This window comes from Falco cherrug, chromosome 1, assembly GCF_023634085.1.
Source record: "Falco cherrug isolate bFalChe1 chromosome 1, bFalChe1.pri, whole genome shotgun sequence".
Classification (NCBI taxonomy): Eukaryota; Metazoa; Chordata; class Aves; order Falconiformes; family Falconidae; genus Falco; species Falco cherrug.
This window is the reverse complement of record NC_073697.1, coordinates 93,229,878-93,448,264: the sequence shown is the minus strand read 5'-3', so window position 1 is coordinate 93,448,264 and position 218,387 is coordinate 93,229,878. Positions and strand designations below refer to the sequence as shown.

Sequence of the window (218,387 nt, the reverse complement as noted above, 5' to 3'; positions counted from 1 at the left end):
TCGCTCCTGACACACCAGGGAAGCCACTCCACCGCTGCCTGCCACAGGGTTGGACCCGCTCTGCCCCATCAGTGGAGCAGGCTGTGGCCCCGCAGTCCCACGCAGCCTAGTGATTTCCATATTCCCCTTCTTCTTCCCCAGGTGAGTCTCTGAGAAGGAACTTCCCACCAAGAACAGACTTGCCTCGCTCCCAGCAAGGAGAAATCTGCACCCTCACTTTGCTTAAGAATTTGCTCTTACTCAGAAGGCATCAAGGCTTCTTTGTAACCTCCTGTCTCCCAGAGGGGCAGCTGTTGTGGCTGGCCTCCCTCTTCCTCCCGGCCCACGCAGATGGGTTTAGTTCCTTGCAAAGAGCTGCCTGTTCATGTGTTCCCTCAGCAAAGGTATGTTCCTTGGCTGCGAGAACAGCAGCAAAAGGGCAGGTGGGCCCCCAAGAATGAAGAACATTTTTCCCTCCTTCCTCGGCTTAAGTAGGACAGTGCAGCCCTCGCTGTGTCCTGGAAGCAGAAGGCTGGACCCAGGGGATCTTTATCACCCTCCTTTGCCTGCTGCCTTCTTCAGAAAATGCCAGTACATAAAGCTCAGAAACCTGTCCCCCAAGTGCAGGACGCGCCCCATGGGACTGTCCTCCCACAAATTCTCCCTGAGTCATTTTTTTCAGCAGAAACCCGAGTTTCTGAGGAGTGGGGAACATCACCAAAACCACCTGAAGACGACCCAAAGCTCAGATCCCTGAATGATTCCCATACAGTTTTCATTCCATCTTTGCTCTGCTGTCCTACACCAAGCCATCTTCTTGCCCACCTCTTCCCAGCCTGGCATCTACCCAGTGAGCCTGCCCAAGGCAGGCTGTGCTCGCAGGGGGACGGACAGGCGTGGGGTGGGCATACACACCTCCCGGGAACGCTGTACACACTGCAGGATTTATGGGGATCACCAAACCCAAAGAAAGTGCCTCTTGGTTTCTCAAAAGACTGCAGAAATACTGAAGTCGGCAAAATACTCATCCTTCCTGCACCAGTAAATGATGGTTAAACCTTATTTTAGATCAAAGGAAGACAGGAATGGCTGGATCAGACCTAAAGCCCAGCCAGCCAGTCTCTGCCTCTAGCAGTAACTCACACCAGATGTTCCAGAGGAAGGTGCAAAGCCTCCTCGGTGCATAGATGCAAAATAATCTGCCTGTGCACAACTTCTCATCATCCCATACAAGGGCACAGGAGCAAGTCCGCTGGCTTTGCTAGTCAAGACCAGCGGGATGTGGATGGGTACTCACACCAGCTCATTCAAAGACCAACATTAGAGGGGAAATGTCCCTCTATAGATAACAGAGAAAGAGAGATGAAAGACTTCCTTCAGAGTGATTCAGAAGAGGACTCCATCTCTGCTCTGAATCATCCTGGGGAAGAGCTGATCTCTCTTCATTGACCAAATACGGACTTTAGGGCTGTTTGCCTCCAGCTAGACCCCTCAGATACCCCAAATTAGGGTGAATACACAACCAGAATAGGGTTTCAGCTTCAGTGAAACATTCCTCTGCAGGGAGCTCTCTTAGATGCCTCCCTCAAACATGAAATTTCACCAGAACTAAGGTGCAGACCCCAGGTAAAAGTGAGATGGCATCCAGCGAAGAGCTGAATTTAGCAAAAACTGTTTCTCAAAGCCCTGTCTCACAAGGTTCTCTAGTAATATTCCAGATTAACAAAGGAAATTCTTAACAGAAGTCTATGCAATATCAGAAACTCCAAATAAGCATCTGATGACAGCATCTTGAAAAACAGATCTCTGCAACATCACTCCTGGCAGTTGCGTGACCTCAGGAGAGTCACTTCCAGCTTGAATTTAAACTTCTCCCTCTTTATAGCAGGAATAAAGATGCCCAACCTCCTTTGCAAAGAATCTTGTGATCCGCAGATGAAGTAAGTGCTGATGGATTAATGAAATTAAGTGTTGGAAAGCGGAGGAAATACCAATGGCAAGACATTGAAAAAACCCAAGCCTGCCCACAGGCAGCATTTCCTGCCTCGGTGATGTGTGTGGGCCTGACTATGACACAAGCAAAGCCCTCGTGACGTAACAACAAGGAGCTCTCGGCACGCTACTGTGAGATCACAGCAAGTCTGAACAAGAGCCACAACGCTTCAGTCCAACACAGTTTCCTCAGCTCGAGAAGCCCAAGCGGCAAGGCGCTCGTGGAGTGACTTCAAAGGCATCCTGACATCAGCAAACCCACCCTTCGCCTTCCCACCGGCATGGCCGCAGGTTTGTGGAGTTTCACACACTGTGCTCCAGGAGCAATTATCAAAGCACTTGAGTCATGAGAAGCCTCACTGACCGTTACTGAGTACTTCTTTGTTCAACGTGGAAGGATGCCCAGGCAGAAATATCTGACTTCCACATCTCTTTCCTAACAGAGCTTCTTACACAGTAAGCTCTGTTGCTGGGCTATAGGGAATTTTTGTCCCAGGCTTCTTGACGTGATCTTTTTCAGACAGAAAATCCTGACTCATGAAGCAGTGACGTTGAATATACTGCTGTGTAAGGCCTGATACAATTAGATACTTGGCACTGGCTTGCTCCTAATCCAGCCAAGGAGAATATATGCATTTTTGAGAACTGAATATTTTTATTTTCTACTTTAAAGTGAAGGGCAGAGGAGGGAAGCCTTAGCAATGCCTTAGTAATGAGGGTCACCCAAATACAGTCAATGTCTCCCACTGGATAGTTAAATAAGCGAAATGAAAAAATAATGGTTTTCCCTTTTCCTTTGCAATCAGTGGCCAAATATGCTGATTCTCTTCCGGAATGAGCAGCTGCCAATTTCAGAGAAGAAAATCTCTTGTAGCCAAGTAGCTCAGCTCTTACATTCTCTCAAACAGCCTGGGAAAAAGGAAGCTGGCCAGCCAATCGGCTAAATAATTTCTGAAAATAAGTAGGTAATGGCCCTCCAAAACAGCACCGACATGGCAAGTTTACTTGCAAACTGATGACTCTTTTAAAGCAGAAAATCGACACATCCATGTCAAATCCTTGCTCGCACTTGGACCTCTTTCGCAGAAACATTGAGGACTGACTGTGGGTCCACTTTCCAAGTCACTAAAAGCTTTTAAGCACACAAAGCTTCCCCAGATGTTACGCAAGCAGCAAACATCTTTGGAAGAGCCCATGTGGCCTTATCCAAAACGTACAGAAATGCTGAGAGTGTTTGAGGCTTTTTCTGGATATTCCTGCCTCAAAGCTTCAGGTTAATCTCTCTGTGCCGCATTTTAAAAATAAAAAATAAATGCTGTCAGGCAACCGGCTCAATTCTTTTTTTTACTTCAGTGTAATTCCACTGCATCGGCGGGGAAACCAGGTAACGGCCAAACAACCGCAAGCCAGAGGAAATATTTGGTTGTGTACAGGCAACTACGCTTTGTCTAGATGTCATGCTTACCAATATCTTCCACGCATCTGAGGTCTGCCCTGATTCAGAATCTCTTTACAATGGAATAACACCAAGATTGTTTCGGGGGAGTTTTGCCATCTGCTGTGCTACAGTTTCCTGCTACTCTTGAAGTTGGCCCACATGGAGGTTGGTGCCAACACAAGAGGTCCCTGTCCCTGTCCACAGCCCCTGAGCTTGTTTTCACCATTCCCCTCGCACCATCAGCAGCCCGCTGGCCACGAGGTGAGCCGGACCAGGGAAAGGTTCTGGCTGAAAACTAGCCCAACAAATAAGTAGCCGATCTACGCTTTTAGAGGAACAAACAGATAATGCAGAGGTCATAAGTTACCTGTGCTGTCCCTTCCCAGCTCTCTGCTTAAGGGACACAGCTAGGAATCACTGAAGCCCTGCTGATGCCTGTTTTTATGGCCTAGAAGGAACAATCAGTGGCAAGTAATTGCCTCCACTGAACAAGATCCAGTCATTAGTAATAGGGGGATGAGGTGCTGAAAAGCTGTAGCAGAGGACAGCTGGAGACATGTGAGCAGAGTTCATCAAAGGTCTCAGATGCCAGGGTGGAACAGCAGAGAGAAAAAACCCTTTATTTCTATGCAAGTAGAGCTCCTTCATTCTGGAAATACTGGTTATTAATTGAACTGCATCCCATGATGCTGTTTTATTAATGCTGTGGAAGCATCTAGAAACATTCGACAAGATCAAAGTCCTGTAATAGCAGCTCCTGCAAGGGCTCCTGAAATGTGGCTCTTGTCCCCAAAGGCCAGCGCTCTGTACAGTGGGTGAAGAGTGGAAAGGGGGGAGACCTTCAGCATACCACTGAATGCCCCCACTGGGGTATGCAGAGAGGTCTCCCGCATCCCAGTGCTCTGCCTCACTCACAGGGACATGCAGTTTCAATTTACTGGTTAGACTGAACTTCTAAGAAAAAGTCTTCAGGGACAAAAAGCAACTGTCCCTCGGGCTCTCCTGACAAGTCCCTGAGCCACGGCTGCATCTGTACCACCTGCTCGGGCTGACATTCACTGTTCTGAGGCTGGCAAAGGCTTGGGTAGATTCTAGCCAACTCAAAATGCCACTTTGTTTTCTAGAGACACCATTTTCCTGTGTTTTAGACAGTCTTACCCTCTGTTACTGAAAAAAGGTCTGTGTGTAATTCAAGGTCAATTTACTGCACAAAGCGCTTGGTTTCCTGTTATCAAGCCTAGACTTTCATCAGAATAAACATCCCCTCACTGCACGTCCTGTAAAGAAATACAAGTAATACGAACAGAATATATCATGCCATGCTTGTAAAAGAAACCGGTACCTTATATTTGCCTACCACATCCCCCTTCTCCCACTTTCTCAAAGTCCTCCACAGCAGGTCTTGGGTGCTTTCCTGTAAACAGCAGCAACAGGCCTTGAACCTGTTCCATAACAAAGATCCCCTCCTTAAAAAGGTGCTCAATGCAGAGCTAAATCATGAGCTAATCAGACAAGAAAACATCAAGAGGCATGCACAGGGAACCCTTAGCCCTTCCAAAACAAAGGCAACGTAAATGGGGACAGCTGTATTATTTCTTTACAACTGGACCACACCATCACTGTGTTGAGCCCACTGATCACGGCTAAAGTGTCTTAACTCCTTCTTAATTCCTATTTTTCTAGCATATAAACGACAAACTCCACAGCAAGGTATTTAGAAGATGTCACAAGGCAGCCAAACGATTCTGCATTAGAACAGTAGGTCATTGATGCTCTGGGAAACGCTGTACAGGCACGTCTGGCACACAGATACCCAGGGTGGCATTTCCTATGGAAAACTCCTGTGAGGCTTCGGAATCTCAGCCTCTGCTTAAAGGAAAGATATACGTGCTAGCCTGACTTAAATTAGCCTTGGAAACTGGTCATGGAAAATGTGCCAGCTCAGATGCAAATCCCTCTTACTTACCTCGTGATGACAACAAAAGCCTGATGAAATTTTACTCATCCATTAACAAAAAAGATTCTTCCCAGCGACACACGTGGGTGGGATTCCAGTAGGGTGACATTATGCTTTTGGCACAAGGACCTTGGCCCCCAAGAATGGCAACCCTGTGGCATGACAAATGCAGGCACTTCACTGCAGCAGGCCACAACCACATACTTTACCTGCTGACTCAAGAGGAAGAATGCAGAATTAAAGTTCCAGCCAAAATCCCGAGATGGTAATCTCGTGGAACAGCTCTTCAGGTAAAGATTTATGATTGGAATTATGCTTGTGAAAATACAGCTGATTTCTAATCACATTTATAGCAAGGTATATGCAAGGTATTTCACTGATATCGTTTCAGAAATCCACTGGAGGAAAAAATGATCGCTTAGCTCATTTGGACAGTGTTACAGTACGATTTTTGTATCACCACCACAGATAAAGATCCCTCCACGCTCCACTGAAATCAATGGCAAAACTCTAACTCTCCTGTTTTAAGTGTGAAATGATCTCGATTTCTCCTGCTCCTGTGTTGTTTCATTTCTTCTCCCTGCTGTCCTTCCAAAACTGAAAGCAGCAGCAGTCAGATCAGATGATTTCCTAGATCACACGTGGCAATGGAAATCCCGAAAGAATCCTGTTTTCAGGTGAAAAACGAATGTCGACACCTGTCCGTAAGGTTACCGAGCAGTACCAGGGGCTGGGGTTATTTTCTTGTTGAGGACAGTGTATTTAAGGATGTGGTTGAGACAATGCATTTTCCGTTTGACTTCAGTTTGACTTTCAGTTTGAAACAGAGATACTACTCTTCTTGTTAAACACTATCCCAGAAACAAGGAAGAATTTTTAGAAGCACCGCCAACCTGTTTGTGGCTCGGCAGGTTAAGAATATCCACGTTACGTCTATTAAAAAGCCTGTGGTCACAATAAACGGGAAAGGGTTCCCCTTCTTCGCTGATTTTCTGAAAAACCCTGTGAAGCATTCACTTTCTCCTTACAGAATGTTCCCGATATTCTCCTTTTTAAAGCAGCTTGTAATCTTTAATTGCTGTTCGTATCTTAGGGGTAGATCAAAGGGAGGATGTCTGATTCTTTGTATTAGTCACTACTACATTAGCACAAAGATCACATATTCATTTATTTTGGTGTAAGAGGTAACAGTCTCCTTTCACTGCACGCACATAATTACTGTAAGCAAGCATTCAGGGGACTTGCCAAATGATGCATGGGGGGAGGAGGAGAATCTTTGAAGAAAATTGTTCAAACGTAATTTAGTTCACCAATTGGCAAGAGACCGTTACTAACGAATCGCTTCTGTTTTATGTCAGTAGTGAATCAGGTTGATGATGTGTAACATACATTAAGTCAGTTAATGAGTATTAACTAGAAATGCGACTGAAACACAAGAAAAAGGTTTTTTTACCTTTAGCTAGCCAAGCAGAATTGCTAATAAATAAAAGGATATGTGTAAGTGGCTTATATGATTCCAATCTGCAGTTGAAAGACTTTTCTTAGAATCTGATGGTAACCACAAGTTTGTGGGAAAGAAAAATCAGACGCTTACTGTGGCAGTTCATCACAAATTACTTTATTTCTAACCAAGCCTGAAATGAAAATGACTAAAAGTCATTACCGTAAAATAGCTGATTAGAAGCCAATGTGAACTGAGACAGTGAGTCTCTGGCCATGGCTACAAGATCAAGACATCATGCAACCAACTAAGCTGTGGCTTTACTTCGTAGTGTCCGTGTGCACACTACTCTTACTATATGGTAACACAAGAAAGTTTACTGCACTTTCATTGTGGGACTTTGCATCTTCCAGCATGCACCAAGCGAGCTGGCATGCCCCTAAGCCTTGTGGCATCATGTGTATAGGAGAAAGACTAATTTGCTGGAGTATCCATAATCACAGACAGGTTTGACTTTCTCCTACGCGCACGACGCAACAACACGACAAGGGTTTTGGTGCAGGCAGGAGTCAGTGGGCTGAAGGAGTATGGAAGCCACGCAGTCTAGCAGTGCCAGGGCACAGCTTTCAGGTCAAGGCAGGTCCTGAGCTGTAGCTGTTCTGTGAAGAACGCAGGCCTCCTGTGGATGTGCAGGCGTGAGAGCAAATACCATTACAAAATCTGGGCAGAAGGAAGATTTCTGGTTTGCTCTGGCATGTGAACAAACTGGCTTATTAGGCCACAGGTGCAAAAATGAGAACACAGGACTGAAAGCGAGGATAAAATGGAGAACTCTCATGTTCTGCAAGTTTTGTGAAATAGGCATCAAGCCATGAAAACTGCCAGACACTGCTGCAGGCTCAGGGACAGTCAGTGGTCTGTCTGCCTTGGGCCGAGTAAGGACAGCTGTGGTATTAGCATTAGGATTGCAATGCATTACTCAGCTACCTGGAGAAGGAGGCCGACTGAACATCTAGGGGTGTTCAGTTCCAGCATTATCTCCACTCCGTCAGCCGTTTCCAGCCTGGCTTTCAACTCTGGCTAACCAGAGTAAAAGCAGAAAGAAGACGCATCAATCCCCACCTCCTGGTAGCTTTTGTCTAGCCAAGGAAAGATCACTGTTTCAGCAGTGAGAAAGATCCCTGATGTCTGGAGCCAACTTTAAGTACTGCCACAGCAGAAGGCACATTAATGGTGATAGGGAACCCCGTGTGTCAAGTGACGGCACTGGTCACTGAGGTCCTTCAATCACTATGGGTCAGATACTTGACAAGTGACATGAGGATCACATGGCTTTCTGTGGAGCAGTCTGACATACACCACGAAAAAAACACCTCACATCCACAACCACCGCCGCTCTTCAAGTCCTGTCTTGAAAAACCTTTGTTGCATCGCTGACATGTCAGGGATGCTGCTACACTACTGGGTGCATTACTCTGTTGTGCTCCCATGCTTTTATTTCCCCATCACTGTAACATTTGAACGCTTCAGGCAATCAACATTACGTTGGGAAAAAGGTGCACTACATTTCCTTCTTAACTGTTTCATATCTTGGTATCTCTTTTGCGATGCATATAAAGTAATGCAAAGGCTATCCCCTGAACACCTTTTATAAAACACCTAAGACCAATTAAGACCATTTTGCTCCTCCCACTCCAGCAATAGCCAGTAGGTCTTGACAGAGTGCCTGCCAGGCAACCTACACGGCACAAAGCACAGCACTTTTGCTCGGAGGGGCACAGAATTTTTTCTTTTGTTGCTGTTGTTCTCCTTACCAGTATTTGCAACCACAAGGTACCTTTATCAAAGTTAGGTTTTAAATGCAGTGTATTGCAACATAATTTATATCACACAACTGTCTAAGCCCCTTGGTACATGGTGGGTTGCTGTTTTAGAAATAAGCTGATAATATAGTCATAGCAACACTACTTGCAGAGTCAGAAAAAAAAATTCAGCACCAGCAGAAAATGTGTATAGATTACTTTATCTCTGTATTCAATATAGATAAAAACCCTTCTTTGAAAAAAAAAAAATCTATGCTCTGGAAACAGTAGATAGGACAACATTAAACACAGTCTAGCAAATCACGAGACTTGTTGCTTGCTGGCATTGATACCTTAAGAGAGTTCATCCTGGACCAGTGCCACAAATTATTGACAACATATCGGCAAAGGACAGCCCAGCCACAGAGGAGGAAATTTAGCTAGTGGGAAGGGGCATGTGTGAGGGACAGACACAGAGAGAAGGAAACACACAGACACCATGGAATCATAAATCCTCAACTTTAGAACATCAAACAAGTGCTGTTGGTTGACATTGTCATGTCATGACATGTCACTGTCGTGACAATTATGGTGCTTGTTGACCCTTCTCAATCCAGAGTTTTCACTAGACAAATAAACATATAGAAATACATGCGGTATGTGGAAGAACTAAATACTGGAAGAGAGTAAAGGTCTTTACTAGTCAGATGACAATGCAAACTCACACCTTCCAAAATGTGTGTCAGAATGAACATGATTTCCTGCCTTCCAGAAGCAGCTCCTCTGGTTCACTGACCTTCCTTTTCTTCTTGGGTCCTGTTACCTCTTCCTGGCTAGGTGCAAGGCTCATGCAGCTTATCTGTAAGAACCATCAGAAACAGTGATCATTCTCACAGTACAGGCTCCTGCTAGATGAGTCAAGAAACACAACTTCCCAAATTACAGTGTGTTTTCCTGGATCCTCTTGGGTTTCTTCAGTGTGATCCTCTTCTCCAGAAGAACAATTAGGCAAGGAATCAAAACTGGAATACTGGATGGAATTGGGTCTGTAAGATTTGTGAAAGCAACAGGTTCAGCTTCAGGGACAGAGAATGGTTTTGGTGGCACAAGGAATAGTATCCACCTCTCCACTGCTGACAGAAAATACCAGGAGCAAGGAGACCTTTGAGAAATATAATCACTTATAGGGCATAGCCTGTTTCAGCAACCTCAGATAATCATAAAAGTTAGGTAAAAGAAGGGGGGTACTTATATCAAATTTGCAGTCACTGGAAACAGCCTTTCAGAAGGAGACATACAGTACCTCTGTTTGCACATCAGGGAATTTCAACACAAGTTGGCTGATCTCAGACTTCAAAGACTACCAGTGAGTCTGTGAACAAACCTAGGCAAAAAGCAAGCTTTTTTCCAAGAGGCTTAATCTCCCTCTAGAAAGACACAAACCTCCCTCAAAAATATTCAGAGGCCTACAAACCAAAAGGTTAAAAAACACGGGTAAATATATGCTATCATACAAATGGGTCATCAGTACAGGCAATTCAGACAGACCACAGAGAGGTGGACAGCCAGAGCAACAGTTGAAGTGTTGGCTGTGCCAAGTGACAGACTCACTTATTCTCGTTATCACATAACATATTTATATTTTTACAATAATAATCTGGAGCTGCAGAGCGTAACACATGTTGTTGCCCACCCAGAAGGGACAAAGCACACAGTCTGGCAATGTAACCTCTCTTGCTCTCACTGGATCTGAGCTGAAGGGACACACCACAGCATACTGCTTCACTTTTGCCTCCAAAAGAAAGTTCATTTGGATGAAAGTAAGGTGAACGAAGAGGAAAAAGAGTGCTAACTGAGCTCCTGCTCCAAAACAGGAGTACCTTACTCCAGTTTCACCATAAAACATGGGGAACCCTGTAACTGAGGCAGGATAAACACAAGGAGTTAATACAGAGCTATTCCAGAATGCATCCTGGAGACAAGAACAAGGTCTCCAGATTACAAGATGTAGTCATCACAGAATTCCTCACTCACGTCATCAAGGCTTTCTTTCTATCTGACCTTGGTATGAGGCTTTGGTAATCTCTACATAGCAATGGCCTTTCTAATGTGTGAAAGAATTCTGATTGTGGATTAACAGCAAAACAGTTTGAAACAATCTCACTTTGCCTCTCTATCATGTTTCAAATTGTTTTTCCACCCCTCTTCCCTCCTCTTCATTATGAGCAACACAATGTTGCTTAATGTAGAAAGTACAATATCCTTTCCAAAAAAACAGAGAAAACAAGAATCTGCCAAAGTGAGACGGGCAGGTTCTCCTTCATCCTGCACACTCAGGCTAACAAAACTGCCAATGCTGCCCAAGGCGTATTTGCTTGAGGAAAGAGCGATGAGTGGTTCTCTGTGTTACAGCTCCTGACCTGGTATCCAGCTGCTCAAATTGGCATTTTAGGCTGTTATTTACTTTGCTCTCCCTGGCATCGTTTTAACCTGCCTACTTCCTTTTATGAAGTAAAGGGCCCAGAAGGGGGAAACACTGCATCCCAAAACTCTCCAGTGCTAACACAGCTGTAGGGTTTGTACCCTGTCCTGCTGGCCACACAATAAAGTAAAGCAATGATCCCCCGTCTCCTGGGCCCCAGTCACCTGAATAAGGCAGCTCTCCTGTTTTCACCTAAACCACATGAAGAGAGCATTTCTTCTGTTGAGGAATGGATTTTCTGTAGCACAGACAACTACTCAGTAAAGTTTTTTCCCTTTTCTGCTCCTCCTAAATTTTCTGCATGGATAGGATCTTTTTGAGGTGGGAGAAATAGCCTCAATGAGCAGCTGCTCACGCAGAGTCCACTGCAGCTCTCCCAGTTTTCCTCTCTTTTACCACCGGGAGCATTACCATCCTCTCCTTTACCACAGGGAGCATGACCACCTAACAGGAACCTGAGATTAGAAGAGTAAAAACATCTATGTACGCCATCAAGTGCTCTAGACAAGCACTATTCATCTATTGAATAAATCAAATGTCAACTACGTGATGTACTTCACCGAAGCCAGCATGTCCCATCCTGCCCAGCTACAAGTGCATGCAGGAACTCAGAGCAAGAAACAGACCCCATGTCCAACTTCCAGGTCCCATCCTTAATCAAACACTCAAGCATCTTCCCCAGAAACGCTGGTCTAAATGGGATTAAGTCAGATCCCACGTATGTTTATTTGACTTTAACCAGAAAGTAAACCTCTTAAAACGGTGTGGTGAAAAGCAGGAAATCCCTCCCATTGACTAAACATACAATCAAAGCCTCCAGAAGTTGATTAATTCTAATTTTTCCCATGTACTGGGATGCTTGACTTAGAATAACTAGTGGGAGAGCTTGCACTGTATGAATGTTGGGGTTTTGTCTTACACAACCACTGCAGGCCCTCGGCTCCACTGATAAGCCAGCTGCTATAAAAGCATGTAAGACAGGGCCCAGGCCCTCGCATGCTTACCCTGCAAAGGGACCACGCTGACAACAGGACAGGTGGGACAAGTCCAGATCAAGTAGGAAAGACAGGAACAGATCTATGACCTCTTGAGCCCAAGGTGCAGTTCCAGGTCTAGATCACACCATGAACACACAGTGAGTTTGAATCTCCTGTTTTACAGTACTGTACTACATGTAAAAAAGTAATATTTTGCCACAGAATTTTTCTGTAAAAATACAGCTAACTTGTGAATCATACAAGTGTTACTAATATCTGGCAAAAAACTAACAGGACAGCTGCACATTGTCTGGAGAAGATATCAGGCTAAAAATAGATTAGACTTAGATTAAAGCCTTCCCAAGGCAGACTGGTGGATGAAACAGAATGAGCAGACCACAGCTACACTGCTATTCTTAGATAGACAAAATCAGGACCTAGTTTTGTGCTCTGCAATTTTCAGTCCCCAGTGTCCCCACGTATTCCGGCAAAAAATCCCCAGCATAAATTGAAGCAAATTTACAGCTCTTCTGACATGTGCTTTGCTTCCCAAGGCATCCTATGTAGGAAAGCTAAAATTGCACAAGAGCATTCGACTGTGTCCCTCTTTGTCCCTGGCTTGCCACATGCTGAGGTTTGTTACTTGGCAAATTTTACATCCTCAGAAGAGTTCCCTTTGTCAGGGACATGGAGTGTTTAGTTTGGTACCTTGTAACTATCCTGACAATTTCAGAAGCACATTAATGTCAAAAGAAGTCCAGTTCCATCAAGCATGCTAGAAGAATAAGGACAGAGATCCAAGACTTAAATGTTGAAATAAGGCAAAACGATCCTCAGGTGTCAGGGCAATAAACAATATCTGCAGGGGATGTCTATCATCATCAGGAAACTTTAATCAGAGAAAGTCAGTGCCTGACGTATGCTGTGATTTCAGCTGCAGCTTACATTGACTCAATAGCACAGCAAATGTTTGCCACTTTCACAAATCAAGCCAGTGACTCTTTTAAATTGATCCCCTAGGAGTTGAGGCATCCCTGGTGAACAGCTACTTCTCTCTGGTTGAACGCAGTAATTCCCACCTACTCACTGACAGCTGGCTGCTCCACGCTCTCCAAGCACAGTAAAGATCAAGATATGTCATGGTGTCCAGTGAAAGGACAAGAGGAAATGGACACAAACCGAAATACAGGAAATTCCATTTAAACGTAAGGACAATCTGGTGGGGTTTTTTTACTGTGAGGGCAATCTAACACTGGCACAAGTCATCCAGGGAGGTTGTGGAGTCTCCACCATTGAAGATATTCAACACCTGACTGGACAAGTCATGAGAAACCTCCTCTACTTCAACCTGCTTTGAGCAGGAAGTTGGACATGATGATCTCCAGTTGTCCCTGCTGTTCTGTGAAGGCGGCACAGTGGTTAATCACCCAATGCAGGGCTCAGCACTGGTCTCTTATCAGTTCCCGGTAAAGCAATCCCACTGACATCAGTGGAATTAATCGTGATTTTCATCTGTGCGAATGGAGGAGAATCATGCTGGTTAGCATGAAAGCCAATTTATGCAGGTGGAAGAATGAAAGACACTCACTGTGGTGCTTCTGTGGAACCTTGCCACATTTTTGTCCCCAGGAAGCCATGCCAACACATCACTGACTACCACTAGTCCTCTTCCTTTTTCCATAGCTCACTGTTAAAATCTTTGACATTTAACGTAACTTCTTTTTCACGAACTGGAAGTCTCACAGGCCTACTCTGTACTTCACGTATCTTGTAGCATTTAAAGGAGTAATGAACATTTTTTTCCAGAGTGAAAAAAAATAAATAAAATTCTTCCAAAATACCTGCTGAAAAAAAAAAAATCATCAGTCTCTCTCCTTATAATCTCTTCCAGGGCTTTCAATCATACTATACACTGCCATGCAGGCCATTCCGATTGCCAGATCACAATCCAAAACGCCTCCCAAAACCAGCAGCCTTCCCCCGTAAGATTACAGCATTGTAACCAAGGAGGCAAAGAGCAGCTGACACTCCTGCCTACTAGGCTGCTACCCAGCTTAGTCCCTCACGGGATACTAGATCTGTCCAATTTTAATTTATGCAGATTTCTCTAGAGGGTCTGGTTGCTAGCACGTATGTTATGAACATACATAAAGGCAGCCAGCACGGAAGCATCATGTCTTCCCACGGATGTCCCTGGAGTAGCTGTCAGGGAATCTGAGGGCACAAGGGTTAAATCTCCCCAGATCTGCGGGGTGATGGGCCTCACCTCTGGACGAAGAGATCACTAGGAGACTGCTTCCTGCACACTAGACAGGGATAACTCATGCAAGGGATGAATGGCCCCAAGATACAGCTAAGGATCTGACGCGAATTAAGAGAAGCCAGGAATTTCCTGACCTCCCTGTCTCACTCCTCCCAGAATGGCCTGAGCTCACAGGAAGGAGAGAGGCAAGCTCATCTCTGCATCTTTCTCTCTTCATTGTTTGGGTCTGTGTAGCCTCAGCTGGTTTGGAGGAGAAAATGTTCTGGGAACTTCTCATCAGATACAGCTCTCTTGATAGACAGTTAGAGATAAACCTTTCTTTTTTTTTTTTCCTTTTCTGCAAAAGTTCAAGATAATGACATTGCCACAGAAAAATGCTTTCCTATTGCTCTGCAAATGGCAGGCTTCACCCTTCAACTGCTTTCTGTCATGGCAATTTTAAAAGTGGTTTGCCTGGGAAAAATCAGACAACAAAGGTCTTGATCTCCAAGCTGTTATTCTGCAATTACTCGTGCTGACCTTCACTTTCAGACAGAAGCTGTGTACAGCACAGAAGCTCAGCAAAGGCACAAGAGTCTCTGTCAGGGTAACCACAGCCCTGGGCACCAACAAGACACTGCTCACTGGCAAACATGACAGGTATTACTTGCAATGTGTCATCCATGAGACTGTGTTCACACTGGCTTCCATCACTGCCACAGTTCCTCGGAGAAAGAGGACATGGCCAGGTAGCCAAGTCTTCTGCATGAGGAGCAGCAGCTGGAGGCCAGACAGGCTACCCTCTGAGCTCTAAAACAGCGCTGATTTACAACATTTAGGTATGAATCTCTCCCTAGACATCTAACTTGCAGACAGCTCCAGTTAAGAGAGCTAATCCGCATGGCAGAAGTATGCCTACAGCAGGCAGTGAATCTAAGTGCAGAGATCCCTGAGCTATCATTGATTGAAACTGGTATGTCCACACAATGCCAAGTGTCAACATACTTCCTCATGTCCCACAGCACCCTAGTAGCATAAGCACGGCCAGTCTAGCAGCATAAGCAGTGTCTGGCGCTAGCTAATGAAGCCAGAAACTTGGGAGGCAGAGCTGGCTTGTACTGTGCTGATACGGCCACACCACTTCCAGCTCTGGCGCAGGCTCGGTCAGGGGCGATTCAGGGCTCTCTGCACGGCTGCTTCACTGTGCAGTGAGACTCTGCTCTAAGGACCACCCCAGAACTTCAGCCCACAGCTTCCTGATGGGAGATAAAAGCCTGCAGAGGCGTCCACATGGTCAGATTTTACTCATCTTCTAGTTCTGTTTCATTCCAAACTCATTCCACAGCAACATGTTTACTTACATGAAGACAAAGCTGACCAAAATCAATTTGCAGGATGAGAACATTAAAGGATTCACAAAAGGATAAAGGAATATGCTGAAGAATTCAAGAAGTTATCTTAAGTTCAGTGCAGGACCCCATTCTCATCAGCAGATTTCTACAAGCTAAACCAATGGGCTCACACACTGAGCTAATTAAACTCTGAAAACTGGGAAAAAACAAGTCACTTTGGAGACCTTATAGCTCTTCAAAGCAAAGACCTTCTCTGAACACACCTGACACTTGGAAAAGGCTACTTCTTGACTGTACTGTAGTCTGGATAGCAACAAGATGTTCACGTTCATAACCCAATAGTACTACTTCTACCCATCTTTTACCTATACTTGACCCTGTCCGATAATACCCAACTCAGACTTCCCATCCACCCAAGCTTTTCCTCATTTTTCAAGACAAACTTCACTCACCAGTTCGGCTTCCTGATTCAAGTGGAATACACAATGGTCATTTGTTTTAACCACTTCCCTCAGAAAAGAAGGGAAAGTCCCTCTCATATGGAAAATAGTGTCAAAGTTTTATTAGCACTGGCTTTGCAATGACAATTTAAACTAGTGACTTGACTTTGTTTTTCCCTAAACCAACTGAAATATTAGCCAGCTTCTAAGCTATGATGGTTTGAAAAATAGTATCAAAGAATACATGAAAAAAAACCCTCTGCCATGCAGAATCTACCAGGCAGAGGGCTTGGGAGGTTTTTTTTATTTTTTTGTTTTAAGTCTTTGGAAGCATACAATGGATAAAGTGACTCTTCCATTTTTCAGCAACTAATACTGTTTCCACCACCTTCAGACACTCTCACTATTGCTACTGTATTCTAATGAAATTCACATGCTGCAAGGGAGAGGTGTCTGGTGCTCTGATCACAAGTGACAGACCCAAAAGAATGGCAGAGCATGAATCAGTGGGGCAACCATGAGTTACAAACAAAAAAGGGTCCTGTTTTCACACAGACAACAGAATAAACAACAATCAGAAGTGAACTGGAGGATGTGACAAAAAAAAAAAATGTGGTTAGTTTGAAAAATACCAGCCTGTGCGCAGTTAATTCTAAGATTCAGTCAAGGCAAATACTTCACAGATGCCTTTTGAATGACATATTAAGTTGCTGTCTGGGTTAGACACCCCGGGATTCTTTTCAACAGAGGCGGGGAAAATTTTAGTAGCAATTTCCTATTCTCATTAACTTACTCTGTAAAGATTCAGTTTCTGAACATTCAAGCTCACATGATTTTCAACTAATTTGAATGTGAGGAGGATCAAGTGGCAAGTCTGGTGGTATTCAGAGATTTGCCCTGTCACTGAAAAAACCTCTGCGCAAGCCCATGAATTCAAGCTCTGATTCTGACTCAGGGTTTAGCCTGGGCAGCCTTCAGGATGGAATTAATTTCACATAACTCTACTTATCTACATGGCTGGTCTACCCTAGTTCTTTGGGTTGCCCAAACAACCACTGAAAAAGAGATCAGCACCTCCAGGGGAAAATTCTTCCTATCCTAGAGAGGGAAGTACCTGTGACTCACATGTGGGGATAGTCTGGAAGTCAGAAAGGAGAGGTGAAGACCATGTTAGGCAACAGACAAACACATCCTTCAAACCTAAAACGGGGTAGTGATTTCAGAACCTTAATCCAAAAACACACAGAGGCAAACCAGCCTGGTTGAGACATTTAGTCTGCATGTGTAATTCATGAGTGCCAACTCCAGAGAGCAGTACAAAATTCTTGTACTGGATGTATGAAATAAGCTGACCATGGAAAGTTTCTTTCCTAAATACTTCCAGTTCATGCTTATATCCCTATGCTCTACTACTTCGTAGCCCCTATGTATTTCGATACTGCACAATAAATTCACTAATGTTATGCCATCCCAGATGACTTAATGTTCCATGGCAATGAATTCTACTTTTCCTGGCATATCTTAAGAGACACTGAAATGTTCTCACCTGCTGAGATTCCCTTGAGCAAGGCATCCTGCCTCTCTCCTTTATTCCCTTCTTCTTTCCACCTACAATCCAAACATCAAATCAAAATTAGCTCCGAAGTTAAGACACTATGTTTCATTGAAAAAAAATAATAATCCAGAAGCCTGACTAAACCACTGTAGCAAAATCCCTTGCCTGATCTGAAATTGTGTAACCTTTGCTCTCAGGCACTGCCAACACTGGCAGTTTATTCCTGGAAACAAAAGATTTCAGAATAAAGGGTGCATCTGAACATGCAACACATCAACTTGCAGCAGCTCCTATCAATTATACTTAAATTCAATTTTAACCTGGTTTTTAAGAAAACAAAGCTTATGCCTGCATATGTTCTGTCCAAGTGTGTGTTTGTTTGGGGAAGGAGCTGATCCTGGACTCAGAAGTATTGACCTTATTAGATAGTTTCAACAAAATTTGACGGAGGTTCCCAAAGCGCCTCAGTTTCATGAAGACAGGCAATGGTTAGAGGATGAAGATCCTCTTAATATCCCCAGAGTGGAAAAGGTGGCAGTACGAGTTCACCCTTTATTAGTCATTGGACAATCTGCAGGAGAAAGACCTGAAAAGGTGATTTCATAGGCAGGCAAGCTTCTTTATTCCACTGCCTGGGGATCTCAGGAATGCTATTTACCATTTTGTCACTAGATGGTATTGTTCCACAGGCTATATCTGAGAGCCTCAAAGGTCAAATACAGCATGGTATATCAGAAGCTATGTTGATTGAAGGAGAGAAAAGGCTTTTTTTTCATGTATGTTTTCATATATGGAAGTCATTAGCAAAATCAAATTGTAACAGCTAGAGGAAATGAGTTTTGGTGAAAACGTAGATAACGTAACTCAGTATCGATGAACTGTGCATTTCCTCCGTATCTGAAAAAAAAAATGTTGAGATAAAGTGGTGGAAAGATATTGATAAAAAAATGAACATTTCTGTCAACCAACCAAGCATATGCAAGTCCTTTATTGTAGTTCAGTCAATCTGATGTGACACAAAATTCAAATAGCTTGACAAACTCTGTTCATTCATTTCAAAGTAAGTGAGAAAACCTAAATATTATGCTAGGATACAGCCATGAGCACAAGCTCCTTCAGTTTTGAAACTGGGTGTTTACCTGTATTTTGAAGGCAAAAAGAAGATGCTTCCATCTCCCAGCCTGGATGGGTGTCCCTTTTGTCTTCTTCAAGCTTACTTGAATCTGCTCTGACAGACAGAGGGTGATTCTGTAAAGCAAATAATGTTTTTTCTTAACGGCATAACCTAAAAAATATGCCCAGGTAGCAAAGCCATGAACCCAGCACTAATAGGGATGAGAATTTTAGAGCTCCTCAGTGTTAAGGCCTTCCTTCCCCAAAGCCTACAGATGTTTCAAGACAGAAATTTTCTAATACAGAATTCCAACTTTCTTGTCTTCAGAAGTTAGTTATTTTGGGGTTTATTCCCTGGCATTGACTACCTAAAATTAAATTGTGAAGTCTGAGCTACCAGTCCAAGCTGCCCCTTCTGTCATTTTGGAGAGAGGCGCCACCAGAGGACCATTCATTTCAGCCTCCCTTTGTGTCAAAGGAAATCATCTGGCTTACCTGCTAAAGATGCCTCCTCCTCCACTTAGTGCAGAGGGGGGCCTGGAGAAATCAGACGCCACACACAACTTTCAGATGTCTAGAGTTAAGTGGAAGGAATCCCACATAACCACGCAGTGGAACATGGCTTAGTCCTGAGAAATGCCAAGCAGAAATTCAAAACCATTTGCAATTTTCTCCATTTTGTGCACATCTGTGTCTAAGTGTGCGTGTGTGCACACACACGTGTTAGATGTCTCTGTACAATCACTGCCCTCTTCTGGGAGAGCACACTAGACTCAGTAAATCAGTGGATATGCTGGAATGAATTCACTTTATGACTGTGGACTTCCAGCCTCAGCATTCAATCCACTGTAGCACTGCTGCCCAACACAAGCTGAACCCCTTATTAAACTAGGATTCTGAGAAAATGTTTCTTTTAAGGAGAGTGTTGCTAGATAGATGTCTCTCCTTCAGCAAGAACTGAATAGAGCGATTTCTATACCTTTGTGCTCTCCTCCTCTTCCTCTTCATCACAGTCTAACCCTTGATGGGAGATCTCAGTAGGGCCATTCTTCTGGATCAGGTTGCTTTCAACTGTCCCCATTCTTTTCTTTTCAGTTGTCACTCTCACTTTCATGAGGTGGAAGCCGGTGGAGACTGATCCTATGCTCAGGTTGACAGGATCGCCATCAAAAAACAGGTCACCAGAGCTGTCATCTTCCTTAAAGCCAGGGGGCTGGTAATCTTTGGGAGTTACTATACAGGGAGAAAGAACCCACTGACGTCAGAGAAATCAAGTTCCATCTCTCCTTAATCTGAGTTATGAAGAACAAGCATATACCAGCCTCAAGTAACAACATCAACTACTAAAAGGAAGAAGGGAGAGAATGCAAAGGGGAAAATGAGCTGAAATAAGTTGAGCAAATATTATTAGGAGCTCAAAAAACCAATGACTTTAGGATGTGGAGATACCATTAACATGCTTAACTTTCTGCAGCAGAACCTGACATTGCTTGTTCCTTAAAAAAAAAAAACAAAACAAAAACACAGTGAAGGAGAAGGATGTCTCTTTTTCACACTGCATGGCTATACTTCTTACATGGACGTTCAAACCTTTCTTAAAAAGCATCTGCCATCCCTGTGTGTCACAAGGCTTTACTACGTTTTACACCATTTTGCACTGTTATCAGCTAAGAGATTCTACCATTTCACCCTTCTATGCTTTATTTACTTTACAGGGACTCACGATTACTATAGAAACTGATGGAAAGGGAATTCCTCAGAGCACACACTGTTCTCTACCTACCATCATTGTAGTAGAGGAGTTTCATGGTCAGGATAATGTCATTGGGAAGCGGCCCAAGGTTTTGCATTAACAGGTAAAGTTTACAGATCAGGAGCCTGCTGGCCTGTTTAACGTCCTCACTGCACACCCCATTCATAAAGTTCATTTGGTTGCTACAGTCGGAAGAAGAATAACAGATTTGTTTTCCTCAGTCATGAATATTCACGATCTAATTACAAATACAGAGCACCCACTGACTTGTCTGAAACCACCAGTGACAAAGCTACAATGCCTTTATGTCATTTCCAGATAAACAGGGAAGTGAAACAGACTCCAGGGATGGGGTGGCATCAGCAAAACAACAGCTCACAACTAAGAGGCATGGCATTTACATTTGAACAGACTTTGTAGCTGGGGCAATGGACCCCATTATACAAATGTCATGACTCACTTGTTTGAACATGATTAAATTGGATCAAAGGACCATAAAACAAGTGCCTTTCACCTTAGCAATTTCAGGAATGAGAAGAATGAGGTGAGAATCCCATATAAAGCCGATTCATCACAGGGGTTATTTTCAAGTCCATTTTGCAGTTTGAAGAGAAGTGAATTGCATGTTCTCACTTCAATTCCATGTAAGAAAAACTAGCTCAGAAGCACATTTTTCAAAAGTGACTAAGGGGCATTCCTCTTACCTCCTTCACCGGTCCAAATGTCAGCTGGCTAGTCTAAGCAAGCAGTCTAGACTGACATAAACGTGTAACACAAGTGGGATAAATTCCCCTCTGGAGGAGTTTGTTGCTCTTGACTACAGAGGTAGATGACATGAGCAATTTAGATCAGCCAGCTAACTTTAGACTGTTGAAGACGGACTAGATGAATCACTACGTGATTAAGGAACTTAAACTTCCTTAACTTTGAATGAGAACGGGTCATTAAAAAAACACAGCTTCTTCCTTATGTCTTTGGAAGACCCCCTGGCAGGTGGATGACACTATATACAGGCTGGATGGTCCCTAACACAATCATCCCAAATGCTTCAAAGCAGCAGGCAACCTAAGAGAGCAGAGAGGATCCCAGGGCTGAATTGGACTGACTAAAGCGCTGGAAGGAACAGCTTAGTTAAGACTGATTTCCCCTTCCAATTGAAGCTTCCTGGCTCATGAAAATGGAGTGGCAGTTGAACAGCTTGACTTTCTAGGGTATGCAGGGTATGGTTTGATAGGCTCCAAACTGCCAACAGCAGAACTCTGTCCTGAGCACACTGTGCTATTAGATGAAATCCTGTATGTTCAGAAATGTACATCAAGCGAGAGGATAACTGCTGGCAATGCCTAAGCTGGAATAAAGAGAAGGCAGGCCTTCTCTTACACATCACCTTTACAGCTCTTGGAATTAGCGCAATAGGAATTATAAGGGGAAAAAAATATAAGTAAAAAGGAAAAAAAAAAAAAAAAAAAAGAGAGATGTGACTTCCATAGGAATTAACAGGCCAATAAAATGGCTCAATATGGGAATAACATTGTGAGTTCGATGCAGTAGAATCAAAAGGTAGAATCTGAGGAACTGAACCTCTCTGAAGGACTGGGATCCATGGCAAGGAATTCCTCCAAAATCCATCTAAAATAAGGCAGAGACCATTTAGGAGAAAGTTTTCCTTTTCCCCTCAGATACGATGATGCAGATTCACACATCTCTCATGGAATGATTAACTCAGAGTTTGCATATAACAATAAATGTTGCAGGTGCATAAAAGCAGTGTTATCAGCTGAAGGAGCTGATAGCAAAGATGACATAAGATTCTGATCAGTGCCAGAATGTCAGTTTACCAGTGACTGCAGGTACACACATGATCCTGCAATAGCAGGGTCAGTCACTGAGGAAACAGAACAGAGCCCAGGAATCTGATGCCAAGGGCTTTGAAGCCTCAGAGCAGTAATGAGACTTCGATGGAGCAGATATAAACACAACAAGATTACTTAGCCTCCCCCTGGCCTGCACAATAGAGACACCAAGGGATGCCGAGTTCCGTTTGGGGACTCTTTTAATTTCTAGGAATAATGACCAGTCTGAGTAAGGCTTATTAAAAATCCAAAGAACCCAAGAGCCATCCATCATCTTTCAAATGCCAAAGGTCTCCTCTTCCCCTCGGTGTAGTGGGGACAACCGACAGCAGCTTCAGAGCAGAAACAGAGGGTACTGTCAACAGGACACTGCAGACTCAGACGTAGTTCAAATTTACCCAATAGAAAATTATTTTGTCACGTACTGCAAGCCATTTGGAAGTATTTAGAGAAAGAGCAGCAAATGGCACGCTACAGGAGCATTGTGGAGGAGTTTCCTGAGGAGCATACAAGACAGCAGAGCTCTCCTGCTGTACAGGCAGGTTCCAAGGCCCAAAGATCCATCTTTCACCAATGGCAACTGCAGAAGCAAACTAAGAACGGGTTCATTTTAATTTGCTTTGGTTATAGCCAACGGCCTTTGATAGTTACTTATTTTAAACTAGACAGGATTATGGCCTGCTAAACACAGCTCAAAAAATATCTAACAGACAGAGCAAGCCAAAAAGATGCAAAAAGCTGCAGCTTCCTGCCACACATTTTTCAGCACCAAGTCAGGCCTCATCAGCGAAAGTTCTCTCAGGTCACCCACGCAAGGCTGCTCAAGCAGAATACACGTATGCAAATGCCCTAGGAAAAAAAATCCTGGGCACAGGATCATGGTGAAAGGGATCAAACCTGAAAAAGCTTCATCTGAAAGCACAAGGCTGTTCTTGTGAAAGTGGAAGAACACTCGTTATTAGTTGAGCCAGCAGCAATCTCAACAACTGCGCTGGCTTCTGCATTGCTTCCCTGATTAGGACCATTTCTATACATTGTCCTTAACTCAGTTCTGGTGTACTTTAAGTGCCTCACTGTGCTACATAACAGCATTTGTACTCATTAGCTCAGCAGTTCGTATCCTGTAGGGTGAATATCCTCAACTCTGATGATATTTACAGCTGCTTAGCGACTCAGACATGCTCTATTCACCAAGTGCAGTTTCTTCTTATTGCTTGAGGAACACAGTTTTCACAATGTAATTCTGAGAAATAAACCCAAACCATTACCTGATGATGTCCATCTGGGGCACCTCCTTTTTGTACTTGAACTTGAATTGATACACTTCAGTCACTGTCTAGAGATTTAACAAGAGTGGGGAAAGAAAATGGGTCTCTTTCAGTAACAAGTGTAAAGATGTGCACTGAACTTCACAGTGTCCTTTCACAGCTCTATGCCAAAGCACAGCATTAATTTAATGACATAATAACAGCTTTAACTCTATTATTACTTGCATGGGATTTGGCAAATTTTCTTAACAACTACATCTTACCTAGCACTGAAAGAATCTCAAAAAAAAAAAAAAAAAGGACTTCCTGCTTCCTCCTCCTACTTCCTCTGTGGGCCTGACTCCCCAGCCCAAATCTCTAACAGGCACTGGGGCCAGCCAACCATTACAATGTATATGCGGCCTCCTTTAGAAAAAGGAAAAATGTGAGGCTTCATGGATGATGCAGTGTCACAAGGAAGCCTGGCCCAGTGTTCTGCATGGAGGCAAGGGCCTGAAGGACTCTTCCTACTAGGAAATACAAACAGTACTTCATGGGAAAAAGTTGTTGAATCTTCCTGGTCTCAGAGTTTTCCGAGGGAGATAAAAAAACTAGATGATTTTCCATTGAAAAGAAAAGGATCTGCTGTGATTTTAGAGAATAAAATAATTAGGAAGAACAGACAACTTCACCACAAGAGAAATGATCTATTGTAGTCCAATTCCATGCCTACAATTCACTTTTTCCAGAGACAATGAAGTCGATTAGTAGGAGCTTAGCTGAACCCTTAAATCTGAGTCTTCCTTACCCAGGCTTTTTACAGACTAAACTCTTGCTCCCTCCCCAGATACTGAGGTGCGACGCAGCAGAACTGTAATCAGGTGAGCAAAGATTCTGCTGCCATTCCCTGCACCTGCTCTGTGAGGATGCAGAACCTCACTTACATATCACACTACCCAGTCTCATTCCGTGTCCACCAGCTAGATGTAGACAAAAGAGAAACACAACAGAGAACACTGAAAGGATAAGGACAGGCACTATGCAACACATACATCCCAGGTATCAAGTGAGTCATAATTTCTGTCCTAAATATCTCTGCATGAAAAAACAACTCTCTTTTCAACACTGCTGTTAAAAAGATGGTTTGTAAAATAATTATTTTGAGCTTCCCATTTCTACTCTTAGGGAAAGAAAAACAAAATTGCGAACATGCCCATTAGTTGCCTGTTAACAGTCCTGCCTGAGGCCCTAGGTGGGCCTGCAGCCTAGTGCCTGGTAGGAGCGTTTGATCACAATCCAGCTCACTGAGCTGTCATTCTTGAGTGAAGGCAGAAGAAGAGAAACAGGGTCACCAAGCAGCTATGTCAGGGTAGAATTTAAGCCTGCAAGTCCTGTCTGAATACAAATCTACTCACCCATGCCTTCAGTTGCCTCAAAGATTAATTAAGACTCTTTCTTACCTCCGGTTCCTTGGGATCAGTGTAAATCTGTATAAGAAAGCACAGTGAGGGCATTCTCCCCTTGGATAACTTGAACCAGTGAAAAGTGACTAAATGATATTTTCATTTTACAGCAGAGATTATACTATCTTTAGCATGGGATCTGAGAAAGGAATGGCTGAGAAACACTCTTCCTCTATCAGCAGTCAATGCTTACCACTTCAAAGACAGGTAGAAGACACTCATCTGTGTAATTGTGGAGGAATGAGGTTAATTCCCATTCCAACCTTCACAGGCAACTGTTGATGCCTGAGATTTAACTAGTGAGATTATGCACAGAATAGATGCATAGCATAGCTCTTGGTGCTCTACAAAGGACCACAGCAAAGGACTTGCTATTTAACCACCAGTGTGTGGTTTCTTCAGGATCAGATTAATAAGGAGGACTCTTCTGCAGGGGGAAATGGGAGAACACACAGCAGCTTCCAAGAGTGGAGGCAAAAGTTTAAAGGAAGCAATGATATGAAGCACGTGAAAGCACTTCTAGGAGTTCAAGGATGCATGTAAGGCCTCAGTGAGAAGCCTGACATACCGAGAAAAACATTCCCACGCAGCCTAGGAAGTTCATATTTACCATATTTAAGAAAGGTCACTGCTCTATTAAAAACCACATACATTTTTACTTCCCCTAAAAAAAGGCACAAATGGGTTGACACAACCTTGATTCCATATTTCTTTCAAGTAGGGTGGGGAAGAAAAACGCCTTGTATTCGTTTACTTACTGCGAGAACAGCACTGTGTAACTAAGAAGGGAAAACCAAAACAAAACACAAAATCAAAATCTAACCTTAGCGGGCAAGGAAAAGACAGACCTATCACAATCTACTGCCTACATACAGTGAAGGAATAGATACATTCAACGAGCTGAGTTCAAAACCTTCATGCAGATCGTTCATAGCACAGCATCAGCAACACCTAGTGGCCAGTTTGCTTGGCTTTACTTGCAATTTCCCAATAAAACAACTGCACGCTCAGACTTCTCTCTTGGGACTCTTTCTAAACAAATCTCCAAAGGCTATGCTGATTTAACACTCTTTTACAAGAGCACCCATCGCTACTGAAGACTAATATTTGCTATCTGCTATGAAACTCCCAAAAGGTACTTAATTTATCCTTTAGCAAAAGAATGTACATGGGGCTACTCTCGAAAACAATCCTAGAACATGGATTAAATATCTATGGTTTTTCCTTAAACCTTGCCAAATAAAAATTAATTTATGTCTCCCATAAATAGCAGAGGACTAAATACCTCCTAGAGCTGTCAGCCAGCAATAAACAGAATTCACAACATTTTGAATTATCTTATGCACAGTGACAGTTGTACTGATGTATAAGAGCCCATCTGATCATCAGCACTGAAACTAACACCACTTCACTTGATCTAGATGAGAGTTGGTTTGATGAACAGTGCTGACAGAGATGACAACACTCGGTGCTTTTTGCTGTGCAGAGCAGTTTTTACGTGAGAATCAGCAAGGAATTTGATTACTTATATAGCCGATTTTGTACCGGAACCAGTTACATACCCTACTTGATGAGTTACTTTCCAAAAAAGGTAATAAATTCTGAACCCAAGAGAAAAGGCAGGAGGGTTAGAGAAGATGAGAAGAAGGGTAAATACATGGGGAAAGGAGATGGAGGAAAACAGAAGCACAGAAGAACCTCTCTCAAGGAAACAGGCACAGAGATCAAGATCCCAGCTTTGACTGGCAGTGTCTCTATCCAGACCTTAGAGAATGCAAACATAGAACACAGAACTACGGGAAATCCATTTCAGGCTGTAAATTAGTTCACACACCACGCACAAGCAAGCCTAGAGAGCAACAGCAGTTATTATTTGGGCTCAAGGAATAAAATCCCAAATCTCACATGTATATATACTCAGGGAAGGCTCTTCCCCCTATCCCACAGCTGTAAATGTGTGGTGTGTGCAAGCAAGATCACTACAAAAATACAAAGCAGGAATCGAAGGATAGTTTTGTCCATATTTTATGAAGAAATAGGAAGCTTCATTAAAAAACATGAAAAAACTTACATACTTCTTCTCCAAAGCATCAAAACAACCTTGAATCCTGTCAGGCAAAAAAACATGTCAATACTAACCAGCAATATTTTATCTCCTGATCTGTAAACACACACTCATTAGATGCAGTTTAAAGTGCATTTTTTTTTTTTTAATTAAGACAACACAGCTAGCAACATTCTGGGCTTGTAAAGTCCTTTTCAGGTCAATCATCATAAAAGCACTGCCCTCCCTTCTGCATTTGTGCATTGTTTATACTTCTAGGGCCATATCCTGTCAGCCTGAAGCCCACTTAAATCCTGACAAAGACAAGGATTCGAGGCCTGAGGCTGGCTGCAGTGGCTCTCTACTCAGTGCTCTATTCTAGCTCCCCAGCTTGATCTCTGATGGCTCTTTTCCCATTGGCCTTGTACAGAACTTGCCTAAAACTTCAATCTGAATGTAGCCTGACGTGTCCAGTCTTGTAAACTTCTGTTATCTCATGCATAGTTTATAGCTATGGATTTTCTCAAAGTAAGGCGTATTATTTGAGGTAGTAACGGTCAGATATTTACTCTTTGAGTCAAAGGATGTGCAGCAAAGTATCTCCCTAGCACATCAAAGTCAGACTCTTTGCTTGTTGGGAACATGCCAACTCTGAAATACATCCTGAAAGAAGCTGTAGGGTACTCAGACACACAATATCCAGGGAGATAAAATATTGTACATACTAAAAAACAAGCTACAAGTATCCCTATAAAAGTGAAGCTAGACAAGACTAAACAACAACAGAATCAATCTTATGATTTTCTTTACCCTCTCTCCGTACCTATGCTGCCTGTGTATGCTCTGGGGCCTGACCATGACCTCACTACAGTCAACACTTCAACAGACCTTTAACTCACATGATCTTGGTCAGCTAATTCTGTCTTGCTTACGCAGAGGGCCAAGCACACATGCTGCAGCAGGGGGAGTTGCACTGGCACAGTTGGTAGTGCTACTGAGCACAATATTTCAGGAAGAAGAATGTGAGGGGTAGATGTCGTGCTATTCAGCACAATCTTGTCTTAGTTTCACTGTTACTCACTTACCACTTGACTATCTGCAACGATCCCAGACAGCTTTTATCTTCTCGGAGAATTTTTAGACAGAGGTCTGCAAAACCAGATTTAGCACACAGTTACAATCCTTATCACAGCTGTTGGGCAAACACTGAAACTAACCCTTCCTTTTTTGGATAAAATGCTTTATCTGGAGGTCCTTCCTGAGCAGAAGTCTTGGTTTTCCACTGAGTCTCAGGTGGGCTGATAAAAGTTTAATGTTGTGTTTTCAAATGTCAAAACTTTCTTCAGATGCTCTGGGCTCTCCCAGAAAAGTGCTAGTTATGGCTTAATTTCAAAACACCAGCAGCTGCCATGCTCTACTCCTTCCTTTTCTCCGCTCCCATCTATTCCACCATTCTCAAACAACACCTTCACTTCTGCATTCAGACCTCACCAACATGCGTATGAGGCAAATGACTGTGCTGAGAATAAACTACTTCTGTTAAGCTTTTCCACACAGCCCCTTCTACCTTTGTTTTCAGGTGTTCAGAATGGCAAGAGGAAACCTGTCCTGCAAATGACAGGATTCAGCCAAGGAGCCCTCAAAGGTGTGAGCAGGACAGATGTTAACATCCTTGATCAAAAAGGCACTTGAAAGACCTGATATTTGATTACAAAGACTAGTGGCTTTTCAGGGTTAGGTGATCAAGAGCCAATTTGGGATTTCCTGTGCCCTCAACCAAGTCCACAAAGTGCATGTGACCAATGTTTCAGGACAACGAACTACATAAGTAAAATGTGGAAATTGATTGGAATGCATGGAGATATTTCACACCCTACTAACAAATCTCAAATGAACATAAAGATGTTGATGCATCATTAATTCTTGTGATTCTATGACAAGACTTTGGTTCTTAAAGTTCCTTTTTTTCTTAAAGTTCTGATTCCCAAAGCACATGTGGTCATGTGAGAACATTTTCACAGGAAAAAAAGCCCAAAACAATAAAACAAACAAACAAATCTGCTTTCAGTCTCGCAAGGAAAGCTGACAATGTGAACCTCAAGGGCTCAAAAATTCAAAGAAAAATAATCCACATCAACCAGAGTTAATTTTTTAAAACTTGCTGATTTTTAAGTCACTCTCCTAACTCTGAGACCTGATTCACATGGCTGGCAATGCCAAGGCATGGATATAAACCAAAAGAAACACTAACAGAAAAGGCATGAGTTGCCAGTAGCTCTAGGTTGTTCATGTTCTCTATCTACCTGATGCAGCAGCACTGCCTGCATCCAGACTTGAGAAGGCCTGTTAGCTAACTTTCTAATAAAGTGAACCTATATGTATATGAGCAGCTGGAAGCTAACATGTAGAACAGATTATACCTCAAATATGCCAAGTAGAAATAAGAACTCCATAAAGTGTTACCTTCTAAATAGCGAGTTGCATAAGCCCTCTCTGGGAACAGCCCTCTCATGTATGTTATACAGGATACAGAGGTGGCCAGAAGTTTTTTCACCAGCACCATAGACTGCTGCTCAGTAGCAATTGTGTTGGGGAACACCACTGATTCCTGAAATAAAAGGGCAAAGCCAAAAATAAGGGCAAAGCCAAAAATAGCATCACTTTAGTGTAACACAGGGATTGTATTTAGAAACAACTTTCAGCAGGTAGAAAAAGAAGGTAACTTAGAAATGTAGTTGTAATGTTTCTCTAGTCTTCAGACTACACAGGGAAGACTCATGTGTACCGTGGGTGGGATTAAATGTTTTAAGGAGAGTTATCAATAGATCTGACATGATTTATTCAGATGCGGACTGCACTGATCAGCAATTCCCTCCCCTTCTATCACAGCTGAACGTTCCCATCCTCTCCCCTGCACCAATGCTGACACTTAACAGACAACCACCCCTAAAAAAAAAAAAAAGTTTATAGTTTGATGCCAGCTTAGCTCAACAGAGCTAACTGTGGAGTGAAACATGTGCCAGTGCTGCTGTGGCATTCACTGCTGTACCGAAGCTTACTGCCTGCCACAGCTTTTGAGATCTGACAGCTGACGCCTTGAGCCTGTCAACGCTGTATGTAGACCTAGTTTTCAGAGTGATTTTAATGCAGAGTTGTAAACAGAGCAAGTCTACAGTTGGAGCTAATGTAAATACTAAACACTGTGTGATTTTAACATGAACAATCTCAGTGGAAAGTATACTAAATTTAATTCCTCTGTAAGTCCGTTGCTTTTCTTCCTGCTAATAAGGCTCTGCGCACACCTAATAAGCCTACATTTATTTAGTCAAACATGTCAAAGCCCCATGCTGTATCTTCCTAGACTTACTAAATGGGAAATAATCCATCTAAGAACAGCAGACAACAAAAAGTGTTCTCACCTCACCAGGCACCGACAGGCCAAGTCCAAAACTGAGAGCCAAGACTGTCAGTACCATCACATTTCAAGGTTTTTACCTTAGAGGACTTAGTCTTTTGCCCAGTCTGTAAAAGCTGATGAGTAGCCATCCTATATTTCAAAGACCTGCCTTCCACTTGTAACTAAAACCGGAAAAAAAGAAGATATGAGACGCTTGGAAAATACACAGTCACTGATATTTTTCATTTTCCTTAAACTAAGAACAAGATTCTTCAGCTTCTTCTGATTTGAAAGCTAACTGCCAGCCAGGACAGTTAAAGCGAAGCAAACCAAGGATACTCCACAGCACTATCTGGGAGCCTGCAGAGCAAGAAAACTCCCTATTCGCTGTGAACGATCAATAGCATTTGAAATTCAGGGCCACAACTGTACCTGGTGTCAGCTGGTGCCACTTCAAAATGCATTTCTCATATTCCAAACCACAAATGTTAATTCCTACAACCATTTAAAAGTGTGAAGGGGGAATGTAAAAGAACTGGAAGTCTGCCAATAGCAGCCAATATTTTAGCAAGGGTAAGCAGGAAACGCACTAACATCAATCTTAGTCAGAAGAAAGGAACGATTCTTCTGGGACACCTTGAAAGGGGAAGAAAAAAGAAAAAAAGAAAAGAAAAAAAGAGAAGTCCACACTGTTTCAATGAAAGCAGGCCCTGTTAGACAAGCCTGGATTAAAGAGGAAAATATTCTTTTTACAAGAATGGAAAGCTGATTGATAAAGGCAATAATGTGGACATTACATGTTTCCCACTTTGGTGAGGTGCTTGATTTAGCACTGTCTGACATCTTGATTAAAAACTTCCATTAGATGGAATTAACAAGGCATGTATTAACCAGTTTGAAAAATGGCTTGCTGGGAGATCTCAACATGTAGTTGCTAATGGGGAGATGTTAATAAAAGAAACCACCACAAACAGATCCCCAGAGAGGCATTGCCTCGTCCACAGCTAGTCAATATTTCTATTAACAATTAAAATAATAGCATAAACATAAACACAGTGGGCTGATTTAAATTGTGACCTAATGCAGTAAGCAGCAGGCTTTTATCAACACAGTTGATCTCATCTTGTTCTGCATTTGTACCTTTTCAGCTTTTTTCCATGAAAGCCTCATTTCCATTTGTTGGCAGTCATTAAGACATGTTGATTGGAACATGCTGACAGCTTTTATGCTAAATTTAGCACTTCATTTAGTAATGAGGACAGATTACAGCTATAAAACTACATTTAAACAAATATACACCTGCAAAATTTTTAATACATTAAATATTTTAGGAAAGTATTTTTTTTTACTCACGATTGGCTAAGCACTGCGAACAGGACTGGCATGTGATGAAAGCAGACAAAGGTGTTATTCCAGTGTGAGGCTATTAGAATTAAATAAAGCTGATTTAAGCAAGCCAAAGAGGTAGGAAAACATGTTTTCTACAACATAGTACACCTGTAACTGATTCAGACTGAGCTTATCTAGCCTGACCCGGCTGCTTTGGGTTGGGGTATCCACCATGGCTTCAGCATTGCCATCTTGCCTTTGCCCAACCTGTGCTTGCTCCTGGCCTTTCAGAGAAAGAAAATGGCCCTCTGCTGCCCACCCCCGCTTTGTCACCGGTTATCTGGGAATCAGCAGCAACCGGGAACCCCCGAATCCCCACTCCAGGACGCCCGGGAGCTTTGCCCCCTCAGCCCTGTGCCCGCACACTGCCTGCCCCTCACGTCCCACTCGGGGAGCTGTGAGGCTGCAGCAGGGCCTGCAGCGGCAGCCATGGCTCCCAGGGGAGCTTTTCAAGTTGGTTTTTTTTTTTTTCCCTTCTGGTTTTTTTTTCTGTTTGGGTTGGGTTGGGTTGGGTTGGTTGGTTGGTTTTTTCTTTTGGTTCTTTTTTTTTTCTTTGAGGTGAAGCTCAGGCCCCCACCCGGGGGCATGTCCCTTCCCTCACCCGGTGAATGCCACCATGCTGAGGGCAGGGGTCCCCTGACAGGTGGGGTGGATCCCCTGAAGGAAGGGTAGTCCCCTGAGGCTGGGAGGGCCCTTAGGGGTGGGGAGGGTCCCCAGAGGCCGAGGGGTCCCCTGAGGTGCAGGGGGTGTCCCCTGACGCTGGGAGGGGGGTGCCTGAGGGGTGGGGAGGGTTCCCTGAGGGAGGGGAGTCCCCTGAGGCTGGAGGGGGGTCCCTGAGGCCAGGGGGGGCCCTGAGGGGAGGTCACCTGAGGCCAGGGGGGTCCCCAGAGGCTGGGGAGAGGGTTCCCTGAGGGCAAGAGGGCTCCGGAGGCCGGGGTGCCCCCTAAGGCCGAGGGGTCCCCTGAGGCCCGGGGGGGGGTCCCCTGAGGAGAGATCCCCCGAGGTGCTGGGGGTGTCCCCTGAGGCCCGGGGGGTCCCCCCTGAGGGGAGGGTAAGGTCCCCAGAGGCCGGGGGGAGGATTGCCTGAGGCGCGAGGTCCCCCCTGAGGCGCGACCCCGGCTCCCCCCGCGGCCGGCCCGGGCGGTTCCAGTACCTGCGCGCCAGCCCCGGCCCCGCGGGCTCCCCCGGCCGCCTGGGCTGGCCTGGGCGCGGCGCTGGGGGCGGGCGGCGGGCGCGGGGCGGCGGCCCGGCCCAGCCCGGCGGCGCTCTGAGGCGGAGGCCCCGCCGCCGCCGCCCCCGCCATGTTTCCGGGGCCTGCCCAGGCCGGGCTGGGCGGTTTCGTGCTGCACCTCACGGATAGGTGACCCCGGGGAAGAAAGAACGGCAAGGCCGTGGCGGCGTGGGTGGTGTCATACTTGTTTAAAATCGTTTTAAAGTGAAATACTGTTTTTATTAGTAACATACCAGCCCAAATTAGGTGCAGGTGTTACATTGCTCAAAGCCTTGAAGACACATTCTCCTCCGAGTGTTCTAGTACTTCCCTAGGGAAAGTGGGAGCCTTAATACCGTCCCAACACATTAAAAGCATCAGGGACTTCACAAGAAACATGATTTTGGAGCCAGTGTCACAACCTAGGCAAGGAGGATGGATTCTCTGACTCCTCAGTAAACTTAGTGTACAGAATAACCTGCCTAGACCATTTCTTCCCGTTTCCAGGCATTTTGTTATCCTTCAGATGAGGGAACTTGTTTTTTCCTTCTCATCTCTGCCCTGTTATCATCCCACGGGATAGGGTGCGGGTGGGAGCACCCCCCTGGTTTCCCCAGCTCTGGAAATGGTTGTAATGAAGCACCCCCCTGGTTTTCCCAGTCCGGTTGGTTGTAATAGTTTGCCCAGCTGGCCGGGGAGGACACAGCGCTCTCTGAGTACTTGTGTTTTTCCAGGCCATTTTCCAATCTCTTTCCAAAGACCTTTTCCCTACTTCAGTTGACAACAGCTGCTGGAAAGCTCCTCCCCGAGGGAGGAGAGAAGACATAACTGATTTTTGAGAATAACTTCACAACATTAAAACAGAGCAGGACTGGTGCAGCCATCAGTTGAGCAAGGGCCTGGAGGTGAGCACCGTTGGCGTGACACGCTCAAGGGCTTTGCAGGATCATGTTTACCTGTCGCCTGCCTTGGTGGACATCCAGTGCTGCCTGCAAGCTGTGGCAGCCGCCTCACTTTCTGCCTGGTGTCTGGGAGAAGTGCCAACTGCCGAGTTGTAAAGGAATCAACACAACCGTGGGGCAGGGGCAACAGGTGGATGCTCAAGAGAAACAAGTCTTAGAAGATCTGGAAATGCCCCTTGCAAAAAGGGACATGGAGACCCTCTTCCAAGAGCAGCCTGAGACTGGGAACCAGTATTTGGAAGACGCTTTGCTTCGGAGTTACTTGAAAACACACCTTCCTCCCAAGGTCTGACATGCATGTTTATGTTTCTGTGTGTGCACAGTACAATTCTGGCTGGGGTGCTGTTTAAGACTGTGAACTGAGCTTTTCTGAGCCCTTTTGTGGGGTTGGAGTGTTTAACTGGGAGGGTTTTATCAGCACTTTTTGACGCTGTTTATCTTTGAATCAATGCAGGGGTGAAAAATACTGCCAGGGCATAAACAGAAAGTGGCTTAGTGGAGTCCTGTGACCAGTTTGGGTCTTGCAACAGGAGTGTTGTTTTGGGATTGTCAGTGCAGGCATTTGCTGTCTGGTCATCCAGAGAAAGAAATTTCAGAGAAAGGAAAAAAAGTAAGGTGCTTCCAAACTCTGCGGTGCGCTTCCACTTCTCTCTTCAAGAGAGGGGCTTTTAAGGAAATTCCTTTCCGAAGGAAGGTATGGGGCTGTTCTCAGCTGAGCGCTGAAGAGGATGCAAAGGCCCGTGAGGGTTTGCTTGTTCTCAGCACAGGTCGTTGACTTTTCTGGGTTGATTTTCAGGCAGGGAAGGCTCTCTACAAGTTTGCATGGGTGCAGAGAGGTGGGGTAAGACCCTGAGCTGTGGGTCTCTTGTTCTGTGAGGTCCAGTGCTACAGGAACCGCTGGAAAGAGACAGCTCATCTCACTGGCTGTTCTCTGCTGTCACCCCAAGGACCACAGCTCTTTTCCACTTCTCACAGACCAGGTCTCATGCAGCAGAGTGTGACCTCTCTGTGATTTATTCCAGCAGAAGCAATATAATGACCTGTAAAGCTACCAGGTGAGTAGAGAGGCAAAACCTGGCTTTCAGTGACACCCTTCCTCCCTCTGCTTGCTCTTCAGGTCTGTGAGGCCTTACAGACACAGGATAGTAAGAGTTTGGTGACAGTGTTGGGAGTTTGCTTTTGTCACAGGCATCACAAAAGACAGGAATGAGGCCTCCCTAAGGACCGCTGTGGCCTTCTTGCCAAAAAAGAAAACAGGGAAAGGGGGATGTCTTTGGGCAACCATGAAGATCTTGCTCCTAATCTTCACCTTTGAAAGAAGCATGATTCAGGTCTCCCAAAGAATAAAAAGGAACAGTGCTGTATTTCACCAAGGCTGAGAGTTGCTTTCCACTCCTTTCCCCAAAAGACAAAAGTGGCTGCAAAATTTAGCAGAGAATCAGCAGCATCTCCCGTACATTTCTGTGCTTGGTCCCAGCGGGGCAGTGTTGCCTCACTGCTGAAAGGCAGAGCCCGGTCTGTGCTGTCTGCTTGATGCAGCACCCACTTGTTCGCAGCCTAAGAGCTAGCTGAACACCTTCCTCTCCAGGAGAGCAGCAACAGATGAAGCTTTGTGTGTCCCACTGAAGCAGGCATCACGCTGGAGGGTGATTCCTGTTGTACTATTCATCTGTGTTCAGTGGTGAACACAGAAATTTTCCTGGAATGAAGCAAAAGATTTCTTTCTTTGTTGGAAGTGATTTCTGGAGAACACAGAAGAAAGCACCAGCTTTTTCCGGGCATCATTGTGAAAAGGCATCTGTTGATTGTTTTTTTATCTCCCTAAAAATATGTCCTTTAATATAAAGGATCATGTTTGCACAGTTAATGTGCCCTGGGACATCAAAGGATGAATTAGGGTGAATGAGACCACCCAGCAGATGCTGCTGGGTAGCAGCTTCAGCCCTGACCCTAATGGTTTACAGATGCCCTCTCTGTATCCTGGTGTACATTTTTTGGAGCGCCCAGGCTGTTGTGTGTTATGTTCAGCGGTCACAAACATAGGAGCTCAGATTTTGTTCTTCATAGGAGCTCAGATTTTGTTCTTTTACCTTGAAAATAAACACATTCACTTGGGCAACATGGTGATTTTTTTAAGGTTACGTGTGGTCAGGGCATGAGCTCACAGCTAGGAAGTTGGGTTGTTTGGGTTTTTTTAGAGAATGTGGATGAGGTGAAGTGATTGTTGCAGTCTGAGTTCACTGCAGAGTGAGACCCATTTGGTAGACTCATATTCTTCTGCCCACAAAAAACACCTGGTAAACAGTTCAAAGTTTCTTGTGCTTCAGGGATCAGCAAAGTCCATGAACCCTGGATCTTAGGTTATGCCTCTAAAACAACCTCCAAATTGTTATCAAGATATGATAAGCATTGGAGGCATACACCCATCCCAGCTGAGCTCCACCAAGAGCAAACAGGAGTACGGCACGAGCTGTACCGGTTGACAGGGTTCTCGTGCATGGTTTTGGCTTGTTTTGTGATTTTTAACACTGTTTCACCATCCACCTGAAGGAAAACTAGCTGGTCTGAGGATGGAGACTTCCAGAGTAGGAAATGGGCAGTGTGTGCTGGATCCTCATTACACACACTGAATGGCAGAGTGATGAAAGAATCAATCATACGGGATGTAGTTGAATGAAAAGTCAATACAGCGGGAGGCAGGGAGAGGAAGAAGCAGTGTTTGTATTTCATCAACAGCAAATTAATGTTCTGTAATTGCACCGTTTTGGGTAGAGCAACTACAGGGTTCACCTCCACGATTGTTATATTGAGGAGGAAATGAGCATCTCTTGAGGGGTAGAGAACAGCAAAAAAATACTTCCCTGATGAAAGCAAATCTAGACCAGGTGCTTCTTTGACCCCCAGTATAGTCTTGTATGTATTGAAGCTGATGAGCATCCAGCAGTGCTAGAGGTTGGGGTCTGCCTAATTTAATCATTCATAAGTCAGGTTATTTAAGCCTAGGCAAGTTCACCAGGCTTTGGCCACAGACAGCGAACAGCACTTGCAGAAGGCAATTCCTGTCACCTTGAAATAGGTATCTGAGAGGGTTGGAGTGAATCACTCCTCTGCGGGTGCCAGTTTCGCTCCACTAACTACGGACAGAATACTCCGTCCAAGTCAGCTAAGCCTGGCTGAAACACGGGCACATGAATCCTTATTCAGGGCCATTCAGGAGGCTGGATGCATGGTAGAAATTTTAATCTAGACACCCTGCGTGCCAGGCTGAAGCTCAAGTGACGGCTCTGTCCCTCCTTTTCTAATCTGGTAGTTAAGTAACTGCTGAGCCTAGTGGAAGCTTTCCATTTTTGGCAGCTGTTCCCCTGGCATTCTTCTCCAACAGTAAATCACAGAGTGGCTGAGGTTGGAAGGACCTCTGGAGATCGTCTCGTCCAACCCCCCTGCTCATGTACATCTGTGGCATTCTCAGTGCTGATACAAAAGCTCTTCTGTCTTTTTTAAAATCCAGAGATGCTGCCAAAAGTAACTTGAAAAAATTATTTTGGGGCAAAAAAAAAAAAAGTGACAGCTGAGCACAGCTGTGCCAGCAGAGGCTAAGAGACAAGCTGTCGTGCTGCATTACTGAACGCATGGAAGGGCCAAGTGGCAAGAGACCACTAGCGCCGCAGGACAATATGGTTAGTCCTCTGCCTTTCCAGTTAGGACTGGCTGAGGCTTCTTGCCTTCCAGGGACATGCTGAAGGGCTCTTGTTGTTGCCTCACAGGTACTGGAGGAGGTGAATCAGGACCTGGAGAGGTTTGGAAACCGTCTGCTAACCAAGATCAAACCTCTAGGATGGGAATGCGAGTTGAACCCCCCAGTGTTTCGGCAGTATGATGCCTGGGGGCAGCGTGTGGATCAAATTGTCACCTGCTCAGCCTGGAGGAGGATGAAAGAGATTGCGGCAGAAGAGGGGCTGATTGCTGAGGCCTATGAGAGAAGATACTCCAGCTGGAGGTAACTGGGGGAGCCTGGGAATGACTTGGTGCTTTCCTGGTTGTTCTTAGCAAGCTATATTCAGCATCTTGTAGGACTGAACTTCTTGTTGTATAATGGGTAACAGATGATGCACGGACAAAAGCACACCTACCGCTGTACTGAACAGCAGTGTCTGTCCACTGCAATGTTCCACAGCGGCAATGATAAGCTGTAACTAATGGCCTACAGTTGATCATAATATTCTTTGATGTCACCTTCCTAATTCCGGGACCTGGGAGTTCCCTGCGCTGCTCCAGCTTTACAAGCATTAGTGGTAACACAGCTAAAGATCTGGGATTTACTTGTGGTTTCATTGTATTCCAGCCTCTGGAGATAGACTCACATTTCTTTTTTTAAAAAAACTGCTCTTAATGTGCACCAGATGGCAAGCAATGCCTTTCATCCAGCCTTGCCCTGGCAGTCCCTCTGGGATGGAGAAACTGCTGCTCCTCTTCTCTCTTCCTGGCTGAAACAGTTTTTGCCCTCTCAGAAATAAGTGGTCTGATTCTCACCTGTTTTGGCTGTATTTTGTTCCTCTCCCTACTCAAGATGTTTTATCCTCCTGTTGTTAACTGCTGCATAACCTGCTGTTTTCACTCTCTTTCCTTCCCAGTCGTTTGCATCAGGCTGTCAAACTGTACTTGTTTTCAAGCTTCTCTGGAGGTTTCAGCTGTCCACTGGCCATGACTGATGGGGCAGCCAAAGTCATTGAGGTATGAGCTTAGCTGGTCTCTGAGCGCACAGCCCATGGCCTGGCAGGGCTGGCTAGAGACTGGAGCACTGGCCCAGGATGGAGGAGAGCTGATCTGCCATCTGGCTCTGGGCATGGCCCGCCCTTGCTCTGTGACTCAGCTCTGTCACCCACTGCCTTTCTCCTTTACAGTTACAAAGCCTTTGTGTCCAGGCTAGCTTTTATGTTTATTTACAACACTGTGGACAACAAGGCCTCTGCTGCACATTAAACCTGTGGCACTGCAGGTAGTTGGAAAGGCATCCCATATGTTTTTACTACAGGATGGTTTGTTTTCATGTTTCATGTGTGGAATGGAGTTACATGTATTGGGTCAGATCGATTCCTGATGTAAATTAACCAAGCAAGCAAGACTTTTCCAGTCTGAAGGTTTGGCTCTGCATCCTAGTGACACCCTTTGTACCTCTGTCAGTGGCTATGCAGGATGCAGAGAAAAGCTAGCTCTTAAGTAGCTAGCTCTGGGCATTTAAATTCAATAAAAAGAAAAAAAGTACAAGGTTGTTACCTTTTTCCTGCAGCACTTTGGGTGCTGGTGACATCCAGCGTATATGAACATATGCAGATACCCTGGCACACGTGCTGTTTTGAAAGCTCTCTGTCCAGATGTCTGGCAGTGCAGAAATCCGAGGCGGGTAGGGGATGCTCAGCACTCATCTTTGCAACACAAGTCCGCACCTTCTGTCTGCACAGTGCTCCAGCAGCCATACAGGAGCCAGACAGTTTCACAGACTCTCAGCAGTACATGCAGATGCTTGGCAGTGTAGGACACTCGGTGCCCCGCTCCCCTGCTTGCAGACTGTCTGTTCAGAGCCTAGGACACACCAGTGTGAGTTAAGGCAACTGTCTTGATTTCATCTACTGTGTTATGATCATCTTCGTTTTTTTCCCCCTCCCCCAAAACAGTCGCTAGGTTTTCCTGTATCTCTGAAAAGTGCTTTTGACCACCTGACATCCCGTGACCCCAAGAAGTTCTGGACCTCTGGCCAGTGGATGACTGAGCGCAGGGGAGGCTCTGATGTTGGTACGTGTTCTGAGGTGGGAAGCAACTGCAGCAGCAGTTAGATGTGTTAGCGAGAGCTGAGAAAATGAGTGGTATGGGGAACTTACAAAACCAGGTAGCTGGTTTAGGAAACTTCAGCAGGAGTCATCCAAATCCTCTGCATAGCTCTGCTTAACCAACAAAAGGCCCAACTTCTGTCCACTGATGCATGCAGTACACACAGGCAGCTGCAGCGTGTGTTCCTCGCACAGATAACACACTGCCACATTGATGTCTAGCTCTATAATCTAAACCTTGAGCAAGACAGTTAGACCCATGCCAGCTGGGACTGCGTAAGCATTCTTGGCCTTCGACTTTTATTCCTTGGCCAATGTTACTAATAGCATGATGGGCCAGGAAACCTCAGAACTCTGCTGAGGAGACAGAAATGTGGAAGGGGAGTCACCTGCATCTAATGAAGCTGCAGCTGGTTTCCTGGTGGAAGAAGTGAAAGGGTCAGCCGTGGAGTGAAAGATGTGCATCACTGCAGGACTCCCAGTTCCGTAGCACCCTTTGTTTTTCTTGGCTGTGGTAGCTCCTAAAGAAATGGAGGCATTTGGTTATACACCGTGGTGCATTCTGCTTACAAAGCACTGCCAGTACCAGGTGTAATTCTGGAGCAACTGCTGGAAAGGCTCACAGTTAAAAAAGCATATTTCCTTTCTAGTGCTTAACTCTGGCTGCATTTCTTATCCAGGGTCAATGAAAGAGATTAGCAGCTAACCCATACTCCATCTTGATAGCAAGAGGTGACTTCAAAGAGCTGCTGCTTAACCCGAAATTCAGCATTGATTAATACAGAAGTTCCTGTAAAGGCAAGATGATCTTCTTTCTTTCTTTCAGCTAATGGCACAGAGACAGTGGCCAGAAAGCAGCCTGACGGTACATACCGTCTCTATGGCTTTAAATGGTTTACATCGGCTGCCGATTCGGATGTGACATTAACCCTGGCCAGGGTAGCGGATGCTGAAGGAAAGGTAAACCAGTGCTGTTTGATAGCGGAACCAGGTGAAGGAGCAGGGGCATTCTTTTTCTTCCTTGTTTCATTGTAATGAAATCCTCTTTGCATGCCTTTCAGTGGCCTCGGGGTTCCAGTGGCCTGTCCCTGTTCTTCCTGAAGGTTCGAGATGAGGAGGGGAAGCTAAACAGCATCCAAGTGCAAAGGCTGAAAGACAAGTTGGGCACACGGCAGATGGCAACAGCAGAGCTATGGCTAGATGGAGCTAAAGCAGAGCTAGTACGTAAGGTTTCACCTTCCTGTTGGGACTGGGCTGGCTTGGCATGGCAGACCACTCCTGGGGGTTTTGGCAGTGATACCAACTGAAAAAGTTCCCCTCTTCTACCTCTGTGGCTGGCTGTTCACTTTGCAGAACGCTTCAGCAACAGGGCTGTGTGTGGGACAGAGCTGAGAAGAGCTCAGGAAAAGTTGAGAGGGAAGAAAAAATTAAAAAGTCATTTTAGGCTGGTCATTTCCCTAATCCAGTTGCATTGACCCAGCTGAGGGACAGTTCGATGTAGCATGCAGGTAGGAACAAGCAGCAAGGGCCAGAGCTGATAGTACTGACACGGTCTCCAAAGCCACCTCCCTGGTCACGCCACAGGCTTGGCTGAAACGAGACAGCCATATGTTAAAGCAAGCAGATCTCTGTGGTGCCTGAGGACAGAGGCAGGGTGGACAGCCTATATCTATGTATCTGTTGACACAGTTTTCACTTTGATATGTGTTCACTTCCAAGGCTGTGTGAAAGGCTCACATCAGCCTTTGTTCCTTGATGCTTTCAGATCTCTGCAGAGGGTCGTGGAGTGGCCTCCATCTCCAACATGCTGAACATAACTCGGATCCACAATGTCATTTGTGCAGTAGCTTCCATGAGAAGGTAAAGGCAGCATGGACCCCCCTGCCCAGAGCTGAACAAGCAGCTTGTCAGGACAAGGGGACTTTGCAATGCTCAGCATTGCAGCCGATTGACATCTGATGCCTTTGCAGGCACAGGTCTGGAAGCCAGCAGTGCTGGAGGAGGTTGGCCTGTGGGTGGGTGACCGAGGCTGGCGTGGTACAGCTAGGCAGGGTTCTTCCAATGCGGGTGGCTGGAAGGAAAAGCTCAGAAGTGGAAGGTTGCTGGTCTAACTGCTTTCCCTGACTGTATTCTCTCTAGGATGATCAGTCTGAGCAGGGAGTATGCATGCAGACGGGTTGCCTTTGGGAAGTGCCTCAAGGACCATCCCCTACACATGCAGACGATAGCTCGGATGGAGGTGAGGCTTTCAGGAGCTGAGCTGAGCCTGTGGGCAAGGAAAGAGGGCAGAGATCCTCAGCTGCTAATGAGCACAGCCAGCTTGTTTCTGTGTGCAGCTGTCAGATGTAAAGGCTGTTTCTGCTACAGTGAGATGTACGCAGCAGGGAAATTGCCATATTCTAGTGTGATTTGATCTGATGATAGACCTAGCTTCTCTGCTGGACTTCAGGTTGTCCTAAACAACAATTACTGGGGAGCTATCCTGAGAGGAGTGCCAAAGTTCATGCATGCACCTACTATGATTTGCCATGACCTCGGCAAGTTGGTCATTAGCAGAGTCTGAGTATGACACCATGGTCTCCTAAACTGCAGTTAACAGACTCTTGTCCAGGACTGATACAGACTCATCCAGCTTTCCTGGTAGCTCGTACACCAGATGAGCTGTTCCCAGCAGGCTTGAAGAATTCCTGAGTAGTCACCATGTACTTCAGTTTCTGAGAAGTTTGTCTTCACTGTGTACCTGCACAGTGCTCATCACCATAAGACACCGAGTTGAGTACAGCCTCTAGGTGTGAATGTCATTTAAGGCAATAGGAAGAGAGAGCAGCATGAATTGGCACTCTGGCTCTGGGAGGAATTTTGTGTGTGGGCATTCGCTCGCTGCAGAATGTCTCACAGCTTTGCCACCACTGCAAGCTGTAGCAGCTCATTAAATCCACAGGACACAGGTGGCTTCCCATCCCTACTAAAACTGCACAAAGAAGGCACACAGTTCTCCTTTCATCTGTCCAGGCACTGCTTCTTTTCTTAGGTGGTGTAACACCAATGCTTGCCCTCAGTCTGCAGTAGGTTCGTGCAAATTTTAAAAACAGTATTTAAAAATCCTCCTGCAAAGTGGGAGAGAGGGAAAGTGGTCAACATCTGTAAAACATAAAGCTCCAGCATCTCTTAGCCTGTGGCCAGAACTCCACCTCTGAAAGAAAGGCCAGATGCTATGTAGTCCCACAGCGCATCATTATGCACAGGGGCTACAGAGCTCCACATCCTGATGCTTCCCAAATCACAACTTGCCAGGGAAGTTGCTCAGCAAGAAAAGCAAAGACCTTGCAGATCCTGGTGCTTGGAGGCTGACCAGATGTGCGGTCTCACATCCCTTACCCTTGGGAAGGATGTGGATTTGTGACCTGAGTGCCTGATGGGAGCTTTGACAAGGCTCCGAGTAGGGCTGATGAAATAGTATTGCCCCTTTCCTTATGCTAGATTGCAGCGCCCATAGTTCATGCTGTGTGCTGTGGCTGGTCTGTGGTCTTTTTCTATGAAGCTGTGGGTCTGTACGGGCAGAGGTGGCATTTTACTGACATCCCATTATTGCATATCCCTTCGAGATATTCTCGTGGCACCTCAGCAGATCAGGCGTGCATCAGCCTGAGTCATGGATCCTTGCCAGTGAAACTCCCCACTTCTCTGCTTGCAGGTGCAGACACGAGGGGCATTTTTGCTGTTTATGGAGATTGTTCGTCTGCTTGGTCTTGTAGAAACCAACATGGCGAGTGAGCAAGACCAGCTTCTCTTGAGACTGCTGATACCAGTTGCCAAACTGTACACAGGGAAGCAGGTATGGAACAACCAGTTTGATTAGCCAGGAGTGGGGCTGTGTGGCACATTAGCAACCACAGAGCTGGAAAGAGAAGTGGCTAACACGGCCAGCGTGAAGGGCAGCAAGCAGGGGATACCAGCAGTGACCTCTGGCTGCAGGACCTGTGGCAATTATTGCTCTGCACTGCAGCTGGAGCTGTGGGTAGGAGACTTGTCCCTTTGCTCTCAAGGCCACAGATCAGCTGTCTGATCCGAACAGACGGAGCCAGCGCTGTCTGTGAAGTACTCCACATGCCCCAGAGGAACGCTGCTGAGGCTGCCCCAAGACTAAGGTGGGGTGCTGAGCCATGGGGAGTATCTTTCCCCTAGTTATGAATAAATAGAAGAGGAGGTGTTAATAGCTTAGCGTTAGCTTTAACTTCAGGGGTCTGTCCCTCTTCTGTTTGCCCTTAGCTTAAGTACCCAGAAGCTTACACACCATAGGCAAGTAGAAGGTAAAGACTCCTGAACTAGAGCCATGTACTCCTGTGTACCAAGCAAACCACAGGTTTATCCTTGCCTAGAGAGGACTGTGCAGAGACAGACTGTCCCTGGACCTTCTCCCACAGTCTGACTGCTCCTGCAGGCCCCCTCTCAGTGCTACTCAGTCTTCATTCCCTGGGCTGCTCCTCCTGCATATGAGCAACCTACCTCAGCAAATCAGTGGGTCCCAGTCAGTCCCACCCCAGCAGGAACTGCTGTGTGATGTTAGAGGTTTCTCCCCACTTTTTCCCCTTGTGCAACGTGGATCATGTCAGCTCTCTGCATTTTGCAGGCTTCTGCTGTTGTTGTTGAGGCAATGGAGAGTTTTGGAGGACAAGGTTACATGGAGGATACAGGCTTGCCAGTCATAGTCCGTGATACTCTGGTAAGGAAGCAGCAGCTCCTGTGTGTCACCTAGTCCCCTGCACAGTGTTGCATGGTTGCCTGCTAAAGACATGCGCAGTCCTCCCCAGACTCACTCCAGGTGTGGCAGCTCTTTCCTAGTTGCCTTCCAGCTGAGCTCAGCCATCACCAGGGAGGAGATGTGATTTGTTCCTGGTGCTGGGGTTGTTTCCTAGCTCAGCAATGGAGCTGGAGCTCCTAGCTCTCATCACCACTGCTCCTTTCCGCTTGTGGTGAGGTAAGACATCTCTGGAGATTTCCTTGATATCCCTTAGCGCTGCCCCATGCCTTTGTTTCCTCACATTTCCCTTTCTTCATTGCAGTCTCCCCAAAAGGCTCTTTCATGTTCTTCCACAGTCTCTTCTACCCCCCAGGTACTGTCCATATGGGAGGGAACAACAAATATCCTGTCACTTGATGTCCTGCGATCCCTCACCAAGAGTCAAGGACAGGTGATGGCTGTGTTCCTCTCCGCAGTACAGGTAAGCCCACATCAAAAGCACTGGTCAGCCTGATGTGCCCACTTTGGCGAAGTCTCATTTGGTGTTTATGCTCCTAGTTGAGATCAGCAGGGAATATGAGCAAACTGAAAGCTTTAGACAGGTATTCAGAAGGTGTCTTACAATTCTCTCTTTAAATAGCACTTACAAAAGCAGAACGCAGGCAGTGCTCATTTTGGGATCCTTGTGTGCTGCAAAAAACGCAGATGCTTTCATCTCAGCAGTGAAGAGTTTTGCATTGTCAGAGTTCCTCATGACGAGTACCGATACAAGTATATTTTTAACGTGAAAGAGTCACCTTCCTGAATCCAAAATAATTTTGTGGGTTTGTTTCTTAACTGGAAAAACACCACAAGACTGCTGAATATTAAACCTTCACTAGGGTTACCGACTGCGTTATGACTTTCTATTTTTATTCCCACTGAAAAGATGGAAAGAGCCAAAGAAGTTCCTTTGCTGCCTCTTTAGATTTGCTGTCCCCTGGCTTTACTTACAGGCTGCTCTTTTGAAGGTGCGCAGGTGACAGGCAGTCAAGGAGAGATCAAAGCAGCTCAGAATTTCATGAAGGTAAACGAGCATCAGCTGGTTTGATAGGTCCCATAAAGGGAGACAGGAACTAGTCTGAAAGGCATAATCAGTGTGTCGGTCAGGGATGGCATTATCAATCCAGACAGAGCAATCCACATTACCTTAGCCCCGACACAGCGAGGGAATCCTGGGCATCTGGCGTGCTGGATTTGACCATGCATAGCCTTCACTTTCTCATCCAGACCCCTGGGGAAGGGAAAGGTCTGGGTCACTGTGCTCCCTGCAGCATTGACAGCTGGATAGAACCTGAGTAATTCTCACCAGTGGCTGCCGTGGGCATCTTCTGTTAAATTTCAAACCCACAACTCAGCTGCATTCTCTACAGAGCACCTCTCTGACCTCCAGAGGTGAGTGTCTCCTTGCCATCCTCTCAGACAACTTCTGATAAAGGAAAAATACCTCAAACAATTTGACTACCAAACAAGAAGGCCAAACCTGCTCATAAACAGCACTAAGCACACCTGCTAGTTAAAAAGTCAACTGGTCCAGCTGTTGATCAAAAGCAGCTTAGTCTGACACCGAAGGCAGTGGAGTGGAGAAGGAAAGGAGCTGGCGGCAGGCTCTAAAAATAATTTGGTAAGAAGGCGGCCTCCCCAGCCTTACACTTTGCTAATCTAAACAAATACCCCACCGAGGTGCTATACCACAGTCCTTGGAGCACCTCACCAGTGTAGCTGAGAGGGCCCCTCCAGCTTTTTAACAACTGGATCATCAGAGAAGCATTAAAGAACACAGCAACATGATTCAGAGCAGGTACCTGCCCAGCAGTAACGCCAAGTGTTGAGATTTATTAATTAACAAGCTCATCATTGCTCTTGCACTCCAGCAAATCATGCTGTATATGAGACTGGAGGGTGAACAAGCGAGCACTGACTTTAAAGGTCTCCAGATTCCAGTAAGTGCCGTTGCATTTGCTGCTCACGTCACACTGAAGCTGCCTCCATTTGCACGCGGAGCAGCTGGAGCTGGGAGAGCAGGATTGATGCACAGATTCTGGGTATAACAGCTCATACTTGGCAAATGTAACCTGGATGTGCCAGAAGGCTTTTCCCTTATGCCTCCAGCAGCCAGACATTGGAAAGGCAGGCTGGGAGGTATGTCTGCAGAGTGCCTCTTCAGCATCAGGCAGGTATGTGCAGTGTTTCTACACCAGAATCAGGGTTTCACTCACAGGTGATAAACAACCTCTTTTTGAGCTCCAGGTGTCCAAATTCTTTCGGTGTCTGGGAGTCTTGCTCATTTTGAAACATCATTCCCATTCACATCTATTGAGGAAATCATTTAGCCCTTCATAAAGGGGTTTTCTTTTTATTGATGCACACAAAATGAGTACAATTTATTTTATGTTTGTCCATCCAGGTTCTCAGTTTGCAGGATTTGTGCCCAATGACAGCCTGCTTCAGAGAAAGCAGCATTAGGACTTAGTACAGCGTAGCACCTTGTTCTCTGAAGGTCGTATCTCAGATACTTCCCCCCCGGCCCCACTGCCACCTATTTTTGCTTTTATCCTGTGTCACTTGCCTCTGCTGATGGTGGGATACTTACTGCTGACGGTGTGATCTAGGACCAGGAACCCAATGTAATTATCCCCAGAAAGAGGGAAACACAGAGAACTTCCTCATCCTTGCATAATGTGATTACGAGAAGCTGATGGTTTAGGGTTCTTGATACACAGGCAAGTGTATTACAAACCACCTGGTCCAGAGGTAATGAGTCTGCAAAGTCACAGGAGAACACATGGTGAAAAGGGCAAGTGTGAGAGACTGTCCAGCTGCGGTGGGAGTTTCAGGTGGATGCTGCACGGGGGCAGTCACTTCATGTTATACTAAAAATTTATTAGCTGGAATTTTGAGCCAGAGCGTTGGGTGTACTTTAGAATTCAATTACACTCTGAAAAGTGACTCTAAAATAGCACCGGGGAATTATTTGATCATTGCATTTTATTCACTTTAGATTAAATTTGGTCACGTTACAGTACAGTTGTGTTTCTGAATGCCAGGCCTGCGAGCATCTTGCAGAGCCCAGAATCAACCATCTTATGCATCAAGAATGACTGCGTAGGGCTGAAACTCTAGCTGCAAATCAGACATAATCTAGGACATGTGATAGTCTTTTCAGGTCCTTTTCAAACCATAACCACAATTATAACACAGCAGAAAATAAATGTAGGTTATTAAAGTGAGGCTATGTATTTTCTTGAAGCATTAACATGAGACTTGTGCTTCTAGGCCTGTTTTGAATGTTCTTCCTGTTGCTGTATTTTTAAATACTCATGATTAATCTTTTAAGTAAAATACCATTCTGACAATCTTGCTCTGCTAGTGACAGCACGGCATCTTAGAATTCCTCAGTCAAAAATGAAGAAATCAGAAATATTGGAGCTCTGAAGCTCTTTTGCTCTCTGATTTCAGTCAGAAAAGAACTGTACAACAGGCACAGCGATGCCGTGTGTGCGTGCCTCCCCTCAGTTACACCCTACGGGAACTGTAGCAGATCAACATGCAGGAGAGGAAAAAAGGAGCTGCTTCTGCCTCCAGCCTCCCTCAAGCAGCTCTCCAGCCTCTCGTTTTCAAATGCAGGGGAGGATGTGGAAAAACCCAGCTTGATCTTTCAGAAGATTCAGTGCTTTTGGTTAGGAAAAGAATGAGTGTAATCTGGGGGACAAAAATAAAGGTGTAAATTATTGGAGAGCAGAGAGAATACAACGTCTTTTTTGCCCCCTAAGGTTAAAATGACGATTTTATATTCCTGGTCTGTACTGCCCAGGTCTTTAAACCTTAAAAAGCAAGGCAGCGTAGGATGTCGCTGTTCGTACCTCAATCATTAGTGTGAGGGTGCTGATAGAAAAGCATACGTCGTCTCTGTGCTTGCCCTGTGTGCTGCTGGCTTCCACCCAAGCTGCTGGGAATAAGTTTATGCCTTTGGGGTCTTTGATTCATGTTAGCAACAAGCTCTGAGCTACTTCTAAAACATCTTATTAGCATTCTGTGGGCTCGGAGGGTTCTTTGGACTTTATCTTGGCACTAGACCTAACCGCTTTAATGATGGTGTTTTTGTATTTGTACAGCACATGCTGTGAGTATTTATGTACCACTTTGCCTAGAGCACAGAATAGCATCCATTGAGGATTGTGTTTTTCTTGTATTAATAGTCAGAAAATACAGGGCAATGGTGAGGCAGAAGGTGTCATGCACAGACGTGCTGCAGAAGACAAAACTGGGTTCAGCTTGTGCGGTCCAGAGTCCTGCTGTGCAAAAAGCTGGATTTTCACGTACCGGCAAGAGGAACTGCATGATCGCTTAAGCCAGAAAGCCTCAAAAACATTAAAAAAAATCAGTTCTGCGCAGCAGATACTTGTAGGCTTTAGCTTGATAAATAGCTTGCAAATGAGACTAATTAACAAAAAGCACCTCCTACCACCTGCTCTGCTACTTAAATACATAACGGTTCTTTTTCGCAATTCTGTCCGAGGTAATCCTTGAGTTCTACTGCAGAGAGACAGGTCTGAACGTTGTGGAGCAGTTACCGGGGCACACGAGGCTCCTGGGCTGAGCCCACCGACACAGGCAGGGCCAGCCCCCAGCGCAGGCAGCGCAGGCAGCACAGGCAGCACAGGCAGCACAGGCAGCACAGGCAGCACAGGCAGCGCCTGGGGCAGCCGGCCGGTGGTCGTGGCTTACTTGGCTGCAGCAGAGCCCAGCTGCAAGTGCTGTGGCAGGGTGCAGGGTCTGGAGGCTGGCGACGGCTGCGTGGGTGAGAGCTGGCTGCTTCTCCACGTGCGGGACTTCAGGGGGGACCAAGCTGTCAGCCCAGCCTGGCAGCTCCATGCAGGAGGCACGCGCTCGTGCGATCCCTGGTAAGGGGGAAGCAGAGATTAGAGGCTAGCCTCTGCCAGGTGCATCCAGGCAGCCATGGGAGTGCCGTGTCAAAAGAGCAACTGTTTTGGACTCTCTCAGCAGGGTATCGCTTGTGCTGTCACAAGGCAGTTGGGACACTGGGGAAGCAGCAGCTTAGCTCAACTCGGGGGAGCTTTTAGGTGGTGCTTTTAGGCACAGTTAAATGCCTGATGTCCATTAGAAACGGGCCGCTCTGGTCCTGGGGCCCTTCCCACTGACATGACTTGCAGAGAAAAGCTCCTTTAAATCTGAATTTTCCTGCCTGGACACAGCTGTAACAGCTTTGTGGAAGTAAAAATATAAAAATGGGAGAATTAGAACCCGATACAGGTATGTAATTAGAGAGAACTGGGAATGGGATCTGGTCCCCACATACATCTGGAAAGCCAGCACGGGAACAGCAACGCGGTGGCTCTGGCTCACAGGTGGTTTTCACCTTCAGGGCAAGGCTGGGAGTTTGCTTTTGGCACCGTCCCCTTTCCTGAGGCCACAGGGTGCCCTGACTGCCCCACCTATGGCAGTGCAAGTTACAGCCACCTTGATTTCAGCTGCTGGGTGTGCTCAGGCTTTCACCAGTCCTGTTTCCTTGCGGAAGGTAAATATGCTGTAATTTTTCCTGCGATTGTTTTCTTTGCAGAAAAAACTGGAGCTGGCTTCGAGCACTATGAAACTGGAACCTGCCGTCAAGCAAATGCGGGACGCCATCAGCAGTCTTGTGCAGTTCACACGAGCAGCTGGCTCAAAGGGCGCAGCGACCATGGAGCTAGCAGCCAGAGACTTCTCATACACCCTAGCAAGGACCTACGCAGGTAGGGGGAAAGACAGAAATGATGGATTTCAGCCCAGGAAAGGGCTAGGAACCAGTCCTGCAATGGCCTGGTTTCACACCTTCTGGGTAAAGGGTGGAGTTTTGAAGAAAGCTTGGTCCCCACCATCTGTCAAACCGAGGCAGCCCAGCCTGGCACATGCTGCTGGAAAGTAGCCACCACCCTCTTTTTTACAAGCCCTTGCTGTTTTGGCTGGAGCCCGGGGATACTGATGTCTCCCACTCTTCCACAGGAGCTCTTTTAATTGAACATGCAGCTCGGCCTGACGCTTCCTCCACAGACATCTCTGCTGCTCGAAGGTAAGCAAAAACCTCCTCTAGCCCTAACCGCTCTGGGGGATTTCTTGTGCAATGCAGCAGCCTTTGCTCTGCCCCTCCATGTGACCTGACCTCTGCCATGGTGAGACCCAAACTTTCCACCATCACGGACAGAGACAAACAGCTTTCTGGGCTGGTTGTGTCAGCATCCTGGCTTTTCCCTGCCACGGGGAATCTCCATGCTAGCAGTGATGAGGGAGCCAAACTGGGCAGGCTTAAGTGGAAACCGGCACTGTCTGTGTCACGGGGCTCAGACAAACTGTTGGTGTTCTCTGTTCAGGTGGTGCAACCAGGAGCTGTGCCCTGTGGCCACCGAGTTAGAGAACAGCAGCTACGAGGCTGAAGAAGCGCTCATGGACCACGCGCTGGTGTACGAGGGCAGCCCCACCGGCCGCAGCAGGCTGTGACTCACCAGAGGCAGCTCAGAGGTCCAGCAGAAGGTGGGTTGCAATCCAGAACAAAAATAAATAAAAAAAAATCCTCAGCCAGCCACGAATTACAGGTGGGGATGTTCCACCAGGGCCAGACGGAATCCTTCTGGAGTAACCCCCAGCTGCACCACCCGCTCCATTCCGCAGCCCACTGCTTTTGTGCTGAGTTATTTGCCGACGCAGACACAGAGATTCAGCCTAAGATGCTGAAATTTCTTACTGTGGTTTGGGCAAAGGCTAAGTGGTCAAATCCAGATAATGACTTGAAGCAGCAGCTCTTCAAGTGCCAACCGGGTGTTCTTTTTAAACCAAAATCAAACTGAAAATGATTCGAAACTGATTAAATACAAAAACCCACCATTTTTCCCTGTTCACCTTGCTTTCTAGCGCTACACACAGCCTTCCACCCTGGCACCTGCTAGGGATGGGGTTTTCTTCCAGGGCAGCCTCTTACACCCGCTGCGGCTGTGAGGAGGGCACAGGATTCCTCCATGGGAAGAGTTCCCTCCATGGGCACCGCTGTGCTCGGCTCAGGGCCCCCAGCTCCGTGGCTGATCTTGGCAACTCGTTGGCTTTGTAACCCAAATTTTCCGTTTTCCTAGCCAAGGTAGGCACAGGGCACTGCTTAGTTTAGCTTGTGCTTTTGATTTTTTCCTTTTATGTTGTACCTTGTCTCAAACGTGCTTTGCTTTTACTTTAAATTAACCTGGAGTAGGGGCTTTACCTTCTCACGTATTGTTGGGGACTTGGTCCCGATCCACTGTATTTCAAACACAGGACACAGTAAATTGCTATTTGCAGCTCCAGAAATGGTTGGTGTCAACATCAACACTGCTGTGCAAAGATGTTCTGTAACAGTTCAGGGGAGGAGGCAATTTCAATTACATCACTCAAACTACATCAAAATTGTACAAGTTGATACCAAAATTAAAGAACCCCCCCCCACACTTCCATAATTTTTCTTAAGAAAGCTTAAGAAAGCTTTTCTTAAGAAAGCTTTTTTTTATTCTCTGTGACCTCCAGAAAGCTTATTAATTCCCTGTGCATCATCCTAATGATGCTGCAGTTCATACTGACATGAATTCATAGAATCATAGGTTTGGGTTGGAAGGGACCTTAAAGATCACCTAGTCCCAGCCCCCTGCCCTGGGCAGGGACACCTTCCACCAGACCAGGTTGCTCCAACCCCGTCCAGCCTGGCCCTGAGCACCCCCAGGGATGGGGCACCCACAGCCGCCCTGGGCAACCTGGGCCAGCGCCTCACCGCCCTCAGTTTCTTCCTTATATCTAATCTAAATCTGCCCTCTTTCAGTTCAAGCCATTCCCCTTGTCCTATCCCTACACATCCTTGTAAAAAGCCCCTCTCCAGCTCTCTTGTCGGCCCCTTTAGGTACTGGAAGATGCTCTAAGGTCTCCCTGGAGCCTTCCCTTCTCCAGGCTGAACAACCCCAGCTCTCAGCCTGCCCTCACAGGAGAGGTGCTCCAGCCCTCGATCATCTTTGTGTCCCTCCTCTGGACTCGCTCCAGCAGGTCCATGTCCTTCTTACGCTGGATGCAGTGCTGTAGGTGGGGTCTCGCCAGAGTGGAGCAGCGGGGGAGAAACACCTGATGTTAAGTTTTAGATTGAAATCCAGTAACCCTCCACCAAAGCAAGCACCTAAGTAGTGACTGCGTGCTTCTCTTCACTCTCAGCCCATCAGTCTACCTGCTTGGTGTTACTCCGATACCTAAAAGTTTTCAGTTAAGAAGTTGCTAATGACCGAAGCAAACCAGACACAGAACAGCCAGTTGGCACATGTAGCTGCCAAGCGCCGCAGCACCTAGGGTGATGCACGGGAGGAGGGGAAGGGGCTGTTTGCCCAGCACAAAGGTGTCCAACGCTCCTCCAGTGCCAAGGCCCGTGGATCCAGGAAGAGCCACGTGCCCCAGCGCTGCCTCTGGGGAGCGGCACCGCGGGGACGGCTCCAGGGCTTGCTCTGTCCTGGCGCATGGACCATGGGGCTGAGCCGAGGGGAGCTCCCCCCAAACCACACAACGACCGTTTAGCCAGACCCAGCACCGAAGGGTGCTCCACCGCACCGTTTCTCTGTGCCTGTTACAAGTGCGTTGAAGTCAATAAAGACTATTTGGGTTTGGAAAATCTCCTACGTCCCTGTAGTTGTTTGGTGCCAAAGTGCAGAAGCCTGCAGTGCTGCTGAAGTCAGGAGAACGGGAAAGGGAGAGACACCACTTGACTCTGACCTACACGATGACGGCAGCAAAGCCCGTCGCCGGATCTCCACATGGGAAGGGCAGAAGGGTCTGACCGAACGCACTGAATGCAACACGAAGCGCAAGTCATAGTGTTAGAGCTGTCTGCAGAGCTGCTGATAAACCGCTGGGACCCTCTGCTCTCACCGAGCGCCCGTCTCCAAGGGACAGGTCTTTGGCAAGCAGCAGCGCCTTCCGTGCTCACTGCCCATCTCTGATGTCATGTCACCCCTGTCCTATGTATTTCACATGGGTTTTTTGAACACCAGGTAACTTCTTCCTAATACATGAGCTATAAATTTGCCTAAAAATAAGCCCCACAAACTGGGAGCCCTGCAGATACACCGATACAGAAAACACAAGGGACTGTAAAATTGTCACTGTGTAGGAAAATGACAAATTTATTAAGATCTAAATATTCACTCTGAGGCTACAGCAGAATAAATGCTGTTACAAACAAATAAGCACTAGGGTCTAACACTTTATACTGCTGCTAACAGCTCTCTGCTCTCATAGGTTTGCATGTTTTAAAACATTTAATGTTCTTGAAGTAATTAATCAAGACTTCAGATGTCATTTTAATACAAATTCCACCAAAAAAAAAAAAAGTACAATCAAATGCATCACCTGTTGCCACTGCAAGGTAAAAATCATTTAATAACATAACTATGGGAAATTGGTTTAAAAAACATATTTGTTAAATAGTAAGATAAAACTTTAGCAGCATTTAAAAAATTTGAAAGTCTGAAGAATATGGTAATCTTAAATCCCAAAAAGCTACAATCTGAGCTCCAATGCCTGTATTATGTGTGTAAAAGGAAAGGATGGGAATTCATGATTCCTCCGCCCCGGAGATGGCACGTCTGTGTGGTGTTGGGACAGTATGACAGACAACACTCGTACAGACGTGGCTGCATTAAAAGGTCACGTCTCTCTTTCTGCATCCTTGCTCTAGTGCTGGTGGGTTCCCTCTGTAACAAAAAATCGAGCTGAATTGTTAAAAAAGAAACTTCACGCTGCCTGGGCTTGGTCTGGGCTGCCGCCTCGGTGCTGCCCTGCTCGTCCTGCAGCACGTCTCTGCCAGTGAGGTACCGAGCTGCCCCCCGAGCGGCACCTGCCTGTCCCTTGGAGAAAATCCCACCAGGAGCAAAAGCTGTGCCCGGCAGCACCGCGTGAGCAGGGGCTGCATCGCTCACCTTACCTCGTGAAACAAAACCGAGCCTGAACTGCTGCTTTTTAACCAAGCAAGGTAATGCCATGGAGCTCAGGAGCCAGTTCCCAGCGATGGAATCCAGCTGAGGGCAGGTCTAGGGACTATGGGAAAACCTGATCCAGATCCTGCACCCGAGCTGCCCTTCGCTCAGCACCGTCTGAGCGTCTCCTTCCACACAGCCCAGCAAAACGACGTATTTAACTGACTCTGGACTCTTGTTTTCAAAACCTTGGCCGAGTAATTCAGGATCTATTGGAGGGTCCGTTACAGACTAACCAGAAAACACTGCACACCCCCATCCATTACACGAGCGCCGACTCTGCTCAGCTTTCCCACACGTGGCCACTGCCCTTCGCAGCCTCACACCAGCTCAAAGCCTCTCCCAGCGTGGGCTGTCCCACACCGACAGCCCTTCCCAGGTACTGGAATGGTTCCCGACGCCTTCATCCCCCTCACCACCAAAGAGCCTTTGGGTTTCCCTCCTACACGCGACCACTACCATACCTCACCCGTACAATGACGCTGGGATCAACCAACTGCTCCCAGCTGGCACGATCCCTGCCGCTGCCCGGCTCCTGCCCCACCTGGGGACCTGGGGACAAGGGGCCTGAGGTTCTCGGAGATTGTCTCGTTTCTCAGCCGCTAATGCTATTTGTAAGGCTCCCAATAAGCCCTGCAAATCGCCTTCGCACGCGACAGCACTGAAGCTGCGTGTTGCGATAGAGCCCTGCTGCCCTTTCGGGCTCCCGTGCTGTCTGACAGCAGTAACAGGAGGAGAGAGGACAGGTTTCCACTAGGGAGGATGGATCACCGGGAAATGAGCTTCTACACGAGCTGGGCACTCCTCCCGCAGACCTGCCAGGACAGCGATGCCCCCGGTGTGAAGCCCCTCTGCACAGGAGATTTAAAAATTTAAACACTCTGTGGGAGTTTAAAAGTTCCCTAACTCCCTCGGGCAGCGGCAGAGGAGACCCGCGGGGTTCGGCTCGGCGTTTCTGGAGCACACAACACCCAAGGAGCGCGGTGCCCCCTGTAACATCTACGGCTGCCGCCCCGCTGCAGAGTAATGAGTTACTCGAAAAGCACTTACAAGTAACTCAAGTATGGAAAGGAGCTACATAAAATCAAATTCTGGCGTATAATGGAAAACCTGCTGTTCCTTTGCACGTTCTTAATAGTGCAAAACATGATATATGCTTTTTTTATTCCTGAAGATATAAATACCACTGCCTGCTGTGACCACAACTCTGCCCAGAATCTGCAGTTTTGTTTGATTAAATAAATACTGTAAGATTATAAAGCAATTGTGCACAACGCCTTGCGAGTAGAACAGGCCTGTCCCAAAGTAACTCACGAGTTGCTTAAGGAGCTCTTCATTCAGCCCCTCTGAGCGCCGAGGGCAAATCCTCCCTCTTCAACTTCAAATATGTAAGAAAAGAAATAACTGACAGAGTACGAGCTTATGTGACAGGAGCGCATGCAGCCAGGCGCCTGAAACGAGCAAGCCGTCCTAGGAGAACGAGAATAATGGGACCCTTGTGCAAGAGACTTTTGCGGGACAAACAGCAGTTGAGTTTTTCCACCTTCCGGGGAAAGATTGAAAGATACGAAACCTGAGTGAGTTTGGTTTGTTCCCAAAGAGCCACAGCTCCACCATCCAGCATCGAGAATAAGGCAGAAAGTGTGCAAATGAGAACAGAGCCCTGACCTCCCCACCGCGCTGCTGCTGGGCGAGTTGCTGGTGCTTCCTCGCTGCAGGGGAAGGGAGACGCTGGGCTTCCTTTTCCAAACGTCACTGGAAGCAGGGTGGATTCCCTGCCGACCTGGGCTGCTCCTACGTTTGAGCTAATGCCATTGGATCAACGCTTTGAAATGACGGTCAGTTAAGGGGAAAAAGAGAAACGAGGTACCGAGGAAGAGGAGACTCTTCCAGAGCCCTCCAGCCTCAGAAAACCGTGCTGATTGTACTGGCAGGACCTGGTGGTGTGTGTGGTTTGTGTCTTTTCCCCCTCCCTGGGACTCTTGCACCAGGAAAACCAAGCTTAATATTTTTTTCTTCTAAACTTAGGAGCAACAGTTTGCTGTTCCTTGCAAAGACACACAGTGGAAAAGAAAGCAAGAGGAGGCCTGCTGCAGCCTCCTTTTTTCAAAGGCCTTGGTGCTTCTGCTGAACCTCAAAATATATCCCCTACAAAGGACAGGGAAGAAAAATAAAAAATTAGAAAGTGTGTTAGCAAATGCTCCCATGCAAAAGTCTAAACTTTATTCACTTTTATTTATATATTTAACAATTCTAAAGTATTTACTTCTCGCTTTGACAAAAATGAAAAATATAGGAGCACTTTACTCTCTGTAGGAGAGAAGGGTTATATATACAGCTGTGGAGAGATACTGGTTCCTCCTTTACATACAAAGAAAAATAATATTAATAAAAAAAGTGCTTCATCGATCAAAAAAAGACTAAGAGCTGCAAGCATTTATTCACACTGTACATCACAGACCCCAAAAACCCGTATCATAACCTCTTGGCACCTGTCATTAGGAACTGCAGAATCTTAGACTTATTTTTGACTGTCTATTTGCACCACAAACCCACACAACGTTAGTGTGCAGAACTACACCATGTCCCCTAAAGTCAAACCTCTACTCGCCCCCTCTGCGAAGAGCCCGAGACGGGAGCTGCACATCACCCTCCTCCCGCTCCAGCTGTCTCTGCTCCCCACGGAACAGCAATGCCTACGGTTCTATTCCAGATATTCACTGCACTGGTTTAGGAACAAATACTTCTAGATACAACTCAACTGGAGGACCCATCACTTTTATCTTTGCTCTTCCCTCCTGACGGTTTGGAAACGTTTCAAACCCTGTACCGGGGGAGGTCCCGAGACGCTTCCTTACCGGACCCCCTTCCCATAAGGATGCAGGCTGCTATGCTAAACCAGCCTCCTGGACATTCATTTTTGTCTTGTCAATCTTCAGCTTACGCCGCAGCAGTGTAACGATCCTTGCAAAGGGTGTGGGAAGTTCAAAGTAAAAAATAAAAATACTTTGACATTTTCCCATCGGACCTAACAAATATTCTGAGATTTTTTTTTTTTTTTCTCTGTGTGATACTTGCTTTGGATTATGTGATTCTGACATTCCAGGGAAGAGAAGCACCCCTTTCCCAACGTTTCTTAGATTTTGAGCTTCTGTATCTAGGACTCTCAAACACTCCAGCAGGATTCTTGAGAATATCACAAGAGAAGCTGGAACTTTGTCTAGGCAACACACTGGGAAGCAGGATCTATGTTTCTTCCTTGCCAAATTGCACAAAGCAGGCTCTATCGAAAGGAAAAGGGGATGAGTACCTAACACTCATTTAAAAACATCTATTCAAGAGATTCACACTTCAGAGAGGTGACTTTAAAAGCGACTCAGATTGGGACAGAAGGAAGAAGGGGAAGCCACGATGTATTTCAGGTCTTTTATAAAATCCTCTGGCAGGTTTTTCCTGTGGAGTATACTGAATACAGACTGGAAAAGGAAGAGACATCCCAGGAGAGTTACAAGCACCAGTGCACTCCTCACGGCCCGAGCCCAGCGAAAACACCAGCATATCACAGTTGCTCTTTCATTGGTTTGGATAGTCTCATTAAAGTGCGAGTCTGGACAACAGCACGCCAGCCTGTTTGTATGAACCGTGACAAGTGCACTGCTCCAAAAGTAGCTTCGCATTGAGTAAACCATCCTACAGATGGGGCAAGGACAGAAGGTGAAGGTCTTCTACTTTCCCACTCAGTTTAAAATAATGAATTGCATTTACAGAACTTCAGAGAGAGGTGCCAGTGTAAAACCCATCTCAGCTCGGCAGCCTGTTCGATTCCCGCCTCACCTCTCGCTAACAAGCACGCACCTGCCTTAGCCAGCGCTGTCCAGGTGTTCCCGCTCCAAGCCACAGCGGCAGGGGTGGTGGCAACAAAACACGGAGATGGTGTGTGCGAGTACGGAGCCGCTGAGCGTGGAAATCGGGCATTGATTCCCCCTTCACGCAGCGAGGATAACTAAGCCCACTCTAAGAACAGAGAGGGAGAGTGCTCTCTTGGGAAAGAGATTCCCATTTCTTCTAGCAGCAACAGGTTCCCAAACAGCAGTTTCTTGTTTGGAAGTAACAGGAGTGATTGAAAGCACTAGCACTGACGCTACAGGTATTCGCGCTTTGCACACTGGCTGGACTGATTCCCCTCTTCTCTCCTCCACAAAATCATCTGTCTGCAACAGAATTGTCTGTCTGCAACGGTTCAGCAGTGGGACAGTTAAAAACAAAAGGGAAGTCTGGTTCTGGCACCAGCTCCCTTCCCACTTCCACAATCTTCCAGCAAACAAACAAACATATATATTATTATATATATATACACACACACACACACGCACGCGCATAGACACATACACACAGATAGGACAGAAAGGAAAGGGGGAATAGCTGGAAAAGGTGAATCCCACAATCCAGCGGTACGTCCTTGAGGTCTGTCCCACCAAGCAGTGTTCCACGCCTCAGCCTCCAAAGTGCACCGCTCCCACATCCTCCCAGCCTCAGCCCACCCAGAATCTGCATGTCTGTCGGGGAAGAGGCGGCATGGCTGCTCCCCCGCTGCTTCGAGGCTGGAACTTTAATTTGACGTGGCAGTGATGGGTTTATCCAGTTCGAGATCGAGGCTGGAACTGCTGGGGTGCAAGCTGCTGTAGCACGATTTGCAGACTCTGCTGGGTTCAAAGAGCTGCTGACTAGGAACGGGCACCTTCTGGTTACAGCAACTGGAGCAGAACACGTTTCCACAATTCCTTGCATCGGAAACAGAGGAGAAATGGAAAAGAAAAGATTAGAAGCAGTTCGACAAAGTTATCAGAGTTCTAAAATTATACCATTCACAGTGTTGTGATGGGGTCAGCCCTGGAGACTGCAGCTGCTCCTTCCTAAGCACCAGGATGCGTGCAGAGGCAGCCCTCCAACACCTGCACCCCGTGCTACTCGCTCCTAAAGCTGAAGTGGAGCTCTAGGGAAGGGACACCGGGAAGGAGCATAAAGCAAACTACAGTACAGAACTACAGCTCGTTAAACGTCCCTGCAGCAACAGCTCTTCTGTACAACACTGTCTCGTGTCAAACTGCAGGGAACTTACCCCTCCAGGGAACAGGGGTAAGCTCTCCCCCATGCCCTGCAGAGTTCAGGCACAGGGCTGCTCATCACTGTCACCGCTACCCCGGGGGACACGGCTAAGAGAGGGGCTAAAACAGAGCAAGCAAGGGGCCTTCCTCCGTGAGGCTGTGGGGAGCGTGGTGTTCTGCCCCCTGCTCACATTACTGATCCAGCTCTGTGTTCGAGACAGACCAGATACTGCAGTCCTGGGAGGAGGTAGGAGTCTCTGCTCCTTTACTCTTCCAAAAGCATGTGCTGCTAAGTACCAGCACAGAGACAGTTTCTTCTGTTTCTTTCAAGTGCGCAGCTGGAGGGTTTAAGCATAGGACAGATGAAAAAAAAAAATCATCAAACCCAGTTTTGGTTGATTGAATCCTCCCACAGCCCCAGCAGCACCGTCCCTTTTGCAGCGGTCCCACGCTTCCGCATAAAGTAAACTGAGTCAACAAGGATCATGCAAAGCCACGAGACGGGCAGCCAGGTATTTCATGCTCAGAAATGACAGCGACGCTGCGGCAGGGTGAGCAGTCTCATACACATTCCTGTCAGATGTCAGCTGGTGGAGGCACGCTGGCGCATGCACCTCACAGGAGGCAGGGACAAAATTTAAATCTTGAAAATAATTACCTTATCTTCTTGCAGCCCCCCTCAAAACCTGCTGCTGCTCAAGCTAGCCTGGTGTGCCCTGTCCTCCAAACTCATCAATTCTTACAAGGAGTTCAGAACAGCACTCCAGGGACCCGAATTTTGCAAGTTTACCTCCATGCCTGACACCCTTTTCATTAACTCTTTGGCATCAGGATTTTCCGCCGTTATTGTGCTGCGCTAGAACAGATTCGCTGCTGCCAAGAGACTGACAGAGAATCCTGCCTACACCCAGCAGCTTTGATTAATCCTTCATTGCCAAGAGATAAGATTTCCAGATGCTGGTCACTGACAGGGAAGGAGTCAGCAGAGAAATCCCATTTCTCACTTCAATGGGCTAATTTTCTCAGCTCCGCCCAGCGGCTCCTGGTCTCACAGCCGTAACCCTAGCACGAGCAGGCTGACAAAGGCTAGCCTTTCTGCAGTGGTTTGGGAGTCTTCTTAAGGGCGCTGTTAGAAATTACTACCAGAAAACCCAGCAGGAGTGAAAACAGTCCTGTGAGGTGTTATACAGAAACATCCTGCAGAAAAGCCGTTCCGACAACCCACAACCCTGCTGCTCAAAGAACAATTATCCAGCAGAAGCTCGCTGTTGATGGATGAGGTCAAAAAAGAACCAGAGGGATTAAAACAAATATCTGCCTGTTGTAGCTCACCAGCTTCCTAGCATATGCTTGGGTTTTTTTGTTTTTTCCTTCTGTGATAGATAATAGTGTTCTGTAACTCTTTTCCCTCAAGCTTTGGAAAGCTCTGAACAACTCATTCTTTCTATCCTGGTGGTCCTCTGCTTTGCTTGAAAGATTAAAAAGAGATGTTAACAAAAGATGATTTTGCTCATTTGAGGAAGGAGGACTTAAAATCATGCTACCAACAACTCCTCTTCTAAGTCACAGTCATTTATTCATTTTTATGTGATACTAACCCTCTATCAGCTTTGCATTACCTGCTACTGCCAGCGGTATTTTCAGTCCTTCTAAAGTAAGTGGCAGTTTTTTTGTCAACACACTGCATAGCAATATTAGAATTGTTTGATAGCATGTGGAGCTCTCCCAAAAATAAGGCAAAGAATCAAAAATAAACGCATAATAGCTAAACTTGGAAGGACAGTCTTTTCGTAGTTAGAAGTGATGCATTCTCTGTTACTCAAACACACGATCTACTGATGGTGAGTGTTAGTGTGATCCACACCCCAGTTTAAGCTACCAAAAGCCAAGTCCTAAATGCTTTTCTGTGAGAAGACAGGCCTGTTTATACGGATCGAAACACCCAGCAGATTGTGCTAGCCACCCACAACTCTCTAGTGATTTCTAGGCAAGTGAAAAACAAAGAGGGGGAACAGACCGAGTTAGTTTGGAGAAGTTACCAAGAAAACGCAGACAGACAACAGACAGAGGCTGTTGTAAATGCTCACCAGATTTGATCAACACGTTCAATGTCCCTGCAAGGAGGGGAAAAAGAGCTCAGAGGGGAACAAGCAAAAGAAGAAAATAGTGGCAATGAAGGAAGCTGGATATTTTGATCCTGCTCAAGGCTTTACACCGTATGGGTTTCGACTCATTTTCATTCTCAGGTAAGATCTTGAGCAGACTGCCAGTGACCAGTGGCGTTTTTTGAAAATATATACTACAAAAATACTTGATGTTCTTGCTGGTTGCCATTCCCTATCGGTCTCTACCATAAACCGAAGCTCACGTGGATGGCCTGGTCAACCCAGGTTAGACATCTGAAAGCTAAAGAAACAAAGACACTAAAGAGAAATTTGCAACCAGACTTGAAACCCTGAGTCAATTTTAACTCCTCACAGTGTTGGGGGTGTCCTGCAGGTACTCATGTGCTAGGACTTTTCCAGAGCCCAAGTCTAGGATAAACATTTGCAGATGCCAAATGTCAGTCAGCCTAGAGAGGCAGGGCTGGACAGGCACACTTCACAACAGGCACCACTGGGAGGACAAAGGAAAACACCACTTTAATTCTTAGAAAACCCTTCAGATGTGTACAACTGTATGCTTTATATTTTTCATCTGGAGCCTTAACACATGCACAAACACAGCGCACATGAAAAAAAAATAATCAAAGCCATTCAACTTCATTCTTCCCCGGGCCTGTTTATCTTTACAAGACGCTAAATGGCGCAAAACATAAAATGGACACAAACCAAGAATAGACGTTTATAATTGTCTACAACTTCAAAAAGCAATGAAGCATCAAAATGTGATAACTGCCATTTAAATGACAGTTCTTGTAATAGTTTTCTCATGTCCAGAAATTAGGAATAGGAGTTTACTTGAAATAGAACTTAGAAATATGAGATTTTCTGCCTTTAACTCGGGTATGATCTAACCAAAAGGCCTCTGCCACCTGTTCTTCATTAAGCCCCTGCTGCCTGCATTATCTGCTGTAGCCTCTGCTGGCAATAGTTCAGCAAAGAATAATCCAGAAAACTTTTATTTTATATAGGTGTCCTTTTAGGTTCTTTTCCAAGAGCAATTCAATGAAAACATGAGAATGGTTAGAGAAGGAAAGCAGCAGATTTACAACCAGTAATGGGAAGAAGATGCTATTCATGTATTTGCAGTTTTGGATTACCGAATGCTAAGATGAGAAACCAGTATTTTTTATTATTTACACCCTCTTAAAAAGCTAAACAGCCAGCTGCCTCCAAATCCACTCTGAGGAAACAGGGCAGGATCTGTTTAGACTGGGGTTGAGCAGATACCAAATTGGGCTTTTTAAATATATACTCTGCATGAACTGGAACCGAACAGGAGAAACTGTTCTGTTCTTCCAAAGCGCTCTGTTCCTTCGGAAGCGTGTGCAGTCCTACTCTAAAACACTTAGTCTGACATCCATCCTTGAGAAAGGAACTGCGTCAGAAGAAAACTCTTTCCTGGTTTAACAGGAGAGGGAACAATTCAAGCCATGAGCGTGCCCTCCTCCCTCCCCTCCTCTGTCGATGCCCAGGTTACCTGCAGTGGTGCTTCCTACTGGCCAGCCAGAACGTACTGTCGCAGCCATAGCAGTGTGCAGCGAGGTGGTCTGGAAGCCATCGTGTCACCTGGGAGAAATAAAAGCTAAATTTGTCAAGGAGAGGGCAATTAGAAACAAACCCACCTCATTTGCACTCACAAATCCAAAGCAAAGCACCACGAGGGAAGTGCTTGTTCTATTTTAAGAGCACAAATGCAGTGTTCACAACTATTGAAGACAAGACGACAGAAACCTCCCCTCTGAGAACACAAACTAAATTCCCCTCAACCTGCGTCATCAAGTCCAATTCCCTGGGTTTTTTTTCTGTGCTTTAGAACTATCCACGCCGAGAATATTCACCAAGCATGTGTCCACCTAAGGCTCCTTTAGCTAACCACCCCTTCCACAGCTCCTCAAGGAGTTCATACACAGACAAGCAGAGGGCTCATAGGCACAGGTACTGATATTTAAAGTATGAGACGCAAGTGAAATGCAAGGAAAAGAGTTCACAAGAAGTGGCACATGACCAAAGGCTGTCAGATAATTTCAATTATGAATATCCCATCCTACCAGAAGAATGAGCGATTTACAGGGATTTAGTCTGTACCTCTGTGTCCTGTTTATCCACCTGTTCCCAGCTGGCTTCAGAGAAAATCTCTGTGCTGCAGCGAGACAAGCAGTTCTGATCCAGATTGCTTTCCGAGTCGGGTATAGAAGTCTGTTGGCAAACAAACACAGCTGAACAGAACCTTCCCATATTCCTACCTCCATACAAATAAAAACTGGATAGTCGTGGGGAGGAGTGGAAAGGGTACCTCCTGCTAAGAAAGAGCAGGCTATGTTTGCACTGGAAGGGCGAACGTCTTAGCTGGTCACCTACCTACACTGCACACATGGCAGCAAAGGCAAGAACACCTCTTTGAATGGGACTATAAATGCCACATGTTGAAGCAGTTTGTGCAGTGGTGAACTGCAAAAAAAAAAAACCAACAACAAAAAAAAACCCATGCAAAAAAACCCCAACAGGTCAGTTTTTGACCCTCTGATGATAGGATGATCTGAGGTAGAATGGATTTAAAAATCTGTTTTCTGCTGTGTTAGCACAAAGTTCTGGCAACACTTTGGGTGATCAAACAAAAAAAGCTACTACCTGCGGCTCCAATTTCACAGTCACATTTCCTTTCCAAGATTGTTTCATTTTCAAAACTACTACTAGTAACACATACATCCTTTTGTTGGCAAAAATTCTGGAAAATACAAGCCAAATCACACATGGGGAAACTCAGAATCTGAGCCATATATATTCCATATATAGTTTTTTGGGGAATAATACTTCCTTAATATAGTCTATCCAGGTAGGGTTGTATTTTAACAGATTTAAAACTCAGCCAGCCTTTTAAATACATTAAAAATAACAAGAAATCTTGGGTTAATGTCTTTTTGTGCCCGAGGAATGGGCATCTCTGGAGCTCTGCAAGAAAACCTGTTACTCCCAAGCTGAGGCACAAACAGAAGGTAGAGAACAGATTCTTGAAAATGGTGAATTTTCTAGAGGCCAGCACGCTCTCGCATCCAGCCCTGCACTGCAGTTTGTGAAGGCCCTTAAAAGAATGGGAGTATAATCAATCAAGCCAACGCACCAAATTGCTCCAAGGAATCCCAAGGTTTTGCCCGTGACCCAATTGAAATGACACTGAGCTGAAATGGATGCCCAAAAGGGGCACTTCGTGCTGTCATCTCCAATGTGAATAGCCAAGAAGGCTCTGAGTATTTTTCACAACAAATGTACCTGGGACTATCCAGCACCTCTGCCACTTCTAACCAACATTAAACAAGCCAAAGTTGAAAACCTCCTGTACATTTTTTTTTTCAATTTCGCAGGCATATAAAACACGTTATGTGCACGTAGGAAAAGGAAAATTTTGATGAGTGTTATGTCAACCTCAGGAATGCTCTGCCCAGCATTCAAACCCACAGGATGATGCAAACTCTGTTTCAGAGATTCTAAGTCTCCTCACCTTCCTTTTCATGTTGCTTTTCTCCTCCTGTGCCTGCCTGCTTCCCCACATAGCTCTCCCCTCATCATTTATTGTACTTCGCTAATAATACTGGGCCATTGAAAACCCCAGTTTTGCAGCAATCCTGCTCAAAGGTCTCTACAGAACTGGGCTCCTGCTCGTTCTCCAAATTAGTGCTACATTCAAGCAACAGTATAAGGCCAGACTGCGTATCTTTTGACTTTTTATTATTAATTATTAGACAAAAGAGGAGGAGAAATTAGGTAAAAAAACAGGTAGGGGAGAAGCAACTTACAAATCCACCCAAGACATACAGAGTCACATAGAAAATCTGCTAGCTATTGAGATCTTGAACTTGGAATGACATGTATTTCATTCCCGATTTTAAAATTTCTTTTGCAACCGCAACTACATAGATAATTTCACTGCAGCAGAAATTAGCGTACTGTATTTGAATCACGCCTTAGACTCAAGTCTCTAATGACCTTAAACACTTCCAAGTAAAAGTGCAAAGAGTTTAAAAGCTCCCCTAAATTTCTTCATTTGTTGAGAAAAAACCCTCATTGACATAAGGCTATCACAAAACCTCTTAATTTATTCCAGTTAATGAGCCTTGAGTAGGCCAGCCATCTGAAAAGGGCATGGCTTGAGCTTCATGGTTTTGCACTAACAGAGCAGCCACTGCTGCATCTTACCCTAGGCATACAAAGCACCAAGTGATCAGTCCTATGCTACTGTCCCAATAAATGACCCATTCATATTCTCAGAAAAGTATCTTTGCCTGTTTTACTCTTGTTTTCGTATACAAAATTGCCCTTTTTTTTTTTTTAAAACAAGATGTTTAAATATGTGCAGGTATGTGTGAGTATGCTGCGAAACACCCATCTTGAAATAAAACTTTGGTACATGTATAGTCAAACCGGGATACAGTGAAAATTAGTCAACGTTAACTGCCATTTGCCATGTACTCAATCAGTTGTTTTCCCTCTTCAGAATGACCTTAAGAGTTCCATAAAAGCCTGCAAGGCCAAAAAAATAATCACTGCCTCACCAATGAACCAAGAGTTGACAATATGGTGAGATCCAGAACACGACTAACCAGCCCACTGTTGCCAGCAGTGGCCCAATTACCATTTCACTTACCACTTCGTCGCCGTAATCACCATTGAGGCGTAAGGAGCTATTCAGGAACTGGCTCTCCAACCGGCTCTTCAACTCTTGCACTTGCTTCTTCAAGGTCTCCACTTCTTGCTGATGGCCAGTTTCTATCTGGCGCAGGCGCTGCTGGATAACATCAGTGTAGACAGGCATCCCATCGTCATCCAGGTGGCTTCTGGCAGGCTGGTCTGGGCTGCTGGCTGCCTGCTGCTTACCAAGATGACTAAACATCCATTTCTGGTGCAAGCTCCTCAAGTGAAACTGTGCAGAACTACAGCTTGCGGTGGAGACCTGCCGGCTCAGAGAGGCTTTGATGTGACCGTCCTCTCCATTCACACAGTGTCCGTTTGTCGCATGGTATTTCTGGGTGATACCAAACCCTGCAGGCTTCTCTGTCATCTTGTTCTCAGGCTCCAGCTCTCCGTTACACACAATCTCGTCTTTAAGTTCGGCTAAAGGCAAGGCACAAGGGGAAGGCATCGGGATGTGTGTGTTGCTGCTACCAGAAGTCCTATGTACTTTTGTTCCCAGTTTTTGAAGTTCTAGCATGCTCTCCCCCTCTGGCCTATTTTCAATAGTTCGAGAAAGTTCATCAGCACTGTTGTTGATCAGGTAAGGTCTGTGGCAAGGGCCCTTAGGAACGAGCTCTTGCTTTGCTTCATTCTCTGTTAAGGTTTCCGTCGAACTTTCAATGTTGGATGTTCTTGCCTCGTGAGTGATTGTAAGAGGTAACGCAAGGCTGGCCTGTGCTGTGTTGTACAGGCTCTCTGCTTCTCCTTCGAGTTTGCTAACACCTTCTTCCTCCGTATTCTTGTGAGCATCTCTATTTACAAAGCCCTCCAAAGGAACAGTCTGTAGTCCTTTCACCTGAGGTAACTTCTGGATGGTGTTACCGAGATCAGTACGCTCGTCCTGTTGTCCTTTAAGCTCAGAAGCACCTTGTGAAACTGGATGTGGATTGGATGCTGGATTGTTCATTACAATACCTTTATCCGCCTCAGCCTTTTCAGAGAGGTCACTGACATACCCATGTAGACTTTCAGTTCTCTTCTCCTTACCCAGGGCAACCTCATCCCCTTTACCTACTGTCTCTAGGCTACCCTTTAAGTGCTCCTCCAGACCAACATCGTCTTTAGTGGCCTCTTGCAAAATGTTCTCCATCTGTCCCTCTGCCACACCAGCTGCAACAGAGAGTTCTGCTCCAACCGGAGCCCTGCCTTGCTTACTCAGGCTGTCTCCGTCAAACGGATCGTCCCCAGGGTTACCGAGGCTGCTCAGCTCCAGAGACCGACGGTGCTCTTGCCACTTTTCATTGAGGCTGGGGTCACTACTCCGTCGATTGGTTGTAGGCACACTGCTATCACAGGCTGTTGTCAGATTGTCAAACGATCTTGTCTTTGGTAACCTACAAAGGCACAAATAATCAGAATCCAAAGTTGGGGATTTTCAAAAAGCATTTAGCCGCTACAGTTTAAAAACTCCCCCCACAATTAGGACAGTAACAATCTGCTAACTAATGGACTTCTGTGAAGTATTATCTAGGAGCACATTTTGACCATCTGTAGTGCAGAGCTGCTTCAGTACTTTCTTTGTTTGCCATCAGGAAAATATGTTCCATCAGACTTCAGACATTCCCAGAATAATCCCTTTACCACAAAGCACAAATGCTTACAGTCTGGTCACACCTCCTAATTAACATCTGCTCAGAATCATCGTACAAAAAAAGCAAAGAAATAGTTATGCAACACAGAAAAAGCACTCAAATTCAAGACAATCAAATGAAACCTTATATTCCACAAGGGTATAAGGAATCCTGCAAGGCTATGCAATACCCAGAGCTTAATTCTATTTGATAATCTTCTGTTATGCTATCACCTCTGAAACATAACACCTTTCAAAACTGAAAGAATGACAGACTGCTTTCGGGTAGGTCAGTCAAACGGTCCCACAAACAAGCCTGTGAAAAATACTTCCCTCCCACCACAAGTATTCTCCTCTTTATATCCCACAATATTCTCTGTTGATCTTACTTTACAGGACGGGATTTCTGGGCTCTAGGCTCACCTGCCCAGAGGCTGATCTTCAGGGCTAGAGCCTGGAACAGGGTATGGGGCACAGGTGTCGTCAGCGGGTGTTGAGGGGGAAGAGCACGGCAGGTAAACAGCACTCCAGAGCATTAAATTACGCACATGGCACACTGGATACAGCACCTGAGAGGGGAGAGCACACAACGTTCAGAAGTGGTAAACTGCTTGCTCCCAGAATGCAGAGAAGTGTGCAGATCTGACTCTGGTAGTTTACTATTCCGGTCTGCAGCCGGGAGGCTTTGCTAGATCTCTAGATAACCCTGAAGGCCAGTGAGCAGCTATGGCATTTTTAATCAGCTACACTAGGATATATAATTAACTTCTCTTTCAGAGACAGGGGCATAACAATGCCGGCTTTCAGCTTCTTACGAATGAATTACTGCAACGCGCTCCGAGTGAATCTACACCTTAATAATGCTTCTGCGCAATTTAAACTGCTGAAGAATTCAGTGGCCCATTGTTAGCACAGAGATTTCCTCGTACTTTGTGATACACCATGCCATATGACAGCAGAACTAAGAACCTCCTTCTGCAGGCTCCAGTTCATCAAAGCTAACCCTATCTTTAATGGAAGCACTTTTATGTTAAAAATTAAGTACATGCAGAAATACTTTTCTGAAGAAGCAGCCTGCTCTTAAAAAGGGATTCCTTGACTCTGGAATATCTTTTCTGTTTCAGTTTAAAAAAAACTTGGGTCATTATCAATTCTACTCTTTTCCCAGGCAAATTCCCTGTGGAAAAGCAGGCAGTGGCAGACAAACAGTCAGGTTTCCCTGCCACTGAGCCGGGGGAGGGCTGTGGGGTGGCTTGGTTTGGCAGATGCTGCTCTTAAAACAGCTACGGTCTTATAACAGATGTGGCTACATCAGAGAGGCACCTTTTAAAGACTGAAGTAAAACCACAAAAATAAGAATACAAGACAGGAAATTGCCAAACTACAGACAAATTATCCTCATTAGCTTAGTACAGTATAGCGTAGTATTTACTGAGAACAGAGGCCAAGGCACTGAGACTGCATCTATACTGCAGGATATAGCATGTGAGGGCAGCCCAAGGACAGAGCCACTACCTGTCCACACAGCCCGCTTTAAGAGTGCTCTCTATGCTGTTCCTGGGCAAACCTGCTGGTATTTTCAGTGAAAACCTAGATGCATCCATAGCTTTAGAAGTCCTCCCAAGCTGTATTTATCTGCAGTGCCTCATGCCTTCAGCTATCACATCCACTCATGATGACAATGTCAGGTTGCAAAGTCTTGAAGGGCTCTCTCTGACGTTGCCTGTCGCAGTGACAAATGGGACCTGCACACAGACTGCACGTCCGGTGTCCAGGGGAGACAGACAGCCACAGAAGGCTGATGTGAATATACAATTAATCTTTTTTATATCAACTATAGACATAAACTCTTCCCTACTAAGCCAGGTTTTGGTTTTACTCTAAGGAACAATTAAGAGCCACATCTATCAATTGCAAAAACACTGCAGAACCTTTACAGTTCGATTTATGATATCTAGTACTTTTATAAACAAAAAGGGGTTTAAATATTTATAAAAGCCATTGCTGCCCTAATCATGGTGACATCTGATAACTGACTGCTCACATGCCCACCATCTGCATCCCTCAATGCCTCACATGACCTGTTATCAAATACACAAAAAAGTAACTGTAAGTCCCTTCCCAGAAGCTTCAGTGAGCTATTATTATGGAAGAGTCAAACTGAAAACGTGAAAAGTATTAAGAGAAATAAAGATATGCTACATAACTTGAGTTCTGTTTAGATTTAAGATTAATATAGACACAGTGTCTAGGTTTGTATGCAGTTTTATGACACTCCACTGACATAGCTTAGTTCTCTAGAAAAGTCTATTTGTCAAACACTGAAATGTTTTCTGTTACAAAAAATAAAGCAAAATATTTAGTTACAGAAAATGCATTTCCAGCATAGAGGAATTTCTGAGGTTGCATTTGACATTCCTCAAATACCAGCAAACTTAATGCAAGGCATAAAACATCAGAGTGTTCAAAGGTAAACATTGATGAGGTGAGCTGAGAACACTTTTCTGGAAATGCCTGGACTGTATTCATGATGACAGCTAAGCCGTTACGATGTCCCACCATTACAAGCCTGGGTATTTTCTAAAGACACACTTTGGAGAACATTGTACCTGGGAGCCCCTAAAGGGACTCGCCCCATGTGGTGGGGAACGCAGGATACATACAGATTCTGACTGGGAGGAGTAGAGCAGGTTTTTGAAGGCTTTGTTTGCTGCCCGCAGCAAAGACCAGACAGAACAGGTCCGTTCCTGAGTGTGTTTTTCTCCTCTCTCTTTCGCATTGTTGCACAGGAATGTACCAAAGAGGCAAGAGTAGGTGTGCTGCACCAATTTCACCTGCAGAGACCGATACAAATATCGTCATATGACAGAAGACATCAGCTTAATGTGAGACCCAACATTCAGGCTTAAGAAGCAATAAATCTTTCCTTCACAGGGCAATACACCCTCTTCCTAAAGGCTGATATACAAATCCACCTGGCATTTTTTGCATACCTCCTTACAAACTAACTGCACAAGAATTCAAGCATAACGGAATCTTTTAAAATCATAACTAAAAAAATTCAGGAAAAACCTGTAATATAAAGACAAAATATTTGTTCATAATCAAGCACAAAAGTCTTGCTGACTCAAACTCACAGCCCTGTAGGACAGGCAAAGAGGAAAATCACGATTCCTCTGTTCCAAAACATTAATGCAGCACAGAAACTCTGATCATTATTCACTCCATGCTTTGGTCCCAGTCTAACAAAATAGTTTAGTATGAACTTAAAGCATGTAACTCACTTCCACGGGATTATTCAGATGTTCAAGTGAATAAATAAAAAGTACTTCAATACTCTAATAAACTAGGGGATTTACTCTAAAAAGGCCAGAATACTAAAGGTACGTTCAGACACGGCTCTGGTAGGTTAGCAGCGTGCTGTGAAGCCAGTTATAACTTTATGTATCTCATTTCACAACTGAGCTAAGCTAGGACCATACATTTAATCAGTTACATGGCTGAGCTGGCAAGTGTTAATTCAAGTCAACCACAATCAGAAGAACGTGCTTTAAATCTCTTAGTGGATCAGAAACTTCATAAAAGCTTTTATTCTGCAGATTACTAGTCCTGCAGCCAGTGACTGCCACTTTCCCAGAGACCTGCCTTCTGGCCTTGAGAACTGATTTTGAGCATCCTACACAAATTTCTAATAGGACAGCTGTCCTCTTCAAATGAAAATAAACACGGCTCATATATCCTACATATTTTCAGCAAAGAAACAGAAAAAATGCATGGAAAGCTATAAGGGGCAGGTTGTTTTTAGGAGGAGTCTTCCATGTCAAAACAAGATCAAAGTAGGGGAAGTTTATACTGCCCGTAACTACGTTTTTTCTCATGCTGTGTGGATGCATTATACTGGAGTTACTTCAGCACCTCTTAGGTGAGACTATTAAGTCTGAATCATTTATTTATTTCTTTAAAGTCTAAAAGAAGTCCTTAAGGTCCTGCTTCTGTTTTACAAGTGCACAGACCTCAGGTCCCATAAAGTATACAAGTACTTTTGTCTACTGTATCTGGGCAGTTTTCCTGTTACCTTTATCAGGCTGCAGCATATCAGAGACAGATGGGAAAATCAGAACCCCCTTGAGGCTCTATAGTATGTTAGTACTCGGTACTGGTTTAGAAGTAGTCTATAAAACAGCAATCTCTCAAGCCACAACTCACAAGGAATGCTTCGTTAAACTCGAAAGAGCAAGGGAACTGCCTCTGGAGCTGATGGACGCAGTCCAGCCACTGTAAAAACACTGGGCAGCGCTCATTTAGGTCATCCGAATTCTCACCATGGCCACAGCGATCTGCAAACTTGTGGCCAAAATCCAGCCACTCCGTCTCCACTAGCACCTGGAAACCCTGCAGAAATGAAAGTACAAATGAAAAGTTCCTATTTTAGTTTTGGTCCAGTTTTCTAAGGTGGTTTGAGACTCATGGGAACCACTTTATTACCGTCTCCTCACTCATTCCTATTTCCCTTCAGTGCTGGCGTCATTACTCATCTTTACTGCTTTACCAAATGCCTCTGTGTTCTAAAATGCTGCACAATGAAATTCGGACACATAAATTTCCAACCTACATGGAACAGGAAAGGGAATTAGGCAGGTTAGGTCCTCAGCAACTTGCAAGCAAGATGCCGATATGAGACCTATCTTGGCCAGGCAGGGGCAAGTAGGAATTTCATCTCAATCAAAACCGCCCGGATCATGGTAACCCAGCATTTGGACTGGAGAGGGAATCGTAAAGCCCTCCTTTGAAAATTATGGACGGATATGTCTGCCATAAAAGAAAGCAATTAATCCACAACAGGACATCCATGCTCTGAGAGAGTGCTTGCCTGTGTGTACACCAAGCATAGCCCAGTAACAAGGCTGATTAAAGGTTGACTTGCGTGATTTCTCATGCAAACAAAAGGGCAAAGAACATTTCAAAACAGTGACTAGCACAGAGCACCTGAATGCAACACCTCATCTTACAGGACCAAAAAGTCATCACAGGTTAGGAAAGTTTTGATTCTTAGTGGAAGGAGAAATTGTAGAACATACTTAAGTCAATGGCTGTAACTAGAGCAAAAATAACAGCTGAGAGCTGAAAAGCTTGAAACGTCAAATGCTGAAGACTCATTTTCCTAAACATTTCAGCAGTGACAAGAAGGAAGGCAAAGGGTGTGTGCCGGAGAACTCTGCACTTTGAACAGGAATGACTGCACTTTCAGGAGGGACCAGGAAGCAGTCCAGTGCCAAGGACAGCGCAGTATGTTTTGACCTGATGGATGCCAACTTCTAGAACTCATGAAAAAGGATCTGAAAAGTTTCCACAATTTCATCCAAAAGGCATTGCTACAGCTTAAACTTCTGGTCCTCTCCTCATGTGTCTGAGGCTTTAAGCAGCAGTTTACAGCACTGTGTTCAGACATATGCTTCTGTTCTAGACAACAAAGGCATCTTGCATGTGGGGCTGGCAGAAAGAATCCAGCCATCACATATCACAATGCTGAAAAGTCATGGGGGGGGCGGAAATTCAGGCTGAAAACCCAAGAGAAATATAACTAAGTGACAGAGGACAACGAAAATCTGAAACTGGAAAAATATGCAGTTGGGAAATCTAGAAAATAGAAAGGCTTTGTATCAAAAGTTGGCTGCGAAACTGCAATGGTGTAATGGAAACTGCAACATGTAGCACTCTACTACATATTCCTAAGTTAAATATGGGAAGCATACACCATGACTGCAGTTACAGCAAAGGAGGAAAATATAATCTGCTCTTGAGTTACAGCCCATATTTACACCTATATGTAACTGTATCTGCAGACTACTGTTGGTAAACTCCTGGTAGCTTTGGTGCCTTTTCTAGTGGAAAAAAAACTGAAATAACTTATAGGCAGACTTCCTCAGAAAAGGACCCAAACTTGCTAACTACCTCACGCACTAACCTCTGTGGTCCTGTAATACGGATCCAGCAGCAGTTTGGCCAGCGCCACTATCTGGGGGGTTCGGTCCCAGCCATCTGAGCAATGCACCAAGACTGGTCGCTGGTCTCTGTCCACGGCATGAACTACGAGTAGTGCAGATTTCAGAAGCACAGATAAGTGCTGCAGCCATTTGGTACTTTCCAGAGCTGATAACCAACTAGAAGAAAACAAGGGAAGACAGTTTTTGCTCTTTTAAAATGCTTTCAGGTTTGGCTCTTTGAATTTACCAAGTCAAAGCTCCTATTTTAGTAAGCTGTGAATGCCATTCCTCAGTATGTGTCTCTTATGCCTTGCTAATACTTCCTCAGATTTGTAAGAAACAAAGCCATGCTGTCCATCTAAGGAACAGCCAGTCTCTGGCATGCGTTTTGACGCATAAGACTTGCAAAAAGCTTAAATAACATTTTCCCAGACAAGAGCATAACACATCACCAGCAACGGACAATGCAAGCACTACTGGGTAATCATTGCTTGCAGCAGCCTCTACTGTCTCCTGCCCTCTGAGCTGAGGATCCAGAATACTCAGCAGTCCCACCACCGCTGGCGTATCTTGGGACTCTGCCATATGCTTCTGACAGCTCTGTGCTTCAATGAAACACAGAACTTGAGGTGCCTTTGAAATCTCCTGAATCTCAACTATTCCCAGGCTTTACAAGGTGTGCTGTAGGTATCTTAAGAATCTCTGCCCTCTGAAGACCTACATATCCAGTTTAGTAAGGGTGGCCATTCTGGATCTACTTCAAAACCATGAAAGACACTTAGCAGCAAATTCAAAACAGGGAAGTGGTAGGGGAAACAGGACTGGCACAACTACAGCGTCTCACTGAAGACTCAGCCTCAGAAGCCCCTGAGATGACGGGCCACTAGAGGCTAGTTATCCCATAGCATTGGAGGGCAATGAAACATGTCTCCTGAAACGATGCTATGAGCGTGTGAAGTACATGGAACACCACTAGAATTTTCTGAAGGAGGGCCAAGCTGTAAAGGTTACAGAAGTGGCAATAACAAGAAAGCTTAAGTGCTGGCTTTGAAGCCCACCAGAAAGTAGTAGCATCTAGTACCGAAACTCAAGGCTACATTATAATCTCAGATTTCATTTTCTAGGTTCACTTCAATGATAATAAACAATGACCAACTTTAGCTCAAATTCCATGGAAATGAAAAAATATAGCTTAGCATTATTACACAGGAAAGTTACCAAGGGAAAACACACTGAATTTCAGTTTACAAATCAGCAGCAAAAGAATGCAGTTGCAGAAACATGTAAACAAAGGCAAAAACCACCAAACATCCACTTACTTTCCTGGATCTGGCATTTGCGTGCAGAGCAAACGTAGCGACTGAAAGCTCTTCCGGATAGAATGGATGTTTGCCATCCCCATGAACACTACTTCACAGTTTGGATAATATTCTGCAAGGAAACATCAAGAAAAAAAAGGGAAGAAACTCAAAACTACACCAAGTTTAAATTCTAAAAGAAGCTTTTTCAAAAAAACAAAGCACTGTTGCTGTGGACAGATTAAATAATTTGTTTACGAATATTCTGTAAGAAGAAACTAGTACTTGGGAGTTTGGTAGGTATTCCAGACATTACAACACAGCATAGCAAAACAGGAAAGAGTTAGCAAAGTGTTTGTGTATTTATTTTCAATGTTTCACTTCACATTACAAAAAGCAGAGTACAAACCTATGGGAACAGTGATATTGCTGTGCTCCAAGGTAAAGAATGTTTTTAATGAGCAAGAAACATCCTACACGACTGTGAATCTTAAAAATATTTAAATGATAATTTATGGATGTTCTTAAATTTGATGTATCTTTTTATATAAGTTATATATTCTATTCTCTAACCATTCAAAAAGGCTGAAAGGTTACTTCATTCACTGCTTTATTTTGAGTTTTTCTGTTACGAGGAATAAGCACCACACGTGTGAGAAACATTCAAAGCTCAGGAAAACAGAATTACTGAGCCTGCCTTCAGATATTGCTATGGGATGTACTCAAGCAACTCTGCTCTACTGAGGGGGCCTGTATCTGTACGGACAGGGTCTGCTAGTCAGAGGGAGGCATCTAAGAAGATGCAGAAAAATATTAATTCAACTGTCTTTCCCAGATTCAGTTTTCCTCTTTCCTGATGCTTCTGTCTGTACAAAAATGCTGACATGATAGCTAAAATGACCTTTTCTACACAAGAAAAAAAAAAATAAATCAGAATTCAGAATATAGGATACTGAGTGCTCACACAAGAAAATGCAGTAGTCTCTTAAAAGAGCATGTTTTATATAATTTGATTTCTTAACTGTTATAAGCCCAGCAAATTCTGGCCCAAACCAGAACATTCTGCTAGTGACGGACTATGTAACGCCAGTCAGAAGTGACTGACAGCATCAGACAATTTAGGCATTTTTTGAGGTCTTTTTACTAAATATATGTAATATACAAAATAAATCACAACATAAATGAGATATTTTTATACAGAGAGAATGAAACAAACTTGGCAATACCTGGAGAAAACCTATCAGTAAAAAGGAAGCATTTAATGCAGGTCAAACTTATTGAAGGCGACAAGCTGTTTGGAAATTTTCTACAAAGAATTCAAGAACCAATATATAGGAAGAAAATTGAACTTCCTATATACTCTGCTTTTCTGTTTTGATGTTCTACTCCCTGATGAGTAGTAGTTTTGAGGTTTCAAATGTAAAATTAATCTCTTCTTACTGGTGGCTACATATCAAAGTGCAGCCTATTGCAGCAAAGACTGAAACAAGACTATATGGTCAAAATAGCTTTCATTATCTTACCTATAGTTCTTCTATCTGGTATATTTTTCTAGACTCTCCACCCATGGAATTTTAACAGGCTGCATTCATATCCAATAGTGACCATAAAATAATATCTTGTTTATAATACCAACAATTTACAAGTGCCAAAGAACACAGAAAGTGGTAATTACAAATGCAAGATTAATCAGGATTTCAGTTGCTTTGGGTCATCATATAAATGCTGAAAAATGTTTCAGCTTTAGAAAAACTGCTGAAAAGTTGTACTCTGCACAACTATTCTAGACTATTATTATCCTCTACAGTTAGTGGATTTTTACAAGTTTGTTCAGTATTTTTTTAGACATTAGCACACTGGACACCTTTGTCTCGTTCTAGTTTACATATTTGACTCAGCAGGGGAAAGCTAATCAGCATATTCCACACAGTTCAGCATTTACTGAACACTGTTACCAGCTGGTTTTATGCTCTGAGAAACAGACTTAATTAGCTAAACCTGTCCTTTTGAAGGGCTGAGCGATAGCTGCAATGATCCAGAACTTTCATACAGATGAATAGTACTTGCCTCCACGCAGTCTGTTAAATATGCAGTACACAGGAGTGTATCAGTGTAATTATATATTAAGTTAATCAAAAGGATTTGTTCAAATAAGACTGAGAAGATACAGTGCTTACCTGGGCACTCACAGCCTCCACCTTTGGCTCTGTTTGCCACAGCTGCTGCATAAGAACGTGCGTCTAAGATCAAAAGCTTCTGAGGCTGTATGGCCAAACTCTCTGCTCCTGAAGCATTAGAGATTGAGGAATCTGGGGAAGAGGATATGAAACCGATGAGCAAATAAAAGGAAACTTCTGAAACTGTTTACAACAACGATGCACTCAAGTCCCACAGTGCATATGCAGAAACTGGAGAATGTCTGATTAAATACGAAGGATTGAATCTGTTACAGTACCTAGAAGAGATTAGGTTTTTATATAAAGCTATGCCCTTTACAGAAAAATAACAGTGACAAACTTACCAAATTCCACATCAGAGAGGTCCCCTCCATTGGGGAAATCTCTGGAACAATTTCCGTTCATTAATTTGTTACTGTTGGACCTTGAATCTGAGGCACAGGCTTTGGCTACAGACTGGACAAGGTGTTCATCATCTGCATTCCTCCAGCCCCACCAACTGACCTCGGGCTGTCCACAGCGGGAAATAACTGCTCCGTTGCTCTGGTGCCTGAAAAAGAAATGAATAAAAAGCACAGCAGTGCATAACTTGAAAAATCAGGATGAAAAATACAAAGGGCATGAAAAAATTAAATGATGCACTCCAGTAGTTTAATTCCTGCCAGGTACCTCTCTATCGTTCAGCAATTATCCTCAACCTGTGATTCACTGGCAATGCATTCCACGTGCTTCCCTTCAAAACGCTGACTGTGACCACACAGACACAGAGGTAAAAGTCAAAGCAAAGGTCAGTAAGAGAAAACAAAGCATTTTCTTGCTCAATATTGTTGCCTGTTGGCCAGTGAAAGCTGGGGAACATTTTGGAACAGCACACACGCTGCAGAACCATACCTAGAAGCCATCGCATTTTAGTTAGTTTCACTAGCTAAAAGGAAAAAAGCCTTTCGCATCTCAGGATGTTAAACATCTGCAGTTTGGTATTTGTGTCTGTTGGAAAGGAGTAGCTCTGCCATCCCCTTTTCAGTGGCTTCTCCTCTACGTGTGGGCCTTCTCTATCTCCCTTCCTGACATCTTTGGGTCGTGTTTAGTCTGCTGCCTCTCAAATGCACATCGCACCTAGCAGAAAAGGACCAAGGAGCTGATGAAGAGCGACAGCAGCTCTTACATGTAAGCACCAGTGTGATGCCAGGCTGGTAAATAACAAAGTCCACAAGCAAGTACCTACTGACACCTAAGCGGCATCGAAATATTGTTTATTAACAGAATATTTGTATTCTAAAATATTATATAAATTTGCAAGCATACTGATAAAACTTCAGAGCACTGGCCACTGGAGTACAGAGATGAGTCTACCAATAAAAAAATGTCAGGGAGGTAACTTGAACATAGCTATCTCCTTCTGGGGAGTAACATTAAAAAAAACAAAACTCCAAAAAAAAGCCAAGCCCAAATAAACATTTTTTTAAATGGCTGAAGAGTTACTAGTTATTTCCTTAAATTGGACCTAGCTTCTTCTACTACATATAAAGAACAGATCTGAAATAATTAAAACTTATCCAAACCACTGAAGACACTCTGAAAAAGATTTAAAAACTCTTCCCCTACATTCTGGTTGTTTTTTTTTTTAATTAAAAAAAAATTACTGAAACATGTTATCCCTGTAATTTCACTTACTGCAGCTATGCTGGCATATCCCACTGCTGCCAACAGAAACATCATTCCCCACTCACTGAAGTGTTTACACCTAGCATTAACAACGTTCTCCTTGACCTTCACCAGCAGTATCCCGAACCCAGAGGACCTCAGCCATGGCACAAAAAGCCACCCAACTGTTGGTATGAAGAGCTGCTGGTGGAGTGGCCAAAGCAAAAGACACAACTTGTCTCAGGTCACACGGCAAGTCAATGATGCTGAGGAATGTGGCGCCTAGAATTGTTTACTCCCTGCCTCATGTCCTGTCTGAAATATCCTACCACTTGTCCACAAAGTTCTCCCCTATGTAAATGGCCTGCAGATACACATACATCCCTTTAAGCAAAGCCAGTGCTGTTCTTGCCCAGGAGTCCCACTGGAACCTTGTATTTATAAAGCAGGCACATGCCAACTATCGTTCCTATATGTTACGATGCAGCAAAGGATTTTAGAGTCTTCCTGCAGACAAACCGGCTATCTCATCTTTATGTCAACCAAGGGTTGTTTAACTCCCTCTACTCTAGCAATGGCACAGAATGGTGAGGCTGAGCCAAATCTTTAAGCAAATTTAGACATCTGAATTGGGACAATCCCCAACAGGAAGAAAGCCCATCCAAACCTACAAATCTTAACTTTTTTCTCCTCTCACCACTCTAATAAATGTTTACGGAGGTGTGACAAGCTGGTTTGTAACTTGTCAGAGCTGTCAAGCCCCACCAGGTGCTGAGCAGCACCCCTCGGCAGTGTCACTGCAGGGCACAGCAGCAGGCGGCAGCAGCTGCCTCGTGCTACTCATTCAAAAGCAGCACTTCTATCAGGTTAAGGCTCCTTCTTACAAAAATTTTAAAATTATAAAATAGGCCATGATATGGTATTTTAAGTATCTTTCGTAGCCCTTTTGTAATTGTTTCATATAAAATTCCTCCACTGAGAGGAAGCAACTGACACGCTGCATTAACTAAACCAAAGGAAAAGTAATCTGAATGCCATGGCACTTTAACCAGGTGCCAGCCAACTGCATGCAAAGGAAAATTTATTTCTGCTGAAATGAATAGCCTTCCAGAAACAGCTCTACGAATATAAAATTAGTTCAGAAAAAAATGCCAATCATTGAAAGGCCACCTAGTTCCCTGCTACGCTTGCACAAACAACAAAAGAAAATAAAACATCATTATACATGTAAGAAACCTATTTTGAACACTCAGATAAGCTCATTTATTTTTCCATATGTTCTCCCAGACTTCATTACCACCCGCCTGCAGAATCATTTTCACAGGTTCATAAACAGTCATATTTTCATCTCCATGTTCTTACCTCCCATTTATACCACAAATAATAAAGAATCATTAGGCCAAAAGTTGAGTTCATTGATAGCTGTGAAGCCCTAACACTCCTAAGCCTGCACAAATATGCAATTTTCAGATGTACCAGCAGAAATCGGCAAACAATTCTATTTACGGTAATGTTGGAGGCCTGAGGAATCACACTCATTCCAACTGGACTGGCCATGGGAACAAAAAATAGCAAATAGTTTAAGTGTGATTTCGAGGTCCCTAGAGACAGAGCTGGGGATAAGATGCTGTCACTCAGATCTCAGTAACCAAAAAGATTAAAAAAAAATTAAAGCGAACCCTCCACTGCAAACTTCCTAACCCTCCAGAGACAAAGCAACATGCAGCCTCCCTACAGAAACTAAATCACCATTACATAACTATAAAACATTGTATAACTGTAGGATGTATGGTACACCTCTGCACATGCTTAATCTTCCTTGTGTTAAAGCAGCCTTTTGAGTAACAATAAATCCACGAGGTCCTTGCAATTACAAAGACAGGGAGGACTAACGGAGGTTTGAATAGCTCCTCCCAAAGCATTACTTAACTACTAGTGCTTGCAACTAAAAAAACCAGTTGCTGCAGTTCATAAATATCATTCAGCATGTATGGTACATAGCAATTTTCTGTTTCCCTTTGCTCCCCGTGCTGGCAAAAATGCTCCTGGCATGGGTAATCACCTTCAGTAGTCAGCAAGACAAAAAGACACCTTCAACACAGCTAATATCCAAGTAGGTTCTCACACGTTTAGGACACTGCACAATGTATGAAGTCCTCTCTATCACCTTTCCACAAAATCCAAAAATTATTCTCCCTAACACTGACTTTCTGGGACCAGGGTATGTAAGCTACAAAAGCCATGTTACAGGGCAGATTTATCTACATAAATATGTGCCTAGATTGTAAAAAAACTGGAAGCACAGAAAGCTTGCAGCAGCTGGGTTTGAGATTTTTCTAGAAATCTGATCACAGAATAGAAGCAATGCTCCTGACAGTCCAATCTCAACTGAGTATTTCTGAAGCTTGCTTCTGAATTCAGCCCGCTCCACTTTTCAGCCTGTGCATACTGTCATAGCTCTTGAATGCTTCACAAGAGCAGACAATGAGGTTTTTGTTGCCAAGTGTCTGTGTCTCTGGTCTTGCCCTGTCCCAGTGTTCAGTATCTGAGACAAGTTATTGGACAAGTTTTAAAAAAATCATTATTTCTTCCTCCCCTTGAGGTAAAACAAAAAAAGCAGATTTTAAAAATGTGATCAATAATAAAACTAATAGTCCCAAAATCATCTTCAACCGAAAAAATGCGGAATGAACTTTTGTCCCTTTACTCCTCCAAAAGTAAGAAAAAAGATATTTTTATGGCAACATATATACAGAGAAAACTATACATGGTTTTCCAATCATACGGATCATCAACCACTAGCTGATGTGAGTTCTATTACAGCACAGAATGATGAACTGGTTGTCTTGAAAAATCTATTGATATATGTCAAGATAAGGAAAAAAACCCGAACAAAAAAAAGAGAAAAAATTTTCTCCCACTGATTTTAAGATTACAAATGAAAAACTATGTGGTGATTTAACATACATAGTGTCATCAGAACTGCAGAAAATGGAATGCCAGGGATTAAAGAATTTCAGTCTATGAGGTCTTTTGAACATTTAAATCACTTTCCCATAAATCCTGCAGAACACAGGCTATACCCAAGAATGCAAAGGAAGGGATTTCCTTCTCCTGTATAGTGCTGACAGAAGGAGGGATGCTTCCCCGTGTTAAGTGTGCTTGCAGTGAGGCGTCCCCCAGTTCTGTGGTGACTGCATAAAAGGCACAAAGTGGCCTGAAATGCAGTGTTCAAAGTTGAACACAAAACCATATATAAATACACCATGCTCTTTCATACACATATATATAAAACATACATACTTCTATGTACTACCATAATAAAACACCTTAAGTCTTAAAAAGATTAGTATATGCTGGAAAGCATTCCTCCCCGCCCCCCAAGCTGAACAGGATGGAGCAATTCCTTAACTACGAAGAAAGAGACTACACTAACCCCTTCATTATTCAGAAGAAAAAGAAGAAAAGATAGAAGGATTTAAAGATAATGGTCTGCTGCCACAAGCTCATTTGTTTGTTCTGCTTTCATAGAACAAGAACTCTTAAGCTAGGTAAATAATGTTTTGTGGCCTACTCTTAACTCTTGCACACTTGCTCCTCCAACCCAGGCTGTGTGAATTTGTAACTTTACTGTGCTCTAAATTTAGCTTGCTGCTCTGAGAACAGCTTTTCCTTCCTGTTTAGAAGGAATGGGTGGCTAGGCAGACTTAATGGAATTATCAGTATTCACCATCTTTTAAATCTCTTTGTCATCTGATTTTTTAAAGAGATTTAAAACATTTATGGGAGGATAACTACACCAGGAAAGTGGCCAAGGTATTAAGTGACAGATTCCAGAATATCTGGAAAAGACAGAAGCTTAAATATATTTCTTACTAAAGAAGGTGCCAAAACCCAGTATCTCAGAAAAGCAATTTTGTTGTGAAGAACTTCTGGACTCAATCTGAGGAAGAGACTGTCTGATTAAAACTACCTGAAATATGTAGATACAGCCAACACATACATTCCTTTTTGATTTGAGGTTTTATCTCCTGTAAATAACTTTGGTATTTGTCCTTGTTTATACTGCAGTCTGATTATTAGCCAGATGAGAATGAGAAAAAAACCCAAAGGAGTACCTAGCCAGAGATACCACTTACCATTTCTTCACCTGTGTTATGTCTTCATCTTACATTTATTAGTTTTCATATTAAAAAAAAAAAGAAAATCAATCTTAACTGAGGTGACTGCCCTAGGAATCCTTTGTAGGAGATGCAAATCCTGGGTGGTCCTACAATATGTGTTTGGAATTAAAACCATTACTCCCGCTGAAGAGTGAATGTGTAGTAGGTCTGCCTTACCTCATTTATGGCTTGACAAGGGCCAGTATGTGATGCTGCCTCACGCATTCTGGGAGTTTTCAATAGGTATAAACCAATACACATATAGGTAGCAAATGTAGAGACAAAGAAACCAGGCCATCAGGCCGAACAGGTCATGCTTTGCTGTCAGTTAAATGTAGGTCTGAACATTTTCTCCTACAAGGGCCCCCTTGCCATCCTTGTTTGATATCTAAACGCTTAGGGTGGTTTGTGTTTTGTTCTGAGGTCCTGTTCTCTACACTCCTTCTGGGATCCTTCTGGAGTGGAAGAGCAGGACCTCACCCCAGACAGAGTCCCAGGGTTGATCAGCTTGATTACTCCTCCACCAGGCAGCACAGAGGGGACTGTGCTTGATGTCGTTGCATCCTCCCAGCCTGGTTCTCCAACTCTGCCCTAGCAGGTCCTGGGCCTTCAGGCAGCATCCATCCACATCATGTTAAACAAGCAAAAAATACAGCAAGATACAAGCCAGACCTCTCTTTACCTTGAATAAATTATTAAAATATTATTTTACAATGTCTTTAACACCTGTGCTAAAGTCTGTCAGGCTCAGCGAGGGGGCATCTGGTGCCCAGAAGAGCCTGAGCATCTTTCATTACAAGCCAAGATTCCCAGTTACAACTTACTTAAGCTTTTATTTGCTAGAACACCGCATTCACAGCCTGGTGAAAATGTTCCACCTGTAAGAGCCTCACCTGTACACAACAGCAGGGATACGCTTCCAGGACCGAAAGCTTGCCACACTCTCTAGCTCTTTATCCGTGATCCAAGCAGGAACTATGATTTCCTGGGGGTAACTACCACACAGCCTGTGAGAAAAGTGGTGCAAAGGGTTGAAAGTAAGTGATACAGAGCAGTTACTTCCCAGAGGATACATACCAATAAGCAGTATAAGCAACCTGAGTTCATCTCAGCGAACTGCCATTTTGTTAATTCCCATTTCAGTGTACTCCTCCTTCGCACATACAAAAAGCACCGTGAACACTGTGGTGCATAAATGCATTTCAGAATTACAAGATTCAAGCTGGTTTCTCAGGAAATTTGCACATAGGCAATTTTTAACTCCAGATGCTCAAATAAACTGGACCACATTAAAGAAATTCCATGTCTCTCCATGCTAAAGAATGAGCCACTTCATTTCTGGGTCACAACACAGAGAAGCAGAGCAATCCTGGCCCATTGGATTCAACACAGAAAACTTGTGTAAGTGTGGAAAAAGTACACTGGCTAATCCACCCTCACTGAAGGCAAGAATCGGAGTGCACTGGCTTATGCTTGACTGGAACTTTCTTCTACTAAATGCACCTCCTACTCCACAAGTTAACTAATAAAGCCATGACTGCCAGTAAGAACAGCGCAAGCAGTCAGTAGTGACTGCAATATACTGCTGAATCATAAACTAGTTCATCCCCAGTCCATCCCCTTAAAGAGATGCATTTACTGCGCAAGGACAGAAATGAACACATGTCTAAGACCACTCTATTCAGAAAAAAATACAGCACTCATCCTGAAAAAATGCTCTTTTCTCAAGTGCTGGCCACAAGAAGGAAAGGAGTAGTTTGTGTCATTCTGCTTCCATATTCCATATAATACTAAAGTAAAAAAAGCTTTAAATATGTAAGGGATAGCTATTTTTATTTCCACAGATTTTGAGAGCAAGACAGATAGCTGGTGTCACTGCAAGAGAACTACCAGCTGCAAGTTATTATCCTACAAAGACAGCAATGAAACATGTTTCATCACAAAGTGTTACTGCTGGTTTTGCTCTTATTCGGATTAGGGATGAGCCAGTACACCCTGTCCTACCAAGCATGAACAGAACATCACCATCCTCTGCTCCAGCAGCCTGAGAAAAGGAAATTTACCTAAGCTTTCAGGACCACAGAAAGCATCTTATTTTCAGGATCTACAAGCTTAACTTTTCCAAACCAACTTTAAGACAAGTCTTTGTCATAAGATAGAAAATAAGACACAATAAAAAAATGTTTTTTAAAAGTTCAAACTCTGCTCTTTGCTCAAGTTTCCCTTTCTTCCTTCAGAATGCTTATTCTCTAAGAAGTCTTCCAGCAAGCACACCAAAATCTGGTTATTTCTAAGCCTACAAAAATTGTAGCAGCTAATAAAATATTAACTACTACTTTAAAAGCCCATTTTTTCCTATAAAACAACAAAACTCATAACTCTAATTGTCCCTTATTAGGAACTGTAGAACTTGGAAAAAGTTCCAGTAATCTGCTGTAACAAAACTGGTGTTATGAGATGCCATTTGGCCGCGAATCAGCAGCCCACATAACTTACTTGTACTTCTCATTGATGTTGGAAATCCTCCAGGCATTGTTCATATCAAAACCCATCCGCTCCACTTCATTTTTAAACCTTGAAGTTACATGTTCTCCTGGTTGTCAAAAGCAGAGACACAAAATAAATATGAAACAAGAAGTAAGCTTCCTACCCTTCAAAACAGTTGGAGAAAACCACCACTGTGACTCATACTTATTAAAAACTGAAAGAGAAAGGAATAGTCCAACAACACCATCTACATCTCACCTTATTTTGAAAATCTCTATCAGGAGAACCACAGCTTGCACTGATGGTTCTCTCTGGTCAACTTTTCACAAATGTCAAAGTCCATCAAGGACTTTTTCTCTGAAATTACCACCTTCCGTAAATCCATATGAGAAACAGTAATGCTGCAAACCAGAACCAAGCACGGTCAGCAAAATCAATTTAGATCCACCACCAGTCCTAGCTGGAAAACTCTAGTAGTTTTTCTTTTCTGAAGTTCAGAATTTTGTATCAATGAGAAAAACGTGAAGCTCTGGTCTGACTGATACATGAAGGGGTAATATATGGAATGTGGTCTGGGATCTTGGGCAATCTCCATTTAGTATGCAATTTCAGCCACAGGTTTCCCGTATGACTGTAGGAAAGCCCTGCAATTTAAGCCGTGTCTCTGTTTTTCCACTTGCTAACTGGAATTTATTCCTCTGTGAATTACATGGAGATACGAAGATAAATGATTGTTTGACACAAATATCAGTCACAGGATCCTCACAGATTCCTAGATTAATATATTAAAGGAACTGGAAAGAGCTGCATTTATTTCCTAGACACTTTTTTTAAAAGTATCAAAACACAATTGATAAATATGCAATGGCAATAAAGAAGAATTTTTCTGATAGACAGAAAATGTAGAGATTTAGAAGGTACTCAATCAACAGGCAGAAGAGAATAATGTACAAAATTTCCAGGTTCACTGAGCTAAGAAATGTGATAAATTTAATGAGCATGTGAGCAACATTAGATAAAACGATTCTGAAAGTCTGTCCATTGCTTGTCTCTTTAAATTACTGTATCATTAAATCATGAGGCAGAGCATCACCCAACAGAAGGAAAAAAAAATCTGTTAAAAATTAAAAGTATTACATCTTTCCATTAAGTATTTCAGAAAACCCTTAAAGTCTTTCAATACCTGAGATACATATTTATCTCAAAGATGTAAATGTACATGTCTGAAACAATTTTTTATGTGACATTACAGAACAATTAGAGAGAAATATAGGTAAATTAAGAATAAAGATAGCCTAACTACAGCACTTAATTAACTGTGAGAGAAAAGCTATAATGTTATTCATTCCTACAGGTCAGATCATACACTGAAAATGCTACTTTGCAAATCTAGACCTGCTTTACAATATGGGCAACGTGCAAGAGATCTGCATACTGAAATTATTTTTCTTATGCTTTTTGAAAAGTAAAATGTGAGAATGACACTGTGTGCAAATGAAAAATATTCACACTCTGACCTCACTGACCTTCATCACTTACTCGCTTTACATCATGCCACTGGTACAACAGTATCATAAAAAGAAATAGTTCTGCCTCTTGTGCCATGCATTTTCTGCAGAAGGCTAGTATCGTATCACGCAGGCACTGTAGTTCTGCTCTACCTTCCCTATTGCCAGATCAATTAGACTGGAGCTTGCCAAGAATTTCCCGCTTCTCACGTGAAATCTGCATGAGCTTGAGTTTATAATCTTCCAGCCACCTACTCAAATAGACCCGCTGTTTCTAGCCCCAGTTTTACAAAAGCTGGATGGCTCCATAGAGATTGCAGCTCTGTGAGGAGCTCTTTGGTTGGTTGTCAAGTGCACAGGTGAAACTGCAACAATACATTCCAGCCAGACAACGACCTCAGTCATGTTCTTCCTTAGTGGTGACTTTTTTATTCTAAAAGAAAAAAAAACCCTTTTATTGGAACAGCAGCATGCTCTTCAAGCACTGAGGATGGGCTTCATTACCAGCTGCTTTGAAGAATGGTCATTAAAACTTGTGCTATGTCCGTATGGATTTTTCTGCATAGCAAATGAGAATACTAGAAATATCCCCAATCACTGATGCTGCATACTGCTAGTGGGTTTTAAAAGAAACACATAAAATTACATGAAAATGAAATATTCTGTTTGATTCCTCCCTCTTAATTTTTCAGCTACTGTGCATGTCACGAAAGGATAGGCTTTCCTCTGCAAAATAAGATTCTACCTTAACATTTTGTCCATTGCTCCTGAAATGCTGGTATTTTAAGAGGCATTTTGAGCCAAGATGGAAAATATTTTCAAAGCATCCCATCAATTCTCAAAATCAGAGAAAAAGCAAGCTATACATTTTGTGGACTTGTGCCTTCTGACATTAAAAGCTCATCAGTTATTATGTCCCAATACATACATTGATGACAACTTATATTTTCCCCCAGAAACAGATAGATTTTGAAGCAATTAAGTATTTTTGCCCATACCTACCAAATACTGGGCTCCTTCGTGTAAAAAAATAAATTTAAATGTCTTGGGATTAACTTCTTCAATTACATTCCATAGATCTATTTCAACTATAATTCAACTCTTAGAAGGAGAGTACCTACCGCCAAGCTACAGGAAAGAAAATTATTTGATAGACATACGTACCAAAAAAAATGCAATTGCTAGAAGTTAATAAAAAGGTAAACGCTGCTTCTTATCCTAACCCAGTGTTAGGCTGAAGCCCGTCTGTTTCAGTGAGGAAGAGAAAAGAACTACAAGGAGACTTCACAAGCCATCTACGTGTCTGCTATCTTCCAGCTCCTGATTTTAGTCAGGAGGGAAAAGACTCGACTATAAAATTCGGCTCTGAGGATTTTTTTGCCTTTTTAGTTCTTGCCTTTTTTGCCTTTAGTAACTGCTAACAAAGTGCGTGAAGTGCAGAAACAAGAACTAGAACCAAGAAGCACCTCCTGCCACTTGTGTGCTAGCTGTTGACTGTCCTCCCTCAGGTACCAAAACAGTGACAGCTTTTGCTCAGCCCCAGACTGGCTTTAGTAGTAAGGATACGATCACACTAACATTCCCTCAACCTGGTAACTGGGATGCTTTTCTCAGACAGGTGAATTGTGAGCGAAGAGAGCCTCAGATTGTAAAGGACCTGGAACACAGATTTCCTTATCTTCAAACAAGTACTATAACCACAAGCATCCCAATTTTTAGCTTATATTTACGTGAGGGCTTCTAAAAATTTTCCAGCAAGGATGATATCTCACTAAAATAGGTTGCTGTCTTGCAGCTGTGAATGAACCTCAGGAACAGCTAAGGGACTTCCTTCTCCTTCACCTGCTCCTCAACTTCTATGTTGAAGACCACTGTTCTAGACAAAAAATGTGGGCACAATCAATAAGAAAATATTTTAGACTGAAAGTTGCTGGTATGATGAGCAAACCATTATTAGTATTATACATGACTGACTAAATCAAATCCACCACAACAATTTCCTTGGGATATTGAGATGCTGCTTTGCATACTGATCCCAAAGTAGCTATGATGGGAGCTAATCCTAAGACAGAACAGAACTCAGACTGTGCGGTAGAGACAAGCAAGACAATAAAGGACACCTTGCTCTAAGCAAAGTTATACCATTACCTATTTAATTACCACATACAGGATATTCACCAGCTAGTGAAGAAGTGAAAGAACTTACATACAAAAACAAGTCCATGCTGAAATTTTCCAGGTTCAGTTTACAGCAACACAGACTGAATTTGTTTATAACTTTTTTGGAAAGTTCTGGATTTCAGCAAACAGGCAGTTAACAGTCAGTGCATTTGTGACGATCCCCACAGTGTTCCCACATACCTGGCCGACACAAATCCCCATGCTGTTCCTTTTCACTAGCATATACCTCCATACACCAAGCGTGATAGGCAAATGAGAAAAGGTCTTCTATCTTCGAAGGAGGGCGGATGGCATTGTTCAGTCGCTTAAGCCAGTCTTGACACTGCTCGAAAGTAGAAAACTGACACCTGGCCCAGAAACAAACATTTATCTATTAATTTTCAGTAAAAGATGCCAGAATATAAGATCTGACAGGCTGACTATGAAAACATTTATGAAAGCAAAAAGTGAGAACAAACATAACTTAGTTCTGTTTCTATGCACATTCTAATAGGTAGTAAAAATGAAAACTTTGGCATATCAGTAAAGAAATACGCACTTAGGAAGTCAAAATAAGTTGTAAGCATAAAAGCAATGTTCTGTGATTGTGGATAAACCAGTGGTATGCCCTACTAGCCCTGAATGAGGGAAATGTTTATGCATATACTATATGCTATTTGCTATATATATATACTATATACTATTTAATATAAAACCAAGGACAGTATCACTGAGTTCAGTCTGCAACTTTCACACACAGACAGGAGAGTGTTACAGTGACTTGCTGACTGGTGGTGTCAGATGGAAATTCACAAAACTATCACATACATTATAATGTATGCATTGTATTCCTGTAAACAAGAATACATTTTTCATCAGACATAGGAGACATATCCATTTGATTAATATACTTAACTTGTGAATAATGAGGACAAACTCCAGTATCTGAAATCCTACATTACCCCCCTCTCTCATACGCTAAGATTCTCTCTCTGGCCTTGGTCTGAAGCACATACAATGTTTTTGAGACTGAGCTTTGCCAAACATTAGACTAGCAACTACAACTAGCAAGAACATTCCCTGCACAGAAAAAAAGTATGTCTCAAAGCGGTATGTTAAAATTATATTAGCTTGTCTTTTCAAAGAGGATTTCTGCACACTTTAAAATAAAAGGGTGGAAATAAGATCAGTGATTTATTTTGCTCTGACAGATTAATTCAAGATTTTATAGTTATAAAATATTCACCAAGTATTTAGGTTCTGCTCCGTCTGTGTTCTACTGCATTCATGGTTAATGATAGCATCTGTATTCTCTAAGGGCAGGATTTATTACCCCTACCTGCGAATACCTAAAAGTCAGTCAGTGGAAGGAAAAAAAACTTGTCCAACTCACGAAACATGTCTAAATAGCTGCGAGGAACTGCAGCCTGCAGGTGTTTATTTCCCATCACCAACTATAAAGCAAACTGGGACTAATGGCTTAGACTGGATAATTCTCTATTAAATATCCATATCCAGAGAAGATACACCTCACCCTAAAGATCCCATTTTCTTCCTAAATTCCTTTAGTGTTGCAAATCAGTACTATCTTCACTTGAGCCCTATTATTCAAAACACACACTGCTTTGTTAATGAAAAAGAATGTGAACACGTTCTAAATCTGGTATCTGAGCCCCATACTTCATGATCTTCCAACAGCCAGTGTCACCAAGTACTGATTCTCAGAGATGCAATTTTGAAGGGATATTCATAAGGAAGGGCATAAATACAAATAATTTGTATTCACTTTGCAACAGAAGAGAAATAACAAATTAATGTAGAGAAGAAGGGTGGCTTTTTTAAATGTCAAGAGCTACATGTTAAGAGGAAGTAAAATATTTAATTTTAATTAAACTAAATATTACTTCTAAAGTAGAATCATAGAATCCTTTAGGTTGGAAAAGTACTTTGAGATCATTCAGCTGGATGTAACTCCATTCACTGCCACTCTTTGGGCTCAGCTGCCCAGCCAGTTTTTTACCCAGTGATCAGTACACCTGCCCAAGTCACGAGCAGCCAGTTTCTCCTGGAGAATGCTGCGAGAAACAGTGTCAAAGGCTTTAGTAAAGTCTAGGTAAACAACATCCACAGCCCTTCCTTCATCCACTAAGCAGGTCACCTTGTCATAGAAGGAGATCAGGTTTGTCAAGCGGGACATGCCTTCATAAATGCATGCTGGCCGGGCCTGATCACCTGTACATGCTGCGTGATGGCACTCGGGAATGGCTGCTCCCTAACTTTCCCTGGCACTGAGGTCTGGCTGACAGGCCCGTAAGTTGCCCAGATCCTCCTTCCTGCCCTTCTTGTAGATGGGGTAACCTCCAGTCTTCTGGGAGCTCTCCAGTTAGCCAAGACTGCTGACAAAAGATGGACAGCAGCTGGGCAAGCTTCTCTGCCAGCTCCCTCAGTACCCTTGGGTGGATCCCATCTGGCCTCATAGACTTGTGCATGTCTAAGTGGTGTAAGAGGTCACTGACCATTTCCCCTGGATTATGGGGGCTTCACTCTACTCCCTGTCCCAGTCTTCCAGCTCAGAGAGCTGGGTACCTGGAGAACAAATGGTCTTGCTATTCAAGACAGAGGCAAAGGCAGCATTAAGTACCTCAGCCTTTTCCTCATCCTTTGTCACCATGTTTCTCCCTGCATCCAATAAAAAATGGAGATTCTCCTTAGCCCTCCTTTTGTTGCTAATGTATTTATAGAAACATGTTTTTATGGTCTTTTATGGCAGTAGCCAGATTAAGCTCTAGCTGGGTTTGACCCTTCTAATTTTCTCCCTGAATAACCTCATAACATCCCGGTAGTCCTCCTGAGTTGCATGCCCCTTCTTCCAAAGGTCATAAACTCTCCTTTTTTTTTTTTTTCCCTGCGTTCCTGGCTCTGTTCAGCCAGGCTGGCTGTCTTCCCTGCTGGCTTGTCTTTTGGCACATGGGGACAGCCTGCTCCTGTGCCTTTAAGATTTCCTTCTTGAAGAATGTCCAGCTGTTCTGGACTCCTCTGCCCTGAAGGGCTGCCTCCCAAGGGACTCCGTCAACCAGGCTCCTAAACAGACCAGTCTGCCCTCTGGAAGTCCAAGGCAGCAGTTTTGCTGACCCCCTCCTTACTTCTCTGAGAATCAGTAACTCATCATTTTGTGATCGTTGTGCCCAAGAGGGCCTCCAAACGTCAACATGACCCACAAGTCCTCTGTTCACAAACAGGTCCTGCAAGGTGCTTTTCCCAGCTGGCTCACTGACCAGCTGTGTCAGGAAGTTATCTTCCACATACTGCAGGAACCTCCTGGACTGTTTCTCCTCCACTGTGCTGTATTTCCAGTGGACATCTGGTAAGTTTAAGTCGTGTGTGTCCCTGTCCTCCCCCGAGAACGAGGGCTAGTGATTGTGCAACTTCTCCCAGCCGCTTATAGAATATTTTGTCTGCCTCTTCATCCTGGTTGGGTGGGCTGTAACAGACTCCCACCACAATACCTGCCTTGTTGGCCACCCATCTGATTCTTACCCCAAAACACTCAGCCCTACCTATCATCACCAAAATTAGGCTCTAGACAATCAAAACACTCCCTAACATACAGGGCTAGCCCACCAGCTCTATCCACCTTGCCTATCCCTTCTGAAGAGTTTACAGCCATCCATTGCAGCAGTCCAGTTGTGCGAGTCATCCCACTGTGTTTCCATGAGGGCAACTACATCATAGTTCTCCTGCTGCACACCAGCTTCCACCTCCTCCTGTTTGCTGCCCACGCTGCATGCACTGGTGTAGATACACCTCAGTTGGGCTACTGATCCCACCACCTTCTAGGGGGAAGAAGGCCCAGTTCCTACGTGACCATTCCCAGGTGCTTCTGTGGTTTCTAACACATCAGTAATCCTCATCAGTCCTCGTCAAAATACAGCATTTCAGGAAGCAGCTGGCCTGTTAAACATTCTGAGTGCTCAGATATGACTGGGGCTCATTTCATTATACAAAAGGTACTGCCAGCAAACATTTAATCAAAAAAGAAATGCTCCTTTCTTGTTAATTGCAGTTTATAGATCAAAATTAATTTCTGCAGTGGAAAAGTAGGAAATAGCTGTAGCTCAGGCTCAGTAGCTCTGAGACTCCTGGGGCAGACTCTGAAGTCTGCTGAAGGGCAGACACAAACAAAAATTCCCTTCCACATGATGCTGTCTACTGGGTTACAGAGCAGGTTGCTGACCTGGCTTTACTTTATTCCCTTAGCTTCTTTTCCAGTAGGCTACTATGTCTTAATGCTAGCAACTGTACCCTCACAGCTGTTAAAAAAGCAGGGCAGCTGATGCTATCCAGACTGAGGGTTTCATGTAGAACTGCACAAGCCCACACCTTAACCCCCCAAATCCCAAAGCTTGATTAAATACTCTTCCAAGAAGCATGTGTTTCAGTGGTTTTATCTAGTTCTGTATCTCGTACCTAATTGAAGCAATACATTATAACTGATTGTAAGGCAGGGAAAATGCAGTGAGACTGAAATTCATTTCAGAATAAAATCAAGATCAGCCACTTGGGCTCAGACCAAGGTTTGCTGTTATATTGTATCACAGCAAGCAAAAATGCAGCTCATCTTGCTCCCATCCCCTTTACAAAAATCCCCAGCTATCATACGCAAAATCAGACAAAAGGAAGTATTTTAAGGGAAAGTAAATCCACTAAGTAAGAAAAAACATTTACTTAAAATGTCACAGCTGTCCATAGCACATGGAATGCAAGGCTACCCCCCATTTAACATTCAGCTTATTCATACCTTATAACCTTGCAGTCTTTGCAAGTCAAATGAAGTTGAAATATATCACGGCACTCAACACTTTCTATAAGCTGCAATGGAACCTGCAATTAAAAAGATTACATAATTTTATTTCAAACAGTACTAACACTGTAATTTGTTTGCCTATCTCAAAGATTTATTGTAGGACTACATGGAGTCTGAGAAGAGAGAGAAAACCAAAGAAAACTATGTGTAACTGCTTCAGCAGCTCTGAGGTATGGTACCATATTAGTTCCAGCTCTATTGCTGTATAGTCCAAAAATCTTAAGGGATCACATGGAAACAGCTGAGAAGACTACAGCACGCTGGTGACAAATGTGAAGGCAGAAAAAGCAGCAGAAACCCCACAAGCTCCTATCTCATGGAAGCATCTTTCTCTCTTATAGGTCCCAACCCAGGGAATCTAATTTTAGCTGTTGGTGTAAAACAATAAACTGCTAAGCAAGATCCACCTTAACAGACTGCTGCAGTCTAGATCCTTTTATATGGAAATATCCCAGGTAAAACCATTTGGCCCGTTCAGACCAACAGTCCTGACCAAAGCAGCCATATTGGCGAGTAATAATGCTGATTCATTCATTTTTAAAGGTATAGTTATATGCACTTATGTTTTATGGCACATGTAACTAGCAGAAGCTTGATCAGGCAAAACATGTAAGCACATGCAAGTACTTTTAAAGTTAAGAAGAAACCACAAGATGAATATATTAGTCTGTGTTAATATTGTTGGACCTTTACCTGAGACAGGCAAATGTCCATTACAGTCTTAAATGAATAAAAGTTAGTATCTAACTATCTCTTATGTAACTGTCTGAATTCCAAACACAGAGAATTTAGCTACTACCTACAATAAACACAATGAATAAAACTGTTTGAATTGTTTATGAAATCATATTGAACATTACACAAGGCAAGAAGACCTTTGCAATCCTTCAGCACAAAGGCTATCAGAGAAATATTCAAATATTCTTTTACCATCTTCGCCATCAGAGGAGTATGATCCAATAGTTTAAGTTCTGGCTTGGGGCTTACAAGATGTGGCTGTAAGACCCTGCTCTGCTACTGCCTTTCCATAGGACTCCAGGCAAGTCCTTGAAGGTCACCTCCAATCAAGGATCTGGGCTGAGGAATCAAGAGAGCTGCTACTGAGGCACCACAAAGCTTAAAAAGTACCCAATTTCAGTGCAATGAAAAAAGGAAATTGAACTAAAAACAGTAGGCAAAAGAAAGAGATGTCTCAGAAATTCAATCCACAAGAAAACTTACTCTGAGCATGAAGACGCCTAGAGAAAGCTAATCATGAATGCCGTGCCCAGGAGAGCGATCAAAACTCTCCATATCTCTTGGGAAGGCAGGCACGCAGCCCACAGCTGCACCTCATGTTTCCCCACCAACTCAAAAGTTGGCATCCAGAATCCTCTTCTGACTGCAAAAGCTCAAATAATTGCCTAGAGCTCACAATCCCCAAAATACAACAGGCAGGTATGGTCTTAATATGCATCCTTTATCCTTGTCAGACCACAACTGAGCAGCAGAGCTGGACTCTCCTAGGCTGGAGAAAGTACTAATTCTCATCCCCTCATGAGCAGTGAGGCTGGTACAGATAGGTCGTTCTTTCTTCCTTTTGTTGTAACTGGGCCATTAAAGAACAGAAAAGGAAACTAGAAGAGTGGTGTCTGAATCGAACAGCCCAGTAGTTTGGGTATACAAATAAAGCTGGAACTTAAATTGTGGTCCTTGTTTTCAGTATTATTACTGTTTTAAAAATCTGTGGTAGTCTAGTATAACTTCCCTAACTAGCAATGTGAAGCGGCACATGAAATAAGGATTCCCTCCTGTGAGGTAAGCCCTCTATTTGCCTTTCTTAAGCTCAAACTGACTGCAGTCACCAGCAGAGAGTAAGTACAGTGAAGATGCTGACAGACGGAGACACCAATGTAACAGAGTATTTGAATGCATTACAGGCAAGATTAGATGTAGTGCTGCTATAGTTAGTATTTTTAACTGCTAATTTCTTCCATGCCTCCTCCTCCTCCTTGACTCCAGTCTGCAAGGTAGATAAATCGTTGTGATAGTTTTGTCTAATAAATTAAGGGACTGGAAAGGACCTCAGACTGGAGAATCTTCCATTCTTCCTGACTGGACAGCCTCACATACACCCAATAAATTATTTAAATCTACCATTGACTTACATGGCACCAACACAGAAAGTAAGGTACCTTTCCCTAACTAGAAGACTTGCTTTGTTATCCAAATGCTTTGTCTGTTAATATATTTTTTCCCCCCAAACCCCTTTTTAATTGCATTTTTTCCCATGTCCATCTTCATTTAAGCAGCTTTTCACCTTGCTGCCTCCTGCCAGCAGTCTGGTTCTGGCTCCTTTTCCTCCTGTCTGCACTCTAATGACATACTAAGTATTCTTCTACTCCTGCATTATTCTTAATTCCTTTCTTTCAAAGTCACTCTTTGTTCTATGCCCTTTCAATTTACCCTCTGCTCAACAGCCATTCTTTTTTTCTCTTGACAGTCTACATGCAGCTCACCATCTATTTCCTTAGAATCTGCCAGTTTTTCTTCAGGGCAACCTTCATATCAATCTTTTTAATTTTCTTTTCCGGTCATAAAAATCTGTCCTCTGATCCTCTTGCACTTTCAGTCTCCTTCCTGTCCATTATTCTTCCCCCAGTAAAACTCTAAAATTATCTGCTTTCATTCCCCACTTCTCCACTGACAACCTTCCATTTCCATTGTTATGTTTTTCAGGCTGCTTGCATGCAGCAAGTCAGACACCCAGTGCAGTTTGCTTGCTCTTGAAAGAGTCATCAATTCTATTTGCAGGCACTTCACCATATAATAATGGCTATCGAAATAAAGCAGTGGAGAAGCAATCATGTCTGCTTCTGTAAAAATAAACATACATTGTTATCCAAGGCCAATCATATTGCATTATAGAGCACTAGAGCATCATGCTCTTGAACTATTTGTCTCTTGACTGTCTCTTCTTTAGAAATTATCTCATTTTAAACAATAGCAACATTCTACAACTCAAGCTTTTGCTTTTTGAAACATTTTAAAATTATTGTTTTAATTACTGGAACTGTCTGTTATCTAGCAGCAGTACAAGATATACTTAGAGAAACATACCTCTGTAGCTAGAAAAGGCAGCAGTTATGGTTACACTGCTGAAACAACCCACCCCATGGCTCAATCCTTGCCCACAGCACCAAGTGGTCATGCGGTGGACCATGGCCAGGCTGCTAAAAGCCAGCCCCTTTGTCAGTGACTATGCTATTTACCCTACCCTGTATACCATTTGGCCTGAGTCTTTCCAGGACACCACGTCACACCCAGGGCCATGAGCTGTAATTAGTACTTTCTTCTTGTTTTCCCAGTTCAGAGCCTGAAATAATGTTAGGGTTATGTTACAGACTGGACGCTTTAAGCAGTACAAGGCCAAGGCTATGTGCTATATGCCCAGAAGCACATAGTAAAATGACATATGGAGGAACTGAGGATGCAAGGTCAGCTTAGGTGGTCTGCAAGGAGCCTCCTAGCTGGAGGGAGCTGCAACCCTCCCAGGTATGACCTTGTTCATATAACCTACAAGGAGTACCTGAAGAAAATTTTTCTTTTAATTACAATTAATCACACTTAGTTTTTGTCTTGAAGGCAACCATTTAGTCCCCTTGTCTGCTTTCATAATTAACATGCAATGTGAACAATTTGAGTATCAGGACCTGAGAACAAAACAAGGACTAAGTGTACTGTTCAGCACAGATGAACCACAACTGTGCTACATGTATAAGGAAGATAACATACCATTTTTCCATTAAACGCCAAGCAAGGGAAAGCTCATACCAAAACTTACTTAATCACTAAGACTGAAATTCTCCCTTCATCTCGTCATCCTGATTTTTTTTTTTCAAACTATATCCAAATTGTACTATTTGAAAGAGAGTACATACAAGTTTGTGGTTTGTTAAACTACACTAAAACTGCAATTCTCCCATAAATGCAATTGGCTTATATAGAGAAAAATGATTAGTAAGAAACACTCACCAGCTGCAAAGTTTGAAATTTTCTTAAGGAAAGCCAATCAATAGAGATTGGCATGGGAACCAAACTTCCCATGTGCACCAAGAGATCACTGTTGAGTCTGCATTTTTATCCCATGGATAAATGTAAGTCAACACTTTTGAATGTCATAATCCCTCCAATTTCTGCATGGTCTACTGGATCTTTTGTTTCTGCATTTAAAACACCATGTTCCTACTATTACTGTGATCTAGGAAATTATTTATGGAAAAGATGTACGCGTACAGCTGTTTTCTGCAATGTTGCAATGTGAGCATTATCAACTTTTAAATGTATTTATTTTCAAGCACAGGTGCAGCAAGTGATCTACCAGCATTGTGCTACTTACTGAGGTTTCACAAGCATCATTCTGACAGCCAGTCTATTGAATTGTAAACAAAAAGAGAACAGTGAGGTAAAAAAAGACAAAGATCAGGAATCCATTTTTAACGGGATTCCATTCCCTTCATGCAGTAGCCTTTAATAAGGGGAAAGTAGTTGACATGCATAGTGCTTTCTCTGGAGGACCATTTTTGCCACGAGAATATCCCATCTACTTCAAGAAGAAATGCCTGCACAAAACATGTGAATTCCCACATTCACATGGGGAATCAATTTATTTTACAAGTACTATAATGCAGATATTTGCCAAGAATCTTCCTTCTTACACAGAAGTATTTCTCTCTGCTGAGGTGTCAAGGTCATTAGCGTGGTTGGACTTAGGATAGTGATTCTTATGAAAATCACTTAAAAGAATTAAAACCCCCAATCCTCACATTAACAGACATTTAAACTTTTTTAAAAGGTCATACAGGTGTTTTATGAACAGCTCTAACAATATAAAAACAGTAGGAAAATTACTCTGAAGATTTAATTTAGAAAATCACTATCTGATCAATAATTTTGATCAGCAATATCCAAAGTGATCTTACTCCAAAATTCAACAATTTAAATATGGTTCTTAATTACTACAAGTATGTTTTATCCTCAAAGATATTCCAAATCCTGTTCCGCATTGGATTCTGGTAGAGTTCATACTATGTCATTAGTGATGGTCATATATGGTTACTAAAGAATAGTCTATATTCTGCTCTACCTCATACACTATCTAATTGAATCTTACTGGTTAATGACGAAAATATGAAGCAGGACTAACAACCTTGGAGATATCAAAGTGAGAGGGCAGAATACTGCATACGAAAAACAGGGAAGCAAAATTAACTTGGTAACATTGACAAACTTTTATGGACTCTTTCCTGAACACAAATAATATTATTTAAGAAAACAACAATTCGTTACTGCTCAAAAATATTAAATTGACAGTTTTTAAAAAATAATACCCCCAATTATCCTAAGGACAGATATGACAGTAAGTGCAGTGGCTTCTCCAGTAAAGTAACTCCTGGCATTCTTCAGGACAAATTATTTGATTTCTAGGACTCTCTTTTTTCTCATGTTCCAGCTCCTTGTTTTTAAGTATTCAGTCCTTTGCTTCGTCAATTCTAGTTGTCAATTTCATACAACATTCAGACTCTGAATTAAAAAAAAAAAGTAAATCTAACAGCAAGGAGTACAATACAGATTTATTGTAACAGGCCCCTTGGCAGAATTCAGCCCTAGAATTCACGTCTGTATCAAAGCAGCAAAGGAATTCTATAAAACACATGCCTTGTAATGCATCTCCTCTCTGTTGCCAGCAGCATGCAGAGGTGCATCTGGGTGAATTGCACTTGAAGCATCCCAACACCTAGCTGACCCTTGGCTACCATTCCAATGCATGGTGGCACCTACAACTTAACTTTTAAGTCTCAAGTTACGCTTCAGGATTGACTACAGAATAAGAGAAGTGAAAAGTACAGTTATGCTACCTCTGCATATGCACATACTTGTATCATATCCTTTGTATGGTCAGCACTGGAAGATAATAGCCCTTAGATGCCCAATTAAAGTTTTATAACAATAATGTTTTTGCCATCATTTTGATTAATTGCCATGTTCAGAAATATGTCCAGCAAACTTTATTTGCTGAAAACCCCCACATCATCACGAATTTTAGCACTTCAAGATGTTCACCAGCCCAGCAGACACGCCTATTCAGCCTACAATGACAATTTATGTACTAAAATTGCATTTAAAGTGAGTAACGATAACTATGACACAGGCACATTTCAAAGTCTGTAGATAACATAGATACATGATTAGAGACAAGCTAAATCAGTAAAGATTAAGTTTCAGTTGGTAAGCAGTATCTTTTAGAGTTAATAATTCTGTTCTGGCACAAAACAATAAAAAAACAATTTAAGATCTACATGGCATCAAAAGTAAAATCGGTTAAGTGCACGGGAAAACCCACTGATGTTCCAGACCACTGTCACATGGGTCTCAGTCGTGTATGCGTTGAACACTTGTTAACTCTTGTCTTTTGCTTCCCTTGCTTTTCTCAGCTTTGGAATAACATGCAGTTTTGGTGGTTTACACTTAAGTAACCACTGCATATTTCAGGATTTGTGACTGACACCTGGCAACCGTGAACAATTAGCCAGGGTCAGGATTTGTCTTAAAATAAGGAAATTGGTAAAAAACCCATCATCAAAAAAAAATTATTATACCTGTTGTATTACAAATACCCACAAAAATATTTCTGTGCCATGTATGATGTCCTATCAAATTCTATATCGCTCATAAATGGTATTACAGCACTAGTGCATGTCAGTGTTACACTACTGCAAAGGACTAAACAATGCCCGTTTAATTTATGTCTACGATCAGGAATAGCTAGATAAGTAACAATTTTTAAGAATGGATACTTAGAGTAAAATTCTTTAAAGAAACAGGCATCTGAAGATGGGATCCAACTCACACCTCTCATGTCAGTGATTGTACCCATACTATCCAACTTCAGACACTTAACTTCAGTAGCTGGACCTAGTTCCACCTTTTGAAGCTCCAAGCAAAGCACGAGTCTAGCTTAGGTGCTCCAAACAGCCTTTTGGAAGACCTTTTATTTCTTTACTGAGTATATACAGAGCTCAGGGAGAACAAATGGCTGACAGCCAGCCATAAAGAGAACGTAAAGCTGAGTGATGTGAAGTTTCCTTACAAAGCCTGATTTACAGAGGTGTCTAGTCACCTTTTGGTGCCTAAATATGTATCTGTTCTTCCTGAAATATGTGACATCATAGAGAGGTATTTCATTATCACTAACTTTGAAAGACAGGATCACGGTACTTTTATCCTAAATTCTCTTATTTGGATTGAGTTCAGAATACCTGTATTAGCACAGCAGCATGAGTAACACTTACATTCACAACAGACTCCTTGAATTTGATGTGAAGCCTGTAATTAGAAAGTGCAATGATGGCATCCTCTGCTCGTCCTACATACTCCGTACTCTCACCATGAAGTTCAATGAAAGGGACCTTCAGAATGGGAAGAAAAATCTTTCAAAAACCATTTACCAAAAATATGTATCTCCTGTAAGCATACACTCAAGCACACAACATCTAAAACCAAAATGAAACACTGCTGAGAATTCAACTTAGCTATTACTGCTAAGAAGGAAAGTAAGGTTGGTTCAGAGATTAATTGTAGCCTTTTTTTTAAATGATTCCTCATTTTATCTTAATTTTCCTGAGTAGTAAGTGCTTGGTCAGGGAAAACAATGAATTTTTATAAAAAAATTCTGAGTAAAACATCCTCACATTTTGGCAAGCAGTCTGACCAGCTCCTTGATTTATGCTCTTGCTCCTTCCTTAATGGAGAGTGGCATTTCCATAATGTTACTAAATTCATGCTAAAGTAGGCAAAACACGTAAAATGAATAATCTCCTACGCTACTGGTCCCCAATATTCACCAAGAAAGCTCGGGTAACCAACTTAGACCGGATACCTAAATGCTACATGGCTGAGATTGGTTGGACACATCATACTTTTTGCGTCATATTTCTCACTGCAAATATGAAAATGCAGCACATGCTGCTGTTCATGAAGTCAGAAAACCTGCAGTCATATTACACTGCACATAAAAATTGCAACTGTTTAATGTGACTTAAGCCAAATTGAGCTGAGCTGGGTGAAAAGTGTAAATACTCAACTTGAAAATAATCTGGTTTTACACCAACTTAGCTTAAATCAATTAAAAATATTTTCTATTAAAATGAAACAATCTACCTATTCAGTTAACGTAAGAGTGCCTACATGGATAAAACATCTGAACTAAACTGATTTCAAAAGGAACTTTGGAAAATTAAGAGACAAAAAAAATAATCATTTTGTGTAACATAAGACTTTTGGCTTCTCAGTAACAAGTAGTAAAGGTAGCATTTAACCAGTTAGTGTTATTTTTTTAAAAAACAGAGTCCTGAAGTATGGAATAAAACCTAGCACTTGAAATTACTACACAAGTAATGGTTGCATTTGTCAGATGCTCTAAGGGATCTCTTGTAATGTAACACCCAAGTCCTCTGTCCTACCAACAGTACATGAGTATTTCAAAAGAAAACGTGTTTCTCTTATTGCTGTGCTCAATTGCAAATGAAAAGTCTACAGCAGAGGCCAAAAAATACGTAAGTCAACTAGAGATACTGTGATCTCAACTGGCAGGGAGCAGTGTGCTGATTACCTGAAGGTTCTCATCCTCTCGGATCAGCTGCTTCCTGGGAAAAATCTGATTAGCCTGGATGCATTCAAGGCTGTGCTGAGTCTCTTCATCCTGAGAAACAAAGCATTACAGTTAACTTCAGCCCCGTCACTTGCTGCATTCTTCACCGCATAGCAAGCTATCAATGACCAATGAAAAGCTCAAACAGGATGAAGCATTTAGAGAATTCAGGTTATCAGTAACTTACTGAAGTTACTAAACTTTCAAAGACAAGCACTCAAACAACTAAATATGATATTAGAAACAGTTTTCCTTCCTGCAGCCTGATTAATAGTCATAAAAAATGAAAGAATTGTCATAGTATCAGAAAAAAACCCCATTAACCTAGCTAGTCTAGCCCTACATTAAAAATTCAACAACCCCACATGTAAACATTAATTCTCTACTGTTTTTCAGATTTTAGCCTATTTTGCTTTGTAGCAGACCCTACAAACCCCTTTCGCTTACCATGACAGGCCCTGGATAGGAGGAGAAATCCTCGTCTTTACTCACAATACTTTGAGGCTCTTCTTCACGTATTATTAAAATCTAGAAAACCAGAAGAGTGTAACAATTAAGTTAATTTTCTTTTGGAAAATAAATGCAAATTAACTTTTAAAGACTGACAATTTAGCTGTTACAAAAACTGCAAGCAAACAGTAATTACGAAAAGATGAAATCCATATAAGCTCTCCTGAGACACAAAATCGTTACAAAATGCCTGGCTCCTTCTGTTCATTCTGAAAAGCCACCTTTGAATGTACTGCTGGGAGAATACCTGTCTGAATGCAGCAATTAGACCACTGTTTATATAATTTAAATTAAAACATATTAGCCTTTCTAGATCACCCTGAATTCTCTCCCAAGTCATTTACAGATGGTGATTTGCAAATACATAGGTTATAAAACCAATGGGATTGTAGCGATCATTTAGTCTCATTTGTTATGTAACATAGTTTGTCGAATCCTCCTGGAGTAATCTTTTTTCAACTATGGTATATAAATTCTAATTCACATACGGATAAACTTCATCATTTTATAGCTATGACTCATTTTCTACCTTCATGGATATATCAAAACATTCATTTTCTTGTGACATTTCCACTGACCACCACCAATGACCTTTCCAAGAGCTCCAGATCACTACACACTAGTGACTTGCTCTCTCCACTATCTAACAAACTAAAAATCTCTTATCATCTGCAAATTTTTTGGACATACTTAAGAGCATACAGCCTTGAAGTTTATGAAGTTGACTCTATTAGGAACTTAATGATTGAAGTGAATACATTAGTTACAGTTTGATTTTGAGATTTATCCTGTATTCAATTTTTTAAATTCAGGAAGGTTCATCCTTTTTTTTTTTTTTTTTTTTTTTTTAAAAAAAAAAGGATGCATTCAAGTATTTTATGGGTTTTGCAGTCTACAGCGGGTAAAGATACAAAAAAAAAAATCTATCAGTCAAGTTTGGTCAGTTCTCAGGCTGTATGTCACCTTATAAATGTATTTTAAATTATCAGTGTTGTGTGGTTGACAGAGAAAACCACTTTGAATCCATCAGCTCACAAACGCACCACCATTGCAGGAAGTGCTAACTACATCCTGTATATTGTACACAATGCTTACAAAGGGAAAAGAAGCAGCAGATGCACGTATTTGGAAACTAAAGCATCCCACTGCTAAAAAGGATCAATAAGAAGAAAGCATTACACTGTCCCTAAAACCTCTGTTAAATAGGAACATCACAATAAACAAAATGCCTTTATGTCCCCAGAGCAGGGGAGAAACAGCTTATAAAAGCTTGCAAGTTGGCTCAAAATTGCACAGCTTGCAGAAGGACGTGTGTGTGTGTGTATAAAAGGAGGAAATTATTAAAATAATTCAGCTGGAACTAACATTAATTGACTAAAATCCAATGCAAAAAGTAGATATAAAATCCCTTTTTAAACAAACAAGAAAAACAAAAGGTAGAATACTTGATAAAATTCTGAATCTATCAACTATGGCAACTGATAAGGAAAAATGAAAAGACAACACAGAAATTTCCATGCCTACAAGAACAATAGAGAGTAGGAACATTCTTCTAAGTAATCAGAAACGAAGGAAATTTAGAAATGCTTTCTACAAACAGCAAGATGAAGATAGTATTATTGTTAACACTGGTTTTAAAAAAGGGAAGAATTATTTAACATTTTTGTTTCTAAAGAAGCAGAAGAAAGACGGTTCATATGTAAACTATGTTGTAACTGATAAGAACATTATAAGAATCACAATGATTAAAGCCAAAAAGACCATAAATCCATCAGGTTTGATCTTTAATATATCAGAAACCATAAAATTCAGCTCTTCTATTCAAAACATGAGCTTTTGCCTGATTGCAGCATGACTTGGTATTTTACATATGTTGTTTGTGTACACTTATCTTCCAAAACCACATCTACTCTTGAAAATACCAAGAAAGGAGGGGCTTGGCCGTTCTCTAAATGTATCTGGTTTCAGCTGGTAACCTTTGGTTCTCACCATATGTTTTTCAGATTACATGATGCACCGTTCTCCTTGATCTACAAGATTTAAAAAATGAGCCTCCTGCTCAACCAAGTTTAAAATGATGGCTGGCTAAGCAACTGGCTTATTTGTCCAATCAACCTCTATCTTACAGCTCATCTGTCAAGAAAGACACAGACTGGATTAACTTTGCAGTATATCCTGATATAATGAAGACTAATCATTCAAGAGAAGATTGGTTTAAAAACTGTAAGGTTTACACAGATCTCCTTCTCCATCCTTAAAATAATGATAACAGGAGTTATGAGGAGTTAGGGCATATCTGTATGAAGGCTTTTGAGGAGGACATTTCAGTTACCGTTTCAGCATGCTGTGGAGGCAGGCTGTTGGCACGACTGCCTTCTGCAGCCAACTACCTCTTCACCAGCTCCAATTCTGCTTTTCCAGAGTTGCAGCCACTGTTAAGTTGTTAAGGCCAACCATTTCCAGACCTAGACAATTTCTGTACAACTTCAACAAAGCCTTAAACATTTAATAGTAAAGCCTTCTGAATGTAAAAAATACCTTGCTATTTCAGAAAATTCCTTCAACTTCAAGCACAATTATTTAAGAAACACTGACCTAATTAAAAAGATGAGCTTCAATCCAAACCTAAAGCATGCTTAGCATCACAGATGAAAAGTTTTAATATAAGGCACTGTGCTGTAACAAAATTGTTTTTATACTTCAGATTGATTAGACATTTATTTTTAAAGTTTACTATATAACCATCTACATATTAGTAAAAAGAGTATTAGCTTAGCAAATTAGGTCTTTTAAAATTTCTTACAGCTGTGCTCCTAAAATCCAGCATAAACCATCAACAGAGACTATCTAAATTACTGCAAAATTAGCTTCTTATTCTAACTGCAGCATTCAGCTGCAAAACAGCTTCTATTATAATACTGTGGCTTTTTACATGAATGTGTCTTCCGTATTAAGGTGAATTTTGGGAAAGCTGTGTGAAAAAAAAATGTCAGTTTCAGTTTTAATCAGGATTATCAGATATAAACTGTGATGTTGCCAAAATAAATGGTACGAGAACTTATTAGACTGGTTGTAAAATAAATAGTTTGCATGCTCACACTGCTTCCAGGTATTAGTGAAACGCTTCATCAACTTAACTGCCACAACACAAAAGTACTTCTAAAAATCACTGACAAAACCAGCAAGAAACGTTGATTGTTAGAATGAAGTTCACTGATCTGATAGACAGTGAACATACCAAAAGAAAGTCATTTCCCATCATGTCAACAAGCTGATCCCACTCCTTTCATGATCTCATGATCAGTGGACTGAGTACGAGGGAAAGGAAATACACTACAGGCACCAGGGACAGGGACCACACACTTCCCTGCAGCTGCCCATACTGAGGATGGTCTGAATCAACTCTTCAACCAAAGTTTCAATGTCAATTTCTTTCTGTACCAAAACTTTCTAATCCATTTCCATCCCTACATTTAGCAAACGCTTCCAGATGAGTCATGTGAACAGAAAAAGGATCACAGTGGTTGTGACACCTAGCAAGGGATTTATGACCCTCATTTAAGAGCACTGCCTTAGAAGTGAGAACAAGAATGTTCCCCACACTGTCAGCGCAAACAAGCCGCTCTGTTGAATTCTACCCGTGATAATTAACACACTGTGCTACTCTGAAGGACAGCCTGATACAAAGTGAGACTAGCAAAAACTGGCTGAAGAAATCTGTTCTGAAGTTGACCCATATCTTTTTTTTTATTAGTTGCAGAATGGAATCAGAATTCTCATTTTGTTTAACTGCAGCTGGCAAATAATCAGCTCCTCCATGACAGTAAAAACCATTTCCCAGAAATTAAATGGAAATGTTCAAATACAGCTTAGATAAAAATTGATCAAGAAAACACTTTCATAAAAAGCACTCTCAAATTCAGGCTCCTACTTTTAAATAGGTTCACACATAAAAATAGATAACTTACACATAATGTAGTGAAACTTGGGTTTATTGTTAGAAATAATTCGGGGGGGGGGGGGGGGGGGGGGAGGAGGGGGGGGCACTGAGGCCAAAATAGGTTCTTTTATCAATTTACTGTGCTGCCCTTTAAACTGTAGTTTCATGTCTATTAAATTACACCAAAAAAAGAGGTTAGTCTTGTTAGTTCTCCATTCTTATGTTCTGCTTGAAAGGATAAATGATTAGGAAAGGTTGTAACCTCAGACTCTGTTCAGCCAGTATAGGAACATCTTAATTACCTTTCATTTCAGACGTGCCTTCTGGTCTAAATTATGTACATAATTAAGACTAGCAATAACCATCTGTTTGCCAGTGATTCTAAACAAAAAACATTATATAAATAAAGGATCATTTAAATTCACATATATTTAAATATAGTTGAACTTACAGCAAGAAAAAAGAAAAAATGGAGGGGAAAAAGGAAGTACCTTTTTCATTTCATTTCATTCACAAGCATTTCACCTTGTTCCCCTGCCTTCCCCCTGTCCAGATCCTGAATTCCACTTGTTTTAGTATCAAAAGCAAATTGAGTTGACCCTCAGTTGCAAAACATAGCTATTTGTATGCTGTGTCACAGTTACCCTGCAAGTTTTAGACAGGAATCCAAAGGTTTTGACAAAGAAGCGTTGGAAAATCTGAGAATGAAATATTCAAGAATGCACTCTAGCTTTAGCAAAAGATGATTCTCTTGCAAACCGAAAACAGCTCTTCCCCTTTTGCAGGTGGAAGGAAATTATTCTGAGATAAGGATAAACACTTAGTTTCCCACGTTTCAATCCCTGACAGCAAGGTTTCCCCTCTTTCCTGGCACTGCATGTAGAAGTAATTGAAAAGTTTTCAAAAGTATTTACTGGGGAAGTAGCTAACAATATGGACATTTACACATTACTCACAAATAGGAGCAGGATAGACAAAGAATCATGTTTGAAGATTGTGTACAACTAAGAATCAGAAGGGGTTTTTTATAATTAAATTCTAACTTGGTAAAATATTGATTTTTATCTAACGACTTGGAAAATGCTTTATTTAATTAAGAGTAATCAATGCTCACCATAGAATCCACCTTCAACAGGCAGCTCATCTTACCAAATTAATACAAACAGCTTACCAAAGAATGAGAGAGAATAAACCAGTCCTCTTTGTCCCAGAAAGTTTCAAACTATACTCTTCTGATACTTCACATTGGCAACTGCAAATAAAAAGAGAGTACTTTAAAACATGAACCTTCATTTAGAAAAAAAAAAACCCACTTCTTCAATAGCTAGTGACTTATACAATAAACTCTATGTTATGTTAGTTTGTCTTAATACAAGTAGAAAAGTAAGAAGTACTAAGTCAGTTTTAACTACTGAGATCTTATACGCCCAAACAGGGAATTCAATAATTGGATTCTGACAAGTACATGTGTGCTGGTTAAGGCCTCTTTTCTGGTAAGGAACAGTTTAGAAATCAAAACCACAAAGCAATTTAATTTCTTTTTTTCTTTTAACATTTTTGGTACACAGAAGTGGGAAAAAAATTACTTAGCAATACAAGCTACAGGAGAGCTCTTTTCTAGAAGAGCCAACTGGTTTTGTACTGATCTTCAGAAGTGTTTTTTAATTGTACACTAAAATTAGCTTTTTAAAGCAGATGATGACCTCCAAACAGTGGTTATTGCCTAAGTACTTTGGGACAAAGCTGAAAAAAAGCCAAGGTGAACAACGATGCTCGCATGACACCATGCAAGCCCTATCTTTTTGACTTTCTAAATGCTGTGGAAAGAGTTGTTTCCTCAAAAATAAATGTAAGTATTGCACCTCAAATACATATTTGTCAAAAAAATTATATGGAGAAAATATCTGATTTGCTTCTTCCTACACAGTCACTCTAGTAGGTTTTTACAGATGTCTTCTACAGCATCTGAATGACTGCTAGGACACAAAGTTCTATACTAAAATACCCAAACCCTAAAATTCAAGCTCCAGACTAAGCCCAACCATTGCTAAAGCGCACAAGCAGCCAAACTGATGGAATACCACTGCCTTGTATCCAGTGTACCCGAAGACTCGCTCTTCACAGTAACTTGGGAAGCTATCCCAATAACATGCTGCATGTGTATATGCCTGGAAAGTCTAACTTCTATAAACATGTAATCCTGCTACTAAAAATAGTTTGCTGGTACTCTGTGCCAAAACTAGGGATAGTTTTCATTCTGGTCCATTAAACAAAATAAACCCCTATTTTGCATTTATTGTGCCCTTTAATTTATGGTTCATGACGGGGGGGCAAAAAAGTATTTTCAGTATACAAAAAAAAGATATATAATTTTAGGACTGACATAGCAGAAAAATAGTTTCAGAAGTACAAACTTAGATGTATCAAACAAAACAGATTTAACATTTCACACAGCAGACACTTTAGGGGAATCTCATATGCATCTACATTCAGTTATTATTTAAACAAATTGTGACATTAGGATGTTTTGCTTTAGTAGGAAACACCCTAGGAGTGATCACAGCTTTTAAAAACTTCAGCTAATCACGAATTACAGTTTTATAATAGTTTCTAAAAGCAACATTTGGTTACCTGCAACACAGATAAACTTTTTTTTTATTTTAAAATCTGTCTCTACCAACAAGCCAAACACTAATTCCAATAGTTTTATGGGTTTATAATTAAACAAGGCACACGAAGCAGAAGGGGCAGTTTTACTTTGAGGTACCAACTTGATCACGCAACAAGTTCAACTTTACAGCTGCTCAGTTATACAAAGTCATCTTTCATTGGAATACTCAGCAAGCTTATTAAAAAAAAAAAAAAGGCTATGAAGGCAGACTATGCAACTCCAGAGCAACTCTTCAGAGACAGTCTTCTGGCCACGTCCTTACTTTTTACAAGGCAAGATACACATTTAGGGTAGCAGGAGGCAGACTTATTTCGTGTGTTTTAGGTCCAAGAAAAAAAACCTTCACAAAATCTGCAACAAGCATTTTATTGAATTTAATGAGGTCTGGAAGAAGCCACTGAATCTCAAGAGTTTTGTAGAGAGGTTTTAAAAACAGGAGACAAATGTTCCAATATAAACGTTAGTAATTCCGCTTTATTCCTGCCAGTATTAAGAAAACACTTCAGGACACGCTCATCAGCATTCCTCTTGCAAGGCTGCTAGTCACAGATAAGCACCTCAAACGTTATCACTTCCTAAGTCAACAACTTGTGCCAAAAAAAAAAAAAGGAAAAAAAAAAAAAGCTGACTGTAAGAAGAAACATTGCTGTAAATTCTACTACCATCTCCAAAACACTAATTACTTAAGGGAGGAGCAATCCCAAGTACTGCTGTATAACTGTTTAATGAATCCAGCTGAGCACATCCAAGTTTGATGCCCCTGAGGAGGGGGATGCAGCCTTCCCCTCCATGTGCTCCCACCGTTTCCTTTGCATGAGCTCTTCTGTTTGAACCACAAAGGACAGATTCAGCACCATTAAGAAAGCAAAGGGTAGAAGAAGGAAAACAGAACAGGACCATTTCAGTAAATCCTGCAAGGTCAAACATGTTTAGTAAAGGAATTGGCTTTGCACTACCTTTCTTATTAGGCTGTCACACTGTCATAGCTGCTTGGGTTAGATTTTTTGATTTACGCACAGGTGCTGAAGGACATATTAACACTGTCCAATTTTAAACATGTAAGAAGTCATTCTGCCATAGGGGGCCAGTACTTCCAGAAATGCGAAGAGGAACACTTAAACTAAACTTTTGCTTTGAACCATCTTCTCAGGATCCTTCCCTGTTGACTGTTTTGAGAATTTGGGCATTAAGTGAACAGTTTAAGTAGCACATCGGTCTTGCCTCCATTGTTTTTCTTCTTGGAAGATGCTATGCAGAGGTAGAGTAGTAGGATGAGATAGCAATCATTCTATAATAGTGAAAGACAAGCAATAACATAACTGGGGAGGAAATTCAGAATAATGGTTTCCCAGTTGCAGAACTTTAATCCCTAGAGATATTCCAAACCTGACCAGCCCTTCAGCAACCCAACATCAAAGCTGGCCCTACTCTGAACAGAGTATTGGACTACATGACCTCCAATCTAAATTATACAAGTCTGTGACAATTTTTTTCTTGACATTTAATTAAAAAAAACAATGGCAAATATCTAGAAAAAAACTCTTGAAAAGTTTATTAAAACTTGTTCAATTAGTTGTCACTTCAGTTTCTTAGCTGAAAGGCTGTATCTAGCGAGAATAGAAGCGGTATGGTTTGATAAACATAAAGTTAAACGACAAAAGAAAAGAACAGCTTTGCAAAAAAAACCAAGTCCTGATCTTCTGTAGCCACAAAGCTATCCTCAACGCTGTAGACAAAACTAAACCAAACTTTCTTCTGGTAGTTGCCCATTTTAAGTGTATTTTTTCCTCCCATTGCTGAAATACAGCATTTCTGCAACAGTTACGCCACAGCATGTCACAACTGTAATATTATGCAAGTGCAACTTCTGATTTAGAAGTTCTCTATTTCTGTTTACGTTTCAAACTTCATAATATTGCTGCTCCCATACAACCAAGCTCTGCAGTGCCTGAACCTTCTCTTGCACCACACTATCACACTTACCATTTCATCACCTTTTTGTTCAGCTGTTTTCTGCTCAGCTTTAGCTCACATATAGATGGTTCTTCTCTTTCCTTTTTAATGTTCTTCCTTTTGGATTTTAGCTTGCTTTCCCCAAAAACTATTTTTACTTTATTCTTCACGTGCTAAGGAACAGGAACAGAGTGCTACTATCAGGTACCTACCACTTGGGGTGATGTGGTTAGCTCGTGGCTGAGCTAAAAACCACAGAGGGCATGACAGCATGGGGACTGCGGCTTTGAGTACAGCTGCTCCTGAGGCTGGATAGTGCAAAGTTACTACTAAACAGAAAGTTTTAGAACACGTACACAGAGAAGAAATACCAGTCTTCAGGAAAGTATTTTTTGGTTCCTACTGCCATGTGTCTTTTCATAGGCTTCCCCAGATTTAGTTACACAACTTCCAGTTTGGAATGCAGTTGAATACAAAGGAATGTACACATCGCTACTCAAACGCATGACAGATTAAGCGGAGATCAACCACCATACAGAGTACCTCACTACCCCTTAACATGGGTGGGGAGCATCTTACATCAGAGCATTTTGAAAATATTTTATTCCATTTTCTGTTCTATCTGTGCTTCTGTGAGTGAAGTATAAAAATAATTATACAAGTCCAAAGAATCAAAAAAGTTCTGTCAACATCTGTCACTGCACTGACTCATACGTTAATGGCAGGTAACGAAGTTTCCTGCAGAACCCTTTCCAGGTAGACATGTTATTTTCCTTCAGCTTCCTACTCAGAAGAGGCACTAATCTGTTTTTAAAGCAGCTTAAGCTGATTATCTTTGCATACTAGTTAAAGAAATGACTTTTTACACTCTTCAAAAATTAAACGCAGAAGGAACAGTTCAAAGATAGGACAAAAAACATCTCAAACAGTAAGCAAAGCTTGAAATAGCAAAAGAACACAGTAGGCAAGGCAGTAAAAGCACTGCTGAGACTTCCTTTCATTAGGAAAGTTCCATTCTTCCATAACTGATGTAAAGAATAAAATCTTTAAAGTGGGATTGCTGCATTAATTATTCAAATTAATAACAGGTTTCTTTCAGGAAAGAGTGTTTCTGAATAAGAATTATATATCTATATTCTTCACTGATCTCAAAACAACCCAGGTCAAAAGACCACGAGGTTGAAGCCAAAATCTGAAGAAAATGCCACTTTTTCTTACAGGATTTCAGGTTTTCTTTTGAATTCCTTTTTCATTTGGATAAACCCCTGAAATCTAAATAGTGTAATTGTTCATACATAAGCTAGGATACAATTTGCCCATCAGAGACCTTCTGAAGAATCACTGGAAATTTAAAACTCTAAGTCATTCTATTACTTTCTTTTCCTTTCAATTACTCCATATTCCTCAATTTTGCGTGCATGACAGACAGGTAATGTCTACCAAGAAAGACCATGGAGTTATACATATGTCTGAACTGTGCAGGTCTGCAAGGATCTGACTCTAGTAGTCATGTATGAAAGCTGACAGGACACAGAATACTGACCAGGGCCTGAGCTGGTGGAAACTCAGCAGATTTGTGCAGGTTCTAAGCTAGGAAGGTGATCAAGTGTGCTGGTGATCAAGTGTGCTGGAGAGGGTATTATGTCAAAAGGTAACCAAAGAACCATGAGAAGTAGGGCAATATTAGATTGTAGTTATGAAATAAAAAGCAAGTGAGCAAGACTGACTGAGACCAGGCAGAAAAAAAGTTCCATTTGAAAGTGCAGAACAGAGTAAGAAGGGAATAATTTGTTCCTCATACATCCCATTTTTCCACTAAGGTCCTTACAGCCCATTTGCCATGAGTCACATTCCCTCCACTGGTGCTTCCTTTCTAGAAGGCAGGCAACAAACAAATAGGTGTAAGAGGCTGTTAAAGTCTCAAAGGTTCTACTTATCCTCCCAAATCACCTGTTCATACCCCTTTCCCTCCTCTGTAACATTCTGCTTAAAACTCAATCCTTTCTGTTAATTGGAAGAGTACTAGAAAGAGGCAGCTGCTGATCTAGGAGACCTGCATTACACAGTACCCATCATGACAGGATCCTTACGTGTTGTAGTTTATTGACAGTGAATGCAACACTAAAGAGATCTACAAGTCATTAAAAAAAGAAAGTTCCAAAAATAGGAATAACCAAGAGGCAAATTTGATTTGAAGACTCCTGCGGAGTTTCAGTCCCATGAATTTTTTTTCCCTCCATTGAACTAGTTTAGAACAACATACAGCAGTTATGGCTATTAGCTCCTCTGTGTGTAAGTTGAGCTCATTTTCTCTATACTTTGTCTGGCACAAAGCTTTTAAAACCTCTTTAACAAAACACCACTCAATCAACGCTTTTGTCATAATAACTTTATTGAAAGACCAAGTACCTGCTATGAATAAACATTTCTTCCTCAAAGCATTAAGTGGGTTAAGTTATTACAAGGTGTCCACAGCAGCGAACTCAGCCCCCCACAGAGGCTAAGAGCAACAGCACTGATCAGCTGTATCACTACCAACAGGCAGGAGACAGCAACATGTTTTCTGTTATCCAGGCCTGTGACAAGACACTTCCTTTTACTGCACACCCTGCACAATGCAGTTATGGACTACAGGTTTAATCCATTGATTCTTAAATTGTATTGAAAAAGCCTGTTCTGTCAAGGAGGCCGTTTGGGTAAGACACACATCCTCCTCCTTCGCTGTCTTCACTTAAGAAGAGAAGGCCATTTGAGAGGCTCAGTGTTCAATGACTTTCAGACTACCTTATGCAAGCATGAAACTTCATTTCAAATGGCCTAACACTAGCACTTGACAGAATTGTGGAAGACTCCAAAAATGCCTTTTTTAATGTGACACTTAAGGTGTTTCTGCTTTAAAACAGACTACATTTGCATTCCCTGAAACATGGTGAACCATCAGAAAGGGTACTGCTCCCACACTCTTCAACAAAACAGTCCCCTTCCTTACCTGACACCAACTCCAACATTTCAGACCCCTCCAACTCCTAGATGCATGACAGAACTCATACAGAAAGAAGTCAGATTATGGAACCACTACTCTACAATGTTGTGTATGTTGTTTGCTTCCAAAGTAGAGCCTGAAAGCAACTACATGACATTTAGAATTTATAGAATTTGGGGCAGCTTAAGACTTTCTTCAACACCGCAGGAGTGGCATTTTCTTTACGGAACTAGTCAAATAGCTTGCTCATCTCAAACTATTTTTCAAAGCATTAAGCAGGCCAAGATAAATGGCAGAGTTTACAGTTTAAATACTAATAACCCTCAAAATGTCTCATCTGCATTACAACTATTAAGCATACAACTGTATCCTGGACCAACAGGAACTAATACACAGCAATGATATTTCTGCCAGCATCCATGAACTTGGGGATGAACAGCCAGTCTCTTCCATCCAACCATGGCAGGGGATAAGTATGTTTGATCACAGCATTAGTACTATTGTTTATTTACAGTATAAAATAGTAAGTTAATTCAATACAAGAAAAGCATTGAGTTTGGCTATTTCTTTATTAGTAGATACAAAACAATCCTGGTAACAACTGAATCAAGCAATCATATTGGAAGAGCTGACCTAGGCAGAGCGCCAGCATTATTTAGTCACAAGAGACCCTTTTTTATGAACTGACCACCTAATTTTCACATTTCAGGAGTTAATCAAGGAGCAGGCTAGCTTTTCTAGGATAAAACAGCTGTATTCTCGAGAGCAGTCTAAATACTTGTTTGGGCATCATCCACAAGACCACCAAAACATCAACAGCAGTCACTGTTCAACCAGCCACTTCATAAGTACTGTAAGTCAAATTACAAAGATAAAACTACGTGTGCTTGTCATGATAAGGAGACCAACAAAAGCTGGGTAAGGAAGCACTAGCAGCTTAAGTGAGTGTAAGGAATTTTCTGCTAGCTCTTACTTAGACAGCAAGTTCCCATTTAAAGCCAGACACATGATTTACCAAACAGGTTACTCCCTTCCTTATATTTGAGCAGCTAACCCCTTCGAGTAGAACAAACAGGTTTTTGCATCAGTCCATTTCCAGTTTCAACTTCTCCAAACTTTCAGCAGTATGCTCTGTTACTAGTCTGGTTTTCTACACAGTGAGAGAAGACTCACACCAGCATTGCCCTTCACCTAGGCAGAGCAGTTAAGAGCTTAGGCTCCTTATGTGTACTAAGACATACACAGAACTCTGATGCCTTCCCCAATGAAGGAGGCTTCTTATATTTAGATCACAAGGGACAAACTGGTTTGGCTGATCTACCAGTACACTGCCTCCAAAAAACCTGCTACTTTATGTCCTTTCTTTGACCATCTGATTCAATTCACTAAAGCTAGGACAAAATGCAGGAAGAGCAAATACCTTTTTCCTCCTATAGTTAAAGCACTTCAGTATCTTCCAAATATTAAGACAGTTGTTTATTTCAATCTTTTTCCATTCATGGAAGGTCATAGTTACTGGCAAAATATTACTTTCCATTTGCAAGCTGCACTTAAGACCTGGCATTGGTCTAGACAACTAAAATAAAAGGCAAAGAAAGTCTTAAAAAAGGGTCCTACAAATGTATGCAGAAAAAGGACGCTGAGCCACCTATCAGACTACAGTGAGCAGCTCTGAACTCTTACTTGAGAGCTTAATCAAATACCAAGGATTTAAACAGCATTTGTACATGGGCCTTTGATGTGGGAGGCAGGAGGCACAGTAAGTAGCCATGCATCTCTTAAGATTGCCTAAAGAAATCTGAGACTAGTCTTTATGTATCTCAATTTCCATAACAAGTTTTGAAAATCAATACTAGATACTCATAATGTATGTAATTAAGTACTGAGATCTTCAATAGACCAGTTAATTTTGTCACACTGTGAAATTTGTTCCTCTACATGCGCAGCAGTGCTGTTTCAGAACCAGTTTGCTATTATGTAAAATTTTTTAAAGCTTTTTTAAGTCCAGTAGTCCTCCAGCTACTAAACCAAGGTAGTTTGTTATGCAACGATCTTGTTCAAATCTTGAACAATCTGTCAAAGAAAGGAACAAATACGATTTCTGAAGTCATGTTTCCAGAGGCTGAGTTCAGTCATGACAACTCCCTAACATCTTTGCTCTATTTAACAACTTCTGTGAGTATACAAGCTTGTCAGTTTACACTGAGGTTGCACAGATATTCAGAGCCAGGAAAGAATTTTCTTGGATTAACAGAATATACTTACTCTAAAAGGCTAAACAGCATGAAGCCAAAGTTAAAAATATTTAGGCAATTCAGAGAGGCACCAAAAAAGGTTTTATGGGTTTTTGTTAAGGCATATATGTATATCAAAACACTGAGTTCAACAGAATTTCAACTAAGTTCTGCAATAGACTGCAACTCTGCTAGTGAAAAAAGGTTTGATATCTTTCCAGTTAATATTTACTAGCCACAAAGTCTCTCCTCTCCTCCCTCCCACATTTAAAGTTGAAAATCCATTGACCTAAATGTTCAGGCTTCCTTGGGAAGATACCAGCAGATATTTGCCTTATGTGGAAAAAAGGAATAAATCCGACGTGGCAACTTTATCTCCTTTGAAATTACTGCTTCAATGGCAAGATCAACCAACAAGAATGAGTTTCTCTAGGGAACAAAGATTTAAGTCTGGATTTCCTACCTGCTCACTTAGATCAACCCACACCAAGTTCTGTATAGCTGATAAGTTTATAACAAAAGGATGTGTTGCTCCAGTATCCTATTTTATATTAAATACCCTTTTTAAAAAAAGAGGCAACACAAAAGTAATGCAAGACAGTAACAAGTGTTTATATATACAGGCAAACAGATTCCTACAACAATTTAACATGAGAAACAAAGGTTGCTGTAGATTCACTGTTTCTAGTGTTGAATTACTGTAGGAATGTATTTGCCTATATACAGACACTTACGACCTGGTGAACACACCTTTCCCCAAAATCTGAGTTAGTGTGGATTTATTCACATCAGGCAAACTCTCATTTAAATCCCCTCTCACTTATTTTTCCCCTAGAGAAACTCATTCATATTGGTAGATATAAACAAAGTGAGAAGAACAATAATAATACAAAGAACATAAGTAGTCATTTAAGTGTTTTATCCTTTAGAGAACATTCACTCCATCCCTGTGCGACTCAAACCAAACTCTGTTTACTAAGAGAATTGGCTGTAATAGAGATAAATCATCATTTTGAACAAACAAAGAGTTTGGGTTCTTCAGCAAGTTACCTAGATGCCGTGCATTCACATCTTACCCCACAGGCACTGTAGAAGTGCATGCAGTTCAACAGATATTTCTGTTATTGATACATCAGGTAAGGTAATTTTCATTTTTAGTATGGTTTAATCCCAGATTTTAAAAATATGTACATCAGTATGCAGGCAACTTTAGTTACCCACTTTAATTTTGTTTTGCATTTGAATCATTATCAGCCAGCAAGACTTAACCTTCCTTTAAATAAAAAGATTTATAGCCATCCTGACAGTAGATTTAGCATGTCCCCTTCAAGTTGTATTTTATAAAGACACACAAGAATGTGTGCATATTAGTCCATAAGCTCCCTTAAGGATATGAAAATAGCACAAATTACATTTTTAACACTTCAATTCTTACCTGTGACTTGCAGATATCAAGCTTCAGTTAAATGCACCAAAGCAACTTTTCACAGTAAAAAAAGTAAGCTCGATTAGTCTATTGTTATTTAATCCTTCAATTTGAAGTTTCCTCTGGTAACTGACTTAGTAGCAAAACCAAGTCTGTACTTACTGAACACAACCTCAGAGATGTCTGTCTTAAATCCATGAGGATAGAATACTCGAGTTGCATTTCCTCAGATTCAAAAAGCAAATCAGGAAAGTTTTGGCAAAAAAGATACAAAAATAAGGAGCAATAAGAGGTTAACACTTGAGTTTTGGGTCCTAATTTACTGCTTTACTTCTGATGAAATTAAATGACAAAAAACCCTGACCTCAACTGACAACATCTTGTTTCATGACACATAAGTGGGATGAAGCTGCTGACAATGTATGAACACAACCCTGAAACTCAGTTTGCTCAGGTACTCAAGGATCTCAAAGATCTTATGAGGTGTCAACCTTGGTCAAAGTCCAAACCAAAAAAAGGCAAGAATTTCTTTCCTTCCTGTAAATGTAAGAGCTGCCTGAACTAAAGCTTGCCATCAGGTCCAGAAGGACTGCACTTCACAGAAAGCTTTCCTTCTGAAAGACATTCAAATTAAAGACCAGAGATTTGTGCTGTTTACAGTCACAGTAACAAGATTCAGGCATGAAAAAGCAGAAGTTACATCTGTCCCTGTAAATCCAAACAGGAAAGCAGAAAGAACTAGGATAGAAACATGCAAAAAAATTCAGAACAATCTGGGCTGAATGAGACAGTTGCACATTAGTTAGTCCAGCCCTCCACTTGACACAGTTCCATTTAGATCAAGCTGCTCAAAGATTTGGCCAGCCAAAGTTTGAGTATCACCAAGCATATTCCTTCTAGACAACCCGTTCCAATATTAAGGTTAGAATCTTAAACTAAGTTCAGAAAAATTCACAGACAAAGGAAGCTGTGGCAAAATCAAGGAAAACAACAAGGATAAGAACAACATTCAGAATACTTAGGTCTACCTCACTTTTATTATAAGCCTTTATTTCAAGAGGTTATGCAGTTGGTGTAACAAATCTACATGTGAAGACAAATCTAGAAGCAAATGCTCAGAGCTTAGACAAAAAAGGACTTGTAATTTAAATAAATACCAGCTTGCTGTGGGAAAAGCCTCAGTAGTCAGGCCTTGTATTTCTGAAAAAGCTTGCATACAGTTTTGCACTCTAGATTCAAATACCAAAAAAGCCAAACTCCTTTCCTGAATGAAAGATTTTATCTTGATCTAGAAAAGCTTACTTGGCAAGTTTAAATTAGTCCATCAACTAAGTACAAGGACCCAAGGAATGTATATTTTATTGCAAGTAACACCTCTATGTCATTAGCTTGGAAATACAACATCTCTGCATCAGTTTCAGGTCTAGCTGACAACTGTTTTGGAAGTCTTCTCTGATGGTAGAAGCTTCCAGAATAACCAATGAAATCCACAAACCAACACCAGCAGCCAAACTATGTTTGGTTCAAACATCTTAAAGCTTGACAGGAACTGATAATGTTCTTTATTCCAGTTAACCATTACCACAGGTGCTGAAAAACAGATCTTCCAAGAACAGGTAAGAAAATGGCCTGTTTTGATATTTTACCACTTCACATGTAACAGCTCAAGAAGTCAGAGTACCGGTGTGTAAATGCTGCTGTAAGGGAAGAGATCCTTGACAGGGCAGGTATGCTTTGGTGATGGATTCTTGGATTAGGTTGTTACATGTAGTTGCACAATAAAGTAAACAAAGCACACAAAACTGACAGCCCAAGACCCATGTATTAATGACACAGCAGATATCTTTACTACTCATACATGCCACAGAAATCAACTTGTAATTGCATCTTAATATGTCTACACATAAAAAGCATGGAGTGAAGAATTACACATTAGGAAATGCAAGTGCTATGATCACCTGTGAAGCTTTAGTTCAGCTTCTCTTGGAGTATGTACGATTGGTAACTCCCTTCATATAAACATTCCTATAAACCCCCACCCTAACTCAGTGAGCTACAAGGACAAATACTCCCTGAACCCAGAACTTCTAATTATATTCATTTTTATTAAACTTTGTAGTCAGTGTAGAGTTCTGCATCAAGTCAATCATCTCAACACTGCTCATTTTAGAGCACCTCTTCTGCTACAGATCCACAGTGCTTACCACAGTTTTCACACTATCCCATATGGTTAAGTGGTAGTAACGTATTTTCAAAAGATTGAAAAACTAAGCCCAGCAAGAGTTCAAGGCATCAGAAGGATCTTCTGGTTTCAGTACCCATAACAGATGTCTGAAGTCTAGTTCTTCAAATACAGAGCAGACTACTATAAAAACTGGGAGTATTTGGGAAATACAATCCACTAGCTGGGGGCCAGAGCTGCAGAGATGAGCGCTTCAGGCCTGGAGCTGTGCTGTTAACACCAAAACCATAATTCCATACACACCTGTAGGTTTCCAGTAACTTACTAGCCTGCACCACAATCCACAACAGGGCAGGGACATACCTAGTTCTCCAGGATGGCAGTCACCTGACTCACCAGACCACCTCCTAGAAGTTCTGTCTAGCTAAAGTCACCATTCCCTGACCCAGTGCTTCTCCAAATACCAGGAGATTTAAGATCTTATTGGGCCACCTGGAAGTTCCAGATTTCTTCAGGTGTCCGAGGCTATTGCAGCCTCTGCTTAATTTTATCTGTTATTACCTGCAGGGATGAACAACTGATGCCAGCACACTCCCAGCAACAGTCAAAGGATCAGTTTGCTAGGCATTTGAATATCCAATCATTATTCCTCCCACAAACAGCTTAATCTTTATTGATATTAGTTTACTGGCTCAATTGCACAGCACAGATGAATCTCTTCTGGAGGGAGATGAACTCCCTGGCAAGCCTTCAGGATAGAATAGTACTCACTGGTATGGTAGCTGGATCAACGGCCACTGCCATATTTATCAGGAAGCCCAGGTCATCAAGGACTCACATTAGAGCCAAAATGAGTCAATATACTTAACTCCCATAGCTTCCTTTAAAAGTCAGCCCTAAAGCCAGGGGTAGAGTTGTCCAGTTTATTACATTAAACAATGTCAGAGAAAATCCCTTAGCAAATCAGGTAACCTTTCTCCCCTTTATAAAGTTTTCTTGCAGAGCAGCATATGGCAGTTTAAGCTGACAACACTGGATACATGAGGGGGAAGAGTCCATGACACTAACGTTTAAGGGATATTCACATTTTACACATGCTCAAGCTACATTAATGCTAAAACTAGAAACCCAACAAGGTTCAAGAGGCTCTTACACCAAAATTTTTATACAGATCAGGAGCAGCTGTCCTTTACTAAGTTTCTTTTCCTTCCATATGCTTTTGTTGTTGCAGGTCCCCCAATTTACTTGAGCTCCCACAACTGCTTTGAAGCACTGCAATACTGGGCTGAACACCACCTTTCCATACTGACATTCAATCAGGTGCAGCCTCCACACTAAGGAAGACCTCCATCTGGCTTTGGGCACTTGTTATTTCTCCAACAGCTTTCAAAGGAGGTTGTTTTCTTTAATTCATTAAAGAAAAAGCAATTAAATTAGTTTTAAAGTCATGTAACATCACACACCACCTGCCTCAGTGAGGCATCACTGCCATGCTTAAACTTTGCCTGCCGTAGCTTTAACTCTTGTTTATCTTATCAAAAGGATGTCAGAAGTCTAACATGCTCATTATCCTCTTAGGAGCCATTGAATGAAATGTGAGTTAATGAATAACACAGTAGGAATTATTTCATTAAGCCCATGGTGAAAGAGAGCCATCTAATTCTTGGATATGATGTCAGACTTGAGAACTAGCCAGTGATACTTACTCAGGCTTCCACTGCTCAATCAAATGCTACACCAGGGGTGTTCACAGTGAAAGGCGTGCAGACTGCACCGACAGCCCAAGCAAGACTGCCAGAGCATGAAGCAAAGCTACTCTGATGGCAGCCTTTGGAAGAATTAAAGCAGCAGGCATGAGGAACTGAAGCCTGTCATTTTGCTTTCACAGAGGGAAGACAGGAGGAAGAGGTTTTTAGCAGCATACATTTCAAGTTACAGGCCTTGTACAGGTATGGAAGACAGTGTAGTTACAGCATGTCAGCTCTTCACATTCTCCTCTTGCCTTTTACAGAGTTTCAACTCCACTCCAAGTTACCACCTGTCTCTGGTACTACCCAAGTAAACCTGTCTATTGAACTCCATCAGAAACCCAACACACTTGAAGGGCAGTCTGAAGTAAGGTATAGGCCCTTCATCAGTCATGGGCAATCCTGTCTTCTGGCATTCAAGGCTACCTCACTTCCACTTTTCGTTAAACTAATGCTTTTCACTACAGAACCTGATGTCTTACGACTTCAGGTAGATGTTCATTCCCTTGTGAAAAAACACCCATCTCCTGCTAGTATCGGTAACACAGACAACTGCAAGAAAGAAGTCCTCAGCCTACCATAGTCCTCCTTCAGGTCATCAAGATCTGTCTGCAATAAAAAACCCCAAACAAACAGCTTTAGATTGCCTGAAGACTTTGTACATTTACAAGACTATCTACTTTCACCAAGGAGACCAGGCAGTTTAAGACCATGTTTAAAGAGGTGATATTTTACTGATTTCATAACCAAGAATGTCCATCTTCATTGATTTCATGACAGCTATGCTAGATGTATCCTTAGAGTTAAACTATCTGAAGGGCACTATGTTCCTTCCTGTCCAGAACACCCCTGTACTTCCTTTAAATTACACTCTGAGCCAGCTCAGAGACCAGAAAGCAGCGGACATTTGAGCAGTTCATACCAAACCATCACAGAGGCTTGCAAATATTACTTTGCAGGTACTCCCCTCTAACAACTTGACTGATGAGAAACAGACCAGCACAAAAGCAAGGTAAAAACTTAAGAAAAACCAGAAAACCTGGGAGACCAAAGCTAGCAGACTTGTTTTTCCACCTGCATGAGAAGTCCATCTTCCTGACATGTCACGCCCAATGAGAGTGCCCAACACAAACTTTGCAAGCTGTTTTCTCCACATTGACTGCATCTCAGTTTCTGTATTCTCTTTTGAGAGAGTCTGATTTTCCCATAACCTGCAGCTTGCAGTCACTTCTGACCTGCCATGCATTACGGAGTTTGCATAACATCAGAAGTGAAGGATAATTGTACCATACTACAAATCATACTGAAGGAAACACTATCTTCAAGCCTAGCATGTGCTATTCTGTCATTCTCACATGACTGTGCACATGTACGATGCAGTCATATTCAAGTCCTGGCATCACAATTACTCTATCAAGAATGCTGAAGCATATTTAGAATGGTTCTGTAAAAAAATAGCTAGCTTCCATAATGCGGTTAAGGTATCCTAGACTAAAACCACTATTGTTCCATAAGCATTCATCTTAAATTCTTCAATAATCACTCAAAACACCTATATGTAAGACACAGTACTAATCCCATGGCAGTATTTGTAAAATTGATAGAAAAATCAGCAAGATAAGCTATCAGAAGTTGGCTTTGGGGCAAGTTTCTATGAGACTAGAAGCTTCTGAACTGGTATAGAACAGCATCAACAAACTCTGCCAGCAAAGGGCATCTGTGTGCAGGCACTGCCTGAGCCATCACCTCCACACAGCCACCTACTGCCAAGCAGAAAGTCTTGAGGTGCATACCCAGCAGGCAGTGCCCATTTCCCATCAGCTGATCAGCAGAACATACAGCTGTGCTTCAGCTCACAGCTGGAAATCAGTGCCTAAAATTAAGCACAATAATACAGAGTGAGGTAAGAAACAAGTTTTTGAGAGGGTATGCAATTTAAGAGGGTAATGGGACAGAACTGATGCCTGCCACTTGTCAGGCTGGAAGCCTTAACAACTCTGACTTGTACAGTGCTACTGGTTTAAGTTTAATCTCGTGCTTACATTCCCTGCTGAGTCAGAGCTCTCCTTACGCAAGACATCAAGACAGAGTTCTTCAGAGCTTTTCAGTGGGCTCTTAAGAGGCTGTATCTATACTATTTCTACAGCAGTGTTGGTTAACCAAGTTTTCATGCCAGGAAAACTGCCAGAGCTATCTGCAGCCAAAAGAGAATAATCTTTACTGGAAGCATCTTGAGTGCCACGTCCACACCAGCTGTACACAAAAACTGCCCTAGAGACCTTGAACAAGATCCTTCTCACCTAAGGCCCGATTTTGTGTCTGATCTTGTCTCTTCTTAAAAAAAAGCAGCCCACATTCTATCGCTTAGTGAGCAGCTCTTACCTATTTTGGACAATCACTTCAGGAAACAGACACAAGCTCTATTAACCTGTGTAGTTTGGTGGGAGAACAGGGCAGCAATATCCAGGTGTCCTTAACTCTGCAGTTTCCAGCTTAAATACAGAGAGAATCACTAGAAAGAAGTAAACAAGGTCATCCAGACTGTCTGTGAAAGCATCAGAAATTCAAAGACAGTAGCTGCACACCACATTCTTTTGTGCTCAAACACAAAGAATAAGCAGCTCACCAGACATTCGCTGTATTACCATGAGAAACCGCCATTATCCTCAATAGCTGTAAAACCTACAGTTCTTCCTACACCCCAAGCTTGTTGCTAGCATGAAGTAGCTGCCTAAGTGAGAGTCAGTTACAAAGTCATTCTATCACCACCACTATTTTCTCAAAGCTTAAAAATTAAATCAAGTATTCCCCTACTGGAATTTTCATTACCAGGAAATCGCAATAATGCTTATTGCGCTATGGTTATTGGTTTGTTCTCCCAATATAACTCAATCAGTTCAATGCTTTGAGTTAATTATTGCTTAACTAAGGTAAATGCAAACAAACCTGAAAAACATGAAATAGATGGTAGGAAACCAAGCTCAACTACTTAAAGATAAACTGAATACTTCAAGATCACCTGCAAACGTCAGGGAAATTCTTACACAACTAACATGCATGAGAAATTTAAAGCCCTGATTAAAGCTTCAGAAAATGGCCACATGAAAATTACACAGCAAGGTAAAGACTCAAGACTTTTAATTGTATCTAGACACTTGGGATTAGCAGCAAAAGGTTTATCATAACATGTAAAAACACAACTAGAACCTGGATACAGTATTTCCAGGATATTCTCTCAGACATCAATTCTCTCAGCAATAAAGCATAAATCAGCATGAATGATACTCTGGAAAGTCCACCAAAACCCCAGAGATAGGGGTTCTCTAGAGCTTCTTCTGCACTGATCAAAGAGCATCTTCAGTCATACTCTTCTCCTCATTCAACAGAAAAAGCAGATACAGCATCAGTGATTTGATGGAAGGCAGCAGTAAGATTCAGCCCCAGCACAGCCTTATTTTATAGAAGAGTTGCCAGAGAAGTTTCACTGACTTATGCTGACAAGGTTGAACTTGAAACTATCCAAACTAGTACCTCATCTGAAATTGCTGGTATGAGATGTTCAACCTATAGATGAAAAGCCTTTGAACTTAAGGCAGTGGAAGTGACTTCTACAAAATGTGCTTCACTCAGCAAGAGCAGCATGCTAAGAAAGTGAATAGACAATAGAAAGAGTCATTCAAGTGTCAGCCTTCCTGAGAATAGCCAGGACAAAGTGGTTTTTGTTTCTACCTTTGAGATCTTGACAAATCAAAAATAGATTAAATGTGCTAGCAGACTAACTTCTACCCCACAGACTGATACACGATCTCATGGAAGAGACCTGCCAATACTTTGAAGTAACCTACACCAGAGCAAACACAGCAATGCATATGTTCTATTTTCCTTGTAAGAAGTCTGAGTCAAATCATGCCTTTTCAACGTTATAGTAAGCTGACAGGTAATCATTTTTGCTTACAGTCAAGATAAAAAAAAGCAGATCACAGAAATAAGAGCTAGAAGCCCTAACTATACAGGTATTAAACAAGATGAGTTACAAAATATTAAATCTGGTTAGAGCCAGGAGGTTTATCTGCTTGAGTACAGTTACCAATGAAGGCTTTATTACCTCTAGGGACACACTCTGAAATATGTACATTTGTGTTCTGTACATTTTTCATTTAACCTTGCTCAGTTCACCAGCGTTATTTTTTGCAGCTCAGTGATGAAAACAAGAGTTACTAAATAACTTTCCAGTATGAAGTTTCAGTGCATTACTTCTCACTACTGAATTAAATACATAACCACCTTAACACTCAAAAATCCAATAACCCACAACTCCATAACCCACAAAGGCCAAGCAAATTTTATCTGTGGAAAACACATGAGCATTTATGAAGTAACATATCAAATCTTACCACAAATACTAAACAAAAATCAGCAATTCAACTGTTTCAGTTAACAATAAAATTGTTCTGAGAAAAAGGAATGCATCTGCTTCCACTTCCTACATAAATCTTGAGTACAACTCAAGCAGCACAACAGATACACAACCCCCTGCCAGAGAGCAGTGGAGGCAAACCCTAGGCAAGATGCATGTCCTGCAGGTGACACCTTCAAACTCAGTTTGACTGAGATACAGAACAGTTTCAAGAGTTGCATTTGAAGGGTAATTTAAAATCAGTTGCAACGGCTACCCTTTCAGCATTTAGGCCTCCTTGTACCAGCAGTTCAGCCCAACACCCCAGTGCCATAAGGCAGGCAGCGTCCTTAGCTCCAGAGCTGCATGATCCACAAGCGGACCTATTACTCCGTACCCATCCTAGACTACACCACACTAGTGGCACTTTATCTAGTGAAGGCTGCTGTAAGCCAGCAACTTCAGGATAAGGGACCACTTTGCTTACAGAAACAAAACACTGCAGATGCATTTGTTAAATGCTTTACTTGCAGCAACAGTGGTCTAGAAACACTGTATTAAAAATCCCCCTTTACAGCATATCATTCTAGTCACAATGAACATGGCACCAAGACTGCAAGTTCAACTCAGAAGATGCAATGGGCTGACAACACTGAAACAAAGGTTAATTTGCAGATTTCTACCTCAAATCTGTTTGCAAGGAACACTGTCACTTGTGACAAGGAGTTAAAATACTAGGAAGGGAGGTTCACATCTGAGTTGTGATGAATTTACCTCACATTCCACCAGCTGAGTATGAGCAACATTGTGAAAACCCTATACCAAGCAACCTCAAAACATTAAGAAAGGATTTAATTCAAGCCCACTGTTTTGACACAAAAAAATCTGCTACTTCTCCCTTCAAACACTCAGTGAGGCTTGAAAGTAGAGCAAATCTAAACAAATTAGAAGACTTACTCCTTACTTCAGAACTGAAGCCTTCAGACCCTTCCATTCAACCTACATCATCAAGCACTTCATTTTAAGGTATTCCATATACCCAGTAAATGTTACAGTATCCACCCAGCCTATTTTGTTTAGATGAGATTAAGTAAGGACTTTGCCCCATTCCTCCCCCACAAAAAAAGCCTGTAAAATTGACATCAGATACAACATAAAACACATCACTTCCAAGATAAGGCTCAAGTTAGACACTCTTCATCTCAGACGTAGTTGGACAAACCTCTAGGATTTCACAGGCAAGAAGTCACCAACAGAACAGCTCCTAAATCATAATTTAGAAGTTCAATATCGTACATAAAACCGAAGAAACTGAAGAACAAGAAAGGCATAACAAGATTGTCATAACTGTTCATTTGCTACAGGCAACATTTACTTTTCTGTTAAAGGAAAAACTTACCTACCCAGTAGGTTTAGTGACACACATCTTGGTATGTAAATAACCAAGATCTAGAGATGTGGGACATAGGTGAATAAGCAGGAGCTAACTCTTTAAACAAATGCAGGTTTTAACAGGATAAATTCCTATTCTATACTTAGAGTTTAAAGGTTACAAAAAGCTCTGTGTTGGAGGAACAGATCAGCACCAGGCAACAAGCTTTTTATAACATGGCAAAGATGTTCTGAATTCCATGTAGAGGCTGAGCTGTCACTCACACAGCACAATCTGTAGATTCCCAGCTTCACAGAAAGATTCACAACTTTCTCTTCCACATTCCTATATGCATTAAATTATTAGTACATTGTTTAAACTGAGTTCTTCTTAAAGTGTTATTATAAAACATAAAGTAACCAAGTCATCGGCATGGGTTTTTTTGAGGGGTTACAGGTAAACCAGCTCTTCAGAAGTCAGCTAACAAGCAGATTCTTCAGACAAGTTTCAAGCCATCATATTTGTTTCAACATGTACAAACTCTGCTAAGTCTTTCAACAATACTTCAGCATAAAGTCACCTAGAGAGCAATATAATGGCAAAACCTAACTAATTGCTATTGAAATATGTTTGCAAACATGACAGATTTATGGAGTTGTTTTACCACAGTTGATCTTCATTCAGCTGAACAAGCCTTCTCTGAATTGGCCCTAGGGTACACCACCTTTTGCATTTTAGCTAGCTACAAAGAGTTAAGCAGATCTTAACACCACCAACCCCACAAAGGGACCCTGTTCTTACTCCCAAGTTTTCCAGAGTCAAACAGGAGGCATGAACTTCTACAAAACAGGTGCTACAACACCAATTTAAAATTTATTGTTCATCAATTCATGGAAGTTCGAAAGCTGACCTTTTACAAGCAATTAAAAACTCCAGCTGGCTACATCTGCAACTGTACCACAAGTGTGCTTCACAGCAACATCTTCAGACTCCTAAAAAAAAAAAACTTACCAGCAATAAAACCACTCACCAACCCACCTGAACAGACCCGAGTGTTCTCTGCACCTGCAGAAGAAGCTATCGTGCTCCAAACCCAGCCTGGAAATTCAAACTAGCTCCAGGAATTCTTTAATTGTCTTGGCAAGAGTCAGTATAAAAATTGTGGAGTTTAAGCGCATAAATTAGTTTTTGGAGGGTTTTCTGGCATTAGGCCTTTCTGAACTGCAAGCTTAACTTCTCCCCAGCCCACCTGCTTACTTGTCATATGGGAACTCCTGCACAAAAAAAGTCCCTTCTTGTCCTTTTCACCCCACAAGTCACTTGAGACCAACTTCTTTTGACAAGGCATGTTTTAACTGATCACTCCTTGCCTTTAGTAAGTGAAATCCATTTAGCTCAGTAACAAATGTTACTGGACCTGCAGCATATTTTTACAAAAAATATTTCTTAACTCGTATATTACTTGGTCTTCTGGGATTAGCACGTGATAGCAAGTGTCCACAATGAGGCTAAAATTCTGAATTTTATTGGAAGAACCAGAAAAAACAACAACAGTTGTTACCAATACCTAGAAATTGAAAGGAGAGAAAGTAAATTAAGCCATATTGCAATTTTGGGGCTCTTGAAATACATCTAAGTACATGAGGCTTAGCCCTAACTAGGGCTCTAACTTGAACGCCATACAATTTGGGTCTAGGAGCAGGAAATATGCTAGAAGCAGTAAAAGAACTGCATTCAGCATGGGCTGGCCAGATAATCACTACCTCTGTATGAGTAGCGGTCCAGTCTCAGGCAGCTGCATATACTGATAAGACAGTTTAGAAAGCTGGACAGAACTTGAAGTAGTAATGTTTAGAAAAATAAGCTACAGGGAACAGCAGCACACAACTTACTCTTTAGCAAGCTGCCAAACTGTTCCCTCCCCAACCAGAGTAAATCAAGTTGTCTTATGCAAGAGGAAAAGTCTTCATACCTTAGTGCTGAATGAGAACATGGCGGTCTAAGGAGTGATGCAACAGCACTATTAACATTAATAGGACTGCTCTCTGGGTGTGACCCTCAAAGGATGGGAGCACCTGAACTTGTACCTTATACAAAAAGCTTATTAAAAACTAATCTCAAAGAATAGCTCTTATTGTACTTGTTATACCAATCTTACACTTGTCAAAATCAAGCCAAATCCTTTCATCCATTGTCCACAGCTCCCCAGGCCGCGTCCTCCACACGAACACCTCACACCCCCAATCCAGGCATCAGCCAGTACAGTGACAGTAATGAACCTAACCACTCTCTGCAGGAAGTATCACATCAAGCAGGTTTCAAGATTGCTTCCTACTCCAAGTTGATTACAACAGCAGGCTTGGCATTGCTTTTTTTCTCTGTGAATTACTAAATTCCCATCCTTAGACGTTTCCACTGTTAGGTTATCACCAGCCTTTCAAGAGTTCATAGGAAGAAGTGCCTATGCAATAAAAATACTGCAGAGGAGTTCAAATGACCTAGCAATTGAAAGCTAGACAGCTCTTAAACCAGCCTACCAGTCAACACTTGAGAAGCAAAAGATAATTTGCCAGGAGTAATGAGCTAAGTATAGAGGCAGCACAACTAGAGCTACCCAATTATTTTTGCATTTCTTTCTAAGTGAATGAAACAGCTTAGGAAGAAGCAGGCTTCAGCTGCTGGTAGAATCCAAGCAAAACAACAAAGATCTTGTGCTTAACGTACCAAATTCTGCAAAAGCAGCACCAAGAGTCAAGATCAGCATCTTCTAAATCACTGGAGTTTTTTTTACCATCCTCAGTTTGTTACTGTATTTCAGCAAATCCTATTCTATTTTAGAAACCCATAACTGCATACTCATCTTCTGTCTAGTCTTCTCACTAGATCAGTATTTATCAGCTACCCTCATCAAGTATCAGCATTTATCCTGTCATATAAAAGCTAAAATTCCAGTTTGACGGGTGGAAGACGTTTTGGTTCCAGCTACTAAAGCCTGCAGAATTGAAGGAGGGAAAAGCATTATGACAGTGACCAGGCATGTTGGTACCATTATGCAGCTATACAAACAGCTACTATTTTCTGGAATTATCTGTTAATGAATATTCATTTATTCTTATACTTTAAGAAGGGTTTATGAGCATCACTTATACAGCTATATATCCACTGATGTCCCATATGGTCACACACTGAAAGAAGGACCTATAGTTAGATGTAACCACCAGTTTTCCTGCAAGAGTTTCCATACAAATACCTTAATACATGCTTTGAGCATCTCTAGGTATAGTGAACATATAGGAATACCATCAGTACGTTGAAGCTGTAGTCCTTTTTATCATGAACTGGAGGTCTCAAGCAGAAATCTGATCTCAGTTAGAAATCTACCTGTCCATATCCTTCCCTTGGGTCTTCCTAGAAAAGGATCCAGCAACAAAGCATTAGACACTTAAACATGACTATCAAAAACTGAAAATTTCCATGTGGCTTCTCCCTGCAGTCCCAATTTACTCATCTGTTACGTACAGGGATGCACTGCAGCAGTGAAGTACACTAACCAAACACCTCCAAATCATGTGATACTCATGCTTGAGTCTGAAGGGATTAAGAGATTCCAGTGCAGAGTAAAAGAAAACAAGCAAGCTATTGTATTCTGCATTAGAAAACAACTATGCCTTGACCATAAATCCATTAGCCAAACCTACAAGGAAAGCCCAGCAGACCTCAAAATATTTACCTTGTTCCGTCTCCCTCCTTCCTCAGAGTTCAGATTTTCCCAAAGTGCAAAAAGGTGCATTCTTTTGGAAATTACTCAAAGAAAGGTTCACTGAACATAGACAAAGATGATAATTTAATTATAATGGGTATCCAACCAGAATATAATGCCCTGTTCACAGCAAATTCCTGCTACCAGCAGTGAGTGAAAATTAAGAATCTGAATTCTCAAATGTATTCATGACTAGCATTCCCACCAATCACCATACAATTAAATAAAGGAATGCTTAATTGTAAAGATGAACACTTGTTTGATAAGGTTTAGCCATTAATTTGATGAAAAGCTTATCCACTCTTAAAAAAACATGCACAGTGCTTAGCTGGAAAGCAGAGGGTCTGCAGGCAGAGACAATAAACTTGTAAGTTTACATTAAGTACACTTCACTTGCTTTCAGCTTCCATTTAAAGGAAAATAATCAAAATAACCTAGAAATGCAATCTACTTAGACATTTTAGTCAGGTTTCTTGGATCTTAAGTTCAACAATGCCTATATCACACTAACATATTTGTTCTCAGAAATGAGTAAAGGAAATAAGGAAAACTCAAACAGAACAACAAAAATCAAAGCTATCAACTCACAACATCTAGAAAAGGTGTTTCTACCCAGAACATAGCAAACTGACTGCAGAATGGACAGAGCAATGTCCACGCGCTAATTTTCAGGCGAAGCTGCTCTGCAATATGGCAGGTGAGTTTTCTTCTCATAGCTTCTCCTTTTGTTCTTTGTCAGGAGATAGGCAAGTATTTTAAAAGCCTGGACTTACAGAGAACCCAAAGAACAGTAAAAGTCAGCTTTGATAACAGTAGTTTTGGAAGTTAAGAGAATACACTGAAGGCAAGTAAAACTGAGAACAGTTTTCAGCAGCAACAAGTGTGGAACTAGGTCTGAAAAGGTCTCAAAGCAAACACCCTATCAAGGATGCAAACAGTATAATTACAAACAGCAGAGCTTCACAGCATCTCATTTTATCTCAGGTTTAAGTTTCAATGATAGCAATTACAAGCTTACAGATAGCAATGCAATAAGTAAAGCTTTCACAGGTACACATTTAGGTCAATTACAGCTACAAGAGATGAAATCAGCCAGCCACAGCAACTAGCTTACTCCCCATTCCCGATCTACTTGCAGAGAAAACAAGGAGTCAGGCTGCTGGTTGTCTAACTACCAGATAGGAAATTCCAGGGAAACACTTTCCACCAATTCCAAATGTAGTTGCTACCACTTCCATGAGCAGCTTAGGACTTAAAACTCATTTTGAAAGCACTTAGCAGTAGTTCAAGAGTGACAGGACAGAGCTTAATACTAGGATCATTCTAACATCTGCAAACCAAAATGCAGGCTTCACTTCAAAAGTACTCGAAGTTATCTCACTCATGTAACATCTACTGTAAGATGTTTAAGTTAAGACTGTCATAAGCAGTTCCAGTGTTACTGTAGGTGCAAATAAATCCCTCTCCCAACCAAAAGTTCCTAATCCCTCTGGGGACTCAGTCTTTCTGTTACCATTTCTTTAATTCAGACTTCTGTTTCACTTAACTACAATTTCTAGCAACTAAGTAACTGAAATCAAAATTCTAGTAGTCTATCCTTGACCTACAAGATGCTAAACCCTTCATGTCAGAAAGACTCAAGGAAAGATCTGATTTTCCATCTATATTCTGAAATCCTGCCACCAGCTGTACAGAAACCAAAATAAGAATCCTACTTGAGCAGAACAGTCCAACCACAGAGAAACTGAGGAGTCGTATGGAACCTGGAAGGCTTATGATCCATATCACCCCTTCATAAAAGGCTGCTCACAGGGATGAGCTGGGGAGACAGCTAACAGAACACACCCTGAAGCCAAGTCCTGCCTTTGCTCTGCTCTCCAAAGGTAGTTAGAAAGCCAACCAGGTGCATCTTGTCTTCACAGACTCAATTTCAGCCTACGCTTTTCAGCACAGACAGGCATTTCTGTCCTCTCCTCACACAGGTGGCTGGGAACAGCCTCCCCCAGGCACTTCCACAAGTGGAGAAAGCAGCACTAGAGAAAAGTCTCATTCTGTCAAGAGCCTGCCCTTTCCTAGTTGATATAGGAGTCAAAACCTTCTTTTAAAAGGCATAGGGAAAGAGAAACTAGTTTTATTTTTTCCTGAAGCTCTGTCCATTCAGGTAACACTACAAAATTAATGCTTTGATTATAGCCCTAGTTTCCAGTCCCAGAGTTGGCAAAACAAATGAGGCCCACAAAAGGGCAACAGAAAACTGTTCTAACAGCATTTCTATAAATAATGTCTATACCAGTGCATCTATTGGAAAGAAAAACTGCAAAGACTTAATTATGGCAAAACAGCATTTCTTCCTCCGTAAGTGGTCCACTAGGGTGCTGGTCTGTTCTGGCTGCCCTTCTAAAAGCCCGGCTCTTCCTAAGTAGCCAGGGACTAACACAAATTTTCTGATTCTAGCTTCAAGCTAATTCCATTGGGGACACGATAATTTTCCAAGCTAAGCTCAGGCTTCACAGCTAGAACTAGTTCTAATGCTTCACAAAATACAAAATAGCTAAACACCCTGAATTTGACCACTACCACGTTATTCGTACACTGAAGAGTAATTTGATTAAGAACTGATGTCACAAAAGTCAGTAAAAGCATCAGCTAGATCAGCATCTCAGATAAAAGCTGTCACCAGCATACCCAACTTCATTATCATCATGGCTAGTCAGTCCACCACAATGAACACTGAAAACTACAGTGAGATGTGCTGAGCAAGGCAAAAGACAACTTGCTTTGCTTTTCACCTACTAGTACTTCTCTAAGGCTTCGTTTCTTTACTGTTCTGTCCTCTTTCAACTCACTCAACTGCAACACTATATTTTAAAGTATTTGCAATTAAATTATTTTGGTTTAATTTCTCTAAAAAAGGGGGTTTAATACTAAAGATCTATCAGCATGTGTTACTGAGGACACATTTCATCACTGGCATGACTGGTAGCTTATACAACAACCTGCTCCCAAGCCATCCTATCAATGCCACTTTACAGCTTTTCACTTCATTCCTAGTCAAGAGGAAAAATGGCAGACTAATTTCTCTAAAATTAAGTTCCTCTGAAACCTTGTTCAAAATATTAACTTTTTCAGAAGTGGTAATACTTCAATACAGCAGCTTGTACAAGTTCAGTTGCCATGCAGCTTCAAGTCTTCTGAAATGCAGTTCTCCCAAGGAAGGGCAAGAACCACCTATCTTTTTCACAGTTTTTCAGAGGTTTCATAGTCTTTTTCAGAGGTTGAGTTTGGTTTTCCCCCCCTTATCATAGTTTGGAAGGGTTCTACCACCTACAGGACAGCTGTTACAATGTCACTTGTGCATATACACACATAAATTTCAGAAAAACTTCGAACTGTATCATACCAAGCTTATTTTGTTGCAACTATTTTTGGCATTAATGTCCGTAAGGAGGAACAATGCCTCTGAATATCCAGTTGCCCACCAGCAAGACTTAGAGAGCATACTTCCAGTTAAGCTTAACTTGCAGTCACATTCACACATCAAACCAACTGCTGCTCCCAGAACTTTAGATTAAGGATTTAAGTCAGAGGAGTTTCAGAAGATAAACCAAAGTTAGGAAATCTGCAACTGTATTTTAAGTTAAGCCTTTAAAAACAGCACTTTTTGGATGGACATCAATGACTCCAGAAATAGCTTATCCATTTCAATTAACATTCTGTAAAGCCTTCTGCTTTGCTTTTCCTCCCTAGCTCATTCTGCATAGTGTGCCACTGCAGTTCCAAGCTTCACTTGTAGGCACATATTGCTACTTACTGAAGGTGAACAGAGCACCTCCCAGCAGAGCAACACAATCCAGACATTTCTTAACAAGACTAAAGGTCTAAAGTCTAAAAGACTAAAGATACCACTTGTTTCAACACGATCACGGCTACACTTCTACCCTGCTGCTACAGGTTGTTCTTTCCCCTAGTTCGGATCAGCAGGGAGTGACTCAAGGCCTTCCTTATGGGATACATTACCTCCCAGAATCACTACAGCCAGTTGGTGTTCACCTCCTTCACACCACCAGAAACTATTAATCAGATGAGGGGAAGAACAAGTCTGGGCTACTCATGCTCTAGCTTACAATTAGATTTCTATGGTATCACGTACATTCTGTCAGTCCTTCTCAACTGCTCACCCCAAAGCAAGGAGACTAACTCTTAGCTGTTTCTGTTAGCAGCTACATTCTGAATGAGAGCAGTTGACACCAAATGGTGCTGTAGTTTGGGTCCCTTGCCCATCCCACAAGCAGCAAACGTGCATGCAAGCCAATACAACAGTCTGGTTATGGCAGTCCTGCACAGTTCAGGATTAATGCATCCAAGGTGAGAGTTGTAATGCATTAGGAGTTGAGGTCTTCAGTTCTTTACTAGGATAGCAAGCCTCAGTAAGAAGTCAGTATTTCAAATTCCTAAACTAGGACTACCTTCACTTTTAGGTCTTTCATGCAAGCCACTGAGTTGCCCTGAAATTCTGAAGCACCACAAAGAAAGAAATATTTATTTTTTAACAATCCAGTTAATTCACAAGAACTACAGCATGAACCGAGTGCTACAAGTTTTCCCGAAAGCACTGTGAAATTACAGCACCAATATCTAGAAGAAGGGTAGAATTAGAAATCATGAGGCTCGTTTCTCAAAGTTAAAACCCATATGGGATCTAACAGGCAGATCTTTATACCATCACTACTCAAACTAGAAACAAACACAGAACAGTTGCACATTATGGCTTAGACTATTTAGTACCTAAAAGCTTGTTCTGAAATAAAATACAACTTGTGTTACTTTGATTCAGCCAATGAAAGCCAGTATGAAACAAGTGCATATTTACATGTCTGGACTTTTCATTCTAGTTTACAGCATCTGGTAAGTATTAACAAACAATTTGGAGTCACGTGCTCTGGAAGACACCACCGATATCAAGTAGAAGAGTCCTATCTCATTATATCCAGTTACACATCCCAGTAGGAAGCTACCAGAGCAGGAACAGCCATCACATCCCTTTGACCTCTGCAGGTGAAAAGATCAAGCTTTGTGCTAGACACTAACCCAGTTCCTCCAATTCACTCCATGCAGACAATTCCTTCTTCCTAGCTACTGCAGACTTTTCAGGCTTCTGCCCATTACTCCAGCAGCTAACAATATCCTTCTCATTAAGTTGCTCCTTTTTTACAGGTTAATTGCCAGCAAAGCACAGCATAGCCACATTCCTCCTACTCTTGAAAGGCTGACAACACACTCCTCTCCATCATCCTAGGTTGCATGTAGGTGGAATGAGATCTGAGATAAAACATTGTATCCTCTATCTTCAGAAGCTTTGGTATGCTCCATTTCTATCTCCTCCAGCTGTGGATGCCGTTTTTATGGAAAATAAAAAAAAGAGAGCTTATCAAGCACACCTATTCCACCTACTTGGTATCATTTGTGGGTTGCATAGCATATTACTTAAGAAGGCCAACCAATGTTTTAATACCTGCTAATGCAGACAGTTAACATAATGGATATTAACAGTATCCTAATGGGTACCTACAACACTGTCAGCAAGAGGACTAACTTGATTCTCAATATACCACTCCTATAATGTGAAGTAGGACAAGAGCACCTTTTAGTGCAACCACTCAAAAAACCACCACTGCTCCACAGGACTGTTTCTGCATGTTTGCCCCTCCCCCAGGCACACAGAAGCACTTGTCACTGAAGCATTTTAGAATCCCATGCCCCGCCTTTACTTATCTGTAGAAAGTTTCAACACTTACAGTTCACACTATTTCCTGTACTGTGAAAGGGAGCACTTTTTCTGTCTTCCAAAACCACTGTGATCAGTAACAGCTTCAGCAGCAGATATTAGATGTCAGCCTCCTCCCCTCAAGTTAGCTACAAGCACTCCTTTGTAAAAACTCCTTCACTTCCACCAAGAAAGTTAATTTTCAAATATTACAGCACATGCTTTAATAAAGAGCTGAGGTGCATGACAGGTATTACAGGAAACCTGCCACAGTTCCTTGTCACACTACCATCCCTTCCCAATGGGCTCGCCTAGGCATTTAAATACACCTTTATATTTGCCATCAAGCCAAGCTGTACTTCTACACTCAGCACTACCTGACATGATTCACTAGACAAGCTCTTTTCTTCTGAAAGAGAGCCTTAATGTGCATGGTTACATGGGCTCATCACACAAGAAAGCAAAAGGGTGAAGCACACAGAGTTGAAGTCTGCAAGAATTACAAGCTCATACTCATACCCAGCCTTCCCCCGAGCAAGGGAAGTCTGCACCAAGAGGAAAGGAATCAGTTTCCTGTACAGAGATGTGAAGGAACACGAGGTCTCATCTGCTGAGAAAATAATATTCCCTAAAAGAATGAACTGAAGAGGGAACAACTTCAATGCAAAAAACTTACAACTCCATGTTGGGGGGAACTGGAGCGGGGAGGCAAAACACTACTTACCAGAGAAGGGCAACCTCTGCTCAGATCCCATCAGAAGTATAGGTCTGTTAAGAGGAACACGGGGAAGAGGGACAATTAAAGCCCCAGAACTATTTAAATAAAAACCCTTCACAACTCCCGCTTACAACAGGAATGGGAATTTTGGCTCCACGCACAAGGACCGTTGAGCACAACTGACACGGCGGCCAAAGCGGCCGGAGGAGACGAGCGCGGGGCCGCGGCTGCCGGCGGCATGAGGCGCTGCCTCAGTCCCGCTCCACGGGCGGCGGGGAGGCAGCCACCCCCGCGGGGCGGCCAGGCGAGCGGCGGGCGCCAGGTGAGGCCCACAGGCCGCGGACCCCGGCGGCGGCCAAGCGGGAAGCTCACCTCCCGCGGCCGCGCCGCCCGCCAGCCCCAGCGCCGAGGGACGCGCCGCCGCTCGGGACGGCATCCCTGCCCGCCCGGGGAGGAGGAGGCCGCCACCCCCGGCCGCGGTGCCGGGAAAGCGCCTCAGCACGCCGCCGCCTCCTCCTCCGCGGCGGCCCCGGCCGCCCGGAGCGGAGGGAACCGGCGCCGCGTCCCCACCGCTGCCCCTCACCCCGCGGCCCGAGGGGGCGTGCCGGGCCGCGGCCGCGCAGCTGACAGCCCGGCCGCCCTCCTCCAGGCCCCGGCCCGGCAGGCTGGCCCACCCCCCCGCCAGGCGCCGGGTGAGCCCTGACGCCCCCACCGGCTCCTTACCGCGGGGCAGGGCATGGCGCGGAGCCCCCACACCCCCGTCCCGGGGCGCGGCCTCCTGCCTGGGCCGGGGTCGCTGGGCTCCGGGCTGCCTCCGCCGCCTCTCACAGCCACAACAACATGGCGGCCGCACGGGACGCGGGCACGACGGGGCCAGGCGCGCGCCCGACACCGCCTCCCTCTCCCCACCACCCCCCTCCGCGGGGCGGGGCCAGGCGCGCGCCCGACACCGCCTCCCTCTCCCCACCACCCCCCTCCGCGGGGCGGGGCCGGGCGCGCGCAGTTCCCGCCCTCCGCGGCGCGGCGGGAGGGGAGGGGAGGCAGCGGCGGGTAGTGCTCCGCTCTCCGGGGTTCCGCGTCCCCTCAGGGGGCAGCCGGCCACCGCTGCGCCGCTGCCCTCCCCCGGCCTCGCAGCAGGTGAAGCTAGCGCTCCCCTTCTTCCTTTTAAAACCCTGTGAGGGTGTTTAACCTCCTGCAGCTGGGTGAGGCCGGTCTCGGCGCGGCCCTCGGCAGCCCTGAGCCCTGCAGAGGCAGGAGGCGCGACGCCGTGGTACTGATGGTGTCTGAGGAAAAGGTTTTGCGGCCGCCTCGGCCAGCTTGTGAGGCAGGTAACAGGCGGCGGATGAGCTGGAGTTGGGTGCTGAGGGGAGCTGCGGGAGCCGAGGAGCTCTGCGAGCTGAGCTCTGCCCGTGCCCCGCTGCCTCTGCTGGCAGCAGGGCTTGCAGGCCTGGGATCCTCCTTAGGAGTCCTCCAAAGCCCCTGTTCCCCTTGGAGAAACACCCTGTCTGACACCAAAAGCCACTCTTGTGCACAAAGTCTTCTGGCCAATGCTCTCCTTTGCTTTTGTGACATTCAGCTCAGCTGCAAAAACATGTGTGGCCCCATGCCATCAGTAGATGCCCAGTCCAAACCACCATGAGCAGCCTGCAGCTCCTGGAGCATGAGGTAATGGAGAGCAGGGAGCCAACATGAGGCATGAGAGCCAAAAAACACATGGACATTGAGAGACAAGTGATAAAGCAAAATGGATATGACCGTTAAGCAACAGAAAGGCACAGGAAGGCTTGAGAGGCAAATGGCAGCAGTGTCAGAGGTAGCACGGTATGGTTGGCAGGAAGAGTTGTGCTTTCCAAAATGAAGCTTTAAGACTCGTTCAGTGGAGTCTCTTTTCAGCAGCAAAATTTGTATCTGGGTTTTGTTGCAACTGTGACAGATCATTAATGCTTTATTTTTATACTTATCTTTAATTTACAATACTGTATGTAGGTCAGGTTGTACTTTTGAGAGATACTTCTCCCTGCTCCTCATGTTTGCCTTGATCTGAAACGAAATGCTTGCAAGCAACTATAAAATGCACTCCTAAATTATCCACAGGACTCTCCCTCTGAGTCCAAGGTTAGTCATTGTAACAGATGGACTTCAGTCTGTCATTAACTCCTGTTTAAGCTAGAAGTAGCGTTAATGTTCAGAGAGACAATACAAAATACAGGATCCCATGTCTTTAAATTCAGATGTAAGCCATGCAGTGAGTTGTTTTGTATTTTCGCTCCCTTGGTCAGGGACAGTAAACATTTGCAAGAAAGTTAATCAGCCCCTCTAAAGGGATTTTTTCCAACAACAAACCATCATCTGAATGCAAATGTGATCTGAATGTCAATATGTACCTTCAGAGGAACTTTGGAAGAAATACAGGTAACTGAAAGGAAAAACAGGATTCCTGGCCTGTTTATACCCAAAACCAATGAAAAAATGTTCAGCTGGTATAGCAGTATCTGAAAGGATGTGTGTTGACAGCATTAGAGAATATGAATTTTTAAAAGGCCCTGTTAAATGGTTGCCTTTTGCAGTATGCCTGGACAGAGACCAAATGTGACCTACTTCAGGAAGCTGAATCCTGGAGACCCAGAGCTTTTGTACAGCAGAACCTGCCAGTTGCTCCTTCTGTTTTTTAAAGAGAGGGAACTAGCTGGAGCACCATCACTGTGACAGGAAAAGCTGCACACTTTCAGCTGCTTCAGTGATACAAATAGTCATCTTTAGCATTATCTCCCGATACAATTAAACACATTGCATGGAGGCTTTCCTTATCTTGTGTTCTGAGCCTCTCCTTTTCTTGTGTTCCATTTTTTAATAAATGCTGGGTATGGCCCCATGTTAAATGACTTCTGCCTCTATTTTCTATGATCATTGGGGCAAAAGATGATAGCTCATGAGAATTATTTTATGGAAATGGAAATTACTGTACCAAAAGGTAGAGCAAGGCCTGTGAAAACCTGACATACAGCTCAGGGAATGAGGTGTTCCCAAGCCCACAGTTCTGATGGACCTGGAATGTATCCTCACTCATGTAGTACAAAGTTTTTAATTTGTCAGGTTGAGGGTGGTAATGATTACTGAGGAATGACTGAAGCACTAGTTTTTAAGCAGGAGGAAGAAAAGCCATCCAGTCATTTAGACACCTGTTAGTCTGATCTCAAGATCATTAAAAGCTTAGAAAAAAAATGTAAAGCAAAAACTAGTTGGGGCCAGAGAAGTAAGTGGAAAATAAAGTAAAAAATGCGACATAGCTTTATGAAAGATAGATTGCATTTAACTAAGATTATACCTCTGATAATTGTTTTCTAGACAATGTATATATAACAGATTTAATCTAACTGGATTTAGTCAGATATTAAAAACAATGCCACATGGCAAATGTATAGTTCATCTGGGGAGCTATTTGGTAGGTAAGAAGCTAGCTACTGACAGATGGCATTAGTTTGGGTGGAAGGGCAGGCTGTGAGAGTGGAGCTGAGTTCCTTAAGAAATGACTTGGAGACTTAACAGCAGGTTCAAAAATTTATTCAATAAATTAATGGAGAGCAGGTCCATAAAAAAAACCCTACATGGAAGAGGTAGGGAAGTCATCTCAAACATAGACCACTCGTGAATGCATAAGGGAGTACAAAGGAGAGAAAGAGCAGAAAGTGGCTGAGGTCCAATGCTCTCCCTAAGCAGCACCGCTGACTGCCCTGCTCAGAGGCAGAGTGCTGGACCACGGGGACCACAGGCTGACCCAGCAAGGCATATCTTTGCATTCTTTTGATCTTGCACAGTATATTTCAAACAGGCTTTGGAACAAAAGGAAGGAGTGAGCTGATGGCATTTGCCAATGGCACAAATTTTGGAGGCACCAGTGGTGCAGAGGGAATATCTGTATTGCTGGAAGAGTTGGATAACATGAGTGCTGGCACATTGGAAATGGGATGAAATTTAATAGTGGAAAGTACAAGGTCACGCACTTGGGAATTGCTAATAGGAATCTCTGCTGCAAGCTGGGAGCTCATCGGTTGGAAATGACAGAAGAAGAGAAAAATCTGGGTGTATTTGTTGATCTCAAGATGACTGCAAACTCCCAATGTGAAGCAGCTCTGACAAAAAGCACATTATCGACTGAGTTATTTCCAGGAGAAGGGGCAAATGTTAATACCATTATACAAAGCTCTACTGCAACCTTCTCTGGAATTATGCAGGCAGCTCTGGTCACTTTTAATCAAGGGAGACAAACTTAAAATGTGGCTGGAGAATAATTACAGGGTAATCCTGATTTTTTTCTTATGTAAGGATCTTGAAATAATTCATTAAGCCAAAAAACTGAATGCTGAGAAGGGATACAGTTGTTCTCTATGAAACTTCAGGGAGTAAACACAGAAGTAAACACATCTCCCTTAAGAGCAAGGGTGATGTTAATGTAAGAGAAAACAAGTATCCGATGGCCATGAAAAGCCCAGGCTGAAACTTGAGAACACCAGAGCTTCCAACAGCTCAAGTCCTGAGACTTCGGGTCATCCTTCCCAGAGCTGCCTTCCCCTGATTCAGTTGCCACCAGCAGCTGAGAACTGACCCTAAAGACCCAAAAGTCTTTTCCAAACCTCTCTTACTGTTTAAGACATAGCCACTGAGTTACTAGTTGGCTTCTTATGAAAAGAAAAAGGGGTACCTGACGTGGAAAGATATTCTTTGGGCTGCGGTCGCAACCCAAATGTCATTTGAGTTATTGGCTGTATGCAGTGAGGACACATTTAAAATCTGCATGTGGCCGTGGTGGAGGCTGACAGCATCCTGTTCTGGATCATCCCACCCTGGTCCCTCAGATCACCTTCTCACAGAGGCCATCCTGTGCCTATCCTGTATGTGGGATGCAATCCTCGAGCAATCTGTACCTGGCACAGTGAGAAATGGCAAAACCAAACATGTCAGATACTTCCCCGTCCCTGCTGCCATCCAGTAACCTTTAATACACTTCAATTTTGTGATACAAACAGCCAAACAACATTTGTGGGCTGTTTCTGTTATGATGAAAAACTGATGGTAAGGTCAGATACGTCTTAAAAAAAACAACACGCCAAGTCCTGATTCTCTAAGAACAGTCAGGTCATGAAACACAGGGTAGTTTCCTTTTTCAGGACTCCAAACTGGCTTCTTTTGCCAGTTTTCTACCCAAAAGAAGCTATTTTCATCCTTTCTCTCTTGTTTTGTATTTAATCTTTTACCTGACTTTGATATTTCACTAATTTTAGTCTCCATTTATTTTCACGAATGCCTGAACAGAATACTGCACTCAGGCCCATCTCTTATACCGTGTTCCTTATTGTGTAGGTGCTTCCATTCTTTCTGCTCCCATCACACAAGCAGTTATTTCGTTGTTCATTTAATCCAAATGGCAGGTGGTGAGGACATCAGGGTTGGCACAGCATGAGGCCACCCCTGATTAAAATGTGCCAGGTGAGAGGCACCCACTCTTATCAGTTATCCTGATGGGGCCCAAAAAACAGATGCTCTGACTCATTCCCTTGGAAAGCAGATGAATAATTTGAAAATTATAAGATTTTTATTATGTACATATCATTTTTGTCAGAACATTTTCCAACAGTCTCATGGAGAAGGACTTGGGGGTGTTGGTTGATGAGAAGCTCAGTATGACCCAGCAACATGCGCTCGCAGCCCAGAAAGCCAACTGTACCCTGGGCTGCATCACCAGCATCGTGGCCAGCAGGGCGAGGGAGGGAGTTCTCCCTCTCTTCTCTGCTCTGGTGAGATACCCCACCCCCTGCAGCCCTGTGTCCAGCTCTGGGGCCCCAGCGTAAGAAGGACATGGACCCGTTGGAGCGAGTCCAGAGGAGGGACACAAAGATGACTGAGGGTTGGAGCACCTCTCCTGAGGAGACAGGCTAAGAGCTGGGGTTGTTCAGCCTGAAGAGAATAGCAGCCTTCCAGTACTTAAAGGGATACTGGGTACAAGAAAGCTGGAGAGGGTTTTTTTACAAGGGCATGTAGGGATAGGACAAGGGGTAATGGCTTTAAACTGAAAGAGGGCAGATTTTGATTAGATATTAGGAAGAAATTATTTACTGTGAGGGTGGTGGGACACTGGCACAAGTTGCCCAGAGCAGCTGTGGGTGTCCCATCTGTGGAAGCGTTGAAGGCCAGGCTGGATGGGGCTTGGAGCAACCTGGTGTAGTGGAAGGTGTCTCTGCCCAGGGCAGAAGGGTTGGAACTATATGATCATTAAGGTCCTTTTGAACCCAAACCACCCTATAATTCTATGGATTTAGGATTTTTTTTTCTTGTAATAACCCTGTTTTAAAGGGAGATGTGCTATTAGTGACATTTTGCCAAAGGGAAACTAGCACAATGAAGCTGTCTTGGCTACAGCTACACATCAAGATGATTGTTACAGGACTAATCAAATACAGAGATTTGGGGGACTCTGAGAACTCCAGGTTCTCAGTGGAACAGCTACAACATTTTTGAGCAAATGTCTGAAACCAGGACATACTGAAAAAGGCTTTGGGAACAGTGTTTCCAGGTAGGAGCACAGCCAACTGAGCCTGGCTTTGCAGGAACATGTGAGCTGTTTGGCATGTGAGAACCCAGCTCCAAGTCCAGCAGATCAGCTGAAGACATACTGTGTCCGACTGCGAAAGGCAGGACAGTACTTCATTACAGAATTTATATTGAATGTACTAGTTCTGCTTAGGTGCGTGAGCACAGAGCATTGCTCTGCGGATGATGGATAACACCTTGTTTGTGCAAGGCATTTCTATACCCGGAAGTAAAAGCTGAAGACATCAATACTGAAGATAGCTCAATGTAGGCAGAATGTTTGGAAGTCTTGTTTTATGTCTGCTTCTATTTTTTTCTTCTTCTGAAAAGACTAATAATTCATATTGTTTGCCTAGTGAGCTAAGAGTAAGTAAAATGTTCAAAGCATTTTATGCTGAACATGTCTTTTCTTAGGAAAAGTTAACTGACAGCTTTAAGCTGTCTCATATGCGATGTTGCTACAACCACACTCCCTAGAAAATGTTTTTCATAATACAGCATATCTATTTTTTTCTTAATAAGCACACTTAAGATCCTTCCTCCTGAAGTTGGATAGTTGTTATTATCCTAGCATACAAAAGAGAAACATCAGGCAAAGAAGGGGCTAAGAAGCTGTCTGATCAGAGGTCCTGCTTTAAGAATCATTAGGAAATTCTATTATTTTAACTGAATATCTTAGTGGTAATTCTTTACTGTAGAAATATGCTTGTAAGCTGCTCAGGACTGTGGCTGCTGTGGTGCACAGGTGTCAGAGGGAGTTCCCACCCACAGGAACTTGCACCATTAAAGCTCTCAGTTGAGCAACTTCTTTATTCCACTGGCCAGCGCAAAGGTGTACCCACAGCCTCTGAGAGGGAGAGGGAACTGATGTTCCTGCCCCCATGCACACGCAATGCCATGCAGAGAATGAGCTGAGAAGTATCTTGGGCCATCCCTGGTGTCTTTTATTAGTAACCAAAATAAAAAATATCCTACAATGAAGCTTTATGCTAGGAATATACTTGAGGTTAATTGGAGAATGATGGAAAATTGAAAAAATAGTCAATAAATTATTTTCAGATCCATCAGGTCAATAGCTTAATGGTAAAACTTCTGTCTCTGACTATCAAGAACATGCTGTGGAAGGCTTATAACTTCCATGAGTCCTTGATAAGCTAACGTATATATCATTAAGATAAAATGTAAAAAAGGAAAAAGTAGAGCTGGGTTGAAAAATTGCAAAGCCCAGGGCTATACTGATTCATCATTATTACTGTAATTACATTTCAGCTGCTTAGAAAATGAAATGGCCAATTTCCACAACTTTGCAATTTAGTACTATGGTTATATCTTTTTTTAGGTTACACTGACATTTTCCTCTGACCATTTCATAACTCTTTCATTTTATTTCTATTTTTTAAATGCATCTAGAAGTGACGGTCCTTCAGGGCTTCCAGCACCCTCAGACCTGCATGCAAACAGCACACTGGCAGGCTGCTGTCTTTAAACCCTCTGTGATGTCCTTTTGGAGAAAAAGAGGGGACAGCAGGTGTGCCTTGCCTGGTTTGCCTGCAGGGAAGAAAGTCACTTGGCCCAGTGACCGCCAAGACTACTGTGCCAGTGGGAGAAAAACATCTATGCTCTGTGACTGCACAGAAGTGAAGCAGATATTCTAACCAGCCCCCAGGCTGTCCTTTGGGACTTTCAAGCAGAATTTGAAAAAATGCAGGAACTGTGGAAACCCAGGTGCTGTGCAGGAAACAATGCCATGTTGTAGCATTTGTGACAGACCAACAAAGAAAACAGACTGACCTCCAACAGCACATTCCCAGGGGCGCTCCAGCATTTCAATCCTCCTCTTGGTGCTTTTTGCGCCACTTGACATTAAAAGGCTGCTTTTGTATCTTATCTCTAGCTGAGTCGGGGTGTCCTTACTGCATAGACTCAAGGAGACTTTTTGTATGTTTCTGTCAAAACACTGACAGTGCCACCGGAACCAGGGCACTCTTCCCAGGCTTTGACTTGGGACATCTGAAAATCTGCACCATTACTTCCAGCACTGAACAACTTCCTCCCATCCATGAATCATGCTGAAGAAGAATCCTTTTAATAAAAGCTCCTTTTCAAAAGCTTTTGTCTGGAGAAGTTCTCCACTCGGGATCCAATGCAAAGCCTGCTTGCCCGGTAACTTCAGATGGCTCTGGATCAAACCTTGAAAGAGGGATTTTTCAGCAGAGCTCAGCAGCCTGCAAGCTGTTTCTAATGCTTTGCCTTATCTGTGCAAGAGAGGCCAGCAGTTCTCTGCGTGGCTGGGATCAGAAATCTGTGATTTGCATTAAGATTTCAGACTTGACTTTTACTGTCGTGAGGTGCTAAAGGTCTCTGGCACTTTGTACATGGATGAACAGATGCACTTTTTGTTTGCCAGATTAAATTTAATTTGTACAAATAATGTGTATACATATAATTACCTAACTCAGCTACACATGTATAGTTAATATCGCCAGTGTTTGGGCAGAGGCTCTGATAGTTCACAGTTCTTTAGGAAATCAAATAGGTAATACACAATTGGTAAGGTAACAGCAAAAAAAAAACCAACCCAAAAGGAGGAAGAGTGATTCAGAACAGCTTGATGACAGATTCTAAGCCCACTGAGTCACTTGGACTCTCTCCACCACAGCTCTGGAGGACGGTTGGCACAGGAGGAGAAATAAGCAGTTGCCTTTGCAAGGGAATCATGTTTCAGTTGCCAAACGTTATCCTCCCCTAAACAATCAGAGCAAACCTCGGATGTGACACCAGTACTAGAGTTTGGGTCTGGTTTGTTGTTTTGCACAGCGTGTTGGTGCTGGGATCTAGTCCGAAGGCCTGAGCTGTGCAGTGATGTTTGAGAAATAGGATTAATAAATATTTCATTTAAAAATTAGTAATTTTAAAGGTATAGCAAAAGAATCGTGAAAATGGCAGGTTCCGGACAACCTGTTGTGACATTTAAAGTAGCACCCTAGCACACAGGAAAGCCACACAGCCTTTCCACAGGGGAGCAGGGCAGTGCTGGCAGTGTGCTGGCAGGGAGAAGCAGCAGCAGTTGGATTCTGCTGTGGAGCAGAGGGAAACCCTTCGGAGCTGGGGGAAACCCTTTGGGCGTGTGGCCCACTCCCTGCTCCCCTCCCGGGGGTCATAGGCACCCCCCCAGTGCACGCAGCTGCATGGTGGGACGTCGAAACACCCATTATCCAGAGTTTACGAGGGCTTGGGGGGGGGGGTCAGGAGCTGGAACCTCCGTGCAGCCCCGTTCCTAATTAGCTACATGACAGAGGGCACCGTGTTTCTTTTTTTTTGTTTTGTTTCTATTTTAGGCTGCTTTACCATCTAAACCTGGACTCTGGCCTAATTTTAGCAGGAGTTCCCTGTGGTCAAAGCAGAGAACCGAGACGTGTCCGACCCTGCGTCCCTGTTCCAGCGTGGCGTAAGCATCACTAACGTCAGCTGTTCTTAGTATCAACTGCACTTGTATTAATTGACAAGAATTACACTTGTCCTGCAGCGTCAAACTGTAGTAAGTCATCTCCCTAACGAGGAGCCAAGGCTGTGGAAGGGGGTGAGGGGGCTGCAGGAGCTCCAAGCGGTGACGGCCACGCAGTCCCTCCCGGCAGCGGCACCGAGGGGGCCGTGCCACCGAGACAGTAAGCTCTCCGTTTGAGCAAAGGCGACTCAATTTCGCTGTCCGGTTTCGTTCCAAAGGCAGCGCCGGTCTCCGCCTCGCAAGGCGCCGCTCCGGGCGGCAGCTGTACCGACAAACCACCGCTGTGCCTGCGGCGGGGCTTGAGTCCGACCCTGCCCGTTGCGTTACTGCGGCATAAGGCGGCTGGGCCCCCTCCGCGGCAGCGAGCCCCACCGCCCCCGGCCGGGGCCCACCGCCCCCGCGGGCACGCAGCGGCGGGGCGGGGCTGGCCGGGCTCCGCCCCCCCGCCACTTCCGCCCGGCACCGGAAGTGCCGCCTGCCTGCGGAAGCGTGGTGCTGGCGGCGGGGCTGCGGCGGGACGGGGCTGCCCGGTAACGGGGGCTCCGCTGCCGTGGCGGGGGCTGTGCGGGGGCGGCTGGGCTTGGGCGTGGCCTGGGCCTGCGCTTGGGAGTATGTGGCTGCGGCTGGGCAGGACGGCGGGTCCTGGGCAGGGCCCGGCGAGGCGGGGCCCATCAAGGGGACGTGGCGGGGTGACGGCTCCGAGTGGTGTCTGGAGCGGCAGGGCTGCGGCTGTTGTAGGGCTGGCGGGGCCCCAGGGGGCCGCAGGGCCTGGAGCCAGTGGAAGCAGCTGGTGGGGTGCCGGGGCCTGGGGCTGGTGGTGGTGGCTGGAGCGGGGGCTGGGCCTGGGGGGTGGCTGCGGTGGCATACGGGTGGGAGGGTGTGCAGGGAGGTGTGGGCAGAGCTCAGTTTGGTGCCTCGCTTGGCAGTAGGGGTAGGTGCCTGCTGTTGGCTGCCTGGAGGTGCAGTAGCAGGAGAAATCAGCACTGGTGGTGTCAAAGGAGGTAAAGGGCTGCCAGGGCTTTGGCTGACTCTTTAGCAGTACATCCAAAGTACACTTCTGTTGTTAGAGAAGCTGCAGTGTCACACCCTTTTGCTGCCAGCAGTGCTGTGGTGGGTGCCTCGGCCCCAGCAGCATGCACCTCACCCTGGTTGTGCCCTTGTCTGCCCACCTTGGTAGGTGTTAGGAGGTACAGGGCAGAATGTTGCTGGCACTGTGGAAATAAGTCTCCCTGGCAAAAGTCTGGTTCATTGTATTCTCTGTTGGGGCTGTTTGGCTCTTACGCTGTGTGCCTGAAATCACAGAGTGTGCCAAATTAATCATATTCTTGTAGTTTACCCCAAACCTCTTGAGGACAAAAGCATGTGATAGTGATCAGGAATAATTCTCTGTTGAGGATATCCCATACTTGGGATTATTCTCTTCTCCAGATGAATAAGCTTCTGGCTAGAGGGCCTCCCTCTTTCAAGATGTTTTTTACTTGGGCTGGAGATTTGATGCTTGGCAGGCTTGAAATGAGACACTTGACATATTTTTTTTCTTGTTGCAAATACATGCTTCTATGTGCAGTTTTCAAAATTACTCTACGAATTTTAAAGAGCCAAATTAAGTATATGACAAGAATTGAAAAAAACAAGCTTGGCTTATTCTACTAAAAAGTTTTTGGTTTTGTTTTTCAAAATAAATTGTTTATCATAAAAACTTGGACATGTTCTTGTCAGTATTCTAATCTTAAAACTCCCTTGAAAAGACATAATTATTTTGAATTTGCTAAGCTGTGTGTATTGACGTTGCTCTACTGTAAGTTTGGGGGTTGTAGTTTGAACTGTATAATCTTAGATGATGCAATTTTTGCTTGAATCCATAGGTGACAAATTCTCTGGAACTAAAAATGTTACTCTCTCACTTGCTGTCTAAACTTGCTCCTGAATCAGTATTGTTCAGCTGTAGAGACACTTCTCTTTTAATTATTATTCTGCCCAGGCGCTGTGAATGCAATTAAATATGCATATAAGGAGACATGTGATCTTGGACCTTAACAAGAACATAACTTTTTGGTACCACTTCGCAGAAATCATAATACTGGAAATCCCCCAAGAAGTTAAAAGCTCAGTTAACCTGCAGCTTTCGCTTTTTGTTAATATCTGAAGTGCTTTAACAATGCACGTAACATACTTTCTTTTTAATTACTCTGATGTTTGACTTACACTTAAATTCAGAGAGTTAATTGAAATGTTTCTGAGCCTAAAAATGCTGTTGAAGATTAAAACGTGGTTTTGTGAGCACAGGGGAATTGGCAGGGGAGAGGAAGGCTGTGTTTTGTAGGCTCGCCCTATGTACATTGTCTGGAGAGTACTGAGTGGTTCTGCCACGTAAGCACCAAAAATATTCTTTTAATAGTATGTTGGCAGGATGTGTTTTGATTGCCTCTCCAATTTATGCTGTCAGAAAGTAGACTGCAAGCATTAAAAGAGACTGCAAAAGCAGAGAGTTCAGCCCAGCCGTCCAGGAACCAGATCTAAACATCAAGCTTCCATGTTAAACGGTGTCCCAAAATGCTTTTTGTTTTCTTGGGGGATATCTGTGGCCTCTCGGTAAGGAACAAGGATGAAAGTACAGCGCTATGTTACAGGTTTCTTCTGAGGCACGTGCAGGTGGCTCTTGGGTGTTCCCTCAAGGTTTGGCATTTGGGTGGTGTATAAATTGCTTTGCATAGCTGTATTTCCAGCCACTGTGTGTATGTGTGTTACAGTAAGGCTGTAGCCTCTTTTGTTATGCTTTTGGTTGACTGACTTTGTACAATGCACCCTGTGCTGCCTTTGTTTTTCTGTTTGCTGAAGACAGGAACAAGTCATCGAGATGCCAACATTGCCTCTGGATGAGCTCCAGCTGACAGAAAGGGATCCCAAGTCAGGGAAGCTGAGAACTTTACCTGCACTGGTGAGCTGTGTTTTTCCTAAAAGCCGAACAAGATCTTTAATAAATAATTGTCTTATGTTGAGGCACAGGCAAAACTACCCCTTGGACCAGGATATGATGGAATTTGGTTAGCTTGCCTGTTAAAGAAATTTTCTTTACATTTTAGTACATTCAGATAGTTGAGATTTCATTTACGCACCATCCAAAAAAACCCAAGAAAACCTTACTGTGTTCAACCTTTGTAGTAAGCTGTGTTCTCCCAAAACTACTTATTCTTTCAAGGAACAGTCCTATTAGTAATGTAAACTTTGCTGCAGCAGAGAGGATGCTTTGGGAGGAGTTTTTGCAAGCTCTGTGTGAAGTTTAGCTCTGACCTATAGCACTGGGATAAGTCCATCCACTTACTGCATCCTGTGACCTCACGCCCTGTGGCTTCAGCTTGGTGAAATAGAATTAAATCCACAGTAACTCTTCTCCAAGAAATGAGAAGGCATAGAGAGAATGTTTTGGGCGTGTTGCAGAAATGGACCTGCCGTTAATGCTGCTTGCTCATGAGGAGATTTACCCTGGGCATACGTGTGGATGGAGGCAGAGCTTGAAGCTGCTGCTTGCTAGTCAATGGGATTCTCATTCTAGGGTGGGAATATTTGTGAAAGCCTGTTCAGTAACCCTTGGGAAAGGTAGTGAAATGTTTCTTCTCTGTATTTGGTGGTCTTGTCAGTTTGACTTCGTGGACTGTTGTGCAAGAACCAGTTTGGAGGAAAAAGAGCGTGCAGGCCATGTTTCCAAGGCATAACATTAAGCTGTTGCTGTTTGTTTTGAAGTTGTGGGAGGATTGCTTTGCAAGGCTTTTGGTTAATAGAATCCAAGGAGCAATATCTACCAAATTATAAAGGTCTGAAAATATTGCTGATAAACAAGGATACAAATCCACTGATGTGTCCTGTTACCAGGGAACTGACTGACAAATTTTATTAAAATGTAATTTTGTGTTTGTTTCCTAAAATTCAGTGAGCTGTGCAAATGGTAACTGGGGCATTGCTGTCACTTGTTCTGTAGTTTTAATACAGTGTCTTGGCTTTCTGCAGCACCCAGAAATAAAAGCAGATCGGTCTTTTGTGCTGTACAGACCACCACCTGTTGTCAGAGACCCTGCTTTAGTGGAAGAATTCTTGGAGCGAGCAAAATTCATTGCAGATGATCTGAACTGGCTTCTGGCTTTGCCTCATGACAAATTTTGGTGCCAGGTAATAGTTGTTTTGTGGACACTGAAGAAAAAGCACGAACAACCTAGGTGGTGGTAAAAGCCATGAACTTTAAATCACTTTCATAAAGACTTGTATATGCTCATTATGTCATTTGTCAAGCATTTTAATTACCACACCTTACAGTAAAAAAGTAGTATTTCTGTATAGATTTTTCATTGTGGATTTTAAGAGGTTGCTTGTGTTTGATGCATGTGTGCGTCCTTTTAGCACTCTTGAATGTTTTAGATTGCTTTTAAATTTAACTGGGCTACCCATGAGTGCAGCCTATGAACTTGTGTCATTCTTTCCATTTTCTTGTCTTCTGTTATGTAAGGTAATATTTGATGAGACGCTTCAGAAATGTCTGGATTCCTACCTGTGCTATGCCCCTCGCAAGTTTGATGCATTGTTAGATTATCATCCGGAGGTGACTGACATGCAGAAATGCCTTCATCGGAGTGTCTTCCTGACTTTCCTCAGAATGTCCACTCACAAGGAGTCCAAGGTAATTATTTCTTTGCCTTGCAGATGCTCTGGGCTGTATAGCTTAGGAAAAAAGACAATTAGAGATATTAATCCTGTTTCTTACTTGCATGTCCAACTGCATTCCTCTCCCTGGCTATTTTTACCAGTCTGTTTTTCTGTATGGAGATAATCCTTCAGCTCCGAGTGGTTATCTGAACTGTATGATGATTTCTTAGGAGGGTGACCTAGGCAATCAGCTAAGTAATAGCAGGTTAGCCCTGTGTGTTGGCATGGTACATCGCTGTAAAAGGAGGAGCGAGTTGGCCTTTGTACAGCTGCATGGAATAGAGACTTTTCAAGCCACCAGTAGCTGAGTGTTTGCTCCCTCAGTGCCACTTCCTCTGTGCCACGCAGTGTCGCGTAATCTGTGCTAACACTTGTCTCTCCTTGAACTTTCCCCAAGTTTTGGACACACAGTGAAATTGCTCTAAATTACTGTTCTCTTGGCATCGTAATTGAAAGCCATACTCAGCCCTAATTGTGTGAGTGCAACTCCCATCAGGAGCTGTGGAATTTTCACGAGGCCTTTGGGCAGGATGAGTGGGGCACCTTGTGGTTTAGCAATTATTCCCTTGATATCCTCATTGCTTCTTGTTGCATTATTTACTGATTTATTGATTCTCTTGATTACCACAATGGTGACATTCATGACATTTTGAGGAAAGGTCTTGGGAGAGGGAGTTGGAACGCTGGGGAGGGAACAGGCAGAAGGAATGCTGGAGCCTGAAGCTGGCACCACTTCAGCAAAAGTACTCGACACCTCTATGGTGTCTTTCATTCCAGGATCTGATTAAATCTTACCACTCCAATGAGGCAGACAAGCATTTGAAACCATTTTATAGTTGAGTAATTTGAAGAGAATGAATAGTCTGTTGTCATGCAGGCAGTCAGCAGGGGTTCTAGAAATTCAGCCTAGCCAGCGTAAAGCCCTGTCCCTCTGCTTTAGCAGGGAAAACGTGCATACTACCTTTCACTGTGATTGAAAACATTTGCTATCATAGGCAAATTTGTCTCCTGAAAATCCAAAATCTTGTTTTGGCTTGCATGTTTCTCAGTGTCAGAGATGATGGAATTTTTGTCATCTAGAATTTTAGAAGAAATTCCTTCAATGTTATGAATCACATGTTTTTGACACAGTGTTCTAGCAGTCAGGGTATAGAGCTGCAGTTCCTGGGTCGTCTTCGTACTTGTTACTGATGCAGTCATCTTTGGTGCCTCAATTCTACTTTTCCAGGGTACCGATAATCTCAGGCAATAAAATACAGATATTTTTTTTTCATATATATATATATATATATATATTTTCAGTGTCAGTTAAGCTGTTCCTGTGCCTGGTTACTCATGCCTACTCCTGAGCTGAGCCATTCTTGTGTCAGCTTGGCTGTTTGGCCATGTTGTGAGCCAGGTCTGGGAACTGAACAAGCTGTAGGTAGCTTTTTGTTTTAACTTTTAGGTTGATTGGTTCACTTCATGGTGCGGCCTGGCCCTGTGAGTGGTGAGAGGCCAGTGGGGTGCTGCCAGTGACAAGCAGCTGGGTGTGTTGGGATGGAGGGCTCTGCCGAAGCTGGTATTAAGCGGTATTGCTGCCTTCTATGAGACAAAATCCTTAATACACCTTTGAGAGATGTTTTTACAGGTCTCATTATAATGCTGGAGTTCTTGCAGAGTAAGATATGAATTATCCTTAAATTACTTTTTTTTTTTCTTTTCTTTGTAGGATCACTTTATCACGCCTTCTGTCTTTGGAGAAATTATTTACAATAACTTCCTATTTGACATCCCTAAGATTCTGGATCTCTGTGTGCTTTTTGGGAAAGGAAATGGTCTCCTGCTCCAGAAGATGATAGGTTAGTTAAAGCCAAGGAACAGCTTGTTGCATTTAGGCTTTTGCTTACTTGTATCATGGCAGGTGATGCGTAGGTTTTTATACCAGTGTTACTGCTCTGAAAATGAATTTTTCAGCAGTAACTAGAATCTATAATTTCTAGATCAGATTACTTTTATCTTGGGAACTTCATTTATGTCAAGGAAAGCATTGTGTCTTGCTGCTTAGCTGTCCCGAGCTGGGCTCATGGCATTAAGCATGAACCACGGCTCAGTTATGTCTCAGCAGTTATTTCCCATGCCTATTAAACGTGTCCTCAGCCACTGTAAGAGGACCATGAGGGCTCTGTAAAATCCTGGTAGAAATGGCAAGGGGCAAACAGCTCAAGTCCTGGACAGGGAGGTAGTGGGGTTAGAAGATGGGTTACAGTCCAGCTGCTCATATGAGTGCTTTTGTTCCCAGAGTTGGAAGCCAAGTGAAACGTGCAACATGAGGTAATCACTGGTCTATGAAGTGGAAGAACTTGAAATTTCAGTGCAGACATTGATTTATACAGTGCCTTCAAACTACAAAGCGTTTTAGAGCACTGCTTAAGCTGTTCTTATCCCTAGATTTCTCTGTACAGTCTTAGTGACAAGTGCGTATTAAGTAATGTCTCAGCCTTGGATGCTAGAACCTGTGTAATGCAGACAGGGCATATTGGTTTAGCTTCTGTATTTATCCTGTGCTCTCTTCACAAGGGAACTGCTTGTGATCTTTAGCATCCACCTGAGCACAGATGGAAGAGCACCTAACCTTGGACTAAGTGAGCTCTTCTTCCTAAATTCTAACCCACTTCGTCTGCAGTTCATGTAACAAACTTTTTTCCTTTCTTTGGTAGTTATTTTTGTCTCATTTCCAAATTGACTAACGTGAAAAGTGTTAGAGATCATGTGATGCAGCCAAATTTCCAGACCAGAAAAGCTTAGATAAAGCTTAGATAAACCTTTGCATTTTTAAATCACTTTATCCTTTTCCAGTAATTTCCACTCTTAAATCCATCTGTCGAGTCTCAGAGGTGGAAAGAAAGAATGATAAGATAGGTATTTGTCTTTGAGATGTGAAGCTTAGATTATCTGGGTCTTAAAATGTTCTGAACAAGACCGAAGTGAATGAAACCTCATTTGAATTATACATATGCTCTGGAGTGCAGCACAATAATGCTGCACGCAAGTGACCAATGATTTGCTTACCTGGTTATTTGCATTATGTTGTGACAGTAATGGCATGAGCAGTTCTGGTGTGTAATTCATAACTTGATAAACTTTAGATTCTTCTCAGGGTATAAATTTTTCTGAAACCTGTCTCATAACTCTTACCCGTGCTCTGTCCTTGCTGGACAACTCTGTTAATTTTCATCATGTGAACAGTAATTCACAGGAAAATAAGCGGCTTCTGTGCTTACTTGGTGAAGATTAATGGTATGCCATTACTCAGTGGAGTATTTTGTAAAGATAATGAAGTCCTAGCAATATAATAGCAGGTATTACTAAAGCCTCATTACCTTTAAGAAATATTCTGCAGAACATTTTCCAGTGTATGCTGAACTGTTATCAGTAATTAAAAGTCAACTCCAGTTGTCAAATAAAGGACCTAGAAATGTTCAGTGATAGTATTTGCATTATTCATTGATTCAGCCTCTGGGGCATGAATCATCTAGCATCTCGTTTGCTCTGCTTTGATGAGCGTATTCTCATTACTAGTTCTTCAGTTGCACTGAAGAGTTGATGGGCCAGCTTTACAGGAGTACGCCCTGTGCATGCATTGAGAAGTGAGCCTGTGCCCATCTCCTAAACGGTTATTAGCTGTATCTGGAAGGGAGGTGGTCAGTGATGGTACAAGTACATCTTCTGGTGCGAATTTGCTCGTTGGCATGAATGTTTGAATTAATGGGAAATGGTGTGCTTCCTCCTCTTTTCTCAGAAAATATCTTCACTCAGCAACCAAGTTACTTCAGTGACTTAGACGAAACTCTGCCCACTGTCCTCCAGGTACTGCCTTCCTGCTTGGCGCAGGGCTCAGAATTCATCTGGAAATGTGGTATAGCTTGGAGGGTGGAAGGGAACAAATGTGGTCATAGGCCGGCAGAATGTGTTTGCTATTGATTACTTTCTGCAGTTTATGCTTTATCTAAAACTATTAATGATGACCATTTCCTGTTGCCTTCCTTCAGCTTCTGGCGTTCTCTGCAGTTATGCTCAAGAAATTTTTGTTAGGCAGTTCAAAAAGTATTCTTTTTATCAAAAGGTATTCTCTGTAGGGGAAGCATTGAAACTTAAACCAACAAAACGGAGACCATGAGAAGTAGCAGAGACTTGGTATAGTAGAATGAGTTAGCATTAATACTGCAGGTTCTCAGGAGTAAATGAAAATCTGCTGGAAGGGATGCATTGTTACTATACAAAAGGTATTTAGCACCTCTCCATGTCTAAGCTTTAATTTTTATAAGCAGCATTCATATTCCCCAGATTTGCTAAGCAGGATTTACATATAAGCTGAGGAGGAAATCATGGTGCCTTGACATCTTTGTACCCTGAAAATGTCATGTTTATGTCCTCAAAAATCTCACCCATGCATAAAAATAAACAAACCCAAGACATTGTTTACCCCAAGATACCTATAATGTCACTTGAGTTTTTGAAAGCCGATGTTCTATTTTTTTTTTTTTTCTCTGTGTTAAGAAACTGCTAGAGGTAAATCTCAGAGGTGATACTGCGTTTAAAAAATATTCTAGGATGCAAGGCCAAACCTTCAAATGAATTACTGGGGACAACAGCAGAGATGCTATTTGCTTTTTGTGATACACCATGTTGGAGCAGTTTCTCTGTTTCTTTACTGTGTATTTTAGTAACCATTGCAGGGTGATATCAGTGTGTCTCAAGTGTAGGTATATAGCAGCTCAAACAAGGTTGTGTCATTACTGACTCATCAAACTATTAATGTGTTTACACTGTCACTGAAAGGAGTTGATACCTGTGCAGGTTTAGAAGCTTATGTGCCCTGTAGAGTAGTAATATTAACCCCTAGTATGCAACTTGAGTACCTTTAGCCACCCATTCACCTATTTCTGGGAGGAGGGTTTGACAAACCTCTCAAGGTGCAAATTTAGAGGAGTTGCTTTTAATTTGGTCCTATGCCAAAGGTTGTTAGCAGTTTGGAACCTAATTCCATGAGCTTCTCCCCAGATTCTTTGTTTGTAAACAAGAGCCATAAAATCTGTCCTGCTAACCTCACGGGAGAGGGCAGGAAGACTTTGGGACTAGCTCGTCAGGAGGTGGTGTTAACTTCCCAGTTGCCTCACTACTCCCTTCCAAACAGGGATCCTAGGTGGCCTTCCAGTGTTGGCCCTGCTTGCTGATTTTTCTCACATAGCTAAGGATTTGGATTAGCTGCAATCCCTGTCTTGGCACCACAGCCATATGCAGCTGCACTTAAATTATTTGCAAGTTGCATGGAGTTTCAGAAGTGCAGTGTGGCTTCTCCTGCAGCCTGCAAGAGTCTGTTGCAGCTTTCATCTTGCACACTCTGTGCTTTATGGAAGTAGTCCCATACTGCATACGTGATCATAGCAGTGATTGTTAACAAGATAAAGCACGTCCCACTGCTATCCCTTGTCTGTTTTAACACTGTTCTGTTCTCTTGATTTAGGTGTTCAACAATATTTTGCATAAGTGTGGTTTGCAGTGTGAAGGAGCCTCTGCTGAGCCCCAGAAATTGGAAGAAAAAGTAAATGTGACTCCAGGGAACATGCCCCTCCAGGTAGGACTCTTGCTCCTTGCACTTTATTGTTTGTAGTCCTGCAGACTGAACAGTTCATGGAGCAGTATAACCACAGAGGGTCATTCTGTTCCCAAATATTGGTGGCTCATACAGCACATGGTTCCATGTCATTGTTTCACTGTTTGTCATATGACTTGATAAAGCCTTTCCACTGTGAGTTGGTTGCTTTGCTTGTGTGCATTTCAACTGTATCCATTGTATTGTGGGTACTTTTTAAACTGGGCATCTTTTTTGCTTAATCAGCTTATGAGTAATGTAACAGAGTATCTGACAGAAGTCTCCACGTAACCTGACAGTGATCATAGTTCATTATTTTTCTTCAGAAATGTTTGTTTAACAACAGTGTGTTGCTGAAGGTTTGTTTTTTGTGCAGGGTGCTGTACAAAAGCAGGCTTCATGTCAGTGCACACAGTCTTCTACAAAATCTTAGTCATACAGTTTGTGTGTGGGAGTGGTTACAGCTATCCTGGAAATGCATCCTGCACTGAAATGGACCACTGAAATCATCCCTTTAATTCCTGTGTTACTGCTACACAGTGTGTCCAGCCTGATGAAGAAGAATACTATTACGTGGAGGATATATTGAGGACAAAGCAGCTGCCCAAAACAGAATATGATGAGGATTCTTATAATTTCACAGAATCTTTAATGAGAATGAGAAGTTGGGATTGCATTATAGATCTTTAAAGGGTAGTAGTAGTAGACATCTCTGCCTCTAGACTCAGTAACGTGTAATGTGTTTATAATTGATAGCAGACTGGCTTTGTGCAGTCAGGAAAAAGGCTTGGTCTGAACATCATGTGTCCCTGTTAGTGAGTTACACTATGCTCCTAGGAAAACTTGTCTGGCTTTTCTCTCAATAATTGCTTTTTCTCTCTCAGGAGCTGAAGGATATTGTGCTGTACTTATGCGACACTTGCACAACACTCTGGGCATTTCTTGATGTCTTCCCATTGGCTTGCCAGACCTTCCAAAAACATGAGTTTTGTTACAGGTACATCTTGGACTGCAGACAGAGTTTGTCTTGGCAAAGTAAAAATACTGAATCTGCTGCTGTGCCCTGTCCCAGTCCCTTCATCATTAGAAGAGTAGACAGATTGAATGCAAGTAGAGACTGCTAGGTTCATGTGGACAGGAATACAAAATAATAAATAAACGAATATAGGGATGTCTAGAGTTTGTCTGTTATATGTTCGCCTCTGTCATTATCTCTGGTGGATCCTAGAGCCAGGCAACCATGACAATTTCAAAACCCAGCCAAACAGTACTCGGTGTGCTTTGGAAAGGGTGGAGAGGGATGAGCAGAAAAGAATTGAGGACAAAAAGAGCTTCCTGCTGTAGGACCCGGAACAAGGGAGATAGAAAGGATTTCAGAGTAATGGTCCATCAAGGTCTGAAAAGAAACTTTTTTTTTTTTTTTAATGTTATGCCTAAACCTTACTCTAGAGAATATTACTGAGGTTTCACAAAAGCCGAGTGCCTGGGAGAGGATGACAAGCCAGCCCTATCACAGCTGGGCTGACAGCTAATTCCCTGTCCAGCTCTGGATCACAGTGGTGATGAGTCAGGATGGTTTCAAGGACCAGACAGCAGATTGTGTTCCCACAGAGGCTCCAAGTCCTTGAGTGGCACCTACCCAGCTTGCTCCAGGTGTTTTAAGCCCCCAGATCATCTTGTAGAGTCTTGCTGTAACAGCCTTTGGTTTGGACCAAGCAAGGTGTTAATTTATTGTCCTTATTTCCCCTGTTTTGTTTGCTCGTTAGTGCAAAAAACCACACATTTGTATTTTTCTTTTGTTTCCACTCATGTTGCAGACCTCTGAAGTCATAGCTACCAGTGGTTTATGGACCACAGGTTGAGTAATGCTGCTCTGGGGTGTGTAGGTTTCTGTCCTCTTTGGATATTGTTGTTGAGTTGGTTATTGAAAGAAGAGCAGATGATTGGACTGCGGGTAGCTGTTTGGATTGGCAAGCAGCACTGCTTACATGCTTGGTTACTCAGAGGAGGAAAGCCTTTTGCTTTTAATTCTACTGTTGATGTCAGAGATGTGCTAAAATGGTCTTGATCCCTGTGCGGTGGGACAGCAGCAACATTTTCATTACTTCTCAATATGGACTAATGATTGGGTCTTTGGAGTGTGGGGAGGGAAAACTGATTTACATGTCATCTTTCTGGAACCTCTGTGAGTCTGAATCAATCTGCTGGCACTTGCTAATTTCTCTCCCTGACTAGAAGTAGTAACCAGCCTCTGCTACATTTGCCTCAAGGATACTCATTTAACATGTTTGGCTCTTAATACCAGACATGGACATAATGTTCCTAATGGAGCCTCCGCTCATCAGTTCAGCTTGGCTTTTGTGCAAAGTGCTGTAAACCATTATTTGTAACATCCAGCTACTGATGAAGCAGTGTTGGCTGTTACTCTGTGAGGGCGTTTCTCTGCATCTCTTGGTGCTCTGTCCCTGAAGGAAAGGGTCTGTGTTGGCTGCCTGGCACGTAAAATATGAAACTGGACCAGACTAACTTTCTTTGTTTCTTCCCTGCCCCGTCCTATTGAAACATCCTCGTAGGCTTTTTGCATATTGGATACCTTCATCTAAATGCCCACCTAGAGCAGAGCTGAATAGCAAGACCAGTAAGACTTTATTGGAAATCGTATCCTGTTTCATAGCCAGTCTTTAGCATGCAGTAAGATAGGGCCATAAGGATTTTGGAGTGGGAGGGGTGTCTTGGGATGGACTCAAGTATATCAGCTCTCTGCAGAATGCAGATTTGTATTTGGGACTCTTCTCAGTTGGGCAGATTGTTCTTCTGTTCAGCAGCATGGTGCTTTTCCAATGCCTACATCTTCAAAGATACCTTGATGATTTCCTTAGAGTGCTGCTCTTTGTCTGTTGCGTATTTGCTTGCTTGTGTTTCAGGGAACAAATAACAAAATGGGGTAATGCTAATGAGTACTGCTAGTGAGGAGAATTTAATGAAATTAACCATTTGATTTGTCTTTTAGCAAGTGATTTTTGAAACCTCAGTTGACAGTTACTGTTTTGTTGCTCCTTTCTACAGATTAGCTTCGTTTTATGAATTGGCAATTCCTGAGCTGGAATCTGCAATTAAGAAGAGGCATTATGAGGATAACAGGTGAAAATGTCTGCAAAGGCTTGCCTTTTCTTTTCAATAAGACTGTCCCAGGGCTTAGTTAAAAATTCACTTCATGCTGCTTTACCCACCTCTGTGGAGTTTTTCTATCTTTTTTTATGCTGCTTCAAAGAACTCTGAAGAGATGGCTTTTCTAATTCCAAATTTTCCTGGGCAGTGGGGTGAGTAATGATTTCTTTCACTGCTGTCTAAGAAGAAATTTGATGGGAGATGCATTCAAATTGTAACAAAGCGTGAAAACATGAATGATATTTCTGTGTATAGATTGGTCTCATCTTAAGGCATAGGCTATGTTGGTACAGTGAAGTTATCATGTGTCTAGCTGTCAGGACAACTGGTGATTGAGACCAACTTTGTTTAGAGCATGGATTATCCTTAATGACTATAAAATGGCTTTAATCTCTAATCCTTGCAGCAAAGAAATGATTCTGCTAATGAAATTTCTCCTCCAGAGGGTTAAGTGGAGTAAAGGTGTGTTAAAGATTCAGATTTCTTGTGCTGACACCAACAGTGTCTTTTACTCTCTCTGAAGTGTATTTGCTGATTTGTGGAGGAGAATTTCACATTCCAGAAAGAAGATGATAGAAGCTTTCCACATCCTAATAAACCAAGTCTGTCTGCAGCCCATCTTAGAAAGCAGGTATTGGCGCTTGGGCTCTGTGGTACTAGCCAGTTATTTGATTGCTGTTGTGGTGGGAGATTGTTTCCTCATTTCCAGATTTACTGGAGAAAACTTACAGATACTGCTATTTGTGTTGGGGTTGTAGCCAAAGACTTTGGCTAGGATCAGAAGTCTGTTGTCCTGCATAGCAGGAATTTTCCAGAGAAAGCTATATGATCCGGAATCAGTGTGGTGAGCTGTGTGTTTACCCCACTAGAGTGGGATAATGCTGTGGTCCAGTGAGCTTTCTAGCCTCAGTTTGTAGCTAAGTTGCAAATTCTAATGATGTGTGTAGTCACCTTGACTGAGACACCGTAGTAAAAGTGATGTGGTGTTCCAGATCGCTGAAACAGATGTTTTAAATCTAGATACTGGTGCCTTTACCTAGTTTTTCCTGCCCCGCTCCTATTGTGAAAATTACTCATAGACCTATCAGTTAACAATCTCAAAAAGAAGGCAAATATAACTCTCCTTATTTTAAAGTAGAGAAAGGAAGTGACCCAAAATCATGCTGCTTGTTGGGGACAGAGCTGAGAACCTAGATCTTGATTGCAAGGCCAGTGTTCCCTTGGGCTGGTCTCTCTTTGTCTGTACTTGTCACAGGTTTTGTAGATTGCTGGTCTCTGCAGCTGTCATTCTGCTTGGAATATTTCCCTCTTTTGATATCATTAGAGTTTTCCAGGAAGATGAGGAGGGTCTGTTCATGGAATTCCTTATGAAAGACCTGGGTTTGCTTCCCTGACTTGCTCTGTGACCTGGACTCTTATCACCGAACCCATCCGTGCTGTAAATCCAATCCTTAAAGGAGCAATAACAGCCTTGCCCTTTCTTACCTGAGTATTGCCTTTCAGTCCCCACTGGAATATTGAATATATAACCAAGGAGTGTAACATGTTCAGATTCCACAGTATTAAGAACTATATATGCTTCAGAGGTAGTAAACAGCTCCATAAATTCATCCTCGGTTTGATGGTAGCTGAGGCTACTGTGAAAATGATGTGCCTGGCTTCTAGAGAAACACCTTTTTCTTAAAACTGGCCTACTGCAGACAGTGTTCTGTCTTGCTGTGAGGCTTGATGCATCAGCAGCAATGGGATGTGTATGCATTATAACAGAAAGGTTGCAATAGGAGTTTGCCTGGCCTATGCTCTTACATAGGTGAGCACATACTTTCTGGGAGGTTCACTGGTATAATCCCAAGACACATAATAAGAGTGCAATTACAAAAGCACTACACGCCCTTTTCTGCTTATTGCAAGTCTGAGGCATCAAACTATAGTTAGTAAAGTCTGTCTCAAGTCTTGTAATTCTGTGACATGACTTTAGATCTAGCTGGCTGAAATGTTTGCTGAAGCCATAAAAAAACTTGGTTTTGTTTGATGCATTGTTCCTGTGAAAGCCAAAACGTGATCTGAAATCTACTTTCAAATGGGATTTTCCCTTTTTGTGTAAGTGTGACTGGTTTGGCTAGTGAGGCAGAATATGGAGATTGTGTGATGCGGTAGACTTACACTGAGTTTTTCACTCTGTTGTGCCATTGTTTTCTGCAGCTGTGAGAATATTCAGCCTTTTATTGAGGAATTTCTACAGATCTTCACCTCAGTGCTTCAGGAAAGGAGGTGAGTCTGGCTGAAAAGGGGCCCAAGGGGAGGGTCAGCTTGCCTTCCTCTTCCATTCTTTACAACAGAATTGCCCGAGACATTATTATGAGGCATTATGATGCATTTGGGAGTTAGAAATCATTCTAACTAGTTGGGAGAACTGCTGTGAGAGGATTTCAGACTGCAGTACAGGCTTTATTGTAAAGGTGAGGAGGATGTTGTGTGATGCTGGAGAATGTTATTCTTCACTCTGTTTAATCCAGGCTTTTAAAGTGGAGGATAGTAATTTAGCCATTAGCTACCTTGACAAGTTAGACTATTACTGCTGGTCTGTGCTTTTCAACTGGGGTGACCAGACCAGAAAGATGTTAAGTGCTAATGCTGAAGATGCAAAGTGAGTAAGTGGCAAAACTGGGAATTCAATCTTGTCCTTCTGATGATGCTGTCATTCTGATCATGTTCGAATCATAAACCATATTTTCTGTGTAACACAGCACTGGGTTACAGGTCTTAACTTCATGAGGAGTGTTGCAACTGGCTGTGATGGCTTGGGGGGAAGTGTTGTTGCAGTGTAATGGGAGCAAAATCAGACATGGCAGTGTGTGCTGGAATCCATTATTGGGTGAGAGGTTATGTGTGTTCCTGCCTGGGCAGTGAGGAAGTCAGTAGCACAGCAGGGATGGTGGTGTGTGACAGGTCTGCTGGTAACTTAACTGAATTTGACTGATTAAACTTGCTCCTGCATTTTCAGATTTCTCCATGACTATGATGAGTTGTTCCCTGTTGAGGATGATGTCAGTCTGCTTCAGCAAGCATCCTCTACACTGTATCCTTTGCTGTCACCTTGGGGTTTTGCAGACCTGGCTGCTCTTAGATTCCTTCACATCAGTGGCATTTCCACTGTTACTGCCTCTGGTTAAGCTACATGAGTGGCCATGAGTGATGGAAAGTTTTCTCTTAAAAAAAAAAAAAAGGGGGGGGGGTGGCGGCCGGGGGCAGAGGGAATGTTGATGTAGGCACCAGCTTGGGAATTGCTGAAAATTGCATAGTTACTTCAAGGTGACATCTGAATATGTGCGTCTACAAATGTCCTTAATGCTGTCTTCTTAGAGATGAGACCAGGACAGCCTATATCCTCCAGGCAGTGGAAAGTGCATGGGAAGGGGTAGACAGGAAAAAAGCACAAGTCGTTAAAGATCCAACACCATCAGCAGCATCTAATGGAGCATCAGCAATACCAGAAAGCACTGCTGAGGATGTGGAAGAGCTCGGGGCTGCATATGCATCAGAGGATGAGGTGAGTAGAGCTGTGTGGATAGAGCTGGGTTCTGCTCTTTCTGTCCTTACTTCATCTGTGAAGAGAAGATTGGTTTGCTTGGTTTTGGAGATCACGGGAGATTTAGTCTGATTTCTTACCTTTGCTACATTTCAGTGCAGCCCCATGTGCCTTGTAAAATGAGAAACAAAGCTACATATGACTCTTAGCTTTATCTTTGAGCAAATTGCTTCTAACTCCTGTTGGTTTGGGTTTCCTGTTGCTGTGGTTGATTCACATACTGTACTTCATCACTGTAGTTTATGTGCATATTTTTTAAATGCACAGCTCAGTATTTGAGGAAGGGATTCTCCAAAGTATCCTTGCTGACTCGGGGACAGACAGAAGTAGTTGTGTGCCCTAGTCTGTCTTGTAGACCTTGTGTAAACAACTTAACTGATTTCTCTTCTTTTGACTTCTGTCTTTGACTTCTGATAACCCAGACTGTTGCTTTCCCTTTTTTTAATGTGCATACCTGCCTTCCTTCAGCTGCTGTCTCTTTCCAGTAATGCCACCAATTCTGTTTGATACATGTAGTGTGCCGGTGCAACTGCTGCGCCCATTGCCAAGGTGTCAGGTGTGGAGCTGGACTCTCTGATCTCTCAAGTGAAAGACTTGCTGCCAGACCTTGGTGAGGGCTTCATCCTGGCCTGCCTGGAAGAGTACAGTTACAATGCAGAGCAAGTGATCAACAACATTCTAGAAGATAAACTGGTGCCATACCTGGATAAGCTGGACCGAACAATGCAAAGGTGTGAGATGACTTCTGGCATGGCTTTGATGCCTTTTGGTTTTGTGGGTTATTTAACATCATTCTTACTGAAGGTTAGACACTTGTAGAGCTCTAAGAAGTAGCATGTGCATTATCTTGGGGTAGACAGCTGCAGCGAAAGCTTCTCATTGCCATCTGTTGCTAGATTTCTGCCCTTGTTGTGTCCCTGCGAAGGACTGGAACATTCACTGCTCCGCATTTCAGTAGAGCACATACTGGGTTGTGTTTGTGACAGGAGGACAAAAATACTTGTATATTAAATGCTCAAATAAGAGCCATTCAGATTCCATCATGGCGATGTTGGCTTAGCCTGGACTGGACCATGGAATGTTTTGCCTGCAGAAGTTATTTTGTTGCCGAGGGCAGGGTCATAAGTGTTAAAATCCTAGCTGTCCTGCAGGAAAGAGCATTTTCAAAGGAGCTAATTCAGGTGAAATTCAACCTGCAGGGTCAAATACGGTGTTTGACACGCCACTGTTTTGCAATTGAATTTGAAACAGAGAGAGACTGGAAATGGCAATTCACATCCATTTTCATCTACCATTTGACAAACTTGCCAGGCTTTTGCTTGCTTCTCTGGATTGTACATGGGATGTAGGGTTTATAGCTGGCGGTGGAATTGAGTTGTCTTAGTTTGTCTGCAGCTGCTAGCATGTGTTTGTGCTGCAACAGCAGTTCCTGACTGAGTGTCAGGATGTGAATGTGCTGTTTGTTCACGTTTCATGGAGGAGTGGGCAGACTGTCTCATTGTGGCATTAAAAAAGGAAAGCATCTTTATCAGAAAAATGATGTAAAAAATCTTAGTTTTGCAACAATCTTCGTGCTTTCAGTCAGATCTGCTGACTTTGGCGCAAATGATGTGGGGTGGGCTTTTGGAAGGGTTGTATTTTTTCTGCAAAGCCAGCAGTTACAGAAGATAGGGCAGGATTATTTTTTTCCCTGCCTTTTGCATCTTCAAACAAAACTGTCAGTTCAATAGCAAATGTAGAATTTTGATCACTGCTGATTTTAGAAGTGAGCACAGCGGCATTTTCAGATGCCCAGCTGAGCTAACAGCACCAACAAAATGAATGTAAAAATAATGGTCTCTTGACTTAGAAGTTGAACAAATGTAAACCTGGAACCCTGAGAAAGAATTAAGAAGGAACCATAGGGAGATAAATATCCTGAAATCTACAACAGCAAATTATTGGAATTTTTTTCACCATGCCATTCATCATACTTAGTGTTTGTCTTTACTGAGTCACTGTTTTGAGACCAGGCAGTCTGTTGAATATTCCATGCTGCTGTACAGTTTTACTTATTCTTAAATGAACAGAAGAATTTTTCTTTTTGCTTTCTATAAGTAGCTTTAGTTTCCCTACAAAGATAAGCCACAAAGACTGTGCCTTTTATCTTAGACCAATGACATGTAGTGGTCGTGCATGTGCTATAGTGTGGCTGTGAAATGAAGGAATTGCAATCTGTGACCCAGTCAGCCAGCGCCATGAAGAGGATCTTGGCATGCTGTGTATGACTTTGAGACTGACAAAGAATAAACCAAGGTCTTAGGAAGGAGAGGGCTTGGTCTTCCTCAGGTTTTATTCTCTTTTTTTATTTTATTTTTTTTCTTAACAGACAGCTGAAGCCAGACCCTACTCCTCTAGTCACGTCTCGTTATAATGTTTTCCAGAATGATGAGTTTGATGTTTTCAGTAGGGATTCAGTGGATGTTTCTCGGATACAAAAAGGCAAGCGGTGAGTATCATGCACCTTTAATTAACCCTGTCTGTCAGGAGGAATAAATATCTGCGAACCTGCAAATTTGTTTCTCATACAGACCTCCTGCAGGAATTTGTTGGCAGGGGGTAAGGCTTATCAAAAATGTTTCCCACCTGTTCCTTCTGTTTCTCTGGGAAAGTAAAATGAAATATTATTAGGGGTTTAGTTTCAGTTAGTGTTTTTCCTAATTGGCTTTCCTCTGTATGCTGATAGAGATTGCTCTGCTGAGCTCATTTGTAATGTCAGGCTCTTGCTTCTTGGTCATAATGTTAAACTTGTACTGAACAACAAACCTTGAAAAACAGCCATCTCTATGAGCCTGGGATTGTGACTCAGAACTGAGAATAAATAATGATTTGGTTTAGATCCAAGTGAAGCTTCAAAAACCGTCTGCTTCAATATCCATCTACTTCAATCCATCTGACAACACTCAGTGGCTTACCAGACTACTTTTGTTGTTCCTGCTGCTGTAAGCTTCCTGCAGAAGGGCATTTACTTGCCTTTCTGCCTAGTTTGGCATGCTGTGCCGTGCCACACTCCATGCAAATTTAGGATAAGGCGTTGCCCTGCTGGCTTCTGTTGATGTCAACTGTATCTCTATAATATGGTTGGCTTGTTTCAGATTCTTCTTAAACACTTCCTCTAACCAGCCAAGTGTGATCGTTACGTTAGTATGTATTTACACAGAGGGTCAATGAAAGTCTGGCTGGAGATTAAACCACATGACCCTGGGGGCTCCTGGTTAAGGTTTTGGTTGCAAAGCTGCATCAAACTCTCAGGAGAAAACCCCTTTTGTCCTGAAGTCCAATCAAACACCTTCTCAGCAGCAGTGCTATAGTGTTTATACTGCCTCAACTAGGCAAGAAAATTATTTTCTTTCTGGTCAAAGCAATGACTTTTGAAGTGTCCATAGCTAAGAATTCACAGACACAATCTCCCTCCTTTCTCCTCATCATATAGCCTTGCTCAGAGTGCCGGCAGGCACCTTGTCAGCAGGGGCTTTGTGCACAGGCATGCTTGGTTATCTCCCATCTCTCCAAAGTCTAGTACAAGTGGGTAGCTGCTGCAGCAGCTGGACAAGGCCAGAGAGCACTGTCCCAATTCAGCACAGTGTATCCAGTGTATGGAATAACCCTGCTCAGAGCTCCCTCTGCAGATCACTCAGAGCTTTGAAAGCTGTAAATCATCCCTGGACAGGGTTGTGGGACCCTGCTCCCATGGCATTGCCCTCCAGCTGCTGCCAGGGAGACTGCGTCTTCTATCCAATGGTAACACCACTCCTTGAGGAAGTTGTCATCTCTTCTGCTGTTCTGTTATGTGACCTCTTGAGATTATCCTTTTACTCCTGGTGTTTCTTGACCTCCCTCAGGCTATGTCGTCATTTCAAAATGGTTCTCCCTGGAGGTATTTAAAAGATGTATAGATGTGGCACTTAGGGACGTGGTTTAGTGGTGGACGTGGCAGTGTTAGGTTTACCGTTGGACTTGGTAATCTTAAGGGTCTTTTCCAACCTAAAGGGTTCTATGATTCTTACACTGAGAACACTCCATGTAGGAGTCTAGACATGTTATTTATGTTTTGAGTGTCTTTTAAAACCTTGAAGCAACTAGGCTGTGATAAGCAATTTACACCTTATGCCCGAAGTTGACCATACCTAACTAAATCAAAGGATAAGCTTATAGTGCTTTGCTCTCTGGGATTTCATGTCAGAGCTCCACATGAATATGAAGAGTGTCCTTTCAGCACTAAAAGTGCAACTTCCTTAGTAGTCCTTGTTCCACAAGCAAGAAGCCTGATGCTTTACCCTGCGTGTTGGGGCAACAGTTCTCCTAACCTAGTCTGAGATCTGCTTTGGACTTGGATTGCATCAATTTTTCTTTTTTTTTTTTTTTTTTTTCTCCTTCTTAAAGTCTTTTGCTCACCAAATTCTGATTGTATTCAGGGCGCGGTAGCTGCCTAAGCTTGATATCGCAGTAGTGCTTCACAAACCATACCAGGTTGCATCCCATTGCGCTAGCTGCTATGCGAGTAAGCATAAGTGGTTTGGGGCAGGGACTGTTAATGTGAAAGAGAAAGCCACACCAGGATGAGGAGAGAAACAAGAATGAGGAAGTGAACATATTAGCATATGTGATGCTAGTGATTCTTTGCTGATCCTGAAGAGTGATCACACATGTCTGTGCCTGTCCAGCCTTAATTGCTAGCTGAATCTGTCTCCTGAAGTCAGAGCATTTCCTGATCACCACAGGTCTAGAAGAGTTATCCCACTGTTTTTCCTGGAATTGGTGTCTGAAACATTTCATTGCAGCTCTTCTGCAGTCATCTGACCAGCTCAACAGGAAAACAATTATCAAATACTCAGTTCAGTCTCAGGTTGAATACCAACAGAAGATGTTATCCCAGCATAGGTATGTGTGAACTAACCAGAGGCTTTGTAGGGCATTTTGCAGCTAAATGCAGGCATGTAACAGAGTGAATCATGGAAAAGAGAGGAACCAGGTCTATCCGTAATTGTTACTTTGACTATTTGTAATGTTACTTTGTTTTGAAATTCTTAGTGAAAATCAGGCTGCTTAGATCACTTCCTTGCTGCTTGCTAGTGTGTCACATAAGTCAATCCGTTCTTGAGTCACTGATGGTCTGCCTTGGATGGGTTCTTTGATAATATCCAGATGCCAAATAGACCACTGGTGCATGTTCCTCCTAGAATTTAAGGGCTGCAAGTTGTCCTGTGAATACTTGGCAGTGGAATCCCTTCTTGCTTTACTGTAAGCATGTACTTAGCTGGGCTAAGAAATGGGACTTTGAAGAGTTTATGCTTGTGTGGCTTGAGACACAGCATCTCGAGAAGTGGCTGCTTTTTAATATCTCTGCCAAAATTCTCTTTCTTGGTATTCTTCTCTTTAAAATTACTAGTTTACTTGCCTCCTAAATTTTCAAAAAATTGTACATGCAGTGTTTTGAGATAGGTTGAGTCAGAATCACTAGTCTACTCCTTTCCTTTTTCTTTCTGTTCCATTCTTTTCACTGTTAGTTATGCTTATTCTAATCCTTACTTGCTGCACCAGTAATTTTTTGGCTCTCCCCATCTACATTTGTATTTTGCATCTCGCATGTGTAAGCTGAGGTTCTTGACTATAGGAGCATACAAGTCCATGTAGCAGTTACTCTCATGCAGCCCCGGTCTGTGATTTGCAGCTGTGCGTGCTACCGCAGTGAGACGATACTGCAGCATGGTGTTAGAGGGCACTCTGGGCCTTGCAGAGCTGTCTTGTACACTGGAGTCTTAGCCCTGACAGCTTGCCATTCAAGATTCACGGGACTTCTTGTCTTGTTTGGATCTTGGCCAAATTTCAGCTTGAGTGTGATTGCATTTGGCCTTCTGTAAAAGCTTCCTTTCCGTCTCAAATGACAGTGGCAGTCTCCAATTCCTGTTCTTATCTGCTGTGTAATCTTGCTGGGCTTCTGTTTAAAAATTACTTTGTTTCAAGCCAGGAGTGGCTGGTTTTAGTAGCCAGACAAACAGCCCTGTTATAAATCAGAGGGGAAATAAGCAGGCTTAAGTAGTGCTTGTGGAGTTTGAGGTGAGATTTCTGTTGCTTCAGCTTCCACTTACTAGCAGGGGAAAAAGGTAACTTGTAGAGAAGGTTTTTACATACCATCTTTCTGTGTCTGCCTCTCTGTTCCCATGCTGTGGAGTGCAGGAGGGAGAAGGAGACAACCAGAAGCTTGCTGAATGACAAACGCCTGATTGCTGAGCAGAAGGAACGCTACAACCAGTACAGTGTGATTGTGGAGGAGATTCCTGTGCAGCAAGGAGAAGCTCAGCTCTACAGAGAAGACTATGAGGATGAGTACGATGACACTTACGATGGAAACCAAGTTGGGGCAAATGATGCTGACTCAGATGATGAGCTGATCAGTAGGAGGTAGGTGTTGTGGCTTCAGTGAATGGGAGGCTGGTGGGAATCACCACCTAGAGTTGTCTTGGCTTGCACAAACCTGCTCTACAGTGGGGTTTGGCTCTGTTTCTCAATAAGTATGTGCACGTTTCAAGCTACCTTTCTCTCTGCTGCTGCTTTCTCTGTAACATGCAAGGAGGGAGATTTGGGTCTGTCTTCTGCTGTTGGTGGGGGGTGTTGCCATGACATGCACCCAGGATGTTCTCAGGCTTCCACTTTCTGTGCCTGCAGGACTCAGCCATTGCCTCAACTAATCAACAAATCTAAGAGGGGAATTTGCCATTATGTTGAAACTTGCACTCAGCAGTGCTTCTGCTTATAGAACAGCTATCCTGCAGCAGGGGAAAATGGGCTATCTTGAGTAATCAGGATTGGGTATAGCTGGGCAATGTAAAATAACTGGTTAGCAAAGGAAAACCTCAAAATTTAGAAGACTGCACGATTGGACTTCTCCTTGCCCAATCCCCTCTGACATCTCAGAGTGCTGACACCTGGAATTCAGTCCTTGATGGACTGCACTGCACTCTCCACAATAACTGACAGCTGGAGACAATTTACTTTTAGGAAGCAAAGAGTTAGTTGGGGATGGGTGTTGTAGAATATTTATTTTAGAAATAGGAGTTAGAGATGGGAAACATGGTGTAAAAGCTGGTTTAACATTTCTGAAAGTGGCCTTTTAAATTCTGATGTATTATGCAGATGTCACTGTTTCCAACCTCAAACCAAAATGCATCTTTGAGGTTCCTTTGTCCCTTTTGCTTTTTTTTTTTCCTCCTAAAGTGTGGTGAGGGTTCAATTTAAATCCTTTTTGTGGTTTTCCAGTAACAGTGTGGCACTCGGGTCTTTTCCCCTATCTCAGGTGCTCACTGTTCCTAGGGAGGCAGTAGGAACATACTAGTGGATGTTGCTGCTGAAAACTAGATCTATAGGTTTGAAGTAACAAAGGCTTTTCTGGTTTTACATTTATTTCTTTGACAGTGGAATGGTGGATCTGAATTCCAACAGAATTTAAGCACATGCAGCTTAAGAAGAGCTATAGGCATGTGGTAAATTCTGCCTCCAGGCACCTTGCCGCTCTGTGTTCAGTAGGATTCATAAAGCTCAATGGATTTCTCCAAGCATTTCCTGCTGTATGAAACTGGGGCACAGCAATAAAATTTGGGGTCCATGGATAACCAATGACCAGTTGGAGAGGGTTTAGAGCACAGCACTTTCTGAGCATTAATGTTTCTGTCCGAGTTTGAGCTTGAGAGTTTGTCTTTGTATAACTTGACTGGTAAACTAAAGCCTGGCACAGTGTACTCCTTACTAATGCCTTGTGGCTGTGCCTGGATCCCCATCTCCCAGAGGAAGCAGTTGTTTCCTTGGAGAAATTCATTAAGAGGTTTTAGGTTTTTCCTGACCTGCTCCTTTTTTAACTACTATTATTTTCAGTAACAGCTTCATAGTGAACATTCCCCACTGAAGAACATGTGCTTGTTAATTGCCCATAGTAAATGTGTCATTAGCTACTGGGTGTGTCTCTTTTTTTTTTTTTTTTTCTTCAGAAAAAGAAGCAATTCCCTGAAATGTGTAGATTACCCTTTTTGGTTTGCATCATGTCTTTCAAAAATGAGATCTGTTCAGTGAAATGTTTGTGACTGTACTGTTTTCATTACTTACTCTTTGTGTCTTAATTCTCAGGCCATTCACAATTCCTCAGGTCTTGAGACCTAAAGGACAGGAGGAAGGACAGGAGGAAGAGGAAGAGGAAGAAGAAGAGGAGGAGGAAGCTGAAAAGGAAAGAACAAAGGTGACATTTAGTTGACGGTTGGAGTTGCATTGAGATTTACTCTGCTTTACCTGCAAAGTGGTGTGGAACAGATTTCCTCTTTCAGAGAGTGAATCTTTCTAACAGTAGCATGGAGACTGAGCTGCTTTTCAGAGTGGCTACTTCTGCGGTCTGCTGAACTGTGAAATGTCCCCCGTGTACAGCTATCCACTGCTTCCTAGGCTAACCATACTGGAGCAATGACACTTACTCCATGGAGAGGTTTAATCTCCTTTATTCCATAGACAGACAATGCCAGCAGAACACTTTGAGGGTCACTAATGCTCTGTTGTCATGGATATACTGAAAATAGTGATGCTGATGGTGTTGCTGGCAGAGGTAGGATGTGGGAAGACGTCTCAGTCAGATTTTCTGCCAGATTCTGTGTTAAGAGTCACTGACACCAATCCTGTTGGCTCAGCCAGAAGGGATAATGAACAGTGAATTGACTCTGTTCCATGGTCCAACAGGATCACCTCCTGCTCTAGCCTTTAGCATGATACTGATGAGTTTACTGACCTCTTTCCTTCCTTCCCATGGTAGGACCATTTTGTGCAGGACCCAGCTGTACTGCGGGAGAGAGCTGAAGCCAGGCGGCTGGCTTACCTTGCAAGGAAGGGGTGAGTAAGCGTGTCCCTCTGTGGGGTGAAACCGTGGCTCTGCAGTTAGTAGGTGTTTTGCTGCTGACTGGAATTGTTGAGGGTATACCTGTTCCTTAACATTCCTGTGCATCAGGGTCACCACCACAATGGCGTCAACTTCTTCACCCAACTTTTACTTCCACAGCTGGTTGTTCTATCCCATCAAATGGGCGTATATGTCCCTTTGTCACAAGCAGCAGAACCCTGTGCAAGATGGAATCTTGGAGAGCACAGCTTCCTAGAGCTTGAACCGCTCCACAGGGATTTCAGGACAGCGTAATAGCTGGTTTTAGCTGACAGATTCAATGTGTAGAACATATTGTCACTGTGTGGCTAATGCTGATCCTCAGCTATTGCAGGAGCCCTGCAGAGCTGGGGTGAGCCAAGGCTCAGTACCTGATGGCTGAACTCCTCAAACCCAATTGTCTCTTGGGATCGGTGTATTTTGCCCCCCAGGTGTGCAGTGTTCTTGCTGTGATGTCCTTTTTCTGTATACTCCAGGCACAAGCACGACAGCTCTGCTGTTATTGGGAACATGAAGGGCCATGGGCAGAACCGGGAAACAGTGCAGGAACGAAGGAAGAAGGAAGCAAACAAAAGCACAAGAGCTAACCATAATCGACGCGTCATGGCTGACAGAAAGCGGACCAAAGGCATGATTCCTTCCTGAAAGACTTAGCACAGGTGTTGCATCATCCCCAGGCCACTGCTTAGGAGGAGGCAGTTGTGTTCTGTTCCCTTGGCACTCCCTTTGCTCGGGGGACTGGATGTTGTCGTTCAATACCTGGCACCTTGACTCATGTGGAATTGCACGCCCTGTGGGACGGCTGCCCCTTCACAGAAAGGAACTGCCCTCCAGGCAGACCCTGACTGCTCTTCAGTTTATAGAGAGGTGTATGACGGTGGGCTGCACCAGACATTTTTCCTTTTGTACTATTTATAATTCTGAGAATTTTATTTTCATACTGGCTCCTTGCGCCCTCTCTACCACTCAAGCAAGCTTCCACGCTGTGCAGCGGGCAGCTGTGAGAGCAGGGCTTCCCTGGAATGGCCCTCAGCGTTCTGCTCCACCGAAATGCCTTATCCTGAAGTACAAGTTGAAGGCTGATAGGAAAACACTATTCCCATTGCTGACAGACACACAGGAGTTCAGGTGAATAAGACCTTATACATTTCTGTCCCTTGAGTGAGGCGTGTGAAAACAGAATGTGCAAATAAACAATTTGGATCTTCTAGTTGGTGTTTTAGGCTCTTAAGAACTGTATTGATCTTTAACTTGGAGGAACCTCAACAAGCCTTTTAATGTGCTGTATCTGCAGGCAGTGAAATTTCACTTGCTGTTTTGTGTTGGTTTAGTGTAATGAGATCTAGCCACAGCTGCTGAGACCAAAGACACTTGAAAATCAGGATCAAGGCATCCTAAGCAAGATGACAGTAGTGTGGAAATCAGAATTGAAGGCAGCAGGATCCAAGTCCCTGGGGAGCTGCCTCCTCAATAACCACTTGTCACACTCTGTGGAGCAGAACTGCCCTGATCATCATGTTTGCTGTTGGGAAGGCTGGGAGCTAATAGTAAACAGCAGTTTGTAGTTGCTGAAAGGAGTTCTCCTGAGGGCTGTCTTTTGTTATGGAGTTGTTCCCTAGGCAGAGACACACACAAATTTTTATTTTGTAACCTGTTTGTAAGGTGCTCAGATGCCACCACAATGGCTGCTGTGCTGTGCCTAGGCAAGCTGGCATATCTGCCAACAGCTGGTGATAAAACTGTTCCAGTTGCTGTTGTCACAGAGTATTATTAGCACGTTTTTGGAGTGATGTCCCCATCATGCAGATGAACTCTCAGGTAAACAATTAGGCTTTGCTTGGTTAATCTGCTCAGAGTGCCATCCCCCCCTCCCCACACTCTGGTTTTTCTAGTACTGCAGAGGTGCCCGTGGTGGTTGTCATCTGCATGCTGCGAAAACTAGCCGTGGGTTATGTAGCGTTAGAACTACTGTTTCAGGGTAAGCCTAGTGCTGCCTTCCCACTTCTGAACGCTGCAGAAGGAGCACTTTGATAATAAGCTCTGTAGGCACGTACGGTGCTGCCTAGTTTTACGCAGAGGGCGGGGACTATGGGGCTGTGTGATTAGTGCTGCTGCCAAACACTATTGTGCTGGGGCTGTTTTCAGAAGGTGTAGAAATGGCTGTCAGTGTTATGCAAATTGGATGAAGTCCTGAGTGTTCTGAGGACTAGATGTTTCTTTGCATATCAGTACTGCCCAAACACCCTAATGACAAGGCACAGGAAAAAGGGGATTATATTTACCAACTTCCGCAAATCCACTGTCAAGGGAAATCACTTGCTAGGGTAAGTCACACTCTACTCTTCTATAGCTACTGTTCTCTGGCCTAATAGCTTCATTTACTCTCTGCCAGTCTGCTACAATGCTGTCTCCCCCTTCCCAATACTGTATTCATCTTCAGTTCTTGCTTCTAAGAAGCTGCAAATCTGTATCACCTGCTCAGCACAGCGTGAAGCGATCAGCACTGCAGACAGAGCTGGTAGTAAAGCAGGCAGTCTTAACACTGTATGAGATTATCCCAAGAAAGCTAAAGCACTTCCTTTTGAGCATCTCCGTAAGAGCACAGCTGGGACTGCGAAAGCTGTAGGTTTTTTGCTCAGAAAACACAAGCACAATGTTTTTCAAGTGTTCTTTGTGTTCTTAAATGTTTTACTCCTGACACCCATTTGCAAAGCCAACAAAGCTTCCTCTCATTAGCGCTGGCTTTAACTTGCCCCTGCCCCATCCATTGTTTATTTTCACTAATAAGGATGAATTTTTAGTGAGGCAGGAGAGATGTGGTTGCTGGGCTGCTATAGTGGGAAGGGCAGGAGTCACACAGCTTGATCTTCCTACAGCCACTTGAGACCCCAGAGTAATTAACTGAATCATTACCCCAAGTAGTGCCTGAATAGCCCTTCCCTGTGAAGAAAGATGGGTTTGAAATGGCCACGGAGAACAGGGGTAGTCTCTTCAGTTGCTGAGAACAGAATTACTCCTTCCCCTGTGACGGCTGCTGGAGTAGAGGCTGGAGGAGCAAACGCTCCTTGCACAGTCAAGTGATTCCCCTCCCTTCAGAGCAGCTCCCCTTTGATCAGACAGGATGCAGTCAGGCTTGTAGGATACTACACAAGCCTGACAAGACAATTCTGCCCTCAAGCTACTGGAAGAGCTGAAAAGTACAGAACTAGCTATTAAAGAGATCTACATCCCATTTCAGTAGGTTTTGGACAAGGCGAGTTACACACCATCCCCATTTTCAGCCCAGCAGACTGATTGATGGGCGCACACCAGCACTCACCTGTAGTAGTTCAGGGGTCAGAGAGCCAGCAGCAAGGCAGCAGCATTGGGGAAGGATGACAGGTTAGGAACCAACCTGGTCTTGCATCAAAGGTGTAAATGACTTAAAGAGCATGTAAATGATTTTAAGTCACTTTTCTGTGACCAAGACCAGAAGAAAGCAGACAGCTCCTTACCCCTCTCAAAGTTCTCACCAGGCAGAAGCCAAGGGTAGTGTCAGTAGACCACAGCTGTATAAATGCTTTCAGGTCTTTCAAAGTTTTTGGACATTGTGATTTCTTAGTGTCCTGAAACTAAGGTGTAGGGCCATATTTAAGCACTCTCCATCTACCAGATAAGGAGAAGTGACAAGCAGGCCAAAGGATGAGTCAGGTGAACACACAGACATAAGACACGGACCAAGAATTTTTTATTTTAACACAGTAAGTTTGATTACAGCAGCAGAACTCCTTGAGTCCATCTCAGTTTAAATCATATCAGTAGGTGGCTGATATAATCTGGCTCGGAGTTGTTCAGTCAGGATTCCATTTCCGTTTTGTTACAACCACTTTCAGGAGGCCAAATCCTTCTCTGCAGCATCTTTTGCCACCCCAGGCTGGATCCTGCTGCTGAGCATTTCAATCACTTTTCCTCATACTTGTGCTTGATGTGTTTCCACAGTTTCTGTATGCAAAACAAAAAAACCCAAACCTGAATAGTAATCTTAGCCAGCTTTTCCATAGTCCTAGGATAAAGTTTTGCTTTAAAATGCAAGTTATGAAATCTAAATCCATGACATGCAATAACAAGATGGGGAAAGAAGAGTTTAGACAAAAATACATCCACAAGTACCAGCAGGGCACAGGACAGCGTGGGTACTGTCATCTGTGCCTCCCCGCTATGCAGTGGCACTCCCTGCTCCACAACAGCAAGAGTCCCACACAAAGGTTTTGGGAGGAGCAGCAAGATGGCAGCTGAGAAGCCACAAGCCTGCTCTGGGGGCATGAAGCTGCTTTCTGCTGTGGAACAGTTTGTCCTCCTCCTGCTTTGTCTGTCCCCTCCACCTTCCCACTCTTCTTTTGGAGCTTAGCAAGAACAGCACCCACTGATACTGCTGTGCCTCAGCTCCCCACATTTGTCCTGCCTGTGGAGGAGGCAGCAGATGGAGTCCTGTACCTGGGTCTGTGGGACAGGGAAGGCATGCAGGGGGCTCCGCAGCTTTTTGACTAGACGAGGAGGAAGCTGCAGACATCCCACCTCCCCTGTTCTCCTACTCCGCGAGCCAGAGATTATCAGAATATTCCAGTCACATTGCCTCAGCTTCCCACACAGGCTGGAAAGGGCACTTCTGCTCCCAGAGATACAAAATGCACAGAATCCTGTTTCAGGCACTGAAATTTGCTGGCACAATCAGGACTGCGGGAAGTGCTGCGCAAAAGTAACACATGTACCGTGCTTTGCTGTTTGTTGCAGACAATGCTTTAGATTTTCAAAAACAGTTAGCTTCCTTTATAATGCCATTTCCCGACACTGCTTGAGACAACATTAGCATGCAGAAAATTAATGCTACAATTAAGAAAAAGGAGCAGAGTGCAAAGCTGAGGTTCAGATGTGATTTTATGTCAGGTTTTAACAAATTACTGTCGCTAAAAAGCAGAAGAAAGGGACCCTGGTCTTGCTCTTTACTGTGTTTCCTCAGCTCACCCAACCCCTTGTGAGTTACTTCAGAGCAGTGAAGATGTCACTTTGTGTGGTATCAGTTTACAGCTGGTTTCATGACCTGCTTCAGAAGGCCAAAGAGCAGATATCACGCTGTCAAGGAAGGCACAGGGAAGCTCTCTTCTGCCTCGGAGCCATTAAGGTGGCCTGGCTATCCAGGGAAACTGCGCCCTGGGTGCTCCAAGAGCCCCAAGGCACATCAGCACTGCAGGATAGGGAAGAGTACTGCTGCGCTGCAGATGGGGACGTACAACACACTACGTTTGTCGTTTTATTGTACTTGGTGCAAGATGGAAATAACAGCACCTTCTGCCTTTTCTTAGGGCACGCGTTGTACTGCCTCATCCTGTCCAGGAAACCGGTTTATGTCCTGTCCATGTGACTCAGTATCCAGGCAGGTATCACAACTCTATATCACAGCTCTACTTTGAAATACAAGGCCGACTTGACCCATCTGATCTTAACGTTCATGCCCGGGACAGCAGACCCCACCGTGCTGCATGGGTCACGGGTTGTTACCCGCTCCCCCTGCCAAGGGCAGACCGAGACAGAGGCAGGGTTGGGGCCTACGGTGCGAGCCAGCACGCCCCACCTGAACCTCCTGCACCCACCGGCTGTGACACCCGTTGCCCTGCGGCCCCGCAGCCGCAGAAGCCCAAGAACACCGCGAAGACCTGCCCGCCAGCCGCCGCGACAACAGCGAAGCCCCCCAGATGGGGCAGCCGCCGCACGGCAGCGCCGGGCTGCGGCCCCAGCCCTCGGGGGAACGGCGGCGGCAGGTGGCCGGGGCCGCCGGGAGCGGGCCTCAGGGCTGGGCCCAAGCGGGGCCGGCTTGACCTTCAGGGCCGGGCCTAGGCCTGGGAGGCCTCGCGGCGCGCCGCCGCCCTCCCTTACCCCCTCGTTGAGGTGCTCGAAGATGGCGTCGGCGCCCTGGTCGAAGGCGCGCTCGAAGAGGACGGCGCCCAGCACGATGGTGAGGGCGAAGGTGGAGGTGCGGCGGAAGAGCGCGCTGTACGCCTGCCGCAGCAGCACCATCTTCCCGCCGCCCTGCGCGTGCGCGGCGCGCAGCCCGCTGGGAGGGGAGGGGACGCTCCCGGCAGGCACCGCGCGGCCCGGCCCGGCGGGAGGTGAGTGCGGGGAGGGAGGGGGCCGGGGCGGTGGGAGGCGGGTTGAGGGCTCCGCTCGGCCTGTGGGATAAGGCACCGCCTCCTCCTGGCGCTTTTTCCCTTCCCGGCACCCCGGCCTTCCCTTCAGCGGGCCCCGCGGCGCATCCCGAGGCTTTACTGTCCCTTTTCTGGGGTGCCGCGGCCCGGTTTGCGCAGGCCGGTGGGCTGCAGGCCTCACCTCAGCTACAGCGAAGTGAAGGGCCTTGGGTGAGCTCCCCCGCTGCGGGGTGGGCCTAGTGCTGGCTGTGGAGTCTGGGGCAGGAGACACCCCCTGCCAGGGTGACCTGCAAAGGGTGAAACGGAGAAAAAGGTTTTGTGTTCGTGTTCGCATCTGCTGGGGGTAGTTTGGGTGTTTTCTTGTTGTCCGGGCCGCTGCGAGGGCAGTGAGGAGCAGCAGCTGCGAAGTCTGAACTGGGGGTGGGTGTTGTGGCTCATAAAAGATGGAGGAATCTCAGATAGCTGCTCCAGAGGCCTTGGGAAGAGCATGGTGTGGCCCTGGGTGGCATCACTGAAGTGGAAATGTTCCCATTTGCCACCCTCTTTTCATGGTTTTCTTTCTGTTTAACCTCAGTAAGGGCAAAGGGGCCTCAGGGTGGCTCCAGCACCGATGGGAAAGAGAGGTGAATTTGGGTATAGAAAAGGACAGACAAGGCGGGCAGGGAAATCTTAAAATTGAAATCATCCCTCTGAAGAACTGTTCTTACACAAAGGTCTACGTTCAGTTTCAGAACGGATCCTCAAGTGACACTTGCCCTATCGTTTCATTTGTCTCAGCCGCTCAGAAACAGTACATAGTCTGGCTATGTAGTCATTTATCATTACTTGTGTTTGGGGACCCTGCATGCAGCTACTGTGGAGATTCATACGATTTCTGTGGTAGGGCAAAGCCTCTGCTTGTGCTGGAAGCCCATGCAGAGGCTGGAAGGTGCCTGACATATTCCTCTGCCCTGTGTATAGAGTTATCCCTTAGGCCAGCCCTTTGCAAAGCTCAGTTATTATTTTTCAAAGTTAACTGCTAGGGATTGTCTCCAAGACAAAGCTCCCCAATAACCTATAAACTGCTACCACTAGGATGGGTTTGCATAATGGACAGGTCACTGTTTATCCTGAATTGAGCTCTGGATTTACACCGGGTGTAATGGTAATCAGAATCTGTCCCACTGTCATTGTGAAGGTGCTGGCAGACTGCCGGTGTTTCGTGTGTTCCCGTAGAGATATGAGCACATTTAAATTGGCAGCTGAGAAATCATAAGCTTGACACTTGGATTTAATTAACTTCACATCTGTCTGGATATCCAAAGTGGCTGAAATGGCCCCGAGCCTGGGCTATAAGAAAGCAGGAAATTGAGATCAAGGCCCAGCAGCAATTCTCAGGGTTCAGCGTGGAGAAAAGCAGTTACACCCTGATGAAAACACATCTGCTGTCTGCCAATTTCTGGGTCACCTTCTTCCCTATGTCCACATCTTGGAGAAATCAATGAAAGAACCCCTGGAGAGTCCTAAAGAAAATCTGTAGCTAGTACAATGTGGACTGTTTTGGCAGCAATTTGAGAGGGGAAAACGTAGGATGGTGCACGTGAGATCTTGCCTGGAGTTTTACCATGCAGCTCAGCCAGATGAATGAAACACCTGCTAGGTGTCTTCAAACATGCTGTTTCTTATAAAACATTCCTCTGAGAGGCTTACAGCGGAGGATTTTTTTGTTAATACTTTTAAGCATTCGAGATACAAGACAAAGCCTCAGGTTTTTTGTATTTGGATTTATGCAGAAAGACTTCTAAGCTGGTATGAAGCCTGTCTGAAATTGTTTATAGCTGTCTGTGGGTCCAGGGGTCTATTCACCTGAATTCAATTGCAAATTAGGGTCTAGAAATGTTAAGAGGAAATGGCCAGGCTGAAGCAGTTCTTTATAAAGCAGCTACATTTACTTTTATTTCATAATGAGTAAAATGGATTTAATTAGAAAACATCTCTGTTTTCAACTGAATAACGCTCTTTGTTTACTGTTTGAGCCGTTTGGGAAAATGGAAATAGGTTAGCCAGTGCTGCTCAGAAGCAGCTTTTATTCCTACATACTAGTTCAGCGCAAAGCAAAGCACTGTGGATTGCTGATACTGCAGAGAGTTGTCAGAATCCAGCCAAGATAATCCATGCAATTGAATTCATAAAAAGATAGAAATAAGTGTTCAGTGTAATCTATGGAGGGGGCGATCTCTGGGAGAATCTGATGCTCCTCTAATTGCTTTTTTTTTTATTTCGTTCATCCCCTGTAATGGGAGTTACTGGAAGAATTTGGGAGCCGGCACCTCTGGGGTGTGGGATCTGGCTGCCTGAAATCTGTAGCAGCTTTCTGCCCTCCTTGTTGGGGAAGGAGGGGGAACGAGCTTCTGTAATTATTGCTGTCGGGGTGATGAAAGGAAAAGTTTGAAATATGATTTCAAAGGCTGGCTGCTGCTGGGCTTCTGCAGGCAGAATTCCCATTGAGATCTGTGGAAACTTGTGTGGGACCACTGCAGAATCTCATTTGTTTTCCTCATTCACAGCAGCTGCTTCTGCAGAGATGGAGTGCAGGAGCCAGCAGCTGAAACAGGAAGCTTTTATGTTACCAGAAACTTTGGGAGACTATGGCATAAGATGCAGAATGGGGATTTTTCAATACTTAAAAGCCACAGCAGCGCTTGCCAGCAGCCCAGACACTGAGGGTAAGAGTCCCTCTGGATTCCAACAGCCCCACCCCAGTGCAGCAAAGCTGGCTGCCAGGCTGGCTGCAGAACTCTGGGATGATCTAGTAAAGGTTGCAGGAAAACTGTGGGTTAATGTTCATTAAGCAGCACTAGGGTTTAGGTTTCTTGGGCGGAAATAGGACAATTTCAGACCTCGAGCCCTACAGAGCCCAGTTACACCTTCCAGGCAGGAGCCAGATCTGACTGCATTTGCAGGTGAAGCAGTTTGCATCAGGGAGAGGTGGCTGGCTGGCTGATCAGCATCACCTCCCAACAAGATATTTGATCAGGAGAACAAGGAAAGAACCTGAAAACAAAGAAATTGCAAGTTCAGTTGGAGTCTTGGAACATTTTGCCTTCAGTGCGAAGGTTTGCAAGCTGATTCAAAAAAATCAGGTCTTTTCATTGAATGCAGCTGGATGCAGATGGAGGAGACTACATTTTAACTTGTGGTGTGAGGCCTGAGAGGTTTCCAGGGACTTGGTTTTGAAGCGGCAGTTCTTGGGAGTGGGGGCAGGAAGGAAGTTCAGCACAGCTGCTCATGAGATGCCAGGGTGGATGGATGGCTGGCTGGCAGGAGGGCTTGGCAGAACTGCCTTAGCTCAGCATGCTCAGCTCTGAGGGATTGCCGGTTGCTGCTGCTCTTCCTGCTGATTCTGAGGAATCGTTGGGGAGGCTGTGATTGATTCTGACACTGTTTTATTTATAAAATCTTTATTTCTTGCACCGGTCTCCATGCCATTTTTTAAATGCATTTGGCTGTCAAGGTGTCAAAAACTGGAGAATTGCTTTTGGAGTTTATCTCTCAGTCCATCCATCTTTAGCATTTATCAGGAACCTTTATATCACTTGGGAGAGGACTTACAGTTCCTCCAGGATATCTGTTGCACCTCCAGCAAGGTCAGCCAGTGGCGCCAGGGCTGCACTTAATCACAAAGCCCATCTCCTCTACCAGAGTCTGGGCTGCTCCAGGCCCAGAACAGATGAGAGCACCCAAATTCTGGCCTGTTACTTCTTGAGACTCCACAGCAGAGCCTCCGGACTACAAATACACGTGTGATAATCCCCCCTCCACTGCGGGAGGAAAAGGACTGGGCACCTCCACGTTGTTTTCAGTGGCCATGGAGTTGGGAGTTCTTTCTTCCTGGCTGTAAGGCTGTTGTGATCTTAGTTATTGCAAGTGCTGTACTCAGTGAAGGAGACATAGGCTGGGGAGGATGAGGAGAGCAGTCCTTGATGTACAGGAGTAAATAGGTGGCTAGTGAACTGAATGAAATGCTGTGTCTTTTAGTGTTTGTAATGCCACTTCCCACTTACAGTGCAGGTGAGATCAGCTTTTTATTCCATCTTTAAGGAGTTGCAGAGTTTCTTCCTTACCTTGTAGAGATCGTCACAGGGTAATTTCCTTCCTCATGCATAGCAGCTTCTGTGGAGGTTGTCTGGGGTTAAAGTCCTGGGGCCCCAGGTGGAGACTGTGGCATGGACATCTAGTTCCTCCTCTTTGCACTTTGGATGGTTTGTACGGCACGTTCCGTGGTGCAGGTCGTGGCTAGGTGTTGTTGGCTCTCTAAGGTCTCAGTTTTGTGTGGTCTAAACTTCAGCACACCCAGGGAGAATTCTTTCAGCAGAGCTGTTGTTGCTTTGAGTAATAGAGGTTAAGAAATGTGGATCCAAGCCTGTTCTGCCCTGTATGTGCAGCATATGCTGCCTTACCCGTCTCTGATGGACAAGAATGTATACTATTGGGTGTCACCTCTCTCAGTCTGCGAGCCCTAAATGATTTGTGTTCTTCTCCTTTGGAAGCAGGCGCTATAAATCTTGGATCCTACATCCCCAGGGCAGGCATGGCTGGACGCCAAGGATCTGTCTGATGGTTCCCAGGCCATGCTGATGCTGCTCTGCTGGAAGAGAGATGGGGAAAAGATACTTCTGTGACTACTGTGACAGGTCCTTTCAGGACAACCTTCACAACAGGAAGAAACACCTCAATGGAGTGCAGCATCTCAGGGCTAAGAGAGTCTGGTACGACTTATTCCGAGGTGGGTACTGCCAACTGTCTGCCTCTCCCTTTCTGGGACTGGGGAGGTGATTGATAAGGGATGGGGAAATAGATAAAATAAATCAGCACTGATGATTTATATTCAGATTGTCTGTGCCACTGAATTACAGACTTGATACTGTCGCTGTCAGGCAGTCTCAGAGGCAAAACCCTTACGAGTCTGGGTGTGGGACGGTTCCCCGTCAGCTGGGAGATGAAATGAGAAGGAAGAGATAGGGAAGTTGTTGCTGCGAACAGGAGTTGCAGGTAAAGCTCTCTTGGCATCATGAGCAACTCTTGAGACAGGAGACATGAGAGAACAAAGTGAGTTACAGCTCCTGAAGGTGAGAAGTCCTTCTGCAAACCAGGAGTTGCAGGCTGTGTTTGTCTCCTGGCTAGCTAGGTGAGGGATATCCTGCGGAGCTCTGGGTGACTCTGCTGTCTGCTTAACCATTGTGGAAGTTGAGAGGGTTCTCTGTAATGGCCAAGTGTGGAGGACCAACAGCCCCAGCTCAGGTCTAGCTGGGTCCATGATGGTGAGGCAGATTACCTAGTACTTGACTTCTCACCAGGCTGCAACCCTTGATTTAACTCTGATTGATAACATTCCTCATCTTATCCCTGATTAGGGGGTTCATCTCCTCTTGTCTCTAGACTCTGTGGCCTGACATCAGCCAGTGGAAGTTCTTCCACAGTCAGTGGGAGCTGCTGTATCTTTGAGGCTCATTTTCCCCAGGACATCTCTGGGAGATGAAGGACCATTTCAGTGGTGTCCACTGGAGACTCTGAACTGGGTTCTGTGAGGCCTCCCACAGAGCTTTTCTGAGAGCTCTGTGAGTCCGTCTGATCTTTCTCTGCTACACAGAAGTGCTGCAGTCCTTGCTTTTCTGTCATGCTTCTTTTCTTCTACTGGCATGGGGAGAAGGCATGAAGCAGAAAGCAAAGGTGATATTTGCAAGCCAGTGAAAAGCTGAAGCCAGGAGTGCAAAGAGGGACTGTTAATTGGCAGTTTGTCTGTGGCTTAAGTTCTGGTTGTCCTGTAAAGTGGCTTCCCACTAGACCACAGAGCTGTTTGGGACCATGATACGATGGGGTACTGTCGCGACGGAGGGAAGACACAGTCACTCAATATAAGTGATCAGCAGACTTCGTTTATTGTACCTTACAGTCACCTTTTATGCCTTGTTATAATTAGCTCATACATATTACGAAAGTTAAGCTCATTATTGGTTAGTTGCCTAAATATCAAGCCCACCCCTAGTTTCTCTTCTGTAGTTATCTGTTCCCACCTGCAACATTCTTTTCCCACCGCGATCTTCCTGTTATTGTGTAACAAGAACAGCCAAAGACAGTGTATTTTTGCTTTACTTCAGATAAGCTGAGAGCGATGTGCATTTTTGTCCAGCCAGCTGGACTATGTCTATGTGACCCTTTTCAGCTAGCCAGTTATCCACAGGGTACTGCTGTGCAAGACATCTTTACCCTGTTTTGTCCTTTGTCTGCCCTAGATGCTGCTGCTATCCTGCAAGAGGAGCAAACCAAGAAACCTTGTCGGAAGTTTCTGCAAACAGGTGAGGACTTCTGAGGTAGGAAAAACTGCCTGAGCTCCAGCAGCCCAAGCCTGTTCTGGAGAGCTCTGGCATGTGTGTTTGTCTTGGAGGGAGCGAAGGGCTTGGGCCTCTGTGCCTGGCACACAGGTGTGATGGATCTTGGGTTTGCGTACGCATTTACAAGGGAGAACCTTGTGTGCAGCTCTCATGGAGCTCCATGGCTTTTGTTCCAGGACAGTGTGATTTTGGGTCCAACTGCAGATTTTCCCACATGACAGAGCAGGACCTGGAGAAGCTGAGTGCCCAGGTTCAAGGTGAGTCCTCAAACAAGAAAATTTCCTGGGGTCTCTGAGGAGTGGGAGTTGCTGCAGGGAGTTTGGGCTGCAAAGGGGCATGTGAGGGGTTGTGCAGCAAGAGCCTGTGATCCCATGTTGCCTGTATGCATCAAGCCGAGCATGGATCCCTCCCGCCTGCCTCTCAGTGCTATGTAAGCCTGTAGCATGGCTGTAAGTGCTGCAGTTTTTCATATGCTTCCTGCTCTTGATCTGCTGGCACAGACACAAACCTAGAGTTGAGCAATGCTGTTACTACTTCGCAGCAGAGAGTGGGCTTTCTGAGCCCTTGGGGTTTTGTACAGTCAGGGAATAAAAACTGTCAGCAGCAGAGGGCACTGGTACATCACTTCCCCTTAAATTTATGGATTTGATTTCCCCCTGCCTTTCATTACCGGGGAGCTGTTGCTTCCACTCTTGGGAAGAGCCAGTTTTTTCTGTCAGTTGGGTTGTCCTGAGGAGAGGACATGGGGTCTTGGATCCAGAAATGGCCTTTGCTCATGTGGCTTTGGGTGGGACTGAAGTTTTGGCAGAGGATGAATGGCAGCTGCTCCACTGCTGTGGGTCTCCAGAGCACTATTGAACTTTTTCATTCTGTGAGTACCACCTCCTTGCCCTAAAAGGGGTAGCAGCTCTGTTTTCTCTATAGGATCCATTACTTTGGTGGTTAGAGAAAATGTGAGTGAGGTGTTGGTGAGAACTTATGGAATGGTTGAGGTCTCCACTGGAAATCCTCTAGTCCCAACCCTGTCTTGCTCCAAGCAGGGTAAACTAGAGCAAGCTGCTCAGGGCCACGTCTGGTTGTGTTTTGAATATCTCCAAGGCTGGAGACTGTACAACCTCTGTGGGCAACCTGTTCCAGTGTTTGACCACGTTTGCAATAAAAATGTAAATTTTTTTAATTTCTGAAGTCCTGTATTTTGGTTTGTGCCCATTGTCTCCTGCCTTTGCAGGACTCCCTCCAGTATGTCCCTGTGGTACTGGAGAGCCCAGGACTGGCCACAGCACACAGACATGGGCTCACCAGTGTGGAGCAGAGAGGAATGATCACCTCCTCGATCTGCTGGCAGTGCTCTTCCTAACGCAGCCCAACTTCTGAGCAGATCTTGTGCCCACACTGCTAACCAAAGCCAACTGTTGCTTTGCCAATAGTCTGGCAAAAACAGGCTTAAGTGTTGGAAGTGTATGTGTGTGTGTGTACATGCAAGCATACGCGTGAGATTTGGGGTGTTTGTGGGATAGACACTCTCTCCTGGCCTTCTGAGGGATCGCGTTTGGGGAGGCAGGGCTCTGGTGAACCTGGGGGAGCAGGAGGAAGGCATGCACCACAGAGCTATTCCAGTCCTCGCTGTTGCTGAGTCAGTCTGCGAGTTCCCGAGGCGACTCTGTGAATCAATCGCTGAACAACGCTGGCAGTCAATAAAATCCATCTCGTCAGGCTGCACGGGAGACGGAGCACTCCAGCCAGCCCTTCTTGGAGCAGCAGTGCCAGGCTGGCAGTCGTGCTCTTCTTCCCCGCTGCTAGCCCAGAACCTCTCCCCAGCCCTTCTCTGCTGCAGGGTTTAAGTGCTGGGCTCCCGAGAGGTGGCATAGGATGGCAGCCTATTTGCGGGAACCTGTAGCATTTCCAGTCATTAAAAGCTGTTTTATTGCAGGGGAAGTGAAAGCTCTTTGGAGCAGAGCGGAGCTGCAGGGGAAGGCTGGCAAGCTCCTCTGCGCTTGGGCAGGTTTCTTTGCCAATTACACTTGTTATTGAATATTGACTTCTGTCAAATGGGCCAGGTGTAAGTGGAGAATTGGCTAGTGAGAGAGCTGATTCCTGGGAGATTACTTGGAAACCTTACATTCATATTACCAAGTCAAACATTTAATTAAACAATTAGACTTCAAGGAGCTATGGCCAGGTGACGGCAGGGTGCCTCGTCCTTGGCTGTGCTGCTCTAATGTGAATGCCTTATAACGTAGAGCTAAATCCTGCTCACCTCTCTTGTGGTGTTGCTCCATGGAAATGCCGTGTGAGCAGGCTGAGAATCACACAGACCTCTAAAGTTTGTGACTTTAACACTGCTAAACCATGATGGTACTTTCTTTATCATGTAAATATTGAACCTGTCCCTGAATCCGTATTAAGTGTTTGGTGTTGGCAGTTCTGTTTCAGTGAGCTCTCCTTGCTAACGATGTGGTGTTATTACAGCCAAAGGAAACGTTACATTATTCTTAACATTTGGCCTCTTTAATGCCGGGAATTCACCTTGTTGTTTGTGTTAGTCTTGTGGGTTAAGCAGGACAATTTCTGGACGATTCACTGTTCTGTAACAGCTTAGAGCGTGTCCTAGTTTGGCTTCAGCATTTCTGCACCCTGTAGAATATACTCACCAACAAGCAACAGTTTACACCTTCAGCAGGGAGGGAGGCATATTCCCAGCTGTTCCTGCATCAGAGCATTAGCCTTCTGCATCTGCTGCATCATTCATCAGCAAGACACTTCCAGGCTGTCATTTTAAGTACAGTCGTGTCAGGAAAAGTCACTGTCAAATTGCCATCTTCTTGCTTAAAGTTATTGGCTCCCCACTAATCTGCGTCACTTCTGCTGGTAATATTGACACAAGCCAGCCTCTTTGGTGAGCTCCAGCTAGCTGGATCTGCAAGGGGAGAGTAAGGGCACAGTTGGGTGAGTGTTTGCAGTATATCTGTGTGATTGAAAGAATATGAGTGACTCTGCTGGGGGTGACTGTAGCGAACCGGTTTAACTTAGCAATGAGCAGGAGAAGGAGCGCTTTCGCAGTCGGCTGCCGCTCCTTGGCTGCAGGGTGGTAACTTCTTAAGCTGCTGACATGGCAGGGCCTCGTCAACCTCATCTCTCACCCACAGTCTGCTGCTGTTCATGTGCTCTGGAGAGGTTCGGGCTGCCACATCTTCTGGCCCAGGGAGGCAGCTGAAGGATTACATGTAAATCTCTTCACTGGGTGACCTGCTCAGTACTCATGGTTGCATCTTGCATACCGTAGTGCCTTGTTGAGGAAGAAAACTCATGCTAAAAGTTGCATGGGGAGCAAAGGTAAATCTGGACTCCAGCTTTGGCATCATTAGAGAGGCACTTCATGACTAGAGACACCCTTTTAATTGGCTGTAATTAGACTATGAAACAAACATCCCAGTGAGAAGGAGGAGGGGAAGCACCTTCACACCTGTCTTGCTGCTGCAATCTGGCTGGCTGCGTGACCATCTATGAGGAGTAAGGGCTGGTTACTGTGTTTCAGAGTTACACCTTGAAGTACCTGTTGACATTCAGGGGTATTTCCAACCTCATGGTGGTTTTGGTGGTCCCTGGATGGGATGTGTGTGCTTCAGAAGAAGATGCAGCAAAAGATTTGCCTTTTTGATGGGCACGCATCAAGGTGGGCGGAGCCAGACGGTTGCCTGTACCTGCTGCCTTATTTCTCAGCCTGAGGGCTGGAGTGCTTTGGAGCTGTAACTCACAGAGCTGTGTAAATGGGGAGCCAGCTGGATATCTTTCTGATCTGGACACCTGGGGCCTCATTTAGGCCAGCATGAGCCTGGAATCATTCCACTGCAGTTGGTGAGCTTTTCTGGATGAGACAGTGAGTTGTGGCTGCTCAAGTCCGTGGGCTCCCATCAGTTCCTGGTGTGACACTTTGGGGCAGTGGCCTTGGGGCTCCCTGCTCTAAACAGAGAGGCTTTGGCAGTTTTTGGTCTGTTCTGTGTTGGGGCTTGGAGTTGGATGAAAAGGAAATCTCAGTGGTAGGTAGAGGCGAGAGAGGTTTCTCTCTGTGATTTTCTTCCCTGCCTCGTTGAAGCCTCTCGCAACCACTGCTTGTCCCCTTGCTTGATGGGGTTGTGCCCAGGCACTCAACAGATCAAGAAACCTGGAACAAAGGGAAATAACACGGCTGTGGTCAAGCTTGCCAGGGAAGTCTAACCTAGGAGCTGAATTCAGATATCCTGAATGTGAGCAGTGCCCAGCTCACCAGACTGAGCTTCTTCCTTCCCCAGTGCCCTGGCCTGGCCAGGCTATTGTGTTGACCCCAAGTAGCTCTGCTGGGCTTTGCTCCCTGGGAATGAACAACTGTGGGAGCGTTGTCTCCGAGCGTATCCTTATCGCCGGGTTGCAGAGCAGCACCTCGACATCAGGACCACAGCAGGCTGTCTTTGTGGTGGCAGGGAGTACATCGTCACCCCTCCCAGCAGCAGATGAAAAGGCTAGATGACAAATTATCCATCTCCGGCTGCTCATTGTGTAGCACATTTCTGCCATCCTTATTAATATTCAACAGGCAGATGAATAATTGGTTGCCACCAGTAGGATGAAGTGATCCTTCACTCTGCCCAAGCAATATTAATATCACACCCTGTCTGGAAACGTATAATATTTTCCTTAAACGTGTGACATATGGCATGTAGGTGTGGAGCAGGCTCCTGGTGGGCATGGCTGCAGGTGGCTGCTGCCAGGCTGGGACTATTGGCAGGTTGATCTCTAAATGGGATCAGGGTTCCCCCAGAGCGCTTGTCCCTGGAGGGTTTGGTGAGCGGGACAAAAGGGAATGACACACAGCTGCCTGCTTCTTTTTTATTAACATCGGTGTTTGTTTAAAAAAGTATCACATTCCCTTTTCTGTTAGGTGGGAACTTTCCACTAGGCTGGAGATCTAAGAGCTCTGAGCATCTCCTCAGCCCACTCTGCCTGACGTGCTGGCAGCAGTATGGCTGTGTCGTTCACATCAAGGACTTGTGCTAGACCCTGTTCTCCACTAGCATCCCTTCTTACTTTGTCTCTGGTGCCAAGGGGGGACTGGGGAGCTTTACTAACTGGGCAGCTGTGGATTTCTGCCCAGTGGGAGGGACTGGGGAGTGCTGGGCTGCCCTGTTGGCTCTGTGCCCTTCTGTCTGGAGAAGACAGTGCTGCAGGACAGGGTGCTTGTGGGCATCTGCCCCACACAGCCACCCCTACAGTGACGGAGAGGTTGAAAGCTTACAAGGACCTCAGGCTGCCCTGTCTCTTGGTAGGCAGCAGAGGTTTCCTGCTGGTTTCCTTGCTCATTCCTAACTTGTATAAGAAAATGCAGGAACTTGTTCCTCTCCCTTCCTCCACCATGCTCTGCTCTGATTTTGCACCTAGGCTGAGCAGCGCTGGGCTACAGCCTCCTGCCCTGTCTCTGCAGGGGCTGGGGATGCGTCGCACAGCATGTGCCTTAGACCTGACAGCATTTCTGAAATCCCGTCACTTGGTCGTACACGCACTCTGAACCTTTCAGACTCTCATGGCCTGCCAAGTCTGCATCGATCCGGACAGACATCCCTGTCACTCCCACCTAAGTAGGCAGAGGTGGCAATGTCCCTCCTGCCAGGTGGAGGGACACATCTTTGGAAACAGCTCAGGGCCAGCAGAGGCTGTTTCAGGCAAGCATGAGGACGATCTGCCCCGGGGGGAGATGTCAGACTCCCCTCAGTTAGGTGTCCAAACTGCCACCCTGCTCACTGGCTTAGTTCTTGTTCCTGGCTCCGTCTGGCTGGAGCTGTCACCAGTGAGGAGGCCAAGCATCAGATGGCAGGTGGAGAATGGAGGAGGAGGAGGAGGAGGGGCTGCTACAGGCAAATTGCAAACTCTCCACCATAAGAAACTCTGCAGGGTAATGAGCAGTGGGTTTAATGGAGTGAAAGGACTGCAGTATGAGCGTCTGATGGCACTCTCTCTCTCAACTAGGGGAGCAGAGATCAAAGGAGCTACGACAGGAGGGAGCAGATGTCCCACCTGGCACCATTGAGGACTGGCTGGAGAAGAGAGCAAAGAGACTGAGCGCGGCTCAGAGTAACAGGTACTGGTGGCTGGGGAGCATCCCTGTGAGGGCTGGCGGCTGCTTCGAGCCCGCATGATGCAGAGGGGGATCCCACAAGAGAGTTGTGGGTGGGATAGAAGGCACAGGTGATCAGAGGTCCCTGAGCTATCATTTAACACTCGGCCTGCCAGCGCTGTGCACCTGCTCCTAGCACATGCTACAGACGGGCATATGGATCTGGTCTTGCACACCCGCATCAGAGATGTGTGCACGTTGCTTCCTGTGTACCCAGGGGGACAAGACAGGCCTTGATGCGTGCGGGAAGGCGGCGCTGTTATTAATGCTGGGAGTTCAGTGGCAGGAGCCCGGCCTCTTCTGTTGACAGCTTCTCCATCCTCTGCCTGCCATGTCTACACATCTCTGCCAGTCCCTGCCAGTGAAAGGGTGGAATTAGCTCCTCCTCACAGCATTCATTCGGATTGGGGTGCCTGCCGGTGCCTGCTGTTTCTTTGCTCACCTGACTGTGCCGCAAGCTTAATTGGATGACATTTGGGCGGGTGCCAAATCTCTCTTTGTTCTTTTTCTGTTTCCTCCTGTCCTCTCTGCTTTGGTCTGGGCAGGATCTTCCTTCTGGTGCTTGTCTGGGCTTGTTGCTTTCTTTTTGACTCCATCCATCAGCTTGCCTGCTCTGAGCCTTGCAGTGGTGCTCCGAGACAGATGGAACCTTCCTGCCCCACACCGTACACTTCATTTGCCCCATTTTGCTTGTCCTGCCTGTGAATTTTTTGATCTGCAGATGGATCGTCTCTTACAGAAAATAGCCATCAGTATACCCTGAGGAATTTCCAGACCCTTGTAACTACTTCATCCCCGCTGCCTCCAAAGATGCACAAGGCTTGAGATTTCTAGGGTTGTTTGCTTTCTACCCAGCCTGTCTGTCCCTCCAGGCTCAGAAACCATCTACTACAGGAACTAAACACCAACTACTCAAAGCTTCTTTTCCTCTGTCTGGCCTTGCTGACACCTGTCCCTATAATTTCTCTTCTCTTGTGCTTCTCCAGCCCCAGCATTGCCCTTCCAAGCAACTGTGTTTTGACGGAGGTCTGCCAGAGAAGTTATTTTGCATTGCCAGGGAAGAGGGTCTGTTTAAGGCCGGTCCCTGTGCTCCTGGCGCCCAGGGAGTCTTATGTTCCTCCTGAAAATGCTTTTAAGGACAAGGAGCTCCCTCTCCCTCCTGCAGTCCTCAAGGTCCCTGAAATGTGACAAATCTCTGGCAGGATCTAACGGTGCTTTGGGGAATTTGTGGGTTTGGATGATAACCTGCCATGGGGCTCCCTTGCCTGGCTGGTAATGTCAATAAAGACCATTAGTCTGCACAAAACAGTAGAGAAAGTGCTCTTGAGGGCAGTCATCTCTAAAAGGAGATGCTAGAGACCCAGCTCCACCTGTCTTCTCTGGCAGCACTGAGTAGGAAGGATTCAAGCTGCGATGTAAGAGGTCTTGGAAGTGTGATCTCCCAGAGTGTGATGGGAAGCCCTTGCTGTGTTAAGCCTCAGCCTGTGAGCGTAGTTGAGTTTCTGTCTCTGCCTTGCCAGGGGCTTTCTAGCAGGATACCTGGCAAGCAGCCACAGCTGGAGCTACTGCCTTGCAGTCTCCAGGTACACCACAGTGCAAAGAAAACACCACACTGGATAAGAAGTGGCCCCCTGCAGCCTTGGCAGAAGGGTAGCACTTTCTTAAAGGCAGTAACTTCAGCACCATTTGTGTCACCTGAATTAGCCCCATGGATGGAGAGTTGCCACACTGCCTTCCACCCATCGTTTGTGCAGCTGCTCTCCCAGCTTGGCTGGGCTCAAAGGGACAATCTTCATTTGGAAGCCTCCACCTAATGTGTATTTTCAAAGTTCCACTGTGCCATGGCTTTCTGGAGAGCTGGGGTGGAGCTGGAAGGAGTTTGTGTAGTTCTCTTAGCAGTAGAGCTCTCTCAGGGTGTGACTGATTTTTAACCTGATTTCCAAAGGAAGTGGAATGTGGCGGTGCACACGAGTGGGTGCTTCTGCCGTAACCGCCGTGGAGCCCACTACTGATTGCCATCAGAAGGGGGTCTGAGCCCTCAAAGGTACTGAGGCACTACAGGTTTCATGAACACAGAGGTGGGTAGAGGAGAGGGATCCCATTAATGCCTTTGGAAATATTCTTGACCCTTGCTAGACACCAGAGAATCCACGTGGGACAGCCATTCTGAATGCTCCAGCTGTAGGTATACCTTTGATAGCACTTGTATCTTATGAGACCCTGGGGAATTGAGTACCCAGACAGCATCTTCCCTATTGATTAGTTCTGCAGCTCACAGAACAGCTCATTAGTTGATAGCTGTGTTGTTCCACCTTGCAGCATGTCTTGTCCTGCTCCCCACCCCACCATACTGCTGCTGCGGGGGCTCCCCTGTGTGTGAGTGACGGTGCCTGGATGTAACAAAAAATATTCCTGCCCGAGAGGGGCTTGGTGTGTGCCCTAGCAGTCTTGTCTCATCCCCGGCTCTGAAGAATCCCCACCAAGGGGTTAAGCATTAGACCAAATGACTTTGCTCCGTGTTAGTTGCCTAGAAAACACTGCACTCAACTTCTGTAGCTGGCTTTCAGCCATGTGTCGGCCCTGCAGGGAGAGGAGGGTGCTGCTGCTCCAGAGCATTATGTAAAGGAGTTTGATTAGATTTCTTCTGGCATTACAATTAAAAAGATTCATCAGGATCAGAGGTAGAGGCCTGAGAAGCTGGAAGCCTGTGCTAAAGAACAAATGAGTTTCCTGCACTCAGGAATTAATGGAAAAGGTACGTTTCCCATGAATTTAAACCTGCCCTGGCCAAGCATTTTCTTCAGCTGGAGACAAGGGAGCGATGCTTCTTGCTTTTCCACTTCTTCAGTCAGGTGTGGTGTTTGCAATGACCTCAACTAGTAAACCTGAGGGAGAGAGGCAGGCTGTGAGTTGGAGGAGGAAGCCTGTTCCCTCTGCTGAAGGGTGCTTCTGTTAAAACACCCCATCGTTTTGGCAGTTTCTCCGTTTCCGAGGGGTCCTTGTCCTTTGGGAAGTGCACAGCTGGTTTGGGATTCAGGCTGCTCAGAAAGAAACATCTGCTAATTTTGTTTGCTCTTCTCAAAACTCATCTGTTTGAAGAGTTGAGAGCAGCTGGAGTGGGAGGGGAAGGGGCCAGCCTTGCTCCCAGCACGAGGCCTCTCCTGCCAGCAGCTGTGCCTGGGGCTGGCACTGCAGCCCCTTTCAGGGGGCTGTGCCTGCTCTCCCCCCCCCCCCTCCCCAGCAGACCCCCTTACCTTACTGCTCCCACCTTTGTTTTCGGTGGCACGCGCTGCAGCAGCAAGCACTGACTGCCTGAATGGGCTGGGGGTTGGTTACACAGCAGTCCTGCTGTTGGATTTGGGGGGGGAGGGGGGTAAATATACCTGCTTGTTGATAACCAAAACCCTCCTCTGCTGCACCCCTCCTCTTCTGGGAGCTAGTGGAGGGGGCACAGGGAAGCTCAGCCCCTCAGCAGGGCCTTGCTGTCGAACTGAGGCAGCCCTGGCTCACCTCTGCCCCTTCCCTCTCCCCGCCTCCGCAGTGCTCTGCCTGAGAAACCAGCTCCTTTCCAGTACCCGCCAGGCTGGCCACCAGTGCAGGATCTGCCCCCGTCTCTGCAGGCCCCCCCACCCGGAGGGTGGCCAGTCCCCCCCAACCTGCAGTGGGGCTGAGGCGCAGGGATCCCTGCAGAGGTTGTGCTGGAGACGGACTTCTTCCTCACCTGCTCTAAGAAAAGGACAGAATTATTTATATACACTTTTCATATCAATAAAAGCCTTCCCCCCTGTTGCAGCCTGCATGTGTTGTGTTCTTTCTTGCCTGGCAGCCTCCCCTGGGCTGAGCCGGTCGGGCAGGTGTCTCCCTGCGGCTGGAACGGGGATCTGCACTCAGCAGGGCTCCAGCCCTGCGCAGAGGGGCTGTCTGCTGTCGTCTGGGGCAGGATGTGTCCCCTCGGACTGCTGCTGGCTGTGCTGTGCCCTGCGCTGCCCGCTCTCAGCGCAGCTCTGCGGCTGGGCTTGATGCGGCTGGTCCAGGCCAGGGAAGGAAGCTTTTAAAATTGATCTTTTAATATTTCCTCCAGTGTTTATGACTTATGTTTGCTTCTGAATTCAGCGTGTAAAACTGCTTCGGTTCAGGCGCCAAAGCTCCTAATGAAGAGCTCGGGGAGCACCTGTAAGCCTCCTGCTCGCACTGTGCTGAAGGTGAGAAGCAGGGAGGAAAAAATACCCCAAGGTTTCTCCTTCTCCAGGAAACTAAATAAATGGTGAGGCCCACGGGGCCAATACCACTGTGGGAGCTGCCAGCCGGGCGTGTGTGCTGGGGCGAGGAGGGCTCCAGCTTCTCTTCGCTGCCCTGGAAGGGCCGCCCTGGAGAAGACACTAGGGGTGCTTTTTAGGGTGCAGCTTTGGTGTGGCCAACCCAGCCCAGGCAGAGGCAGGCTGAGCCTGGCCACGTGGCTGCCACGCTGTGGGTTTTACAGTCGCCTCGGCAGGAAAAGAGAGGATGAACGAGGCCCTTGGCTTCTCGGGAAGGCGGGTGGGTGCTCCAGCTTCACGGCAGAGCTGCTGGGGATCCCGGCCAGCAGGGTCCTGGGAGAGCAGCTCTCTGGCAGCAGGTCCATCCAGGATGGCTGCACCCACTGCCAGTGCATTTCAGGTTTGGCCGCGGACGGAGGCGGTAGGTCCAGATTCATGAAGAGCGCAGGCAGGAGCCAGCTGCCTTTGGCCAAACCTCGCCTGGATCAGGCCAGCGCTCAGCTCCCCAGCGCAGGGCAGGGCTCCCACCTCGGGGCACGCGGGCAGATGGTCACCGGGAGCCTTGACATGAGCAGGGGCTGGATGTGACCGCGGCGCGGCTGGGTGCTGGGCTGCGTGAGCCCGGCTGCAGCGGGGAAAACAGCCTTGGCCAGAGGCTGGTGGAGCTTTAAGCCAAACTAAAGGGTGGTTTTATCCTTCCTGGTGTGACGGTGGTTGCTCTGCTGAGCTCTGTGCTCGCTGGTCTTTGCAGAGGGGATGTGGCATCAGCCCCGTGGCCCAGCCTGGCCCAGCTCGGCCTCCCCTTGCAGGAGCCAGCGCATGCAGGTAAGCGAGCACCCACGTGGCACCTATTTGAGGGTAAATCAGTGTCCCCTGGGGGAAGGGGACGCCAGCCCTGAATGCAGAGGTTGCACAGCTGCAGGAGACCAAATGGTGGGGAGGGGAACCCCCAAAGGGGCTGTGGGATGCTCGGGAGCGGGGGTGCCAGCTGCCGGGCTGCTCTCTCCAACCTGCTTTGATGTGTATCCCCGCGGAGCAGGGGGAGAGCCCCGGGGAGCTGGGGGCTGCCAGGAGGGGCTCAGCCCATCACCCCCACCGCTCTGCTGACTTCAAAGGGCAACAAACGGCTTCGCTACAAGCCTGAGTTCGCAGCGGTGGCAGCCAGGCCACGTGTGTGGGCACATTCCTAACGAGGCCACGGCTGCCACCGCCGCTGCCGGCGGAGGCAAATCAAAGACCGACCGCTCTCATCTCTCCCGCGGATGTTTTGAGGACGGTGGCGAAGCATGTGCCGCCTGTTTTGCAATCAGCCATCAAAATATTTTGCAGTTCCTCAGCCGTGTTTGGAGATGCGCTTTCATAAGCCCCCAGGTCCCATCCCTGCTAGATGTGCTCCAGTCCCGGTGTGGTTTGGAGCACCCCTGGGAGGGTGGCTGGTCCGGGAGGTGTTGCTTTACCCAACAGTCACGACAACACTTCACGGCTCCGAAACTGCTCCCCAGCTCCAGCTGAAGTTCGGTAGAGAAGCACATCTCCAGCCGAGCAGGCTGGAGTACCAGGAGCTCCCTGGGCAAGCTGCAAAACCAAACTGTAAATGAAAATTACAGTGTAAAACACAAACACAGCTGCAGCTGCTCCACGCTCTTCCTTGCTCCCGAAGAGATGAGCTGCTCATGAAGCAGAAACTCCCAATAAATCCTGAAAGCCGAGAGCAGGAGCATTCCCTGCCAAGCACCACCCTGGCCAGGGGAGGCTGAGAACGGCTGGTGAGGGGGGTTGATTAAATCAGGTTTTCCTGCAAAAGCTTACTCTGGCAGTCGCGGCCAAGCTGGACATCACTCACAGGGTGTCGTGTATTCGTGGAGCTGGTAACTTCCAGGTACTTGTAGGAGCCTGTAAATTACAGGTTTTTATGGGGGTGTATTTTATAGCGTGGTGTCAGGAGATGTAATGATGGCATGTATCACTGCCGGGGATGGGGCGCAGCTGGTGTGGGCTAACCCGGGGAAAAAGGCTGGTTGCAAAGAGCTGCAGCAGGGAGGAAAATGCCAAAGCGGGACAGGGCTCTCGGCTCCTTCCCTTGCTCCCACACAGCCCCAGGGGACGGCTGGTACCCGGCTCCCAAAGGATGCTGCAGGGATGCGCACGGCCCCGCGGGGCTCAGCATCCCCCGTGGGTCCCAGGTGCCCCGGGGTGGGCAGTGAGGAGCTGCGGCCCGTTAGTGATGGCACGAGCCAAAGTGCCTTTTATAGAGCAAGAGCAGGAGTAATTTATCGGGAAGCTTTTAGGGAAATGAGCCGCTTCTGGGCCCCTGCCAAGGCGCAGCCCCGCTGGGCTCTGCCCGGTGTCCTCTGGCAGCTCTTGCTGGGAGAAGAGGCAGGGGGGCAGGGACAGGGATGTGAAGAGGAATGGGAATGGCCACGGGGATGGGGACAGGAGATGGGAACAGGGATAGGGAAAGGGACAGGGATGGAAATAAGGATGGGAATGGGGACAGGGATGGAGATGGGGACAGGGATGGGGATGGGGACAGGGGTGAGGATGGAGCTGAGGCCACCCCACACTGCCTGCAGCACCAGAAAGACAAATAACCTTTTCCAGCTCCCTCCTCCAAAGCTCTTCTCAGCGTGTGGCAACCTCAGCCTCGCAAGCCTCGGCGGTTTTGCTCTGTTCGACACAGGGTCCCTCTCCCCCACAGCAGCCCTGCACATCCCCAGCACCTCCCCTCGGCCCGCTGCAGCGCTGGCATAGAAAGATTTTTCCCTTTCCTAGCGAGCATTTAATTCAATTAGCGAGGAGCATCGCTGCCTCACCGCAGCCGCAGCGAGCCATCCCTGGCTGCGGCAGGGCAGTGCGAGGCCGGCATGTGTGGCCAGGACCCCCAGGACCCCCAGGACTCCCAGGACCCCGTGCTGCCCGCCTGCTCCCCAGCCAGCAGCTCCCAGCACCCAACCCGCCTCAAGAAACCCATTTCTCCCACTTCCCATTAAAATTAATTGAGCAGCTTTGACAAGCTGAGCTTGGGGGATGACATTACTCCTTTTGTCTAATTTTTCTTTCCTGTTACTGTATTTTCTAGCAAATTAAATTGTCCTCTTTTTCTTTTTTGCCCCCCCCCCCCTATGTTTATTCACAATGTCTATAACAGACCTGGTTAAAAATATATAAATACACACACATCTCTGAGGCCACGTGGCTTCCTTTGGAAATGCCAGTTTATAAAAAATCAAAACTTTCTGCCGGGAGATGGATGAAATTTCATTACGGGCGCGGAGCCTCCCCCACTTTGCGAGGCAGCCGAAATGATTTCATTGCCATGGAGCACTTCCCATTTTCATTTCTCATTTGGACGTTCAGTTCAATTTGTTTGATAAATTATACAAGATAAAAAAAAAAAATACAACCCCAACCCCAAACCCCAAATCAATAAAATGCAGCCAGTTCCTCTTGGCATCCCAAAAATGCGCTGTCCCCCCTGCTCAGTGCTGGGAGAGGCTTGTCTGGAGGGTGGGAATTCCCATGCAGACACAAGGAAATGTATTTTCCCCTTGTGGGGGTCCAACAGGGCTCCAGGGAAGTGAAGGCTCCAGCCCCAGCCCTGATGCCCCGGGGATGGTCTCCTCCAGCCCTGTTCCCACGGGGGGGACGACACCCTTTCAGCACTGCCCGTGACGAGGGCAGCATCTTTGCCCGATACGCTGATGGCACCGAGCTCTTCCCCTGGTTTATTTATTATTTTAATTTGTTTGCCATTAAAAATGCATCGCTCGGGGGCTTGGGGAGGGCCATCCATTAGGCAGGCAGGGCCCCCCCCCCGAGCACACGCAGGCATGATGGCCACCGTGGTGTGTATGAGCATGGCCGTTTTCCCATTAGCAGGATGGCATCGCTCAGTGTGGGGGGGAATTACACCCGGGGCCAGACCCCACCGTGGTGTAAATCAAGAGTAACCAGAGTGCTCCCCTCCCTGCCAGCCTTGGGGCAGGATTCCTGGGGATGGTGACCCCCACAGAGCATCTCTGAGCCCCCCATGTTGTAGGCCACAACCTGACTCCCCCCGGCTTTGCCGTTAAGCCAGGTGAAGCGTGGTCTCTCCATCAAGGCACTTGGTAAGGCAAGTGGTCTTAAAACATTCATCAAACACCAACATAAAATATTAGGGCACGGAGAGGAGGAGAGGGGAGTAAAGCTGCTCGGCACCTGCACCAATCCACCGGAGAGGGCAGGATCCACAGCAGGCCCCACGGCTGGACCGGGGTGGGGGACGCGGCGGTGTGACCCCTGCCCAGTGCTGGCCGGAGCTGCCAAGAAGGAGCCAGGTCCGTGCTGGCCCCAGATTTGGGGATGCTCCAGCTGCCCCGGGATGCTGGCAAGCCATGACCCCTCCATAGACCCTCCTTTGCCAGAACCACACTCTGGCAGCGGCTCAGCAGCACCCATGAGTGGTCCCATGGCTCTACACCCACCTGGCACCCACTCCCTTACCCCTGCCCCCCCGCACCCCCGCTGCATGCCCCCCACATGGCCAGGAGCCCCAGCAGCCTAGAGCACTTCAGAAATCCCAGTTTTATTTCAGATTGGAAACAACCAACCAGGAAGAAAGAAAAGAAAAAAAACAAAAAACCAAAAACCCAACCCAAACCCCAAACCAACTCCAAAGAATGAGAAACAGCCCCAAATCTGAACCAGTCCAGTGCCCAGGTGGGTGCTACATACAGGCTGGGGGGGCTTGGGGGTGTGCAGGGTGGGTGGCCCTGGCCGGCGCGGGCTCCCCAACCTTGGGATCGCTCCAGCTCCTCCGAAGGGGCTCGGATCAAAGTGCATCAAGCAGGAGGTCAGCATCATCCCCCCGTCTGGCAGGTGGGGAAACCGAGGCACGGCACGGGGCCGGGGTGGGGGGCGAGGCAGGGGGGGAGTGAAATCCAGCCCTTGGCAGCCAAGTCCATGCAAACGCTCCCATCTCTAGAAATCATCTCAGGCGCGTGTATTGCTTAGGGGATGATTTGGTTTTTATCGTAAATATAGAGCTATAGACGCTAGTATCGGTGTATCCAACGGGATCCTACGCTCGGGGGGCTATCCACCCCAGCGCGAGGAGGGGGCGGCACACGGGGCTCCATGCACGTTACATGCATTTACGGGTTTGGTTTTTTTCTGGCGAGGGCTTTTTTTTCATTCGTGTTTGTGTGTCTTTATCAAAGTTTCCATGTTCTGCAAACAGCCATGCGCTCACATTGTCCCAGGACAGCGGGGACCCGGCGCGGGTCGTCCCCCTCGGGTTGGCCCCCCTCCCAGGGGGGTTTCCGTGTCTGATTCAAATATGTGTGTATATATATATATCTCTCTATACTCCTCGCTACAGGTGTGGCTCCCCGTCGGTGGCCGGCGGCAGGTGCTGGGGGCAGCCCCGCTACTTCATGCCACTGCGCAGCACCTGGTTGGCGGCAATGAGCATCACGCTGATGATGAAGGCAATGGCGAAGGCGCAGATGAGGCTCTTGCGCACGCAGGTCTGCCGGATCTGCTGGCTGGAGCAGGCTGCGGGGAGAGCCAGGGGGTTACCCCAATGCTCCCCTTCCCCCCCGCCCCAACCCCGAGTACCCGGTGCCATCCCAGTGATGGCGGGGCTGGGGGAGGTATTTGGCATCCCTGTGCAGCCGGCACTCACTCTCCACGTCGACGGGGCACTCCTCGGCTGTGCCCATGTGGCTCTCCTCCTCCGTCATGATGATGTTCTCGATGTCCTTCATGGAGAGGTGCTCGCAGAAGGTGTCGTACAGCAGCCGCTTCAGCTCGTCCACTGTCAGCTTCTGCATGTCGCACTGCAGGGAGCGGGCAGGGGGCTCGGGCAGGGGCTGACCCCATGGTCAAGGGGGTACAGTGCTGCTGGGGGGGTCCCCCCGGCACTCTTGGGTGCTGTATTTTGGATGGACCCTCCCCCATTTTGGGCAGGGAAAGGTCTGGTGTCCTGCCGGTTCCCTGGCAGAGCGGGGCTGGCTGCTCCTGCGAGGGGCACCCAGTGGGTGCTTGTGCCAGCCACCACCCTGTGCCATGGCAGGGAGGGATGGTGTACCCCAACCCTGACCCTGACACTTACACTAACCCTAACCCTAAATCTGACCCTCACCCTCACCCTGACCCTGACCCCAACCCCAACCCTAACCCTTAAACCTATTCTGACCCTGACCCCAACCCTAACCCCAGTCCCAACCTTGACCCTGACCCCTTGCTGCCAGTGGTCTGGGTGTGGGGGCCAGGGGTGCTGCCCCCCAGGGGGGAGGGGGTCCCCCCCCTACCTTCCAGAAGACGGTGTCAAAGTCCGTGCCGTGGAATTTCTCCGGGATGCCCGAGGTGGACAGCTTGGGCCCCAATAACGTCACGAACTCCTCAAAGTCCACCTGTCCATCACCTGTGGGACACAGAGGTGGCTGTCACCCCCTGCCCAGCCATGGGAGCACGTGTGACACTCCCACCCCCCCACCCAGAAGAGTCCCCGTGGGGCAGCTTGGAGCGAGACACCCTGCCTGGACCCAGTGATGCTCAGCTGTACCCCGCTCCTGGGCAGCCCGGGGAGGTCCTGCTCGAAGCCTTAGTGTTTTTTTCTGGGGGGAACCTCCTCCTGGGCTTGGCATTGCCTGTGGGGACCCTGCTCCTGGGCACAGCACCTGGGGGGCTCAGGCAGTGCCCAGAGCCCCCATCCCTAATATCCACCTGCAATGGCCCAGAGCAGCAGCCAGTATTACAGGAGCCTGGGGTCTTGTACTTCACCAGCCAGGGAACCCCACACTGAGTGGGGACCCCCAATACCAGCTGGGACCCTGTGGGTGGTCAGGGGCCACCAAAACCAGTTGGGGACCTCAACACCATCTGGGAACCTCCAGCAAAGTTAGGGGCCTCCCAACACTGGCCAGGATGCCCAACACTGGCTGGAGACCCTGAAAACCAGTCGGGGACCCCAACACTGGCTGGGTACCTCCAACATAATTTGGGGTTCCCAACACCGCTAGGATGGCCAACACTGGCTGAGGTCCCCAGTGCCAGCTGGGACCTCCAATGCCATCTGGGGACATCCAACACCACCCAGGACCCCAAACACCAGCTGGAACTGCAACTCCAGCTGGGACCCCAACGCCACTTGGGGACCCCCGTGGTGGCCATGACCCCGGGGGCTTGCTGGGACAGGGGACAGGGTGCCGCCAGGCTGGCCGTGTCCTGCGGCTGCGGAAGATGCTGGTGTCGGGGCTGTCAGGCCAGCACTAACAATGAGTAATGAAGGGAGCAGCAGCTTGGCAGTGCTGCCGGAAAGGCTTTTAAATGGGGGGAAAAAAAAGGAAACCAATAAATTAACGAGCTCTTTAAGGTCCCGATCAGTGCAGGAGCGACAGGGACAGGCTAACAGTGGCCGTCAGTGCTGCAGGCTCATGGGCAGACCGGCCTGCCAGCATGGCCTGGGGTGCAGGATCCAACCCAGTGTGTAGGATCCAACCAGGGTGTAGGATCCATCCCCAGCATCCTGGTCCCAGCAGGTTTGGCAAGCCAGAAGAGGTGCTGTTCCCGCCTGCAAGCGCTCCAGGATCATTAAATCCTCCTAAATGAAGCTGCAGTGGTGATGATGATGATGATGATGGATGTGTGGGAGGCTCTGGGCATGAGGCAGAGCCTGGATCAGGCCCTCCTGGCGTGTTGCATCCCACATCGGGTCTGGCAGCCACCAGCCAGTGGGGTGGAAATGGGGCAAATCGGGTGTTTCATCAAAGGGGAGGGCAGGAGATCTCCGTCACTATCCCCATCCCTGTCCCCGTCCCCGTCCCAGGGCACCGGGGTCCTACCGTCCATGTCGAGGCGCTGGATGATGACTTCCAGCTCCACCTCATTGGGCATGTAGCCCAGGGAGCGCATGGCCGTGCCCAGCTCCTGCTTGGAGATGAAGCCATTGCCATCCCGGTCAAACACCTTGAAGGCTTCGCGGATCTCTGCGGGGGGAGCAGGGATGAGTCCGGCCACCCTGGCCCTGGCACCCCCCCAGCCCCTGTCCCCAAGGTGGATCACCCATCCCTCCAGCCATAGTGGGGTCCCCCTTACAGAGGGGAAACTGAGGCATGGCACGAGGGGTGCCACCCCTGCAGGGATCAGAGCCTCCCCCAAGCAACACTGTGTCTGTGTGTGTGCACCAGGAGGGGTGTGCAAGGCAGTGCACACACACCCACACCCCCTTGCTGCCTTCTGCAGCCAAAACCCCATCATCCTGCCCAAAACACCTTCCCTGGGAACTCCTGAGCTCAGGGTATCCGCCAGGCGGGGGCTGCGGCTGGGGAGACCCCCCTCCCCCAACGCTGCAGCATTGAGCTGGGAGCATCCCGTGCCCTGCGCCCCGGGTGCTGGCACAGGGAGGGTGCTGGGTACCAGGTGCGCTAGCACCCGTGTCTCCCCTGGGGACTTAACACCCATCCTGGGGCGATGGGGTGGGTGCCGCAGTTGTGCTGCGCTTCAGCCAAAAAATACTTCCTGGGGTTGCTTCGGTGTTCAGCCCTCTCCCATGCAGAGGAAGATGGAACAGAGAGGGGCAGAAACGGGGAAAATTTGGGGTTTCTGGCTCAAAATGAGCCCCTGGAAGTGGGGAAGATCCCTGTGGGCTGGCAGGGAGAGGCTGTGCTGAGCTTAGAGGGCAGCAGGGAAACTGAGGCACGGTGCTTGCCACCCTGTGTGGCTATTGCCCACCCAAAAGCCTCGCGGTGCCCGTCGGCTCCATCCCACCTCCCGCTGTGCTCGGAGCTTTCCTCCTTTTGGGGGGCGCTTCTGCCTTTTGGATGCCCCCCGACAAGTGGAGCTGCAACCAGGCTGATGGGGAAGAAGGGACCAGGTGGACTTGTGTCTGGAACGCCAGGAAGCCGGGCCGGGATGCTGGTGCCCTCTTCCTTTGCCAGGCAGCAGCATCAGCGTGCAGGTCTTTGCCAGCTGCTGGAGGGCTCCGTGGTGGAGGAGCCAGGCAGGAGAAACAAGGGCTGAGAACTGAGCTTTTGGGGGCAAAACCCCACCCAGGGTTGTACTATTGATGCCCAGCGCTTGGGGACCTCCCTGCCAGATCGTGGCCCACGAGTGATGTCTTCCAAGGTGTTTTGGGGGAGTTTTGGGGGTTCTGGCCTGCCAGCACAATGGCTGAGCTTCTCCACGGCTGGCATTTGTGCCTGGGCAGCGCGGCGCTCCTGGCTGCCCTCAAGCTCACGGGGAGCCCCTCTCCGGTCCAGGCACCTCCAAAATTCACCCTTCAAGGCTGCTCACCCCAGACTGCCCAAAGGTGATTCCCTGTCACCCAGCTCAGGGTGCTGGTGGAAAGGCAAGGACATGTTCAATGGTCAAATCAGGGTCCCAGCAGGGTGCCCCCTCCCAAAGCTGGGGCACCCCAACCTACCCAGCGGAGCCAGCAGCACCCTGCCCTGGTTTGCACCCTGCATCTTCTCAGCCCCAGTGCAGAGCCACGAGGGGCAGCTGGGGGCCGGGAGGGGGGCAGGAACATCCCCCTAAACCAGGAGGTGGGAGCAGGTGGCAGCATGCCCCCCCCCCAGCGGCGCAGGTGTCTGGCGCCTCGTGGGGTCACCTTGGGGCTCCTGCCGCTGCCATCGATCCCTGCGGCCACGTGGCATGGCAGGCGGGCAGCCGCAGGTGGGGTGCTGGGGGGAGCCCTGGGCTGGCAGCACCCCGGGGCCCATCAGCACCCATCGGTGCTGTGCAAGGCTGGGTGTGCTACCACAGTGCCCTGGCACACGTGCACGCACACACAGTGGGTGTGTGCACACACACTGCAGCGAGGCTGTGCACCGACGTGTGTGCACAGGCATGGGCTGCAGGGAGGCTGTGCACACCCACACCTTGCAGCAATGCTGTACTTGTGTGTGCGTGCATGCACCACCACCTTGCAGCGGCACACTTGTGCATGCACACACACCCACAGACACCTTGCAGCAATGCTGTACTTGTGCGTGCACACACATGGACGCACACACAACCACATTGCAGCGCTGCTGTATTTGTGCGTGCACACACAAACACCTTGCAGCGATGTACTTGTGCACGCACACACACAGAGCCACCTTGCAGTGGCGCTGTACTTGTGCATGCACACACAGACACCTTGCAGTGGTGCTGTACTCGTGCACGCGCGCACACAGACACCTTGCAGTGGTGCTGTACTTGTGCATGCACACAGAGACACCTTGCAGTGATGCTGTACTTGTGCACACACATGCAGACACACACAGACCCACAGTGCAGTGCTGTACTTGTGCATGCACACCCCCCTCTTGCAGTGATGCTGTACTTGTGCACACACACACACACTCTCTGCAGCAGGGCTGTGCATATGAACCCATCCTGCTCTGGCGCCGTACGTGTGTGCACACACCCTGCAGCGAGGCTGTACATGTGCACGCACACGCTGCAGTGATGCTGCCCGTGTGTACACACACCCCCACACACACCCTGCAGTCAGGCCATGTGTGTACATAAAGCTGCGTGAGCACATGTGCAGTGGGATCGTGCAAAGGTGTGGGTGCACACACTTGTGCACAGACACAGCCCCTGCAGTGAGGCTGTGAACGGGCACGTAAGCGCACACGCACCCAACCTGCAGAGCTGTGTGTGCACACACCCTCGGTGTGAGCCCGTGTCCGTGCCCGCTGGGGGCTTCCAGCCAGGTTTTGGGGCCAGAGCCCCCCCAACCCTGGGGTTTCCTACCTCAGTTTCCCCACGGCAAGTCCCCAGGGGCTCCAGGCCTGATGCCCAGCCCCCTCCATCCTCCCCCAAAGGCACAGCAGGGCCGTGCATGGGGCCACTCCGTGCCTCAGTTTCCCCTGTGGTGCCTCTTTTAGGGGCAGCGGAGGCGCCGGGGGGGCTGCAGCCCCTTCCTCCCGCCCCCAGCAGAGCGGGGCTCCCCGGGGACACCCCGAGCCGAGCCGGGCCGGCCTGGGGGTACTGGCAGAGCCCGTCCCACTGCCCTGGCAAACTTTTGGGGTGGAAAAGGCCATTCTGACTGTGTGAGCTGAGCCCGGCCCCGCTCATCGCACGAGTGGGCAAAGCCCGGCCGGCCGCTGCTCCCGGCCGGAGCCTGGTGGCACCGGGACTGCGCGGGGGTGCCATGACCCGGGGTGAGGGGGTGGCACGGGTGACAACCGCCCCCGGGGCCCCCGCGCCGCCAGCCACTGTCATATTATGACAGCGGGGAGGGTGGCCCCGGCACGGCGGGGGGTCCGGCCCGCGACGCCACCGCCGGTCCCTGCTGTGTCATATTGTCATAACGGTGACACCGGGGCCAGGACCCCCACCAGCCCCCCGGCTCTCTCCCATGCTTTCCTTCCCCCCCCCAGCCCCCCCCCCCCCATCCATCCATCCATCCATCCATCCATCCATCCGCATCCCGCTCGCCTTCAGCCCTCCCCGGGCACCGGGGGCCGCGCACCCCCCCGGCCGCGCTGCCCCCCCGCCTCCGGCCCGCTCACCCTCCAGCTCGTCCTCCGGGATCTCCACCGGGTGCTGCTCGGCGAGGATGTTGGGGACGGTGTAGATCCCCCGGTACATCAAAGCCGCCGTCACCGGGTGGAAAGGCATCTTCGGGGCTTCCCAAAAGCCAAAGTTGAAACCCAAATCTCCCCCGGGGGGGGGTCCCCAGCCGGCACCGGGGTAACGCTACAAACAAGTTACCGGTACCCGCCGCCCCCCGCCCGGCACCCACCGGCCAGGGGGGGCCAGGGCGGGCGGTTCTCCCCGTCCTCCGGGGCCGGCGGCGGGACGGGGCTGGCGGCGGAGCCCCTCACCGGGGCGTCAGGGCGCGGGGGGGCTCCGCGCCGGCGGAGGCTGGGGGCGGCCCGCTTCCCCCGCGCACATGCCCGCCCGAAGTGGCAACGGGAGGCGAAAGCATCCAGGCACCGGCTAAATCCCGGCGGCGGCGGCGGGGGGGACGGGGCTGGCCATGCCGCTCCGGGCCCCCCCCCTCCGCCAGCCCCGGGCCGCTCACAGCCCCCGGGGGGCCGCTGCCGCCGGGCCACGCTCCCCGGCGGGGCCCGGCATGGCGGGGCCGCGGCCGAGGGCGGCCTCTTCCTCCTCCTCCTCCTCCTCTTTCCCCCTCGCCAAGTGTCCCGGGCAGGGCCGGGCCGGGCTCCGCCGCTGGCTCAGCCCCCGGCGCCGCGCACCCGCCGCCCCCCCCGCCGCCGCCGGCAGCCGGAGCATCCTTGGCCGCGGCCCCGGGGAAGCGGCGGCGGAATCCGGGGCGAAGCGGCGGGAACGGGCGGGTTTTGAACGGTCCCGCCTGGCAAATGGGGCTGGGGGCGGGGGGCGGCGGGTGCCTCCCCCCGGGCGGGGGAGCTGCGGCAGGGAGGGTGACACAGCCCCCCCCCGCCCCCCCCCCCCCCCCCCCCCCGCTTCCGTCAGCGTCCCGGGCCCGATCCTGCCCCGGCAGGGCTGGGGGGGGCAGGTGCTGCCGGAGGGGCTGGTGAATGCAGCCCCGGTGGGTCCCCGTGGCCCTCCCATGGGCCAGCAGCTGGCACCCCAGGGTCCCCACACGCAGCACCCCATGACCAGGCAGTCATTACCCCGAGGCCCCACACATGGCACCCCAGGTTGTCACCACCCCAAAGTCCCTGCGCAGCACCCTGGGCTGGCACAGCCACCCCCCCAGGGTCCCCACACCCAGCACCCTGCTCCTGGGGTAGGCACCGTCCCAGGGTCCCCGCACACAGCATCCCCGGCTGCTGCACCCTGAGCTCCCTCCACATGGCACCCCATGCCTGGGCAGCTGTCACCCCAGCGTCCCCCTACTTGGCACCACAGGCTGCCATAACCCTGAGGTCCCCACACACAGCACCCCATGCCCAGGCCATTGTCACCCTGAGGTCCCCACACACAGCACGCACCCCAGGCCATCATCACCCCAAAGCCCCTGCATGCAGCACCCTGGGCCGGGGCAGCCCAGTCACCCTGAGGTCCCCAGGGTGCTGCAGGGTGGCAGGGACACTACTGCCAAACCTCCTGCTCCCACACCGGGGCAAAAATGAGCCATGGAAGAGGAGCGGAGAGGGGCCAGGAGTGAAACCCTCTGTCCCTGTCCCCATTTCCAGTTGCTCCTTGCTTCCCCCCAAGCCTTGATGACATTTTTTGCCTTATTTCTCACTTTGTCATTGATTAATGGCAGCTGGGCTCACATGCCAGGGCAGCTCCCCACTGTGCCATGTCCCCGCAGCATCCATGTCCCCGTGGCCTCCGCCACGGTCCCCGGACAAGGATGCTGCCCAGCATCTGGGACCTCTCTCCCAAATCCCACTGTTCACCTTGCCTGGCTTGTCTCCTGGCAGACCCCAGCCTGTTGGGAGATGGGGGTCACAGTGTCCCCCGTGCCTGAGTGGCATCTCTGTGGCTGGGCACGGTGGCTTGGGCAGGTCACCAAAGCCCTGCTCCTGCCGGAGGCTGCCTTTGGAGGTGCTGTGGCAGGAGGGCAGGGGTCAGGGGCAAGAGGGAAAACGTTCCCAGAGCCATTACAGGGTGGGAAAGGGGAAGGGGGAGGGCCGGCACCTCTCAGGTGCTCATCGAACACCAAGGATGCTCGATGGGGAAACTGAGGCACAGCGGGACAGGCTCGAGATGTGCTTCTTGTGCTGGGACTGTCACAAGAACCCCTATATAACAGGGTTCCTGCTGTTAAATTATTGCTGTTAAATTCCTGCTGTTCCTTCATTAAAACCCCCTCAGCATCCCGAGCCACCCCGGCCACGTGCTCAGCCTCAGCACTTGCCTTACTCAGCTCAACACCGCCGGGAATCTGGGGGCAGGCAGCAGCTCCAACCTGCCCCTGCCCTACATCTCCCACCTCCCACGGGAGCATCAGCCAGGATCCCACACCGAGGCTCCCCAAAACCCACCACCCTTCCGTGGCCGCCTCTCGGCAGTGCTGCCTGTGCAGCCTCCGGATGATTTTAACCAGCTGGGGTCCCCTTTAAGCTATTTTTTAGCTGGGAGAATTTTCCTTCTCCGGCAGCGGAAAACCACCACGGCCACACTCCTGAGCTGGGGAATTTCAGTGCTGATCGAATCCCTGATGCTGCAGCGTGTTGGCTCCCAGGGCAGGATCCTTCCTCCCAGGATGTCACAGCTCGGGGGTGGCTTTTTCCAGCTTTGATAAAACTTCATCCCGCACCAGGGCTGGGGATGGTGCTGTGGCACATGGACCTGCTCCCCAGGGGAGTCCCCAGTGTCTAATACTGTGGTTGAGCTCACAGCACAGCACTGAGGGGGAGGATGCTGATAATAAGAAGTTACTTTTTGGGGAGAAAGAAACCCCAAAAGACAAAGCAGCCTAATTGAAAATCTCCTCCTTTTCTCTTAGAGGATCAATTTGCTCCTCAATGTTAACGAAGTTGCCCTCCCAATTAATTCTCGCTTTGCCCACCGGAGGTCTCAGGGTGGAAACTCATTAATTTCTCACCACCCAAACCCTGGCAGGAATAATACTGCAAATTTCTGGGCTTTCCCCCCCAAAATCCCCGCAGGAATTCTCTGTGCTCCGCAGCAACAGGGACCTGTCGGAGCATCCTTCCCTGCAGATGGAGGAGGCAGCCGGTCCATCCTGGCGCCTGCTGCTCCATCCCTGGGGATAGAGGGCGTGAGCATGTGGTGGTACACAGGGGGAAAATGAGAATTAAACAACAGCTTAACTGCACTTGAAGTCGTGATTGGTTTTTTGTTCATTAGGGATCACCGGTGGAGAGCTCTCAGTGCTCAGCTGGAGATCCCCATCCTGCTCAGCTGCACCACTCTCTTCCTCACGGGATGAAGGCTGGCACCTTCCCCCAGCACAACCTGTGCCATCACCCACCGCTCTGCCCCACAGCCCCTTTGTTTCAATTTCCTCACTTATTTTGGGGTGAGAAGCTCTGAACTGGTTTCCTTAGACCTCAGACCTGAGATGATGGGGTGGAGGCAGCGGCACCCCCAAACCCCAGGGATTTCAGTTTAAAATCCCAGCCACAGCCAGGTGATTTATGTGTTTCCCACACTGCTGGGACATTGCAAATGTTCCTTTCCATAATTTCTCCACTACTTTATTAGTGATTCCTCTTCACAGTTCTCCCTTTATTTTATTAGGGATGCAGGCCAGCCTTGCCAGCAGGTCAATGCCACCTTTCCCAACCAAGCCTTCACCCCTCCTGCAATGGCAGCACCTTCCCGACACTCCTGGGTGGTACCCTAATTAGCTGATCCCACTAATGAGGTGGGAGAAGCGTGATTCAGGCCTGGCATTTTCCATCTTACTTGTTGCTTTACAAGGATCTTGCTCTCAAGAGCACTTGCTCCCAGGTTCACATCCCAACATCAACGTCTTTATTTCTCTCAGGAAGATTGGGGGGGGGGGGAATTAAAAGGAATAAAGTCATGCTGGCACGGAGATGGTGCTGATTTATCTTTAATTTAATCTTCTCCTCCTCATTTATTACTGTGCCTGCTCACGCAGCCTCCCCTGGCAGGGCTGAGCTGCCCTGCTCACTCCCTACTGTCCCTCTGCCCAGTGGAGGCTCCGTGCTGGAGCCTCTCCCTGCCCTGAGCGTATCCTGCCTGCTCCATCCATCCAGGTGTTTGCAAGTCTGGTCTCGACCCACATCCCTGACTAAAATTCCCCATGGTCCTTGCGGAGGAGAGATGGGAAGGGGATGGGAAGGGGATGGATGAGGATGAAGATTGGGATGGGGATGGGAGGAGATGGGGATGAGGATGGGTATTGGGATGAGGATGAGGAATGGGATGTGAATGGGATGGAGATGAGGATGGGATAGGGATGGGGACAAGGATCCCTCACAGGGATGGGAAGGCTCACGGGAACATGGAAAGCTGGCAGATATGGGGATGGGATGGTGCAAAACTGGGCTGGGTGCCCTCCAATCCCCCAGGGCAACCCCGCAGATAACCCACCCCAGGGCAACATGAGGATGCTGGGGTGGGGACAGCACCACATCATCCTCCGAGATACAACATCACTCAGACTGAGCACAGGGAGGGGACATGAGCAGGCCAGGGTGGCTGTTGTGTCATTTTAAAGTCACTTGCTGGCACCGAGCCCTCAGAGGCACTGGAGGCATCAATCTCCCAGGGCCGTTGCTGTCAGCTGGGTATTTAGTGAAATGTTTCTTAAATGAACGCTTGATGGAAGAAGAGGGATGGCTGCAACGTACCGAGCCGCAAGGTTATCCCTGCCGCCGCACTGGCTGCCAGCTCCCAGCGCCTGCTGTTACCCCTGGGGAGTGGGGCTGGGATAACCCCCCAGGGGGGCTTCGGGAGCTGCTGCCCGGTGCAGTTGTGGCTGTTCCCGTGCAGGGATGCATTTCAGAGCAAATCACACCCATGATGGGGGAAACACCAGGCAAAGCTCCAGGCAGCTGGTGCAGTTGGGGAGGGAAGGGAGAATGGGAAAGGCTTTGAGAGCTCCATTTAATTTGGGTTCTCAAGGGGGAAAATAGCCGCTCCGTGGGAGGAGGCAAGATTTCTTAGGAGAAATTTTTCTTTATGAAAACTGGGAAAAACTGAAATGAGCCTGTTCTTAGCATCCCTCCAAGTGGATGCAGCCCAGGATGCCGAGGGCAGTGGCAAGTCCACTTGCTCCCACCAGGAGACAGAGCAGGGAAACCACTCCCAGAGATCTCAGCCAAGGATCTTCTTAAACTCATTAACAGCATAAAAAAAGACCCACGGGAAGCACAGCCTGCCCAGGAAGGAGTGCGGTAACACAGGGTGGGATCCACTTTTCAACAGGGGTGCACAAGAGGGGAGCAAAAGCGGTGGCTCTGCCAGAGCCGTGCTTGGCCCCACAGGCACCACGCAAGGGTGAAGCCATCCCTGGCCCCACCTGGCTGAAGTTCAGCCCATGCCCTCAGTGAAAGCAGCAGGAAGAGGAATAAATTCAACCAAACCCACATGGCAGCACCTGTGCCTCTGTGGTGCGGGCGGGCACTGGTACCAGGTGGGTCACTGGGCACTTTTTTTTCGCCACAGCCAACACTGAAGTCAGAATCCAGAACAAAACCACCGGCTGAGCATTAAGATTGTTTGGAAATGGCTTCCATGCCTCCCTTGCAGCATCCCTACATCTTTTCCTCTCTGTACACATCACCCCAACAATCCTCCCTGCAATGAGTTTTGCCTCCTGGACATGGCTGTGCCGGGCCAGGCTCTGCACCCATCCTGCTGTTGGTGGCCTGGTGACGCTGCCAGGAGACACTGGCAATCATCTGTGCCATGCCAGCACAGCAATGTCAGGCAGCAACATCAGCTCCATCTTTCCAGGATGCTGTGACTTGTTGCACTGGGATGTCCCAGTGCCATGATGCCAGGATGTGGTGGTACCCGGTGCCAGGATGTCCTGCACCAAACCACAGCATCCTGCATGCCCTGCGCAGTCCTGTACCCCCCCCCCCAAGGTCAGACACCCTATCGCATGATCCTGCACCCCATCACATGGTCTTGCACCCTACTACGTGGTCCTGTACCCCGTCTCACAGTCCTGCACCCCACCATGTGGTCCTGCACCCCACCACGTGGTCCTGTACCCCACCATTGTCCCACCACATGGTCCCACACCCCACCGCGTGATCCTGTGCTCCCTCACACCTCGCCCAACATCCCCCCGCTCGGTCTGAGCAGCCTCTGGCAATTCATCCTCCGCTTGCATAGAAACCGTGGTGGCTGGAGCAGCTCCACGTGCTTTTTATTTTATAGCATCCATATATCATCCCCTCCCCGGTGATCTGCTTCAGTGGCTGAGTGTGCATCTCTGGTACCAGCCAGAGGTTTTGGCTTCGGAGCTGTGGCTTCCCCGCCGGCAATTCTCCCTCTTCACCCGTTAAGCCCTAATTAAGCCGACAAGACACACATTCGGCTTTTAATTACAGTTTTGCAGTGGCTGCCCCAGGGGAGGTGCTGGGGCAGGGGTGATGCACCGAGCTCGTCGGGTCCCTGCTGGGCCTGGGCTCAGGTGCCATCCCCTGGCGAGGCTGCCTCTCCCCTCCCTTCTCCCTCGTAATTTCATTTTCCTCCCCCTTTTTCTCCCTGGAAGACAAAGGCTGGGAAGAGGAAAAGGTAGAGGGACGCAGATGTGCCAGCCATCAGCCTGGCAGTGATGGATGAGGATGGATGAGGATGGCGGGGATGGCGTGGGGCTGGCAGCCACCAGCCAAGGAAGGACAAAGGTCCCCACGTCCCTGAGGAGACGCTGTGCCCAAGAAGCAGGACCCCGGCCAGCTTTGACCCCAGGGAGCAGCACTTTACATTGTCATCCTGCAACCTGGACCCAAACCATGTGGGAGCTGAGCACCCATGGGTGCCCCGAGCTCCCCAGGATGACTGAGAGCAGGGGTGGGGTGTCCCATGGTCTGCTCCCCTAGTTCCCACCCTGTGCTGGGTCCTGTTGCTGGTGGGCAGAGGGTGACCCCACAGAGCCACCTGCAGCCCTGGGGTGCCTTGGTCCCCCCAGCTCCAGCCTGCACTCGCAGTGGTCTGTGGCCAGGTGCCCACTGTGCAGTGCCATGCCGTGCCGTGCCACGCTGTGCCATGCCATGCCAGCCTGCATCCATTAAGCGGTGAGTCAGAGCTGGCCCAGTGCTGACTAATGCCTGCGTGCCGGCTCTGAGCGCCCAGCCTGTGTGCCAGGGCACCTGCTGCACCCCAACATCACTGGGGTGCACGAGTGCACTCCTCTGCTTCACTCCCTGTGCAAATACCACCTCCTTGGGCATGCACGCCCTGCGTGCAGATGCCCTTCCCTTGGGCATACACCCTCTTGATGCAAAAGCAGCCCTCGTGCAAACACCCTTCCCTTGCACAAGCACACTTCCCCCATGGAAATGCCCTTCCCTTGTGCACACGCTCCCTTAATGCAAAACCATCCTGTGTGCAAATGCAATTCCCTTATGTAGATGCACATCCCATGTGTAAATGCCCTTCCCATGCGCACACACACTTAATGCAAAAGCCTCCCTCGTGCAAATGCTCTTCCCTTGTGCACACATACCCATAGTGCAAAAGTATCCCTCGTCTAAATGCAATTTCCTTATGCAAACACACTGGCCCCGTGGAAACGGCCTTCCCTTGTGCACACCCCTCCCTTAATGCAAAAGCATCCTGTGTGCAAATGCAACTCCCTTGTGCAAACGCCCTTCCTTTGTGCACACACGCTCCCTGTACGAGCTCACGCATGCAGAGGCACCCCAGGCCCCTGCAGCCGGCCCCAGCCCTGCCCAGGGGTTTGCCAGCATCCCCCTTTCTCCCCCATTGCCTGCCCCCCCGCCCCAAGGCACCCAGTGCCACGGCAGCACCCCGGGGGACAGGGAGGCAGCAGCCCGTGTAGGAGCCAGGCAGCCACACCAGTGCCATCCCTGCCTCAGTTTCCCCATCCATCCCCCCTGCCCCCCCAAAGGCCTTTTCCTGATGGGTTTTGCCAGCCAAAGCCCTGCGTGTTTTGGGTGGGCACCAAACCAGCCCCCCAAGCTCCCCCAGGCTGCTGGTCCCTGCCTGGACACCCACAGGCATCCTCATCCCCTCCACCCCGGTGGCAGTGGTGACCCCCCATCCATGGGCCCTGTCCTGCCTGCAGCCCCAGCTTCTCAGCGTGTCAGCCTTTTTTTGAGAATCTTTAATTGTCTGTAAGTGAAATGATGTGAGTGGAGGAGCCTTTGGGGACAGGGACACTCACGTGAGCAACAGATCAGCCTTCTCCGAGCATGGACGCGAGCCCATACCCAGGCCAGCACCAAAGCCACCCCCACTGTGCAGGCGCACAGAGAACTGCTGCTAAAACGCCTGTTGCTGCCTCGGGTAGCAAAATTCCCAGATTTACATCCCAAGGAATCTGTGGCAGGAGGAAGGCATCGGGAGAGGTACATGGGAAACTGTTTGATGGGATTTTTTTCCTTGGGCAAAGTCATCTCAAGCCGACCCACACCCGCTCTGCTGCTGCCTCGGCTCTGATGAATTTAATTTTGCTAAAAAGGGAAAAAAAATCAGAATGAAATTTCCTTTGAAAGCGGAGGAATGTCCCAGGCTGCGCTGCAGGAGGGCAGACAGGGAGCTGGCTCAGGGCTGCACGCCTGTGATGCTGCCAGTGTGTGAGGCTGCAAGTGTGTGGTGCTGCAAGTGTGAGGCTGTGAGCGTGTAAGCCTGTGAGTGTGCAAGGCTGCAAGTGTGCAATACTGTAGGCACACGAGGCTGCAGGTGTGCAATGCTGTGGGTGCACGGTGCTGTGAGTGTGCACAGGTGCGAATGTGCAATGTGAGTGAGCGGGGCTGCAGGCTTGCAGTGCTGTGAGTGTGCAAGCTGCCAGTGTGCAATGCTGCAGGTGCGTGGTGCTGTGAGTGCGCAGTGCTGCAAGAGC

The 218,387-nt window shown here is 45.4% G+C and overlaps 7 protein-coding genes across 42 annotated transcripts; 3 read left to right on the top strand and 4 right to left on the bottom strand.

Moving 5' to 3' along the window:
* Positions 1-8,811: 8,811 nt before the first annotated feature.
* On the bottom strand, positions 8,812-45,983 carry HORMAD2 (HORMA domain containing 2). 9 transcript variants are annotated; one of them, XM_055707811.1, is made up of 16 exons: positions 45,648-45,983; positions 40,303-40,434; positions 39,363-39,668; positions 31,881-31,950; positions 30,550-30,709; positions 29,594-29,738; positions 28,216-28,279; positions 27,158-27,194; positions 25,845-25,865; positions 25,084-25,110; positions 23,645-23,712; positions 20,554-20,705; positions 19,750-20,003; positions 18,797-18,905; positions 17,649-17,710; positions 8,812-9,468 (listed from the first exon to the last, which is right to left on the bottom strand). In XM_055707811.1, the coding sequence occupies exons 5-16, from the start codon at positions 30,604-30,606 to the stop codon at positions 9,352-9,354; spliced, it is 1,113 nt and encodes a 370-aa protein (XP_055563786.1). In that variant the 5' UTR covers positions 30,607-30,709; positions 31,881-31,950; positions 39,363-39,668; positions 40,303-40,434; positions 45,648-45,983; the 3' UTR covers positions 8,812-9,351. The 9 variants fall into 9 exon arrangements, with proteins under 9 accessions (XP_055563786.1, XP_055563807.1, XP_055563795.1 ...); XM_055707832.1 differs by having other exon boundaries at positions 30,626-30,709; positions 45,648-45,982; XM_055707820.1 differs by lacking the exon at positions 45,648-45,983 and adding an exon at positions 44,420-44,508.
* LOC102054120 (acyl-CoA dehydrogenase family member 11-like) lies at positions 33,400-54,081 on the top strand. Of its 6 annotated transcripts, none has more exons than XM_027813879.2 (15): positions 33,400-34,374; positions 37,853-38,085; positions 38,720-38,819; positions 39,761-39,878; positions 40,740-40,873; positions 40,975-41,133; positions 41,679-41,773; positions 42,053-42,152; positions 43,608-43,748; positions 44,544-44,636; positions 45,028-45,135; positions 50,275-50,446; positions 50,697-50,763; positions 51,062-51,221; positions 52,905-54,081. In XM_027813879.2, the coding sequence occupies exons 1-14, from the start codon at positions 34,075-34,077 to the stop codon at positions 51,186-51,188; spliced, it is 1,947 nt and encodes a 648-aa protein (XP_027669680.2). In that variant the 5' UTR covers positions 33,400-34,074; the 3' UTR covers positions 51,189-51,221; positions 52,905-54,081. The 6 variants fall into 6 exon arrangements, with proteins under 6 accessions (XP_027669680.2, XP_055563733.1, XP_027669681.2 ...); XM_055707758.1 differs by having other exon boundaries at positions 52,603-54,081; XM_027813880.2 differs by having other exon boundaries at positions 51,635-54,081.
* A 2,835-nt stretch (positions 54,082-56,916) lies between these two features.
* MTMR3 (myotubularin related protein 3) lies at positions 56,917-139,793 on the bottom strand. 14 transcript variants are annotated; one of them, XM_055707624.1, is made up of 23 exons: positions 139,635-139,793; positions 138,918-138,961; positions 108,876-108,956; positions 108,007-108,085; positions 103,702-103,782; positions 103,216-103,305; positions 101,897-102,013; positions 94,500-94,582; positions 89,903-90,069; positions 86,043-86,139; positions 84,440-84,553; positions 78,084-78,289; positions 77,740-77,871; positions 75,584-75,695; positions 74,246-74,441; positions 72,487-72,672; positions 70,944-71,114; positions 68,704-68,849; positions 66,625-68,044; positions 64,071-64,181; positions 63,463-63,551; positions 61,908-61,934; positions 56,917-59,496 (listed from the first exon to the last, which is right to left on the bottom strand). In XM_055707624.1, exons 5-23 carry the CDS (start codon positions 103,702-103,704, stop codon positions 59,325-59,327), a joined length of 3,639 nt encoding a protein of 1,212 aa, XP_055563599.1. In that variant the 5' UTR covers positions 103,705-103,782; positions 108,007-108,085; positions 108,876-108,956; positions 138,918-138,961; positions 139,635-139,793; the 3' UTR covers positions 56,917-59,324. The 14 variants fall into 14 exon arrangements, with proteins under 14 accessions (XP_055563599.1, XP_055563590.1, XP_055563629.1 ...); XM_055707615.1 differs by lacking the exon at positions 108,007-108,085; XM_055707654.1 differs by lacking the exon at positions 138,918-138,961 and having other exon boundaries at positions 139,635-139,791.
* Positions 139,794-149,422: 9,629 nt separating this feature from the next.
* On the top strand, positions 149,423-176,248 carry ASCC2 (activating signal cointegrator 1 complex subunit 2). 6 transcript variants are annotated; one of them, XM_055707682.1, is made up of 19 exons: positions 149,423-149,531; positions 151,840-151,939; positions 153,007-153,165; positions 153,500-153,670; positions 155,408-155,537; positions 157,478-157,545; positions 159,203-159,313; positions 160,216-160,328; positions 162,398-162,472; positions 163,023-163,130; positions 164,702-164,770; positions 165,504-165,578; positions 165,863-166,049; positions 166,605-166,819; positions 168,457-168,576; positions 172,305-172,529; positions 174,246-174,354; positions 174,916-174,992; positions 175,515-176,248. In XM_055707682.1, exons 2-19 carry the CDS (start codon positions 151,859-151,861, stop codon positions 175,681-175,683), a joined length of 2,262 nt encoding a protein of 753 aa, XP_055563657.1. In that variant the 5' UTR covers positions 149,423-149,531; positions 151,840-151,858; the 3' UTR covers positions 175,684-176,248. The 6 variants fall into 6 exon arrangements, with proteins under 6 accessions (XP_055563657.1, XP_055563667.1, XP_055563683.1 ...); XM_055707692.1 differs by having other exon boundaries at positions 149,475-149,610; XM_055707708.1 differs by having other exon boundaries at positions 149,495-149,531; positions 151,844-151,939.
* A 2,495-nt stretch (positions 176,249-178,743) lies between these two features.
* Positions 178,744-181,131, bottom strand: LOC129735896 (cytochrome b-c1 complex subunit 9). Its single transcript, XM_055707888.1, has 2 exons — positions 180,949-181,131; positions 178,744-179,019 (listed from the first exon to the last, which is right to left on the bottom strand). Exons 1-2 carry the CDS (start codon positions 181,087-181,089, stop codon positions 178,978-178,980), a joined length of 183 nt encoding a protein of 60 aa, XP_055563863.1. The 5' UTR covers positions 181,090-181,131; the 3' UTR covers positions 178,744-178,977.
* On the top strand, positions 181,066-197,525 carry ZMAT5 (zinc finger matrin-type 5). 5 transcript variants are annotated; one of them, XM_055707856.1, is made up of 6 exons: positions 181,066-181,181; positions 185,747-185,982; positions 187,490-187,552; positions 187,765-187,845; positions 193,586-193,697; positions 197,275-197,525. In XM_055707856.1, the coding sequence occupies exons 2-6, from the start codon at positions 185,856-185,858 to the stop codon at positions 197,402-197,404; spliced, it is 513 nt and encodes a 170-aa protein (XP_055563831.1). In that variant the 5' UTR covers positions 181,066-181,181; positions 185,747-185,855; the 3' UTR covers positions 197,405-197,525. The 5 variants fall into 5 exon arrangements, with proteins under 5 accessions (XP_055563831.1, XP_055563836.1, XP_055563850.1 ...); XM_055707861.1 differs by having other exon boundaries at positions 181,090-181,181; positions 185,750-185,982; XM_055707875.1 differs by lacking the exons at positions 181,066-181,181; positions 197,275-197,525 and adding exons at positions 181,236-181,530; positions 195,679-197,268 and having other exon boundaries at positions 185,750-185,982.
* Positions 197,526-202,548: 5,023 nt separating this feature from the next.
* CABP7 (calcium binding protein 7) lies at positions 202,549-210,229 on the bottom strand. Its single transcript, XM_055715665.1, has 5 exons — positions 209,482-210,229; positions 205,819-205,962; positions 204,286-204,398; positions 203,658-203,811; positions 202,549-203,527 (listed from the first exon to the last, which is right to left on the bottom strand). Exons 1-5 carry the CDS (start codon positions 209,588-209,590, stop codon positions 203,400-203,402), a joined length of 648 nt encoding a protein of 215 aa, XP_055571640.1. The 5' UTR covers positions 209,591-210,229; the 3' UTR covers positions 202,549-203,399.
* Between the last annotated feature and the right edge of the window lie 8,158 nt (positions 210,230-218,387).

Excerpts from the sequence above, each read along its gene's own strand:
- HORMAD2 (XM_055707778.1), bottom strand. The coding sequence starts at position 33,219 with ATGGCGGGGGCGGCGGCGGCGGGGCCTCCGCCTCAGAGCGCCGCCGGG. Across the intron at positions 28,280-29,593 it reads TGCAACTCGCTATTTAGAAG|ACCTCTGTCTAAAAATTCTC; the intron begins GTAACACTTTAT and ends CTGGTTTTGCAG. Across the intron at positions 27,195-28,215 it reads TCGTTGCAGATAGTCAAGTG|GATTCAAGGTTGTTTTGATG; the intron begins GTAAGTGAGTAA and ends TTTGCCTGACAG.
- LOC102054120 (XM_027813879.2), top strand. The coding sequence starts at position 34,075 with ATGTTTACCTGTCGCCTGCCTTGGTGGACATCCAGTGCTGCCTGCAAG. Across the intron at positions 34,375-37,852 it reads AAACACACCTTCCTCCCAAG|GTACTGGAGGAGGTGAATCA; the intron begins GTCTGACATGCA and ends GTTGCCTCACAG. Across the intron at positions 40,874-40,974 it reads TAGCGGATGCTGAAGGAAAG|TGGCCTCGGGGTTCCAGTGG; the intron begins GTAAACCAGTGC and ends CATGCCTTTCAG.
- MTMR3 (XM_055707574.1), bottom strand. The coding sequence starts at position 105,567 with ATGGTTTCTGATATATTAAAGATCAAACCTGATGGATTTATG. Across the intron at positions 90,070-94,499 it reads AAAGACTGCAAGGTTATAAG|GTGTCAGTTTTCTACTTTCG; the intron begins GTATGAATAAGC and ends TTTCTGGGCCAG. Across the intron at positions 78,290-84,439 it reads ATCCCTGCTGTTGTGTACAG|GCACCAGAGCAACGGAGCAG; the intron begins GTGAGGCTCTTA and ends TTTCTTTTTCAG.
- ASCC2 (XM_055707682.1), top strand. The coding sequence starts at position 151,859 with ATGCCAACATTGCCTCTGGATGAGCTCCAGCTGACAGAAAGGGATCCC. Across the intron at positions 164,771-165,503 it reads TCAGTGCTTCAGGAAAGGAG|ATTTCTCCATGACTATGATG; the intron begins GTGAGTCTGGCT and ends CTGCATTTTCAG. Across the intron at positions 172,530-174,245 it reads GATGAGCTGATCAGTAGGAG|GCCATTCACAATTCCTCAGG; the intron begins GTAGGTGTTGTG and ends CTTAATTCTCAG.
- LOC129735896 (XM_055707888.1), bottom strand. The coding sequence starts at position 181,089 with ATGGTGCTGCTGCGGCAGGCGTACAGCGCGCTCTTCCGCCGCACCTCC. Across the intron at positions 179,020-180,948 it reads TCGAGCACCTCAACGAGGGG|AAACTGTGGAAACACATCAA; the intron begins GTAAGGGAGGGC and ends TTTTGCATACAG.
- ZMAT5 (XM_055707856.1), top strand. The coding sequence starts at position 185,856 with ATGGGGAAAAGATACTTCTGTGACTACTGTGACAGGTCCTTTCAGGAC. Across the intron at positions 185,983-187,489 it reads CTGGTACGACTTATTCCGAG|ATGCTGCTGCTATCCTGCAA; the intron begins GTGGGTACTGCC and ends TGTCTGCCCTAG. Across the intron at positions 193,698-197,274 it reads AGCGCGGCTCAGAGTAACAG|TGCTCTGCCTGAGAAACCAG; the intron begins GTACTGGTGGCT and ends CCGCCTCCGCAG.
- CABP7 (XM_055715665.1), bottom strand. The coding sequence starts at position 209,590 with ATGCCTTTCCACCCGGTGACGGCGGCTTTGATGTACCGGGGGATCTAC. Across the intron at positions 205,963-209,481 it reads CCCGGAGGACGAGCTGGAGG|AGATCCGCGAAGCCTTCAAG; the intron begins GTGAGCGGGCCG and ends CTCCCCCCGCAG. Across the intron at positions 203,528-203,657 it reads GTGCCCCGTCGACGTGGAGA|CCTGCTCCAGCCAGCAGATC; the intron begins GTGAGTGCCGGC and ends CTCTCCCCGCAG.